The sequence below is a fragment of the Phalacrocorax carbo genome, chromosome 4 (genome assembly GCF_963921805.1).
Source record: "Phalacrocorax carbo chromosome 4, bPhaCar2.1, whole genome shotgun sequence".
Classification (NCBI taxonomy): domain Eukaryota; kingdom Metazoa; phylum Chordata; class Aves; order Suliformes; family Phalacrocoracidae; genus Phalacrocorax; species Phalacrocorax carbo.
The window spans coordinates 69,228,547-69,473,848 of NC_087516.1; the positions used below are offsets into that span (position 1 = coordinate 69,228,547).

A 245,302-nucleotide genomic window follows, 5' to 3' on the forward strand; every position below is an offset into this window, starting at 1 on the left:
ACTCATTAGTGATAGCAGGGGATCGGACAGCTTCATCTTCTAGAGTTAAGTCTAATGACAAAAGCCTACACAGATTTTTCTGCCAATGCTAGAGCTGAAAGTAGGTCAATCTGCATGATTTCTTTTGTTAAACATAAGGTATTTGTCACCTTCAGCCATAGTCTTTGCAAGTTAATCACTTTGGTTGGCATTTCAAAAAGCAAGAGAACCCTGCTAGGTTGCAGCTGCATGAGGTTTGTTGTTTCAGTGGTGACAACAATGTTGAATCAAAACCAAAACACAGACACAGCAGGAAAGACTGCACTTTGCATCTCATCTATTCTTGAAATTCTCTCTAGTTTATGATTAAAGATGCAGACTTCCTGCTATGAGCAATGACAGTGAACCCCCGTGAAATTCCTGGGTGGCTGAGCTGGACTGGTGTACAAAATGCATGTGGTACAGTATAGCTGAGGAGGACAGGCAAGACTAGCAGGCATGCCAGATGCCATTACTTCAAGCCCTCTAGACAAAAATAATGTAATTGATCAGTATTTCAAGTGACTACTGACACACTATTAGAATAGCAACCCTTGTGCAGTCTTCCTGTCAGGAATAAGGTCACAAGTAGTCTCTCTGATCCCCAAGAGTGTATTGCTTGAGTTTCAGCAAAGATACCAGCAACTGCAGAGCCACAAGGAGTAAAATAACCCCTAAGCAGTAGTCTCCACAACTGAAGGCTGAAGGACACAAGCAGTCATCTCAGCTAAAACTTGAACTGTTCAGTTAAAACCTTTGGGTTTCCAAATAGAAGACACACAATCATGAGCCTTTAAACGGCACTTTTGTTAATCCACTTATCTTAAGGATAAACTGACATTTAACTTGTGATCCGTTTTTCCAGCTTTCCTTACTGGAGGGGAGTGTTACTGTCTGCAAGTTCAGCAAACCAAGTAGATGGATAAGCATTTAATCTTTTAAAACCTACTCATTTATCAGAAGTTTCAGTTACCCACCATACATTTCTCTAAGCATGATCACAGGCTGGGACTGATTTCACTATGCTCAGCAGGCCCTCAGGTGCCTACAGAGGTTATAATGCAGTGCTGTTGTGTGCAGCCCATGCTCAGAGAGGCAACTCCTTTTCATAAAGAAACTCTGCTCAAGCCCTAGCAGAGGCTCTCACAACCTGGACTGACTTCTCTGTGCAGCAGCTGAAGGATCCTACCTTAGAGCTGTCTAACATGGCCCACTGCCTCTGTGTTCAGTAACACTGAGCGCACCAAAGCACCCTTAGCTCCATCTCAGCTCAGCAGCTGTGCACTGTCCTCTGAAAAAGGGTCATTCAGAGGTTGTTTACTCAGAGCAATTATCACATCCACATCAAGAAAAGCAATTTTTTTTTTCCATTTTAAGCTGAGCTACATGTACCCTGCTGGGAACCCGCTGTGATGGAATAAACAACTCTGAGCTTTTGCCTCCTCCAAGTTTCAGGCAAAACATATTCTTCTTTCCAAGCCTGAAAAAGAGGTGGATGGCCTAGTTAGTGCTGCTTTCTCAATACCTCAAGCTGAAGTATTTTTAAATTCCTCATTTCTGGGTTAAAAAAAAAAAAAATCATACGCAAGAAATATCATATTCATCTTTTGGGTAAGTTTTCCTACAGATTTGCCTAAAGAGTATAGTGACTGCATTTCTCCAGGGGGATATCTGCTTGCTTTTAAAATAGCTTCTTGTGTAACAGTTCTATTGATCTTATATGTTACAAAAGCTTGTTTTTAGAAAGTCTGTTCTGTAGGATAAATTTGGAAATTAAAGCAAGAACAAATTTTCTTCACATTTAAATTTCAGCATAAAAAAAAAGTGAATGTCACAACGCAGATCCTTGTATCATATTAGAGTTATCTGATGCTTAATGTCCTCCATCACCATCTTAATTGCCATATATTATGTATGACCCACAAGAGATTTCTCATCTCTGCACCTGCTCAGGCTGGCTATTCTATTACTTCAGCAAAAATTACTTTTCCTTTCTAACACTGAAACACTAAATGAGCAAGTACAAAAATCCTACTGCCATGAGCTACAACCTTTGCAGCAAAAAGGGCTGTAGGCTTGCAGGAAGAGTTCCTTGTGGTTTTTTCCCTTCACTAAGAGCTTTACCCTTCAAGCTGCAAATCCCTTGGCTCCTACCCCAGCAAACCACCTAAAACCCTTCACATGGCTTACGTGTAGCAAGCAAAAAGGTTCTCCTGGATTCTGGCAGAAGACCTTGGCATGTTGCACAACCAAGGCCCTGGAGCCTAACTAAACATGGAATGACACCAACAGAAACACTCCTTTCACGACTGGTGGACAGAAGGGACCACAGTCCATTGTATGAAGATTTTTTTTCTCCCTGTTGAAGTGGCTGTTTGCAGCTTTTATAACAGTCAGCCCAACTTCCCCTACTGCTCTCCCTTCAGAAGTACAGTCAGCATTGAAAAAAATCTTTGTGACTATGGCTATTGAACTTTTCCAGCAGTTTCCAGCCACCAGTGGCAAACACTGTGCAGTCTGTACTGGCTGCACAATGGGACTGGTATCACAGGAAGGAGATGCAGAATTACACGGCTAAGTTAGAGCAGTCAGGTCCACTATGAGGCACCATCTAAACCCCAAAATTCCTTGCTCTGAAAAGAGTGGGAGGAGACACTTTTTGCACAGGAATTGGTATTGCTGCCATATTCAGAAAGGCAAAAACCAAGAATTAACACTGGCAATACTGGCACATGCATTACAGTTTAAGAGTGTGTTTTGAAATGCTGTTTAATGTCTGGGGTAGACTATCCTAATGGAGAAAATATTATAAATCCTTGCAACTCATTTGGAGTATCATGACTAGAAAAAAAAAAAAGATATTCAACTGAGCTATGTTCTATACTTCATTCAAGGTGGTCAGACTTCCCCAGTAATTAGGCTTATGCTTCCTATGGGACACTGTGGGCTAGTTACCATGAGAAAAATACAAAAGCCTGTCCTGCCACTTTAACTCAGATCTATTCCAACCACTTTTTTATTATTTGGCCAAAGGTGGCAACAGCAACTTTTTCAGCCAGCGAGAGCGCCAAATTAAAAAACTAATTATAAATAAAATACACCATGCAGAGCTTTTCATTTATAACTCTCAAACTAGTCTACCAAAACAAATATGACAACTGAGATTTTTAGAAAAAGAAACTCAGTTAAGTGACGTGCCCAGGGCTGTGTTGCTCACCAAGAACAGAGAAACAGAAATCAAGACTACCTGACTAATTCAAATACTTCTTTCCTCAGTCACTTGCCAGGCCTTCGAAAGCACAGTATACAGTTTTTAGGGCTACACATGAAACTGGATTATGCCCCTGCGCTTCTGGCAAGTTGCCTGCATGACCCTCAGTCTAACAAAACTTGCCTTGATCTGAAATGACTGACCTTACACAGTGCAGTGAGGCATTTTGCATATGCTCATTAATGGCTTTTGTTTTATTCTGTCTTTCCCTCTGGAAACAAGTTAAACAAATAAATCTGGACACCAAAGAGATAACAGATAATTAGATAAGAGATAATTTGGGGTCTAAATCTGTTAACTGCAAGAAAAATAGTTTGCATACTAGATATGCCCCACTAATGAAGTGTTTTGCTCTTCATTAACTAAAAGATATTGATATTAAATAATATGTAACACAGGGATCTTCCAAAGTGTACACTTCAGATCTAAGGACGGAGGTAGCCAGGATGCTTTTGCAAGCTTCTATACAAAACACAAACAAAACAAAAAAACAATGTAATGCTCAAGGTCCTTCCTTCTTGCTTCACCAGTCTGGCTCCCATAAACACAACCTCCCCTGGAATTCTCCCTCTGGGGTTTTGGGTTCTTCCCCCTCCCCAAGGAAACCCATCTGGGTGAACATTTTAAAAGCATACACTGAGCCTTATGTGATTAAATACAGTTGACCTAACTGGCTGAAACCACTGCCAGTTTCTTATATGCCAGGGAGTTCAACCAGCAAAAGACACGATGTTCTTCAGCTAAGGACACAGAGATGTGTTTCATTAGGAAAGGGGGAAGCATTGAAAAAGGATATATATTAGGTGGAAAGTAAAAATATTTAAAGTGCAAGAGGGGTGTGTGTGTGTGAAGAGCAAGACTACAATTTCTGAGGAAAAACAGCCAGTAGAATGAGAGCAGAAGCAGAAGCAGAATAAGAATCCTACTGATTTCATACAAATACAGCAAAAAGAATAGGAGGAAATTAAAAAGAATAAGAAAGCAATACAGTAAAATTAAAAAAAAGGGGGGGGGGGGGGGACACGACAGAAACAACATTACTTGTTTATTTTTGCTTCTCCCAGGGACACAGCCATAGAAACTTCCAGTTCATAGTTCATGTGCCCTGCAAACGTGAGGAAATTTGCTGGTGACATGTGAGGTAAAAATGAGTTGCCTGTCTTTCACTCACATGAGGATATTAGCATATACTGAAGACATTCCTAATGCCTTGCATGTTCTTCCAGCCATCCGTCTCACGCACCACTGTGCAGAATAGTTGGGTTTGCTGCTTCCAAAGCAGGATTTAAACCTGTCCCTCAAGCAGCCTGGACAGCACTTCAACACTTAATTCTTCTTACTACAGCCACAAAGAAGAGCAGTCAGGAGAAACCTTGGCCGTTAGAGATGCCACAATCAGCCATTGTCTCAGAACTAAACAAAAAGGGACATTTTTCAAAAAGTAGTATCTCAGAGGAGTAGATAAAGATTTACAGGGCTGAACAGTCTTAACTCTGCCTTTTAGTAACACCACTGGAGTTTGTGAACACAGCATACAGCTTAAGTCCTGTAAAAGAACCAAGATCAAAGCGTCCTCTAGATAAGCTGGTCTAACACCTGAGTTTATGTACAACTGGACACTGCATAGAAATTTTGTGGGTCTTCAGACTAAGCAGCCACTATATTGCTTCCATCAGTCATTTTTAGACCATTATTCCCAAATCCTAACTTTCTTTTCATGTTGCTTACAGAAAGGAAACCTCTAAACCCTATCACTGTACCACTAACTTTTGTCTTCTACGTGACCTGAAAAGCATGAAGGCTGTAGCCCTCTTCATTTGTCTTGTAGGATCAGCTTTTGCTATTCCAGTAAGTCCTCATCATACTGTTATTACTAGGCACTTAATTTCCCATTCTGTGAAATTTCCCATTCTGTGAATACTCTATGTTATCCCATTGGCCTATACAATATTTTTACTTACATGCAGATATTATATTAAAATATATATTAATTATAATTATATATATAATATATATAATATATTAATTATAATTATATTAAAATATATATTTTCTATTCTAGACCCATCCCTTAAGCTACAAACTGGGAACCCATGGACAGAAAACTCCAGGAAAGGTACTCTTCTTGCTCTTTAAACATTAAGAGGCAATCTATATTATTCATCTCAAATAAAAAAAGCACATTAGCACATATGTAGCAGTTGGCAAATTGATTTAGGTTAAATAAATGTAAGCTCCCTCATCCCAAGAATTAGTACTAACCCTCTCATGACTCACATATTACCTAGCTAGAAACAGAACAGGACAAAATCTTCACTTTTAAGTTTCACTTATTTGAAAAAAAATTACCTTAAATGAATCCCCACTTGTAACCATTACACTCATATTTGTACAAACAACAAGCTCCACTGACAGTCGAACTTGTGGTTATCACTGCTCCAGTAAACAAGGAGGACGGAATCCTCAATTTATCACACCAAATGATCTTATGCAGTCTCAAACATGTAAGAATTTTAGCCACCATATGTCTCATTATTCACAATAGAGACCATTAGATACAGCTCATCTTGGAAAAGTACACCATGGCTGACAAGTCAGAGAGACAGCCTTGATGGCAGAGACAGATAAGTTCAGCAGCCCTATGCCATAAATCCATGCTAACAACAGAAATCACAATTTTGCATTCATGGTTGACCCAAATTAAAACTCCTTTTTATTGCACCATTCTGGCATTCTGGTGAGCATTAGTGGTTCAGACACAATGGACCTTGGCTCCAAGTCAAGGAATGTTTTGGAACAACTAAATTCAGAACATGCCGCCCTGTAGTAAGAAATGTGAAATCCTAACTCTTATGCTAACATTTTTTCTTAATTATTAATTACATCCCACTCTGTACAGCTTTCAGATGCGTTTAATGTCAATCTGGATGGTGCTCTGCATTATGACAGCCAAAAAATCAACTTTTCTTACTGAAGTATCCGGCAGAACAAATTATGGTATAAACACGAGTTTGCAGCCTACAGCTGTCTCCCAGAAACAACTCATACAGAACTCATACACTTGCATCAAAACAAAACATTGCAATACCCGATGAATCATCAGTTCCAAGTGATTATGCAACATCTATCGAAGGCCAGTTGTCCCCTAACAGTAGCTAATTACAGCTACATTGACTGAAATTTGCCATCATATTAACAGACCCAAGTATCGCCACAAGCAATTGAGTTCTAAAAGTTTATTTTATCCTGGGGACAAAGGTATAACAAAAAGCAGCAGCTGAAAGCCACATCCAGAAAGACCGTGGCACATAATGAGGATTCCTGTCAAGACATGAGCCACATTTTTCATGCTGCTTCAAATACACACACCCATAATAGACAATTTTAATGTCTGTTTTGTCTTTTACCTTCTAACTCTATAGAACTGGAATCCTTTCACAGAGACTACTTTTTACTTAAGCTTAAAGACATATAATAAGTTGTGCCCTGCAGTGCCCAAAAACACAAATGAAAACACTGTGTTCTTGAAACTTAATCTTCAAATGCTTTAACGTCAGCTTGAGATGCTTGGTAACACATAGATAACTTCAAGAAATGTGCATTTAGCCTGGAAAAGCTCTTCACTGAATTTGTTAGATTTGAGCAAACATACATTCTTTCCCTGAAAAAGTCAGAGTTGGAAATGACATTAATATTGCCTAGTACTTTTCCTGCATCAGCAAGTACACTAAGCAGAAGACAAAACTTGTAAAACATTCAGATACCACCTTGACATTAGGAAATAGAATATAGCTGATCTGCCAAGAGCCAAATTAATATTTCTAATCCTACCATTTTTTAATGTTTGTATAAATATTTATTAGTGGAGTGTGTGTTTCCAAGCAGTCATGACTCTGCCCACACTAAAGGAAATGCTATTCCAGCAAGTTGGCCACTGAGACGGTCTCATCTTCATAAATAAATCCCCCCAAAAGCTTTAAGGAAAATCAGCATCAGGTGCTATATTGTAGTAAGCAATATGCAACACTGAACACTGAAGGTGTTGTTCAGAAATACATCAGATGTTGCTGCTATTGGAAGTGCCTGTACTCACCCAGCAGCTGCCAGCAGCTGAAAGGCAATTGCTGCAGCAAGCGCTAACAGTCATTTTAGTATTTGCTTTCTCCTCAAGCATTTATACCTTTTCCACTGAAGTTACTAGTTTTGCTATTGGCTTGACAGCATGCAAAAAAAAGAAAGCCACTCAAACACCTACAACTCCTGCTAGTGAGCTTATGATACAGTAGTTGCCACCAAATACAATAGTTCCTGATGAATTCAGCTAGGAAGCAATGATGTATCAGACTCAAAGTAGATGACTACGTTGATTATTAAACAGTTAAGATCCAGTACACTCCTCACAACACCTTGTGAAAGGTGCTCTCTCTCCCACTGGCCCTCTTTTCCCAGGCCTCCCATTTATCTGTGTAGGAAGATGAGTATCACATCCCCCTTCTCTGAGGTAAGTGATAATTACTGCAGCCTACAAGTGCCTGAAGTTATGACACTAAATTACTAATTAAGCATTTTGAGATTTCACAAGACACCCATATACATCTATCTCCTATGAGACCTTAAACAGAGTTGCAAAGACTTCTTCAGGAACTCCAACAACAAAAGAAGGGTCAAATAAATTTGCTGCAAAATGGAAATGACATCAGCTGTGAATTTCATGCTCTGGGCCAGCTCAAGAGGAGCATTTACAAAGAAATCACAGTGTCATGCTTTGAAATACAAGGCAAAAATAACATTGCATTGACTTCTAAAAAAATTTAAGATTTATTAATCTACTTGGGTTTTCTTTTTTGTCTTTTTTTTTTTAAGACTGAAGATATTAAACCTGAAGCCCCAAAGGAAGAGAATGCAGGGTATGTAGCTATGGGTGATTTGCTGCCCAGTCACAAAAATGTAAAATCAGAGGTATCAGTACCAAAGACTGAGCACAGGGATGAACCCCAGACCACTAGAAAACAAGGAAGAACTGGTAGTGAGCATCAAGTAAAAAATAGCCTAAAAAGCATCAATTTCCTTGTGCTGCACAATAAATCAGGTTTGGCTTCTGATAATGACGACAGTGACTCTGGAAGCAGCAGCAGAGAACAGTCCAGCTCTGAGCATTACCAGTTCAGCAGGCATGAGAAACACAGCAATACGGCCAATCAACATGTTCTGGTCAATGCAGAAAATCCAGTGGATGCTCTCCGCCTTGATCGTGAGCATAACACGTGGAAATATAATAAAAATACAATCGGCCTATCTGAAAAAAACAGTGAAAGTGATGAAGAAGGTGTGGAAAAAGAGGATGAAGAATGGAGTGTAGTAACTGATTACAGAGATCACCAGACAAATCAAGGTATCCAATAAAAAAGACAGCAAAATGAAAATAGTATGCAATCTGATGAAATCCTGAGAGATTCCAGCCAACCAATCTGGATAACCAAGAGACAGGGTGAGAAATTTGAACTAGAGAAAGAAGAAAGGAAGAACAGCCAGAAGCAGTCCTATAAAGAAGAAATCCCTCTCTCTCAGAAAACCCATAACAAAGATCAGGATGACAAACAGAAAAGCCAAGAGACAAAAGACAATATTCAAGTTAACTATCAGAGTGATCACAACACAGTGGTGAAGAGACAAGATATAGAGGACAGTAATGCTGCTGATGATGGTCGTGACAGTGGTGATGTTGATGGCGAGGAAGCTCTCAGCAATACCTGGAAAGAAGCAGCCTATGAGGAAGAGGAGAGAATGCAGAGTAATGACCACGAGAGCACCAGTACTGTGCACAAAGGGGGAGGAACCACCAAAGGTGACACTGCAGTTCACAGAGAGACTTAGGATTACCAAGATGTCAAGATTAAAGCCCTTATTCACTCTGAACAAGATGATTATGATCATGAGCCACCTAACTCTGACAGTGAGCAACAACTGGAAATGAGCAGTTCTGTTCAGAGCATGAATTCAATGGAAAGTGAAGATGAGGTAAATTCTCTTTAAAATAAAGTCGGAATACTAGAAAAAGGGGTGGGGGGAACCACTCCCAAATTTAAATTCCTGATGACTGAAAGGATATTTTGTGGGAAAACAGGTGCAATAATTCATCAGTATGCAGAAGTCTCATCTCCCCTTTTATTCACTATTCATCTGGTTCATGCTGTGTCATTTCACATATAACCTTTAGATGAATTGTACCAGAAAGCAAGCGAGCACAGCTCATGTAAGAGCTCCAGGCCCAATGGGCTGTGTAATGAAATGTACAAATGAATACGGATACACAGCCACAAAATCTAGACCCCAGTCTCAGGCCAGCTAGGAAAGCCTGTTCACTCCTCTCACCCAAGGATTTTAAACACTACCATATCAAAGTTTAGAAAGGCAGGGTTAGAGGCCCCGTAACAATTACCACCCTAGAAGCTATGGCACTTTCACACAAGATGAAGGATGGGGCTCTGTCCCTTCAGATAAAGGAGGATGTTGCACCTAGATGTACTGTACCCTGGTCAGCCATTTGATAACCAGTGGACTGTCAGGGGTGTTCTTCTAATGAAAGGAGTTTTCCTGTGGCTGTTAAATAAGGATCTGTAATATTAAAAAAAAAAAGATAGCAGGCATCAATTTGAAAGATGGTAGGCACCTCCCCACAGCAAAGGTCAGAACTGATGACACATCCTTCCCTTCTCCTCCTGCTTCATGTGTCTGGCCTGGCAGCTCACGCTGCTACTGCTCCCAGGCACTATTGAGAGGCAGTTCATACTCGCTGACCTGGAGGGCCCCAGTGCAGACTAAGACTTGAAGCACCAATTCTGCCAACCTCCAGGCACTCTGTTGCTGTATGTCAAAGTACTGCAGAACGTCCAGGTGCTCAAGCCTTACTGAGCTTGTTTCTCTCTCTCCACCTCCTACTTTCTTTCCAAATAACAGAGCACCTTAACACTACCAGAGGCTTTAAGCCCTTCTCATGCATTTTGCATAGCAACCTCTTTCTGCTGCAAGCAGAGCAAACTGTGCCTCAGTCAGCTCTATATTTGTATCTGAAAAAAATTTGCCCAAGTATTTTTTTCTTCCTGAGTTTTATCACAACTTCTGCTTATGTCTCTGTGACCGTACAGGTTAAGACTACAGGCAGTTCCTATGGTGAGATCGAAAGTGCAAACAACAGGAGTGAGAAGGGTCTCCTGGGTAAGCCACAAGCAATGCCATCATGTAACTGCTAACTCTCTGTGGCTGGGGAATCTGCTGGCCTGCATTTCTTTTCTGCCTTTGGCAGCAAAGGCAGCAAGCACAACTGAACTGTGCTTGTGCATAATCCTGCATTGCAGTTATGTTCCCAGAGAATCCCTTCCATACACCCCTGGATTTACTAATTTGTGAAAAACTTTTGTAGACAGTGCACAAATTTTTTGTCAGTTTTACAGGAATGGGAATATCCTTGCATTGAAACTGTTCAGTTTCAGAACAGCAGATTGAATTCCATTAGGAGTGGGACAAATGCCAATGCTGGATTCAGCAAGGACAGATGGGATATGTTTCACCAAAGGAAGCTGGAAGTGAATGTCAGTCCCCATAGAAGAAATAGCTTTTTCTGAGAAATTTATTTCCCCATCCAATTTAAACCTGGGACTGCTAGAAGTCTCACAAAAATCCTCGTTTAAAGTTCAGCTTGCTTTATTCAATACAAGATCCAGCTACATTTTAACAAACTTACAAAAAGCATTTGACATCTTGGTGAGTCTCAGGCTGTACTTTGATTGTCAGTAGTATCTGACAGAAACACTTGGCTTTATCCCATCCCCTCTAACATCCCTCCTTCTTGCTGTGATTGCTAGAACCATGTAGGAACTTCCACTGCAAAAGAGGTAAAGTCTGCCGTGTGGACAAACAAGGGAAACCCACCTGTATTTGCCAAGATCCTACTGCTTGCCCTTCCACCAAAGACTATGAGCACGTAAGTATTTCACTCAGTGTATAGCATGGGGAAAAGCTAACAAAATGTTTACAAGATAACATATTCCCCTGCTATTATTTAGAATAATTCTATCCTAAAGAACATGCAAGTGGGTTTGGGTGAGTCCAGTAATTGTAAAGTATAAAGTACCCAAACCCACTGACTATAGCTTGAGAATAGTATGAACACATGTGGCTACATAATACATAAAGTGATTTGCTTCACTTAGTCTCTCAGGGATCATACCTGTCACTAAAGGTTCTCTTTATCCATTTGATGTTTTAGAGCATATATTGCATACTAGTACGTATCTAGTATAATAATCCTGTACCATCTCAGAAACTATAATACTAGCACACAAAAATAAATTCAAGTGTCTTGAAACTGTGTGTTTAAGTCAGACAACTAATCCTTATGTAGGCATATAACAACTACAATTTTCAGTACTTCTGATCACATGTATTCCCTGGGTGTATTCCTAACTTCGATACCATATGGTTTGGGTTTTTTTATTGTAATGCCTATACGAGTGACCAGATTTTTTCTCAACAAAGTGGTGGGGGTGGTTTTGTTTTTTACTCCTCCTCTAGGTTTGTGGTACGGATAATAAGACTTATGATGGAACATGTCAACTCTTTGGCACCAAATGTCAACTTGAAGGGACAAAAAAAGGACGCCAGCTGCACCTAGACTATATGGGCTCCTGCAAATGTAAGGCTTGTTTTTCTACTTAGAATTCATCTAGGTATAAAGAGCCAGTAGCCTTACCCACCAGCTAGCCCTAAATTATCTGCTTTCTTCTTGTGCTGTCCCTCTTCTGTATCAATTATCTGCTAATAAAGACCATCAAAAACTAAAGATGTCTAAAAAGTAACTTTTTCTATGATTAAGGGTATTAAGCATCTGAATCCGAAAGAATCCCTCCTGTGCTTATATCAGTTTGTTGTCAACCCTGCCTTTCCCCTGCACTGTCTTGTAGATATAGCATCTGAAGATATTTAATACCTTGACCAAGAAACCTGTATTTACAGCCAGTTAATAAATTAAATGGGAAGTAATTTAAAAAAAACCCAAACAACAGAAAAGCTACTTAGATGCCAAATGCAGAAGTCAGGATCTAAAAGCCAGAACTCATTTCCGAACTCTTCAATTGCTGCATCCCCTGGGAGGAAAGTTCACTCTCAGCCAGAGTATTTCTTTCCTGTCAAGAAATCTCCTTCCATGCAACTGGCTGACAACAGTTTCACTGCACAACTCTGCTCAGAAACTGCACAGATATATAAAGGTTGTGGTGTGCACAACTGGTTAAGCATGTGCACCAAAGAATCATAGATTTATAACTGAGCCCATTAGTTGCACTCCCAATTTTATGTATTAACAGCTCCATCAATTTTAAGCTTAACTGGAAGTAAGTTTGCTAGTGAGAATCAAATTAACTTGGCTCAGAAATGCTCGAATGGGGACTTAACAGATCACTTGTTAACAAAAGCTTTCCTGTTTGGCACAGACATCCCCTACTGTACTGATCATGAAGTGGATCAGTTCCCCCTCCGGATGCGAGACTGGCTCAAAAACATTCCTATGTAATATTATGAACATGATCTGGATACTTTTGGATTTCTAACTGAAAAGGAATGGAGTAAGGTCAGCAATCCTTTTCAAAAAAGACAATGCAGTTACATTGTTAGAGTCAGGCTAACCATGTGAAAAACAGTGATTCACATCCTCTGAGTTCTCCCATTTCTTATGAACATTCCCTTTCTGGTCAAGGCAATTTAGACTCAATAGATTCGTAAGTTACAAAATACACTTACGTGTCCCCTTGCACTCATTTAAGCTTGAGACACATTTCTGCTATGAATGTTCCTTTTGTCCAAGCAAATGCAAGCCAAGTGTATTACTCTGAAATCAGTTTCTACAGACAAGAGGCAGAAAAGTCAGAATTAGTGCACACCTAGATAAACATCCTTTGCTTGAGAAGACAAAAAAGAGCTTCTGTTCAGGGAAGTGCTTTGTGACAAACCTCTTGGAAAGATCAACTGATACGTAGGTAAGGATGACCCAATTCATTAAGTCAATGCCATTTTCCAAAGGACTTGAGGAAACTAAGCAGCCGTAAGATGGAAGGTCTGGGTATGGATAACTAACTAAAAGCCAGAATTATAGGGAACAGCCAGCCAAGAGCCCACCTGTAGAGTCCCACAAGTTGAAAGGACTTGTGCCATTCAGCTATTATTAAGTGACCCGGAAGAGGAAGGTAGGTGACAAAGTCTGCTGACAACTTCAAAGGAAGGAAGGACGGACTTGGATTCACTATGAAGAAAACTGCTCCAGGATCTCATGAGACTGAGCGACTGGGCAGTCACACAGCAGGATTTGAGACAGAATTACAATAGAGAGTTTAGGGACCCTCATGGGGGTGGGGATCCCTCCCTTGGACTGTCCAAAAGTAGCTCCTTTTCTGTTTTTGAGTCACACCTTGTACTTGGCCATCAATACAGAAGTACCTGAAAATGGACTCAACAGTTAGGAGTATCATTCGCACTTTTTAATCCAGCCACATACACTGTCCATCTACATGATATTCAAGGGCTATAACATAACACAAGCCTAATGCTCAGTTTTATTCTACCATCCAGCAGACCTGCAGCATCACGCTACATGAGCTTAAAATGGAGTAAGCATCTATTACCATTGGGCCTTTTTTTTTTTTAGAGGATTAATGTCAAGTGAATTAGTGACAGTAGCTTGTTTTTGAAGATATAAATGCCATACCTGCCTAAAAAGCCATAACTGTTAGAAAAATAGTTTAACTAAGACCTGGGCTGCTTTAATTCTGGAGTAGGAGGTGCATGCAGTAGGTCACAACAGGTTTATACAAAATATGATTGAGCAACACTAAAGACTACTTACAGTAACTATGAGGTACATCAACCTACCTGAGATGTCTCATACGAAATGGTACAAATTAGACGATTTCTGAGATAGCTTATTTCACACCAAAAGCTGAGTTGCTTGCCTCAGGACAGAAGATCAACAAATGTAGTAAAATTGGTTTCATCTGCTACCAACCTGAGGCTATTGCCCTACCTAGCTGAGTCTGACTATTAGGCCACAGGAATTTCACTTCCTTTCTAGTTACTACCAAAGCTGACATGGACAGCAACGAAAATCATCTAGACTACTTAAGGCAAGCTTTTCATGCTGTGTATGGACACAAACACTAAGACTCATTTTCCTAGTGGTTTTTTATCAAGTTTCATTTCTCCAAACCACCTCCTGCTGGATGGTTTTCTTCTGGACAGATCTTCACCCCTAAATAAAAAATGTCAATTTCTCTGTGTTCAGGTCAAAAAAATCTACCAGAATGACAAGCGCCTCATGTCTGGTGACCACACATTTGAGCTGCTCCTGCATGACTTTGAGAAAAATTATCACATGTATGTGTATCCTGTGCACTGGCAGTTTCACCAGCTTGATCAGCACCCTGTTGACAGGTAAAAAAAAAAATTCTTTGCAGGTTCGGTTCCAATTTGCTGTTTAAGCTTAGGCTGTTTTACTTTTCTAAACCACTTGAAGGATTCTCTACATACAGAACCAGTCCCTGAACTGTTAAAAGCCAGTATCCCCGCCTTTCTAAAGAGGCATTCATCTCTAACACAGAACTTCTCTCATTGTTTTGCTGGAGTGATGTCTTGGGTCAGAACCTGCTATTCTTTTGCCTTTCATAATCATCATGTATCACACCTTAAGCTCTACAGCATCTTCATATCTACTGATGCCCTGATCCTGGAAGACAGCAAGGCTCATGAGATCCTGTTATTACTGAAGCTAAGATCAACAGACTAAGCAAAAAAGGTAGAGGCTTCTCAGCAATAATTCACTAGTGAGGTACCCATAGTTTTCAAATAATACTACAGAAGTCTCTCAGTTTAAGGAGCAGATACGGTAGACAGCACCAGTGTCACAGTTCAGAGGAAGCCCCCAGCTTCTGAGAATGTGACCCACATTTCAGGCTTTTAGTCATAACACTTGGTGGTGGGATCCATATTTCAAGGCTTCAGGCCCTCAATACCTCATGCTGACATCACACCTACTGTCCTAGAATATAGCTAAGTACTTTTGCAGGCTTGATGTCCTGAAGATTAATGGCAAAACTCCACAACTGATGAGTTGTGAACAAGTCACAGTAATACTTGTTCTAGAAAAAAACGTTAGTGAACAAATAGCTGTTAAAACGTTTTAGTTTAACAGGTATTATGCATCATTGTAATGACCTGGGACAGATTCACTACAGAAGCACCACAACAGAACCCACTCGGGCACCTGTCAAAGCCACCATTGTAATCTTCTAGCAGCATAGATCATCTTTGATGATCCCGACGATTTATTAATGGAATACAGCTCTACGTAATTGCTCTTCCTTTCAGATTATTAACACACTCTGAGCTTGTGCCTTTGAGAGCCTCGCTTGTTCCCATGGAACACTGCATAACCCGTTTTTTCCAAGAATGTGATGGAGACCAAGACAAACTCATTGCTTTGAAGGAATGGTGCCACTGCTTTGGGATTAAGGAAGGTAAGCCTAAAAGAACAGGCAGATGTACAGGACAAAAATGTTGCTATCAAGACTAGGCACCTTCTCAGACCACAACATACAGGAAAGAAATTATAGCCAGAAGCTCATGGCTACTGTGCACAGAGGCAAATGGAACAGTAAAAAGACTACAAAAGATGCAAGGTTCTGAATTGTTTCATAAAGACAGGAAAAAGTTATCTTTTCCATGAGGAAAAATTTGGGAGGTAGTTTGTACCAAACATCAAATCATTCCTGTGTGGTGTCTGAATGTATACATTCTCCATGTCTGTCTCTCAAGAAACACTATCCTATCCTTCAGTGCCAAAGGAAAGGTAAAGTGAGCTTGTACTTTTAAACCAGTGGCCAAAGCATATTGATTGAAAATGCACTTGAAGATCTCAAGCCAAGTAGGGAAAACAACCAAATTCTCTCACTGATCAAGTAACTAAGCTCACCTCTAGATTACTACATACAACACAAATGCTGTCATCAAGCTGTAGTTGCAGGCCAAACAGTCTATTTTACCTAATGCATCAGATGCAACACATGCTCAGATGGTGCCCACCAGACTGCATGCATCAGGAGGCTCAGGCAGAGACAGGGACAGTTTCTGAATCCAAAATGGGCTAGCCATATGTCTGATTCAGGTCAATTCACACAGCGACTTCTCTAGGAAAGTGAAAAGCTAGGTACTATTGTGCTGGTCATGCCTCTAGAATTAGGCAACAGCTGAGCAGAAGCTGTCATGATAGCAATTTGAGATTTACATGACTACATTCGATCTAAGGCATTCTTTCACAATCTACCTTCTTGTGATCTATCCCTGAGTGACAGCTGAACAATACTGCCAATCACTAAAGAAGGATAGCAGCAGCACAGGTTAATCCTAGAACAGAAGGCATTTGGCTAAACACGCAGACTGAAGAAATGTGTTCAAAATCCTACTAGCAACTCCCTAATTTTAAGTGGAGGCTGATTCTGGTCAGAGCTCAGACATCCAGAGCCTTCACTCCAGAATTTTTCCAGCTCTTCTGATGACAATTTACCAGTCACAAATAGTGTGTAGAAGTAAGCTACGAGGAGTTATCATAACACACACGTACTACTGCCAATGACTGTTCCTCCAAAAAGGGGTTTAGGGTCAGTCATTTGCGAAGAGAGGGGTGGAGGGGATTCTTGGCTCACAAACAGATCAAGAGGACCTAACACCAGAAACAAGAAAGCACCTATCAAGAAGGGTCTAAATGAATGGCTCCTGAATATGATAGCAGGAACCATACTTGGTTTTTGCTAGGGATAGCATTCCCCTACATGAGCTCTCTGAACTTTAGTGTATCACTTTCTTTGATAGTGATGTCTCTTTGGCATCAAACGTTAATAACATTTTCTTCTTTTCTGTTGCAGAAGACATAAATGAAAATCTCCTGTTCTGAACCTGGCTGAACAGAATCACGGTGCTGCACTAAATGCTTCATTGATAGTTTCTCCCATAAGCTTGACTTGTCACCCCCTTCACATTCTGTAACATCACACAGCAGTGTATATATATCAACCTGGAGTGCATGTACAAAAGCATATTCTTTGCACTAATTCCTTTTGAAAAAAGATCCTTTCTCTGGGACTTCAAAAGTCTCAGGGAAAAAGTAATTTTGACAGCATTTTTTCTGGCTGACTGAAGCCTATTGCTTATTTGTTCTTTCTACAGCCAAGAGTAAACCACCTTAAAACAATCAAATATAATTCACAGAAGGCCAACTTACAAGGGACTGACCTAACCACCTCTGTCTAGTTTTCACCAACTGGCACCAAACACCAATTAACTCACAAAACCTTTCCTCCAAAATTTAGTGAAATTGCTCAGTTAAGTGGGTTCCCTCTGTGCAAAACGGAGCAAGCATCTGACCCAACACTAACCAGGAGGATATAGCTGCCAAAGGCAAGCTGGCTTACCTCTTTTCACCAACTTGGCCACCTGAATCCCCTTTTCAAAGGAGATAAATCTCATTATCAGTGCTGTACTGATACCAGATGTCTTTGCATTAAGTTTCATTTTCAGTCCTCCTGCATGACCACACAGAAGACTCCAAAAAGAAGGAAATAGAGGTGACCACCATCTCGCCTGGGGATTCTGGCTCAACAGTCCATGCCAACAGGTGTGGGGGTCACAATTTTACACTTTGTGGCAGAATGCTGATCAGCTTTGCATGAATGCTTCCCCAAAAAAATCCTTATGCTATAAACTCTGGACAACATGTTCTCTCAATGGCCTTGCATGTACTCTACAGGAAAAGAGCCAATTAGCATTTCAGTGCATTTCCCAAATAGATCTGAAGTCTATTTCCATTTTTATCTGGGTTTGGGGCTTGTTGGGGGGTTTTTGGGGTTTTGTTTGTTTGGTTTTTTGTGGTTTTGTTTTAGGTTTTCTTTTTACAGTCACTGTTAATGGTTATTTTCATTGAGGTTGAGGACAATCTTTCCAACTAGACAACAAATAACTGTGCAAACACCAACATGCCAACGTAGAAAAACCTAAAAAAAGCATGTTTTCTTCTTTCCAATCTTTCATCCCTGTGCTTTACAACCAATATCTACCCTGTTGCCTCCACAACAAGCAAATAGGATGCTCTGTAAGAAATTCACAGTTCATCTTGTATTCTTATTAAGTTGCAAGTGCATGTGTGATCCAACATGTACGTATTATACTTTACGCCCTCAGACATGTCCCCCATAAAAGAGGAGAGGTGAGCTGTTGATGTCAGTGGTCTCAAACAGATCCATCATAATGCTAATTTCTTCTGAATTGCATCCTACAATATTTTCCCCAGATACATGTATTGCCTTAAACTTCTCATTTACTGGTTCAGACTTTTCTACTAAAACAATCACCAAACAGAAGAACCAAGCAAACACTGTAACTGAAAACTTATTTAGACTTGTCTTTCAATAGCTTTTTGCTCAACCTGCATATAGTCAGATGTCAGAAAGCACAGCTCTCAAACTGCAAGTATGCTGCCAGTATACAGCTGGCCTCAAAATATAGCAGTGACTTCAATTCACAAATTCCCATTTCTTCAGGAAAAAGGAGGTATTTTTGAATTTGCGACGCTCCCTCTCAGTTAGCAGCTTCAGTACTTTAGGCATTATGACCCAAGTATTCCTCCAGCATCACTGAAGTGCAGAACCCTACAGTCAGAATATCTATACCGAAAAAAAAAGAGAGAACAAATATTTCTTTTACAACACACACACTTCCATTGCCAAACTCATCAATCCTCCAAGGATTAGTATGTGTCATATAAAAAAAACCTGGCTTTTTTATCAGCTGAGAAGTAAACTAAATATCCAAAGGGTATTAAGATGGTATGATTCATGACATCTTGTGGTTTTCTGATGTAAGCCATAGTGCTCAAAACCATATACAAAGACACCAGCCATTCACACAACACTATCACTGGAGCCAGCCGACTTCGTCTGATCCACTGACCAGCTGTTCGACATGCAATCCAAAGGTAATACAGATGCTTTATGTTACCTGGACTAAATTTAATAACTGATTTGGGTTATGGCTGTAGGACTGTGTGACTGTGAAGGAAAACCTTTTTACCACAGTGAGGGTGGTCAAGCACTGGCATATGTTGCCCAGAGAGATTGTGGGTTCTACATCCTGGAAGACGCTCAAAACATGACTGGACAGTCCTGGACAACTTGCTTTAGCTGACCCTGTTTGAGCGTGTCTGGGGAACAGACTAAATCTCCATAGGTCCCTGCCAGCCTCAACCATTCTGTGAGTCTGAAAAAAGAACATGTCACAAGAACTACTCAGAGAACGACACCAAGTTGGGCAGGAATGTTGATCTGCCCGAGGGTAGGAAGGCTCTGCAGAGGGATCTGGACAGGCTGTACCAATAGGCTGAAGCCAATTGTATGAGGTTTAACAAGGCCAAGTGCTGGGTCCTGCACTTGGGTCACAACAAGCCCATGCAATGCTACAGCCTTGGGGAAGAGTGGCTGGAAAACTGCCCAGCAGAGAAGGACCCAGGGGTGTTGGTCAAGAGCTGGCTGAATATGAGCCAGCAGTGTGCCCAGGCGGCCAAGAAGGCCAACAGAATCCTGGACCTTATCAGGAATAGTGTGGCCAGCAAGAGCAGGGCAGTGATTGTGCCCCTGTACTCAGCACTGATGAGGCCACGCCTCGAAAACTCTGTTCAGTTTTGGGCCCCTCAGTACAAGGGCATCAGGTTGTTGGGGCGTGTCCAGAGAAGGGCAACAAAGCTGGTGAAGGGTTCAGAGAGCAAGTCTTATGATGAGAAGAGGTTGAGGGAACTAGGGTTGTTTAGTCTGGAGAAGAGAAGGCTGAGGGGAGACATTATGGCTCTCTACAACTACCTGAGGAGGTTGTAGCAAGGTGGGCATCTGTCTCTTCTCCCAGGTCACTAGCGATAGAACAAGAGGAAATGGTTTCAAGTTGCATCAGGGGAGGTTTAGATTGGATATTAGGAAAGATTTCTTTACTGAAAGAGTGGTCAGGCATTGGAACAGGCTGCCCTGAGAGGTGGTAGAGTCACCATCCCTGGAGGTATTAAAAAAAATGTGTAGATGTGGCACTTCAGGGCATGGTTTAGGAGGTATGGTAGTGTTGGGTTCACAGCTGGACTTGATCCTAGAGGTCTTTTCCAACCTTAATGGTTCTATGAAATATCAATGATCTGCTGCTATGTCTGTTGCTTAAAAAAAATTGCAAAAGGCTTTCATAAGCATTGTTAGGAAAGAATAAAATCAGGGAGTAGTAAAATCAAAGACAAAAATTATGAGAAGTAAAATGCTGACAAGGTGTCAAAGCACAGACAAGGCAGCAAGAAGCAGAAGCATAGCAAGGTTTATTCCATAATGACTTATCCAGACCATGCACGTGAGCAACTAAAATAGAGGTGACAGTTAAGGCCACACCACCAGCCATACTCCAGCTGTCCAATTTCAGATGTTTTCATCTGTCAGATGTCAGACAGTTCCTGCTGTCTGATTTTCCTTTCTTTCTACATGGAGGAGAGCCATACTCCCCTCAGGTCTTTCCTTTTGCCTAAACCAGGACTCTTTGTTTTCAATCTGCTTCACAGGACTCTCTCTCAAAATGCGGTTCCTGTTGCTTTCTTGTGTTCTGACCATGGTTCCTGCTGTTGCGAACGCAGTTAAGTACTGAAGAAGAAACTAAACAGGCATCCAGTGTGAGAAATGTTAACACTGTAAACTGGAAATCACATGCTTTTAAACTAACAAAGCATCCTTAAAAATACTCGTTTGGTACAAGCCTAAACTTATTTATGTTACTACCATTATAGATTCTCAACTTATTGAGGCCCCCTTAAACTTCAAACAAAAACAAAAAATTTAAGCACTAGTAATGAGCTGATACCCAGGTCAACAACTGGGCCCATATTTTCTCCATTAGCTATTTCAGCTGACAGTATTACAGCCATTGAGGATTAATAAATTGCCTTTGCAGAACTATCTTTGCTTTCTAACAGAAAAAAAATCAAAACCTAAATGAAGTACTTGATAATTTTTTTTTTCAAGAAATACAAGCAGGAGGAATTATACCTTACTCTAAAAGAAAAATCATTCTTTTTCTACAGCATAGCCGCAGCAGCAGCAGCAGCAGCAGCAGCAGCAGCGAGAGCTCTGGTTCAGATTTCGACAGTATAGAGCGTGTAAGTCTTCTTTGTAATTTAACAGAATCTCACTAGTTTTAACATTTTTATTTAATTGAAGATTTTTGGTACTGTACAGGAAAATACTGACACAAGATTACTTTTCACAGATATACAAAAACTATGACGCTTCCCATCGATTTCGACACCAGAAGGGTGCTCTGCAGGCTTATCGAGCTGAAGTCTGAGGTAATTGAACTGTCCGGTAGTACAATGGGACATAAGATTGCAGGCAGCTCTAGCTGGCCAGGAAGCACCCCATCAGGGATACTGAGAGAACAGCTTCTGAATGACAAACTACCATAGAAGGGAGTTGGGGAGGGACTGCGATTTATCTTTGAAGCTTGATGACAGTAATCCACTTTGCTTTCTAATTAGCAGACATGCATTCAATGGGATATCTTTTTTTTTTTTTTAAATAAAAAACCCCCTCCATTTCTTCAGCTTGAAATGAAGTTACTAACTTTCTCAAAATTCTGCTGCTGTTCCTTAGATATTCTTTAAGTATTTGTCTGGGTATCCCAATCCTTGGGATAGATTATCTTAGATATTTTAAAAAGTTGTTGAGGATAAGTTAGAAACACAACACACAGGGCTGAGAAATAACACTTTCCAACACATCTAACTTGCATTAATATACAACCTAACATCACCCATATAAAGAAGTTGACCGTTTTCCAGAAGATTTGTCAAGCAAAAAGAAGTGCCACATTTGATTACTTATAAACTTTCAATATTGTAATTATGCAATAAATTTCATGGCACAAGCAAGCATCGAGACCTGATTAGTAAGGTACTGGGATACACATAAAGTAATTGCATTCTGTACAGCATACCATCTAAGATCACATACTCCAACTGAGGACTGGCTAGCCAGAAAGCTTTCCTGGAAACAAGACAATCAAAAAACACATAACCAAGTCCACTTAGCCTGTCAAAAAGGGGCTTTAACACAAGACAGGCGAGGACTGAAAAGATTCTTTACAGAAACTTTGCTTTGCAAGAGTAACACACTGGCTACGGAAACTGTGAAGTTTTTCTATCTTATTGAGTATGGTACTTCCAGAACTCAAATTTTCTCCTGTTTTCATCTTTAATACTGAGCACTTCATATGTAAACAGTAACATTCAACAAAAAGAAAATCATGTGATTTTGACATGCCACAGCATGGTCACCCTTGTTCTCAGCCATGATGAGCTGCACATTCACCTCCCATGACCTTAAGAAGGGTCTGCTCTTACAGTCATGCTTTCAAAACCCAACTACACTTCAGGGGCCTGCACTGCATAATGTATTAATTGCACACTGAAGTAATTAACTGCTATTAATTCTAACCTGTCATTCTCTTCTTACTCTGCAGATACCTGGAAAACTATGGATGTCTCCTGGGGAACACTTGCTTCTAGATAATCTTTAACTTGCTACAGCTCCTTCCCACCTTTTGTCTCAGCAGTGCACTGGAAACTGAGGATAAGTAACAACCAAGTCCTGTTTCACATGCCCACCTCAAGTCAGTGTGGGTTATAGTGCACAGCTCTCAAACCTTCTCTGATTACTTGTTAAGCTTGAATAAATGCTGAGCATCAAATTTCTTGGTTGTCTTTGTCTTTTCTTAAGAAAAAAATATACCCAAGTCATTTCAGTGTTTCCAAGGACCAGGAGTGGAAAGGGGAGGGAACTCCTGAAGCTAGCCATGACTTTTGTGCATTCTTAGTCTCAGAGGTTCTCTCAGGTCTTGATCTGGCCCTACCAGACATTACCCAGTCTCCATACTATGCTGAGGCCACATTAATCAAAATCACTTCTGCCTAAGAAACCACTAGATCTTACCTATGATTTGAAGATTTTTGTGTAAACCTAGTATGGAAGCTTCTACTGCAACAGAAAGCATTCATGCTGTTTTAGTAAGACCACGGAATAAATCAGATGTTCATGAAGAGGTGAGTAAGGATTGAAAGAAAAACTAATAACTCTTAGCATTATTTTTCTTTGAAAGGAACATACTAATAATTCTACAAGATTCCCAGGGTTCCCTATATAAACACAGCACACGACTCCTCCAGATTTCATCAGATAACTGGGAGGAAGAGGTGGTGTTGAAAAGGAGCAAGCGCTAAAATCATTCATTAGTTAAGCAGGATGTGGCTAACAGTCTCAATGCATGAACATGTCACAGTACTGTTATACAAGGTAATTCTAGACCATGACATTTATTACCACCCTACTTCCAACACATGGCTCAAAATTCATTAAGATACCCTCCCCAGGTCTCAACCACGACTTTTAGCTGATACTATCACCAACTCTTGACACTATTACACAATTAACAGAAATCACCCCTCGATTAAAAACACAGGGAGACACGTCAGCAACCACTGTGCAGCTCTTAGCATAAATGCCACAGAAGGCCCACATCAGCCTCCCAACTGCAAGTTACTCACATTACATGAACTGTAGAACACCCACCACAATTTACAAGATACTTCAAGACTGCTTTTTCCCATGATCCTGTTTATGGTACAGTCTCCCCAACTGCTATATTGCCATAAGCAGTGGGAAGAGTCATCAAATTACATCCTCCAACAGTTATCTTTTTAGATACAGGCACCGTCAGACATTCAGATGTGAATACCATTCATACTGCAAACTAGAAAGAATTAAATCTGAAAGCTAATCTCTTAAAATACAAAAAAATCACCGAAAAGACATGTTAAGTGAAACGACTCAGAAAAGAAATTTAACTTTATTATGTAGCACTTAAGCCGTTATTGACTTTATGATCCTACAAGTCTCACAACCCTTAAGGATTTGTACTCCTGACAAGAAATCCGTGCAAAAGTGAACAAACTCTGAACAACAGCCAGTCAGAATCCCAGTGCTGTCATGCAAATCTGCAGATATTATGAAATGGCTGCAAATAATGAAGACAAGAAAACAAAACAAGATAACAGCTCCACATTAATCTCATTTCACACTAGCTGAGAAATCAAAAGAAGCAACCAGAAGTTTCCAAAAAAGCCTCTATCTCTGCCAAGTGTTTTTGCCAGCTGAATTTCATAGAATTTTCACTGAATTTCCACTGAATTTCCACTGAAAAGGACAATATCATCTGTTTCAAAGCTGGAAAATGTATTCTCCCTTGGTGTCTGTCAGCTCCTCATTTACATCACTCGTAGCACTCAGGACCAGGATCCTCTCTCCAATGGGCTCCATGTTCCTCAGTCACAAGCTTAATGAAGTGGCTGTGACTTGCATATAGCTCAAGCTTCTCACTGATGTCAACCCACTTCACTACTCCAGCATCATCACCTGCTTCCAGAGGCAAATTATCCATTGTCTCACCTGTTCACAAAACAAGAGTTAGGACATGCTATTGCATCTTCTTTCCTGCTTTTTCTTCTTGCATCTGATCAGTTCTGTCCTTCCACATGGCTCCTTTGCAGGCAGCAACCTTCAACTGCTTCTCAGAGAGAAATCAATTAAGGTTTCTGGCACAGAATCAATGAGCTACTTTTTCATACTTCCACTATTTTAAGGCAAATCTGAGTGGCAGAGGTGGTGTTAACTCTGTCACCACACCTAGGGTACCATCAGCAGCATGACAAGTTACTAGAAATCATTATGACAACAGGTACTCACTACTGCAAGTTTAGCCAATCCCTCTGCCTTGATTTTTGTTTGGCTAATATTTGACTGCTTCCTTTCTCAGGTACTATTCTACAGGACAAACTGAACTCTGAAATATATGTTTATGGAAAACCAGAATAATTATAATTTAACTAAAGGCCCCAAAATCAAAAACAGTACTTAAGGAGGGGTGCAGAAAGGCTTCTGGATTGCTTTCCAGAGTTTCTTACTCTGTTTCCAAAAAGAGTCCCAGGACTTCAGAGACAGAGACATGCTTACAAAAGTATTACAAAATGTGTATTAGAAACAAAGACCAAAAAACAGTATCTTCACCGTTTCTGGAGGCTGAGAAATCAAGGACCAGTGACATGAAGCTTCACCACTGGTATCTACCACCCAAAACACAGCAGAAATGTCACTATATGAAGTCTCTGACTTGAACAAGTCAGAGACACCTAACTAGTCTGATGTGCTGGTTTTGGCTGAGAAAGAGTTAATTCTCTTCACCATTGTGCCTGTGGTGGTCAGGGACCTTTCCAGCTTCCCAAGCTCTGCCACATGGGCAGGAAGCTGGGAGGGGCAGGGCCACACCTGAGACAGCTGACCCCAACTGGCCAATGGGATATTCTATACTATGTGATGCCATGACCACTATATTAACTGGGAGAGTTGGCATACAGCATTAGGTCAGCAGGCAGTGAGCAGCCCCACCCCTGGGTTTCATGCCTTTCTCATTGTTTTCCTTTCTATTGCATTATTGCTGCTGCTGTTATTGTTTTAATTGTTAAACTCAACCCACAAGCTTTACCCTTCTGATTCTCTCCCCCATCCTGCCAGTGGGGGAGTGAGCAAGCAGCTGGGTGGGGCTGAGCTGCCAGCTAAGTCACATGACCTAATTCATCTTAAAAGGTGAGATGAGAAAGATAACAGAACAATCTAAGAACTAGCAACATATGCCCATTCCTACTGATTTATAGACCATTTACTCTCGCAAAGTAACTGAGATGAAAGGTCTCAGAGCAGTTACAACACCAAAGAATAAATGCAGTAAAAATCCGCCAGTAGCCAGAGCCAATGCTCCTGAAGCACACACCAGCTACTAAAGAAAAAATAACAGAAGAACCAGACTATCCTTCCACCCCAGACTCAGTAAAAAGGGAAATTAAACCAGCTCAAGGTAAATACAGTGACAGGAATGAACCCTTCAATCTGCATACAAAGGCACATGGTCCATAGCTTAGAACTAGCTACAAATTAATAAATAATTTTCAGGCAAAGTCCATTTGTGCCTTATTTCAAGACTGACAGAAACCAAACAGGAATGACAACTACCTGTCCTGGCTGAATGTCTTGGGAGACTAAAGACCCTCACGTCCATTGGTTTTAGTCCAATATTTTGCACCTGACTTTCATGCTCCCTCATTTCATTGCCAATCTCAGCCCAACATGCCTCGCAATTTCAAACCAACATATAGACTAAAAGGCAACTAAGAGCACACATGGGGATACCCACCAGTTTCATCATGATAGTTCACAGCTTCCGTCTCAATCCAGGCATTATCAGTGTTACGAGGATCATCCACATATCCTCTGTACACCTAAGATCCCAGACAAACCAAAACAAGCTCAATGTCACAGCAAGGTGGAATCAATCTGGAGATCATTTTCTTTCCCTCTGATACATTTGCCCTTACAGAGTTTTCAATAGCCCCTTCCATTTCCTACACCATGACAACCTGAGCATCACAGCTTATTTTCATTTCAGCTATACTTTTTCAGGTTCCATACATGCAATACATGCACAGCTCAGAAGGCTATCACAAGAGACAGAGCTCACCACGAAGTGTTCCTGGCTGAACAGCTTGTGGAGTTGCTTCTCCAATTCTGCTTTCTCCTCAGGTGATTTCTGCAAGGAGTTCAAGGCCTCCTCCTCAAATTCTCGCTTCAGGGTAGAACTAATCTTCTCCCCTGGGTCCACCATCCCCTTGGAAGGAAGAAAAGAAAAAAGGTGACTATTCCTCAGACTCCACTTGGTTTTACTCCCCTTTCACTGGTTCTTAGTATACGACATCCACCTGTATCATACTCGGGGCACAGGAGGAACTTCACACTTAGTTGTAAAGAGCAAGCACACACATCCTTCAAAACCTGCAATGGATTAAATTGTGCCTGCATTAAGCAAAAGATATGGTCAGAATTAAATACGAATACCACCTTGCAACGCAGAAACAGCAGAAGGCATACCAGCTGATGCCTGGGCAAAGCTAGTTTAAGGAGCATTTCTCCTCACCTCTGCAATGTGAGGTCATTCATCAAAAAGCACACTTATCAGGCCCACACCAGTTATCGCCTTGTGGCCTTACCAATGGGGAAATGTCTACTGTCTCTGGAGCTTTGGTCTTACCCCTGGAATGGCCCACTCCTCACAGTCTCTCCTCTTGATAGCTACGAACTGTAAGATGTTTTTTCCAGTAACTGGATGAGCAATTTTATTGCCACTTCTGTCCCTCTTCCACCTGCATCAAATGACAAACAAGAACATGATATGCTGCTTCTTGACATGAGGGCCCGGGACAAGAACAGCAAGGTGCCCACATTGTCACCTGTGCAGGGGCAAACAAAGCGAAGAAGAGTCACCAAGTGGGACTGATGGATGCCATCTGGCAAGGTCATACTGAGGGCAAAAAGCACAGAGTTTTTTTGCATGCCTCTAACAACTCTGTTTTCCCCAGCCATGAGGGCAGAAACCACTCAAGAGCCACATTTCAGTAGCTATGCTGATAGCAGCAGCTCCTGCGAGAGCTACGTTCTGTCCTATCAGCTGCCACACTCACTAAGCTGCACTAGTGCCCATCCATAATGAGAGGATAAGTATGCCTTCTGCTAGAACAGAACACACATGCAGGTTGCAACACCTCCAAACTGCTTATGCAGCACCAGCACAAGGCCACAAACACCTGCCATGGCCTTCAGTAAAGAATTAAGAACTACCAATTGTTAAAGCAAAAAGCTATCTAAACAAAGACAAAATAAAAACAGCTTTTCTTTTACTTTCAAGGAAATAACTCAGTAGCATTGGCAGCCTTCTGAAAAGGAGTAGTAAAATGCATTAGGATGATTTTCACAATGGTTCTATCTTCAGCATGGCGTTTCCTAGCTTGCACCTTTGTTAACTACACAATATTACCTGAATGCTTTCTTTGTGCAAAATAGTAGGTACACACAGATCCTGCTGGCAAAAGCACCATTAAAACAGATCATACGCTGACAAAAGAAAAAGGAACCTAACCTCACCTCCTCCTATAATATACTAGGCCAAGTTATTATATCTTAGAACAAACGCAGGCATACTACTCTTTTTTGCAGTTAAGTCATTATGACAGAAAAACCTATTCCTGCAATTTAACATACCTCACCTAAGGCCATTTGGCATATTATGTATACAGTATCAGAGTAACATGCAATCCTTTCAGTTTTTAATTCATTACTGAAGATTTGTATAATGTATTTCTGTTGAATTACACTTCCTGGTTTGGTTTTTCTTTCCCCTAAACCTGCTTCCTCAGCATTTCAGAAGCAATTCCTTGTCATTAGCAGTGAGCCCTTACTCTTTTCCAGAGACAAAGACTAAAAAAACCTATGAAATTCATGTTCCACGTGTCTACATACCTCTCCAGTCAGACACCCATATCTGAATGGGCTTATACATAGAGGGACATGCAAAAAAGGCCCATGAAAAGCAATAGCCTGTCCAGAGATCAACAGAAAAAGCAAAATGCACTGGTTTTTTACTATACTGCAAGGGCACTTTTCAGTCACCTGCCCCTTACCTAGTTACAACAGGATCAGCAGCATGGTTTGGTCCCCAGCGCCCTAACAATCCTCTGCCTGTGAGGCCAGTCCTTCCCACTGGATTTCTGAAATAAGTGGCACATTACATTAAACATATTTAATTCCCTATATTCAAAATATGCTCTAAGTATTCTAAAAAAAGAAGCTCTAAATAAGCTTAAATAACAGCAAAGGAAAGGATAGCAACATGCATTTGGTGCCACCATATGCTTTACAGAACAAGAGACAAAGCATGGTTTTCTCCTTCATCAACCTCTTTTTGTGTTTGATAGTACAGAGAAAGGCAATATAGAAATTGGCTTTGTCATTTCCCAGATCTTGTGTCCCAAGTTACTCCTGATGAAGTGTTATTCTGATTGTGCACACAACCTTGACTGAAAATGGAATATAGTTTCCAAAGCTATAGATGCACAGGGCATTCGATTTTGTACAAATGGCAGAAAGAAAATTTTTAGTTGAGATTAGGTGAGATAGCACTCACCTGTGCTATCAGGATTTGTCAGTGGAACAAAATACTCTTCCACTCTGCCACAACACAAGTAGTACAAAAGCTTCAGAGCTCAACACCTGGTCAAACTGTGGAAGCAATTAATTCAACAGACCCTACTGTTAACAGTGTTAGGCCTCCCCTGACTCCAGTGTCACCACAACCCTCTGTTGTGGTAGTACTAGCTAACCTTTCACTGCCTCTCTGCTACAACCTTCTTCCAGAAAGAACTCTCTGGCCTGAGGTATAATTTTTCCTGTCTCTAGGAGAGACTATCTTGATTTTGTTCTAGCAGGTACCATGTATCAAACCTGATAGATCTGTAAGATCTCTGAAATTACATTACTGAAATGAATAAGCAAACAAAAAAACACACTCACCGGGGCCTCCCATTTTCAACCACATACAAGCCATTCAGACTCCTCCTGTCCACTTTTCCATCTCTCTCATTGAATTTGGGAGAAAAACCTTTATTACTGTGTGGAAAAGAATAATTTAATAGCCATAAGTCATAAAACACAACACACCCCTCTCCCCTACAAAAGCCTGAAGGCCAGCCACGAGACTGACACCCATTTGACCCATGAGCAGTTTTCACCAGAACTTAAGCTGCAGGCCCTCCCTTTTCTATAGGAGGCAGTAAAATCTCAACCTTACTGATGACAGTCTTTCTGGACTTGGTTCTGCAGACATAAGTGTGCCCCTCTAAAGTATTTAACATTGCATCTCTCTAGATTTTTATTTAGATAGTGTTTTAGAGGTGTTCTTGTTAAGGTTAGAAAACATAGGGCATTATCTATTGATAAAACTTAAAAAGTTTTGCCAATTAAAAAAATGAGCAGAAATTTTTATTAGATATGATTTATCAGAGTTACAAGCTAATAATCACCAATTTTCAAAGTTAGCTTAATGCCAATATTCCATGAGCACCTCTCAAAACTGGTAGAGAAGCAGCTACCTGTCTACAGAAGTGTATTTCCTTTCCCAAAAGCAATTCCTCTCAAATCATCACAAGTTTCAAACTACTGACTAGCTTCTTCCACATGTAATTCACTTGGAAAGTTACACTAATACCTAAAAAATTACTCTGTGTTTTCAAGTATTACCAACACCTTCTGAAAGATTACCTGACACTTTCCCAACTATGCCCTGGCATAGCAGCCCTACAGAGTCTGAGGGGTAGTGTGCCTTGCAATCAGCAGAATACTAAAGCAAATTAAGAGCACAGAAGCACATGTTCACACAGCAATGGGAAACAGGGAAGGTAAGGCTAAAACCCCAAGTGCCATTATCTTCTGATCTTCCTGACACAGATGTGCATACACAGGAATCGCCATTTCACATTATCACAAGTTGCACCAGACATGCATCTAACTTCCTAGCCCAGAAGCATACAGCATTCGTTGAGAGAATATATTCACAGAACCAGTAAAAAGAAATACACACATTCCCAAAAAAATAATTATTCATGCATTCAACCTGCCACATTTCCTAGTCAGAGCACTCAACTCAAGAACTACAATTATACTTTAATTCTTTCTTATCTTGCATTCAATCCATGAACAAACCAGTGTATTATGAAAGTCGTCCCAAACTCCTAAGGAGGATTAAGAGATTTTTACAGAGCTCACAACACAGCAAAGAAGCGCTACACAGCATCGACAGCTATCCATTATTCCAATTAACACTACCCTTATCCCAATCACCAGGTCTGTGTCAAATTATGTGTCAAAGACCTTCACACCTAACCTAAACCATTCAGTTCTCTAGCCACCATTTTTCTATGTCTTGACTTTCACACATCACTGTAGAATCACATGTCACTTAAGCTGACGATCTTCTAAAGTCAGTATTTCCTGCTTCCATGTTCACAGGAGAAAAGAACCACAATTTCCACTCACTGGATTTGGGGATCTGCCCAACTGGGTCCAGCCAAAACAGACATTGCAGTGTACTCTACCGGATTATAATCCTTCCACTCAATCAGCCAGCCCACTTTATCTTCAGGAATTTGGCAACGCTCAACATGTGATCCTGGATACGGGGAGGTGAGAGCTTTGCTGTGGTAAAACTTAACATTACAACTGTTGAACATGTTAACAGGACGAAGACAAGACCAACAGTTTGCAGATGAGTTACTGAAAGAGAAAAAAGAAAAAAGCATCCAAATCATTGGGCTTTAACCTGTTATTTAATCCCACATCTGCATAATACATTACAGCAAGTGGAACAGACTAGGTTTTTTTCCACTAAACAGCTCTTATTAAAATATTACTGCTTCTTTCAGACATCATGCAAATGCATGCCTAAACCAACAAATTCTGAATTTTACCTTCAGCTTCTTGAAGCAGAACTATACTAGACACACATGAAGATTTCATAGCATGAGAAGCTGAGAACTAGAACTGCCATTGTGGACTGTGTGGAATGCTGAGCAGTTGTTAATCACATACAAGGAACACCTCAAAGATATTTACCATAAATGCAGCAGGAAGGCCTGCTTGAGCATTAAATCTCCATGTGGGCATTTCATCAACAAACCAACCCAGCCTTAAAAAGAGTCCTGCTCTCACGTTCAGTGGTAGACCAGGTAAGAGCAAGAATGAAATATCCAAAGGCCTGAGCAACACCGGTCTACAAGTTGCTGTGACGACCAAAATATCGTTTTGTGCCATACTGAGTACTATAACACACACCTTGTTTTTCAATTCCAAAGAAGGCTGGAACTATCAAACTAGTTAAGTTAAAAGAAAAAAAATACTTGAGACCTCTAGTGATTTTATCTTGCCATGGGTTTTAAGGAGCTGAAAAACCAGTCAACAATAAAATACTTAACAGAATGGGTTACAGTGCCTGATCACCAGCTCCTAAAAACTCCACAGATTTCCTTCAACACACAAAGCAGCCTTCTTTAATCAGATTTTTTTTAACTATTACAAAAATAAAGATTATTATCTTAGATCAGAGGCTAAAACCTACAAGAATACTCTAAAAACAAGACACAAAATTTTTGTTACAATTTAGTGAAAAGCGCTTTTTTTTTAATCAAAAAAGAATAACTTTCAGCATATAAGAAAATATATCTCCTCTGCTAAAATGCATCCAGGTTTTAACAACTTAACATCTGAACAAGGTGATGACAGGACCAATGAGTTTCAGATAAAAAAGAAAAAAGCAACCCTTAATTAATTATTAATCCTGCTATTTGAACCCAGATATGAATATCAGGTTATAACTAGCAGAAAAAGGCCAGGCTTTTTCAGAAACAGCACTTCCAGTTCTAAACTCCTCACTCACGCTAAGAACTCTTCAGGTCCATCTAGGAGAGTAAATTCTGCTTCACACTTAAGCTGAGAATTCATTGGTCACAGTTACAGCATGCATGTACTGGCACATTCACTGCTGAGGTGATGCTGTCAAGAGCACAGTTCAACTCATGAACCACTTTAGGCTCATAAAAATCTTTAACAAAGATGGGCAAAAGGGCATACTCGATAGGGTACCAACCTCCACGCATAGGTCAATGTTACACCACTTCTGTGTTTTTCAATAACTGCATCAGCTTAGCTTTAAAGGATAGCCTTATTTTTGTTTCTGCCATCTCTGAAAGGGACACCCTCGGCTACACAGCGCACTCCGTGCCAAGCTCCCCCTCAGCAAGCAGGGGACGGCAGCTGTGAGATCGCGGCCCAGCCATGTCTTGTGCCACAGGCTGCTCCCTCAAGAACAGGTACCCACCACCTCAGCAGAGTCAAACCCCAGCAGAGACACCGACTCAGGCAGGCTACGGTAATCGGGAGCGGCGGCCCAGTCGGGCCTGGCACCGCCCGCCTAACCACCCACAGGCCGCGGTACCTGAGGGGCGGGCGGCGCGGGACAACACACCAGGCAGCCTGGGCAGACAGCGCAAGACTAAAACTAAACGCGGCGAGCGCCCGACCGAAACCGGGCACGGCCGCCGCGCGCAGGGCACCGGCGAGAAGCGGCATCGGCGCTGCCACCGAACGGACCTCGGCGGGAGCGAGCCCGCACCAGCCACACAGGGAGACCGAAGACGCGGTCGCTGGGCCGGGTGGGCGACCTGCCGCTACCGCCCTAAGTCCCGGGCCGGGCAAGGGAGCCCCCAAGCGCCGACCACTACCTGCCGCCGCCGCCGCCGCCGGCCCCCTTTACAAGCTCGCTTCCCATTGGGCGGAGCACCACCAATCGAGAGCGCTCTACGCCCACCGGCTTTTCCCCTCCCATGGGCACGCCCCCTCCCCGACCGCTGCCTCTGATTGGCCTCTGCGCCCCCGGCGGGAGGGACGGGGCGAGAGGCCCGCCCTGCTTCGGCGGTCGCGGCCTCCGCGTTTCACGGAGCCCCGGGCGGCGAAGGGAGGCTGGGGCCCTGCCGGGGCGGGGCGGGGCGGGGCGGGGCGGGGCGGGGCCCGTGACCGACGGGCCGAGCGGTGCGCGCTCAGGGGGGCCGTGAGTGGAGCAACGAGCCTCACCCTCGTCAGGCGCGACCGCGGCGCCGTCAGGCGGCCAGAGGACTCCCAGCAAAACAATGAGCCCGTTTCTGGATCTCCTCCTGTTTTTGGCCACGCTCATCTACTCCTACTTAGAGGCTCTCGTGAAGCTTTTTCTCCCTGTGAAGAGAAAGTCTGTCAGCGGAGAGCTTGTTCTCATCACGGGCGCTGGCCACGGCGTGGGGAGAGCAACTGCCCTCGAGTTCGCCAAGCGTCAGAGCAGGCTGGTCCTGTGGGACGTCAGTAAGGTAACGGTACAGTTCCTCTCTTGCCTCATTCACCTCCCAGGCCGCTGGGTTTGTAACTGCGTAACAAGGGCTGCATGCGCCTGCATCCACATCACTTCCTTCCACATCGCGCCCATCGGCTCTCGGTCAGCTCGCTGACTGGGACGCTGAGCGCCAGCAGAGGCTTTGGCCCCACTTTCATGGAAGGACATAGGTGTCTCGCACGGTCCCGCAGCTACTCGGTGCTGATCAGCGAGGTCACGTGCACAGTATGTCGAGTGCCTGCAGGAGGGAAGCGCAGTGGTCAGCAAGCTGCCATTGGAACCGCCTGGGCTGGCACTAAAAGGCACACTGAGACCAGAAGCCTGTTTCTACAGAGAAGCAAGTTTACCTTCTGCCCACTCTCTGTCTAGCCTCAGGTATTTTGCATACGTTGCTGGAAGGTGCGTCTCTGCTCTCACTAACAGGCACAGCTGCGTTGAGCTGTGTGTGAGCCCTGCTGCCCTCTGCTGCAGTTATGCGTGTAGGTGGCATCTTGCTAAAGGCTTATGCTAGCCCAAGCTCTTTATTTCAGGTAAATTGACTAGAGCGCAAAAAGACCTTGGCAAGTGGAGGATGGACAGATACAAACAAACAGAATGTCGTTCAGTAGGGATGAAGGCAAAGTACTGTGCGTAGGAGCAATTGGCTGTGCAGAGGAGATGAGTGGCTCGGCAGCAGTGCATGGAGAGGTTTCTGACACAGTGGATCAGAAACTGCAGAGGAGTTCATCACATCATCCTGAAGCTGCAAAAAACCCCCACCACAAACGAAAAAGCAAGCAAACAAACCAACCAACCAACCCCAAGGCAAGCCTAGTGTAAGGGGATGTATAGGTAGGGAGGGTATGCTTGAATATTTTCAGTGTCTGTTCATGCTGCCCATTATGGCTAAGGCCAGACTCTGGAGGAGCGGGAGAAGGCATGGCACCAGTCTATCGGTGTGTAAAGGGCTGCTGCTAAGTCAAATGTTGTCCACGTTTGCTGGAATGGAGGAAAGAGACTAAACTTAGTAGTGAGCAAGACCTGGCTTTAGTGCTAGAAAGTACGTTGTAAGCATGGGTGTGAGCAGTCCCTGAAATACAGCAGCAAAGGAGGTGGTGGATCCCAAAGATTTTAGGAGTATGCTTCCCCAGTCCAGCTGCCTTGACAAAGGCCTCATCCCTCGGGACTGTCAGCCTTAAACAGCAGCTAGGGCTGAGCGGAGCTGCCTGGTCTCCCACCCCAAGGACCTGCACAGCTTATGTCAAGTGCTGAGCTGTCCCAGGTTGTTTTTGATCTGGGGCTTTTCACTGCACAGGTCCCCAATGGCATGGCTTTCTGGCACCTGGGGACAAGGTCACAGTAAAGTCACTTCTGCCCTCCCCTAGTAAAATGATACAATAACTTTGGGGAGCATCTGTTCTGTGTGTGTCAAACGCTGCTCTCGTAAGAAACATCTCTGCATTGTGCACTTTGGAGCATGCCTCTCTTCTCACATCCAGGGTGCGAATGCGGAAACGTGTAGAGCCACTTTTCAGATCTCAGGGCTGTCAACTGGGCATGCATTTTAAGTTCTGTATGCTCTGCTAACAGTCACAGTGTCTGCATGCTGTGCTGCGTAAGTCACTGAGTGCCCCCTTTCTGCAGCCTCGCTACATGTGCTTCACCAAGGCAAACTCGCTCTTGTTACCGCATTACCTTTCTGGCAGTCGCTCTACACAGGACCAAAATTTAAGGTCAGAACAGTAGTCCTCTCACAAACCCTGGCTACAGCTCTTTCCCCGCGTAGCCACGAACTGCTCAGGGCCTTGGCAGCCGTTACACAATCAGGACAAATCTTTAGTCTCTAACTAGTCTGCCGCAGTGCCTGAGCAGCAACATGCGGTCAGGGTACACTTGCGCACACGTATCTTTCTTTTCTGCCTCTTACAGCATGGTGTTGAGGACACGGCAGCAGAATGCAAAAGTCTGGGAGCCACTGTTCAAGCCTTCGTGGTGGACTGCAGCAAAAGGGAGGAAATCTACAGCGCTGCAGAGAAGGTGGGGAGCCAGGGCACGTTCAAAGGTTTACCCAAATGCGCTCGACTTTCAGAAAAGTCCAGAAAACAAGAGAAGGGGTGTTGTACGCAGACCGTGCAAGCCCCCTTGGAATCCCTCCACTTCCTGCTGCTTTCAGTACAGAGGGTGAAGTAGTACTTCCAAGAGCACAGCCAGTGTCGTCCTCCTTTGTGAGGCTCTGGCATATCACACCTCATTGCCAAGTTTCCTCTTTAGACTTCCAGCCACAGAAGGAACTTCTGATTCTTAGTTGCCTCAAGAGCACACAGAAAACACTGGGGACAACTGAAAGGTTTTACTGTAAACAGTATGGTCCAGCTGGTTCAAAATAGCTGTATGTCCATAGTCCCAGCTGCAGCTACACAGAGCACACCGTGACTCTGGGCAGCGTGTGGAAGACTATCAATACGGGCAGTAATTAAGGGAGAAGCATCAGATCTAAACCTGATTTCATGGTACTGCTGCAGGGTTCCTGCCACACCTGGAAGCGTGGCATGACCTTCCTCTCCCTAAAAGAAACAACGTTAGGAATTAAATGAAGTGTCACTCATCTTCCACAGCCTTACATTTTTTTGATAACGACTGACATGCACGTTTCTGGGTTTTTTCTGTCCCAAAGGTGAGAAAGGAAATTGGGGATGTCTCCATCCTGGTGAATAATGCTGGTGTGATTACGGCTGCCGACCTGCTCTCGACTCAGGACCACCAGATTGAAAGAATGTTTGAAGTCAACATTCTTGCTCACATCTGGGTAAGGGCCACTACCATCTTCATACCTGTGTTCATTTGGGAGCATTGTTGAGGAGGCGTGTTCAGACCAACAATTATTTCCTGCTACCAGTGAATTCAATAGCATCTTTTGGACGCATAGAGCACAAGGGCACCCAGCTAGACGGACTGCCGGGGAACTTGATTAAGCTCTTGCTGATCTGAGCCTGGCCCAGTTTTTTCATTCTCTCTTACTTCTGTGTGAGCTGGCTGGTGACAGCCTCGTCTGCAGCTTGGGTTGGTCTCTGTCATCGGTGTATTAGGGTTCCTCATTGCATCAGGTAGTTTGGGCGCCCACAGCTGTGCACCAAGACGCTGCAGGTCAAAGATACACAGCTGAAAAATACAAAGCAATGCTTTCATCAGGTGACACGTACAATAGCCAGCCAGCACGCGGCCCAAATGGTATGGCAGGTCGGGCAGAGCAGCAGAGGGCCAGCCCCACAGCTCCCAGCACAGCACAGCCACAGGGCAGAGCGAGGCCTGGACCCTCCCTGACTGCACCCACCAACCTGGCCAATCTTTCTGGGTGCTTGTCCCCTTGCGGTTTGTACTTTGCTGTGTCACTGCCTTCCCTCCTGGCTCCTTGAGGTACTTCCAAGCCTGTTTCCCATCACCCTGCCTCTCCCTGTGATTCATACCTCTCATCTCTCTGTGGGCTTTCTCACAACTTTCTGCCAGCAGTCTGAGTCAAGGTGACACAGCTGGGCCCTATCAGAGCTGGGTCTTGGGCCCCTGGCACAGCCACAGCTGACCCCTGGGGTAGGGCAGCTGCCAGCAGGGGTTACAGAGTGCTGTTATTGCAGCAGAAGAAGAGAGATGCTACAGATGGATGAGCGTTTTATTGTGCATGCTGGGGTGAGACACCGGCAGTGTTGGTGCTGACACCTGAAACCAAAAAGCAGCACAGGAAAGATGTGAGTCAGCTCCTCTCAGAATCTGAGGTGCTGTGCAGCACACAGCATTAAGGATAGCATTGGGTGCGTAATGAATGAGAGTCAGGGTCCGTGTTGAATCTGCCTAAGAAAACATTGTTCTTTTCCCCCTTCCCCACAATCTTGCCTCTCGCTTTAAATGACTTGCAAGACCACAAGAGCTTTTCTGCCAACCATGATGAGCAACAACCACGGTCACATTGTCACGGTGGCTTCGGCAGCAGGTCATTTTGGGACTTCTTTCATGGTGGCTTATTGGTAAGTGATTTAAAATTGGCTCTCTTCAATTTTTTTTTTTTTTTAATTGCATCTTCTCCACCAGTAAGCACAGAGTAACCAAAATAATCCTCCCGCTGAATACGGTATGTCCAAAGGACGGTGCTAAGGAGGAAAAAAGCACAAGAGCCAGCACTTAAGAGTGCCTGGAGGTTCCCGCTGATTTGCTCATTAGCTTCAAGAGAATCAGGAGCAATGCGTGTATGAAGGAATAGTCATGTGATACATGAACTCATGAAGGCTTCTCCTTTTCTCTCTCCCTCACTGGTCCAGACTTTTGCTTAGCAACAAAGGTATCCTCTTCCCTTCTCGTTCTTAGAAAGTAGCGCTCCTATGAGTTATTGTAGTGTTGTCAAGTAACCCCCTACTGAGTAGCTTTTGATCTCTCTACCGTTGTGGCAGTGACTAGTGCGTAGAAACACTTCTGCCGTCACAAGGTGAAAACTGCTTTTTGACTGTAAAATTACCTTTCAGAAGCTAAAAACAGGATAATACTTACTGCGTTGGGAGCAACCGAACTGATGCACCGAGAGGTCGGTGCATTGCCAATTTCTACTAGAAGCACTTGAGCCACGGTGCACGAACAGAAACACTGTTGGATTGCATCTTGCCATTCTGTGCCAGATCTAGCACTCTCTTAACAGTGGCTCCAGGCAGAGCAACCTTCCCCTGGGTACACTCCTTCTTAAGGGTCAGTCACTGCTGGCAACATGGGAACTCCCCAGCCAGGGGTTCTACTGGGATTACACTGTCCATATCAATAGCGGTCAATAAACTCACTCTCTGGTTCTACTCTCTTTGGAGTTGATTTACACTCTTGGCCTGCACCAAGAGTATGAAGTATGCCCTGTGGCATTACTTTCCTCAATTTTACATGCATTAATGCTCCTCCGTTTCAAAGCTCACGCTCCTGTCTGGTACAAGAAACAGCAGAGGGTTGTTCTCTATTACTGCTCCTCCCATCCTTCTTAATTGTAGAGTTTTGGGCTCTCTTCCCACTAAGAATCTTCTCACGTGGGAGAAACAGGAAGCCCATCAGTCATAATTTTCTAACAACCCATGGCATTTGTTTGTCTGTTCACCACTAAGGTGACTTTTTCTGAAAGGCACCCGCCCTGCTGCACGCCACAGTTACTTCCCCAAGCAGCAATATCTAATCCAGCACTATGCTCCAGAAAGTTAGAATGAGTCTCTTGCCCTGCCTCTCAGCTCAATTACATTCTCTTTCTTTTCTTGCCTCCTAGTGAGTTCTATGTGATCTTTTAGGCCATTTGCAGATGTAGAAAGTTAGAAACCGTACTTCTACCTTCTCATTTATGCTTTTTCCCTTCCTGCAGTTCAAGCAAGTTTGCGGCGGTTGGATTTCATAAAGCTCTGACAGAGGAGCTGTCTACCCTGGGAAAGGATGGAATAAAAACTACGTGCCTTTGTCCGGTTTTTATAAACACTGGATTTGTCAAAAACCCCAGTACAAGGTACCTATCAAAAATCTGCTTTCCAGTCCTTCCTTCTTTGCACCATGGCACAACACATTAACCCCACGTTTAGGCCTTGTATTCCAACTATGTAAAAAGACTATATATCATTGGCTAAAAAGAAAATCTGCGGTGTTATTTAACCCACAGAATGGTTGCATTTGTATTACCTGAGTGAGTTTGTGCATCTGTGAAGCATCCTACATCAGCTAGCACCACCCATTTTACCATCATAGCTCTTACATGTATGCTTTCCTGAGTAGGCTTGGAAAGATTTTGGAGACTGAAGAAGTTGTAGAGGCCCTGATGGAAGGAATACTAACCAACCAGAAAATGGTTTTTGTTCCGTCACATCTAAGCATTGCTTCACTTTCTGAAATGTAAGTAGCAAAAGAAAAGAAAGAGGGGTTGAGAGGGAATGGAATAACATATCAGTGCTAATTACTGAATGATAGAAGTATTAAACTTGTAACATGTGTTTCAAAATTAAGTTATAGTTTATGGTGAACTGCATTTTGCACGCATGGTAATAAAAGATACAGTGTGGCAGCATAGAGAAACCCTGGAATGACAGATGGACAGCAGAAGTTCACAGTTAGCCCAGCTTAATTTATTTTGTAATATCTTCAGTGTTTGACATCGCTATTCTCAGTTATTTATCAATCCAGACTGGACATCAATATGCCTATTGTAACTAGATAACGTGTAACTGTCTGCAAAAGAGAATATTTTTTAAACACCCACCCATCTGAAATATATCGCTCTGAGAAGAGCACGTAACAAGGTAATAAAATAGCAGTGGTTCTTTCTAGTAACAGCAGACATTATACACAAGGGGTTTTTTCTTGAGTCCTGAGAGGACTCAGGAAGGTCATTACGATCCATTTTCTGCAGCTAACTGTTCTCAGCAGAGAACTCAACTGCTCTACAGGCTGATAGGGAGGGAGTGGAAAGAAAACACTTTTTCTTCACAGATCATAATATTCCGTGGGCTTGTAAAGAACAGTTAGTTTCTCTGAACCAGCAGCCCAAGTGTAGTTCCAGACAGAGCTGAGGACCTGCGGCTTATTAGTGTTCATTTCTTCACATCAACACCGCAGACTGAGGTGACAGAGCCTGGAAAGTTGCTTCAAGAGGGCTCTACTACTTCTCTCTGCCATGTAAATCAAGATTTGTCCTCTCACACATCTTTAGGATTCTATGATTTAATATCCAGTGTAGCTGCTCTGCTGAGGAGGCCTTTTTATCATCAGAGCTCAGGTTCCAAATCTAGAATTCACAACAGCACAACTAAGTTAAGTTTTCAGTTAACTTTTACAATATCTTATGAAACACTTAGTAATATCTTGCTTGCAAAACCCAACATCAGACAGTGGGGAGAAAGCTTTAGAGTCTTTTTGCATCTGAGAGCTGCATGCTGACAGTACAAGTCTGCAGAAACATAGCTAAGTCAAACCTAACGCTGTCAGGGCCCTTAGGATGACTTTGCTTTTTTGTCTTAATTTTGGATACTGGGACACAGTGACATAAGTAATAAGAGAAGAAATCCTAGGTGAGGAAACTGAAGTTATAGCATCTCATCCTTCCATAGGCCTGCTGCTTTTCATAGCATAAAACACTGAAGATGAACCTGTCAGCATTCAGTATTGAATCTTCCTGGATCCTGCACCAATATTGCAACCCAAATACTGCCCAGCAGATGCCTGGCCTTGGAACTGTCATAAAAGGAGATGGGTGGGATTGGAGTTAAACTAGATAGAGACCGATAAGGGCTCTGTGTTCTTTGGAAATAATGCCCAGTCTAAGCCTTAGTCTCAGTCTGTGTGTGCACACATCCACTCCCAGATCACCTCTTCCCTCACCGGCAGTGCCACATCTCCCCATAGTTCAAGTTGCTTATGCCACATGTAATTTCCTGTGTTATCTCTTTCAGGTTGTTCCCAGAACGTGCCTTGGCTGTTCTGAAAAAGCTGAACAACGTCAAGTTTGATGCAGTCATTGGGCAGAGAAGCACTCAGTGAAAGCTAAATTTGATTCTCATTTCCCAGTGGCGCAAGTGAAAACAGAATGTGTGCTGAGCATAGTTCAGCTGGTTAGTTCTGCTCTGAGTCAAAGACAGACGCTTCCAGGCCACCATGTCCAAGCACACCTAAGGTTTTATCCCACACCTGCAGCAGGGACATAGCTGCACAACATGGAGTGTTAATAAAGCAGAGATGCATCTCTAGAAGTGTAAAGGGCTGCTTTGGCTCTATGCGCATCGCCTCTATCTCCTAGTGCTGAGGCAGACATGAATTCCCACCAAGCCTGTCTTGAGTGCAAAGCGATTGCCTGAGAATGTGTTAATCTGGACTCATCCCTGAGCAAAGGTACCTTGCAAGAAGCAATTTATAGAGGAGGTGGGTGGCCTGTTTCACCTCAAATCATCTTTTAAATTAAAAAAAAGGGGCTCTAATGGACACTCACAGTTTGATGTGCTTTTATAGGGAGTACCTGAAATAATACAGGCTTATAAGTAATGTAATACATCATTACATTGTGTATTAATTATGCATTAGCACAAACAACACTCCTTATTCCAAATAAATACTGCTCTGCAACCCAAAGGTGTGTCTCAGCAATGAATATGGTCATCGGTTCTGAGCAAGGGCAGCAGAGCTGGTGCCACAACAGTGAAAGGGTTAGCCAGAGTCTGCCAACCACCAGGCCAGGCTGCAGGGGTGAGGCAGGACCCCAGTCACACCCGGAAGGCACATCAGGATCAGCAAGGTACAGGACCAGGCATGGCACGCCAACAGTGCAGCCCACGCAAGGGCCGGGGCCAAGGCCCGGGCTTAGATGCGGGTGCCAGGCCAGGGACCAGAGTGTGCACACAGGAATGTTCCAGACGAGCCTTCTCACAGCTCATCGCAAGCTAGCGGCCTGCTCTGATGGGACCCACCTTGACAAGGAGGTTAAACTCCCAAAGGTCTTTGGCCTGTCATACAAGAGAACAGCGTCTGATGAAACACAGGTCAAAGACCTCTTCAGAGCACAGATTATCATTCCACCTGCTTGTGCAACTCCCAGCTGTGCCAGGCAGTCACAGCCATCAAGGGAGGCCTGAACATGCTGCCACCTTTGGAACAGCGGGAAATGGGTGGCTTCCAGTAGAGTCCTTCCCATTCACCTGAGCACTTTGTGTTGTTCTGTGAACTGAGGTTCTTCAGGAAAAGGAGAGCCCTCGTCATCCAGCTCCTCCTGCTCTTACGTAGCAAGAGGTAGAAGCTTGTGCTGCCGGCAGCGCAAATGGTTGCTAAATGTGCTAAGTGACAGAAAAACAGTTTCCTTTTTGCTCACGCAACTTTCATGTAACAGGACATTCAGGGCATGTCAAAGCACAAGTTCCCAGCTTGGGACCTTCTGCTTCACAGTGCAAGATTCCTGTAGCCAAGAAAGAAAAAGAAGGGGTTTGCAAATTTCAGCGAATGGAAAAAAGACAAGTTAAATAAATGCCACTTAAAAAATATTACACAGGGGTTGTAGTGAAAACCAAGACCCTCTAAAACCCCAAAACACTTGAGAGAAGCATTCTTTGTGTCCTGAAGGATAGAGGAGGCCAATTTGCCTGCATGTTCAGTGAGTTATTTTGTAAGTCTGCTTTCTCTGCCTCGGAGGCATCCCCCAAACCTGAGAACAGTTACCTAATGTCTATGTCTACTCTGAAAGAGGTTATTTGTTTTGTGCTGCTTCTGCTTTTATCTGAGCTACATATTTAGCTCTTGCTAAGACCACACGCCTGTCACAGCTGAGAGCCACTTGATCTTCTCCATGTTGCCTGAGACTGCAAGTCTTCTGCTTGGCAGAAAGAAACATGCCAAAGCAAGGATTTAAGCCTTCACCTCCTGAGCACCAGTGACAGAACTGATTCATCAAGCCTCCCAGGCTCCTCAGTTCTTCTGGCCACAACAACTAACTGAAACGTATCCCAAAGTCTGGGCGTTACACACGCCTAGCAGGAGCCTATGTGAGCAAGGTTCATATAGCCACCTACAGCTAAGCCCCAAATTTGAAGAGTGGTACCGCACACCCTGGCATAGGACTCGTCATGAGTCAGGTTAGCAGCTCTGGCCTCATGCTCTGCCTCCCTCTGAGGCATCTCTTGGGAGTTGGCACTTCCCTGCCCTCCCTGCCTCTTCCATCTCAGCTACAGCACTGACTGGATCCCTGCGCCAGGAAAATGACAGCACCACTGAGCTGTGCAATTAGAGCCTGGACCAACCGCCGAGAGAACAAAGTTCCAAGAGAAAAGTAGGAAGTGCCTAGCTCTGAATCTCTCTGCTGGAGCTGACTCAGTCTCCTGCAGACAAGATGACCAACAGTGCCGCCAAAGCACCTGGGAAAAAAAAAACAAAACAACCCAATCTTTTTCAATAACTCTAATCTTAAGTGGAGATAGATTTTGGTGATCGCACAGATGTTCATGCAACCTTCACTCTTCCCCAATCAGCTCAAAAAAATCCTTAAGTAGAATTATGAACACAACCTAGATACGTCTAGTTTTCTACCTGAAAAGCAAAAGACTGTGGTCAGCAATCCTTTTCAAAGATGACCACGTAGTTACATTGTTAGAGGTGGACAAGCCACCTGAAATTGGTTTTCTCCCATTTCTTCTAAGTGTCCCTGTTCTGGTTAAGGTTCTGGACACTCCATTATACATGGGCAAGTAAGTGTGAGTTGTGCAGTTTAGACTCAATTAGATAAGGATGACCCAATTAGTAAAGTCAATGCCATTTTCCAAAGGACTTGAGGAAACTAAGCAGCCATAGCCTAAGATGCTATGGGTCTGGGTATGGCTAACTAACTAAAAGACAGAATTTTAGGAAACATCCAGCCAAGAGCTCACCTGTAGAGTCCCACAAGTTGAAAGGACTTGTGTCATTCTGCTTTCATTAAGCGACCCGGAAGAGGAAGGTAGGTGACAAAGTCTGCTGACAACTTCAAAGGAAGGAAGGAAGGATGGACTTGGACTCACCATGAAGAAAACTGCTCAGGGAACCTCATGAGACGGAGTGACTGGGCAGTCACACAGAAGGATTTGAGACAGAATTGCAATAGAGAGTTTAGGGGACCCTCAAGATGTTTTTGCTAGAGACTGAATAAACAACTTTCTTGCCACTTCTGTCTCCTCCACCTGCAAACAACAAAGAAGAACATGATTTGCTGCTTCTTGACATGGGGGCCTGGGACAAGAACAGCAAGGTGCCCACACTGCCACCTGTGCAGGGCCAAACAAAGCGGAGAAAAATAGTTGTTAAGAGATTTTTGGCTCAGATACTTAGAATAGGTGTTTAGAATAAGAAATAGATAAATTAATGTATTCGACATTGTTACACCAGTTTAGAATAAGAACTAGATAAATAAACATATTCAATATTGTTATACTAGTTGTGTTATCACAGGTTTTTAACTATTCTTTTTGGTCCATGCAGAGTACTGCTCATTCTGTCCCCTGTATCGCCCCAACCATGGCTGGATTAATCACCAGCAGAGCTAATCAATAGAAAAAATAAATATAGAGAACTATAGTTAGACATGAAGTTTAAGTGCTGATTGTAATATCTCCGTTAACTAAATATAGGTATATAGATAAGGTATTTAGATGAATAAATAGATAAATATAAGGGTTGGAAGGTTATCTTCTAAGAAATTAGCAAACTTAAAGAAGACATCGGGCAGACGTTCTAAGGAGATCGAAGGACTAACAATGGACCAATAAGGCTCGTGACCAGAAGCAGAACAGAGATGAGGACAAGAACTTGCTGAAGGTGGAAAAATAAGAACTTTTAACTGACCAGAATTGACCAGAAAAATGAAAAATTGAGAACACAGTAGAAACCTGATCGACTTTGACAATGACATAATTATCAGGGAAAACTTTATAACCTGGAGGCTGTGTCTTCTTCGTTGCCACACACTGAGGTGCTGGCCCAATTCTGAGCTGTGATTAATAAAGCAGACCTAGTGGTACCCACTGTCTTCAGAAATTCTTCAAGAACAGTCACACAACGGGACTGATGGATGCCAGCCGGCAACGTCGCAACCAAGGGCAAAAAGCACAAAGTCTAGCGACTGCGTTTGCCACAGCCATGAGGGCAGAAACAGCCCAAGAGCCACATCTCAGTAGCCACGCCGGTAGCAGCTGCTAATGTGAGAGCTGCGTCCCGTCCGATCAGCCGCAGCGCTCCCCGAGCGCCGCTCCAGAGCGAGCGGGTGAGGTCCCCTCCCGCTCCAACACCGCGTCCGTCCGGGCTGCACGACTTCTATCAACCCTCCCGGCGGCGGCGCCAACCACTGCCGCCGCCGCCGCCAGCCCCCTTTACAAGCTCGCTTCCCATTGGGCGGAGCACCACCAATCGAGAGCGCTCTACGCCCACCGGCTTTTCCCCTCCCATGGGCACGCCCCCTCCCCGACCGCTGCCTCTGATTGGCCTCTGCGCCCCCGGCGGGAGGGACGGGGCGAGAGGCCCGCCCTGCTTCGGCGGTCGCGGCCTCCGCGTTTCACGGAGCCCCGGGCGGCGAAGGGAGGCTGGGGCCCTGCCGGGGCGGGGCGGGGCGGGGCGGGGCGGGGCCCGTGACCGACGGGCCGAGCGGTGCGCGCTCAGGGGGGCCGTGAGTGGAGCAACGAGCCTCACCCTCGTCAGGCGCGACCGCGGCGCCGTCAGGCGGCCAGAGGACTCCCAGCAAAACAATGAGCCCGTTTCTGGATCTCCTCCTGTTTTTGGCCACGCTCATCTACTCCTACTTAGAGGCTCTCGTGAAGCTTTTTCTCCCTGTGAAGAGAAAGTCTGTCAGCGGAGAGCTTGTTCTCATCACGGGCGCTGGCCACGGCGTGGGGAGAGCAACTGCCCTCGAGTTCGCCAAGCGTCAGAGCAGGCTGGTCCTGTGGGACGTCAGTAAGGTAACGGTACAGTTCCTCTCTTGCCTCATTCACCTCCCAGGCCGCTGGGTTTGTAACTGCGTAACAAGGGCTGCATGCGCCTGCATCCACATCACTTCCTTCCACATCGCGCCCATCGGCTCTCGGTCAGCTCGCTGACTGGGACGCTGAGCGCCAGCAGAGGCTTTGGCCCCACTTTCATGGAAGGACATAGGTGTCTCGCACGGTCCCGCAGCTACTCGGTGCTGATCAGCGAGGTCACGTGCACAGCATGTCGAGTGCCTGCAGGAGGGAAGCGCAGTGGTCAGCAAGCTGCCATTGGAACCGCCTGGGCTGGCACTAAAAGGCACACTGAGACCAGAAGCCTGTTTCTACAGAGAAGCAAGTTTACCTTCTGCCCACTCTCTGTCTAGCCTCAGGTATTTTGCATACGTTGCTGGAAGGTGCGTCTCTGCTCTCACTAACAGGCACAGCTGCGTTGAGCTGTGTGTGAGCCCTGCTGCCCTCTGCTGCAGTTATGCGTGTAGGTGGCACCTTGCTAAAGGCTTATGCTAGCCCAAGCTCTTTATTTCAGGTAAATTGACTAGAGCGCAAAAAGACCTTGGCAAGTGGAGGATGGACAGATACAAACAAACAGAATGTCGTTCAGTAGGGATGAAGGCAAAGTACTGTGCGTAGGAGCAATTGGCTGTGCAGAGGAGATGAGTGGCTCGGCAGCAGTGCATGGAGAGGTTTCTGACACAGTGGATCAGAAACTGCAGAGGAGTTCATCACATCATCCTGAAGCTGCAAAAAACCCCCACCACAAACGAAAAAGCAAGCAAACAAACCAACCAACCAACCCCAAGGCAAGCCTAGTGTAAGGGGATGTATAGGTAGGGAGGGTATGCTTGAATATTTTCAGTGTCTGTTCATGCTGCCCATTATGGCTAAGGCCAGACTCTGGAGGAGCGGGAGAAGGCATGGCACCAGTCTATCGGTGTGTAAAGGGCTGCTGCTAAGTCAAATGTTGTCCACGTTTGCTGGAATGGAGGAAAGGGATTAAACTTAGTAGCGAGCAAGACCTGGCTTTAGTGCTAGAAAGTACGTTGTAAGCATGGGTGTGAGCAGTCCCTGAAATACAGCAGCAAAGGAGGTGGTGGATCCCAAAGATTTTAGGAGTATGCTTCCCCCGTCCAGCTGCCTTGACAAAGGCCTCATCCCTCGGGACTGTCAGCCTTAAACAGCAGCTAGGGCTGAGCGGAGCTGCCTGGTCTCCCACCCCAAGGACCTGCACAGCTTATGTCAAGTGCTGAGCTGTCCCAGGTTGTTTTTGATCTGGGGCTTTTCACTGCACAGGTCCCCAATGGCATGGCTTTCTGGCACCTGGGGACAAGGTCACAGTAAAGTCACTTCTGCCCTCCCCTAGTAAAATGATACAATAACTTTGGGGAGCATCTGTTCTGTGTGTGTCAAACGCTGCTCTCGTAAGAAACATCTCTGCATTGTGCACTTTGGAGCATGCCTCTCTTCTCACATCCAGGGTGCGAATGCGGAAACGTGTAGAGCCACTTTTCAGATCTCAGGGCTGTCAACTGGGCATGCATTTTAAGTTCTGTATGCTCTGCTAACAGTCACAGTGTCTGCATGCTGTGCTGCGTAAGTCACTGAGTGCCCCCTTTCTGCAGCCTCGCTACATGTGCTTCACCAAGGCAAACTCGCTCTTGTTACCGCATTACCTTTCTGGCAGTCGCTCTACACAGGACCAAAATTTAAGGTCAGAACAGTAGTCCTCTCACAAACCCTGGCTACAGCTCTTTCCCCGCGTAGCCACGAACTGCTCAGGGCCTTGGCAGCCGTTACACAATCAGGACAAATCTTTAGTCTCTAACTAGTCTGCCGCAGTGCCTGAGCAGCAACATGCGGTCAGGGTACACTTGCGCACACGTATCTTTCTTTTCTGCCTCTTACAGCATGGTGTTGAGGACACGGCAGCAGAATGCAAAAGTCTGGGAGCCACTGTTCAAGCCTTCGTGGTGGACTGCAGCAAAAGGGAGGAAATCTACAGCGCTGCAGAGAAGGTGGGGAGCCAGGGCACGTTCAAAGGTTTACCCAAATGCGCTCGACTTTCAGAAAAGTCCAGAAAACAAGAGAAGGGGTGTTGTACGCAGACCGTGCAAGCCCCCTTGGAATCCCTCCACTTCCTGCTGCTTTCAGTACAGAGGGTGAAGTAGTACTTCCAAGAGCACAGCCAGTGTCGTCCTCCTTTGTGAGGCTCTGGCATATCACACCTCATTGCCAAGTTTCCTCTTTAGACTTCCAGCCACAGAAGGAACTTCTGATTCTTAGTTGCCTCAAGAGCACACAGAAAACACTGGGGACAACTGAAAGGTTTTACTGTAAACAGTATGGTCCAGCTGGTTCAAAATAGCTGTATGTCCATAGTCCCAGCTGCAGCTACACAGAGCACACCGTGACTCTGGGCAGCGTGTGGAAGACTATCAATACGGGCAGTAATTAAGGGAGAAGCATCAGATCTAAACCTGATTTCATGGTACTGCTGCAGGGTTCCTGCCACACCTGGAAGCGTGGCATGACCTTCCTCTCCCTAAAAGAAACAACGTTAGGAATTAAATGAAGTGTCACTCATCTTCCACAGCCTTACATTTTTTTGATAACGACTGACATGCACGTTTCTGGGTTTTTTCTGTCCCAAAGGTGAGAAAGGAAATTGGGGATGTCTCCATCCTGGTGAATAATGCTGGTGTGATTACGGCTGCCGACCTGCTCTCGACTCAGGACCACCAGATTGAAAGAATGTTTGAAGTCAACATTCTTGCTCACATCTGGGTAAGGGCCACTACCATCTTCATACCTGTGTTCATTTGGGAGCATTGTTGAGGAGGTGTGTTCAGACCAACAATTATTTCCTGCTACCAGTGAATTCAATAGCATCTTTTGGACGCATAGAGCACAAGGGCACCCAGCTAGACGGACTGCCGGGGAACTTGATTAAGCTCTTGCTGATCTGAGCCTGGCCCAGTTTTTTCATTCTCTCTTACTTCTGTGTGAGCTGGCTGGTGACAGCCTCGTCTGCAGCTTGGGTTGGTCTCTGTCATCGGTGTATTAGGGTTCCTCATTGCATCAGGTAGTTTGGGCGCCCACAGCTGTGCACCAAGACGCTGCAGGTCAAAGATACACAGCTGAAAAATACAAAGCAATGCTTTCATCAGGTGACACGTACAATAGCCAGCCAGCACGCGGCCCAAATGGTATGGCAGGTCGGGCAGAGCAGCAGAGGGCCAGCCCCACAGCTCCCAGCACAGCACAGCCACAGGGCAGAGCGAGGCCTGGACCCTCCCTGACTGCACCCACCAACCTGGCCAATCTTTCTGGGTGCTTGTCCCCTTGCGGTTTGTACTTTGCTGTGTCACTGCCTTCCCTCCTGGCTCCTTGAGGTACTTCTAAGCCTGTTTCCCATCACCCTGCCTCTCCCTGTGATTCATACCTCTCATCTCTCTGTGGGCTTTCTCACAACTTTCTGCCAGCAGTCTGAGTCAAGGTGACACAGCTGGGCCCTATCAGAGCTGGGTCTTGGGCCCCTGGCACAGCCACAGCTGACCCCTGGGGTAGGGCAGCTGCCAGCAGGGGTTACAGAGTGCTGTTATTGCAGCAGAAGAAGAGAGATGCTACAGATGGATGAGCGTTTTATTGTGCATGCTGGGGTGAGACACCGGCAGTGTTGGTGCTGACACCTGAAACCAAAAAGCAGCACAGGAAAGATGTGAGTCAGCTCCTCTCAGAATCTGAGGTGCTGTGCAGCACACAGCATTAAGGATAGCATTGGGTGCGTAATGAATGAGAGTCAGGGTCCGTGTTGAATCTGCCTAAGAAAACATTGTTCTTTTCCCCCTTCCCCACAATCTTGCCTCTCGCTTTAAATGACTTGCAAGACCACAAGAGCTTTTCTGCCAACCATGATGAGCAACAACCACGGTCACATTGTCACGGTGGCTTCGGCAGCAGGTCATTTTGTGCTTTCTTTCATGGTGGCTTATTGGTAAGTGATTTAAAATTGGCTCTCTTCAATTTTTTTTTTTTTTTAATTGCATCTTCTCCACCAGTAAGCACAGAGTAACCAAAATAATCTCCCGCTGAATACGGTATGTCCAAAGGACGGTGCTAAGGAGGAAAAAAGCACAAGAGCCAGCACTTAAGAGTGCCTGGAGGTTCCCGCTGATTTGCTCATTAGCTTCAAGAGAATCAGGAGCAATGCTTGTATGAAGGAATAGTCATGTGATACATGAACTCATGAAGGCTTCTCCTTTTCTCTCTCCCTCACTGGTCCAGACTTTTGCTTAGCAACAAAGGTATCCTCTTCCCTTCTCGTTCTTAGAAAGTAGCGCTCCTATGAGTTATTGTAGTGTTGTCAAGTAACCCCCTACTGAGTAGCTTTTGATCTCTCTACCGTTGTGGCAGTGACTAGTGCGTAGAAACACTTCTGCCGTCACAAGGTGAAAACTGCTTTTTGACTGTAAAATTACCTTTCAGAAGCTAAAAACAGGATAATACTTACTGCGTTGGGAGCAACCGAACTGATGCACCGAGAGGTCGGTGCATTGCCAATTTCTACTAGAAGCACTTGAGCCACGGTGCACGAACAGAAACACTGTTGGATTGCATCTTGCCATTCTGTGCCAGATCTAGCACTCTCTTAACAGTGGCTCCAGGCAGAGCAACCTTCCGTTGGGTACACTCCTTCTTAAGGGTCAGTCACTGCTGGCAACATGGGAACTCCCCAGCCAGGGGTTCTACTGGGATTACACTGTCCATATCAATAGCGGTCAATAAACTCACTCTCTGGTTCTACTCTCTTTGGAGTTGATTTACACTCTTGGCCTGCACCAAGAGTATGAAGTATGCCCTGTGGCATTACTTTCCTCAATTTTACATGCATTAATGCTCCTCCGTTTCAAAGCTCACGCTCCTGTCTGGTACAAGAAACAGCAGAGGGTTGTTCTCTATTACTGCTCCTCCCATCCTTCTTAATTGTAGAGTTTTGGGCTCTCTTCCCACTAAGAATCTTCTCACGTGGGAGAAACAGGAAGCCCATCAGTCATAATTTTCTAACAACCCATGGCATTTGTTTGTCTGTTCACCACTAAGGTGACTTTTTCTGAAAGGCACCCGCCCTGCTGCACGCCACAGTTACTTCCCCAAGCAGCAATATCTAATCCAGCACTATGCTCCAGAAAGTTAGAATGAGTCTCTTGCCCTGCCTCTCAGCTCAATTACATTCTCTTTCTTTTCTTGCCTCCTAGTGAGTTCTATGTGATCTTTTAGGCCATTTGCAGATGTAGAAAGTTAGAAACCGTACTTCTACCTTCTCATTTATGCTTTTTCCCTTCCTGCAGTTCAAGCAAGTTTGCTGCGGTTGGATTTCATAAAGCTCTGACAGAGGAGCTGTCTACCCTGGGAAAGGATGGAATAAAAACTACGTGCCTTTGTCCGGTTTTTATAAACACTGGATTTGTCAAAAACCCCAGTACAAGGTACCTATCAAAAATCTGCTTTCCAGTCCTTCCTTCTTTGCACCATGGCACAACACATTAACCCCACGTTTAGGCCTTGTATTCCAACTATGTAAAAAGACTATATATCATTGGCTAAAAAGAAAATCTGCGGTGTTATTTAACCCACAGAATGGTTGCATTTGTATTACCTGAGTGAGTTTGTGCATCTGTGAAGCATCCTACATCAGCTAGCACCACCCATTTTACCATCATAGCTCTTACATGTATGCTTTCCTGAGTAGGCTTGGAAAGATTTTGGAGACTGAAGAAGTTGTAGAGGCCCTGATGGAAGGAATACTAACCAACCAGAAAATGGTTTTTGTTCCGTCAAGCCAACGGTTTGCTTTACTTTTTGAAAGGTAAGTAGGGGGGAGGGGGGGAAGCCCACCACCCAAAACCAAACCAAAAAAAAAACACCTTATGTATCAAACATAACTTGCTGAGTGTACAACCCTCATCTGATTCAAGATTAAGTTTTATTTTAGGACGTATCACAAGGTAAACAAATAGTGCAGTGGTTCTTTCTAATGACAATAGCAGAAATCATCCACAAGTATTTTCTTGAGTCCTCTCATATGTCATTTTGATCCACTTTCTGCAGCTTTCTGCTCCACAGGCTGATAGGAAGGGAGAAGGAGAAAAAGATACACTTTTTCCTAATGGGTTGCCATTTCCCTTTTGCCTATAAGCAACACTTCTTTGAAACAACAACCTCAGAGAAGTTCCAGACAGAGCTAAGGACCTGCTGCTTATTAGTGTTCATTTCTCATATCAACACCGCAGACTGAGGTGACAGAGCCTGGAAAGTTGCTTCAAGAGGGCTCTACTGCTTCTCTCTGCCATGTAAAGCAAGATTTATCCTATCGTATGTCTTTAATATCCAGTGTAGCTGCTCTGCTGAGGAGGAGTTTTCATCAGAGCTCAGGTTCCAAATCTAGAATTAACAACAGAACAACTAAATTAAGTTTTCAGTTAACTTCTACAGTATTTCATGAAACACTTAGTAATTTCTTGTTTGTGAAAGCCAGCAAACTCAGGTCTAACCCCAAATTTCTCATTATGAGGGGCTGTAAAAGATGTTTGGGGATTTTTTTCCCCCAAGTATTCTCCAAATAAACCAGATAAGTTTTTGAAAGCAAAAAGGCGGCAAGCTCGCATATCTATGTGCAGTATTAAATCTTCCTGGATCCTGCACCAATATTGCAACCCAAATACTGCCCAGCAGATGCCTGGCCTTGGAACTGTCATAAAAGGAGATGGGTGGGATTGGAGTTAAACTAGATAGAGACCGATAAGGGCTCTGTGTTCTTTGGAAATAATGCCCAGTCTAAGCCTTAGTCTCAGTCTGTGTGTGCACACATCCACTCCCAGATCACCTCTTCCCTCACCGGCAGTGCCACATCTCCCCATAGTTCAAGTTGCTTATGCCACATGTAATTTCCTGTATTATCTCTTTCAGGTTGTTCCCAGAACGTGCCTTGGCTTTTCTGAAAAAGTTGACCAATGTCAAGTTTGATGCAGTCATTGGGCAGAGAAGCACTCAGTGAAAGCTAAATTTGATTCTCATTTCCCAGTGGCACAAGTGAAAACAGAATGTGTGCTGAGCATAGTTCAGCTGGTTTGACTCAGAGCAGAACTAAGACAAATGCTTCCAGGCCACCATGTCCAAGCACACCTAAGGTTTTATCCCACACCTGCAGCAGGGACATAGCTGCACAACATGGAGTGTTAATAAAGCAGAGATGCATCTCTAGAAGTGTAAAGGGCTGCTTTGGCTCTATGCGCATCGCCTCTATCTCCTAGTGCTGAGGCAGACATGAATTCCCACCAAGCCTGTCTTGAGTGCAAAGCGATTGCCTGAGAATGTGTTAATCTGGACTCATCCCTGAGTAAAGGTACCTTGCAAGAAGCAATTTATAGAGGAGGTGGGTGGCCTGTTTCACCTCAAATCATCTTTTAAATTTAAGAAAATACTCTTCTAAATTTAACACTTTTTAAATTAAAAAACCACTGCATTTCATGTGATTTTGTAGCATACTGTAATAATACAGGCTTACATGCAATGTAATACCTGCTTACATCAATTATGCCTCAGCACCAACAATGTGCCTTATTCTGAATAAATACAGTTCTTTAATATAGAGGTGTCTCTCAGCAGTGAAAGTCATAACTAGATCCCAGAGGTGGATTTAAGGTTTGGTATGAAGTTGTACACCCTTTCCCTATGTCATTTCTCACACTTCTCATCTGCAATTCCCTGGCACCTTTAAAACACCTTCCTGTGAAAACTGCAGCGTTTATCTACAAATTAGTGGGTGCCCTCCTGCATTTCACCCTTGCTGGAAAATGTGATTTATTACATGAGAACACAGACCAAGCTGGACTATTTTTCTCCTTACAGTACAAGGCAAATAATCCAACCTAATGAAAATTCTCTAGTCTCTTTGCTTCAGTATTCATAAACCAGACCCATGTATTAAAAGAGCAAGGTTATGCTGAGCCAGGAAGGCCTTCGTTCATGTGCAGTGGGCGAGCTTAATGTGAAGTCAACAGGGCATTACACTTGTGTACAATCCAAGAGAAGGCTTGAACTCCCAGAAACTGCTGTATGCATCATCAGTTCGGCTAACACATTCATCATAGCATGAAGTTGCACCCATACAGACACTGAATAACCCATTGCCTCCAGTGTCTTCTCCCTCTTCAAACAGATATGCACCAGACTGAGGGTTTACATATTCCACTCCTCTGAAACACTCCCTTACTGACTGGAGAAGATGCTGCAGCAACAACATCCCTGTGTGATCCAACGCTTTACCTTCCCTACCCTGCTCTGCCCCTCACAGGTGCAGCGGAGCAGGGGAACAGGAATTCTTGACAGGAGGATGCACGCCAGGTGCCAAGGTGAAGGTGAGACAGGCATCACACCAAAGGGGCCCTGCCCCACTGCTGAGCTAGTGCCACAACAGTGAAAGGGTTAGCCAGAGTCTGCCAACCACCAGGCCAGGCTGCAGGGGTGAGGCAGGACCCCAGTCACACCCGGAAGGCACATCAGGATCAGCAAGGTACAGGACCAGGCATGGCACGCCAACAGTGCAGCCCACACAAGGGCCAGGGCCAAGGCCCGGGCTTAGATGTGGGTGCCAGGCCAGGGACCAGAGTGTGCACACAGGAATGTTCCAGACGAGCCTTCTCACAGCTCATCACAAGCTAGCGGCCTGCTCTGATGGGACCCACCTTGACAAGGAGGTTAAACTCCCAAAGGTCTTTGGCCTGTCATACAAGAGAACAGCGTCTGATGAAACAGGTCAAAGACCTCTTCAGAGCACAGATTATCATTCCACCTGCTTGTGCAACTCCCAGCTGTGCCAGGCAGTCACAGCCATCAAGGGAGGCCTGAACATGCTGCCACCTTTGGCACAGCGGGAAATGGGTGGCTTCCAGTAGAGTCCTTCCCATTCACCTGAGCACTTTGTGTTGTTCTGTGAACTGAGGTTCTTCAGGAAAAGGAGAGCCCTCGTCATCCAGCTCCTCCTGCTCTTATGTAGCAAGAGTTGGAGCTTGTGCTGCCGGCAGCGCAAATGGTTGCTAAATGTGCTAAGTGACAGAAAAACAGTTTCCTTTTTGCTCACGCAACTTTCATGTAACAGGACATTCAGGGCATGTCAAAGCACAAGTTCCCAGCTTGGGACCTTCTGCTTCACAGTGCAAGATTCCTGTAGCCAAGAAAGAAAAAGAAGGGGTTTGCAAATTTCAGCGAATGGAAAAAAGACAAGTTAAATAAATGCCACTTAAAAAATATTACACAGGGGTTGTAGTGAAAACCAAGACCCTCTAAAACCCCAAAACACTTGAGAGAAGCATTCTTTGTGTCCTGAAGGATAGAGGAGGCCAATTTGCCTGCATGTTCAGTGAGTTATTTTGTAAGTCTGCTTTCTCTGCCTCGGAGGCATCCCCCAAACCTGAGAACAGTTACCTAATGTCTATGTCTACTCTGAAAGAGGTTATTTGTTTTGTGCTGCTTCTGCTTTTATCTGAGCTACATATTTAGCTCTTGCTAAGACCACACGCCTGTCACAGCTGAGAGCCACTTGATCTTCTCCATGTTGCCTGAGACTGCAAGTCTTCTGCTTGGCAGAAAGAAACATGCCAAAGCAAGGATTTAAGCCTTCACCTCCTGAGCACCAGTGACAGAACTGATTCATCAAGCCTCCCAGGCTCCTCAGTTCTTCTGGCCACAACAACTAACTGAAACGTATCCCAAAGTCTGGGCGTTACACACGCCTAGCAGGAGCCTATGTGAGCAAGGTTCATATAGCCACCTACAGCTAAGCCCCAAATTTGAAGAGTGGTACTGCACACCCTGGCATAGGACTCGTCATGAGTCAGGTTAGCAGCTCTGGCCTCATGCTCTGCCTCCCTCTGAGGCATCTCTTGGGAGTCGGCACTTCCCTGCCCTCCCTGCCTCTTCCATCTCAGCTACAGCACTGACTGGATCCCTGCGCCAGGAAAATGACAGCACCACTGAGCTGTGCAATTAGAGCCTGGACCAACCGCCGATGTGTTAATTAAGAAGAGAACAAAGTTCCAAGAGAAAAGTAGGAAGTGGCTAGCTCTGAATCTCTCTGCTGGAGCTGACTCAGTCTCCTGCAGACAAGATGACCAACAGTGCAGCTAAAGCACTGGGACATTGGCTAGAGGTCAGTGGAGATGCTGCTTTTTCTCGTTCTCCAGCTCTTGCAGTTATCTACTGTCAGGAAGCCAGGAGTGTCAGGACCCCACAGGGATTTTTATGGACCAGGTGTACTACGTATTCTGTATACTGAGCTGCTGCACCCAGCATGCAGGTGTCACAGCTGTGACCGCCCTGCTAGCTGACAGAGGATCTGTTCCCCAGTGCAGGAGGCATGAAATAGAACTATTGGTATCGTAGGCCCTATAGCTGTGTTTGTAAGCTACGTGGCCAGGCACCACACTCATGCACTATTTCACAGTCATCCATGCTGTCAAAGTGTTAGCACGCTTCCCAGCTTAGTTTTAGCCTGTAACCATGTCCTGCAGCACATGCTCTGGCACAGTGTGGGGGCAGTGTGTACAGAGCTCTGTGGTACAGAGCTGCTGGGCAGGCAGTGTGGGTGAGACCATCTACTCTGCAAAAGGAGCGGAAGTTTATGGACATGGAAGCCTTCTGAGGACACCATCCAGACCAACACTGAATAAAACAAAGGAGCAGCTGTGATAGTTTCCCTTTGTCTACTATATATGCAGGCCTGACTGGTCAGAAATTTGAGAGGCTCATTATTATTGGAAAAACCAACATTTAACAGCAATATTTAACATTCATGATTGCTGTCTTCATCATGATAGATAAAATTTTCAAGAGTCTCTAAATGGCTTCAGCTCATCTCGGTCACATTGAGTCTTACTGAATTTCTAATAGCATGGATTAAAGCTCCCCACAGCACTGCAGCCTGATCTGTCTCTTGAGCAAAGTCTGAGAGTACTTCAGAGACTGGCTCTGCTGCATTTTTCCAAAGTCCTTGAATCCTACTCAGAATGTCATCCCAAACTGTGTTTCTTGTCACAAACCTAGGCCTCTTACAAGTGAAAAATCATGGCTGTACATCTTATTGCCACTGTCTGGTAGGACTGATGCCCCAACCTTATGACTGGGGCAATACTCATAGTATTTAAGGCTTGCAGGTAATGCTAGCACGTGTAAAAAAAAATATACAGTTTTAGGCATTTCAGAACATTGATTTCTAAATGCACAGAACTTTCTGAATCCAGCAGTTCAATTAAGGGGTTTTTTTTGTTTTGCCTTTTCCGCCCCCCACCCCACTCCACTGAAATTAAGCATCTGAGATCACTGGCTGTTCACAGCATTCCAAAACTGTCTGCAAAATTCCATTCTGAAACAAATTTTTGGTACCCTAAATCTTTCAGATTCTTTCATGCATTGTGCTCTTTTCCAAGCAGGTGTCTTGCTTTCTGTACTTACGCTACAGTTTGAGCTCACTACTAAGAGGATAACGGTTTTACTGCAAAACTTCTATTAAAGTATGAAAGCTTACGTTTATCCAACAAGCCAGGTATAACTAGGAGTAAACCCGCTCTCATGCAAACTATTTCCCCTCTGCGTTCTCAGCCCTTTAACGTTCATAGCTGGTAGCTGATAATTTTCCAAAACATCACAATCAAAATGTTTTCCAAAAAACATTCTAGTTAAAGAGATGCTGCAGCAGGAAGATATGCTCATTGCTCAAAAATAATCCAGTGACAATAGTGACTGTGTTTTTTTATAAAAGTATTCCAGACACTCATGTTCACTAGTACCTACCAGCTTGCTAATCATGAGGTAATCCCTAATGGGAAAATAAAAAAAAACCAACCCAAAACCAAACACTCAGCAGGAACTTGCACTAATCTTTTGATGACCACATAGGTTTGATGAAGAAATGCTGCTGCTTTCTTCCAAAGAGTTGACCAGGAATATGTACATAAGTTCTTCGAGCATTATAGCACTGACACCTGCACTCCAAGAGAGGTAAAAACCTGAAGATCATTTAATAACTGTTTTTAATATTATGCAGAGGCAGTGGTGTGTATTTACTCTCATCTAGTGATTTCTGTGTAGTTACACTGAAATTATACTGGCAAAAGACAAGGTTCAGGTGTCTCTGGTATGAAAAACAATGGGGGTGGGGGGAAGAGGATTTATCTGGAGCTCAGTTCTTAAAACCCTTAAAGCATATACATGCAGTTAAGCCCAGTTCTAGCTCCACAGCCTAATCAGTCTTATCTTCCCAGCTAAACACTTTGTTCACATGGTACTTTTCCACTTCTATCCTCCTCTCTCTCTTTGACATAAAATGGTATCAAGAGCCCTTTTAAACTCTTTTTATATCTGTTAATTATAATGGATACAACATCAGGAACGAGTGGCTGAGAATCATCAAAAAATGCAAGATTTTATGAACATAGCTTATATGTTCATTTTCCAGATAAAAAAATCCTGACTCAAAGACTATTTGTCCTAATCCATGCGGTTAATCGGTAACCAATTTAGGGGCAGGAATGGCTGTAGCTTACTTCATGTTCTCCCTCTGCAGGAGCAAGGAACAGATAAAAAGGAAGGAATGGCAGCATGTGCCAGAGGTGTATTCTCCTTTAGCATGGTGACTTAAGTCCATGTATACCCCAGGCCTATATACAAGAAAGCAGCAGCACAGACTTTACAGATAGTTGTTTTTCAAGCTATGGATTGTTTCAGTCTTGCCCTGTCACACACAACACTGCCTTTACATCTGCAGCCTCAGAAGTCATGAAACTTAGGATGGTCTGTACACAGTTACATTAAGCACAGATCCTCTCAAGTTCTTAAACATATAATATGGGTTGCAGACAACCAAATCCTAGAACATGATCCTCAAAACTCTAAAGGCAGTTTTAGATAATGTCTGTGCTGCGCAATGCTGCGCTACCACAGCACTTGCTCAAAGGCACTGAGAGAGATGTTTTGCCTATCTAGATAGCCATCTGCTTACCTGCTACCTTGGAGCCTAGCAGTGGTAGACCTGTGCTAGTGCAGCTCTGTAGTAACATGTTTGCAAAAGGCTTCATTCAGCGGCTAACTCGAGGATCTCTGGACAATGCCAAGTGCCACAGTGCTAACCTCTACTCAGTGCATGACACCTTCTTGGCAAGACACAACTATTTGGCATTCCATCTCTATCTGAAGACTCCTCAAGGTACGTGCTTATGTTCCTGTGGGATCTCACCCTGCAGGCATATCTGACATATATTGATTTAGCTGAGCTTAGCACACAAAGCCACAGTCACTCAACACCCAAAGATATTTTTCACCTAAGCTTACGTCCCATCTCTGAGCTGTCAAGTCGTGATTTCTCTTTTGGACCAAGTGAACTTCATTTTTCCCTCCAGAGAGTAACACTGATAAAAAGATCAGCTATTTAAGCTTTCACAGTCATAGATCTGCCTTTTTTTTTTCTTGAATTCTAGCTATCAGGGCACAGCAATATTTTTAAATTAGTTTTTCAGAGGGCACTCCTGTTCTCAAAGCATCTCTGCTTGATAAAAACTCTTTAGCTCTTGCCTGAGTGGGCACAGTTGGAAACTATTTCTTAGTTTGTTAACATTAATCCTGGGTACAAGATGTATTAAAAATAGACAGCAGAAAGATGATATATGAGAATAAAGGCCAGTTTTAAGAATCATGTTTTAATTTGTTGCATTTCTCAGTTAATAGTCAGCCTTTCCAGCAGATAAAGTATCAAAGTCTTACAGATCCTTTAAAGCCAACCGACCACAGTAGCTTAGCGACGACCCAGGCTTTATTCTTTTGTTGTAGATTATTTTAAGTGATCACTAATCCTGCTGCGAAACTTCCAGTTCCATAGACTCCACATTGCCTAACTTCAGACAGTCCAAAGCTTGTGAGTCTGAGGTCCCTTTCACTGCTAACATGTATCATGCAGCATACCATACACAGGCTAGTCTTCTGTGTTCTTAAATTATTATTGCAGAGCTGAGGAAATGGCTGAGTAAACTTAATTAAATACATTAGGAGACTAATGAGATTTCCATTTCCTAAAATATAATTCCTTTCCTGACCAGTGCAATTTTATAAATATTAACTGCATTTTCTACAAGACGTTTTCCCAATTCTACAATTGCTAACCCAACGAGCCAGTATAGTTTTAAATTCAAGTCTTTAAGAGAACCCAATCACATAAATTATTTTATATTTACTAGGAGAACAGAAGGAAACTAAACAGAACAGTCATAATGGACGGCCAGGAATCCAGCCTCAAAGCCTCATCGCATTCAGGAAAAAGTAACCTCTTTCTGTCATCAGAGATTACACATCACACATGTAAATCACTACTTGCAAGGACTCAGTAGATATATATATCTGAGGGCAGGAGGGGAGCACTGTGCCAAAATCCCCAATGGCAACAAAACTAAACAGTGACACCTTTGTGTATTGACGGCCTGATCAAACTATTACTAAAGTCGATGGGAGCCTTTTCAGTGGTTTCCAGGGGTGTTGGATGAGAGCCACAATACATTACAAACAGTATTGCTAACTTTCAAAACCAGAAACAAGAGCATAAAGGTGTTAGTTTCTTATTTAGAATAGCAGTCTGCCCACTGATTCCTTCTTTTTACAGAGCAGAGCAATGACCTTGCTCCAATCCCAGGAGCTCATTTTAGGAAGCTGGGAGGTAAGACTTCCTACAACTTCTTAAGTGTCAAGCTTTCATCTTGAAGAGAACCAGTCTGGGAAGTAAAGCAGCTGCCAGGCTGGACATCATGGACATACAGTGTAGAAACTATGAGGCCAATAAAGAATGAAAATGTGCACTACCATAGAAGGCAAGGAGAAAACTGCAAAACTTGCTCCCATCAGACCATCGGCTGTGTGCCTATGGTTCCTGAGGTCTACTGGGAAGCCCCCTTCTTAACCTTCTGACCAAGAGGTCTGTCCATATGCATCAGTTTGTCCAATCACAGCCTTCTGGAAACCGCTCACGGCCAGCAGCATCTCTGCCACATACATACAGGTTAGTAGCTTTCAACCACATGAATGGATTTGAGGAGGATTGCTTGGCTTTTTGTATTCAGAAAAATAGGCACTAAGGCATTGCTGAACTGGAATTTTCTGAGATGTATTTATATAAAACCTAAAATGTTCTGGGTTGATCAAAACTAGTGCACTCTGGGCAGTTCAGTGCATCATGTAAGCATTTCAGCTGTTTCCTACTGAATTTTCACCACCTCTGACCTCTATGAATACCTGGCAGGGGGCTGGGGAATAACAACCCAAACCCATTAAGTAGTTAGATAATAACGATTATCCCCATTTTGCCACAGATAAGGTCTGGTCCTTTCTCAAACAGGCCAGGTCAAATAGCAGTGCTACTTAGTTGGACATTTTTGCCTTTAAAAACTCCAAAATAAATCTCCATCTCCTCCTAAACACAGTATACATGTATTCTGTGCAGAACTGTAAAACTCCAGCTACTCGTTCTCAGATAAGCATGGATTTATAAAACACCTTCCTGCTTTTCAGCAGAATTGTGTTTTATTCAGGAAAAAAAGAAATCCTAGAATTATTAGGCACATCTATTGAGGTGAACTTGGCATGCAGCATGTGAGTCCAGCTTTCAACTCTGCAGATGTAACTGGAAAAACTATTGAGCTGGGGGGCTAGAGGCAGAGGGCGTTTTCAGTTGGCTAGCTGTGCTTGCTTTTGTACAAGGCAGTTATTTAAGAAGCCTCTGTACTTCCCAGGGCATGTATTTCTTTAATAAGGTCTTTCTTTGATTCTAACAGGCTGTAAAACATTCCTAGCCAACTCTTTTCAAGTTCTCAAGTCAAGCCAAATGGGACAAAGACTTACCCTTATTGCTCCACAGGCAGAGACAGGCACTACAAAGAGACTGAAACAAACTTGGGGGAAGTATGTAGTGGGGAAACATTCCTGCACCGAAGGGGGTGTGTGGTAGCACTGTGTGAGACAGTTATATATATAAACACACTGTATGGGACAGAGCTGGTAGACAGGTGCGGAGGAAGGAACAGTTACAGCCTTTTCCCCTGTCTCTGAACACATGGAGGGCAGTTCCTCTGAAGCCTGAAGTGGGATACTCTGATCTGTAGACTAGGACACTGAACTAGTTCAGATTTTGGGAGGACAGGGTGACGACATTTCTTGGGAATTGTTCTGCCTGCCTCTGCTTCCCAATGAAGGGCAGCTTTTTTACGTGCTAAGAGGAAAGGAGATAAGCTCCATGGTATTGGTCCATGGCATTTTATCAGAAAAGAGAAACATGGATATGAGCTAATAGCAAGCAACAGATTCACAGTCACTGTGAAACTGTCCTGAGATGGATGCCTAGCATGTGCTGCAGCAGCACTCGTGTTCCTTTACTCATGAGCAAATTCTGTTGGTTTTTTTCTTTTTTAAATTCACCTGGAAAGCTTATTTTTTCACAGAAACCATTCTCTAATGTAAAAAGAACAGTTTCTAATGGAAAGACAACAGTCAAAGTAAGGGAGCAACTATAGCAAGAAGAGTAACTATTCCCATACACCCCTTGACAAATGAGCAGAACTGGCACGAAAGGATTAGCCACCCTGAACAGCCATCAGCTCGTGGCCACCTCGGTGGTTCTCCTGCCCGAGAAGACGATGCAACGCACAGAGCGAGCAACTCACGTCAGCAACAGTGCATCAAAGCCTGCCCTTGGAGCAGCAGCAGCTGCTTTCCGCAGTCACCATAAACTGCCTGCACTAAAATCAGCTCTGCTGCTGGCCCGCTGTTCGATAGCGGCGGAGTTCACGCTCCCGTTTTCAACCCGGAGCTTGCCTTCTCCCTTTTTTTCTGCCAGCACATTGTTCCACAGCACCAAAAGCCTCGCACGCAGCTGCCTCCCCCTCACTGTGTCGTTTTGCCTACGGTTCTTAAAAGGCGGTCCCGGAACTCCGGGCGCCGCGCCACACTCGAGCCCTTGCAGCGCGTAACTCCTGCACGGCCAGGTACGGCGCGGTTCCGGTGAAAAGCCAAGAGAGGTAAAACTACGGCGCCAGCCCCGGCACGGACCAAACCTCCCTTCCCGTTACGGTGCTCTCGGCGCGGAGGAGTGTGGGGAAAAGTGCTGGGCGTTCGTAACGTCACTGGGCTCGAGTGGGAAGGAGCCTTATACCGCAGGGCCCGGCCGGCACGGGGCGCCTAACGGAGACCTCCTCACCTCGCGGGCGGTGGGAGCAGCCCCCGGGAGGGCGGGACGACGACCACCCCCGCACACGGTGGCGGGACCCGGCCCCAACGGCCGCGCCGCCCCGCCCTCCCCGACGCATGCGCCCCGGCCCACCGCCCTGCCCCGCGCGGGCGCGCGTCCCCTCCTGCCGGCCGGGCGGCGGGCGCGCGCCCTGGCGGAACCCGGCGACCCGCAGCAGCGCAGGTGAGCGGGGGGCAGTGGGAAATCGGGGGGCAGTGGGAAATCGGGGGGCAGTGGGAAATCGGGGGGCCCTCCCCGCGGCGGGAGGGCTGCGCCCCTCTCCCGGCCCTTCCCCCGCGACCGCGCTCCTACTGCCGCCCTCTGCCAAGGCCCGCTACCGCCATGGTGGGCTGTCCCTGCCTTTATGTAACTCGCCCCCCTCCCTCAGGTGTAACGGCAAGCGGTCCTGCTTGCTTTGGCGCGGGCGGGCGCGTTTCCCACCATCCTGGCAGCCCCCAGCTCCATCCTTACCCCGACGCCCGGCCTGTGCCCTCCAGCGCGCCGCCACCCCGCGTGGGAGCGCCGGACCCCGCTTCTGGAGCGCTCCTTCGGCCCCGGGGCGGAGGGACGGTAATAGGCCCGGCTCCCTGGCATTGCAAACGGGTATTGCCGCGGCCGGCTTCAGAGACTCAAACCGAGCGTGGATTTCCTGTAAATTAACCTAGAATTGGTGCAGATCACTCAGGGCTGGATTACGCCCCTTGCAAGAGCACGCAAGGGTGGCATGCTGCATGGGCTGGCCTCTCCTCAGCATCAGAGGACTTACTCTTTGGGAGGCACTCGTGGAGTCCTGTGCTCACAGAGCTTTTAATTGCCACGCGATTCAGGCACAGAGACAAAAACACGCAAATAAACTGAGCTGGGAGTCCAAACGTTTCAAGCTGCTGTATGTAATTCACTACTGCAGGGACTGTAGCCAGAGAACCTAGTGCCCTAGTCAGCTTACTCTTGACATCTTAAAATAGATAACAAGTAAATTCACTTCAGTTATCCCAAAGCAAGCATTTCCTGTGTTAAAAAAAAAAAAAAAAAACAGCAAAAAATTACCTGTTGCTACTGGGAAGAGCCTCAGGAGTTCCCAGTCTCTCCTTCCTTGTCATATAAATGAGAATTTCAGATGCTGTTACTCCACCAGCTCTTTATATTGCCTGCTTGAGTTTCCTTCCTGCTTTGATAGGGTCCACCTTCCCATCTCCACTCAAGCCGATTGTTTGGCTGCTGGTAAGTATCAGTTAATCAAACTCTTATCCATAAGGGGTGTGGAGGTAGTTCACAAACCAAATAGGGCCTCCTAGTTCATAGATCTGCATTTCCTCTGCCTAGTTGTTCCTATATATTCTGTAATAGTAGAAGTTATAAAACTCAGGGATACCTGGCTTTCTGTGTCTGTTGCAAAGGCTTCAACAAGTATAATCAAGAAACAATTCACATTCACATGTGATAGAAGAGTACCACAGCAGGTAAAATAACTCATCAAATGTTAACAAGCTAAAACTACAACAGCTGTGTCACATATGTCACAGCTGTGTCACCAACAAAGTTGGTGAAGGGTCTAAAGAACAAGTCTTTTGAGGAGTGGCTGAGGGAGTTGGGGTTGTTTAGCATGGGGAAGAGGAGCTTGAGGGGAGACTTTATTGCTCTCCACAGCTACCTGAAAGGAGGTTGTATTGAGGTTGGGGGTTGGACTCTTCACCCTAGTAACAAGCAATAGGGTGAGAGGAAATTGCCTAAAGCTGCACCAGGGGAAGTTTAGGTTGGATATTAGAAAAAACTTATTCACCAAAAGGGTTGTCAAGCATTGGAACAGGCTGCCCAGGGAGGTGGTTGAGTCTCCATTCCTGGAGGTATTTAAAAGAAGGGTAGACGTGGTGCTTGGGGACATGGGTTAGTGGTGGACTTGGCAGTGATAGGTTAGCGGTTGGATTCGATCTTAAGGGTCTTTTCCAACCTTAACAATTCTGTAGTTCTATGATATGGCTTTGGTTGCTTGTAATGGAGGTTAACCTGTTCAGCCACCTTCTTTAAGCAATTGGGTCTGAGGTTTTTTATTTAGTTTGAGCAGATTCCCCTGTAAGCTCTTTGTGAACTCTTGTGTTATGTAGGAAGTGTGTCTGCATTGTAACATGCCAAGATTGTGCCTATAGTTACTGTGCAGCATGTGATTAGCAGTGTCCCTATGACCTGGTTTATCTTATAAATTGTTAGTGAGATGTCAGTAGCCTGGCATCCAGTTTTCGTCAGCCATATATTTGTAAATTCAAGCTTGATCAGTGTGGTTACAAGAGGACACAAGCATTGTGTAATTACTGCCAGTAATTTGATGCAAGGCAGCATAATACCAGTTAGCCAGTGTCTTAGTTCTTCCTCAGCAGGCTTCACCAAACAGATTTTGTAATAATAATTTCTTGCATCAATAGTTATAGCTTCTTGGGTTGTGAAACCTTTTGTCTTATGTTACCTCTGCTCCCTACTGATTTCAAACAGATTTTGAAGGACCCTTACAGTTCTGGGACAAAAGGAAGATGGTACTGCTTTATGGTTTGTGCAGTTTAACTTGTGAGTGTAATGTGAAGCTGCAGCCTCAGTGAATCTCAACTCTAGATGAGAGAATGTGATAACGTTTGGCAGCTAAGGCAGAGAGCACTGAGAGGACGGGGCTGGTAGGTGTATGGGAAACAGTGTTTGGCTACAGCTCTGGGATGCTCTGGTGGGTACCATGCCTTGATTTACATGTCCGTGATAAAGGGCAGCTGACAAATAACTTAGAAATTATTTTGCTCTCTGTTAACACTTTGCAGGAAGGGGTGGACTAAACATTGCTGTGGAGACCATTGAACTATTGTTATTTTTAATCAGGTCCATCAGAGAAGACAATAGTGTCTCTCCTTTGTAAAGGCCTGTTCTGTGTTCTTATGAATGTAAAGTACTAGTTAAAATTTTTGTTACATGTCTATTAACACTTCACTATGCTCCCAAAAATTGCACTGACTTGCAGTATTTTTCCTTTTGTGTGCTACTTTTTGGATATTCCCATGGTTAGTTTGCATAAATAAATAGCTTCTTAAGTACACCTGTATCTGCAAAACAGTCCGTCTTCGCTGTTCTGGGGCTTCTGATGGGTTTTGGTGGTTCTGAAGCAAAAGTAAATCAAGCATAAGTAAATCATGATATATTAGGTTGTTGGTTTGGTTTTGATTACGCAAAATTGAACAAAATCATCACCCTGTCATCCAGTAAAGCCCAGAAGACAATTTCTGGTGTTTGATGGAAATGGGGATTAAACCTCAGTAGAACTTTGTTGAGCGTACTCATATATTGGATCAAATGAAGCAGGGAAGAAGCTGTCAGGAAACAGGATCAAGGGATTGCCAGGTAGAATTACTTCCAAAATGAGATTTATATCTGACTATGCTTTTCATGCTCTACAAAACACCTTTTCTGTCCTTTTTCTGTTGCATTTTTCCAAGAAAGAGCTGGCCTCATTTAGTGTGTGTCTACAGCATTGATGGAGCTTTGTTCATAGAAGCAGATTAAAGATGGTGCCAACTGTACCCATTTCACTGTTTTCTGAACTACCTGTGTGAAAAGTAACACAAACAATAACACATGTCAGTTTCTTCTACAAAGAACCTCTGAAATACTGAAAGGATCTAGAAATTCTGTATTAGTGTTGCCTAAGAAAATTTTTAATTATTTTCTACAAAAGGAAGCCTGGTGGTTTTAAATAAGCTAAACCAGTTAGATGTGTGGTTTCTGATTTTTTTTTTTTCTGTTAAATTAACTTTCTGCTGAAAAGTACAGTAGGCTTAGGCTTGTAATACAGAGTGTAACTTGAACTTTCCCATGTTTTCCAACCTTGTCTGCTTTGACCTAATTAGCATGGGCATCTAAGCAGTTTTGCATGAGGCTTCCATAACTCCTTTGAGGGAATTGGTGAACAGAGAAGGGGAGAGTACCAAGGTTTTTCTACACTATTTTGTCTATCAGGTTTTTTCCCCCATGTTCCTTCTTGGTGATGCAGCTGTAACCAGACTGAACGGCGAACAGCTGCTTGTGCAGTCCCTGCCAAAGCTGCTGCTTGGCTGCAGTTTGCACTGCAGCTGCCTCCTGCCCTTCCCACTTCTCTCCCTGTCTCTTCCTTAGCTCTGCCAGCTGCCCTCTTTTCAAATGTTCAAGTTTTCTTAATACAATACAGGACATCAACTAGACTTGTTGTGTTAGCTAGATTAAACTGGAGAAGATCTTGTCACTGCATATGTTTACCTAATCTTGTGGTCAGCAGCACCAGTGCATAATTACCCGCAGAGACTCATCAGGTTCTATATTAGACAAGTTAGTTTTACACAGCCACGTGTACAAACGCAGTCTCTTCATACTCAAGTCACTTCCAAAACCGCCCTGCTCATAGGGCTACAAACGTTGTATTTACAGAAGGCAAATTTCTAATTTTCTTCAATTAAAAAGTCCTTTTGTTTTCTGAGTGAGGCTAACTGCCTTTCTCTGCCCAAATCACAATGTGATTTCTGTTCATCTTGGGGGTGGGTAACCAAAACTACATCCAGGATAGCTGGTGAAATGCCACCTGTATCTTGATTTCTCCTGGACTTCTGCCTTCTTTTTTCCAACTTCAGTACCACTGCTCATAAAGAGCATTGGATTTATGGGTATCATAATATGTCTCATCTGAACACTGCCTAGTTGTGGTTATAGTGGGAGTCTTGGTTTTGTTTCTGTTCTGTATCACTGAAATGCCTTCCTCCCTTGTGTCAGTGGAAGAAAGAGGACGATCCCCTCTTTCTGGGGCACTGTCTCCTAGGGTACCTGACGGGGGAGGAGGCTATGTACTCCAACATCTAGGCTGGCTTGTCAGCCAGGATTCCTGGGGTTTAATTTCATGATGGGAAAAACAGCAGTGTTCATTTGTGTCCTGCCTCTGTCTAATGTCTTCCATTTCTTTTTTGCTTCAAAATTATTTGAGGTATTTTACCTCTACTGAACATAAGTACTCTATGTGACTTGAGGAATTTTAAACTTAACTAAGTTTCAGATTCAGCTAGAATGTCTGAATCCAAATCACTTTAGGACGTTACTGTTGTCTGAATTGCAGCAGATACAAGATAACGTGATTGAGCTCTGACCTCCCATCCCTGCTTGCTATTCCAAGTTTGATAGTGAGGAATAGCTAGGAGGGGATCCTCAGTCCCTTGCCTGAGGACCAGAACACCATCGGGTCTGGAACAGCTGTACTCTGGGAACAGCAGACATCATCAATATTTCTAAATATTTGACTTGAACAAGTGCTGACCTGCTCTCAGCAAACAGTGGTGAGCTATAAACAATGTGTGGTTTGGTTTTTTTATTCAGACAGTTACTCCTTCATGGAAAGTGTCAAGCAGCTGCCTACAAGGGATAACAGATGATGTTATGAAAATGAGGCACTTCCTTTAGTTTCCTTAGAGTCAGTCACTTTCTGTGATGGTCACTTACACTCTTAGTGTAGTCAAAATACTAGACTGTAGGGAGGCTGGAAGACTTAACTGCCAAGATGAAAAGGGAGCACATGTTGTTGAGGTTTAGAATGGCCATGGCAGTGTTTTGTTCTAGAGAGGAAAGATAGTGTAAGTCTGCAGCATTCACCCAGTACTAAACTAACCTCAAGTAGTTGGATGTTATTGTTGCATTACTGTTGATTTGGGGAGCAAATCTGTAAATGGCTTTTCTCTCTCAGTTTGTGGATTCTTAGCATATAATTAACAGAGCATCTTGCATGCTAACTTAAATGCTGGTTAATCCTCCTAGCTAGTGGTTCCTAAATTAGTGAACTTGTATATAACTAAAGATCTGAAAACACAACTTCAACTTCTTGCTCTTTTCATATGCTATCCCTTTAAGGCTATGCAATGACAAAACTATTTGCCACTGTGCTTCAGGCTGGAAGGAGGAGTAGGTTTGGAGTTGAAATATACTGGCCTTTGTGACTTCTGCAGGACCTTCAGATTTCCAGAGTTTAGTATCTTGATTCCAGCACTACTAAAACTCATTTCTGTTCCATTTAAAATCTGAGAACAGTAAAGGACTATAGCTAAGCATTCACATCAGCCCAAACCAGTATTTTCTGCAAATGAAACACTTGTTCTCTCCTTCTGTCTGGGTTGTGATAGCTTATATCACACACTTCAATACATTATCTTAATATTGTGTTTTACATTTGTAATATTACTTCTCTTTGTGTTTAACTCTAGTAATGCACTGTGTTGATAAGCCTGGCTCTTTACAGAAGTTAAGTATGGTAGTGGCTCTTGACTTACCTTAAACCTCTGATTGTGAAAACCACTTGATTTTTTAGATAGACAATATAATTCATAATAGTGTTATTTCTCAAGCCAAATACAATTAACAGCAAACTGGATATATACATCAACCTGGCCCTCCTTCAAAGCTAGCTTTACAGCTGTCTCATGGCTACAGCTGGTACTTTCCTTAGTAGATGATTTTTTTAAAGACTGAAACTGTGAGATGCTATAGTTAAGACAAGTGGGGGAGTTGTGGATAGATATCTAAAAAGATTTGGATGATCAAGATGTATCACAGAAACAAAATGCTCCTGAATTGGTGACTTGGGGGAAGAACAAGGATCTTACCTAAGATATTATCTGTCAAAGTCTCATCACAATGAAACTGAACTGTGTCAGACTATTGCTATCTGAATATTTCCTTAAGGTTATATTAAACATGTTAATTTTTAACATGTTACAGAAACTTATTTTTACCTGAGGAGCAGTAACTGACTTGCTCCCATGTTCCCATATAGTTATTTGATATTGCCACACTGGGAGCTCCCTTGTGCATGTGATTCTCCTATCTATGGCTATGTGCCTGAGTAATGGCCTTGGTCTCCTCTGGTGTGATTTCTAGTTTCTTCCCCTGCAATATCAAGTGAGTACTTAGTGTGTACTAAATATATAAATCCAAATATGTGCTCAACTTTTTTTTTTTACAGGTGACAGCTCAGAATATCTCCAAGAGCTTCAATGGATATAGGCATCAGATACAGATGAAAAGCATTGCTTAAAATCAGTTCTGTTTTGGCTTTTGTGTTATTGCTCAGTTTATTTAAAACATTAAAAAAAGTCACTCCAACAGCACCGATAAGACTCATGGGTTTTGTGGTGGTGCTTACAATGGCATACCCAGAACAGGTAAAATGTACACCATCAGCCTCCTTTAGAATGAGACACAGAATGGTTTCGGACAGTATACATGCAGTTGCAGTTAAAGGATGAGGATAAATGTGGCATATATACCAGATGGAAAAACTTTACGACTTTGGAGCTGCAAACTATCGTTTAGTTTGGAGTTCTGACTGAAAGCAGTTTAGTGGCAGCTCTGTGTGAAAGCAGTGTTTCTACTTGGCTGTAAAAATAGTTAGGGGTGCATAGCTAGGGAACAGTGAAGTGAGAGTGTCAGTTAAGGACCAAAATAAGCAAGAGTTCCCTAGAAGTATAGGCTAAAGTTGCTGTATCTTACCTCTGAATGAATAATAACATGATGCTTTTCAAAACCCTTGTATGGTATTTCACCTTCTCTCTTTTTCCTCTTGCTTCTCTGTGTTCACTTTGGTAACTTTAGTAGGTTGCCTCTGAAGCTCAGTGTTAGTGTTATATCTCTGTGGTAGTAGTGACTTCTTCAAAGGGCATGTTAAACAAAGCAAGGGTGGTGAGTACCAGTAGTGGAGGATTAATTTGAAGTTAAAAGAGGAGAACAAAATAATCAAGATTTTTTTCCTCCTAATGAACTAGAAAAACATCTTAGTATAGTAATTTGTCAAATCTGGCAGAATAAAAGTTAATTTTTCAGCAGAAAAAGGTGTTCCTTGCTATAAACTATGCAAATATCCTGTGACTGGTAATATCTTTGAGCTAGTTTGTGGTTCTGGAGGAAGTAATCCCTTTCTCTTAGATACCTTTTAAAGGAAGAATACTTACCTTGCTTACAGCACCATTAGTGAATATTCTAGGCATGTTTGATCTTGCTTTAACCTGCCAGGCCCAGTGCAGCCAACAGCCTTGTCACTGCACAGGACATGGAGCTGGCAACAACCCTCTGATCTACAGCAGAAATGAGTACGAGCGCCTCAAGTCACTTCCTGCTCTTTCTCCAGTACCAATGCATATGCATGAGGCGTTGTAAATTTAATAAGAGGCATGGACACTTTCAAAATATCCCAAAGGAAAATCAGCTCTGCTCCCAGACATTAGATTTTTACTGTAGAAGAATTTTTTGTTACTTTAGTCAGTCCACTTCCTCCAACACCAGAGTCCATGAGCAGAAATCACTGAACTACAGCAATCATCAACTCCTAGAGCAGAATGAAGAATGAATGCATAATAAATTAACCAGAAAACAGGAAAACCAAAGCTAGCCAGTGTAAGAGAAGAACACGCTATTAAATATGTTGTCCAGAGGCTTTGTCTTAAAACCTCATAAATCCATTCATTTCCCTTGTCAAAGTCTAACAGAACTCTTGCTTGTAAGCTGAGTTCAGTAATTCCATGCTTTCAAACTTCCTTGTAGACTTCATAATCTTCCACAAAGTATGCACATGCGCAGCCTAAATCTCGCTGAGTTGGCTTTCACAGCTTTTAGACACACAGAGCTGAAACTTAAAATATGTTACCAAACTGGAAAAAAAATTACAGATAAAAAGGTGGACTTCAAGCTTAACCTAACTGAAGCTCAAATAGCAGGAAGAGTAAAATACCTGAATGACAGAAGCGAGAAAGCCTTCTCCCCATTGTCTGTGGATTCCCTGATTTGTCTTTCAGCCTTAGTAAAGCTGTGATGTCAGTATAGCTAAGATTCCTTTAGTCTGAGCTGTATAAATATTAGACACCTTAAATATCTTCAGCTAAGTTGGGTAAACAGTCCAAAAAATAAAAGCTAGCAATCAGAAGCAAACTTTTGCATAACACTCATTGTTAAGCTTTAAATATAAATCTGTTGCATTAATACGGTTGCTAGATAAAAGAAAATAATTTTCATTCCAAGATTTTTCTATAAGTGTAAATTCTTGTTCTCTAGTTCTGCAGACGCTTTTTATATTTTGCTTACATTGCACAAAACACTTAAGGATTGCTTTAGGTTTTGAAGAGACCTAGGAAAGCTAAGTAATAAGTACGTACAAAATACCTGTCAGGTCACATCAATAGTCTGTCTGTGGCGGCAGTGATGAGAGAGAAGCACAGTTGTCTGTGGGCCATGTTCCTTCAGTTCCTCTGCCATCCACAGCAGTGAGATCTGGAATGTTGGAAGATACATCCTTGCCTTTTCTTTTTCATGTCTTTTGCAAGAAACATGGGCAACGAGTTCGTAAACAGTGGCTTTTCCTAAAGGTACCTGCACAGGATTCTTGATTGTGGGTCTTTTTCCCCCCTTCTCCTCCCACCTTCCCCAAGTAAGGTTATAGGTAGTATTTATAACATGTAATAAAAGTGTTAAGTACTAGCAGTACCTAATGGCTCATCTGCTTTTTTTGTGTGTGTGTGTTTTTTTTAAACAGGAAGATGAACGGTACTTAAGTGCATTTTAGGACTTAACTCCTGATGGGCTGGATTTTGTCTTGGCAGGATTTTTTGAAGATTCACGCAGTGAAAGAAACAACAGCCAATGGCTTCAGAATCCATGGTCCCAGAGCAGGCAAAACAACATCTGATAAAGGGAAAAAGGCGGCAGCAGCAGCAGCAAACTAGGTCTTCCAACAGTGATGGTGAAGATGACGTCTTTGTATTTGAAGCAAATGAGGCTTGGAAGGATTTTCACAGCTCTCTTCTTCACTTCTTTGAAGCTGGAGAGCTCTGCGATGTTACACTGAAGGTGATATTGTTACACATCCATTGCATTTAACAGTCTGAAGATTAAGCTACAAATATGTGTGCTGGAGGTAGCTGTGAATTTGGGCAGGGGTATGGAAGCCATAGAATACCTGTTGGATCTGAGGCATCTCTAGATAGGCTCATGCTTTTTTCCCTTATTTAGGAAGTTTACAACTAAAATGTAAGCATTTAAGATACTGACAGTGGGAGAGAGGAATTACATGACTCTGACCTCACCCAACTTGCCTTCCAAGCAAGTTCCCACAGTTGATCAGTATATTACTGTGCAATTTCAGCTCCTCATAGCATTTTTGTTCTCACACACTTTCATCCCTGATTTTATCTCTATTTCTGCATTCTGTGTTGTTCTGCTAGATCTTTCCTGACAAACAGGATTTCTGGAGCAACTCTAATTTCTAGCATTCTCAAAGAGAGGAAAAAAAAAAGAACCCAGACAATTATGTTCTACAGCTGATCAAAGAGTAAAGGAGGAAAAGGAAACCAGTTTTGATTCTTGCATAGCATTGCTTTAATGCATTCTTTGTAACTCAGCTATATATTACTTATATCCTGATCACAATAAATTTGTGTCTAGCATCTGTAACAGTAGTTGTCAGCACCTACAAATATTAAGTATTGCTTAGCTAGACATCTTAGTTGTCTAGCAAGATAGTTATTTAAGAAAAAAGAGGTAAAGCCTAGCTCCTATACCAAGAACAAACAACAGATGCCTTTAGGAGAAAATTTTTGCCTACCACTTTTACTATTGGATATTAGCAGGGCAAATGCTTGACAGATGTGTGTCCCTGGTGCCCCTGCACCAGTAGGTGTCTCATCTTTCTAAAACACTTTGGAGACAATGGAAATCTCTGAGAGGAAGAGGGTTTCTCTCCCTTCCACCCCAGTGGACAACAGAAGCAGAATAAGCAAGAACATTTTTCTGTTCTGCTTCACAGCAGGTATTAAATTGCCTGTCACCAGGCAGGCACTAGATGGTGCAGTGAATAGGTCCAGTGGCTCATAACAGGTTAGTTAATGCTCACAGGACTCTGAATAACAATACTGAAGCTGCTCTGGACAGCACAAGAGCCATGAAACAGAACTTCCCTGAGAGGTCATTGTTAGGTCTTCTTACACCTGCCATTTTAAAAGGTGTTTTGGGGAAAAAGGTTCATGTTAGAAATCTTAACCCTCTTCTTCCCTTTTCTTGACTTCATCCTCACCTTTTTCCCCTTCTACCCATACTTGCAAAAAGGGCAGAAAGTCTTATTTTATAAACACAGTTAAACATACACTCCTGCTAGGGAAGCCTGGCTGGGAAAATGTACTTTTCTGTGGCTGCAGTTTAGTTTTCCTTAAGTTAAGCTTGTATTAAAGTTCATTTGTATTACTTGTGTGGAGCTACTTGGTAATTTAAGAATATTAGATTGCATGACTTGGCTTCCAGTCCTCAAGTAGAGAATATCATCTATAGAGGCTAGAGCAACCTACGTACATCTTACCATAAAGCTTCCTAAATCAGTGATTTTCAAGAAACTGGTAACTGTATCTTGAACTGAATCTTCTGGAGGACTTTTTCTTTCTTTAGAGCTCAGGCATTTCTCATGTTTTAGAATAATTACTTCTCTACTGAACTTTCTGCTTTTGTGCATGACCTCTGATGGTGAGCAATTCTGGCATTGCTGTTGTCAGATGAATTATTGATTTAACTGCTGGCTCTTAAAATATGATAATTAATAACAGGAGGGGAACTCTGATTTCAAAATACCAAGAGCATGCAAGATATTTAAAATGAAGCAGACTTGGCTAAAATAGTGAAGACACTTAATTCAAAAGAAAGATCTAGTTAGAGAGTGGGATGATGGGCAGAATAAAAAAATCTCTTAAGGTGAGAATGGCCTAGCTTTCCATGATATAGCAGACCAGCTGGAAGCATCTTTTTGCATGAGTACTATAATTAGTTGGAGTGCTGACACCATAACAGTGGTAAACCGTGGGAGCACAGAGGGAGACTTCCTCTGTTCCAAAGAGTTAAAATCTGGAATTCACCTATTGTACTGCTAATGGGATATGTACAGTTTCCTGTCAGAAGACAGAAAGTGGCAGATGCATACCACCTGCTTTTCTCCTGTTGGTTTGTTTTTTTTGTTCATTTGGTAGGTCTCCGAATTGTCCCTTTTGGAGTGATCTAATTAACTCACACTAAGCCATCCATCTTTTCCTCTCTTTTAATCTGTGTACTCTTTTATGTGTGTTTGCTTTCTGTACTCAGCTTGCAGCTCACCAGGCAGGTTACACTTGTGTTGATAATACATACTTTTAAAAAGGCTAGAACAATTGTGTATTGAATCAGAGCTAGAAAAACCTCCAAATTATCTTTTATAATAATATCCTTTTTTTTTTAAATTGCAAGACAGCTGACTAATACCTTCATCTGAAAAGGAACATGTAATTTAAGTCTGTCAGGGAAACTGGTTGCTTAAGTCAGCCATCCATTTATGTTAGTCCAGACTGCAGAATGACCAAGATTGTAAGAAAGCACTCCTGTAATACAAACAAGTAGTGGATTGTTTATTACCTTCAATATTTACATTCTCTTTTAAATATAACTGAATTCTAGAATTTTGTAAGTGAAAAAGCTTACTTTGCATTGTTTTTATGGGGAATACTCTGGCTTTTGTGGCTAAACAGCTTTTAAAACTCTTGAAGTGATTGGTAACTTCTAATAATCCCTGCAATAGTTGTTATTACTGCATTTTTACATGAATTTGTTCCTATAAACAGCAGTAAAAGTCCAGAGGTTTAAATTAAGTAGTCTAAATATGTCACTTTATAATTCACACACACACACTTTAAAGTCTCTGCATACACATAAACCAAACAAATGCCTAGCAGTCTCCTCCTTTCTCCAAGATGCATCTAGAAGGTTCCTATGAACCTTCTAGATACCCTTCTAGGTATCCTTATGAAAGGATGTTTCATTTAAAAAAATAGGGCATGGCTCTCAAAAGAAAAGCTAGTTCAGTGCATCAGTGCTATTGCTTCCTTGTGTTATGGCCTTGCCCTACTCTGGCAGCCAAGTTACAACTCAGGTCTGCTTGGGATACATTGACTAATGTCAGAAGTACAGGGCAAATGGAGTTAATTTGTTTGAACAAAATACAGTAGCTCAATGCATATCAAGTTCAGAATTCTTATTTCAGCTTAACTGTCCATTATTTCATAGCTGAAACTGACATTCCAGTAAAAGATGGCTGGTTTTTTTGTTCCTTTTTTCAGGTTGGTTCAAAGCTTATCTCCTGCCACAAACTGGTGCTAGCTTGTGTTATACCTTACTTCAGAGCCATGTTTCTTTCGGAAATGGCTGAAGCCAAGCAGACATTGATTGAGATCAGGGACTTCGATGGTGATGCAATAGAAGACCTAGTGAAGTTTGTGTACTCCTCCCGGCTTACTCTGACAGTGGATAACGTCCAGCCTCTCTTGTATGCTGCTTGCATTCTTCAGGTGGAACTGGTAGCAAAGGCGTGCTGTGAATACATGAAGCTGCACTTCCATCCCTCCAACTGCCTGGCAGTCAGGGCATTTGCAGAGAGTCACAACCGCATTGATCTGATGGACATGGCCGATCAGTATGCTTGTGAACATTTTACAGAAGTGGTGGAGTGCGAAGACTTTGTGAGTGTGTCACCACAGCACCTCCATAAACTTCTGTCCTCCAATGACCTGAATATTGAAAATGAGAAGCAAGTTTACAACGCTGCTATCAAGTGGCTGCTAGCCAATCCACAGCATCATGCTACCTGGCTGGATGAAATACTTGCACAGGTAGGGCAGACCGAGGTGCCAGGTGCCTGTCTCATCACTGGTTTAGTTGTATAATCAACTGTTTGTACTTAGGTAGATCTCAGGATGAAAAATGTTCGTAGCACTTGGTGTCTTATCTGGTAGTCACAACTGTGAGTTGACAGTGGAAGCAGGTCAGATCTCTTGACTATCAGGAAGAAGGCATATTCTCCAGTTTCTGTAGAGAGAAAAGTACTCACTTTATGCTCCTTATTGGGGGGGTGGGGAGCCAACAAAAAGCTGCATGTGTGTTAGAGCAGAAACTTCCTAGATTTACACACAGTGGAGAACATAAAGCCACCACTTCACTTGGTTTGATATGTTTACAACTTGAAATGCTCAATTCCCTTGCTGGTAAGTATTTGTGCTTAAGAAAGGAGAGCAAAGCTGTGGAGGAGGTTTTTTACATGGCTAGGAAAGTAAAACTGTAATGGAGATGTGTCACATCAAGTCGTGCTACTTACAGAATATTCCATATATTTAATTAACAGAAGACCAGGATGTGTTAGACCTATAGGCAGGCTAGGAAACATATGCTAGACTCCTTAATGCTCACTAGACTAGCACTGCTTGTTACCTGTAGTATCTGAAAGGAGTTTGCAGTTTAATTGTCTAGACTTGATGTGAGTCCACTGCTTCTGAAAGAAACACAAATAGGTATCAAAAGGTCACTCAGCTGAACTTATTTAAACACTCATCCTCCTCCTGTCAAAGCGTTACGTACTTCAGTTACTCAAGCTCCATATGTGCTGATTATGGGAGTTTAAAATACCGTATTTGGACAGGCATGGAGAACCAGTGCTGGGGAGGAGGGAGGTACCTGCCATGTGCTGCAAAATGCCCTATGTATCTTAGCAGATAGGATCAAATGTACTGTTTCAGTTGTCACTGAACTCCAACTTGAGTATTTTGCATTTGGCAGAACTGCTAATGTTGGCATCATGTGCGTAATGAGAGAGAGATCCACTAACATGCTGCTGCTGTTGTCTTCATGCATCATTTTTTCACATTTCCTGGTAAAAGATCACAACTGTTTATTAACTGTCTTCCAAAAAGCCTTTGGTTTCGTCTAGACTAGCATGAGGTTTTTGGTACAAAAAACCTTTAGTACACTATAATTAGATTTACAGGCAAGATAATTTGAGATTAAAAAGATGATTTATTTTTGTTGCCCAGTTGTGCTAGCACATGATATTAACAGCTTTATTCTATTTAGGGAAGCTGGAGTCTAGAATGAAGCAATTAAAAAGTAAACCCCCTTCCTGTAAATATTTGTCACAGTATATGGAACCATCAACTGATGTAGACATTATTGCTAGCAGAAAACATGACTGGGCGTCTTGACAGTTATTATCCACATCATAATCAGCCTTTTATGGGTTTCACTGTTATAGTGAGGTTCTGATTTTGTCAGCCTTGAGTTCCTTCCGCATCACTAACCTCACAAGTCTGTTAGCAGGGCTACAGTGGGGTTTTTCATCAGCTTAAAATAAGCCAGGCCAAAGTAAAGGCAGAAGTGGGACTGGAAGCAAGTGCGTGGACGAACTGGTAGAGACACTTGCTTAAAGCTAGGGACACCTGTCAGCCATATAACAGCACCATCCTGCTGCTCTGAGAAGCACTGGAGATGCTGGACCTCACCATTGCTGCTGAGCTGGGAGGTGCTTCACAGCAGACTCCAAACCTTAGGAAGTCAGATGGTGGTTTACTTCAGTTCCACCCCCTGCTAACACCTGTCCCACCTTTGCACATGATTGTACTTCATATTCCTCACTGTTTCTCTCAAAGACAAATGAAAGGTTTGCTGAAATAAATGACTCTGGGGAGGAGTACCTTATTTCAGATCTGACCTTTCACTGGAGATTGCTCTGGGCAGCAACCACCTGGGCCTCACCCAGAAAAAGCCTTCCATTCCTCAGCCTGGTCACCAGCTCTCTTCTGGGGAACTGCAGGAGGATTTGGGGAAGGAAACAATTAGCTCTCAACCTTTTTTTCTTCTTTTTAATCCTCTAGTCTGTCATATCCATGCTAGAGAAAGGTGTTACTGCACTAGCAATACCTCCTCAATAGACACTTAGCTCATGCTGACAGTGGTTCCTTCTTGACCTGCCGGCCAAAGAAAATGAACCATTCTAGCAAAAGCTTTCTTATGCTGGCATAGCAATGGGCTGAAAATTCATACCCTCAGCAGACTAACCTGACACAGGCTATCCTGGTAAAGCCACAGATGCTGCCTGCTTCACACTGGGCAGGCACAGGTGCAGTACAGGCAGCGGCACTACTGCTCAGCCTGGGCCAAGAGACAGTTCTCCACTGCTGCTTAAATGCAAATGGTTGTAGCAAACATTTGTTACAAAAAAGAACTGTTCATATTGCTGTTATTCTGGAAAAAAAAAATAGCTTTTTTTAGTGAAGAGCATGGAGCTGGCAGCTGGCTCAGAAGCTGCCATCTGTTATGCGTGCATCTCTGTAAATCATGAGACTCAGTTCAGGCCGTTACTCCAACTGTGTTCATTTCTGTCAGGTACGGCTGCCTCTCTTGCCCATTTGTTTCCTTATGGGTGTTGTGGCAAAGGAAGAGATTGTCAAGCAGAATCTAAAATGTAGGGATTTGCTGGATGAAGCAAGAAACTACCACCTTCACCTGAGCAGCAGGGCAGTGCCAGACTTTGAGTACTCCATTCGCACAACACCAAGGAAGCAGACTGCTGGTAATTAAATGTGTGTCTGATTATCCAGTAGGCAGTGGCGTGGAGAAAAGGTGGCGCATCTGTGCAGGGTTAGATAGCTTGGTATAAATGTTTGTTAATGACTTGATGCAAAATTGGGGAAGCCATTGTGTACCTCTCTAGTAATTAGGTGATGTTCTGCATTTTTCTAGCAGAACTTTAGCAGTCATTTTCTTTCTTTAAAGCGTTTATCCTGATTGACTCTATCTGTATTAAAACTAGAACTGTTAAGTATGTTATGACCAGGCAGTATGCTCAAAGCTATACTGAAAACAGTGGACACTTACCTTTTGATGTGAGAAGGTTGAGCTAACTTTTAAACTCTTTGGCTAACCTACACCAAAAGTAAGTGATGAATATCAGACTGAAAATCCTAATTTTTACATTGTTATGTTTAGCAAACAATCTGTGCATCTCCCTAAGCAAAATCACAAAAAGCAAAGCATATTTTACATATGTTTTTGCAAAAGCATAGATAGTTAATCGCCATAGCAGCATGCCAAGCAAAGGCCAAAATCCAGCATCCAGTTATACAGGGCAATGACTGGGCCCCTTGAGGCCGAAGTGAAATACAACTTCTCCTGAACTACATAATTTTCAGTTCACTCTGCTATGCAACTTTATCTCCCATCTTCCTGCTAGTTTTCTGGAAACATGTTTTTTCTTCTTCAGGTGTGCTGTTCTGTGTCGGTGGTAGAGGTGGATCGGGTGACCCATTTCGCAGCATTGAATGTTACTCCATCAGTAAGAACAACTGGTTCTTTGGCCCTGAAATGAACAGCAGAAGGCGGCATGTGGGTGTGATCTCTGTGGGAGGTCAGTAACCCTATTCAAGCAACCCTATTCAGAAGGCACTTGTTTGCTCCTTTTGCTGGAATTGGTACTTTTACTAAATAAATCTGTCTTGCAGTGGCTTAACTGCTGGATATTCTTCAATTTAGTAAAGCTTCTTCCCCGTGAAAGGGTTTTTGATTCTGAAAAAATCTGAGAGCATGGTTACTGAAAAGACATTACTGCAAACAGAGAGTTGGGGTTGTTCAGCTTGGAGAAGGCTCTGGGGAGACCTTATAGCAGCCTTTCAGTACATAAAGGGGACTTATAAGAAATATGGGGACAGACTTTTTAGTAGGGCCTGTTGAGACAGAACAAGGGATAATAATTTTGAACTGAAGGAGGGTAGGCTTAGACTAGATACAAGGAAGGGATTTTTTACAATGAGGGTGATGAAACACTGGAACAGGTTGCCCAGAGACGTGGTAGATGCCCCAGCCCTGGAAATATTGAAGGTCAGGTTGGACGTGGCTCTGAGCAACCTGATCTAGGTGAAGATGTCCCTGCTCACTGCAGAGGGGTTGGACAAGATGGCCTATAAAGGTCCCTTCCAACCTAAACCATTCTATGATTCTGTGAACTATATATAGCCTCTTGCTTTAATAGGTGATTTAATTTTTTTTAATCCATTTATAAAGAAATGGCCTTACACAGCAGAGTCACTGAGAATTTGCTAGTACTCATACTACCTCCCCTCATATTGAATCTATACAGGGAAGTCACTGAGACCATAACTCTTCCGAGAGCAGACCTACCTTTATTTTTGGGTCTCCATCTTCTGACACCAGGTCCGCGCAGTCCAGAGCAACGTAGCACCCATGATGCAACTTCTTGTACACAGTAGTCCCCGCATTGCTGCAGCAGAACAGAGATTTTTTTTCTCCCCCCATAGAAAATCTGGAGAGACCGATACAAATGTCCAAAACTGATCTGACCTGCAGTACTCAAGTTATGGGAAGATATTTTTTTTCTACATATCTCAAGCTTTCTATAAAGCTTGAGATATATATAAAAGTCCACATTAGAACAGATTTCTGGTTGAGTACAGCATATTAAAATATAAAGTCCATATTTATTAAAATCCTGATATTGAAAACTTTAACCTTTGATATTTTTGTCTCCACACAGGCAGGGACATCACATAAATGAAAACTGAAGTGTTGCCAAGCAATCTCTGTATTGAAAGATGTGTATGTGTTTCAGGTAAAGTCTACGCAGTAGGTGGACATGATGGAAATGAACACTTAGGAAGCATGGAAGTATTTGATCCCCTCACAAACAAGTGGATGATGAAGGCATCAATGAACACAAAGAGGTACATGTCCTGTGATTCAAAATTTAAGTCCTAGTCTGTGATATATCATTTCTTGCTCATACTGAAAAAAATCATCTGTCCTGCCTTTATTTGGGTTTCAAAACTGTGCAACTTTTAGGATTTTTTTTTCTTATTTTAGGGCTTTATTTACTAGCTTAAAGTAAAATACAAATCTGCATCACATAGTTGCATACATCACATACTTGCACAAAGGCAAAGTTGTGCATAACATACTGTTAGTATTTCAGTGCCAAACTGCACAATCCCCCTCTCTAGGGAGAGGCCCTGGCTGGTAACATTGGTTATGTTTACGCTTTGGCTTTCTTTTGTCACTCTATTACCCTTTTCTTTTTTTCGGGGCGGGGGGGGGGGGGGGGGAAGAGGAGGCTGGCTTCTGGAGCAGAGCACTCTTCTACTCCAGCTGTGCTTACATTCTGATATCTAGGGCCTTTCTGCTATGCCCAGTAAAGAACTTGAAACTGATTAACTGGCTCTGTGGGTTGTTTTGCTCTTTTTTGAAGAGTGAGCAGCATAACATGCACAGATAAATACTTCATGCCCAGAAAACCAATAGCTGCTTATGTTTTTGCCACAAAAGGCCAGAAGCACTAAAACACTGAAAGTCAGACCGAGGATTTTTCTTGCCTTTTGACATGTAAGATTCTTTTAAGGAGCTACTAGACTCACAGAACTAGAATTTTTTGTTTCTGCTGTCATTTAAATCAACCTCCTTAATTCTACATTCTGTTTTGTTATTTGTTTCTAAAAGCATCATGTACAAGCAAGAGGAAAATATTGAGCATGGCTAAGTCCTAAAGCTCTGTGTAGCTGTGACCTAATCAAAGACGACCCAGACTCCTAAGAATGGCTTCTTGCTCCTTTTCCTCCCTCCTGCCACCGCCCCAGGACATATAGGCAAACATCGGCCCTAGGTTTCTGTGACATTTCTTACTCAGTACCTTGGTAAATGAAAACACTGCTATGCCTTGGCTATGTTCCACTCCTCCCATCCACAGAGGTGGTGTCGGAATACTTGGTTAAAAAAAAAAACAACCCTGCTACCATTGATGGTGTCTACGTTACCTGCTGAGGCAATTTAAGATGAGCCCGGGATATTACCACAATGTTTATTCTGTAGAAAGATTGTGCCTCCATCATTCCTGCCCAGGTATCTGTGGACCTGCTCTCTGTGTAATGAGACAAGAATGTTCTCAGTGAAATGATAAATCATCTGTCTTGGTAGTTAAAGCAGAAACTTAATGCTTACATTGTAGACCATACTTTTTTAACTTGTAGTACCGTTTGTACTCTCATATTGTAGATTCAGTAGGGGGAAAAAAAAACTCTGACAACTATTTTAACACAGACTTAATAGAAAATAACAGAATGGAAGAAATTGCAATTAAATCTTGCTAGAGTTCAGTCATCTAATATCCAGCACAGGTTTGCCTTTTAATGTATATTAATATCACTCCCAAAAAAAATCATTTCCAAATTGTGGCAGCAGCTGTACCAACAAAATTAAAACCAGCAGGTTTTCATTCTTAATCAGATTCAGTAAAACAGGCTAGGAGGTGTAAAATTCAGTACTGAGAGAAATCAAACAACTAAGAAAATCTCATATATCCAAGCGTGTAAGTAGAGGACTTGGGCCTTAGGTGACATTCAGTCAAAACAGTATTCCATGCCCCCCTGCCTTTTTTTTTTAATTGGTTTTTTAAACAGGAACGTTGTATTTTTTCAGTCTAAAAACATTCTAGCTGCAACAGTCCTGTTCATGGATCACACAATAACATGCAGGTGCCTGGGAAAGCTGAGATGAAGTTAAGATGAAACCCCTGTAATGAGAAGCTACAAACATACAAAACACTTTCAGGATAAAGCTGCAAGACTGGCAGAGGTGTGGAGAGGGCCAGCCACAGTTACTGGTCATTATTTATTATGAACTTCACTTTTTAAATTTTCATTACTTTTTCCCCTCATAGCTTGAAAAAGGTGCCAGTCAGGTAACACTGCACTTGATGTGTCTCTTCCATTCCCTTTCCTTACGGATTTGCACTGAAGTATTGATCCTGTGGTTTCCTTAGGAGAGGAATCGCTCTTGCCTCCCTTGGTGGCCCCATTTACGCAATAGGAGGTTTAGATGACAACACTTGCTTCAGCGATGTGGAAAGATACGACATTGATTCTGATCGATGGAGCGCAGTTGCTCCAATGAACACTCCCAGAGGAGGAGTCGGCTCCGTAGCCCTTGTGGTAAGTGACTGTTTCCTCCCAAGTCAGGGCCAACTGAGGAACCGACCGGCTTTTCAAATCTGATTTTACAAGGCAGAACACAAGATTTTAAACAAAATGCAGCTGGTGGGTCTGAGCACCTCCAGTCATCAAAATCCTATGGAACTGTGCAAAAGGTGAGGATATTTAGGATACTTATCATATAGTAATAGTAATATCAAATTGAACTCTGCTCCCTGTTTCAACAGTATTTGAGGTACTGGGAGCAAGTACCAGGACCCTTCTAATAACATCAGGCTAATGCTTCCTGTCTCATTCAGTAGACTGGTTTGTCATAGTTACTATGTTTAAAGGCACTGAATGCATCTGCACTTTAATACCCCTGTTGCCATGCTTACTCTGCAAAGTATCTGCAACACTACGTAACTTTTTCACTTCTTTGAGGATAATGTTTACGAGTTGTTCAATAATTATTTACTTTTAAGAATTCCAACAGCAGACTTAATTAGGACTGTATGCATATCCCATGTTTTCCTATAATTTTAGCATTGCTTATGAAAACCTGAGCAAATACAATAATCTTTCTCTATACAACTGTTTTCCAGAACCATGTTTACGCTGTGGGTGGCAATGATGGTGTAGCATCTCTTTCCAGTGTGGAGAAATACGATCCCCATTTGGATAAGTGGATAGAAGTGAAAGAGATGGGTCAGCGAAGAGCTGGCAATGGTGTCAGTGAGCTCCACGGCTGCTTGTATGTTGTCGGTGAGTAGGGATGTAGCATTTTGTAGTGCTGTTTCTGCCAAGTACTGGCATTTGGAAGAGGCTGTTGTTGCTAGAGGAACGGGAACAGATAGATCTGACCTGTACTTTGTGTTCTTGGGCAGGAGAAGAAAGCAAGCACAACCAGGGCACGCTTAAACAAAGGTATGTTAGCGAGGAAATCAAAAGCAGTTCCTAACCCACATTTCAGGAGGGCTATATATACTGTCCAGGACAGCACGTCTATATAGAAAATCCTCTCAGGATTCACTAATCTTGAGTTTCATTTTAGGAAAATGATTCTTACATTCACACACTTTCAAAGCGCGCTAGTTCTGTTTAGACTAGTTCTGTGTAGACAACAGTAGCTTTTTTGCACAGTGATTACACTTATTCCACAGCCTGTTGTCCTAGGCCGGTCTTGTTCTGCTCTACCTTGCATTCACCTGCTCTCCTGAGAGAGGAAGATGCCAGGTAGGTATGCCGTGATGACAGGTGCAGAGCTCTGCCTTCTGTATTATCCTAAGTGATTAAAAAGGTTTTGAGTAAAATGCCCCTCTGACAGCTACCCCAGCAAGCGAAATAATGCACCACCAAAGTCTTACCTGAGGTTTTTTTTTCCCTACTCATGTATTCAGCAATGCTGTCATTTGAAAATACCACAAGACTTTGCTTAAGTCAAAATAAGATCAGGACCACCCTTTTACTGGTCTTAGGGTTTTTTTTTTCTATTCCAAATTAGAAACTCTTTTTTTTTTTCCTTAAATTAATCTTACACATAGTTAAAATGAAAAACACAATAGAAGTAGCTCTCCTTGCAACTTGAACAGAACCCGACTGTCACTCTTGGTGATGCTTGTATGGTGACTGGAGGGAGAGTTGTGAGATTAATTTCAAGGAGCTTGTAAAAGTCACATAAAGAAATAGAGCTGGACACTAGCCCACTGAATGCTGAGAACAGCCTGATAGTGCCAGTCCTGGATATCACCGCCACTAGAAGTGGCTAAAAACTGATCATGTGATGACTCTTTGCAGGTGGCTTTGATGACAACTCTCCACTGAGCTCGGTGGAGCGGTTTGACCCACGCAGTAACAAATGGGAGTATGTAGCAGAGCTTACAACTCCAAGGGGTGGCGTTGGTATAGCGACACTGATGGGTAAAATTTTTGCAGTTGGAGGTCATAATGGCAACGCGTACCTGAATACAGTGGAAGCATTTGATCCCGTAGTGAATAGGTAATGTACATTTTTTATTTGGCCTAATAAGACAATGAAATCTGCCTATATGAAAACACAGCATAATAGAAATAGCATGCAGCAGGAGTTTTTCTGTTGTTTCCTGGTAATAATTGAGCAATATCCATGACTAGCAATGCAGCAGTGCTGCTTATGCCACTAGGTTCTTGTAAATATTTAAGCACCTCCTCCTCCTCTCCATCCCTTGTCTTCTTCCCTTCATTCAATAAGAAACTACACTCTTCGGTTTGTTTCAATCTGATTTTGCACTAAATTACCAGGGAAGTAATAAGAATAAACTAGCAGGGTGTATTTTTGTGCAGAATAAACAGGCTGTATAATAGAATTTCAGAAACGGAAAAGAAATACTTTCAAGTTGTTTACAAAGGACAAGAACTTACTTTTTTTCCCCTGCCATCTCTTTAGGTGGGAACTTGTTGGCTCCGTGTCACACTGCAGGGCAGGGGCAGGTGTGGCTGTGTGCTCTTGTCTCAGCAGCCAGATCCGGGACGTGGGCCAAGGATCCAGCAACGTTGTTGACTGCATGTGAGCTCTGCTGCCTCTCCAATTTCCAGAGGAATGATAGTAAGGAGGCACTGCAGAGCTTTTAAACTCCATGTTTTGTATGGTGGGTTAAAAAATAAAAACAATGCATTTTCTTTGTGAAAATGTTACATTCTGCAACTGTAAAGCTTTTGGGAGCTTTCTGTCAATAGTGATACAGAAAAGCCTGTGAAAACATGGAATAAAAGCATGACTTACAGGAGGAAACCTGCCAGAGCTGCAGTCATCCCATTTTTGAGAAGTTGTAATTTCAGAATCATTTGAGGCAGCTGTTGCAGGGGCTTATTATTGAACTGTGAACCAGGCATGGGGTGAGGGGAAAGAGCAGCAGTTAGTACTGCTGAGCCTCACACAACAGCCCTGCTACACGTTTTCTGGAGGACTCGAGTGCCATTTAATATAACTTACTTTCAGGAACGTAGTCTTAAACATTTTGTAATTGTGCAAGGGCTTTGTAACACAAAGCGTCTCAAGTTTTAGAAGGTAACAACATCCCCGTTGCACACTGAGGTAACTGGAGCAGAGTTCACTGCCCATCTCCCAAGGGACTGCTTGGAGTGGCAGCAGTGGAAATTGCAGGTACTCGGCCTGAAACCTGTCTATCAGAGTAGCTAATACACTTGTTAGAGGGCTGAAAAGATTCTTGACCTGAGTTTAGCCACTAGAACAGTCTTCAATAAAATTTGTAGTAACTACCCGCCTGCCAAAAGGCAAGTTCCTGTTGAGAGGTCATCCCTGAAGTAACCAGTGTAATTTGTCCTACTTTGAGATGTAGACTTCAGTGGAAATGCATAAGAGAAGTTGCAGTATTCTGTAAAGACCTTTAAATGCAATTCTAGGAGATGACACCTCCAATTTCAGTATCCAGTAGCAACTCTGTGGTAATTCTAGAGGTACTGGCTCTTCTAAGATAGTTAAGCCAGGAAGATCTAGCCTCAAAACAGGCAAATGGCTTAAAGCTTACATAAACTAATGAGAAGAAGCAATAAAAAGAATTGGAAGTAAACGAGTACTTACTTACATCAAAAATCAAAATGTAAACTTGACAGTGCTATGTACAAAGGTGTCTTGTTACAGTCAGAAACCCTGAATTCCAAGTGAAGTCCAGCTGGAAAGGCTGCAGATCCCTGTTACTGCATCACCTTGAACAGACCAACAGACAAGCCTTTTTGACCAAAGTTTCACCTTCCCAAGTTGTTCCAGGTGGCCAGGGAGAGCAGCAGACCTCTCTGCATTCAGTACCAGGGAAGAGGCAGGACAGTATGAGCGTAAGGCACAGTCATATTTGCTGGTGAGTTACCATCATTTAGCTTTCCTGTTTGGAATGGCTTGCGCTTTGGTAGCGCCCAGGGACAAAGGGAACGGTACTGTAAATAATGAAACGTTGCAATAAAATATTTGTACTTCAGAACACCTTGTTATATTGTGACTGGAGCATGCCATTGTGGGGAAACATTACAGCATTATTTTTTTGTTTCTGCAGAGTGTAATTCTCAACAGGAAGCCTCTGTCAGCAGGAAAAAACCTGTGTTACAGCTGCAAGCCGTACTACCCTGCTACTGCCCTTGCCCCCGTGCAAGGATGTGGTCACCCTTGTGGTACTTACGGCTTCTGATCTGGCTAGGAGCAATGGAAAGAAGAGGTGCAGGTCCCCTCTCTGGAACCAAACAGGTTCCTCTATGGATGTCCTGGCTAACAAGAAAACTTAAGGGGAAAAAATAAAAAGGCAAGTTTTCCACAAAGTAATACTGACTCTGAAACCAAGTAGCCTGGCAGTCCTGCTGGCCAGCTGATACATTTCTCCACTTAGTGGGAAAAGTGCTAGCATCCATGGGTGCAGCCTGTGAGTAACTCACACCCATCAGGATCACAGTGACAGCAATCACCTTCCAGGCACCAAAGGGAGAGACGCATTCAGCAGGGAAAAAAGGTTACAGCAAATGCACTGGGATTCTGTCCAGTGTGGGAACAGCTCTGCTGTCAACCCTGTAGCTGGAAGTCAAACAGTAGTTTGACTTAGACTTAGTTCAGACTTAGTCTGAACACGACTAAGACAGGCACTTCTGTATTTCAGTTTGCACTTCCTGCCCCAACAACATTTGTGCTCAGGCTTTTGGCGGTGTATCGGTAAGGGCTGCCAGGAAAACTGCAAAAACGATTTACAAGGAACAACCCTGTTGTCAATATAGCGGTGTCCCCATTATTAATCTTAGATGGCACTGGAACTAGTGCAGAGCTGGTTTTAGAAACACTATTGCTGGAAACGTGATTATGATGTCAAAGTATATATATAAAAAATAGGATTACTGTGGCAAACAACTGTAATGACTTACCTGCATATAAAGCTGCAGGTAAGTCATACAAAGCTGCAGATTTAACACCAGCAAACTTTTTTTCTTCTAGTACTGGCGACAGGCTAATGATGACAAAGTAGTAATCCTCACCCCACCCCACCCCCACAGGCTAAGGGAACAGAGCACTCCACCCTGGTTCCCCGTGATGAGGCAGCCCTCCAGTGGCAGCAGGCCCTAACTTCCACCGCAGCTTCTAATTTAAAACTAAACACAGGATTTGTGAAAGTGAAGTCTTTAAACATTCAGGGTCATGAAATCATTGCATCTAAACATGATGTATGTCTTATCCCAATGTGGAATCGTCACTGTTTCTGCTAATGTTTCGCCTGCATCTAAAAGCCTTCACCTCATCCATAAAAATCATAAACCCAAAGATGTCTATTTCATACATCCTTTAAACAGAAAGAAAAAAACAATTTTGAAAGCATCAAGTGTCATCACAGTTACTCACATCAGCATTTCCAGCCTGCTGGTTTTAACCACTTGGGAAGAACAAGACCAGGCTCTGGACCACTTCTGACCAGCCCCCTTGGCTGTATATCTCCAGTCACGCATGTGCAGCCAAGTGCTTACCACTCACCCTGCTCCTGCCCACCCCCGCTGCTGCCCCTGCTTCTGGGACACTCTGGCTCCCTGTCCAGGTCTCCTGCTGCTCCTCACCTCAGGGCTTGGACTGTGGCTTCCCAACCCCTCCCAAACCATACCACTGCCACGGGCAGCACGTCAGCTGCTGTGCCACCCACAGCCATGTTTGTCTTAGGGAAGTTTTAGTCTGAGCCTTTTATGTATAGAAGATCAATACAAAGACAAAGATTTCCCTATAAATTAGATTTCTACTTTCTGCTTTAAAATAGTAATTTATGATTGTATTTTTTTCAGGCCATGCCATAACAGTATGGTGATGCAACGATGTATTAGTGTTTATTTCAATTTTGTAAAATTATGTCCTTTCAAAATAATCTTAAAATCATACCTTATTATTTACGTTCAAAGGGGATTGTGAGAATTTGGTTATACTTTCACAGCTTTGAATACTTCTTAATATTGTTCTTCCCCAAAGGCATCTCATTCCTAATAGAGCCAACCTTGCAGCAAAAATGTTTGGATTAGACATCCTGCTAAAATATTCAGATGTGGACAGAAGACTTTAGAAGGCGCTGCACATGCTACTTGCATATTTTAAAACATCAACAAAATATACACATGTACTCTTAAAAGTCCCATCAGGAAGACTACAGACTTTCCTCCTGTTTGAACACCAGCTGAGAAAATTATTTCACTGAAATGTCCACCTGTAGAGGGGGATGCAGCCTTGCAGAAGAACAAGCCTTCGAAGAGGGCTTTGAGCATGCCATGTATTTATGCAACAAGCAGTCAACCAATGGCCTCAGGCTGCTGCACAGAAGCAGAGGTGACAATGATCCCGGCCAGGCTCTGGAGCATCCCACTGGAGGCATCCCGCGTGGCCATCTCCAGGATCTTGTTTCAGGTGCAGTGGGACTTGGGGGCAGTTATTTCAGCATCAGTGTTGTTAATCCATGTAGCACACACGCATGTAGGGCAGACTGAACACATCAGAAGCAATTTATTCATCAAAACCAAGGAACTTCCCTTGCTTGTGATCTAGTAACAGATTTTTGGTTTTTTAGAGCAGTGGGAAGGTAATTAAATAAAAGCGCAATTGCCACCAGCATGACCAGCAGCAGATTCTGAAACTGAAGCTCTGGCTGAACAGCCTCTTCCTCAATGCTTGATCCAACTGCATTCAACTTCTAGCAATAGAGATGCAGACAGCAGCAATAAGGCTATCAAAGCCCCAGGAAATTATGAGATTCACTTCACTGCTCTGAACTTTTATGTGCACTTACCCAGAATCAGACTGCCTTCTTGCATCCCAACTGCCTTGGTGAGACCACATTTGGAGTACTGTGTCCAGTTTTGGGCCCCCCAGTTCAAGAAGGATGTGGAACTGCTTGAGCAAGTCCAGCAGAGAGCTACCAAGATGGTCAGGAGACTGGTGCACCTCCCATACGAGGAAAGGCTGAGAGACTTGGGTTTGTTCAGCCTGGAGAAGTCTGAAGGGGGATTTCATAAATACCTATAAATATCTAAAGGGTGGGTGTCAGGACTAGGCTCTTTAGAGTGGTGCCCAACAACAGGACAAGGGGCAATGGGCTCAAGTCGGAACACAGAAAGTTCCACCTCAATATGAGAAAAAACTTCTTTCCTGTGAGGGTGACAGAGCAGTGGAACAGGCTGCCCAGGGAGGCTGTGGAGTCTCCTTCCCTGGAGACATTCAAAACCTGCCTGGATGCATCCCTGTGCCCCCTGCTCTGGGTGTGCCTGCTCAAGCAGGGGGGTTGGACAAGATGATCTCCAGAGGTCCCTTCCAACCCCCACCATTCTGTGATTCTGTGACTGCATGGCCTCAGCTCTGTGTCTTGCCTCCACTTGCAGCAACATTTTGACCCTGGAGTGATTCCATCTCTTCTAGGAGTTGGAGACAAGCTGCATGAGAAAATTCACGTCAACAGCCAAGAAACATCTACAACAGCAAACACTGCGGAGTGGGGGACAGCCCTCACTGACTCAGGGAAACTCTGAGTACATAAAGGTTTGTTAAAAATTGAGTGCTCGGGATGCAAATTCTGCAGCTTCCCAACAACTCCAGCCCAATGTAACTGCCCTGAACCATAATGAGAAACAGAAGTGGTTGCGTTTACCTTGTTTGCCATGAGTCTGCTCCATCTGCTGAGGCAGCTGCAGGATACTCGGCGTGATCTTGTGTGATGGGACCACAGCCCTCACACCAAATGACACTGAGATTCATTTTACAAACAGGTTGCCATCAGGCAATAAAAATTCAGCCAGTCAACCTGGCCACGCTTAATTAGAACAAATGCCTGGGAAGTCCATAACTCCAGATTATTCCCACAGTTAAATGAGGGTTTCTGTCTTCATTTAGGCTGAAACTGCTTTTAAAACTATTTTCAACATCACCAGAGTGTAAAGTTTTGCGAACCTGAGTACTTTATTCCAGATGCTCCAGTTAAATTTTTTGCTGGCTGCTTTTACCACATCTGTATTTGTTTTCTAAACCTTTGCACGTTCTCTCAACTGGAACTGGCAGCAAATAAAGCACTGCTAGCCAGGAGATGAAACTTATATTTGTAACTCTTTCCTGGCTCTGTCAGGAAGGTTAGTGTTGCTGTCACTTCATGGCATTTTAACGCAATTCCTTGGATTCCAGATAGTTTCATTTTAAAGCTGTTCCAGCACACACCAAAAAAAAAAGTCAGCAAGCAGCTATGTAATTTCTGCCATCTGACTTGTGTGGTCTGCAGGGGTGGTCGTGTTCCATCACTTCAAGCAAAGAGCCCATGCAATACATACCTGCTTTAATTGTTCCACCAAAACGGTGACTCAGTCTTTCAAGAAGTGCACACAACCTACCTTAGGTGGTGTGGCAGCCAGCGTCCTGACAGACATAATAAGACACACGTGCACTGGGCTGTGATGAGATGGCACGCGTGGCTACAGCTGCCTGCCTGGCTTCTGAAGCACCCCTGCTATCTGGCAGGAGAATTTCTCTGATGCTTATTAAATTAATGGTCCTGAAAATTAATACTCTAAGCCTACAACTATGTGGCTATAGCCATCCCTGGGAGTGGCAGCAAGGCACAGCTCTGGCTACATAGCCAATGAGAAACATTTTTGTGTCTTTATTTGCTTGACGGGTAAGACTTAACTCAGGCCAAGAATCATCAGCAAATTATCTTCCCCTACACACGTTTTCCAAGAAAGAAAAAAAAAATAAGGCAGTGCAGTCAGGACACCTAACTCAGCACAGGCTGCTGGGAGAAAGTAATTGCAAATCCATGCACTGTTCTGACACCGTCCGAGTCAGATCTCCAACTAAACAGCCGCCAGATGAAACAAGCAGCACATTACAGCCGCCAACATGATTGCATTTGTATGTCATGTCATCACACATTATGCCACATAGCAACTTTTTCCTCCTGTTTCTCAATTTTCTTTTGTACAAGCAGCTGCCAGCTCCCCAGCCAAAATCTTGGTCAGCACAGGACAGAAAGAACGAGAAGGGAAGAGCAGAGCCAAACGGCCCTTCTTTTTTCCCATCCTCAGTGGACACCCTAGCTGCTCTCACTACTGCTCTTTGGTTCCCAAGGTCTTCCTTTTACCTCCAAGAGACCACCATGTATCTCTCTCACACCTCTTCCTTTCCCAGCCCCTCACACCTGGCTCTGCTTACCCCCAGCTGGTTTTCTTGCTTTTTATCATTCCCCAGCCAATGGTGGTTGCTGGAGCACTCCTAGGTCAGCTAACCATAATCCATCTTGCCTAATTACCACCAAAGATCTGCAACTACATGCTCCCCCAAGGGCCAGACCCTTTGCTCCACGCGCTCTCTTTTCCTGCTTGCAGCATCTACACACACATGCACTTCGGCTTTCAGATGAAGCCCATTTCACCTTGGCACTAACACTGCTGTAAAGCATGCCAACACTCACTCCACCGGAGCCGGTCACAGGGCAAAAAAGGAAAGCTGATGGGGGCATACACTTGCCCTGCTCTGTAAAGCCTGTGGCCACAGCAACACACAGCACAGCCCTGCTGGAATCATTAGCCCTCATCACGACCTCAGAGCCGGGGCACTGCCATCTCCAATCCCTTGGTGTCGGGCTGAGATTCATCCCTCTGCATGTGTTGGTGCTGATTCACACCCACTGATGACTGGTTTTTAGCAGAAGGTTAGTTACCACCCTTAATTAAAGTTTTCCTCACTGAAAGGAGGTCAAAGCTGTCAGAAAAAAAAATGAACCAGTAAAACAAAAAACTAATTCTTCTTTTTCATGTTATCAACGAAAAGACAGAGGCAGCATTGAACCACTATGCGTGTAGTCATTAGGAGAGGGGAAAAAAGGAAATACATATGTATCAGGTATCCAGAGCTCTGGAGGCTTCTTGGCCCAGTAAAACATGCCCCAGTCCTACGCAAAATAAATGGATCTGAAAACATGCTTGAATATTTTGCCAAACTAGTACTTACAAATGAATCCAAGCATCACAGTCTCATCAGGATGGACACCTGAATTTCAGACTTCAAGGTTAAAAAAAACTTGCAACACACACATTTCAAAACATCTTTCCTCAAAAGGTGGCAGTGAGGTGAAGACAGTGGCAAGTTTGTGCTGTTGAATATTTCAAGAAATTCAGCCACATGCTAAGGAAGATGCACGGCACAACCACACATTGCATGGCCACATCAACCCTCACCTCCGAGCGAAACTGCACCCAGTTGTGCTTGTGCAACTCTGTGAGAGCAGAGCACAGGAGAGGGTGAGACATCTCAGCTTCAGGTCAGCAAAACAAGAAATTCCCCCTCCCCAGGCAACTTGTTTTTAATTTCATCTTTACAATTTTGACCAACATCTCTTTCATCTGAAGAACTTGAGGACAAGCAAGTCAAAACTCATATTTTAATTTATATATATACATATACACACACATACACACAGCAATTCATCCTCAGTACAGAAAACAAACAAACATAAGATCTGTGGCACAATTACTTTGGAGATTATTTTTCCTTTTTAAGCCTTTTTTTTTAAAGCTGTATCACAGATCTGATTTATAGTCCTTGAAAAAAGACAAAAAAAGGCAGCTATTTCTTATTCACAGAAGCCTCAGAGTACAGATTCAGTGCTGAAGTCAAATACATCAGTCTCCTCCCCTCACTTATTTGCACATCTTTTCCCACTGGAGACTTATTTTGCAAGACATTTGGCATCCTCATTTCTCCATGGGGCTCTAAGACATCATGCCACTCCTGAGCCCAGGCCACTGCTGTGTCCCAGCATGTGAAGAGCTGCTGTGAGAGGGAGGACTGGCATGTCACTCCCCACAGGATAAGGGCCATTTAACAGATTTAAGACCAGTGTTCCATGTTCAGGAAACCTGACAGTTATGTTTTAAGGACGTTTTCACTAAGAATTCCAGATGTTATTTACACTCTAAGTTGATGAGTAATGTGGGGTGAAAAAAACCAACCCAACCCTGTATGGTAACAGTTGAAACTGAAATCCCACTGAATCGACCCAGAAATGCAAGGAGAGGGTGGCTGGCAACCAAGCAGGCAAGCAGTGGCTTCACCAGCATGCCATGATTCACGTGCCATCTGGAGACCTGATGGAGCCCTGCTGGCGCCCAGGCACGACCGTATACATTTCCATTGCAAAGAAAACACCACTCACGAAACCCTTCAGCTCCTGCCCTGCTTTGCAGATTGCATCTCACTCACCCCATTTCCCAGGGCCTTCTGGAAAAACAAGACAAAGCAAAAGCCTGACTCTGAATCCTAACTAGTTCTTCTCTGAACAGCGAAGAGAACTCGCAAGCAAGTTCAGAACTTGCTGCACCTGGTGTGTGGCAAACAAAAAGGTGCACAGGCTGGAGCAACTTTCAGAAATACCTTTCAGCCGCCACAGACCACGTACAGGCTGACACATGCCTCCAAATATTGAAAGAGAACAGAAAAAACCCCATTGGTTGGGATGCAGCTTTGCTGGCTCAACAGAAGCGGACAACATTGTTGTATTGCTACTATATGAAATGTTGGACCCAAAGAAAACCTTAACCTCAGCAACACTGAGCAGGAGAGGAGAAAAACCCAGCAGGATCTCCAGGAACCCTGTACCTTGACAAAGCACTTCGCAAAACAGCAGTGATTGCATGCTGCAGTTGTAACACACACAAGTCCTTGTTTTGGGAACACAAAGTTTATGGAAACACATTCAGAAATGCTGATGATGGCCCAGGAACACTTGGTTTCAGGTAGTGACAGGGATTACAAAAAGTGCAATAAAGAAAGCCAGACTGCCAATGGGATATTTTAGTGTTTGGAGAGCAGCACAGGGCTGAGAAACTGAATCAACTTTAATGCAGCTGTTTTGCCAAAAATAACATTTGTTTTTGAAAAGGGTAAGCCAAGCCAGAGAGACAAAGCAAGGTAATCTGTAACGTACAACAAATCTCAAAATAAATTAAACATGGTTGCAAAATTAGGTTTGGTCAATACAAGCTCAATAAATAAAGAACAACAAAATATTATTGGAAAACCACACCAAAATATTTTGGCCATTTTAGACAGGGGGCCCACTGCCCTGGGCAGAAGCTGATCGGGGCAGCTGATGCCTGCTGCAGCTCCACTGCCTCCTGCTCCCTCTTCTTCCTCCCTGGCTTTTGGATGACCTCCCTGCTGGCACATTGCACCTCCTTCCTCTGCATCCCTCCGTCCACTCCCCATCTCCTTCCCACCTCCAGAACTAACCTTCCTTGCTTTTGCCCCAAGTGAGGAGTTTGGGAAGCATACCTTTTGGGGTGCAAGGGGGAAGAAAATGGTAGGACAGAGGACATGAATTACTCAGGAAAAGCAGCTCCAGCCCAGCCAGCAGACAGGACAGCACGTGTCCAATGACCCCTCGCACCCCACCGAAACCAGAACAAAATTCACAGATGTTTCATCCACATATGTATGGCCACAACCACAAGCTATATTCCCATGCTCTTTTTTTACCATCCATGCACCTTGCAACCAGCCTGGGGCTGACCTGGTTTCATACCACTTGAAACACTAACTGATGGCAGTGAACTGAGTGCCAGTCCCACCTCACCTGAACAAACGCACCACCAAGCTCCTCCTGTCTAGTCTGTAGCTAAAAATCCCACCAAATGCTGATCTGCAGATGTTTGACACTTTTCTTTTTTTAACTAGATTTTTTTCCTGTTATTCTTACTTTAATACCAACATTGCCATTGGGATTTTAAGTGTGCAGTGAAAAAGTGCATTGACCCAAAAAACAAGTGTACATTTCTGTATACAACATCTGTAACAGCAACATATCTAGTGGGTATTAAAACAGGTTTCAGTATCCTCTACAATTTACACACTACATTAGAAAACCACATCATTATTAGCAAACATCTTAGGTGCAATGCCTGTTACAGAGAGGACCTGAATTGTACACACAAATTCTATCACAATAGTGCATAGAGAGATGCAAAAATCATTCTTCCAAGAAAGTTACATTGCCCAACATAAAACAAAAAGTAGGAGAAGCCTCAAATGAGAAGTTTAAGGCCATTGCAAAGAGAACACCTTGCACGACCACTGAGAAGCAGAGCTACCATGGGGCATGAAATCCTGCGGGATTCTGAGGGAAATCCTCCTCGCAATGCTTCAGAAAGGTGTCCGTGAACTAGACCTGAGCAGACCCTTCTCCCAGCACCGAGCCTGCAACACCTTTGTGGCAAACATGGAACAGTATGCTTCAACCGCCATTTCTGTGTCTTGCTCCTTGTTTTCTTATTTAACTTGTCTGACTGCATGAAACCAACCCGTGGGATTTTCCCGTCAGCGAGCACTCACAGCCAGGCTCTGCTGGTCATCAGTGGCTGACCCCAGCACAGTCTTCCCCAAATCCATTTCGGGAGGACAGGAGGCAGATGTCTTGAGCCATGAACCTCCTGCCACTCTGAGTATCTAGATTTGCAGCCATTCTTGTTCCTAAAGGAAAGGGCAAGGGGCGATAAACAGGGGAGCAACTGAAACAGAGACTTCTTGTACAGAAATTCATACTTAAACCTCATTCAGAAGGGAAACACTATGACCATTCAGAGAGAACAGGCAAATTACAATTTCTCTACAAGAAGCTGAGAACATGAGGACTCTTGCAACAACTCATAACAAACAGGCTACTTCATTTATTGTTTATTTCCCCATATGACTGAATCAACCATCTCGGAAACTCCATCACACACAGGGCAGAAAAAGTTATTTACAAGAGGGACATAAATCCCCAAAATAAGTTTAAGTTGTACAGATTAATAATAGGAACCAAGAGGGAATGGAGAGGACAAAACCAAAAACAAGGACATTGCAGTCAGACTTTGACTTTCAGTTACAGAAGAGGTTTCTATTTCCATGTAAGTGGGGTTTTTCACCTATTAAATAAATGGCATCTTAAAAATAGAACATTTCACAATTTCAACACATGTATTATTTCTTCTAAATAAATATTGCATGGAAATGATGCTGCTTTGCCACCATAGCTGCCTCCTATCCTTCTGGACTCAACCATCACCTCTGTTTTTCCTTGGATTCATGGTTTTGTTTCCTAATGGCAAATGCTACTTCCTCCACTTATATTTTGGTTTAGATTTTTTTTAAAGGCCTGAACAGGCCCAAGTGAAAATTATGAGCATCTTTCTTAACTCTTTGCAGGCCTCGGACCTGGCTCAAGGTTGAAATATGATGGCTTTTTAAAAATTACCCATTATTTAAACAGTCTTCCCTATGACCTGAAACAAAACATAGCTTCCTGCTATGGTACATGCAGGTACCATACAAGCTACGTGCTTGGTACTGATGCTTCCACAGATGACTTTTGAAATGAGAGCCCTGAATTAGCCCCCCACATGTGTGTGACACAAACTGCCTGTGATTCTGTTTCCTATGACGCCCGGGGTAGTTTGCCCTGGGAGCGGGAACAGCCCTTGCATGACCACCTCCACCTAGTACCACAGCACGTGCTGCCTTTTCCCAACTGTAAAGCAGCAAATGCCAGTAGTTCATCTGCCTTCACTGGGTGTCTCCCTACCAACTCTGCCTGCCCAACACCCTTGCATGAGCTTTCCTAGGAGCAGGGCAACAGATTATCACTATCTGGGCAAAACGCCCAGAGGGCAGGTGAGGACAGGACCTGGTGCACCTGTGGGCTACACCAAGCTGGATGCAGGATGGGGGTGGCTGCACGCCCTGCCTCGCGGGTTGCAGCAGACAGTCCCCTCTGGGGCAGGAAAGCCATGCGCCAGCAGCCCTCTGAGGGGAACCTGGCCTGGCAGCAGGGAGGGAGATGGGTGTACGTGAAATCAAAGTATAGGGGGGACCCACATCCCTGCTTCACCTTATGCTTACCCCTAACAATCTGCTATGGTTCCTGAAGACTCCCACAGAGGTTTTCAGGTTCAATAAAGCTTTCTTCCTTCCTTCCTCCTCCTCAGCTGGTGATCCTAAAACTAGCTTTGTTTGAAGACAAAGTTGGAAGAAGGCATCGACCCACCAGTCTGGAATCGAGCTCCAAAGTGCATGTCAAGCCTTCAGGCCATCTGGCCATCCCTGTGCTTCCTGAGAACAAAACAGTTACCACTGAGCCTCTCTCTGTCCCTGGCTGTCTCAGAGCAGTTGCTTCTCCAGGGAAGAGGAGGGCAAGCGAAGTAAAATGGGGAGGGTGGGACATGGACTTTCCTTCGACTGGTTAGGACAGCTTATCCCTGAAATGCACTAAGGCTTTTAATAAAGTGAACATAAAAGGACAGTCCCTTGAAGGTGTGGGAAGACCCAGCCAGGATCCTGTGCTGCCAGGGAAGGTGAGAGGAGAGCTCTCTTGTGCTTGGGACAAGGGCAGAGCTGCCACAGGCTCCCATCAGCTCCTCCCAGAGGCAAGATGACTCCAGGCTTTCCCACAGCAGGGGGCATTTCTAAAGAAACTACTTTTGGAAATGCAAACCTTTTGCTGATATCTATTTACTGCCTATTTTTGTGAGCCTCAGAATCCACAGGCAAGTATTTTACAAAGGGGGTACTGATGCATGCGTGCAGACCTGTTCCTCCATCCTGAAATAATGCAGAAGAGGGAGCTAATTCTTTCCTGTAAGCACAATTATTTTGTGATACCATCCTCTTCACCATTCCCACAGGTCTGTCAGAGATAGAGCAAGGGATGCAAGAGGGGACCAGAGAGCTAAGGCACACTATTAGATAGGAGTATGGCAGGACACTACTGTCACACAACAGGAAATCTTTGGGTAGAGAACGGTGTCATCTTACTGAATGTCACAGATGTTGCCTTCACTGTTACTGTCACTTGCAAAAATCACAATTTCAAAAATGCAACTCCTGACAAGGAAAAAATGCTTGCAAACAGCTAATTATTCCCTTTCTTGTTCCCCTGACAGATCTCTAAGTCACTGGGCCCATCCTGTAGTTTGGTTGAGAAAAAGCATTAGTTATCTCCCACATGAAGGATGCCCTACTTTGCTACCAAATCCACCAAATCAATATTCACCAAGACCAGCAATGGTTGCAGGCAAATATCCAAATGCAAAATTTGTCTTTTGTTCCACACTCAGCGACTTAGTCCCTCCTTAAACAGAAGCAGTTCTTCCCCATGTAAGACTCAGAACAATGTCCAAGCAATCACAGTGACCCAGTACAGCTATCCACCCTCACCCCTCAAGATGACAAAAAGCAACTGGATGAAGACTTGTCCATGTGAGTGACACCCCTCCACTGCAGAAGGCAGGCAGAGCTGTTTCCAACCACACCTGCTCATTTTGCTGCCCCAACTGTGTTTGCCTTACCAGGCTTAAACCAAGCAAGGACGTAAGTAACAGAGTTCAAGGGCTAAGGGCATGTGTGTGCATGAGTGCATGGCAAGGAGAAGGACCGAAGCAGCCATGACTTAAAGAGTGAACTTCCAGCACTAAAGGCAGTGGTTTCCCCCAGTTCTCAGGACAGCTGGCTGACAGATGCAAGAGGGCGAGGTTGGAAAGCAGGCAAGGCAGACCAATTTGCTGTTTTTATTGTAACATAACGCTGTTTGGTGCTGATGAGGTTGCTACTTGCCATCTGAGGAACAAAGACACCAAAGATTGCATCCATGCTTGCAAAAACACTTCTCTGACACGTCTTCTGGGCACACAACTGTTGCAGACTGTGGTATGTTGCATAATAACCTCTGGAGGCAGATTTCCTTCTTGTCGGCACTTCTTCATGTGTGATTATTGTCCTGCTGGTTATTTGTAGTAGAAATGTTTATAGACCATCAACACATAGAGCCATTCAGACAATTCATTGCACTTCGTCGTTTTAAAGGAAGGTGCCATCAATGCTGAGGCTTTCCTCCAACTCTTCTTTTTCAAGGCAGCAAAGTGCTACCCTAAAAACACAGTTCAGTTTTTCCAGTGTAACCAGATTCCTTCCACCTTGATTTATTTTCCCTTGCAGGTGCTTTGTATCCAACGATTCAACAAGTCAGACTTTCTGAGGCTTCAAAAGTGCAAAAAAGTTCAAGGTACTTAACCACCTTAAGCACCAGTTAAGGCATATTTGTTTCCAGTCTCAGCCACTGTAAACCCTGCCTAGTGTAGTGTACCAGTTCAGTCATGCTACTGTTCAGTGCCAGAGCGCATGTCGCTGTGCTGAGTTCAGCAAAAAACTCTGGAAAAAGGGGAGGGAGAGAGAAAACACTTGGTTGGTTTCACACAAGAGGCACATCTGACAGGCGAGGGGGCAGCGAGGAGCGACAACAGCAGCATGCTGTCAGTTGGCAAGTCCCGTTGAACACATCATTAATGCAGAGAGCTGAGCAATATTAGAAGGCTGGAAGTGTAACAAGCATGCGAGGCAGGGCACATGGGAGGAGAACGCACTCACACACATACACACACACTGAACCACCTCCCCAAAGGCTGGCTTTAAAAGGACATTGAGACTCGATGGTAGGTGGGCAAAAAGTTTGGGTGTTCACACCCCAGTCCCTGCCACGTGCTTCCCCCAAATTTCAAACAGGCCAAATTTGAGTGCCTTTCTGGGCAATGCCCGGAAGCACACACAGCTGTCACTGGACTGATCCCTTCATCCATCCTCAAATGTTGGAGACATGATTTCTCAGCTGAACAGGTTTAAAAATTTGTATCACTTGTCAGGCTATACAGCTCTGATTTGGGTTGCTTATAGCTAGGCACATCAGACAGATTTAACAGTCGTCCTATCCTGCCACCAGCTTCAGGCACCATCCTCCTCCTCCTGCATGGGCAGGAGATGGCTTTTACAGCATATTTGAGCCTGCTGGGAGGTGCTGGCAGGCTGCATGCTTTGCTCCATGCTGGCAATCACCTGTGCAGGTGACAGCAAGTTACGGGAAATTATCATGCCTATTTCTTTCTAGTCACCTTTCCATGACATTCCTGCATGACCTGCTGTCCAGTGACATGGGCTCATCCCAGTCCCTCCATCCCTCCAGCCTCGATCATGTTTTGCCAGGTACCTTTTCAGAAACCGGCCGTTCTCAGCTCTCCTCTTTTACACATAATGATTGAATCTGGAGGCTGAAAATTTCTGCTTGGCTGTGCAAGGAACTCTTCAGAAGACAGCACAATACTTTCATTCTAATACTTTTCGATTCAGAGGCAGAGAACACATTTCCCCTGATTTTCCTGCTTTTGTTTACAAAATGGGTATCCACTCCCGCCATGGGGAACAGAACAGCTGTAAGCACAGACAAAGAGTCCAAACCCTCCTTGTCTAAGCAAACAGAAGATAACCTGATCTGTGACCACAGCACCATGTAAATGGAGAGCAACTTCATGTGCACGCATGCAACCGCAGCTTGTCCTCGCTGTGGGAGATCAGAGGCCAGAAGATAACCTGTTACAGCCTCATGATCCATGGCACTGCTCTGAATTACTGTGAGGAGCTGGGTCCTGTGCTGAAGCGCCTGGTTGGGTACACACCAGAAGGCATTTAGGCTCTGCACAAGTGACTCAGACATCAGGTACAATGAACTGTTTCCCACTAGCTTATGACCTCCCTGTTTAAGGGAATTCGACAGCTAAGGCCACTGCTGCTCTTAGCCACTTCCTTGATTCTTTTATTGCAATTCATAGGGGTTTTGTTTTGGGTGTTGTGTTTTGTGGGGTTTTTTTTGTTGTTGTTTTTTTTACGTACTCACTCTCTGTACCTCTTAGCATTTGTACATTACAATGAATATCAGCAAGTTCCAGTCCTGAAACTCCTCCACTGTCCTCAACAGTGACAACAACTGCCAAGCCTACACGAGTATTTACTGTTCTCCTGCACAGATCCACTCCCTCAGGAGTATTTATCACCCCAGTCATCATTCCCCTACATTAAAATGACAACACAGAGCAGGTTTTGAATTTAGGCTTGATTGATGCAAGACTGTGCTCAGGCTGCCCTCCCACTGTTTTTTCCTCCATGACTCATTCCTCTGGTTTACCAGCAGCATCCACCACTCCTATGTGACAGTCTTTTATCAGCCTTTTGAGGATATAATCCAAAATGAATTACTGCTGCGAGCACGGATTTGCTCAGAGGACAGCCAACAACCAGAGTTACTTTATTCAAAAGTGACTTGCAAAGCCTTTTGAATTTCAGCAACTGCCTCATTAGTGTATTTTTACAGCCTTCCAACAATTCAGCCAGGCACATCATGCTTATTTTCTTTCGCAAGTTTGCCAACAGATCATGGCAACACACCCCTTCAACCATAGCAGCCCACAAAACTTTGTGTTTTATGAAAAATGGCACTGCAAAAACCATGTGGGATAGCAAGTTACAGGCTGAACTGCACCCATGCTAGGGCTTTTGCTTGTTCACCACTGCTTGTACCACAGGACAATACAACATCTTTAACAACAAAACTGTAAAATAAAAAAAAGTAGCAGCAATTTTAGGAAATGCTACCGGCAAATATGGGTCATGTGCCCAGCAAGGACTCCAAGTCAAGTGCTGCTCTGCTTCTCTCTTAAAGGGAGAAGCCAGCTTCACTGTTTTCAAGACAAAAATACCTGGAAGTTTGACAAACAAACTAAAACACAAGGCTACAGGCCAAAAAGCTGTTTTTAAAGAAAATGAACCAACTCAGAAAAGCTAAGTACCCCAAAGGGAAAAACAGGAGAAAATCCTTATGCTTCTTGTGTTACCATGGAGCAAGTAGGCTGTTTTCCTGCACTTGATACCCTCATCCTTTAGCTCTTAGAGATTTGAGGATGCCAGGACCACCTTTTAATTGGAACACTCAACAATGTATCACCATCAATCACCTCTGCCAATAACCTGCCAATATGCCATAGCTGTCTCTTTCAACATATTTAATACCTCGATCTTTAGGTATGGTGTTTGCTACACTGAATGTTAGGATTTAAGCAAGTACATACACATAAACACAACACATAAGACAGAAGAGCCAGAGGGCAAAAAACTTACCCTTATTCTTCCTGGCCAGTGCATCAGCCTGTTCCCAAATATCATATGCATAGAGGATATAGGAAGTGATGTTGACATAGGAAGAGGTGATGCTTGGGATGTTATAAGGGACAGTGACTGAAGAACCAATGCTGTTGCCACTGAAGTTGCTAGCATTTGATCCCAGCTGAGAAGTCACAGAACTGGCAGGAGAGGGCATTGGAGAAAGAGGAGAAGGCATGCCTGTGCTTCTGCAGGAGAAGGAAAAACCATCATGAATGTTTACCTTCAGAGTTAAAAGTCTTGGGAGTGGAGTGTTGAAAACTGACATGTGTTCAGCAACATACCAAGTAATTGTCCTTTGAGTGCAAGGCCAAGGTTTTGGAAGTGATTTGTGACTCTAAGGACCCCTCTTGACAAAAGGAAACAGAGGACCAGACATCAGAAAGGGCCACCCATCCACCTTCGAAAATCTGCACCTACTTGTGGAAGCCTTCACCAGATTATTTAAGTGCTTTTTCCTAATGGTTTCCATTTCAGCCATGCTGAAGCTCCCCACCTATGGAGGCTGGAGCTTTCTGACAGCTAGTCAAAGCAGCCAGGTCAGCCTACACACACTTATTTATAGACCTAGGGAAGCTAAAAGCAGTCAGCTGTCTGCCTTCCAGACACAGGCTGGCTTCATCACATCGCTTCGCCCCCACCACTTCACCCAACCTAATTTTCGTCACTAGTATGAGAGGGCTTCCACCACTGCTCTTGGGAGACCATTTACTTTCCAATAAACCGTACTGTGCAAGGTGGCAGAAAAACAACTGGAATTTCAGCATCACTAATAAAGACCAAGCAACCCTCTCTCAACTGCAGAGCTTAAAAGGGACAGATGTGGAGCTGGGTAGCTATCCGCCAAATGCAATTACCACAGTACACAGAAAAACTCTTTCTTACTGTCTTTAAAACACAGTCCCAGTTTACTGGGCATCGGGTCAAAACACTTACATGACCGCTTGCCTTTTACTTTTGCTGCCACATACACAGCAACACTGCTGCAGATACATAGAAAAGACAAAATGTTCCAAAACTCACAAATTAGAAAATTGCTTCCTTTTTCTTAATTGGTGACTGCGCTACAGAGAAAAATATTAAAGTATCACCTCAAAGTTATGTTACCACAGGGTGAAGGTATAACCCTACTGGAGAGTGGCCAGGGAGATGGGCCATGGTATCCTATTAAGTCTCAAAGAATCTCTAACAAACAAAGACGACAACAATGGAGGCTTTGAAACAGCATAGTGATGATACCTTCCTTGCTCCTCTGACCTGCTTCTCTGGTGGTGAACTGCTCTGCTTGATACACAGTAATGCTGGACCTCATAACCAGAAAAAAAACCCAAAACAGAACACCCCACACCCAAAAAACCCACCCCACCCCTTTCCAACGAAAAAAGACAGGAAAGAGAGAGCAGAAACATAGTCGTGCCCCCCTAACAGTACGATTTCAGATGGCAAGAAAGAGCAAGTGGAGAGGCACTCTCAAATGCAGCTTGCAACTCAAATACTCCAGCTACTGTATTCACTCACACCCTTACAGACACATTACAACATATGTTTTTCTAAATCTTACCTTGCAACACATGGAGAAGGTGCTTTTGTTACTCTGGAAGAGCTCTGCAGCAAGGAACATAACTCTGGTTATGTTTGGGCTATTCAGCTGACACCAGTAACTACCGCGGCCATCCAGCTGACAGTTTACTAATACACCTGCCCTACCTTGAAGTGGTCATTGAGGATCCTGGAATACTTTATTGCAGTATCTTTTTTGTAACGAAATGTTGCCATGTGCAGAATGGACTGGCAGCGCATGCTGTGAACAGAAACACACCCAAGCGTCAGTGTTCATGCTCACTGCTGCCTGCTCAGCAGTAATCAGCCTTGTGGGATGGCGGCAGGCACTCATGAGCTGTGCTGCAAAGTCAAGATAGCTCAGAATTTCTCCTCCTTCTGCTCATCTTAAAAAAGACTCTGTGAAAAAATCACAAGGGGGGAAAAAAAAACCAAACAGGGAAGGGCTACACCTAGTCTTTTATATAAAGAGGTGCCCAGCCTCTTTTAGATGCCACAGGCTGAGTAAGCCCCCATCCAGAAGTGCCTCAGCTATGTTCAACTACAGCTTCAGTTACATGGCTCAGACATGGGCAGCCAAATCACATTCTTTCACCTTAGGTGAAAGCCCTATGCGCTCTCAAGTTACAAGCAGATCAAATTTTAGAGCCTGTGCCTTCCACATGTGGTCCCTTGTGATATCCCAGCTCACTTCAGAGATATTCTAGTTGATTCTGGTTTTTATATTGTCATTTTTTCCTTGCAGAACTCTGATTCCCATTTAACTCATTCCTTCACCCCTGAAAGTAATGGGTCTTACACTCTATCAAGTCTAAAAACAGAATATGAAGGAACAGAGAAACAGTTACACACCATAACACAGCAAAGATTTTTTCATGTGAAGATGCTGAGGAGTCCGCAAAGGATTTCAGTGCCATGGTGAATCTAAATAAACAAAATAAACAGACTCCTGTCAGCCATCAGTGCTCTCAAGTCCCACTGTTTATGAAAAAACAATGCATGTCATTATCTCAAACACTGGTCCAAAAGTCAGGCAACCTGTCCCGAGTCCTTAGTCCTGGCACCGAGTGCTTCATATGATCTTGAGCAGAGGACTGTGCCTCAAAACACCTTGTTTTCCATGCAGCAGGAACAGATGTGGCCCCTTATGTGACTCACTCTCCTCTTCCACTGATGAACAGGCAACATCCCTACAAGTAGATGTCCCACCCCCGTGGGCCACCTACAGGCCTGGGGCCCCTAGAAGAGGTGCCCCTGTTACTGAAGGTGAAATACTAATTCAAGTGTTTCTTCAAAAAACCCAATAAAGTGTACAGCTAGAAAGACACATGGGAGAAAACAGTAAAACCTTCCTTCAACCAAGCTGCACCCCAAAGGCCTTGCAAACTGTTCCTCCACACGCTATATTGCTACTTTGCTTTTTTTTGACTTAAATGCTACTGAGCTCACTTGCAAAAGCAACTTCAGGTGTGGATAAAGTAAAAACTCCTTCATGTCCTTGATTGTCATAACCAGCGTCCTCTGGTGTACCTCAGCTGCAAGGCTCAAACGCTGAGGAGGACATGATGCCTACTTCTTCCGATGAGCAATGCTGAAACATTTCCAAGGATTTGTCTTTGGTGCCTCTGGATGGTCTGTTTGTCTTATGCTTGTATGGCAATCTGAACTCTGCTCTGTGGTGGGAATCCAGAGCAGCCACAGTTGCAAACAAGCAATGTAACTAACCCTTCCCCTCCAAACACGCTACCTAACCACCATGCTTTGAGAACGGCTTACTTGATGAGATCTATGGTGTCGCTGAATATGCTGTAAGCTGATTTTGGTACTGGTGCATCCGATTCCAAGGCAATCCCATATTCAATGAAGGAAAGGGCAGCATCTAGGTACTGAAAGGCCTTTCCAGTCTTGTCGGTCTATTGGGAAGAAAATTCTAATTTTTAGACTAAGACAAAAACTACTTCTCTCAAGTGTACCTGAATTCCCTTGTTTCTCCCTAGTTAGGTAGGATTTGAAGAAAGAAAAAGATGCAAGTCAGGCCTCTGGGTGATAATTAAAGGGCTCTCAGCAGATCCCCTAATATAGTCCCAGTCATCAGCTTTGTGTGCTCTGGCTATTTGTATCTCTTCTTCTTGCTCAGTGTTTGCCTTGAGTAATTTATTATCTTCACATTTTTTAGTATTATTGTCTGGTCTTGGAGGCCTGTCTTGTGAGAGGTAGATGTGGCTTTCCCACTGCAGTATCCCCCCACTTCATTTTCACATGTAAATGGCAAGTAGCAAATGTGCATTATCTGACTGAGCTGTAATTAGAAAAAAAATATGTTCAGTCATGCACACTGTTAAGCTGCACATAGCAGAGAAAGCTTGTTGCATCTGCAAAGGGCACTTCCAAGTCTTGCCCACCAGCAACACAATTACTGTCAGGATCCTGACGTTTCAGAGTAAACTGTCTTAAAAGTAACTGTTCCATCTATCTTTCAAGGACTTTGTGATAGCTCTGCAAAGCAAACAGGCCTGCTAACCTCAGACAATGTCAGTTCTGAATCCTGTTCTCTAGGCATATTCACCAGATGTGTTCATAACAAAGGGAAATGTCTGAACATTTGGCAAGTAAAGACAGCCTCCCCACATATTACTTGAGCATACTCCAGTATGGAGCACAGAAATAATGTTAGCCAGCGAATCTTATTCACATGCACTCAGTTATCAGGTCCAAATGCAAGAGCTGGTTAACATTTCTAGCACAGGGCCAAGACTTACCATTGCATCAGCTTTGTGCTTTAGCCTCTTGGCCTCTTCTATGTAGTATTCCGTTGGATGCTGTCTGAAAAACAGATAAAACAGATAACAGATAAAAAGGGTAGGACAATTATCAGTTTTACCTTCATATATAGAGGATGCTATAAGTCCAAACATCCTGTTTGTGTAAGCCTGTTACAGCCTTATCAAACACACATTACAATTACGATAGTCACTACATGGATGTTGTCTGCATGTTCAGAAATACACAGCGACTGAATCCACAGATAAAATTGATTTCTTAAAAAAATATGTTAGAGTAACACCGGAAACTTACATTCTGAAATAAAAAACCACTGGAGGCTGGCTACTATGAAGCCAAGTTTACTTCTCTGCTCCCATGGAAAGACAGTACTTATATGATCTTCTGTCATTCCTCAAGTACAACACCACAAACACATTTTGATTGAAACATATAGCAAACCTTGCAGTACCACACATATCTCAGACCAAAATAGCTTGCATTCAAGTTATCTGCTTACAAGACATGCGGTCACCAAGGCTTTTACAGGTCTTGGTCTCAAATCAACACGTTAACAATAAAGATGGACCACTCACTTTTCTGTGCACTGGGATAATCTATTCGCCGTGCAAATGGCACGCAGCCACTTGTGCAATAACGAAATGAGCAAGTAGAGCCATGCTCTCTCAGAATAACTCAGCTGCCTGCCCAGCACCTTGTCACAGAGGAGTTTGCCACTTGTCAAGAATCAGACAAAGCAAACCCCATCACTTGTAGACAGGCACAAGAGACACGTCCTCTCAAGAGTTAAAAAGTACCTAATTTCTAGAGTAGCTTCCCTCAAACTAAGAGCTGTTGTAATGAGACCTTTGCTTTGCAGTGGGTGGGCTAAGTCCCAGACACAAGAAGGCAGTACAGGGCAGGTCCCAGACACGTCTTCCTCTTCCCTTTACTCCCAAAAGAAGCGCTCATTAAGAAGCAGAAGCCAGGGTGGCTGCAAGGCCAGCCTTGCCTGGTACCTTCAGAAAGCACATACAAGGGGTGTAAAATCAAAACTTACTTTTCAAAGTTGAGTTGAGGTCTCCTTGGCTTGGAGGTACCATTTGACAAAGAAGGCACTGGGAAAGGATTTGTGACATCCCCTGCAGATCCCTGAGAAACGACAGAGTGGAGGTAAGGCTGGTTAGAAAGATACGTCTAAACCAATTCCAAAGCTTGGCTTTCCTATATTTCAAGATAAAATGTTTATTTGTCCCAGGCATAGCCTATTCTCCAGGCTCTCCCCCTCTTCTTACCTTCTTCCCCAGCACCCTCTCCAGTAATGTAAATGGAAACTTGGCTTCTTAACTGACTGCTAGTAAGGCTTAATACCAATCAATTTTTTCCCAAACATGGAGAAATTAAGTAGCAGCTTTCCTTGAACAATGGCTAAGATAGCAGTAAGGCTGTAAGCAGCATATTTTTATGGCCACTAGCCAAGGCAGGAACAGGTAATATCCATTCACACTTTTTTCCAGATTAACCGCACAGCGATTGCTGATTCTCCATTACTAACCACATTATCAGGAAAAAACAATGAGTTAGAAGCCAGCTAACACAGCGTGCACAGTCTGGCTTAGCACACACACACACTCCCCAACATGATACACACACACCCAGCCACTAGTAAATGGCAATATAATTGAATTTTATATAACCCAAATATCCAGCTGCAAGGATCATTAACAATTTTGTAAGCAAGCTATTCCCATCTTGCGGTCAGAAACACAGGTTGCTTTTTTCTTATTTTTAAGCAATCCACTCTTTCTTTTTGTGAACACACTTATTTTTAACCAATTTTTTAACCAATATTGTACTTGCAGTTGCCTACAGTCAGAAACAGTTACTATGAGAAATGTGATTCTCTTGCCTTTGGTTTTTACATGGTGACCCCTTCTCACTATGTTTCACTAGTGAGATGAAAACAGAAGATGGAAAGTCAATAGAGAAGTTACAACACAGGCTTTGGGGCTAGCAACATACAGTCACAGAGAGCCATTAAAGGGGCAACAACGATTCAAAGAGCTTTCTCTGGTGGCTGGTTTATCTTTCTTCTTTTAATATCCTCAGAGCATGTTTCTGAAGAGAATGATAGAGCACCCATGGGTCGCATCCCACCAGTTATAATGGATACCTACTTTGATGCCCTTCAACAGTTCAGCGTGATTTCTCTCCACTTTCTTGTGCTTGGAGAACAAAGGATCCTTGTGGTTGCTCTTGTTACTGGCAGTGTTATCCATGGCCGGCAGCTCACAGGTCTCACTTCTGGGTCTCTTTTGGGCCATCTTGGTTGGCTTTGATGCAGGCTGTGCAAGAGACATGGGTGGTGGTGGCGGGGGTAGCAGGAGATCTTTCTTCTGGGTTTCAAATGAAGCTTTTGATGCTCTGGAGATGGGAAATGAATTCAGCAATTGGGATAAATATGGTGTACATATAATGTAGGGATTTTTTAAAAACTTAGTTACATCATGTACCAATTCTGTTTACGTTTCTCTGGAAGTCTGAAATGATTTGTTAACATAAAGAATTCAACAAAACCAAAATGAAACTTCAGGAACTTCATCATGCATTAGATAACACATCTTCAGCTACCAAGAACATACAAGCAAGTTGCTTTTCAAGTAAGAATAAGCCTCAGAATTTGCCCTTGGAGTAAAGGCTTGCAACCAGAATATCAGGACGTTGTAAAAAAGGCATCCATCCAGCACAGCCCCTTTTCACTGAAAGGGGGAGAGAGGTAATTACAGTGACTAAAATCCCTGGGACAAATCACCCAATAAGGCAAATGAACTGCAGCACTGCCTCTCTCCCCCCATTATGGTGGAAGATATCTTCTATGGTCAGAGATACTAACCCTGACACTTGACACTGTGTGTGCTTTGACAGAATTGAACTGAATTTTTCCTCTAAGACTTGCTGGCTCAACTAGACACTACTTAGAAAGTTGAGAGGATTCAAGCGAAAGAGACTTAAAATGCTGTGCTTTTAAATGGCAGACTATCACATTTACTAATACAGTGGCATATCAGATTTTTGATCATCTGAAGTTACGATTACCAGGGAAGTCCGGCAGCTCTAACCAGCACCAAATAGCTCTAAATCTTGTTTCACTACTGCTCATTTACACAATTTTTATTCAGCTTCTCCAAGTTTCCAAGAAAACACTGAGTAGTGAATACCAACTCATGGACTGCAACATCAGAAGAGGAGGAAATTAAATTAAACGCACTGAGAAGACCAAAGTGTGACGTTGCATATCTTGCTTTGTTCTGCTGTGCATGGGACAGTCCGCTCCCCTCTTCCACAACTACTTTTCCCATGGTACAGTCCCTAGTCACTGCACACATGCTCCCCAGCTTCACTACCTCAGTACAGCTAATGTTCCAGAAAGGATTATTTTACAGAGAGCACAGCAGCATGACCCGATCCAGAGCCCTCTCTACCCAGAAATACATCCTATCCTTCCCACTCCAAAAGCCAGAACGTGGCTAAAAGCAGTGCTTGTTTTCACTGAGAAAAAGGGTGAATGAACCCCAGAATTAAAGCCCTTCCATTATTACCACAACTGAAATATCCCTTCACCCAACTAAATGTTAGCCCCAATGTCTCAGTGCTTTAAGTGTACATCAATGCTTTCTCTGCATAAAAGCAGTTCACTGATATTGTCAGGACACAAACCTCAACACTGCATACCAACCCAAGTCAATACCTCAAATTCAAGCCACAAGCAAACAGGAACTGAATGCAGTAGAGCCCATGACTGACACATGAGCCTCCCCTCTCAGGAACACTGCCCATTTGACATGCTCTTGGAAGCATTCGCTCGAACAAAGACCTAGCCAAAATGCTGGCAGTACACTGGTATGCAAATTATGGGGTAAGTTTCAACAGATCTACCAGAAGCACTGCAAATGCTATGCTGGAATAAATGAGAAATTCCTGGCCATGAAGGCCACCTGAAATGCCAGACAGAGTTGTGATTCAAAAGACAGGCTGGTTGTGTGCCCGTTAGGTCACATATAGAAAAGACAAAGGCAACAAGATGATTTTAGTGGAGAGGGGACATGCTCCCTACCCTTACCCACATCTGTTTTCTGGACTGGACTTTGCACATTTCACCCCTATACAAATTTGGGTCAGTCACAGCAAAAAGCCTGTTGGCACTGCGGTATCTTGGTTTGATTAGAGAAAGGGGGAGCTACATATCCTCATGCTTCTGGAGCATCCCAGTTCAGCAGCCTGGCATGGCAGCAAGGTGAGAAAGCAGAGCCCTCCAATATACATCACATCCACCTCTGTGTTCTCAGCTAGGAGAAGACAGGTCCCACCTAGCACAGACACTGTGTGCACCAGCAGCCAGCCAGTAAGTGCTGTTCAAAGCCTGTAACCAGTGACAGCAAAAGCAGCTGAGATCAGCATTAACACCTGACGTTTTTCTTTCAGCAGGACCTGTCCAATTAGGAAAAGAGTAATGATTACCAAGTCAAAATTTATGGACGTACAGTTACACTTAGTACAATATCCTTTCCCAAGAGGCTGCCAGAACTCACTCTGCTGTGGACATGATTGCTCAGTCACAGCAACAAGACTCTCGACTTCTGACCACACTTTCAGCTATTTCACTTGCTTGCAGCAGGAGTCTGAGCAAGCAACTCAATTTGCCTGCCCCTCAGTTTCCCATGTGCGAAACATGTTCGCATCATCTTCTCACCTTACAAAGACTAAGCTTTAAATGCATGTGAAGTATCATGAATCTGATAAAAAGCTTTCTGCTGCTTCTCATGCAGTGAGAGCACAAACTTCTCCGAAAGTATGACAGCAGAACCCAGCATGAGGAAGACAAAGGCAAAGAAAAAGTTGTTCATGGAATCATAGAACGGTTTGGGTTGGAAGGGAGCTTTAAAGATCATCTAGTTCAACTCCCTTTTTAAAAGCATACTAAGGCTAGTTCCATTTCTCATGAAAGCAGAATTAATTGCTACTTGAACTCTCAAGTCTTACTCACCTAGAATCATATAATAGAATCATACAATAGTTTGGGTTGGAAGGGACCTTTAAGGGTCATCTAGTCCAACCCCCCTTCAATGAGCAGGGACATCTTCAACTAGACGGCAAGTTCTCTTGCCATCCCCTGGAACACCTAAACTATCATTCAGAACAAGCATATTGCCACTCCCCGCAGAACAGTGAAGGGGAAATGACTCCTGCATCCCAGCAGGCAGGCAGTCTACCACACTGTTTGCAGCTCAAACAATATATAACTTTTTTGCACAAATTCACTTCCTGCATCTGGTCTGAAAAACAGCAGTACAAATGGTTGCCTACCCACTTAGAAAGAAAAGGAGTACGGGCACAACATTTCTTGCAGCATAAACAGATTTTCTGAGCTACGCGTAATGTGCTGATCAGAGCATGCAGCAACATAAGCTGTAGGATGGACAAGTTTGTGTTTAAAACAGTGAAGTCTTCATTCCCATCTCAACTGTTAGAAATCAGGGCAAATGCCACAGCATTCAGCGCTTTTGTAGCGGTTTAAACCAAGCATGGGAGGACGACCAACCACTGAAACATCAGCTTGTGCTTGAATGATTGGAACCATAATCCTCAGCATTAAGAAGGGAGAGGAAAATAGGTGACACATAGGTGATAGGTGAGTATCACTTCACATCTGCAACAAATAAAAAGGCGAGTAAGTTACATTCCCATAGCCACATGGCTGTTCCCTGGATGTAAAGAGAAATCTGCAGCAGATTTTCAGAAGACACATTGTGAGACAAGCAAATTCACGAGTATAAGGACAGGAGATACAATTCCTCACCTTAACCTTTTTAAGAAAGACTCAGTTTTATGCATCTTTCTGCCATTCTACCACAGTATACTTACTTCAATTTACTGGAGTCTTCGTTAGCTGAAGACTGCAATGATTTTTTTTCTTTTTCTGGTTTCATTTTCTTCCTATCAATCTCCTTCTCCACTTGCCTCTAACAGGAAGGAAAAAAAAAGGAAAAAAATCACTCAGGTTTTGAAAGTTCATGTAAAGTACAGACCAACACAGCTAAGTTTTATCAATTCTGGTTTAAAAAAAAAAAGACAAGATAAGATATTAGAACTGACAAAGTGGAAACCCAGAGCACAGTGGATATAGAGTTCAGGCTCACTGACAAGTATCCTAAAATGACATTTCATCTAGTTTTGCTTGGATAGATTAATTATTTCATAGTAGCGGGGGGTAAAACTGCTAAACTTGTTGCTAATGGTAATCAAAATTAAGGCACTTCAATTGCTGAACAATAAGCATTTCAGCTGTTCTTTTTTTCTCCTACTCAGCATGAATCATACAGAAATGTATTCAGATTTCTCCTGGCAGAGTCATGAACTGCATGCAATTGTGTTTTGTGATATGCCTTATCAAAGGGAAGGAAGAAACTGCAGTAACAGGATATCACTCAGACTCCCCAGATGTGCAGGGGTTTTGATTTTATTAACAAGAATCTGATTAAGGTGAAATTTTAAACAGTCAGTTAAAAATCACTGCCATCGTCCTCCAGAAGAACAGGAACCATTAAAGCAGAAAGGTAATAAATAATACTCTTTAACTGTACTCCATAGATCTTACAATACAAAGCCTGCAAATCATCAGCTCCCCTGAATGGAAAACTTCAGAATAATTTGCTACAAGCCAAGAAAACGTAAAAGAAACTGCACTTATCAGTCAGTATTACCCATAGTGTGCCTGGTGGTAGCCAAAAGCATTCCAGGACTTACTGTCTCTCTCCCAAGAGTACATCCAGGTTTATGTTACTGTGATGGAACTCAGTGGGTTGTGCTTGGCAGAGTCTACCTCTGGTGGTGTGCTCAGGGCAAGGTTCCAGCACCTAGATCATGTCCTTAAACTGTTTCTCAGGTTGAGCTCCACACTGCCGCAAAAGATGTCTGACAGCTGTACCTGATCTCACTGGCTGTGATGAAGCCTGAGCCTCCAAGGACACTGATGCACACTGACATAACAGAGGCAGTGAGGCTCTGAGGTGGGTTTTCCTGCAATCAGACACTCAGACTGCAAGGAAAGACATGTCTAACATCAAATAGCTCCTCTCTTGGGTCTTTGAGAGACAACAGGAGGAGCAACAGATTTACTGCCTGTTTACCTTTCTCCTGCTGCTCTGCAAGAAGGGGACTGCTGGGGTCTCTCAAGTTTGTTCATCATTTCCCTGCTTGTCTCAGTTCTCCCCCACAACTACAGGAAGTTTGGAAAATGACAAGAATAAATGAAACCCACGTGGGAACCAAGGTTATTCACCCACACTTGTTAAGCTACCTGCTCTGTATGGTGGACCAAAAAGGTATATAGGCACTGAAATATCCACAGTGAATACCCATTCACCATAAGCCCTACAACCAACTCTTTGTGCAGTTGAACCAGCTGTCTGGAAGTATATTTGCAGTCCCCTTTGGGAGTCAGCTTTCCAAAAAACACTTGTGAGCAACTATCTCAGTTAAAGGGCAGTCTTGTAATTCAACAGAAAGCACCTATTACACATGAATCATAGAACCATTTAGGTTCGAAAAGACCTTTAAGATCATCAAGTCCAACCATAAATCTAACGCTGCCAAGTCCACCACTAAACCACGTCCCTAAGCACCAGTGAAGGACTCTGCAAAGCGCTCTCTGGAAGGCCCCTTACTGGTCACATGCATCTTTTAAGCATCAGCATCGCTACTAGCACCACGGCAGCTCTAGAGAAAACCAAAGAAGTTTCCTATGTATTTATCCAAGTGCTGAGATCAAAGCAGAGCTTAATGATGACTGTTACTATCAGTGAAACATGGTTCAGTTAGAAGTCTGCATTTATGGAAAAGCAAAAGGCACAGGGCTGCTGCCATCACCCCTAGTAATAATACAGTTCACACCTGCAGAATTTGTTCCTCTTTGCATAAGCAAGCAATCACAACTGTTCCATGGAAATAAATTACTCCACACAGACAAAGACTATGCTACTCAGACTGAAGTTGCATGGCTAAAGGCAGCAGAAGGTGTATATGTGGACAAAACTGAAAAACCGCAGACCAGGGCTGCCTGGGTCAGTTCTTCCTCTGGGCACCTGCACAAACTGCAGGCACGCTGCTCTCCCACAACAGACATTAAATGGATAGCGCAGGTAACTGCACAGTTTGGGAGGCACTTCAGATACTGTGCTGCTTTTAGAAAGGTTGCAGGGGGAGGGGACACCACAGCCCTACAAAGCTCTGCTTGGATTGAAAGACAGAGAGACCCACAAATGCTACTAGGGGGCTGGCCAGCCACATGCTGACACAGCCTGCTGCTGAAAGCTTCTCTGACATAGGACAGCTGGGGTTTTGCTGTCTGAGAAAACTAGTATTTCAAGAAAACACAGCAAAAAATGTTTTAAAATACCAAAGCATTTGTTAGCTTACAGAGCCTTTCATTTGCTCAGCAGGGGATTTGTGACCAGCAAGAAATATCTGTAGACAGTTTTGATATACATTCCCTTTAGAAGTTTGACAACACCTTTATACAAGGAGCACAATGGGTCCACTCTCAACCTATGAAGTGCAAGTGAACTCTCTGCGTGGGTTTTTCAAACACCATTTTGGTCCTTGTACAAATCCACCTCCACCTCTCACCTTCCTCTTTTGAAGGGACTTGTCAGGAGTGTCTGTGGTTTTCTTCTCCAAGTCCTGCTTCCTTGCACTGGGGAGCTCCTTGGCCTCTGGTCTCTTCTGGTGACTGCCTTTCCCAGGGGGCTGGGGGACTCTTGACAGAAGATTGAGATCTATTTTCACCACGAGGGACGGAGGGGTGGGAGAGTCTTTTGCTGGTGAGAGCAACTTCTTCTCCCTGATAGGGACAGGAAGTTTCTCCTTGTGAAAATCCTCTCTGGCCACGATGGCAGGCCTGTGGCCACTAGTCCTGGTGGGGGTTTTGTCCTGGCCTTCAGGAAGGGCACTGAGAGCAAGATGCCTGTGGGTGCTGCCAAACAAAACCTCTCTCATGCGTTTGAGGTCCAAGAAGGGTTTGGTGTTGGCCTGGTGGGAGCTCTTGTGCTTTCTGCTCTCAGGGGGCTCTTGCAGTGCCGGCTTCAGGTCTTTTCTGTCACTGGATTTTGGCTTCCCTTTCGTTTTGACCTTTGGCTTGTCTCTGGAAGACTGGTCTCTGACCTCAAAGGGACCAGTGTCACTCTCCACTTTCAGGCATCCCTTGGACACCTCACGCACCGGGGCCTTGCTGGGCCTTTTGATATCCGCAGTCTGCCTGGGCAAGGACTCCTCGGCGCACAAAGGAGACTTCTGGCAGTTGTGTTTGGTCGGAAGATGAGCATCCTCAGGAGCCCCGCCTGCTTGGCTGGAGCTCTCGTGATGAGGCTCCCTCGGCTCGACGTGCTGGTGGGAGGAATTGCTGCTGACACCCTGTTCGGGTTCCTTGCCCTCCTCACATCCATCCCCATGGGCAATTTCACTGAGACTCTCTGTTGGTACTGCTGGTGGATTCACCTTGGTTAGCCAGTTGTCGAGCTGCCACTTATTAGAAGTTGGTGGGTCAGGCTGCAGACAAAAAAAGAAAGGAAGGATGCAAGACTGATGCCTTTATGGACTATTTCCACCCTAGCACAGCTTACCAGAATCCAGTAAAATTTCCCCTTACTGTTAAAAGAGCTTGAAAGTGAAAGACCATGAGACAGTGGGGATGCTCTAATGCATGCACATCAACATTTACTTCAGAAACACAGGCCTTGTTTTTGCACAGGATCAAATATGTTGCACAAACACTCCTGGATCTCTTCTAGCCCTACTTGTCACTCAGTAAGAGACCAGTCTACATGAAAGCTTCATCTTGGTTTGCCACTAAACAACATTGTTGCCCAATCAGACAACATTTGAAAAAAGCAGCAATTGTAAACACAGATTAGGCACTGTCCTTGCAATGCTTTTAGAAAGTTATTTGTACACAGCACTGCTTTCAAAACAGATGAGGGGCTGTGCCAGCTAGCACATCTCATTGAAGTCTGATAGGCAGGCTGTCAGGCTCTTGTAGTTTAACCAAAAGAAAACCATTTACCAAAAGAAATTGTATGGCTAGCACAACAAGTTCAGCCCCTTCTGACTCCTCTGCCTATACAACCCAACACTCACTTCCTCCTGGGTCAAGAAGGCATGAGCAACAACCAAGGTCTGAAGACCTCTGGAGTCATGGCCAGATAACATAACATGGTTGCTACAAGACCTGTCTAACAGTAGTCTGACAAATTATGAGAGAAGCAAACCCAAACCAACCCTAAAACAGGCAACAGAAGCTGCAAATCAAGGGCATGATTCTCTGGGGGCCGTTACGAAAATAGCATGTATATGTCAGCATCACTCAAATGTGTAGTTCATTATTTGGACACCATCAGAACACAGCTACACTACTGCCTTCACTGATTCTCCCCAACCACAATACTTCCTTCTGAGAAAAGCCACAACTCTTCCCCAAAAAGAGAAAGCCTAGTACATGAAACGTTTTCCAAGACTAATGAATCCCTTCTGCCATGATTTTCTTCTTTATCCAGACTCAACTCACTGTAGAACAACATGTATAACAAGACATGTCTTCAACTGTTTGAGTGAGTCAAACTAGAAACTTGGTTTAAAAAACAGAGTTTGGTTTTATCATGGGTTTATAAGTAAAATTAAACCACAAATTCCATTATACTTTTCAGATAACAAAAACCTGCTTTATTTTCATTAGAATTTTTACTTAGAAGCCACTGAAGATCTTTTTTAAAAAAAAAAACAACACATGGCCAAAAAACTTAGGAAACTTTGGTTTATAACTGGGGTAGCTATCAGACAGTGGCATACTCTAATCCTTTTCCAGCACTTCTACCATTGGTTATCCTGGTTGTGATCTACACCATCATACAGGTTTTCATTATGTTTGCCAAACACAAAAAAAACCCGAGGAACTATTGCCTATAGGTCTTAAAAGTCTATGCTTTTGCATGTGAAGAACTGACTCTAAACAAATGGGCCATATGCACTAACTTGCTCCTTGAGCACCACAGATGAACAGTTTGCTGAATAAGAAAGGATAAAATGGTCAATGGCAAATAGTGAAGGCTTCAATAGAGTGAGAAGGATCTTGCAATATATTATTGTCATGACAAACCAGACAGGATTTGGTAAAAGAGAAGTATAACATCTGATTCCTTCCAAAGACACCCACACTGCAGAGGGCAAAGTCTGTAACTGAACTGCTGGAGGGTAAAGTGTATTAGATGTGAGATTAAAAGACATGCCTTCTCAAAGCTTGTTTTCTGCACAGAAAATTCTCCCTCTTCATGTGTTTCTAAGGTAAAAGAAAGGAAAGCTAGTGCTGGGAGAGGTGGGAGAAATAAATTACAAGGTTTCTGGACTTTGTGAGAGTACCTCAAAACTGTCAGCAGATTGGTTTACATCAACTGTGGTCCGTAGGACATAACTGTACGCTTCCCACTGGCCTGAGAATATTTTGCAAGCTGGAGGAACTGTTTGAAACCATGGAACATGAGTACTTGCGCAGCAGATTTTTAAAAAATGCATGGTCTCAATTATGAAACTTTAAGGCACCAAGTTCTGTTTGTCTGTTTTTCGCAATGAAAGCTTCAGAAATGCCAGCACAGCATTATCTGATCCAAATTCAACAGAAGCGAGTCTAAGCACATTCCAGCCCTTCTTGCAGGTCTGATCACTTTAGTTGCGATCTGGGAGAAGCTGAACCTGTCACTCACACACAGGAGCTGCAGGGAGGCAGCAGCTCTTCTTAACATATCAGGGTCTCATCCTGAAGGAGCCCATAGCCTTGGAACCCAAAAAAGCTGCACATGCAGAGGTGGACCCCAAACACCCAAGACAAGCCATGCTTCTCCTCTGCACCTTGCTTGTGCCTTGCCAGCAAAGGCACTAATTCCTCCAGGAGCGCTAGACAATGATGCCAAAGGAGAAGGAGGAACACCTCAAGTTTAGGCATGTAAAAGTCTAATTATGCTGTAACTAGGGGTTATTTAATTGACAAACTAGAAGGGAGGCAAAGGGCAAGAAACATCTGATGATGCAGCAAAGATGTAAAGGGGACACCTGAATGATGACAGTTATTTCATGTCTCCTGTCCTGACTGCATTTGGACAGCAGAGTCTCAGGCAAGAGGCTGTATTCAGCAGCCTCTACAGTTTATTTGCATTCACCTCAGGTGCTGATGCTCTCGGAAGGTTGTTTGCTTCACTGTCAGTCGAGTTGCTCTCCGTCTCTGAGTCTGAAGAGCTGTCTGAGTCACTGGTGCTCCCTGACTCCGGGCTGCTGGAATGTGCTGATGCCACACTCTTGGGCTGGGACTGTAGGGCACTGCAAGGCCACCATGCGATAAAATTAGAAAGCAGCATGGGTGAAGGTTACTTATTATATTGACATGGCAGCATTCAAAAATAAAACTGAAAGCCTGTGCTTTGGCACTTAGACGAGAGGGGAAAATGCCAAAAGAATACACTGCCATACTCAAAGATAAAGTACCAGCATAAAACACCTCTGGAAATAATAAAATCTTCAACTCCAACGCAATCAGACAAATACATACGCAGGACATCACTGCTACAATATGAAGCTGCGTTTAGCCAACCAAAGTTTAATAAACAACCGACACTGACAAGTGCTTTTCTGAAAGCCCCAACCCTCAAAAGAAAAATTTCCTATAAAGGCTAACAAGATAGTAACATACATTCCAGGATGGTTTCTCTTTTTTGTATTCTCCCCCTTGAGTTTTCACTTCTTCATCTGTATTACTTTGTCAAGGTGCTGCCACCATTTCATTAACAGCCATGTCAAGCAGCAGCATATTTTGCAACACTGTCCCCTGCTCAAAGGTGTGTTCCTCCAGCACTGACAATAGGAGCGGATGGAACTGAGGGACAGCCATGACTTTTATGCACAGCTTCTTTTTGTTTTGAAATGGGCTTATGAAATCAAAATGTGGATTTTTTTAAAATGTTTTTTTAAAACTTTGAAAACCGTTTCCCATGTCAGTATCAACACATTTGTATGATATGGAGGCAAGCTCTTTACTGATCCAGACTGATATCGTGAGAACACTATTTCAAGAGCTTGCAGATTATGCCAAGAGTCTGCATGCCCTTCTGCAAGTCCAACCTTGTAGACCGTTACCCTGTGCTTGAATAATACATATATTACGCCAAAAATGTGTCAGTGCTCTCCTATAGGAAAAATTCTGAGCTTCTCCACCTTTCTTCCTCTAATACTGGCATGTGGCTGTTCAGCCTGCCTTGAATATTACTTCTGACTTACAATACACGGCAGGAACTTCTTACCATCAGCGGCCTTATCAGGAGGAGCTGAAATAGCCTCAGTAAGTATACCTAACCCTTTTCTTCATCCACTTGGCTGATTTGGGCTTCCTTCTGAACTAAAACTGGACTTACACCTCACCCATCACTACTACAACTGAAAATCCCATTAGCTCCAGCGTGATCTACATATACACTGGGTCAAGGGGAAGAGGAGAAAAGAAGGAACAGTTGGGGAAATAGAATTATGGTTCATAGGCAAAATCCAGCATGCCTGGATTATTCATTTCTAATTGGAGCTTTCCATAAATCCCCACACAATTAAAGCCAATTGTCAACAGCAGCTTTAGGCAGCCAGAAACCAAAGCCTGTATCTACAAGAGAAACCAGGAACCCTTACCCATCCACCCTATATATAAAGTAGTTTTATTTTCCCTCCTTATTTGGTCTAGCTAGTAGTTTGGGAACAAACCTGTACCTTGGAGGAGCAAGTGAAGAAGGTGGCTTTTCAACAACCTGTTTTGTTCACAAAAACAAAGAGGAGAGGTTAGCTTAAGGAACTCAGAACAATGCAACAAGTGGTGATGATTTAAAGGGATGTCTGTGTGCCTAGTGTATAAAACATCTAAAACTGACTTGGTCGTCACCACTCTCTTCACTATCACTGAGCTGCAGGTCGTCCTGGAGCGTTCTGAAAGACAACCAGAAGATAAATATCAGCCAAGGCAGACACATTTTCAAGCAGCAGACACTGAAAAAGACTTGGTTTGCGCTTGCCAAAACAAACCAACCTCCCACATCCTTTTTGAACATTCGGCATGCTCAGTCCGCTAAACCATGTCTTTACCTGAATGAATGATAAAATGATAACACACAACCTAGGCATTTTACTGTGCTTTCCAGCTGACCTCAGGACATTTTGCAATGGCGGTCAGTATCATTGGCTGCCATCTACAGACAACAAAGACAGAGTTCTGTGAGGGAAATGCTCCTCAACAAAGGTTACCTAACACACTAGCACAGCAGGGCAGGGTGGAAGAAGTCTGATCCTCGTACAGCAATAGACTAGCCTGCTATTAGCCTGCACTGGCTGCCCAAGGGGCAGAAAGCATCGTCTTTGCACCAGAAGCTGTGCGTGTTCATGCTCTCTGCTCTCAGAGGCCGTGAATAATTTTTCTGTCACAGGGGTTCTCTTTTTGCTGCTGAAGTCTCCTGTCACACGTATGTAAATGCCAAGGTCAAGCCTACCTCCTATTTCTTCACTACACAACAAACTTCATGCTCCTGCACATCTCAGTGGTAACTGTAACATCGAGCAGTTCAGATACTCAAAGCAGTTTACAAGTGAGGAGGCATGAACTCTGTTTTACTATTGCTAGAGAGCAGGCTGCCTGCAAATGTTTCCAAAAGCACAATTTACTCCTCTGCCTGCAGGTGGTAACTACTGCTTGCAATTTCAGTGCATTAACCAGGTCTTCAAAAGGCTGGAGGGGAAGGATTTGAGCAGAGGGACCAAAAGTTCTCCCAAATTGTTATCCCCCTCTTTGGCAATCATTCAGGCATCCCAAAAGGAGCTGGAAAACAGACAGGCAAAACTCTTTCTACTCAAAACTATAGTGATTCAAATCTTGAAACTAGTTGGAGACTGACTCCTCAACCCAGAGAAGTTTCATTCTAAAAACAGGATAAAAAGCCTGGGAGCTGAGACAAGGATTTTAATCAATCAGGTCAAAACTAAGGGTTCTCTGTGTGAAACTGTTCTCATGCCCAAATAAGAAAAATATGCCTCCAACCACTCATGACAACACATTTTATAGCAAGAAAACAAACATGAAAGATTCCCAGTGAACCACATCACCTTGGAAAAGTGTGGAGAGAGTTAGTGTTCCTGATGCTTGTTAGGAAAAGGAAAACTACAAAAACCTTCACACTCTTTCAAGCCTTCATGTCAAATTATGAACAAAGCAAAGAAGATTTATGGCTCTGGGGGTCACCTCTAATGACCCTGAGCAGTTTGCCTTTATGATTCCATGACAAAAGAGTAAAAACTTTGAATAAAAAAGTGATTCCCTTATTTAAACACTATCCCCACTAACTAAAGAAATTATTTTTACACTCATACCAAAGCAGTTGACATGCATGCTCCTATTTCATTGAAATAGGACCATGTTTACTGCCAAAGCTGGCCACGGTCTCACAACGAATGACAATTCCACAAACCTGAAGTGATGAATCTGGTCTTGTCCACAGAGCAGGACAGCATGAAGAAACCCCAGAGGTCTCCTGTGTCTACCAGTACAGATCCAACCCCTCCCACACAGGTGATGCCTCCTGCAATGGTACTGACCCCATAGGCCCCAAGTACCTCTCACTGATGCAGAATAGGCTCTCAGTGCCACACGGGCTCTGTCTGATTATACTCGCAAACACGTATGTGCTTTCTTTGTTCAGGCATTTTGACTTTGCCATTCCCCTGTGAATATCCTCCTCCACCTCCCAGCTTCCACTGCCTTATTTCCTCACACACCTTCTCAGTGGAAATCACCTCTTGCCTCTTCTTTTAGAGTAAACACTGAAGGGAAGCACTATGAGACACCACCTTGGAAAAAAAGGACCCTGAATTTCCTACAGAAGGCAAACAGTATGCAGTCTGCAGCAATCCTGCATGCGTCAACTTTGCATGCGGGCTAGAGCCAAAGCTCACTGCCAGTCTGCTGAGACACAGAAAGAAATAAAGAAATAGCAACAATACAGCCACTCTCCAAACTTGCCACTCTCCAAACTTGCCACTCTCCAAACTTGCCACTCTCCAAACTTGCCACTCTCCAAACTTGCCACTCTCCAAACTTGCCACTCTCCAAACTTGCCACTCTCCAAACTTGCCACTCTCCAAACTTGCCACTCTCCAAACTTGCCACTCTCCAAACTTGCCACTCTCCAAACTTGCCACTCTCCAAACTTGCCACTCTCCAAACTTGCCACTCTCCAAACTTGCCACTCTCCAAACTTGCCACTCTCCAAACTTGCCACTCTCCAAACTTGCCACTCTCCAAACTCCTGGGCACTTTGGCCAATGTCTACTGGCATCTCAATGAACTTTTTTTTTTTTTTTTTTTCCCCAACCCATTGGGGGAAGTAGTCCTTCAAAGGTGATAGTGAATAAACTTTCAGGGACGCTAAAAAGTTGCTAAAAGAGTTTTCATTTTTTCGTTTCGCTTTAAGAATTGTGGACTATAGATGCATTTCCTTTAGAGGTAAGAGGATAATGCAAGGAAACACTACCTAGGTCTTCTTTTAAATCTAATTTAACTGTTTGTAATAAAAAGGACTGCCTTTTTCACCTGAGCTTCTGGTAAATAAAATGCATCAGCATAAGAGAACATTGCAACTACTTACATTCAGTTTAGGATCAAGAAAGAACACTAAAACTTTAAATGAGTCATACTTCTGTAAGGATAGACAAAGCCAGTTTCCTCAAAACAAGGTTTCAACGAATTGTTAAATAGTTAGTTAAAGAAAATAAATCTGCGTTAACAATTTTAATGCTTTGATTAGCTCAGGAGTTAACAGATGCCAAGTTTTTATTTGCAGGACCTGTTCATTTGCAGCTTATATACACGCTGTCAATCTCCCTGTAAAGCTATTGAAAAAGAGCTCTTTTAGTGAGAGAAGCCGCACTAAAGTTAATATCACTTGCCAAACACCACCACTGAAAATACAGGCTGGTCTCTCTCTGCCAGCCAGGTTAAAGATGCATCAACCAACAATGAGCTTGGGATCTCCCCTTTTAAAAGGGCTACTTCCATTCCAGCGCAGTCAGGTGCTAACTTTGGGCCTGTATTCAAGAATGAAAGCCATCTGGGAAACCCTTGCATGCTCTGTAAACCTGAATGCTTCATTTGGACACACAAATGCACCGGGATTTCAACCTCTAATTAACTAGCACAAACGCTGTTTCTTTTCAGCCAGCTACACTCTGTAACATGAGCTACTCCAGGCAGTTGAGTTTTCAGACAGTCACATGCACTTTGAATAGCAAAGAAAGCAAGCCGTGTTGTGCAAATGAAAACAACAACAACACAAACAAACAAAACAAAAAAAACCAAACAAAAACAAACAAAAAAAAACCAAGGGATGCATCAGTTCAAGGCAAAGACGTAGAGAAGTCCTTCAGCAAATCTCACTTCACTCCGTTTTGGATATAAACCTAAGCCTGTTCCTCCTGCTTCAACTCCCTTCGTCAGTTGTAGGTATGCATGTCCCTGGTAGATGAACACTGGCTCTAAAGCGCCCACAAGGATGCTGAGCAGAGAGGGGATGTTGGCTAAGGACAGAGCTACGTACCATGCCATATTTATAGTTCTGGACCTTTGGGCTAAGAAAGGAGTATTTTCAGATCCTTATCTACAGTAAAAGTCTCTTCTTTCTCTGCCACCTGTACAACTGACTGAAGAGCGAGAGGGATTTTTACAAGCATCTAGGAAGAGCTGAAATAAAGATGATGGTTGTAGGGTAGCTGAGGAGGAAGACAGAGCTTGGAGCAACTGAAACTAGTATTTTTCATAGTGCAATGAAAATTTCCAGAAACAGTTCAGGAGGAGCAAGCTGGGGTGAAAGGAGGAGGAGCAAAATAAAGGCTGGATTAAGGGAGTAGCTGATTGCTCAGCAAGACAGTATCCCACACTCCCAGCCAGCGAAGGCTCCTCTGCATCATGCTGGAACAGTATGAAAAGGGTTGTTTTACAGATCTTACAGAGCTTGACCGCAAAATTCTACAATCTCAACCAAGATGGAAAGCTGCTCCTCCTCTGACTTGTGACTAGCCCGGTTTGGGTTTTTTTAATTAAGTTTTTCATTATAAGTAAAGGCAAAACAAATGAAGTAAGCTTTGTAGTCTGTAGTTTGCAGCCTTCCATGGAACAACACATCATGGAGTAACATGAGATCTTTATATATTATATGAACTGATAGGCATTTAATGGTTCAGCAATTGCCTTGCACATGGACCCCTTAGCCTTCCAGAGATGAAAAGATATCTATTTGTTACTCGGGGCTCAGAACCTATCAATGCTGCCATCTGGCCAGGTTAATCCTGAAAGACTAACATCAGCCCCCACAAAACTACTTTCAAGCAATTCCTGTAATTAACCTAATTAGTAGAAAACCACTCTCACCTACAAGAACAATACCAAGTTATTTCATCCACCAACTTAAAATTGGAGTGATTCATTTATTAGTTGGCACTCCTTTCACAGCATTGTAAAACTTTTGTAGTGATTATGCATAAACAACTTACACTGAGACTCAAATTATAAGAAGCTTTCTTCTGAGAGAAAACATGATAGGAAAAAGAAATACATAAAGAAAAGTAGAAATATATCATTGCTATTAAAAAAAAGCTATAGACATTTCATCTTTACCTCATTTCACAACTAGCTAACATTATTAGAATATAAATTGAGGTTTTTAGAAAGTCCACATGAAAGGGTTTTTTGTTTGTTTAAATAAAAACAAAATTAAGACAACACTTTTTAGAAAACTTTTCCTTGGGCAATTGCAGAAAGTTATACCATAGCTTTTAAATTTCACCCGTAGTTTTCACAGTTTTCATAGCTGCAGCTTTACTAGACCTCATAGGCTTCAAAACAATATGTAGAATAGATCAGGTTCAGTTTGTATCCTTTATAATTTATGTCAGTTGAATGCATTATTAGTAGTTTGACTAGCACTAAGTGTGAGATATTAAGTAGCCACAGATGAAAAGAGCAAAAAACCACTTCAATCTGGTACATTAATAGCTGGTGTGGTTTTTTTCTTCCGTTTTGTTTTGTTTTTAACAGTCATCACAATGATGAAACACTGATGTTTGTTGGTGAAAATTCCCTGCACTGAAATTTTCTGAGAAAAATCAGACTGATAAAACCTTAGTCTTCAGAATCATCAAGTAAAGCAAATTTTAATTCATTCCAGGTTCCTTTAAGTAACTGCACAGTAGAGATGGGAACTGAGTCTGTTTACTTACGATGTTCTTGGTAGAGAACTAGGCAACGCTTTTGAAGGTGCATCATACTGTTCTGTAAATAAAAAATGAATCAGTTAGTTTTATTTACCTCACTTGTAACATATTTTACCCTATGGTCTCTGAGCATCAGATTAGAAAAATCACTTTCTTCCAGGGTGTAATTGTTTGCCATTGAGATTATTCATCACTCCAAATGGGGTTTCCTAATGAAATACTGTTTGTTCTCTGCTGAACTGCTGCCTTAATTTCTAGGTAATGAACGTACACAATCTCTTAAGCATTTTCTAAAGTCATCACTGTTCAAAGGAGCACAGGAAATCATGCTCCTTAATCAATGCAAACATTTGATGTTCTCAGTGTGTAACACACAGCACACAAAACTATCTGTCAATACACACATAACAGTGGGTTTTCTTTGGATTTCCACTTACTCTGATTCTGTGCTACACATCCAACATGCTGTGATTCCTAGAAAGAAAGGACAAAGTGCAAATTGAGAATAAAATAAATCAGCTCTCTCTTAATAGCAGCATATCACTGATTTGTTTTCCACGTGTTACTTATTGTAATAAGTACTTTGACTAATTTGTCAAAGTTAGACTACTGGACACTTCAAAGTCATAGCTGGCCTGATGTAGCTTAGCACGAACAGAAATTATATGTACTACGGCCACCAAAAATGTGTTGCTAGCACACTAGTGGTATGTGCATTTTTGAATAAATATTTTAAAAATTTTAAGAGCTGCCAAACACTTCTGTTTAACACACTCTGCAAATATTTTAGTTGACAATAAAGATAAAATGGGGTTTTTGTGCTGCAGAGATGAGATGCTTAAAATGTTTCTGAAAAGCAGTCACATTTGAAGCCCATGATTATAACAAACGTGTAAGTCATTGAAACATTATTCATTCATCCCTCTCCCCACTGGCTCAAACATCTTACAACTCTAAAAATACAAAGCTTACTTAAAAAATAAAAAAGAGGAAAGATAATTATGCTACCATATAGCTGACTCAAAAACAATTACTCAGAAGCACAATCTGATCTAATTCTCAGGAAAACGATGCGTTGCAAGCAGCTGTTACACAACTCAAGATCCATTGTGCTTTAATTTATCTGACTTCTAAAATTAATCTCCCCTAACAGCCTTTAGCTATAAAATGAAGACAAAATCAGATGAAAACACACGCAAAAAACAGAAGGCTCTTTTCTAATTTATCAAAAGCCCTGGCAAAAAGAGTGTGTTTTACCTTTGCTGGGAACGGAAATTTGGAAGGTTCTGCTGTACTAGGCGTATGAATAGCTGTCAGGGGAGGTGGCCATGAGTGGGTCATTTCCTGGAAAGAGATTGAGAGAAGCAGCTTACAGTATTTTCACTGATACATGACGGTGAAGTTTTATGCTTAAGGGATTCATACGGATCTACCGAGAAGTCTTTATTGACCCAACTGTAAACCCAAGAGACAGCAGGTCTTCTTGCTGCGCTACTTTGAGCAGAGCAGCCAGACCACGGCGAGGACTTGCTCCTTTTCTACAAACATACTTGCATCGCCCAAGTAACAGCAATCTCAGTGAAGCTTGTGGAGAGTTAAGTACTTACTGTGTTTGCAGGATTAGGCCTCAGCCTTACAGCTATCAGAGTTAACAAAGGGAAAAGTAAATAAAAGCCATATATGAGTAGTTCTGGGGTTTTTCAAAGCGCAGGACTTTCCTATTACGGAAGTTCTTATATCCCCTTTACAGCAACAGCACTCTAAAAGGCTTTTCATAACTCGAGGAGGTCAGCCAGAGAACTCTGACTGCCAGCCGTTCCCCATGCTATTCTGCCTGGAACACTGGCTTTTGCTCTGACCGACAAAGATGTCTTTGACACAGAGCTCTGGGATGTGGTTTCAAACTGAAGAAAGAGACCGCCCAATGTGCTGTGTCTTTAGGAGTCCTTCTGCCCTGTTCCCCTGCTCTTACTCTCACCCACCATTACTACCAGGTCCCAGCTTCTTGGATTCAGCCATGGTCCAGGTGAAAACAGAGCACAAATACCATGGCAACAGGATAGGGTTTGGCAGGAATGATCAACCTCCAGCCTGCCTCTTCTACACAGCTGGGCCCAGACAAGCATACTAAAGCCTTGGCTTGCACTGCAATGAACACACATGAAAAGCCTAGCACAGACAAGGATCTGCCTTGAACATGCACTAAAATATCTTAATGGGGGTTAATGCAGAGGCCTTTGGGGAAGTCAAATTCAGAACCACCTTGTTGAACTCACACAAGACAGACTTTTCTTGGCTCCCGATACTCGGGAATAGTTACCTCAGGATTCCACACCCCCCAGCCCAAGAGCACTCAACGTGTGCACCCACCATCCCCATCCAGAGTTTCTGTCATCACAATTGTTCCCTGGCAACTTCCTCAAGAAAGCAGTATGTAGAGTAACACAATACTGGCACTTTGCTCAGCTCAGGTTAGGAATTATGCTCATGCTGAACACATCTCATGATGAACATGCACCACACACAGTTTGCTCAGGGGTTTAAAAGAAATTAATGAGGAACGTGTCAGTGCAAAGTACATTGTTTTTGTACCTTTGGCACCAAGTAGACTGAAGTGTGAAAATCTCTACTGTGTCATAATTTACAAGTGCCATTCTTTCATCAAGGTACAAATATGAAAGTTCAGAAGTGTCTCTAGTTTCTGTATCTATTAGGAATAACATGGAATGCAAAGATTTACAGGGAATGAAACCACATTGCTACCTTTGGCTCTATAAGCAGGCATCAACCTACAGGGGCTTCTGTGCAAGAACTAGAAGCAGCCTACAGCTAACCTGGGTTAACTATTTGATCATATTGTTACCACCCTTGCCTTCTCCTTTCTCCCTCCCACTGTCCAGTTCATTGCTCACTTCATTTACTAGCTATGCAATCTTTGAATAGATGATAAACTCCTCAATATACTGCGCTACACCTCTTCAGGTATTTGTACATGCTTGCTTGTGGTTGCTACAAAAAGAGTGTTATGCATTACTAACAGGCAAGAAAACAGAATGTCTCATGAAACATGAAAGGAAACACTTCCAGGTGGAGTACTTGTGCAGCTAGTGAGCACCTGTGCACAGCTACCTTTCAGCTAAACAACAGCTGCCCCAACAACAGCTTCGTGAGAGCAATAAAGGCATCAGGATTTTGCAACCTGAAGCAACAGTGAGGGAAATTGATCACAGAAACCAAACACTTCCATTACAACTTCAATGTCTCAAAATAATATTCGACACGAAGGCACTGTCTTCTCAGTATCAGCATGACCAGCTTGCAGATCAGAGTGCATTTTCACACCATGCACAGTGAACGGGTGACACGTACTCAGACGCACCTACTGGGGGCCTGTGCGCTGCTCACAGAGCCAGCTCTGACACAAGGTTACAGAGAGAGTTTTGCATCAGAGCTGGCTTAGCTTTGCACGAATGGACCAGAATTACAGTGAAGGCCCAGCAGCAGTGCCACGTGCTTGCAGGTGGGAGGGACGCAGGTGCATGCTCCTGGGGCTGGCAGCATGGACAAGAGGCAGCATGCCCAGCGCCTTTGGAGGAAATGCATTCAGTAATGGCAAGTCCTTGACCTGACAAACGAGCAGCTCTAGCTGTTTCAGATGACTTGTCAGTCTTGCTCTTGGACAGTACCAGACTGTATTACACTTCCATACTGATAGAAAGACAGGTCTTACAACTTCAGCTGTATCTGAAGCTAATGTTTATCTTTACTTCCCCACAGCGTACCCCAAAACACACTTTTAGTGTTTGCAACATCCGCTGACAGACCAGCAGCAGAGCGGTCTGGTTAATCCTGGTTAATTCCCCACACGCTACTTTAATACATGCAAAATATAAGCAAACACAGAGCTTTATTATTTAAAAGGACCTACCTTCAAAATTTCTTCAATAGACTGGACATCACTGGGGAAGGTTTGCTACAACAAAAAAGAGGGAAACGGCATGAGTTTGTTTTGTTTTTACAAACTGAAATGAGGCAAACAGATGACTCAAACATTTGCTTACCAATGGTTCTATAAATTTCATGGAAGTCCATCAATAATAAAGTGCTAATAAGAATTAAAAGCCCCATCAGAAGGGCAGTTAATAATACACTTCTACAAAGCCTGTTGTTTTCAAGTCTTTAGTAGAAGATATATTCTAAGACAGACAAGAAAGAAAGTGTCTCCAAACAGCATCTCTTGAGGAAATAACAAAGAGCAACAGAGCTCATTAAACAATGGTGCTCATTCAGCTGACAGGATTCCTTGTTTCATGACTTGCATTCTTCTATGCACCCATGTGCACTCAGCAGAAAAAGAAGCCAGTATGAAGCCCTAAGCTTGGACAAGGTAAAGTAGAGGTGTGTTTAACTGGAGGAATCATGTACCAGGCCCTTGAATGCCAGTTCTTGGTCTCATGGGAACATCAAATGCCATTAAAAAAAATAGAAAAGCAATAGAATTGTAACTTGTGCAGTTCAGAATATAACCTTGAACATATCTGAGTAAGAGCAACAAGGTGATTTCTGGAAAAGCCTCCAGACTTGGATCTGGATCAAGGGACTGTCCCTGTACCTCCCCCACCCATTTTGCTGGAGCCCAGGCAGTGACCATCACATGCCTGCCTAGCAGGGTTTGGGGCTCCCCAACGCAAGCACGGTGAGGACCTCTGAAGGGAGGCCAACTCCCTGGTGGAACCCTGGCACTCCACCAATGCTCATGAAGGGGACCAGGAAATAGCCACGGCAGCACCTACAGCTGCCTTCAACCAGGCTCACGAGCCCAGGCACAATGAAGCTCTGGGGAAGTGTACAAAGCAAAAGCAATGCTAATATTTGCCAGTTATATAACAACAGGCATTGCAGCTTGTGCAAACACATAAACCCGCTTTTAACGTATCAGCAAAACTACTTAGCGGCTCCTGGCAGGACACCCCCCTGCACACATGCGACACCACATGACGGCAGCATGGGTACTGCTGGGCATGGCAGGGCTGGGACAAGCACAGAGAACACCTCCTGCTCCCCAGGAACATGGCAATGGGGGTAGCCGCACAGCCAGGGCGAACAGCCACGTCCCCAACAGAGCTCACCTGCTCCATGGCCAGGCTGTGCACAGTGGGAGAGGATGCAACAGCACTAGGTGCTGGGGGTGCTCCACAGCAGGACCCGTGCTGCTTCCACACACTGACCTGCCACCTGGCCACAGGGAACACCACTTCACTTTGACAGACTGGCTTCTCACCTACCAGCAAGGCACGTGTTTTGAAAGTACCTGTCATTTATGCATCTTTTCCTAACTGACATCATTAAAGGAAATTGAAATGAAAAACTACTGAAGAGCTGCGTAATTAGAGTGAGCAAAGTGCATCCAAGATCAGTTTCTTGCCTATAAACAAGAGATTCAATGGAACCATCCAGCTATTGGCATAATTGCTGAAAAGGAAAGGCCAGGAAGATGCTCCTCACATTAAAGGAAGAGGGCAGTGAGCTACAGTGCCCAATCAGAAGGATCTTCCCCAGAAAAAGGTAAACAGCAATGCAAGGAAACACTTTTAATAAAGTCAAAAAGCATTGTCCTTAGCACTCTCACAGAAAGGTCACTCATCTGTTTCCCATATGCTGCACTATTTACCTTGGAGGGAGAGGAGGAGATGAGGAGCCTCTTTCCCTGCAACCTCATTTGTCTGTGCCTATATAAGGCTCTCATTTGACAAGGGATTTGACTTTTCTTCAGAAAAATCACACATGGATAGCTGCTTCTGACCTTACTCACCCCAAGACAAATGGAAGCTGAGGCACAGCCAGGTGATTCACACAAATGAAAGCAAGGGGTTGGGATCTAGCAAGGCTTGCAGAAGTGCCCCACAGCAGGCAGGGGGGGAGAGGGAGAGCCAACAGCAGGGCACTTCTACCACGTGGCAAGAAATTGGGATGCTTCGTAACTCACTGTGCCAAAAAGGGGTCCCTCTTTTCCTCTCTTTCTTCCCAGCAAGCTTAACCAGCTAATTTACTACTTAATAAGTGGTGAACAGCAGACACAGAAACTTGCACCTTGCTGTACACAAAAGCAGCATTCAACTAGCAGATTGCTTCAGAAACCTCCTGAGATATCCCATGAGAGCACCACAGTAAAAACCCTTCCCACAAAACAGATAAGGAGTCAAGATCCTGCTTGGACAAAGCATTCAAAAACTCTCTCTACAATGGATTGATTACAACAAATCAAAATCAGTTTGATTCTCCCGTTTCAGAAACTAAAGTTTTATGAGGTGATAACTGATGACAAAAGTGGAATTCGATTAACCTGAGAATCAGTCAATATCTGCAACAGCCAGTTTGGACTTCTCTTATCCTTGCCAAACAACTCACATGCAGATAAGCCTGAAGAGGCTTTGAAATTGATACAGGTTTACATACAATGAGAACTTACACTGCAATTGTCAGGAGGATTTATCGTATCCCCAGAAGGGCACTGTTCAGTGACTGCTGTTCTTCACAGGCTCAGTGGCTTAGCAGAAGCCACTTTCTTCCTCATGGCACAAAATTTAAAGAAAAGCAAACACATGACACTGAACGAGCACTACAGAAGTCTGCATCAGCAGGACAAGGACCTCTATTTTTGCCTTTTTAAGACACAAGGTTTAAGTACCTGCCCCCAAAATATGTGCAGCTCTGGAGACAGGACATAAGGTATCAGAGATGGTCAGGATTGCTTTCATCTTTGGCTAGCAGTTTACTCCCAGAGCCACTAAATTAGGACATGCTAGGAAGCCCATCCCCCTGCTGGAGACTCTCCCTGAAGAGCATGGGTTTTCAGGCACCTTTAATTTCTGTTCTGCTATCCTGCTGCACCTGAACGACACTTTCACCAGCAGTAAACTGTGCAACAGGTAAACAAAACTGCTGCCCACAAATGGACTTGCAACACCCATATCAAATACATGGTGAAAAGTTTGCTCTAGAGATTAAAATCACATACTGTTCGGGACATGCACAGAAAATTTGTTCTCAGTGCCAAAACCACAACAAAACTGATCAGAGCCATTTGACTGCACTGGGGAACCCTCCTGTCTCTCAGGTAGGACTGTGACTATCATTTCTACGGTGAGGGTGCAGCCCATCACAGCCCCTGCACCCCAAATCTGCTAGTCCTGGAGAGGGCAGGCACATACCCTTCCACTCCATCCAGCTGCAGTGTCCAAGGACTCCTCATCTTTTACAATGCTACGCATCCAGCGCCTGAGGGAGTTGGGCTTTTCTGCATGCTGAGTAATTTTTTGTCATTTTTTCTTCAAGTCACATCTTGGCTATGTTTCAGCCTGTAAACTACCATTAAACCACAACTGCCATCCAGCAGCAAGGACTGTCCTTGACAGATTTAAGAGAAGAGTTTAGGGAAAAGGAGAAATACAGTGTTGCTCAAAGAAGACTTAAAAAGCCCTAAAACCAAAGAAATCACTGAAATGATATCAGCTTTATTGAGGATTGTGGGTGTAGAAGATAAAATATTACATTGCTCTCTATCCCCACTAGCAGTTTTACAGCCTTTACAGGGAACACTGTAATGTACTCCTCATAGACAGCTTGATTTAAGCCCTGTGTATATTTGCTGGCTGACACTGACATTGGCACAATCTGCAGCTAGGATTTCCTCATGCCACATTCATACTCGCTATCAGTTTGGGAATGATGCAGATGTCTCCGAGTGCCACTCAAACATTTTGATGGCCGAGGTCAAGCGCAATCATAGGACATCCAGAACCGTTGGGTTGCTGGGTTTTTGTTTTGATTTTGCTTTTTAATGCCAACATTCCCACCCAATCTGATGCTGTACTTCAATATCAGCCACCCCTCTCAGCAATAATACTAATTTATCTACCAAAAAGTCTGGTTTTGCTCAAGTGAAGGCCAAACTCCCAGTGATCTTGCAGCCTCCAAAAAGGTCTGCAGGGTAGCATGCTTCTCTATTTACCATCTCTCCAGCACAAGGCACCACCAGAGCCAGAGGCACATGTCCAGCCACAAGCAGGTACTCACATCTGACCCAAGACTCCAGCTCAGTTCCTCTGCTGATGCGGGCCCACAGGCCCCAGGGAGGTTAAATAAATGGATGTAACTTGGAAAGAAATCTTGTTCAGAAAGAGAGAAAACTTCTCTAAGAGAGCAGGCAGAAGAAACTGCCGCCTTTATAATTTGCAGTGCTTACCCACAAAAATCCCAGGAACGGATAGACACAGACTATGTAACATGGTTCACGCCTGTTACATGACCAATGATTTAAGGGACAAATTTAAAATTATACTCATACGATAATGTATGATAAGAGCAGAACCTGAACTGATGCATTTCCGTAATAAGTTTTGCAAGGCTAATTTAACAGACGACTTCCTTACTTGCAAGCTTAAAAAGCTAAGAGAAAGGTTTAAAAAGGTCATGAAGACAAAATCAAGTATCTCTTTGATAAGGATTCACGGACTTAAGTGGCGTAACAGACATTTCACAATGTAAAGGATAAGTTTGGTTTTAAGGTTTTTCCAACAAAAAGCTGGATAAACATAAAGCCAAATACATTGAATAAATTTTGATTACAGAAAAATGCAGACTACCATTAATGACTTTTAAGCCTCTCTCAGTTACTAAAGAAAAAGCATCACGCTATTAAAATGGTGCGACACTGCCACATTATCTCCTTTTTATAATTACTGCAATATTATTTTTCCAATTCACCAACCTGCACAACTGGTTGACGAAGGCCAAGTAATATTTTGCAAAGACATATCATCTCAAGGTTAACAAAATACTACTACAAGGCAATACAGTACTGTTAAGTATAGCTGAAGTTGTCTGAAAAGGCCTTCACTCAAACCTTTTGGTTCAACATAACTTCAACATAATAGGTCAGACCAGCACCACCTAAATCCCACATCCACTCTCTCCCCTTGCTGGTTGCACAAAATCACCCACTTCCTCCTTCCTCACTACTAGTGACCTCAGCCAAGACAAAACCTGTGAAAGTTTAAATAAAATAAAGGTACCATATATTTTCAGGATTTTCTGGGAGGGGTTATTTTCATTTGGGTTGTTTTGACAAAGAAGTTGTACAGTTTCATTTAGCATCTACTGCAGGCTCAACGCTTTAAAAGCTTCTGATATAAGCAAGTGCATTGCCCAGATAATAACGTAGGGAAGGACATGCAATTCAGAGTAATTTCAGACAGTACTACTATGCTTGTTTTCCTTCTGGGAAAATGCAGTTGAGGAAGTTACTTCAGAGAGATTAAATTGATGAATTCCTACAGATTCCAGCAACCACCTTTCTGCTCAGTTACACACAGAGCAAAACATAACATATCCAGAAAGCCAACGTACAGAAAGCAAAAATGCATATAAATACCACATGCTTCAGCGATAAATTTTATGTAGTTTCTTTACCTGAGTAATAAAGACATTAATGCTTTCACTTTATCAGAGCATAAACAACTCAAAGGCTAGAGACCCGCAGGAATTACTACCTACATGATAACCTACTGCAGCTGGCCACATGAAGTGTGTTTTGCTTTGCTCTATAGCATCACGCTTCCCCTGAAGAAGTTAAATGTTTGTCTCCTGTACCATAATGCATTCAATCACATGAAAAGTAGCTTTCCTTATGCTAAAGGAGGTGAAAAAGAAGTGGAATTAGCAGTTAAAGCACCTATTAGAAATTTGGCTGTGAAAGATTTTGTTTGATCCCCTCCCCATACATACTAGGGTAGCACGTGATCTGCTGATTTGACTCTGCGATAGGGTTTACCCTTGCCCATTAGAAGTCCAGCCACTGAAGGATTCAGTACTACTTCAATCCTGAGCTGAAGAGGACTTCAGGATTGTGGCCAATATAACAACAAGCATCTACACAAACATAAGTAGTCCTAGAAGTTACATGAGAAACTAGTCTGCCTTTACTACAACAGGCTTACAAAAATGCACAAGTGCACATACCCACAAATGAAGAGAGGGAGCTCTTAATTTAGAAAACAATTGAAAATCTGCACAGGCACTCAATTCAAGCTGCATAGCAACTGTGTGATGAAATTCTCAGAAATACCTTCAAGTCCTCTCTTCACAAGCAATTCCAAAAAACTACGTGCCTCATGAGCACAAAGCTCTGCTCATGCCCCAAGCCTCGCACAGCTCTGTTATACACGCTTAAGAGGGATGAATGAGGAAATCAGGATAATAAAAATCACCCAAAACCCAGCTAAACTGCTTGAGGAACCACCTGGTACACAAATGTCATGCCACGATAATATGTAGGCCAGACTCCCTGCCATCAACCAGAAGTGGTGCAGTGCCCCAACCAGGGAGTAACACAGGAAGGGGGCTGCACCAACCCTCCTGCACTGTGCTCTTTTCCTGCTGACACAGTTACACCCGCTAGACTGTCACAGCAGGAGGGACCAGCAGCCTGCTCAGTCTCAGCATGATAGATAGAGGGGGAAGGGGAAAATGAGAGAGACATTGAAAGGAGCCTTGCAAAAACCCAGCGTTCTCCTCTCTGGCACAATGCAGTCAACACTTGGCCAAAGCTCAAAAACTGGGCACCTTTTTAAAAATAAGGTTTTGTCATAGATACTACAAGGAATAAGCAGTCTTTTTTTTTTTTTTGCTAATGAGAATGGGGTTGAAGAGCTTCTATGGTTGCTTCTTTTTTTAAAAGCTATTCCCTTAAAAATTACAGCACACATTTTTATCCCACTCTGCCACATGTGCCAAATGGAGCTCAAGGACCATATGCCTCTCATGCATGGAAGTGGGGGGCTGAAGCTTTCTTCCCAGTTTTTAAATAGCTTGCTTCATCAGGAGGCTGTGGCAGAATAGTTTCAAGCAGGCTCTCAGAAAAATCATTGTCAGGAGAGAGTAGGCCATACATTATTTCAGAAGTCACCGAGTGGCACTGATAAGGTGTGTGGGCTCAAACAAGGCCAGTGGCAGTAACAGTGTACAGATTGTGCAAAGATGAGGACAGGAGGTCTGGAAGCAGATATTAACTGGAACGGATACAGCCTGCCTTTCAGGCAAGTATTAAGGTGTTGCGGACCTTTCTGTTCCTTCTCGTCTCAGTAATTTCCACCTGACTGCTTATTTCTGCTTATTTGCATGTCTGCTGTCACAGCCCATTTAGAGCTGCCCTCTGACATCCCGTGCACGAACAAGTCCCCTGCTTCTCCATCTCCTTCATCTCAGGTGAAACTGGTGCCTGTAGATATCCAGGCAGCATAGGTGAAGAACAGCTACAGCATGTTCTTCACCTGATTTCAGACAAATTATTAGCGCATCAAGGATGAGAAAAGCAAATTATGAGTTCCATGCCCTTCATTGTGCTGCCAGTTTTCTTTGTTTCATAATCACAGCTTTGCCACTGCAACTATGAGCAGAGAAGGTCACCTGTTCATGCAAAAAAAACCCCAAAGGGTCACATTTACAAATGCTTCCCATTTAATATTATATTTAAATATATTTAGCTTTATTTTTGTTTTTCACCTCAACTGCACAGGCTTTTGCCATTTGAATGTAATAAAGATCACAAAATTGCACATGCATATAGGGTTAGTTTGAAAACAGGCAGGACAAAATCAGGCTAAAACTTACCATCCTGCCCTCACTTCACATATACACGCTTAACCATCTCAGAGCACGAGATCTTGCATATTAGATGCATGAGATTTTGCATATTAGATGGTCTCTCTTACACAGAAGTCACGCTAGGGATAACATGCTAATTTACTCTTCAAAGCAACTTTCCACCTGCATATTTGTGCAGTTAGAATCCCCCCTCTCCATACTACATACAGATGCAAGTTGCATGCACACACAGAGAGCATGTTTCCAAAATGAACAAGCCAACAAAAAAGACAGTAGGTATTTTAAACAAGCCTCTACTAATGGTTGATTATGGATGCTGTATTGTTCTGGCATGTATTGAAAAAAGCTGCCAAAATTTGAAACTCAGATTACCTTGTTGATCAAAACAAACACATAAACACAAAAATTCAAAAAAGGTTTTCACATGCAATCTTGAGGAACACCAGACACCAGGTGTGTTCTCTGCCAAGGATGTTTACATGTTCCGTATAACATTAAAACACATCTATGATACAAAGACAGGTCCAATGATCTGAAACCTGGCTTACTCTATTCACTTTTTCAGATGATGTGGAGACAAAGCTGTTTTCAGGAAAAGCTGTGAAGACTGTGTGAATATATTTGTGATTAAAATAATTTCTAGTCAGACAGCCACCATCCTGCAAGAAAGCCAGCAGTATGGGTGGTTGTTAAACATGTTTTTAAAAGATGTTTATATTTTGCTGCAGACACAGTTCAACAGATCTTTTTCTTTCACACACTGATTGCCAAAAGTGTCTGATGCATAGGGATCCCTTTCTGAGGAGAGCAAACAAAAAGTTTTTCCAATTCAACCAGCTAAAGGTTTATTTTGCAGATAGGCAGGTTCCCTAACAATCTTTCAAACAGTATCCAAACTGAGAATTTGACAAGATTTTATTACTATGAAAAGCAATTGTTAAGACATGCTAAAAAAAAAAAGCAGCGGGGTGGGGTTGGGTGAGGGGGAACAGAAATGCAAACAAAGACTGATTAGATAGCAATGCTAACATTATCATGCCTATGAGCTTTACATTTCAATTCATGTTGTATGATCTCTGCCAGCATTAAGCATGAACCTTAGAGCAAACAATATTTGTTTTAGCAGTAATGAATCTCAGATAGAAGTCACAAAAGGAACTGCCGTAAAGTAATCCCAACTAAAACAGTAGCCTTGAGGCAAAAAATCAGCCCCGCAAGTCTTTCGGGCAGGTGAGCAAGTCAGCCATCAGCAGAGTCACCAAGAACAGGACTCTGCTTTTGAGCTTTTTGCCTCGAGTGGAAGCCAGGGAGGAGAGGGAAGACAAAGCAAAAATAATTTTGAAACAGAAAAAGCTCTGAGTCTCAAGAGCAAGGCTTGACAATGCAGGGAAGGCGATGCAGCCCTTAGTGGCTGCCAGGGTGAGTGACTGCATGGGCCCCAGCCACATGCACTCCTCTGCTGCCCTTCCCTTCCCCTGGCACTGGCCACTGGCCTGAGCCTGCACTGAGACACTCCAGGACTTACCCTGGCAGACAATCATTCCCTTTCTGTTGATTCAGCTCCTTTGATCACCTGGCCATGGTACCAGATGAATATCAAAAGTGGTGCAGCTGAGGGGGAAGGCGAGCACGCTTCCACTAATGCTCAGCACACCTGGAGGGAGCAAAGGTCTTAATTTTAGACAGCTTCCAATGTTTGGTAAACCATTTGGATCCAGAGCCAACCTGTACAGTCAAAATGATCTCTGTAAGCACACAGTTCATAGCTTAACCTTGCTACTACAGTGGTAAAATTCCCATGAACTGCATGGAAAAATTGTTACAATTCTTTACATTTTACAAATCTAATGTGCCTTTATATTGCATCTGATACTGCATAACTTACAAATAATAATTTCAAAGACTTTATGGACCTGGTATTTTAGATTTTCAAAAAGACACAAGGAAAACCTCCTATGCAATCAATGTATGTTTTGCTACCAGCAAATTTCCTTCTCCCTAGAAAGCCGCAAATAGGTAAGATTGTGTCATGACGCTCTATTTTCTCACATGCACTAACCTAGCCAAACGCACTTTTTTTGCCTCAGTACTCTGAACTACAGTTCAGGGTTTTTTTTTTTTAATTGCTTGTAGCTAAACAGATTGGAAACAAAGTGATGACTTGGTTTTGAAGTGCAGGATGTGTTGGTGAAACTTATTAACCTCAACAGCTCTCTGGGGCATAAAACCACATTTTCGTTTCCAACCCACAGGTTTTATCAGCATCTACCCGTTCTAATATAATACAACTTGTTCAGGTCTAGCACCACCAACCACTTAGGTGAACCTGATTTCACCTACTGAGGGAGAAACCAAACAGCTACTGTCTGCTACCATGCCAACTTTCCCTGTTCGCAGGTGGATTCCTCGGCTTGTGAGAGCAACCTGAAGTCAAAAGCAAACCTTGCACCAACATCACTGATGGAGGACTGAGATTGGTAATGAGCCCACACACAAGGAGCAGATATTTTTAAGCCAGCTGGCTCCTCTTCACAGCACTGTGGGGCTGCAGAGCCCACAGCACCAGGAACAGTACAGAACAAGCCCGGGGCGCTCTGCAGGGCTTCACTAACAGCAACTCAGAGAGGCAGCATCCCGGCTGTGCAGCAAGCAGCTCTGCTGAGCGGGCAGCAATATGGTCTCTAGGGAAGGCACAGCCAGCACTTGGGATAGCAGTTTTTCTGCTGCATTCCTGCACCACCTGCAACACTGTGGGGATTCAGAAGCAGCAGAAGACGATTCAAAGGGCATGTGGTTAACCCAAAACACGTATACATAAAAGTCAAAATTATTCAGATACGCCCCGTGCATTTGTAAACATCTGTGTTTTTGCAAGAATATATGAAGGGAAAACGTCACTATCACAGCTGCTGCAGTAAAAAAGACCCCTGCAAACCACAGTAGAACTGACTACACAGGGAAAGCGGCAACTCTGATGAAGAGCAAACAAAAACAGCAAAATTGCATCATATAAAACAGAAGTGCAGGCAGGTAGTTAACACAATATTTTCTTCTGGTTTCTTTCAGGTTCACAAATTGTAGGGGTTGGAGTTTTTGTTTATTTATTTTTTAAAAGTTCATACAAAAAACATGTTAGCATTTTTTAAAGGAAAAAAGATGGAATTTGAGCTAAAACTTACTGAGATGAGTAAATCTTTGCACTGTTGCCTGTGAGCTTGGGATTAATTCAGTAACTAATCAGATAAAAGAGCATGCAGAGACTTCAAAACAAGCTGTATTTTAAGGATGAGACGATCCTTTCCTTGACTTCAGTGTGGGAATACTTGCATAGATGCAGGTTTTCCTTGGTGCTGTTTTCATATTAAGCTCAAAAATGTTTATTTCAGAAACTTACAATTAAAAGGGACTTTTATTATCTAGTAATGAAATCTTTGTTGATATAATTTGTTTCAAATCACAAATTGTACAGAGCTAAATATGTTCTTCATAAATCATAGCTACAGATTTTAAAGGCCATTTTGTTATGCAGAATGTTGCCTGAGGTTTCATTCCTACCGTAAAACAACGTACAGATACTATTTGGCAGCAGAGTCCCTGTAACAGCAGCTCGAGCTGTTCTAGAAAATTCAGGAAGCTGCTGTCAGAGAACGACAAACCCATGAGAAGGGAAGGCAATTTTCTCAGCAGGTTGCCTAAGACTAGGATTAATTTTCACAGGAGGTTAAAAATTACTGGAAGATGCATCATTCTTAGCGCAGAAGAAAGCTCACCTCATCTCAACAAAAACATGACAACCACAACAAAAAAAAGACACAATAAGGTAGCAGAGAGAGGAACAAAAAGAGGAAATGAAACACAAAGAAAACTGAAATAGAAAACCAATTTTATAAAAACCTTGTTATCAGACTGTCTTTGTGGAAACAGAAGAAACTTGTTTCTAGTGCAGCACTAACAAGGCACTGCACACTGCAGCAGCTGTAAAAAAATACATGTTTGGGGATGCACTTGTTTAAGTTTTGCTCTAGCTTCAGGTAGGCAGCTGGGTGGGTTTAGTGGTGAAGGATGAGCATCCTATGTCTCCCCTCTCACCAACTTAGTTCTTGATCATAATGAAGCGAGACTGGAATAATTCCAGCAAATCGAAGGAAAGCTAAAGTAGATCTGCTTGCCATTGTTTACGACATTAAGTTGCACTTTTGTATTTAATGAAAAACCTTGTTATACTTTTTGCTGTATGCACACTAAAACAATGCTGAAGCACCAAAGAAATGTACAGAAAGGCTCTCCCTCATCCAGTTAGAGAAAATCTTCAAAATTACATTAAAACTGCATTTGTTTTCCCATTTGTGTTATGCTGCTTGTTTGCTTTTGACATACAAGACTTCACTGTAGACTACAAATCCAATCCACCAGTCTTAAAATTGACAGGAGCCTTCTAAAATAATTTATCTGGGTGTTGTTTCAAGTCCTCTGTGAGCACCAGTGTTTAACCAGCAGTTTGCATGTAGCCAAGTCCCCTGGGGACTATTTCACAAGAGCACTTAACCCATTTGAATCCACTCCACTCTCCTTTCCAAGGCAAGGCTTAAGTTATTTCACCAAAACAATGCCACACCACCAGGCCTCTCCTGCTTCTGCCCCACCATCAACCCAGCAGTCCAGCTCGCAAGAGAAGACAGCAGCTCCGGCCTGCTGCCACCCTCATCGCAGGTTTGAAAACAAATCAAACCATTTCCACCAACTAGAGTTCTACTCTTGCTTTCTTCAGCTGACACTGAATGATCCTGGCAATTTAAGCATTTTGCATCAAAATGCTGAATAAACAATGGTTGTACTGTCGTGTTCCTGCGTGGGCACCTAGAGGAAATAAAACATTCTTTGAAGATTTTACACGCTTTTGTAACTCTGAGATGGATTATTTTGCTCAATCTAAAAATAAGTGCATGGGCCTCCTTCTTGTGTTCAAACAGCATAAGGAAAAAAAAATTGCTATTTTGTCTTCCTTTGTCTGAAGGAACAAAGGGTTTTGTGTTCTGGGGGAACGGACTACTGATATGTTTTAATAAAAAAATCTTGAGTTGCTGAAGGCAATTCATGCATAACTTGTTAGCCTTCATCTAATAATAATATAATTGAAATCCAAACAAACTAAACATGAAAATTAAGTGCAGCATCACCTGCATATAGCCATGTAGACTAGAACTCCAGACAAGGCTGATTATTTCAATAGTAAATTGCTTTACATGAAGAACCTTTGCACAAAGGCACCTCCCCATTGTAACTACCATCTGAATAGTACCTCTCAAGAATTTAATTTTGACCCCTTGATCCTGCAACTTTCTTACCTACTGTCCCCCTAAAGTCTCTCCAGTAAAGAATTTTTTTATACTGCTTAACATGAATCTATAGTACTTGTCCGTAACAGGCTGAGTCTGTGTTCCCTTGGTCCTTTCAGAACAAACACAAGGTGTCTTTCAACGTAAGTATTGAAGGTATGAAAAGCATTTGAGTAAGAGCAGCAAGCCATGATTTCAGGTATTTTCTAATTTCCAATAACACCTCATTGCAATTTATGCTATTAGACATACTTTTTACAGTATTTTGAGTAGCCTGACTCCTAGCCTACTCCAGAAAACAGCTGATACTGATGAAGCTGTACAACTAGCAGAACTAAACAGAACTGGTGTCAAAGGAGATTTTTGTTGATAATGTATCAGTTGAATAAATAAAATAAATCTGTACTCTGCTGACATAACTAAATTTACATATGGATTTTGGCTAATATAAAATAGTCACAGAAAAGGAGCAGGGCAGGAAGTAAAATCACAGCTTTGGTATTATTATTCTCGGGGCTGGAAGGGAAAACAGCTCAGACCTGGTTGAAAGATAGTAATTTTTAACATTTTTCTAAAAAAAAGGCATGAAATCATATATTAGGCTGCATCAAAGTTATTTGCAAAATTTAACACATGATCATTAGTAGGAATGTTGTATCAAGGCTAATACATATATAAGTATGATATATCAACAATAGCAAAGCTGAAAACCAGGAAGTGCCATAATTAAATAAATATGCAGCACAAGTTAGGAAATTCAAATGATGGGGTATATATTTCAAAGATTTCAAGTTTCTCAGAAGCTCTAGCTTTACTTCCCAAAGTGATTTAACCATTTAAAGGTCCATGTTTTGCTGCAGGTCAGCAGGAATTAGGATCTTAAAAGCAAATAGCAATTTACAAATTAATTCTTTTCACTTGGGTACAAGCCAAGCATAGCTACCTTTTTGGGGTTTTTACAAATAAACAAAAAAAATCTGTGCATTAAGATACTTGTTAACAATATGAGTGAGTACAAAGGATGCACCTAGGTTCTCAAATCAACTGCTTTGACGACAAAAAAAAAAAAAATAAAAGATAAAAATCTGGCAACACTTGAAAACCTACACATGCTTCCCAGACTTCTAACTCTTTCCCATTCTGTTCTTGACCACTACTGTATATCTTATGGATTCTCAGTGCCAGCATCGCAAAACCCTGGGTGTTTATACAAGAAGTAATTTCAAATCACGTAGGAACTACAGTCTCCAAGCAGGCTGACTTCTGATGTCAACCATAATTTTGGCACTAGTGTGGTTTCCCTTCTATGGAAACAGTAATGCAGTAGGCATTATTTTTTTACAGCTAGTAGACTTAATTTCCAAATCCCCTAACGTGAGCTTGAGAAACAACTTGATAGTAAGTCCTGATCTTCATTTGAGTTGAACAAAAAGGTAAGAAAACAGTAACTACATTTGTTAAGACCATCAAGGAAACTGGGGTTTTTAGTGCTGAGAGGTGTCCTGTTGTTCTGGGGATCACCTCAGATAATTAACTGCTGCCATCTCTCTCAAGTTTTTTCCCTTTCCAAACACCACTTTCCCCTTGGAAAATGAGCACAGTTAGATTTATGATGGCAGTGGTGACACTTGTGATCTGTACGTCCTGTTCACTGAGTGAATTGTGATCTTGTTTACTGAGTGATGACTCAGTACACAAGACACGGAGATGCAGGCCCTCACACTGTTTTAATATTTAATAGGACTGCTTTTCTGAACTGGGACCTTCGATTTGTTCTGTCTGTTTTGAAGAGCAGTACCCCATGCCATCTCTCTGTATTGCTACCACTGCACATCAAGATTTAGAAAACAAAGGAATTGAAGAGGCAGGCTGGAGCCTGGAGCAGCATCACCAGCCCCAGGCCAGCACCCGGCACAGCTCCATGCTGCTGCCTGGGACAGACCACACAACTCGGAGGGGAGCTGGAAGTCATCAGCCACCAGCACCAGTGCATCAACAAAGAAGGCAAGCAGGAGGGAAGTAAATAAAGGGATGCTTGTTAGTGGGTCCAAGGATAGTATTCCCAAAAGAAAAGAAGAAAGAAAACACATGTGTTGAAAGGACAGGAATTTTATATCTCTCCTTAAGAAAGGACAGTTCTTAACTGAGAAAGAGCCCAGGTGCTATTTTTAAACCTTAACGGAAATTTAAGAAATATTTTTAAATGCTTCCAAACCAAGGAACTTAACCTGTGGGAAAAAAACAGCAGGATATCCTTTTGCTTATAAAGGCAACTTTTGCCATTGTTTTACAACTGACCTAAATGCAAACAGAATATTTCTAGATTTGATGCTTTGGGGTTCGGACAAAGGGCATTATTATTATAATCATTATTATTAAGTCATGTATACACAGATGAAAGCTATCCTCCCTGAGATAAGTATTGGACAAGTCTCTTAGAAAGCTCCCCTATCTTGCCATAGAAGACTGGAAGCCACAGCAAGTCCTGTCCACCAGTTAACTGGTCTCCCTTTCCAGCATACAAAACTATCTCTCGGAGTAGCTTAACTTAAACTTTCAGCTGTAAAAGCAGTGTCCGTGGCTGACAAGGCCTACTCCTAGGAGATGATTATTATTACTCAACTGAACACACACAGAGACACTTTCATCCTCCCCTCAGTAAACAGCTTTGCACACTCAGTGTAAAGCCTGCAGCACGCTCAGCTTGTTTGCCAGGGCTGGACACAGCCTTCTAGGGCCTGAGTTGCCTGTGCTGTGCCTAGAAAAACCAGTCTGCAACTAATATTTAAAATCCCATTGTAGAGGATACTTGCCTCTGTTATGACTCAAAATGTAAGCTTCCCTAAAGGACATTTTTATCATCTCACAAACTCTGCATTAAAGATGGCAGTTCCCAAATCCCAGAAATTCTTTACAGCCAGGCTTAAGTGCTGCAGAGCTGTCACATACAATTTTTACCCACAGCTAAGTGAGGTGGGAGGTGCTGAGCTTATGTACCTGGCTGGCATTTGAGAAGTGATCCCTCTAAGTCAGGTATATTAGGAAGGCTATGGGCCATCAGCCTCCCAAGCTCACATAGCTGTCAGAAGACAAAGCAATACTGAGAGGACAGGAGAGGGTCAGTTCGCTGTTTCTTTCCTTGTCTGTTTAACCTGGAGGGAAGAAGCGACTTTTTTTTCTTATTTAACATACCATCTGAATGGCTTATAATTAAAATCCAACCAAGGGGAGATGGTTCCAAGAATTTCCAAGACACCAGCCAACCTCTGCCTAAGGAAAAGCTTTCTGCATCTTTCCCTGAAGCAGCTTTTGGGGACAACGAACTGGAGAAGACTTAATTACTTGTGGCTGTCATCCACTATGCTCATTTCCAGATTTTCTGTATTACTGTTTTGCTGCCTATACTTTCGTTCATACATAATTGCTCATATGATGGCAATATTTGCGTGAAAAGTTCCCATGAATCAGTGGCAAAATACTCAAACCATTTGAAATACTTCAGGGATGTGAGCAAGAATGTTAATAATTTGTAGTCATATGACAGATTGGGCTCAACACCTTTGTGTACTGCAGTTTGTTCTTTATGTCCTCTCAGGCAAAGTCTCTACATCAGGATAGCTTCACATGCAATCTCTAAATAATCCTGCAAGCTGGGCAAGCATTTCCCTACATGTGGGCTATAGGACTCTGAGGAAACGTCTAAGGAAAGGGTAGGACTTACCCAAGGGGTTACTGCTACCATAGCAAACGGGGGAAAAAAAATACCACACTGCTTCTCTTCTTGCTTTTGTTATGGAAATGTGTAGTATTACTGTGGTAACATGAATGCTGTATTAGTAGAGAGGGGAAGGAATGGAGCTGACCCTGCTCTGCACTACAGCAAACCCAAGGACACAGGGGAAGTCAGCCTGTCTTCTGCATCTGTAAAGTGCACATGGTATTCTTTCAGCACATCCAGCCAAGGATTATCACAGCAAAACTTCAAATAGACAACCAACACAACAGTCAAGAGCAGCTTTAGTAAAATGCTTACTTCAGGTGAAAACATTCAGGCTGAAAATATTGCACCTTTCACCTTTAGCAAACAGATGATGTCCCACCAAGTCTGAATTACAACTTAGTTGGAACAGCAATGAGCTGGCAGGCTGATGAAAGAAACCAGCATATTCCTTATAGAAGGAGTAGGTTGGCAGGATCCAAATCTGACATGACTTTGTCTCCTCTTACATGAATTCACCCTCCATCTTCCAAAACCCATAGGATTCTTCATATGCCACTGATATTCAAAATACAATGTGCATAAGGCATATTTAAAAAAAAAACTAGTGTTCTTCTGCCATGTTAAAAAAAAAACACACCGCAAAACAGCAAACCTACAAGCTTTAAAAGAAATATATACCACAGCATTAATAAGGAATCATTCCACACATTGTTTATTTTACAATAGATTTTTAAAATGCGCAGTCACCCTGCCAGTGTGTCCCTTCTAGAGACACAGAAAAATACTTGTAAATACATACAGCAGCTAGTCTTCAAAATTATTGGGAAGTGCTCACTCAAAATTTTCTCCATTTCTGTGGGTTTGAGCTCTAAACTTAAGGAATTTCTCCCTTTGGGGGTGCTTTGTTTATTGAATTCAATAGTGCATTAAAACAAATACTTGAATTTAGGCTCCAATTCAAGACAAGTAAGTCCTCTCAAAATTCTGCTAATATAGAAACTTAATTTTCTCAACATTTCTCAAGAAAAGGAAAAAGTAAGTCTTGCTATGCTGTCACTGTTTCTTCTAAATTCAAGCAGTGAAAGAGGAAAAGAGGTCTGAAAACTAAGTTTTAGTTTTGTTGTGTTTTTTAACAGACACATTTTTCTTGTGGCTTGATAAAGCTTAATAAGCCAGCCAAGGTAGTATTTCTGACTGTGGTGTAATCCAAACTATACAACAATGTATTAGATAGCAATAGTTACTATTTATCTTGAAAAGAAAGTGCACATCTGGGTAAATCACCTAAACTGGAGTTTGTCAGTAATGCGAGTTTAGGTGAAGTTTTATTTTTTTACTAATTTCGAAGGTGACTGTTAAAAATCAGTCCATGAGTCCAGCACAACTGAGCTCTATTTCCTTAGCAGCCAAGGCAAACATCACACTAGTACCTTCCTCCTTTGACTCAAGAAAAGCTCCATCTTAAGAATAGGCAGAAATACCAAAATGATTAAATTCAGCGTCCTCAAGAAGCAGGACTCATAGAAAGCAGTAATGGCTTTTATTAGATGAAGGCAGCTGCAGGGAAGGGAGGAGGCAGAGGACGCTTTCCAGCATCAAGCGCTTGCTGGGTCTGAAACGAACGCTAAGTCATGTCCACAGGCAGCTGCAGTTTGTTTTCCATGTGGTTGGATATATGCAAAGGCAGCTGGGCTGACAGCAGAGCCTCTCTGGGAGATGTACCCAGACCTTTTGCTTGGAGCAGGATGGACTGCCAAGTTCATGTCTTGCGCTATTTGCTACACCTGACTGCATGCAAAAAGAGCACCTCAATATCCAATAATGTTTATGAACTGTTTGACCTATTGAACAATTTGAAAAGAAAATGTAATGCAGTTTAGAAAAAGGATTTACCAGAAGATCAATAAAGTAGGAATATCATCTTTTCCAACTGGGAATTAAAATATTCTGCTGTTTATAACAAGCACTAAGTTATTGTCTAAGTAATAAATGCTTATCATTATGATGATGAGAACTGGCAGCTAACGCTTGGGAGTTAGGGGGATATTAAAGATAATTCAGTCAGCGACATCATTAGACATCAGTGAAAATGAAAAATGAGACCTGAAACTTTGAAGTAGAGAATAACCACACAAGGAAAATAACAAGAGAGGGAGGCATAACTGATAGAAAACAGACTACTCTGAGTGGTATGCCAGGGCAAGAATACTACTACTTTCTGAATGTCCTTTCAAAAATTGACATATTGGTACAGTCAAGCTTTGGAAACAGTACAGCACGTCAGCCAGAGATGCTGAAATTCAGGATCGGTGTATCACTGGTTCAGCGTCAGCCATCAGCTTCAGAAGCAGCCAGTGCTGAAGACTGCAGGGGTCAGGTCCCTATGCACAGGGCTGCTTGCAGAGATCTGGACCCTCACTATGAGCCCATCCTTGCCAAGGATGCTAGAGCTGTGTTCTAGCCAATATTGCTGCCCCTAAGGCAGCAGCGATTACTTGCTGCCTTCTTTGGTAGGCTCTGGAAATCTCACACCCTACCAGGTAACATCGGGAATCACTTCTGCAATACAGGACCAGAACAGCTGCCCTCTCAAGCTCCTCATCATCAAAACAGCAGGAAAACTCTTCTCCCCTTAGTACTCATGCTCACTGAAAACCAGAGAGCTGACCAACATTTCAGTGTAGCAACTTCTTGCTGCAGCACCTGTACAGGGCAAGAGCACTGCAATCACCACAGAGCCCAAGAAGCAAGAGCAGTACCACCAGACTCATAAGATGCATCACTGTGCTGATGCAGACGATGCCTATGGAGCATCCTCAAGCCACAAAAATGCTACTTCCACTGTGGTTCACTGGTACCCAGTAAAAATCCCATGATGTAAGAAATAAAACACAAAGTGTGTGCTAACCATTTCCCTTCACTCAAACAACAGAAAGAATCAGTTCAAAGACCAGGTGCTCAAAATAGCATTAGGAGAGTGTTAATGTGATGTCCAATGTAGGAAGACGAATATATGTTTTATTCCTGAAAATACATCTCTCGAACAAGACACCAGAAGTATACTGCCAGAATAATTCAGGGGTTTGAAAGAGGCAAATTCACTCTCTGAGGAAACATCTCCAGTGGCATTCAGGACCACCAGAAGAATGACCCCCAGCCTGGCACTTAGCTATGAAGTGCTGCTTGGCTAGCGAGAAGCACAACTATACACAGGCATTCTAAGACTTGCCTTGTTTATAAGCTCTTTCATCCTCAGATAACTAGATACATTAACTTGATTTACATGAGACAGCCTGCAATTACAAGACTTACTGAAAACAGCCCCTTCTCCCCACTAGCCCATCCTTTGGTGACCTACTCCCAGCCAGACACGAAAGTTGGACACAGGCAAGGCCCCTCACCCCTAGACTTCACAGGGCTTGGCTGCCTGCCCAGGTTTCACCTCCTCCCATTGAGAGGCAGAGGTGGCTTAGTGCCGAGCCACATCTGTGAGGTGCACTTACCTCTGTGAGCATGTCTTACTGCCTTCCTACATGGCAGGGGAGATTTCCTGTTTTCATACATTCCCTTGTCAGCCCTAATCAGTGTCAATAGGTTACGGTGTCTTTTGTGCTGGCGGCATCAGCCCTGACAGGAAAGAACTTTTAATCTCTTCCCTCGCACCAAGCCATGAGAAGCTGCAAGCGCTCCCAGGCATAACTCCCTTGGCTCCTCTCCGAAAAATGCTCTCTCAGGCACACGGTTGCTTAGCAATATTTGCCTTCCCCCTGTATGGTTCAAATTGGCAACATCTGTCCCTTTGGCACTTTCCACTTGTGCAAGAAACATTGTGGAGAGTTTAAAAAAAATCTACAAACAGGTTGGTGGAGGATTTTCACGTGAACTACTAGAGCTGCTTTGGCATTTTATTGCTGTTTTATTTCCAGCCTGGATAAAACATGTGGCTTCTTCCAAAGGAGAGGCACACAAGGGAAAGAAGTCTCTTGCATCCAGTGGGACTCGCCTATTAAATCAAATACAACAAGTAGCTTTTCCTGTTTACATTATAATACCTGCATACTATGGCTGGGTTGGGGGGGGAAACAAACCAAACAAAAACAACAACAAAAAAAACCAAACAAACCAAAACACAGCACGGCCACATAATTCTCCCCTGTCCTCTGGGATTGACTTCAATTACTCCTAAGATACTGCATGCAGATCAGGTAAGGGAAAACTAGAGAAGCTGAAATCTGTTTATGTATTTTAAAATGCAAAAGCTGTACACAATTCTGACCCCATAACCAGTAGTGCTTTGTCAAACCCCCAAACTGCTTGTGTCTATGAAACCACCCCAAGGAGCAGTGATCAGGGTCAGTGCCTCTGGACATACCTGCAATACAGCTGCTACAGCAAATAAGGGGAAAAATAAATGAAAATAATGTAAGAGCATAAAAGGAACCAACTACTTTCACTTCTGCGAGCCAGAAGGGGCCACAGAGAAGACTCAAGATATGTCTTTGGGCACTTGGTGTAACAAGCAGCAGAGAATCCTCTAGTTAACCTTCCTCTGGCTGCAATTTGTTTCAGCTCATGCTTACCACAATGCCTAAGGGTTACCACACAGCTTTGCATATTTACATGCAAGTTATCAGGGATGTTCACTGGGAATGATGTAGCTCAGTTTCAGTCCTCATAGTGAAGTTGAAGGTGGGTTTTTTCCTTGTTTTTTTATCTTTTAATACAAAAAGAATCAGAAAAATAAAATGGAGTCGACCAGGCTAAGTGCTATTACAACAAGACTGAGTATTAAAGTATCATTATATATAATGTGAAAAAACTTCAAAAATATATGGTTTTGTTGAGTGATTTTTTAAAAAGTAATTAAACCCCCCAGTCCTCTTAGAAAGACATACAATCCATTCTCTTACAAAGATGCAGATGAACACCCATGTCTTCCAAGGTGCCAACCACTATGCCCAGTAAGAGGATAGTGATGGAATCAAAGTATCTTCTAAGCAAATGACTTGTGTTTAAGAGCAAGTGCCATCCCAGATTTAGGCATGTTATACCACAATACAAACTCCAGTGACAAACTCCATCCTGGTTGTTAAGAGAGGCTTGTAACAGGAAGGCTGATGAATAGCTAGCTAACTGTATATTATGAAAATCTGACGTATACTTTAGTCTACAGAAAAATAACTTCAGGAGCTGCCAACCATGTTCAACCCTCCTCACCTTGCACACTATGCCCTTCCCACTGCCCCCTGGCTTGGTCCACCAAAGGGGGTAGGAGAGGGAACACTGGGAAAACCCAGTGCAACATAAATGCAGGAGAGGAGGAGAAAAAGAGGTGAAGGTATTGTGATTTATGGTCTCCAGTGAGCTGTTTATCTTTTTTTTTGCCTGTTTCATTTTACTTTAACACAGGATAAAATACTGCAGCTTCAAGGCTCCATTGAAGCTTGCAGTTTTCCTTAAAGGTTCTGAAATATGCCCCAACCAACACAGTCTGGGTTGCAGAGGACTGACAGGTTGAGCCATGTCCAGGACAGAAACATTTTCTACTTTAATCTCCAAAGGAATTCTTAAATAAATCACAAATCATTTTTAAACAAACCTTAGACATATCTCACATTTAAATGGATATCAGGTCAGAATTCAAGCTGCTGCTCAGCTTTTCATTTTAACAAGCTTATTGCCCCAGGCTAAAAAAAAAAAAAAAAAAATCATCTGTTGGTGCTGCCTAACATCAAGCATGACATGAATTTTCAAAAGACCGTGTTTTTGTGTTTTGTTTTTTATTCTTTCCAGAACTACAGCTAAAATAAAATAAATTTAAAACCCCAACAAATAAAATTAAAAAAGAAAAAAACAACCCAAAACTTTTTATACCTCTCACAATCAAAGACCTTACAACTGCAGGACAATGTAGTCTGGAGATGAGGCAGAGGAACAGTTGAGGCCACCACAGTATCCTCCTCTGAGATAAATGTCTGGCTTTACTTTTGAAACTGGCAGCGATAAGCTGCCAGTGGCTGTGTTTTGTTTTGAGCTCATTAACATGCATGTCGCCTGCCACCTCTCCCTGCCTTCAGTGCTTGCTTTGAAGTTGCCTTATTGGAAGGTTTGGCTGTCATCTGCTCTTAGACTTCTCCTCAGGCTTTCCACATCACTTCTCTTGTTTGTTTGTCAGAATATTGGGCAGTAACAATCATTGCATTCGCAGTGTGAAATGCCCCTTTTAATGTTTCTGCTGCTGATCACAACCTCCTTGAATTTCATTCATGACATGCACGCACAAGCAAGGAACCCAAGTTCTATTTTCACTTGCTGCTCCTTCCCCACAACAATTCCTTCTTTGAGATACCACTATGTGAGTACATATTACTCTGTTCAGACAACAGTTTTGCAAGCAGTCACCATGGGAGACCCATATGAACAATAACCAAAGATAAGGATGACACAAAGTTTTCTTGTTTCCACACAGATTTTTAGCAGGAGCATCAGGCAATTACTACAAACTATTACTATCCACACAAGGTTTGAAAACAACCACTTCAGCTTAACAAAACATTAAAACCAACCAACCCCTCCCTCCCTGACACACCACCCAGCAGCTGGTAGCTCACTTCCTCCCTTGCAAGCTTACTGTCCCAAACAAGCTGCTTCACAAACCAGTAATGCTGATGCAACTGCGGTGCCCACCTGACAGTTGGGGAATACTGTTTCCATTCCCAAACTACCCCCCCATACACTTTTTTGTAATATATATATTTTTCTGTAGCCTGCTCCCTTCACTGAATTTGCTTTCCTTAAGTTGCTATCAAAGCAGCTAAGCTTCGTCTGCAAAGGCACAGGCTGCTTCTGCACTTAAAAGATTTGTACAGCAAATTTCATTAGTTAAAAAGTTAGAAATAATAATTCCCAATTCTAAGACAGTTCTAGAGAAGCAGTAACATTTGTCATTCACCAAACTAAAATTAGACTTGTTACTGTTCAGAAGTTAATAAATCTGGATATAATGCAACCTCCTGTAAGGTAGAGTTTCATGTTTGGCTTCAAATTCAGAATACTGTTCAGGGTCAGGTAATTCATGCTGGCCTCCAGGCTGGGTCCTTCCGCCAAAATTTAACTTATGCTAAGCAGCTCTGCCAAAGGACTTCACCATCATCACTGGAGGGGTGGGCGGCACTGGTTTAAGTAATGACAGCAATTGGTTAAGCCTTCAAGGTAGAAGATGGGGCTTTTCTTGAAGAGCCAATTAAAAAAAAAAAAATATCCTTCAGAGGAAGGAAAATACCCAGCATACAGCTCACTGCATTATGGGTTTACTCCTCTTTCAAATTCTGTCAGTATAACCATTACAATCAGTGAAAGTGAAGCAATGATATTTCTCAAGACAAATGATTCCAGGTTCCCAGAAAGAGATACTACTACTTACTAGTTTTTCTGCTAAAGCGATTTGCCAAGTCAGGCCTTCAGGCACCCAAGCTTTTCTGAAGGACTAAAATAGAGACCACAAACCTCAAGCTAAGCACAGCTTGTGGACAAGCTCTGCAGGTTTGATTTGGTTTTGTTTAGCAATTATAGCACAAGGAAAGCATCCTCATATGAAACCCCTGCAAGATAGAGCAGACTCTTAGACAACCTGTTTTCAGCCACCTTCAAATGATGCCTCCTTCCTTCCTTCCCTGGGACTCATGGGCAGCACCAGCAAAGCCCACAAACTCCGTGCTGTCCTCCTCAAACCACAGCTTACCCTAACGTAACTGCAGCCCCAGTGGCACGTGCTACCTTCCCCTTGCTCTCTACACAGCTGGCTCTTGTCATTCATGGCTCACAAAAGAGTCAGGAAACCTGAGGGATCCAGCAAAACCATCTCACTGATGTTTTCCATACTCGCTCACAATCCAGCCACTCATTCCTGCATTCCAATTGCCCTGCGTTTCAAAAATATTAACCTGACAACATCAAGCGCTCAGGAGAAACATGAGAATTTGTCCCATATAGATGTCTTTCCATTGCTGTGTTGGACAGAGGGAGCTTTACAGAGCAGCTTACAGCACTTGCTGGGCTTCCCCTCACTTCCAAACCACTGCTTCTTGTCTGACTTACCAGAGCTCACTACTAACCCTCTGCTTTGAAAACAGGGTTATCAATTTAATTTTGACACCTTCTCAGGATTACTACATCTGAATATTTCTCCACACTTTTATTCACTTACCTTCGTAAAACTTGTGTTAGTCCCTGTTGTACAGATGAAAGTTTGGAAAATTACTCATAGCCACAACTGCAGGATATTAACTTTACTTATTAACATGCAGCCATTAACACAAAATGGGTTATTACAGGAAAAAGCTAGCTGTTTACATACACAACATTTAACAAGCACTGATTTTGTTCTGCACAGCAGTAGTTAACAACAGAAGTGTGCTTAAATTGTCCTTAAATTCAGTGTGTTGTCCCCTGGCTTTGCAAACTGCAGAGGACCGCAGGTTTTTCTTTTGGATTTTGGGTTTGGTTTGGTTTTTTGCGGGGTTGTGGGGTGGTTTTTTTTCTTTTTTTTTTTTTTTTTTTTTGGTCCCTCCTTTTTAAACTCAGCACTCTTTACAGTTGCCAGTGAGAAAGACTATGGTCCAAATGCAGTGCTGGAATCATAACTGCTTCCAGTAAGGATGGCTGATCACAAGCCCTTCATAGGAAGAACAACCACCTAAAAAACCTCAACCAAAAACTTCCCAGCGATTAATATGCTATGACAACTCATTTAGGCCTGAGTTTCTCACAGCAGTCTGGATGAGACACTGACTTCTGAGTCATCTCGAAAGATGTAATGAAGTTTTTGGAAATTCTTGCCTGACCTTATCTGTATCTATCTTTCTCTTACTCTCTGCAGGATTTGCAAATCCCCATCTAACTACTTTTTTGGATTTAGCAACCAAATTTGGACAAATGCCTGCTATGGTGCCCAGGGACACTCTATGGAAAGAAGTCGGGTTTGGCTTTACCAAAGAGCTCAGTCTGTCCATACCTGATGGGAGAACCTAGTGAGGACTCAACCATTCTCTCGGAAACACTGTTTTGTGGCACCTCCTCCTTCCCCTCCTCACCATACACTCCAGGCAGATGCAGGACCCCTGTTCCTTTCTTCACACTGATACTCCCTAGCTGGGCTTCCAAGCAGGAAGAACAAACACCACCTGCTTCTGGTGCCCTGATGGCTGAATGCAGCACTATGTTTTTGTGGTTTTTTTTTTTTTTAATAGAATTCCCCTATTATTGGTATTTTGCATAAAAGCCAAGTCCAGGCCCTGGAGCTAAGCAAACAAGCAAGGATCTCAAACCTGAAAAGCCTTGCAGCTGAGAGCTGGTAGTTGAACACTGGACCTGAGTGTACCTTCTCCAAGCATCAAAGAGGAAGATGAACAAGACTACTTCTAATTTATGGCTTTTGCAGTCTGACACATGAACTTTGAACATCAGAGTCAAGTTAAACTGAAGTAACAGTTGTCCTTTAGGCCTCTGAACCAACCACCTGCTCCTTGCCCCACATGCCCCCAACCCTCCAGCTCTTCCAGAGCGTTCTTTGTTCTGGAGACCATAAACAAACATTAAAAATCTAGTAGTAACAATTGTCATTCGTGTGTTTGATCTGCCTCTTTAGGAGTCACACACCAACAAAAAGACAAATTTACACAATGCTTGTCATGAAGCAAGGAAACCTTTGTCCAATCACATAAGGCACTTCTGACTATAGAGAGCGCAGCAGAGGAGACACAGAAATAACAACTTGCTACCTCTCTTGGTGCGGGGGGGGGGGGGGGGGGGGGGAAGAATCAAAACAAGGAATACAAAGCGGGGGGGGGGGGGGAAAGCCCAATCTCCCTTCTATTCAGTAAATGAGAAATAAATATAAGGTTGGTAGAAAGAAAAGAACAGTAGCTTAATGCTAAATACTCTGTATTCATTATGTAAGACCAAATGACAGTGCTATATATATTTTTAAAGATTTTCATTTTTAAAGGACACAGAATTAAAGCAATACATTTATTTCTAGTTTACAGGGTTCACCTCTCTGACTACTCCTGCCAGTAGAAAAGCTCAGCTGCCATGGAGAAAAGTCAGTGAAAAATGTTTTATCTAGAATGGACTTTTTGTTTTTGTCACCCAAACCTCTTTCTAGGTAGTTAGTCATTTCTATATACTATGAAACAATCATGTTTTAACTGGTAACCATTCACAAATGTTTACTGAGGTGAACAGAGCTCGATGACAGCAATCCCACTTTCAACACAGATCTTTCTGTGTATGCTGTGCTTCAAGGATAATACAGTGTTACCAAAAAGACTTAACATATCTGGGCTCCTTCACTGTTGTTTGGGTTTTTTTTAATTGGTTGCTTCCCAGTTTGTAGGTGAAAGAGGAGAGTCCGATGAGGTCTCATTAGATGAGATAAAAGGAGCTACTCCCTAATGTTTATGAAACTGCCAGGAAAACAAAGCCAAATCTTCAGTAAGCATCAAGTACTACACATTCCTCCAGACACTATACCCTTAATAATGCTTGAGGATTTATAAACACTCTCAAACTAGCCTCACTGCTTCTTGGCCCTGCCATCAAGCAAATTCCCTTTAAGACATCACAGGCTTTGTCAATGGGTGTAATACAAGGGTCTCTGTTGGTGCTGCACTCTCCTGAAGACGTGAAAAGATAGAATGGCTTTAAAAGCATCTTTGTTTAGGTGCTGGGGGAAGAGGTAAAACCTGGCAACATCTTAATGTTGAAAGGATACATCTAAGCTTCATATATGCTATATTTTTAAGCCTTCTCAATAAGTTTGGAAAGATGCCTTAAAGAGACAGGGATGACATCTGAAAGCAAAGGTTTTTATTTGGGGAAAAGGGAAAAGAACTGTTCAGTTTCTTTATGTGAATGCAAAGTGAGTCACTGCACAGTTATCCACTGTGGATTAATTCACTCTACAGTGAATCTGCTTGTCTATTCAGACTGAAAGGCTTAACTTGTCAGTGTTGCCATGAACAGAAGCTGTCAATAATGAATTCACAGCTGCAGGTGACACACGCCTTAGAAATTCAATTAGCCAAAAAACATGTGGTAGGAGAAATGGCTTTCCTCAATTTTGCCAGGAGAGAACATAGGAAAAACTGTATTTGGCATGTGGCTGTTCAGTGTAACTGAGGCCAAACAGTTACAAATTAGAACATTTATAAAACCATGCTCCCAGTTCCTGGGAGTAAGAGGGAAGAACAGCAGTTTGTGCTAGCCTAGACCTATTCACTGTCAGGGTCATGGGAGGGCAGGAGCCTCCCCCAGCTCATATTTCACCAAAAACCAACAGGGAGGACCAACTTTTCAGCCAAAGGACCCCCTGATTAGCCTTCCCAAGATCCTCTCTTTGCATAAATCTTTCACCTGCACGCAACATACCTCAGTGGATGTTTCCAAAATGCAAACCAACCCAGCCCTGTTCCCCAATCACCTCTCTCACACTGTACATCCAGCACACAAGAAATACATCCAGGTGTGCAATCACACACTTTCTTCCTCTTCACTCCCAGGCTTTAGCACTGAAAGACTGTATCATCAAATATACGTTAACCATTGAAACCAAACAGAAATAAGTACACATGACAATGACAAGCCTGAAACAAACAGAATATGAAGTAATGGATTTTTCACTAGAGATTACAGAGCCATTTTCCAAAACGTCTATGCACAGAAAAAAGTCAGAGGTCACAATCTAGAGATATCTATCTCAAATGAGGATCATTCAGCATACTCACACAAGGTTTTATCTATCATCTTTGAAATGGGCTAAGCATATAATTAAAACCAGGGTTTTGGTTTGTGCAAAACCATTTCTTTCATTACCTTCAATTCCCTTTTTACTACGTTCTTACTCTGCCACAGATCTACTAGCACTCCCCCACCAGCATGGGTAACACTACTTGTGCTCTGGCAGCTGTAGGATTTTTATGGGCATTTGGATTCAGAGTCCTGTGCTGAATGGAAAGTGAGAAAGAAGTTTCATTCATCATACAGCATCATTGCTAATGCTGCCCTACCTAAAACCATATTAAACCAGAGATACACGAGATGACATAAAAAGCATGGCAATGGGAAAAAAGATAAGATGAAAACAGAAGTGGGATCAGGAGAGTTGGGAAAGAACGAGGAAGTCTAATTTCTGAAAAATAAGCATGGCCTCTCAACAAAAAAATATTTAAAAACCTACACCCAAACCCCAGGAACTGCAGTTTTAAACCTAGTTTTAGGTTTAAACTTTTAAACACGTTTTAAACCCAGAAATGCCCTTTATCATTTTGGCAATGGATAATGAAGAATGGGTAATGCAGAAGGTAAGGCCCTGCACTGCTTTACCTCTCCTCCAGGAGTAAAATATCTGGTCAAGCAAATAATGAAATGCAGATCACAGTGCACGTGCTATTTTGAGATACCATGTGCAATGCCAAACCTACTTTGAAGCAAATAAAGTCTCCCAGCATTAAAGTATTTTCACAACTTCCCAACAATGTCATTTTGCAAGTTTCCTCTCATTTTCCACAAGAAATTGCCTACAGCCATTTGCAGCTGATCAACACCCTTTTCCATGGAAAGCAGACTGCCCCCACGCTCTCCCTTTTTATAACAAAGGCAAAATACCATTTGAAAACTATCTTTGTAGTTCTCCTTGCTCAGCTGCCTTAGGTCAGCACTGTGGAATCCTACATCCCATAGGGTGTAGCACTATTCTCAGCGCTGAAGGATGAGCGTGGTAGAACTGCCAAACGTACCTGGGAACCAAGTGTGTCTGAACTCGCAGGAAGCTGAACCACAAGGCAGGCAGAATTAATGTGCTGGTCCCTTAGCTGGGGACCACCAGCACACAACGTGCTTCCAAGGGCACAATGAAGAAGAGCGCGCATTTGCTGAATACCACACATACAACAGCAGCGCTGCTCTTCTCCCACTGCTTTATCAGTGCGAGCTTCAAGCTGCTTTAACCTAGAGCACATCTGAGATGCAAGGCTTCTGCCGCCACCACATATGACAAACCACACAGGTGGTCTTGGGATCAGCAAAAACAGATGGAGTGTAACAAGGAATCTTGCTGTATCAAAATAACTGTAAAGGAAGGAGCCACTTCTTAACCCCCTGGTTAAGAAGCAATTATAATTCCAGCCCTCCCCTTCCCCTGAAGTTTCCTAATAGTGTCCTAAACAACACACCTGCTCCTTGTGAAGCCACTGGACTTCACAGCAGGGCTTAAACGTAGGTGAGAGATGCTTTCTGAAATCTACAGAAAAGCCTTCCCAACCACTCTGATCGCTGCTCTCTCCTTGTCCCTCAAGTCAAAGCTAGAACAGACTAACCCAACTCAACTGCGCCAGCCTATGCCACACACTCCACGTGATCTCTAACCAACTCAAGATGCAGGGAAAAGTATATGAAAAAATCCCCATTTTCTGAAGTTTTCTTCCTTCTGGCAAGAGGGCCACTGAAGTAGTACAAGAGCAACAGTGTTATGTTCTGAATTGCACCTGCTAATCTGCAATACCCTGCATTCAACCTTGCTGCAACCAATTGAAATGACTCAACCTGGAAAAGAGCAATCCATGAAAATGACCAAAAAAGCACAAAGAAAGATGAAAGAGCACTGGAAGGCAGAAATCTATCTGCAGATTGAAATTGCAGATTCTAACTGAAGATTGAAATCTAAGCCCCAAAACATTATTAATTTCTAAATGCAGGGGGGGAAAGCAAATTAATAAGCTAGTTTTTCACTCTCAAGAAAATACTACATATTAGGAGGAAGTTGTTCTCAGATGAGTAGGAATAACCAGTTTTACATGCAACACATTTTGTCTTTGGTCCAACCGTCACCTCTTCACTGCAACAACTGCAGCTTCCCATCCCATGTCTTTTGCAACATCTCTCTCAGTCCTTGGCAGAAAAGGACAAATGTTAGTGACTGCAACGAAGGTATGTTCAAGCTTGATGCCTAGGCTGTCTTCTGCTGATAACAAACACATAGCAGAGTTCTGCTCATTTTGCTCATAGCTGGGACAAGAAAGAAAGTATCTTTGCTTGAATGCAAAGTTTTACAGAACTTTTAGGATCTTCCTTATTGAGAATTCCACCTCTGCACTAAATTTACCTTCAGAACTTGCTCAAAAGACATTTGATGAAATGGGAGACAGAATGCTGTTGTGTTTCCCAAGGAAGAACAACCTGGCAGGAGTCTACAGGATCTCTTTTTTCCCCACATTAATATTTTCCTGGGGGTCTATAGTGAGAACTTACAAACTTACTTAGAAGAACCCTGTGGTGTTCCCAGTCACTTATCACAAAGCCCCAAAACCTTCAGCCTACCAGGTGACCACAGAACTCACTGCACAGTCAGCTGCCCCAATATTCAGTGAGGATTTGGGGCCTCTACCCACCAGCACTCAGTCTGAGTATGGACTCTCTGCATGTACTAACTTTAGGTGCATCACCACTTGACGTACTCTGCACGTAATTTCCCCCTTTTCCTTTTCAACAATCGTTAGAGGCAAAACAAAAATCACAGCAACAGAAGCAGCCTGTCTAATCATAAAAGCAGCTGCATCTTCACTGAGAAAATCAGAATCATGGCAAGTGTTCCATTTTCACCATCCAGATCTGTCACCCAGGTCAGCAAAAGCCAACCTCACAATGCACCTTCTAAATACGACAACACATGTATAGCCATCATTGCTTCCAGTAGTCTCTGCCCTTTGATGACCTGTTCTTCCACAGCTGAACTTACCCTGCCAGCAACAGAGCCCTGCAACAATTGCACTCACCTCTACAGGCTCAGAAGGGATTTCCAATTTGGATAGTTTGGCTTTAGCGTTCGCCTTCAAATCTAAGATTTTTTCATCAGGTTCTCCATGGTATTCCTCCAGGAGAGGTTTGAGCTCTGGTGATTCAACTGGTGCCTGATCTTGGCCATCCATTGGTCTGACATAGGCAGTTGGTTTCTGCTGCATTGCACTGGTTTTTGATGGCAATGGTGGGGGAAAAGTCTGAGAGGAAGGCTGAGTGGTGCTGGTTAGGGTAACAGCTGAGCTATCCTGACTTTCCTTCTCCTGTGATCCTGTCACTAGGTCCTGAGATGATTTTTTTTGACTGTGGGTTGGCCCATGACTTTTGCTGCTGTTCTGTGACCTGGAATTGCTATGCTGGCTGGAATGTAGAGGTGACGGGGGTGCCACTGGAGAAGACACAGGTGACAGCAATGGAGAATGGGCCAAAATGGAAGGCTGCAGTTCATTAGCATGACCTTCACCAACCGCATGCCTGTCATTTCTCTTGTGGTGAAAACCTGCATGACTCTCCTGGCCACCATGATTGTGTTCTTGACCTTGGCTCTGACCATTTGATACACTATGACTCTTGGCGTGCAAACCTGAAGCTGCTTCTGTTCTTGATTGTGCCTTTTGGTAGTGAACGGAGTGGCTTGGAGGGGGAGGAGCTACAGCCGTAGGTCCCATGGGTGGATGGTGGGTTGTGCGGTGGAATGAGGATGGTAATGTATGGCTGGTCTTTTCAGGGAAGTATGGACGATCAGGCTTTCCTTGTGGGATCAGAGGAGCAACACTTTTTGGAATCCCTATGAGATTCTGATGGGATTTGTTGCTGATGAGCTCCTTGACCTCCTCATAATTGCCCAGCATGTTCTGAATTCGGCTTGACAACTCATCTTCTTTATTAGTCTGCAACAGAAGAACAGAGAGGGGGAAATTTAAAAAGCATGGACCCCCTTCCCTCCCAAAAGAAATAGCTCAAGAAGAGACGTTCTTCAGGATCTTATTTTTATCACTGTGCATCACCATAAGTGAAGTTACACAAGCTCACCTTGATCCTGTATGCAGTCTCTCCAAAGCAAGTGGGACTGCTCTAGTCAGTATTAGTTCTTCTGAGCCAAGATTGCAGGTGTGCCTGCAGTCTTCAGGAGCTCTAACATCAGGCCAGTTTGTTTCAACCACAGCTGCAGACAGGCAGGCAGCCAAGCTACTCTTGAACACCCTCCCTCAAACTCCCAGACTACAGGAGGCTCCCAAATGAATCTGCCCAACCCAAAGTCTATACTCTACTTGCACCATCTACAGAGCTTTAAGCACATACTTTGATAAATTTAAGTTAAGCAGACAGGAAGATGCTGTGTTTGCATGTATCATGCTCAAGTCTATGATACCATATGCAGAGGCCACAGATACCCTCTTCCACCCCAACCCTCTTTCCTCCTCTCCCTCCACCATGCACCCCCCTACCATTTACCTTATAGGGTTCTGCAAAGAGGGGAGTCTTCTCAGGGAACTTGTCTTTCTCCTGCAGAGCCTCCTGATTTCGCCTCTCTTTCTCTCGAATACGCAGCAAGTTTCTGTCTTCGTTGTACAAGCTTTAGGAAAGAAAGAAGGAAAGGATGGTTAACATTTTACACCAGCATTATCAAGAGTATCTACTTCGTGCAGAAACCGTGGTTTTCAGACAATGGTATAGGTCCAGCATGAAAGTAATTTTGAAATCCACAGGGTGGTTATAGCTGACGAACCAGTTATGTCAAGTATTTGCCATATCACATAATAATGTAACATACAAGGTACAGCATGGCATCCTTCTCAGTGATTTCTACTCTCAATAGCATATATCAAGAAGGGCATGAAGGGGAAAACTATCCATCCATTTAATTGTGAAACACAAATTAAGAAGTCAACATGGTGATAAGTGCATGAGCTGGCAAATCCAGTTGCAGGAATCAATATGAAAACTACTGTTCTTGTTCTCCTCCAGACTTCTGCCCTAACTCTTCACCTGAGAGTAAAAAAGAATCCACTATTTTGACGGTGTTGCCACTTTCAGAGACTGAACTTTGCCTACTTTATAAACAGGCCTGATAACTTACTCTCTACTTTAAACAGACATTTGGAAAGCTGCTTACATGGCAAACTATGCAGTTGCATTTAAAGCGACCACATAAATATATTTAAAGAGAAGGTTTTAGAAATTTGGAAAACACCAGGTCAGACCCCGCTGTTCCTCCTCAACCACATACACATGCACTCAACTCCACCAGCCCTGCATCAGAACAGCAATAAAGCTGTGTTACATGCACAGCAGGATGACTTCATGGAAAACAAGATCCTTTAAACTATACTACAGTGAAACACCACTGCAAAATAAGGGAATTTATTGCTTTAATGTTTATGGACATTTGGGAAGAAAAAGCATGCAGGCATAGTATGTGGATGCAGGTTTTTCTCTCCTATTTCGACTCTACTGCATATTCTACTGCATACATACAATTCCTATATTCTTCTTAGTGTGTTCAACTTCTCAAGTGTCTCAATTTGGAAGAGAAGAGCCTTGTCTTCCCTACGAGTGACATCTTGTCAAATACTACACACATCATAATCTACTGAAAGTTTAATCATCCCAAAAGCAGATGCAGAGGATTAGCTTTGCTGTAACAGTTAACCAAGACTACTGCAGAGGGGGTTTCCTGACTCAACATGAGTTCTGGAAAATGATGTTGTCTGATGGCAAATTTCCATATATGGAACTGCAGCAAGGATGTTCTTGTGCCATTAAGACAGAAAAACATATTCAGGGCTTAGTCTGTGCACATTTGAAATAGTTTCCAACTTTGTTAGTACTGAACTGTTTCCAAACATAGCAAAACAGAAGTTTCCAGTAAGCTCTATGTACTCCATTTCTGCAAATGATACAATTTTAAAAATAAAAAAAAGGAATCACAGATCACTGATTCAGTAAATATACACAATCCTTCTGTTACAAACAATATAGATGCATTTCCTTTGCACATCTGATGTCATTATGCATGTGAGTAATTTCATATCTATAATCAGTTAGTTGGTCAGTTGCCCTCTGCGTGCCAGGAAAACTTTGTGCAGCCAGGTATGGGAGATATCAACTACTGAAGACAAAAAATTAGGAGTCATACGGCAAACCACAAACAATCTTGGCTACATCAGCTGCTTGAAATTGTATGTGTGCAAATGGGATTTTTTAGCAAATGCATTTCAAGTTGACAGAATTTTTAAAACATATCTGTTCAAATTACCTGGAAAATTTTTACTGAATGAAATACCATTTTCCAAACATTCCAGGAAGTAAAAAATGATTCTGTATATATCCTTTATATAAACTTCAAAAAAATTCCCTTAACAGCAAGCATGGAAAAAAAAAAAAAACCACAAAAGATGGTTTTAAAAGCTGAGATGCTGGCTTTTAGCACGAAGGAAACCTATGAAACCTCCTCTTCACCAATCTGTGACACTATGGCCCATTGTCAGGAACACCAATGCCAACTTTAGAACAAATTTTTTGCTGTTTTTGTTGGGTTGGGTTTTTTTGAGGGCATTAATTTAACCTGGATCAATCAGCTCCTCTTCCCCCTCAGTCCCCAGTTCATTTCCCCCACGGCTGCAGACCACTCAAGTCAACACAGTGGGGAGGGCAAAGGAACAAAACCACTGCCCTTGGCGGTAGTCCTTGCTTCTTGCCATTTCCCAGCCTCTTTGCCCTGCTGTCAATATCTTCCCTTAACAAATGATACAAGTCTCTTGCAAGGAGCTCTTCTGATGTGTTCAGACTAATCAAGACTCTTACTGCAAGCAGGTGCTCAGCTCCAGCTCTCCCCCACCCACTTTGACTTCTTCCTTTTGAAGCTACCACCAAGTATATTTTTGAGCCTAACAATAGTATTCAGTGCAATGCTGAAGGTACAAAAAGGACAATTTTTAGTTTTAACCCCTCCTCCTTGAGCATCAGCCCTTTTCCCAGTCATATTTTCCCCTGCCAGTTCTTCAGCCATAATTTTCACCATTCAATAGACAGAGGGACATAAAGGAAATTAAAAGACACAAAGGGGACCTACTGTTTACAAGTGTGACAACTGTGTTAAAGAGAGCAAGGTCCTTCTCCTGCTTTGCATCTTTTGATATACACATTTTGGTCTGAACAACATTGCCTACATCTTAGTCTGTCCTGGTGCTACTTCTGTCTTGATCCACACCATGAATGCCAAGCACTCAGACCTACACAGTACTTTATTAATACAACTTCAACATTAAATATACATACTTGGTTTTGTTTGTTTTTCTCCCTAGTACTTATTAAATTCTCATGGTGTTGGCTGGAGTATGCAGCACCCACAGATATTGTGCTAGCTTTCCCCAGAATAGATTTTGCTACTGCAATTTGCAGATTGTTGCGGCACACTTCAGATCCAGGCCTCCTGGACACAAGCTGCTGAGCTGGCATAGCTCTCTGCTGAACCCAAAGATTATAAGAAATGAAAGTGGTTTAAAATGCTCATCTAAACAATACATGAGGACAAAAGCCACAGCAAATCCATCTCTTTTTAACACAGATTGTTTTAAAATAAGCCAATGTCATTTTCTTCCCAGGTAAGAGACTGCTTGCCTCTTTCAGAGGGGACAGAGAAAGACATAAAAGCCATGAGGTTGAACACAAGTATCTTGGGGAATGCTGTCAAGATTAAAAGAGTAACTTCTCTTCTAACAGACCCATTCCCTACCTCCCCAACAACCTTGGTTACCTTTCAAAAACTCTAACGTCACTACTAGAGCATACCACATCACTTTATAATCCGCATTATTGTTTAGTAAGGCACATGCAATAGTATTTCATACTTGAGATCTTTCTAGGTTCATTACTGTAGTAGTGGGCATTCCTACAAAACACTGAGGACTTTTGAGTAACAACCTCTGCGCACTACTAGAGTCAAGCATCCTATCCTTGTAATGACTACACTACCCCTTGCTTGCCTAGCTTTCAGCAGTAATCTAAAATTTGCTCCTCTGATCACCTTCTTTACATAAGATTTATTAGCAAGGAGATAATGTAGATCAACCTTCTTAAACAAACAAAAAAATATATACAATATGTTAGACGGATCCAGTTACAAGCTGAGATGGGGAGTCCGAGGGTATCCACATGTTCACCCGCGTTCTCACTTTGTATGATAAACCTACTGAGAACATGACTTGGTATTTTAAAAAACCTTTTAAGTTTTTTTTTCCTATGGTTGCTGGGTAAAAAGGGCAGGAGCCATCAACTATCCAGATTACTATTCTGGCAGGAAAATACAAAACAGCATGACACTATCAGCAGTAAACCAAGACCGAAAAGCATTAGTGATGATCTACAAATATCAGTGTAACCACATGTCCATCTTCCTGGCTGGAAGAGCACTGAGAGGTTGAATCACTCCACAGTGAGACCCTGCTGTGAAACAAACAAGTGGAAAATCTGACTGAGAAGTTTTATGTTTTGTTTAGTTGATTCAACTTGCAGAGCAGGAGAGTGAGCCAAAGCCCACTGAAATAGGCAAAGAATTCGTATTTGTTTGAACAGACTTTGTGTTGGGCAATGAGAGAGCATTCTTCAGTCATGCAAAACAGGCCTGACCTGGGCACACATGTGCAAACCTCCGGCAAAATGAAGGGAAGTCATCATTGGGACACTACATCAGCTCACAAGGTTCAGCTTCTGCACCTTTCAAAAAAAACAAACCAAAACAAAAAACCCACCCCACCCCCCAACCAAACAACCCTGAAATATTAGAAGTTTGAGTTCATAAATGTTAATCACAAACCAAAGCATTAGCACAGTATTACTAATATTTCAGCCTCTTTACCACAAACTCTAGCAATAATATAAAGTCTTAAGACAAAACAGAACATGTATGTACACATACATGCACAAGCAAAAATTTACTGGAAAGGAGGCAAGCAGAACATCAGTCTGACATGTTGGAGGAACTGGGGAAAACCTCAGGGGCTATTTTTATTTGTTCTCCCAGCATAAAATCTGCTGTAAGCACTGGCCGATCAGGGTTTTTGTTTTACATTATGCCTTGCTGTAAACAGCTTACTAGATCTCAAGTTAAAGCAACAGAAACCGTAACTTACAAGCACTTTAAAAACTAACAGCAGCAATTTAAAAAAAAAAAAAAAAAAACACAAACCAAAAAAACCCAGAAGACAACCAGCCCCAAGTCATGTATTATGATCCTGCAAATTGTTTTCTCTAAAACACTGTGCTATGTCCATGTGGATTACGGATATCCTTCTATTTCTAGGCTGGCGAGCATCCAAATTCAGAGCAATCAAGCTGTTTTATTCAGAGGTTCTGATTACTTTAAAACAAAAGGAAAACCCTAAACAACTGTAACTGGTATCTCTTGCAACAATAATATTTATGATACAAAGTAGCTATCTTTCCTATGTGTGTCCCAACACCGAATGTAAAACATCTTACATGCCACTTGCTGCAAAAACAGCAGCTGTAATAGCTTCTAAAGGCCTTTTCTTTCCCTGAACCTTCCTTGACCCCAAGCTCTCTTCCCAGCAATAAATTCTTTTTAAAGAGTGTGTGAAGAGAAAGAGAGGAGGGATGGAGGGGAGGGGAAGGGAAACTGCTTTTTTACCATAATGCCAGTTCTTGCAGGTTTAAAAGAAGATGAACGTGCCTGCTCTGGGACAGCTCAGCAGACACGGGTGCTCTCACATGTACAGGACTAGCGGCACTGCTCAGCGAGGTTAGTCACGCGTTGTTACTACTGCAGACCTCTTCATGCTGTCATGGTGACCAGCGGCCCAGGCTGCTGGCCATGCACAGCTGGCGACTGGTTCAGCCAAGCGAGGGGTCATTCCCGTCCATTTTGCTGTTCAGGGTCACCATCCACCCTCTGCCTCCCCTTCTGAAGCAGATCAAACTAATTTTTGTTGCAAGCTTTCCTCCAGCTTCAGTGCACAGGAGGAGGTACAGTTTTAAAACCGTAAGGATATGGGAATAAACACTGAGTAGTTACTTATTTGGTCACGCAGCTGACAGCACCAGCCCTCCCTTCTCTAAGTTACAGGCAAGCTCTTAAACTACCTGAAGACAACAGCTAAAACTCATTTTAATTCATATATTTTACCATGTAGGTTATCAGGTTTCCATGCGAGCTACTTCATCTCATACTGAGCTGCTTTTACTTAAAAACAAATAAGTTGTATTGTACTAGACAGCATTCTTAATTCCAAACAGAAGCATCTGCTGCCTACTGAAATGTCCCCTTTTTTAATGCAAGCCTGTAGTCATCCTAGTCCCAACACCTGTGGAGACACTGTTTCTGTCCACCATTAACCTGGCCATGTAGGGTATTTGTCAGTAGGCTCTTTCAAGCTTTTGAAACCTGGGTTATGCTGTAACACATAACACTGGACAGTTTTCCTCAGAGTCACTGTTAGGAAGCCAGGCAGAAAGCATTGGAGAACCACAGGCAGCCAGGCCCTGCGTGGACCCGTGCCAAGAGGAGAGGAGGTCTCCACTGCCTGCCAGGCGCCATCAGAGGAAACCTGTGTAGCGAAGCTGCCTGCCAGGCTCCAGCAAGCTGTCCCTCTCACATGCAGACGGAGCCCTAACCTTGCTACTGCCAAAGCTGCAGGGCGAATCCCAGCTCCTGTTCTTCGGCAACCTCTCCAGATCAGCACCTTTGATATTTAGATTTTCCGAGAATGGAAACTCAAAAACCTCAAAACCAAAACCATCCCCAAGCTCTTCCTTACTGATTTGCAGAAATGCTTTGGGAAACTGGACCTCCAGGCTTGCTTAGCACCAATATTCCAAGCACATGGGAGCCTGAGAGCTGGGGGACTCCATGGTCCCACTGCATCTGTCTTCAGGAGGAAAACAGTTCAACATTTGATATTTAAAAATAGTGCTGCACTCTCTGCAGCTGGGCTACACCTGACATGGCACCAGGAAAACCCAAACACCCAGTATGGTCAAACAGGCAGATAAGACTGAATGTCTGCCCTGAAATATTAGTCCTGAACATCTTCAAACATGCTCCACAAGAAGTAAACACATGCACAAATCCCTCCCGCCCCAAAAAAACCACCAAATCATGCTTTGCAACAGACTGAGACAGTAAAATACTCCTAGGCTCAAAGCATCCCATGCTGGAGAAGGTAGTCCACTGGCTCCAGTTATGAGAGATTTGGTTTATAAGTTCAGCAAAGCATACACCCTGACCCATGACATCATCCAGGCTTGGGTCTGTAACACAAACTATGAAAATACCAATGTGCTCTGAAGCCACTCTCAGTGGCATGACAACCCTTACTACAGGGTTTCAAACACTGATACGTAACAATCCAGCCCATGACAACATTTCCAAGAAAGAGTGGTGCAGGAAAAAATTCTGCCTCTCCTCCTGTCCTGTGTTTTCTCCAAATGATAACGAAATGAGAATAACAATCTGCTTTAGTCTTAAGAGTAATAAGCTATATTGCTGGGTCCCAAAAGAAATTATTCCAGCAGCAGGGAAGGGGGTGGAGAAAGGCTAAAAAGCAAACACAAACGACCGGTCACTTCCTTCCAAACGCACGGGACCTCTTCCCTCTGAAACATTAAGAGAGAACATTTCCTTTCAGTACAACTGCAGGAAATCACAAATTTATTGAAGCTGTTTTGTCATTAAATGGACTCTTTATCATGAGAAGCTACTGACCAACGTTTCTCAAGACTGAGAGACATTCTTGTTTAATTTCAAGGCAAGACACATCACCCCCTAAAAAGATTAAACAGAAATGACAGGGATGCTCTGTAATAGCCTCGCTGCAGTGCCCTGGCTCTGCTGCTCTAAAAGTCTCCATAGAAAAATTGTCACCAATTTATACAGCCAGGATCACATCTACAAAGATTAAATATGCAGTTTCATTCATCAGCCCACCAGCTTGAAAAGAAACATAGATAAACACATGGCACAGGAAGTTACCAAGCATCACAGATGTGTTCGGCTTTCACACTGTATCACCTAAGCAGCTTGCCTGACAGTGACAGTAGGACAAGCAGATGGAAGGACAACATTAAAGTTAATAACAAACGGCATCAGAAATGCCTCGGCCCAACCTTTGCTTCCTTTCCTTTATGGAAACATCATCAAGTTGTGACTTGCTGGATATTTTTAAGTTCTGTTTCACATCAACATCTATTTCACAGAGCATACACAATTTGAACAGAAACAAGTGACAAGAGGAAATCATACTGCAGAAGAGCAACAGATGGTCAACTATTTTCTGTGTCACCATCATCAACCAGCTTTGGTATATGCTTTCCAAAAATACATATATTCACTCTGGAGAAATACGAAGCGGAATTTGTTTTTCAAGTTTTTGCTTCCTCTAGCTCCCTCAACTCATCAAGCCTATCCAGCTCTGTTTACTGACTGTATGATAGCAGCATTAGACCACCAAGCAAGAGATCAAGGCCTCACAGCCCATCTGTACTTCCACAATGATTCTAAGAAACCTCCTGGCAAATATTTTTGAACAAAAATAATGTTCCAAGAAAATCCATTACTGTGGCAAGCTTTCCATCAAAACATAAAGATGATGCTGAATGCACCTCTTCCTATGTTTTAAATACACAGCCCTCTCGATTACCCCCCCAAAAATGAAGTGGAGAATGTGTGGGTTGTTGTAACAGGCAGCAGAGAACTTCCAGTTTGCTTAAGCAGAAGCTAAGTTGTTTTTTTCCTGGCAAAAGCCATTAGGCATCTTCTCATTCTGCCTCTTCCACAGTAATCTTTGGGTTCAAATTCTTATTTATTAATTTCCTATTGATGTTGCCAAGTTTAAAAATATATTAATTACTCAGCCATTAAAAGGTTTTTGCTTCCTTTCAGCATCAATAGGCCTTTCTTCATCAAGCAGTTCCCAGGAGTAAGCCCGAACATTTCCTGAGAAGACCTGAGCCCCTGCAGCGCCCAGTGACTTTGGCAGGAATTGGGAACTCTCAGATGTTCAAACACTGCAAACCCTTCACAGAACTGAGCCTAAATCCCCCAAATACTCAAATGATTGTGCTTAAAAACACACCCCAGGATTCAGAGCGGTATTTCTCAGCCTATGGTCTACAAACCACTGAAGGCTCAGAAGAGGAAAGAGATTTGTGAAAAGATGCAAATAATTGATGGTAACAGTCTCTTCTCCGCCTACTTAAAAGAGGCAAAACAATCGAAAGGTTTATGACCTGGGTTTTCCCTCACGTACTGCAATATTTAAGATCTAATTTTTATGTAGTTGTAAATGAAAGCCATTATAGCAATATCGTACTAGGCAGGCCTCAGATACTTTCAAAAAGGTGTGGCACTCTCCAGCCAGAAATTCTTCCAACAGTAGTGCTCCAAGCTGCACTGCTCCCCTAAGCAACAGGTCTATCCTATTCCTCCTCTTCTCCACAGTGGCAGCAGCTCTCACACCTCAGTCTCCACAGACACACCATTTACCCTAAAAGCAGAAAACTTTTTGAGTGCAAGAAGCAAAAAAGCCTCCCAATTAATATATAAACACAAACAAACGACCCACTCCCTATGTGGTGAACCTCAGAGAGGCCAGAATACAGCATGCAAACAGAACCCGACAGCAGAAAGATGTTCCCAACAAAAAGCAGCAGCTCATGCTGAGGGGCCAGCCTCACTTAACAGCCGCATACAGCAGCAACTTAGAAAACTTGGAAAAATGTGACAATTACTTCAGTTTATACAATCTTCACTTAGTTGTCTTCAATAACAGCACTTAACTATGTTGGCGTAGTTGAATCACCTGAACAAACCAAGTGGCAGTCTCTCCACTCGTGATGCTGCAGAAATGAAGTCTCTAAAGAAACACAGGCTTTCAACCTCACCCCATGTATGCTGATGTTAATGGAATGCTGTCAGAAAAGGTGTTAATTATAAGTTACACCGGGAACACGAAAGTTATCATTCTCCATCTAAATGCAAATATACTAGGAGGGCTTCTAAGAAGGTGTGGATGTGTGAAGTCTAATTACAAGGAGAGCAGACAAGGCGTTGGAACAATGATGAATTTAAGGCTTTGTTTGATCTGGATGTGGCAGGCAAAGGAGGAAATGTGAAAAATTTAAACCACCAGGTACGTACAATGAAAAATCCTGACCATTTTGCCTCTTAGAGACAAGGCGTTCTGTATACAGCAGCCTAATTCATCAGGATTTCCCCAAGCCAAGTAAGTGGTCTGACTGCCTTTCATCCCTGAAGGTACATATGTCTTTTTGGCTAGGTGAGTAAAGGTCTGCAACTCGACTGCTATTTCAGTAATTGAGTATGCACAGAAAGATCCAGACAAAGCTGCTGGTGTCTTGGCTGCCACACTGACGGAGCAGCTCTAGATACGTAGCCTAGTGCAGAACCACTCCCCAAGCTCCGAGCACCGCCCCCTCACAGCTGCACACCAAGCAGCCTTTGTTGCGGTGACCCAACTGTGACAAGACTGAGCTTACACGTGAGTACCTTTTGCAGACAAGAGGAGCCCATCCATGTCTCTTCTACCTTCACCAGCAAGGATTAAAAAGTTAGCCTGGTCAGGATGCAGACACATGCCCAAATGACTGGAGTTACTTTGCAGGAACATCAGTGAAGAATGAGTTATTCTAAACTTCACTCTTTGTATGAAAATGGGAGACTTCAGTCTGCCACTAACACAGTTACACTCTTCTGGTGCACAGCTGAGCAAACATTTTCACATAGACCTGAGTGCCTCCAGAGGTGCTCCCACAGCGCACACTCAGACCCAAGACCAGTCTGGTTAAGCTCAGCTGGTACTTTGAGAAACGTACACCCAGATCTCTCTGACAGCGTGTTACATCCTGGCTTTGTCTGAGAATCGGTCTGTTTGGAGAAACGGCATTCCCTGCTGAGCAGATCCTGCTCTAGCAGGGAAGGGACTCTGAGTCACCCACGATCACCCCAAGACCTGTCTGCAAAAAGGCCTGAGGAAACGATCACACAAACAGAGAAGACATTTACCCTTCAAAGGTACTTACATCATGCCTCCCTAGATCAAAGGCTGCTGGAAGTAAATACAAGGCCTTGGCACTATCAACAAATATATGGGGTGTAGCCTTTCTACCAGAATGTAAACTTTGGGTCTGCTTGGAATTTTAGCTTAGAGAGAAAACATCTACCGTCAAAGCACAGGAAAAACAGATTTTAAAGGCCAGCCATGCTGTTCCTCTTGCTGCCCCCACAGTGGTCATGCAGCTAATTCAGATTCTTATCCCACTCCATTCAACTTCTCTTCTTTCAAGTGGTCCCACACTCACACCATTTCTAAGCACTTCACGCCCCCCCCCCCCCCGCCCAAACCTGCTTCAGCAAGCAGGTTCATAAGCTATTCAGAAATTACTTCTTCAATTCAAAGACTCCTAGTGTAGCCTTCATTAAGCACCATCCATCACCACAGTGACTGCAGGATCACATTTGAGTTTCATCTATCATTCTTCTTTCTTCTGCATTTGTCTTGGCATCATCTTGCATTAGTTTAGGCCCCATTCTGACAAGCCTCAGATGTTATCTTCCTGATGGTTCATCTGTGCTGAGGCAAACTCCTTCCAATGTCAGCTTATTTTCCAATGAGAACAGTCATGCTGCATAACACAGCCTAGAACATCTGCATTCACACCACCATCTTGAGTGCCTCTGCAGGATAGAGCAACCATCAGCAACATTTCATCTTCCTTCTAAGCCCCAGCAGGTCCATCAGATGACCAGAAGACACAAGCTGCCTGGCTGAATCAAGCTAAGGGCAGCTGAGCTGAACCAGTTAGGAAACACTGTTGGTTCAAGGCCACAAAATGCTTTTCACATGAGCGGAACAGAACTTTTCATTGACATACCCGATGGCTGTAAATATCTTGGAAATTGCTATGCACAGACTTACTGTAGTAGCTCACACTCTTTGCATATACTATGTTGCTTTGCCTAAGAAACAGTCAGAAACAGGCAGATTCTGATGTTAAGTGGACAAGTAGGTAAGAGACATTGCTAAATAGGTTTGTTTAGTTTATAGAGGGGCATATACTTGGTGGATGGCTTTATATCCTTCCGTTATTCTCCCTTCCCTTCTCCTATCCTGTAAAGCATGTTTCCTGAGTTGATAGTCTTTTTTTTTTTTTTTTTTAAAAAGAAACTCTGACTAACATGTGCTCATTATTCTTAGATAACAAAGCAAAAAAAAAAATTTTTTTTTTTCAATAGAGCATACCTGGAGTCCTGTGTACAGTTCTGGTCCCCACTATACAAAAAGGATGTGAACAGGCTGGAAGGGGTCCAGAGAAGGGCCACCAAGATGATCAAAGGGCTGGAAAGCTGCCATACGAGGATAGGCTGGGAGAACTGGGTTTGTTCAGCCTTGAGAAAAGGAGGCTTAGAGGGGATCTCATCACCATGTACCAGTACTTAAGGGGTAGCGACAAAGAAGATGGAGATTCCCTTTTTACAAGGAGTCACATGGAGATGACAAGGTGGAATGGACACAAGTTGCTCTTGGGGAGATTCCGATTGGACACCAGAGGGAAATTTTTCACAGTGAGGACAGTCACCCATTGGAATAATCTCCCCAGGGAAGTGGTTGACTTGGCCACGTTGGATACCTTCAAGAGTCATCTGGACAGGGTGCTGGGCCATCTTGTCTAGACTGTGCTCTTCCTAGAAAGGTTGGAATAGATGACCCCTGAGGTCCCTTCCAACCTGTGACTCTGTGATAGTATAACAATCAACACAAGAACTCCATTGCTGTGGTTTTGGCTGGGATAGAGTTTTTTTTTTTTTCCTAGCAGTTGGTATAGTACTGTTTTGGATTTAGTATGAGAATAATGTTGACAACAGCGATGTTTTAGTTGTTAAGTACTGCTTACACTAGTCAAGGACTTTTTCAGCCTCCCATGCTCTGCCACGTGCACAAGAATTGGGATGGGGCTCAGCCAAGAGAACTGATCCAAACTGGCCAAAGGGATATTCCGTATCATATGAGATCATGGTCAGTATATTATGTGGGGGCAGTTGGCCGGGGGAAGCGGCAATTGTGGCCCAGGGACTGGCGGCATTGGTCAGTGCTGCTGAGAGGTTGTATCACTTGGGTTTTTTTTCCCTGGGTTTCACCTTTCTCTCTCTGTTTTCCTATTGCTATTAAACTGTTCTTATCTCAACCCATGAGTTTTCTTACTTTTGCTCTTCCAGTTCTCTTCCCCATCCCACTGGGGTGGGGGGAGTGAGTGAGCAGCTGTGTGGTGCTTAGTTGCTGACTGGGGCTAAACCCCAACACCATTTACTTTTTTTTTCCTTCAAGAGAGTTTGGTGAAAAATGAGTGCAGAAAAAGGACTTGTATGCAGAAGGTACAGTCAATTTTGCATTTAAAATACTGCCCACCATAGGGTCATTTCTGACCAAATGCTTCATATGCACATGCACTGACATCTCATATAAAGCTATGCCCTGGTAGCAAGCTTTCCCCAGTTATGAACAACATATTATCAATAGCTATGGAAACTTATCCCTAAAAGCCTATGAGTCCCCTTTATCACAAAAAACAGCTACTCCTTTTTTTGTGTTTTTTACCTACCAAGTGCCACACACACTAAGATAGCAACCTTACTAGAACTTATACCATTGAAAATGAACATATTTCTACCTGCCTTCCTAAAGCCAGCAGATCTCCCCATGTAAACACTGTGGCATATTTCCAGATCAAAGCCCAGACTTCTAACAAATATTACACATTAAAAAAAATTGTCACAAAGCCCTCACTGAGTGTCACGCACACCTCAGCAGAATTAATGCAAACATGACGTGAGGAAGTAGTAAGGAAATGAGGAAAAAGACTGGGAGAAGTAAGTCACAGAATTTTCTCCAGGGTTTCTTCTTCTAGAAGAATGCCAGATGTTGAGAAATCTGCCCAAAAAAGTGTCAATGGGCAAGCGAGAAATTATCTCTAATGATGTGCTCTTGTTTTGATTTCCTCAGATAGAGAGGAAGAAACTAGAGACAGTTGAAAAACATATTGACACCAGGCACAGTCACTTTCCCGGGGTTGATCAGGCCAGATCTTGCTCCACCCAGTCTAAACATTACAATACAACATAGATACAAAGTAACTTTAAAAGGAAGTGACCTAGGATCAAATCTCACTAGGGAAAGTGTGTGTTTAAGTAACGACAGATGTACTGTAGTAATCCAGGGTTGCAAAAGAACTGTTGTCATAGTAGACAGCCTTCTGAAAAAGTAACCAGACTTCTACTTCAGTGTGATACCTGCAGTCTGATTTTGTTAAAAACTTACTGCAGTTACGATAAATCTTCCTGTAGCCAGAGCTCAGCTTTTAAATCATCTGTTTGACATGCAAACTCATTGTGAACACAAGATCAAGATCTACTTCTCAGAAGTGACCTTTTCCCATTTTTATGGATTTAAAAGTCAAAGGTGGTCATATGGTCTCCCATCAACAAAAAGCAACCTCGTATTATTCCTAACTTGCCAGAGGGCAAGCGCAGGCATGCTGGCAGCAGGGTAACAAGCTACTGTGCGTCAGCTGCTGTTTAAGTAACTGTTCTGTAGTACTAACCCTGCCTCTGCAGCATCTGGAGCTTGCTGCAAGGTGGTAGGTTTTTTTTCCCCTTGACGAAAATAGGTAAAGCACTCAGCAACTGCCATGAGTTAAGAATGTATAAATGAACTCAAATGTGGCCACATTAGAGCAGCACAGTGGCAATTTGTTTGGAAAAGTCAGTGTTCAGACAGTATAAGGGCAAGAAGAAAAATTAAGGTGAGCACACATAGAGACGCAGCTCGACACCACCTACTCTCCACCAGGATTACAGAACCCGCAGTAACTCTCACCACTCGGTAACAGACTGCTCCGTCACATTATCCCCTCCCACAACGTTTCTCCCTCTTGATTATCTGCACGCCACTCGTAACAAAAACAGTCATGCACTCCTCCCATTTGTTTAAGTCAGCCTGAGATACATTAATATATCTAACTCAAGTGTTAGCTTACAAACCCCAGCTCAGGACAATTATGCGACTGAAGTAAAAATCAGTGGAAGGGTGCCAAATCTCAAGTTTTGTCAAGTCTGGGTGGATCCCCTAGCACCCCGTACCTTCAGTGCACCGCTTCAGCTATTATCTCTGTGCTAAACCTTTCTGTTACAGCTCTTTAAGTCAATTATATGAGTACAAGAACAGCGTTAACTGCTATGTGGTAATCAGCAAGCCTTTCAGAGCAGGGATAGCCTTTTGCTGCATGCACGTGTGCACAACTGCCCAACACAGTAAGGAGGTGTTCCCCAGTGGAAATGCAGAGGCCATGACTGCAGTGTTTTATCAACTCAGCACTAGCAAAATATCACTGTTTCTAATGCTGACAAGGCATACTTGAATAGACAGAAGTGGTTATCAGCTGCTGCCCAATCAATCTGAAGGCTTTCTTCAGTAAAGTGCTGCATGAAATCTCCCACCACACACATCTGCCTCTGAATTCCTCCCCTCAGCAGCAGAAATTCAGCACCTCAGATGAACTGTTCCAGGTTTGCCTGGGGAAACGCATAGGGTAAAACCTACATGCTACCCTATATAAGACCTATCCTACCTGATCATTTGCTTTTGCCTTGAAATATTTTTTGTTGTTATTGTTGTTCAGTACAATCAATTTATTGGTAACAGGTTTAAAGGCAGCAAGAGAGCCATGCATTCTTGGTAGCAATCTACAAAAAATTGAATGTAAAAATGAAATCAGGCTTCTGTTTCTTTAAAATAGGCTCCAAAAGAATGTCTTTTACCAGGACATCTTGGAGACCTGAGAGATTAGGTAAAAGGCTGTTACAAACTAATACTGATTGGAAAAGACACAATCAATCAAGGGATCAAAAAAACCCCCAAAACCAGTTCTGCCTTTAATATTAATTTCCCAGACCTGTTTTAATTCATTTTAGACAACTACAAGATTTTGATTCACAGATGTTTCCATCTTACTGACTGTAGGAAATGAAACCATGATTGCTTAGACCTACTGTTTCTTCACACCAACTGTCCAAACATTTTATCCCTGACCTAGCACAGAAGTATTCAGTAAAGCAAAGTCCAATGGTTCCCCCCAACCCAGTTGCTGTTTTCCCAAGGTCCTCGTAAAAATTATAAGCCTTTCAAAGAACCATCCCAATTAAAAGGTCTTAAGAAAAAAGTAGATTACAGCAAAGTAGAATAAATAAAATCTAAATTATATCAGTTATTACATTTCAGAAAAAAAATGTTTAATTTTAAATTTTATATTTTTCATAATTTTTAATATTTTTTTAATAATTTTGAAAGTTAAATCAAGGATTCAAGTCTTACAATCTCTTTCTACCTCAGTTCTTCGCATATACATAAATGCTCACTGCAGGTGCAAGAAGTCAAATGCAATTAATTTCCTACTTTAAGACTACATTAAAATTATTCAAGCAGACATGCCTTTTGTTCATTGGTTGCATAGAACTGACTTCCTAAATGCTATTAAAAAAATTATTTTTCTCCACTACACCAACAAAGAACTGTAACAAGATATACAGTTAGTCAAAAAGAAACTGAAATGTTCAGTGAGCAGCTGCTTCATGTGTCTGCATTTTAAAACTCTTCTCCCGTAATACTCCTCTGCACATAGCTAACATCCCTGTACATCCAGCCAAGTGAATATATCACTGGTTTTCCGTAGGAGCCTGCTATCAACTGACCTTGTCCATGCTCTGTGGAGCAGCTCAGAAGTCCATCAGCCATATTGCCATGCAGTCCACAGATGCCACATCATACATCTATTGCCACACAGTGTATCACGTCATTTCACATGCAGCTCAACTTCAGCACCATTTCTCCACAAAGAGCCCCTGCACACTCCCCACACCATGTCATGCAGGTGGAGCACCAGTTTCAGCATTACTTCGTCCTGCTTTGCATGACACACAAATACATGCACATACATCACAACTTATCTTTTGTCAATTCTCCTCTTGAGGCAACAGAGCCATCCGTACCACTGTAAAGCATGTAAGCCTATTCCCTTAAACGCTTCCAAAAAAACCCTGTTTTTCAAAGACCTGATTTCAGCCTTTCCTAAATGGTGTCAGTTTGCAAGATTGGCAGCAAGACTGCTGCAGAGCCTGAGAGCCTTTCACCTTCTATTTCCTGCACAGTTGGAAGGGTCCTCCTTTCTACCCTCTACTACGATCCCAGCTGTGGGCTAAAGTGTACTCCTGAAGCCCTACAGCTTAACGCAAATAAAGCCCAACATAAAAAGGAATGTAACATCAGCCTTCGCATTTGTTCCTTTTGTGACTGCAAACCTGAAGTTGTTTAAAGAATAAACTACATATCAAATGCTATCAGTGGTTTCATTTGCTGTGATGCTTAACAAGAGCAAAACCTACACATACAAACATTTGAAACTGTCTCAAAAATATGAATATGTGCAATTCCACTTCCTGAATCTTTAACCCCCTGCAACCTTATATTAAGCACATGAGTAAATCTATAGTATTTTTGGGGAAACATATTCTCTGTGTAAAATCCTTCCCAAACAATTGACTAAATCAGACCTAATGTACTATGAACAGGAAAAGGACAGTACTGTAACTAATTTGAGATTAAGAAAAAATTAAAGAATATTAAAGACCTCAATTCTTTCATACTTTCATCAGAATTAGCAGCAAACAAATCATGCATGGATGAAAAGGTTTCCTATTCTTTTGAATTTCCACTTACATAACAAGCATGTACCCAGTAACAGGTTGGACAAGTCTTATCTGCATAGCAAGGACTAAGTAGGAACAGAAAGAGATTAGCAATGTTTGTAGAAAAGATCTGTTTATATGTTGAAAAGCCTATTTTAAAATATTTCCTGCAGTCTTTGCCAGGCTATAATTATTCCAGAAGTATTTCCTATTTTTTCCATCTACACACACAAGCACCTGTTAATTTTCCTATTGTCTGTAACTGTTGTTCAATTTTTTTTTTTTTTTTTTTTTTTTTTTGAGGCAGGCATGCTCTATATCTGAGTACCTCTCTATGCTGGAGTTTCAAACTGCATTTGAATCATTAGCCTGATGTCTATATAACAAAGCATGTCATTGTCATTCAAAAGGACTTGGAAAGCGTTCAAACTATGCAAGAGCAATAATCCATGACAGGGTGCATTAGGCAGGTACCGATGCATGCCTAATGCACATTGCAAAGCATATGCCACTCCAAAATACCCTCTGAAATATCTTATCTTCCCTTTTTCCTGCTTTTTAAAAATATTTACATGCAGTTCATTTTACACAAGCTGTTACTTTTAGCAACTACAAAAAGCCACTCCCTTAAGAGAATAATAATTTAAAAGGCTACAAATACTTTTCCCCTTCAATTCTTAATACATTTATTCAACTTTTTCCTAATTTTGTGATTAAAAAAAAAAAATTATTTTCCTCACATCATCTGAACCTCTGTTTGAAAAGCTCCCATCTTTCCCCCAGTACTGGAAGCCAGATGAGAAACAGCAAACCGCTCAGCTTTACCATCATTTGCAACACTTGCGTGCAGGCAGTGGGAACATCACACTCTGGCTCAGATCAAAAACAGCCAGCTCCAGTTCCCACGGGACAGGAGCAGTTTGGCAGCGCTAAGACCCACTGCCAACACTGGAAATCTCTCCTACTTGCTTGGTGCAGGCACGGTTCTTGCTCTGCATCCGTGAGCACCAGAGAAAGACAGAGTGCAAGAGGCACATGGGATGTCCAAACATACAAAGAAAGGCTTGAGTGACAGAAGGGCTTCTGCAAGCACATGAAGTCAGGCGTCCTTATTCTTAGGCAGCACAGGGGAAGCATGCAGTAAACCGTGGGAAAGGGTAGTACTGGTGGGAACCAGCAAGGACACTTCCAAAGCATTTACCTTGCCTCCCTGAGCAGCATGTACTCTTGGAGCACATAATCCGTGATAACCATGCTCTGTTGTGGAGAGCACACAGCTGTACACCATATCAGCTGCCAGCTCAATACCGAGCTAGCCTTTTTTTACCTACTGCTGCCTAACCTAGGTGAGATATTCAACAGATGGACACAGCTTCTGTAAGGACTAACATGTCTTGAAAGGCTTGCAGCAATACCAAAAAATGGTAACATCAATGTGCCTTTGAGCGCATCTCCTTTGCTGCTTAAAAACATTAGGGGTTTTTTGTGACAGCAAAAGCCATGATTTTTACAGGGAGGCACAGAGGGACAATGCATTTTCTAGCTGAAATGGCAAACCACTACATACCAGGAGTTATCTGCCAATAATTGGGCAATGTGCTGATTAATACTTTTTCTGGGTTGCCTAAGGACAGTGCATGCGTGAGTATCTCACTGCTATTAATTGCTCTTTGTGCATTTATCCTGGTAGAATTTACGTGTCCCACATAGTGAATACCCTGAATGAGGCAATTTCTACCTCCAAAAGCACTTAATATTGTCCGTTTATTTGTCCTGCTTAGCCTGATGCTCAGATTGGCAATAAATCATCGTTCTTAGCAGCTGAAGTGTTTAGCGTCTTTCATTCAATATTCTTTCCTCCCCACTGTCCCCCCTGCAAGTACAGTAATCGTGCTGAATAGTCATTTATAGCACTGCAATTAAGAGATTATTCCATTAGGCTTTGCATTTCTATCCGGTTTTACGTTTCCATTAAAAGCACTTTGTTAAACAATTGAGCAACAAATGTAATACAACCATAGGAGTCTCAAGAGCAGATGCCTGTCAGGCAGAGCCCCTGTGAAGCCGCCCAGGAAGGGCAAGCGGTGCTCATGGGTCAACAGATACACCCTCCTCTCATGCTGGGTCCCTAAACCAGGGAGAGGACAGTTAGCATGACTACACATGGGCCAATGTGGAGTAAGTAATGGAGGAGCTGACTGCCTGCCAGGAGCTTGGGGGAAACCAGGGGAGAGTCACTGGCAAGGCACTCATGTGCGGTATGAGTTCCTCTGTAAACACGGCATCATTGCTTGTGCCTCTAAGAGCAGAGTAAGAAATGTCAAGGAAATTTTACTTCTGTGAAAAGTGACCACTTCCATCCCTTACATTTTAGTACACATGCAGGGCTCAGGCATCTCCAGCATTCGTGCAGCCTCAGTCAATAAAATTATCACCAAGAAAACTGGACAATGATATATGTTTGCCATTTCTGTGGCAAGTTCCCCTCATCCCCCATTTTAGTTTATTGTTTCGCTTGGGGATTTCCCCCTGCCCCTCCTTCTTTCTCCACAGCATAGCTCTGCTGCTCTTTCCAAAGTCCTTGCCCTCTGCCTGATCCATTCTAAGCCCACGAGAACTGGAGGTTACTGGTGAAAGCCCCCCTCTTCATCACATGCATGAAGTTTCAGCCCTTAGAAACTGTCAGTACCAGTGAAGCCCTTGCAAAGTAAACGGCTGTGACAAATGAGGAAGATGCTCTTCCTCAGACCTTGGCAGGAAGCACATGGAGCAAACAGATGTTAGATGTAACTCTGACAAATGAAAATTAGAGGGGAAGCTCAACTTTAGTTGCATTAAAAATATGTCAGTCTCAGCTATAAGAATGAACATACAGTCATATCACAGCAACTTTTCTTTCCTTCTTCAAGGAGCAAAACCTGACAGCTAACTGGTAAAAGGCAACTAGTCAAAGTACTTGTTAATTACATTACAGCTCTTCTATTTCATCGGCTTCCAGACGTATCATTTTGTTTCCAGTTATAACCTTCTAAGGAATTGGTATCTTTCCAAGACTGTTCTCAACCAGCTGTCCTTTTGTCCGGGGAAACTACCACTCTTAAAGGAAGTCACGTCTGCCTAGACAATAATGGCGGTGATTTTGTGCCAAGTTTGTGACCAAGGCTGGAAAATTACACCAAAGTGCTGCAGGAATACATAGGAGTTTCACCAGGCGTGTGCAGCATTTTGCCCACTCAATGGTGAACTCAGGACATCTTCCACGGATACATCACCTCTTCTAATAAAACCCATCAGAGCCTCTGCCCTTATGAGTATTTTCATGGTAACAACCACCAGCCTCTTCAAGTCCCTGTCCTCAATGCTACGGTGGCGACAGATGATTTGGAAGGAGAATGAATCAGCACCACCTCTTCCTGGGGTTCCTCTTCCCTGTCCCTCCCACGCATGCTCCTAATGACACTTATTCATCGCCCTGAGCATGCGGGCAGGAGGTCTGTGCTTTGCTCTCCAGAGGACCAAGCAGATGCCCTACAGTAACCATTGTGTCAAACCTCTGAAGACTGTTTTAAATTCTTCCGTGCAGGCTACTGCATTTTCCCTCACCTCTGACTCTGTCTAGAGCTACAACCAGTGTGTCAAGTGTGGTAAGCCTCTTGAACAACCTGCTTCCAACCAGACAGCTTCCTGCGTCATCATGGGGACACGCTTCCTCTGGATTGCTCCATCTCTCTCTGTAGTCTCTTGCTGTCCCAGAGATTCATTAATGAAGCATCCACAAACATGATGAATAACAACTCCAGCACCAGCTAACACCCCAAATGACCCAAGTAACATCCAGCCAAGTCATCTGTAGAAAGCTAACTATTTTCAAGAAAGCACAAGCTGATCATAGGGATTTAGAATAACCTTTTTTCTTTTAAGCCAGAGGATAACTAAATCTCCCCTAAAATCTCAGCACACACTTTCCAATACATTCTGTATCTCTTCCATCTTACTCAATTGCTTAGTTGTCACAGTTACTAAACACGCAGCCACAAAAAAGTAGATGTTTTGCACAACAAACTTTTTATGCATAAGTGTTTCTGGAAGCCACTTGAAAAACGGGAGGAAGGAAAGAACCGAGAGAGTCGCTATTTCTACATTTTCCTGTTCCACCTGAAACTTTCCTTTTATCCATCCTCAGAACAACTCCTAGAATCCTCCTCAGCCAGCATATTGTGCCTTAGAGTCCCACGGTTTTTCACTTAACACAACCCTGCTTAGAAATATGATGCTTGTAGCAGTACACAGAACAGAGAAAGAACAAAGGAAATGGTAAGGTTAATATCCCCCCCGCTCTCCACATCTCTCTTTCTCTCTGTCATGCACACATGTAGAAGTCATTCCTCAATTTCAAGCTGTGAATCAGGAACCCATTTTGAGCACCTGCTTATACAGACACACATGCAAAAACCATCCTCTGTGTAAAATCTCCAGGTCAAGAATTTATTTTGAGCACAAGCTCGTGCACAGCTCTAACAGGAATGCTTTCTTGAATTGGACTTGAAAGCTTAAAGCCAAAGGAAACTAGAAAAACAGATATTGGTCTAAATTCCTCCTTTCAAAGTAGTTCACTGCCTTATAATACACAGTTTAAGCCTCTCAAAAGTTGTGGAAGGAATAGATCAGCTGGAACCGAGCGTGCATGCAGAAGGCTACAATTTGGCCCAGAATGAGACCAACATAGAAAAACCCAGAGAAACCCATGAAATTCAGAGCAGCAGCTGTAACAACACCTTGCACGTACACCCACTGAGCCCTGGCGCATCGCCTCTTGCCACCGTCTCAGCTTCCAGCACGCCCTTGGCAGGCCAAACTCACAAAAACCATTTCAACCCTCATCTGGTTTCCTACTTTCCACTGAAACTTCGCTGCATGTCAGCAAGATCCAAGATCTGTATCTAGTCAGAGCCCGCACCTCACTTGCGCCCACTCATCAAAGGGAAAGAGGAAGGGGTGAAAGAATAGTTCAAGGACTTTCTAAGAAAACTACGTGACTTAAAGACATTCTAAACCCATCATATTAACCCCAGTGACTGCTGCTGGTTCTTCAGCCCTCATATTCTGGTTCTTGTGTGTTCAGAGGCTTCTCTAGGGAGAAGAAATAAGTGTTGAATAGACAAAACCAAATCATTATTTGCTTGGCAGATTACAGTACATAAACGGTCTTTAAAGTTGTTACACTCAAGCAAACATAGCTTATATCAGTATCATCTGTACATTTCCATCATTAGGCTGAGAGGGTGGAGGACGGCCCTGCTTCAAGGAAGCAATTCTTAAAAAAGGAAACCATTAACTTGATATTTGATCAATGTACAAAGGAACAGGGAGGTAAAGAAGTAATTTTCCCAGTATTTCCACTGTCCATAAGTTGCATCCTTTGTAACCTGCCCCATGCATGACATCCCTCACCCACCAACTTAACAGCTAGAAAGCTGTAGGAAAAAATGAAAGGAAGGCTAACACAGAAATCCACCAAAAGCAAAAGATGGGGTTGGAACACAAAACAGTTTTCTTCACAATACCTTCTTTTAGACATCATTTCTATCAGACTTTTTCAAGGGGGGAGGAATATTTTTAAACATGGCTGTTTTTTTCTTTTGCTATAGCTGAAAAAAGGACTTTTTCCTTCCCCTACCCGCAGTTTTGGCTAGCCCAAATGATTACTGCCAAATCAGAAAGGTATAGGAATAAGCACTCTTAGGGCACACAACATACCATTTTCTATCGTGGAAACAGAACTGAATGCAAGACCCTTGACTGAGACACCACACACTCCATACATGTCTCTCTCTAAGTACAGGGCGGATACCAAGTCAGCTTAGGGGTAAGGACTGAAACAACTGTATTTGGCCACAAAACAACACAAGGTTCAGCCCAATGGACGTAATGTCAACTAAATGGTCATTAGATTTAAAAATTAACCGAGATCACATCTGGTTTTAGAAGCATTACAGGACAGGTTGATTTTGTTGTTTTTGTGGTAGTGGGGTTTGGTTGTTTGTTTTCTCTTTTTTGGGGGGGTCATGTGTTGTTTTTTTTTTCATTGTTTTGGGGTGTTTTGTTTTGGTTTTAAACAGCACTGTTCCTAAGTTTTCATGTTAAATTTTCTTGCAAGTTGTTCAAACTAGTAAAACAACATCAAAACACACCAACACAGCTGCCAAAACAGAGCCTGAGCAGATTTTGGTTGCAATTATCAGATTATGTTATAATGACAAACTGTTTTCATTTATTTAAGAATTACAGAAGGACGTTTCTGGCTGTGAAACACAGTGCTAGACTACATCAGCTGTCTACATTGTAAGAGAAAGGAAAAGCAATAGTCCCTCCTCCAAACACACACAAAAAAGGGATGTGTGATGAAAGAAACCCATCTACTCTAGGTCAGTTCATTCAGTTTACACACTTTCCAAATCATTAGGAACCAGACTGATTAACGCATTTAAGTAACAGAAGATCCAGCTTGGAAGCCAAGTTTTAATGTTATCATTTCTGCAGACTGACATTTTCCTCCATTCACTTTAATCCATTGTGGTCCTACTTGTGCAGAGTTACACCGTCCATGCACCACAGCACCAAGCAACAGCACTATGCTATGCTCAGCAACATGCTAAAATAGGTACAGAAATTCCAGTTTGGGGCGGTCTCATTTTGGTTCACTCAGAACCAAGGTTGAGGTCATCCTATTTATCCACCATGAGTTTGAAGCTAGTCTGGAAGAAGGAGGGAACAACTTTAACAAAAAGTTAAGGGCATCTGCAGAGGAAAAGTCTAATGTTTGCTAAAAAAAAAAAAAAAAAAAACCACACCCAAAACTCTTCTTTCTTCTCCTTTCCCTTGTTAAATTCTTCATCCCAAACTGGCTAGGCTGCCTTGTAGGCACAATTCCACGTATCTGCATAGGTCTTTGCTAAAAAATGTGTCTCCAGCACAGTTTATTCTCACAAAAAAGGCTGCGGTCTGTAGGTAAAATGTATAACTACTCACAATCAAACTTTATGCACACCTTTGTACTCAGAGAAATTAATTTTTTAAAGACATGAATTTAAGCTAGTAACTTTCCCTTCAGCTGTTCTTGTTAATGGTTCCCTAGTAAGCTACAAAACTGCTCAATACAAACATTGGTATCCTGCTAAGAAAGTAAAGCTTGTTTTTCTCCCAAAATGAAACTTGTTGAATGATATGCTAAAAATAAGCATTTTTTCCATAGGTAACTCATGGAAAAAACACTAATACCTGTTATAGCTAGATGGCACATATTTACAGCATTATTAGTGTCATCCATGTTCTCTTCCTGCTTTTTTACTTGCTATTTCTTGATTACATTATACCATCTGACTTACAAACTCTGAGTTTTCCCAGCAGGGAAGAATTTCTGCCAGCTCCTTTATATATCACATCGTTTTTATCCCGATAGCTTGAGGACATTAAAAATCCCCTATACCTAAAAGAACAAAAGCTATACAGGTATTCCTTTATTAGCACATGCTTCTCTATCTGGGAGTATGGGTGCCATTTTTCTTACAGTTAAATTAAGAGAACTGCAAGGGAACGCTTTGTGGCACTTAATTCACTGAATGACCAAAAGTATTTTTTTCAAAGGTGATACTCTGACTTACTGAATTTTTCCAAGTTAGCCAATTTACGAATTTTTTTTGGTCCATTCTTTTTAATGCCTCAGTGTATGAGTCAACTGCTTTTCATGCAGAACGCAACAGGAAAAATCCCCTGTGTCTCTGAATACCACATCTCATTATTATGGTGTTTCTAAAAGCAGATTAGTCTTTCTCAAAGAACAGAACACAACTCTACCTATTTTTCTGTCTCTCCCCAATTTGGGCAATTACACAGAATTTTCTTAAGCTCTAGCCTAGTATTTTTTTTACTCCTGTAGTCCATTACACAGAACCAGGCATTTCCTTTTAGGAGTGTAGGAGTGTCACAAACACTAGCTAAGCAAAGAAAGCCTATTACTACTTCGCTGAAGCCAGCCCATGTAAAATGGATAGGGGTTTGCAAACAGACAAAGATCTTTAATGGTGTTCCAGAACCTCGGCAAAGTGATAACATTCCCTTTAAATATTAAGAGACTTGTTCATCTTGTTTCCAGAATAAAAGTTATAGAATGTCATGTGTTAAACCAGAAACCCAAAAGGAAACCCAACACTTCATATATTTAAACATTTTTGAGACCCAGAGCATCTAAACAAGTTGAAAATCATGAGCTTTCAAAAATGAATGTGCATAAAACATACAGACACAAGAAAAAAAACCCATATGAACTCCACATGCTTCTGAATTGGTGGAATTAAAGCTTTAAAACTGGATAACTATTTCTGAAGTGAGAAGCACTACTTCAAGTACTGCCAAGTTTCCTATCAGCCTGCAAAAGAGACAACTGTGGGGAAAGCATCCTACAGCAAAGCTCCCTCTCCAGACTGTGATGTAGCTCAGACCTGAAAACCCATCAGGCAAGATCACCCTGCAGCACAGACTGAGAATTAACTGCAAGCCAGGCTGCGACTGAAGTTTACAAGTGGGCCTGGCTTTCTGGTAGCAAATACTGAAGAGAGGCACAAGTGATAAAACAGCAAACAGGCTAAGCACAACCAGGTATCACGCTGGTAAAGGCAGGCTCCAAAACAGCCTTCTCCAAGAAGGGGGATGAGTTTTATTTCTCATGTGCTAACGCAGGCAGTAACCACAGTTTAGCACAAGAATCACAAGAGACAACGTGGTACAAAGTCTCAAGTATCATTATGTTATTTCTAGTGACTGCTTTCCATTCCCCCCATTCCCACCTCCCCAAACAAGTACCAGAACCAAATGCAATCACTTCACTCGCACAGTGAAGATGCAACACAAGGGTTTAAAAAAAAAAAAAAAAAAAAAGGAAGAGTAGCTGTACAAATCACTTTTGCCAAAGGACACCCAGCAGGAACAGAGAAGTAACTGCATTCCTTGTGTCAGACTATACTGCACCAGTAAAGGAAAAAAATAGTCTCTCCAAAGGAGGCACATACTATGAACCTAGTGATTTATGTGTGAGGCATCTTCATTTTTCTATCTATATGAACCACAGAGGTTCTACTGGTTTTTTTAATTTATGTTGATGGACAATTCTAGAAGTAAGTTTAAAAACAACATTAAAAGGTGGGTGTAACATTTCAGTAAAATTAAAGAGATACTTTCAGGCTGGACTACAGGAAACACCATGGTCCCATAGGACAGAGATGGGGGGGTTTTTTCACCAATTAAGAGCTGGACAAAGCAGACTATCCCACTACAAGGGGTCTGCAGGGTCTCAGCAAAGAAGGGACACATGGTGGTCCAGAAGAGCTCTTCAGCCAACACAGCTTACATCCACCATCCCCCATACCCATCCCCCCAGAAACCATATGCCAAAAGAAGCAGCCTGATTCACCGCTATCATGGAGTTTACACTAACCTTTGGCCAACACAGTTATCTCACCTCTGCAGTATATTTGCTGCCTGTACTTTTAGCTATGCCTGCAAAACTTCTCAGGGTAAACAAGACCTCGAAGCTGCAGTCAGTGACAGACATGGTAGCCATCAGGGATGGGGGCCTCCAGGTAATGGCCGCTCCCAGTCATTAAAAAAACAAGCAAACCTCCCTGCTCTGCAGCTCAGCTAGCCCACGCTATCTTTCTGTTAGCATAGGTTATTTCAGCCATGGTATGAAGAAATAGGTCCCTAGACTGACAGCCTGTTCCCAGCAGAACCACAGGCTTACTAGCACCAGGAAAACAACTTTTACTAGAACAGCCTGTTCTGCTGAGGACTGTGGAGTCAGGGAAAAGAGAGGAGCATTTCACCAAAGCACTTCTAAACTGCCAGGATATTCCTTGTCTTCAAACTAGGATGTTTTTTCCAAAACAGCCTACTGGGGGAAGAGGATTCTTCAGAAATAGCTGCAGACCAGTTATGAGGGAGAGTTTCTAAACTATACTTGCAAAGATGAATTATCTTGATAATATCTTTTTAAGCACAATCTAACAAACTGCAGAAGCACAAGGATACTGAAAGCAATTTCTTACCATATGCCTACAACTCTCCAAAGATGTAAGCATCCCTTTACTGCTATACATTTTAATAATTCCTTTCAATTTCAGATGCTAGCAGATACCCTTATTTCACTCTCTCTCATAGTGCTCTCTCACATAACTCACAGACACACCAGATGCTGAACGAGACTCTGCCATGAAGGAGCTGTTCATACATTGATGAATACATCATTTGCTGCTTATAGGTTACACAGTATATGGTATTCTAAGCAAAAAAAAAAAATGTATAGAATAAAAATACTCCACACGCTTGTAAGTTTGCTCTTTTGTTTCTTTTTTAAAAGGGCTTCTGCTGTACTCTTCCTGCTTACGTTTTGGTGAACTGGGGGTAGGGGTATTTTTGTTAGTTGCTGTGCTTTGTTGCTTTTTTGTTGTTGTTTTTTGTTGCCTTTTTTTCTACAAGTACAAAAATGAAACATTTTTTACAGTTCTGAGAATGAGTCTCAGAATCTGTTACCTCTGAGGTTAAACATTAACAATTTGCTTGTTGAACTTCCTTTAAAAATTAAAGCAGGGATATTTTTTTCTCTTAACCTGACAGGTAGCACTGAAAAAACAACACTAAAGGAAAATTTTAAAAGTCACTGGTACAATAAAGACTCAGTACAACTAAAAATTACAACTCTATACACTAAACAATATCTAACCTAAACTAATCCAGAAGACTAACATCTTCATGAAACATATGGCAGCTGCAATGAAGGTTGCCTATTCAAACCTGCCTAGACACCTCAGCTTGACAATGCTGAACACTACTAATTTTAGCAGAGTGCCTCCTCAAATGCAGTTTTGTGCCCACACACCTGCTTTTTCTCCCTGTCTGCCACCTCTCCATCCCCTACAAGAATAAGGCAGCAAAAGAAATGCACTACTTAAACCTGTGCAATAAAATAAGGTGATCACCAATTTCTGCAGTGTACAAGGGAGCTGGCAGCTAGCTCTGCCAAATGCAGCCAGCTGAAAGACGTGTGGGAAGGATTCTGTCTCTCACTGCTTTCCACAGCTGCTTGACTCTACAGATCTAGAATGTAACTTCTCTTCCCCAAATTGCCTGTGAATATGCAACTGTGGAAAATCTGCTTATAGCACATGCAGTAGCTCGCCCATTTCTCATAAAAGCATTCTGCTGGAGCAATGCAGCTCTATCTTATACAACCTATGATAATGTTGCATTTTGGAGCAGTATCTGCCCCAGCCAGTTGCTCCACCCCAGCCAGTGCTACGTGTGTCTTCTCATTTTTATCATGGACACAGATGAACTGCAGAAGCCAAAACTGCAGAACATAACGTAGGCAGTACTTCTTTTACTATAACATACCACAGGGGAAAAAATCTCCACGCTGTGTTCAAGTCTGAACAGGATGTGTGGGGTGGTTTTTTTTGTGTTTTGGTTTGGGTTTTTTTTGAGGCTCAGGCATCTCCACATTAAAGTAACTTGTTCACCATGCTGCTCGCAAGCTAGGCAGTAAACCAGCCTCTGTGCCTCCGACCACCCTGCACCTGAGCCAGGTCTTACGAGGACACCCTGCACTCAGTGGAGAACTCTTTCTCACTTCACTGCAGTCCGCCTCATGAAGAACAATGTCTTCGTAGCATTCCTATGTACTTTACTGAGACAGCTTTTCTATATTTTAGAGGCATTTAAAAGCTTCATGCCATCATTCACTATGACTACGCTCAGAAGGAAAGAGCTAAGGAGAACTTATACAGCTCATTAAAAGGCTTGTTTCCTGCTATTCATACTGCATCTTGCAGTTGACTAGCAAATTATTTTCTCATAAAAAGCAGTGAGAAGATGCCTCTTTCTACAATTCAGATTCAGGCCCATGAAAATTGTGATCTAAGGAAATGTTCCCTTCTATACCAGCTCAAGTATACCATGACAATAGTATTTCAGAGTTTTCAAGGGCCTGTTACAACTTGGAACCCTCACTGAAAAAAAAATAAACCACCAACCAACCAAACACCAAAACAAAAAAAAAACCAGCCAAAACAAAGCCACACACAAAACCCAGCAAACCTACTTGAAAAATCCACCTCCCTGTGCTCTCTTCTCTGTGGGGAAGCTTCAGCTGCAGGCCTGCCCCAAAGCAACAGACCCCAGGCTCAGAAAGTAACTCTGCGCTGAAAATCCCCAGCAGCCCGCAAAACGTGCTACATTGGATCAGCTGGCATTTTGTTCTGGAGAAAACAGAGTTGTGTTTCTACAAGCAGAGCTGGCAGCAGTGTACAAGGAAAAACAACAGGGGTTCACAGGATATTTTAGCTTTCAATAGACAGGTAAACTCCAACAAGACATTGTTTCAGCCAGCCCTCCTTCACCTACCTCAGCTGACTGGAATGCAGCATCACCAATACTGGCATTTGCCTGTATCAACAGGACCCATGAAACAAACAAGTTATGAAATATGTCTTTAGATCTGGCCTGGAAAGCTGTGAAATGACATGGAATGAAATCAAATGGCATCATTCAACATAGCTTCTCCTCAGGGAAAAGCCTCAGCCTTCAGAAGAAACTGTTTTTCTGCACTTACCATGTTTTAAATGCAGATATAGCCACATTTTAATTTCTGCACAGCACCACCTTCTTTTTCTACCGAAATGAGTGGTACAGCCTTGTTTCAAGGCTCTTCTGGGTTTAGCTGGTACAACTTGGCTTTAGAGGGCAGAAACAGAGGGCTTCCCAGATTGCTATCCATCACTACCCTTCCCTGCAGGACTGACTCAGGATAAAGAGCAAGGTGAGACCAGTGGGGATGCTAGCACAACACTCAGATTTCATGTTGCTCTGACTGTACTACTGCATTCACCTATGTACAAAGATTAGGAAATTGCATTCACTCTGCATACCTACAATCATACAAATCATGACCACTTTGAATGGCAAGTTATATGACAATTGGAAATTCTTAGCATCCATAACAACAAAGTATTTACTTATCCACCAATTTTAAATAAGTGTAACCGACAAGGTTAGTGGATCCCAACCAGCCTGAGAAAAGCAGCCTACATCTTCAAAAAAGCAGCTGTACACCTAAAGATCCTCAGCTTAAAATTGGTGCAGCAGAGCACACATTTTAATGAAGAAGGAAGCAGAAGAGAGATGGGGTCCACCACTCAGTTAAAGAGCCATATCCTCATGCCTCACTGATCACTGGTAGTAGCTGGTAGTGAGCGCAGGTGCCAGTCTGTCCCACACACCTCCTAGGGGTCCTGTGGTATCTCAGAGCAGCTGAACAGCATGTCATGAATATCACACCACATTTAACAGGAAAGTAAACTTGTCCTCATTCAGATCAATTCTGCTTCTGCTCATACGTTCCTGAATATACCATAAAAACCTGACACAAGCCCTGTTGACCAGGGACACTACAGGCATCAGATCATCCACCTGTTCCAGAAGTGAGTGCATAGAAAGCTACAACTGCAAACCTACGGCTCAACCAGCAGCTTAACAAAAAAAAAAAAATCTCCATCATACACAAAACAATGCTAACTGGAAGATAGTTTCTCCACCTAATGGCTCTAGATATAAGCTTTTTACATCAGCCATTGGTAGAAGCTGATCATTCTCAAACTGCTGAAATAAAGCATACCCAACTCACCACATAATTATTTCTTAAGATTTATTATTTAAAAAAACGTTATGGCATCCATTAGCTCATCGGTTTCTCAATCGTCACTATTACAGTTTTTAAAATGCTGAAGAGCAGCAACAGGCATGTTTCATCACCTTGTTTTCCTTACCCTTCTACCCCTTGAATAGTGAAACCCAAATGCTAGGTGAGCTGCTCAGGAGAGAGGATGCAGGATTTTCTTGTTACCAAACAAGCACTATCCCCAGTGTCACATCCCTTTCACTAGCTGCAACATACAGCATGTGAGAAATAGCAAACCCAAGCAGATGGAGGAGTGCCCAAAGGCCTCACACAGAGTGATACCCAAAATGCTACAGTGCCCTGTATCATACCACTGCATCAGTAATTTACCGAACTTGCAGAAACTGGTTGTATTTTTCACAAAGAAGAAATGCACACCAAAAGCTCACCCACATCTTTTGTCAGCTACCTAGCAGAGTAAACCCTCTGACACGTTTTGGCAAATGAATTCTGGAGACATGTGGCCTCTTAGTCCCACGCAGTACAACTCCAATTATTTACTATGAATATTAATTCATCCTTCACTGTTTAATAAAAGCTTCTGCACACCCACAAAGCACAAATCTCTTGGACTGAGACAGATACCCCTGCTGACCTGTGCCACCAAAACAGAAATACCACAAGCACCAGGTTTTCTGGCAAATGTAACCTCTCTCCTGCAAGAGATTAATTTCTGCTGCTCATATTCACTCCTACTCTCTTTTAAATGTCTTAAAACTAGTAATGATGAGACTTTAACACTGATCTTCAAGCATACAGAGATTACCTTCTTACTCACTATGCTGAAATGCTCTGACGCTGTTTTAGAGCTTCAGCACCTCATAGCATCCTGACAAAAGCAAAAGCCAATGCACATGAAGGAGAAGGGAGGGTACAGACTGGCGGGTGCACATCTTGTCTCTATGTCTGTCTCAAACGGTAGCTGTGTGGCACAGTCCTGACCTTTCACCTGCCCTGCAGTACTCAGCCCTTGGTCCATTTTCCTCAATCTCAGTTTGAGCCACTCAATGTATAAAACTTTATCCTCTGCACCAGGCACCTTACAGGTTAGGGATGTGGTTCGCCAACCCCAATGCCCGCCTTGCCCTTTCTCAGCCAGTATGTTGAGGCTGGGGGCTACTGCTGGGACCCAGCTCCCATGTGCCCTCCTGCCACCCAAGAAAATGGCTGTGTGACCTCTGAGACATCAAGCGTGTCCCTGGCCTCGGAGTCAAGCCAAACTGCAAAAGGCCAGCCAGCAGCAGTAAGATTTATGCTGTATCCGCTCTTAGCATGCAGACCTATTACAGCAACGTGCTGATAATGCAGGCCAGTAAATCATGCGAATAAGTGATCGTACAAAGGAAAAAAAGATGCTGAAAAAAATAAACCTTTGCCTCTTTGTTAAGCACGCCCAGTCTCCCCACACGCAGAGAGAGCAGGCAGTCGGAGCTAAAGAGTTCAGCTGTTAACGAAGCAATCAATCTTCCCGTCCTTCCTTCCCAAATCTCAGGGCTCTGTCATTTTGCAGTTTGTAATTTAAAGCCAACTCTTGGCTTCAAACCTGCAGAAAAGCACCACTGTGAAGACAGAAGATACACTGCGAGTGCCAAACTTCTGTGTAGGATATGCCACCATTTTTAAACCACCCCCCACCCCCCCCGGAGGAAAGGGGAGCAGGGGAGCTTGTTTGGTATGGGACTACAGACCGAAAAGAGTTTCTCTCTCCGGCATTTCTGAAACGCCCATTAAAGCATCGTAAAAGCTAACAGGCATTTAACAGGTACCTTAAATAGCACTGCTTCATCAAGTACTGTGACTTAAGAAAAGCTGCCTCCCCCATGCTGAGTGCGAAATTTACTTTAGACAGGATGCCCCCCCCAGCAGGTAAGAAGTAGTTTTAAAAAAAAAACACAGTTGAAAAGTATTTAACCAAGACTGGTGCATTTGCTTGAATTTTGCTCCCTGACAGCAACTACACTGGATCACTCTTTCATACTCTTCTCCACAACCATTTTCTACCCTCCCAGCCACCCAGCAGGTCTGCACACAAGCAGACACAACCCGCTTCCATTCCACACAGCCAGCTCTCCCACCCAACCAAACACAGACCATTTACCTTCCAAATATTGCCGTAAGCAATCACAAAAGCCTGTTTACACTAGGCTGGTTACAGGGGGGGGGAAAACCCCACACAAACAGGCAAGTCCATGAGGGAGAAGGAGATCAGTTTCAGCACGCTATTAACTTGTCGGATAGGGAGAGATTTGACAGGGAGCAATTAAGACTTTATTTTTCCTGTTAAAAGAAAATTTATGCTGGGAGGAGGCAGCGGACACTTCAATGAACAGAACACTCGGACTAAGCCCACCCAGGACGTGCTTCCACACACATTTCTGTGGAACGCAGCGCGCAAATCAACAGCGGACGGTGCCCGAAAAGGACCGCGGGCATCCCCCACCGCACCGGGCTATGAAGAGCCCTCAGTGAAATCCACCAGCAGCGGTAAAAGTTATTTAATGCCGTACCTCGACTGGGCAGCCATCGCAAAGCTTACGCTGCCAAGCGTCCTCTCTCCATGAGCTCTTTCCCAGCGCTCCAGGCTCTACCCCCCTACCAAAGCCTTCTCTCCCATTTGCCGGCCAGCCGGCCGCCCCGCCGCCCGCCCTCCCGCTCCGGCGTCACTGCGCCGCCCGCGCCCCCGCCGCCCGCGCCCGGGCCACCCGCCGCAGGCGGGGATCACCCTCATTTTCATCGACATCCGGGCACCCGGGCCCTCCCCCGGCCCGGCGCGGCGCACTCCGGCCGGCGGGGAGGGCGATGCGGCCCTCACCCTTTCAGCTGGGGCGGGTGGTGGGGGGACACACACACAACCAGGCAGCCCCATTGAAGAGCCAAAGGCTGGCTCGCTGCTTGGAGCGTCCGCGCCTCCGGCGCCCGCTGCTCTGGTATTCCTCTGCCGCTTTTTGGCGAGCGGGTCGTGCAGCAGCGCACGCCCAGGCGCCCGCACTGCGCGCACCTACCCCTCTTCGGCAACGCTCCCATGGTACGGCCCAACCTCCCTAAATGGGCACGCTGTGCTGTCAGGGTAAGAAATTGCGGGATTGGGTCGGAAGCGCGCGGGCGCTGCTGGACCGCGGGGAGACCACGCCCGCGGGCGCGTGCCCGTGCCCCGGGGGCGGCGCAGCACTACCCACCCTCCTCCCCCAGCCGGGGCGCCCACTGGGAACGGGGCGCCGGCGGGGAGTGGGGGTGAGAGAACACGCCTGAGGAACCGGGAGATGGGGCGGCTACAGCTGCTGCTCCCGGCACCGGCGCCCCGCCGTTTGCCGCGTCCCAGGGGTGGTGGTGGTGGGGTTTGTGTTTTTTTTCTGTGGAGAAACAAAAGATAGGGGCTCACAGAGTTTTCAAAATTGTCAACAAAAATGTAGAACCCAGACGTAAAAATGCATCCCACCTGGCCAGAACCCAGAGGTAGCAAATGGAAAACTGGGTATACTGCTGAACTTGCAGGTGCCCGTACTTGAAATTGCTGGCTAAGACACAAAAAAAAAAAAAAAAAAAAAAGAAAATTCTTATGCAATTTCTTCTGGACTCCAGTCCTGACCACGGTTTGTAGACTCACTCAGAAAGCAGCAATACCTGTCCTTTGCTCTGGGTGTTCCTTGGCATAATTATAAAAACAAACTACTCCCGCAACTCCTTTCAACCAGTAATTAACCAAGCATTCAGCAGGCAAACACATTGATCCAAGATCCCTTCAGCTTTTCTCAGGAGACTATGTATAGCTAAGATTTCTACCCACATTTGCAACAACATTACAGAACTCCTACTTTTCTGTTTTAAAGCACAACTTGTGTCGAAGTACTCAGCAGATACCAGGAGAAGAGTTTATACCCCATTTGTGGCAAATAAATTATAATTTTAAAAGGCCATTTATATAAAGCTTCTACAAGCCTATAATTTTACGTACATAGTCTAAGAATATAAAAACAATTAGAAAATGTTTGGGGTTGTCCCATTCCTTGTCTTTACCTAAATAGGAAAGACTGTAAATAGAAAACTGCAAAAGAACAAGTGGCTCTGACTGAAAGCAGATACCATTGTTATATCAGATAATCACGGACTCAACTGCTTATAAGTGACTGGGGATTTGAGGTGTCTCCTTGATAACGGACAATGTCTTCCATGAACTCCAAAAAAACACCCTGAAAAAACCAAAAACACACCAACAAAAACAAAAGCCACACCCAGCATTTTGTGAAATTGTTTGAAGTCCTGAAAGTGCCGGTAAAACTGCTATAATCTCTGAAGTGAAGATGACAATTTCACAGCAATTAACAAATAAGAAAACCCATGAGGTCTGGAAAAAATAATAAAAGAACAAGTTATCCAAGCAGCAGACAGCCATCACTGGAAACAGCAACTGTAACACAAAACCCCTGACTCCCAGCAAAGCAGATATTCCACGTACAAACGCTCCCATACACATTTTTTAACTTAAAACTAAGCTTGCAGAAGTATCTATTTAGTGCAAATTTCATATGTAAATGAGATAGCACAGAAGGCAGCAAGAGCTGATTACTGCATATGTTCTGTGGCATGGAGGTAACAAGATGAACATGAAATCCTTGTACAAAAGTTTTTAACAAGGGCATTTCCAAGCAGACCACTATTGGTCTCATCAGGTTATGAACAGGGTACGGAAGATGGGTGCTGTAACATGCCCAGCATCACCCAGGTGGCCAACAGCAAAGCCTAGAAAGCATCTCGGATTGCAGTGGGGGTCTTCAAAGAGGCAAACTATCTAAGAGTATTAGAGTTCCTAAAGTTGTTAGCTAATGCTTCTTATTTTGCAGCATTTTATAAATTCAAAGCACTGTAGAAATATTAGAGCTCTGTCAAGAAGGAAGCAGAGCATCCCTCTCTTCCCTAGAAACCTAATTCAGGCTCTTGATAACTATAATAACTTGATACCGGTGACCACTTTCAGCGTGGTTTATAGTATGTAGCTTACCCCATGTTATAATTAATTTAGCCTTAAACGGAATTTCAATTAAAGTTTACAATTTATTGAATAGAGACAAGCAAGCAGCGCTGGATGCACGGGGGATCCTTCCACCTAACGTGCATACCGTCATACAATACTACAGGGTTTATATTCAGTTACTTAATTAATAACAATTAGTAAAAACACGCCTAAGTTTACACTCATTGGTCAGTGATAAGCATCCCACTTGCCGTTGGTCAGCCGTATTTAAATTAGCCACGCTTGCCATGTAGATTAGCACGCATGCTCTTTACAGGTGGGGAGGTGGGGGGGGAGCAAGCCTTTTTGGTCCTGAATTGGGTCGGTGGTCGCAATCTCCCCCTGCCGGAATTACCTTTCCCCCAGTTTTCATGCTTCAGCGCCTTCTGAGCCAAGAAGTTCCCTGTTATCACTACTGGCTGATTTGTGGCCTTCCCTTATCTTGGCACTCTCCTTTGTATCAGGATGTTTCCACTGTTGGTAACAAATCGCCAATCAACATTCCAACCATTAAGACAGTTAGCAAGTCAATTGAACGGCCCTCGGTTACACAAGCACAAACAGTTCCATATTGACAGGAATCAGATGAACACATTTTACAATCCCTCATCTTTTTTTTATGGCATTGATTCGTGTTTTTGTTTCCAATCGAGTCAATACTTGCTGAATTGGCTTCTTTTGTTGCAGTTTTCTGCATTCCTTGTATAACCGAGTGTATTAGTCTAGTAAAACAGGGTATTAAACATGGAATTATTAACAGTCCTCCACATATCCCCAATACAGACCGTCCATAAAGTTCCCCCCTAATTCTCCTAGATTGATTCCATTCCAAGTTTGAACTGGGACGTATGCGATTTTCTTAATTTCTTTTCACCTTGGTTTGTTCCACCACAAACATAACAATTGGTTACATTCAATGCACAAACATAACAATTGGTTACAAATAGATTTTTAGCAACTGTGGGAATTTCATATTTTACTCCTGTTTCTATTTCATGAACAGTCTATGCTGCCAATTAGTCTTCCTGCTTCCGAATTTGTGAGTTCTTTTGGATCATAGCATACGGTCCTGTCACCTTCTCTGCATAAAGCATAATGCAGCTTCCTATTTCCTGGCCTTTACAGTCATATTACACATTGACTGCAGTTGTTTGTCATAGCCAGGGTTAAGGAACTCACCCCAAGTAGGACTAGAAGAGGTCCGGTAAGGGCCATAGTGATTGGCAGTTGCGGCCCAAACGGGTTGCAGCCCTTGGCAGACCTTTTCAAACCATAGCACCGGTTCCCTATCCGGTCTTGCCCTCTTCCTTAATCTTAAGGGGTGTCCTTTCCTGAGTATTTAAGGATTGGCTTTTTCCAATTTGTATGCTATGTCTCAGAAAAATCCAGTGTATACCATGGATAGCCTATTGCTATTCCCAGGAACCAATATTTCCTTGTTATTGACAAATTGTCTTCCCTAATGGGTATTCATTTAGGAGCTTCTCAGTTTACAAATTCTACAGGAGTAGTCACAATAAAATTCCCACAGCAACTTAGCTTATGTTCTTTGATGATGGCCTCTTCAGGTTTACCACCATCTGTGCTGTAGCCCGTGCTACAGGGTAAGCCTCTACCCATTGTGTCAAATGATCTACTATTACCAATAAATATTTTATTCTCCCTACTTTAGGCAGTTCAGTAAAATCTATTTGTACTTTCTAGAAAGGTCTGTAAGCTGGTTTTCTCCCTCCTATTGCCACTTGTCGAAACACTTTCTTATTTACCTTTTGACAAGTTAAGCATCCTCATGTAATCTGCCTGCTATTTCAAAAATCCGAATACAGCCAAATTGTTTAAGGAAATGATCACTTAACGCCTTTGTACCCCAATGTGTTTGTGCATGCAAACGTTCCAATATTTGTCTGGCATAGGCTTTCGGCAGCATTTCTCTCGGGTCGGGCAATATCCATTTTCCTTGTTCTAACTTAGCCCCTATTTTTTCCAATTTTATCTTTTCTTCAGGGGCAAACTTCTTCTCTTTCTCCTCCTGTGTTTTTTTGCTGATGTCCTCCTGTGTTTGTACTACATTAATTTTAGCGACCTGAGTCCTCAGGGCTGCTTCCTGGGCCTCTTTATCTGCTAAATTATTCCCTCGAGTTTGGTAATCTAATCCCTTTTGGTGTCCTCTCACATGTACCACTGCTATTTCCTTTGGTTCTCTTAATGCTTTTAAAATATTTACTATTAATTCTTGATGTATTAGATTTCTCCCTTGAGTATTAATTAAACCTCTTTCTTCCCAAATTTTCCCAAAAGTATGGACCACCCCATATGCGTATTTAGAATCCGTAAATATGGTCCTGCTTTTGCCTTTTAATAATTCCAGGGCCCTACAGAGGGCATACAGCTCACAAGCTTGAGCTGACCATGATGGACTCAGAGGTCCTGACTCCACAAGTTCTAGGTCCTCATTAATTATTGCATATCCTGATTTTCTTTTCCCTTCCACCACTCGGGAGGAACCATCTATAAACTGCACCTTCCCATCTTCCAACTCAGTATCCCTTAAATCTGGCCTCACCTTAGTCTGGGCCTCAATTACCTCTAAACAATTATGTTGTAATTCCTCCTCTGATGGCTCTCCAAACAAAAATTGAGCTGGATTCTGGGCAGAAGTCACCCTCAATTCTAAGTCAGGGGAGTCTACTAGTATTGCTTCATACTTTAGGATCCGGCTCTCTGTTAACCATTTTTCTGCCTTCTGCTGTAAAACATTTCTGACATTGTGCGGGGTATACACCTTTAAAGGAGCACTAAAAGTAATTTTTCGAACTTCCTCTATTAATAAGGCTGTAGCAACCAGAGCTTGGAGGCAAGCAGGCCATCCTCTGCTTACTGGATCAAGTAACTTAGAGCAATACCCCACAGGTTTTTTGATTCCTGCCCAGTCTTGAGTAAGAACTCCATATGCTGTCTGGTTTGATGTATTTACAGAAAGATAGAAAGGTTTTTCTAAATCTGGGAGGCTCAATACAGGTGCTTGTATTAATGCCTTTTTTATTTCCTCGAATCTCTGGTCATCTTCTATGAACCACTTGAGTTGGTTATTAGTTAATTTCTCATATAGGAATTTTACCTTTTCACTATAATTTTCAAGCCACGGTCTACAGTATCCTAATAATCCCAATATTTGTCGAATTTCCTTTTTAGTTTGTGGGGGTCTCAAGGATAGAATCCCAGATATCCTATCAGGATCTAGCGTCTTCCTTCCTTTACTCAGCCAATGTCCTCAGTATTTTACTTCCTGTTCTACAAACTGTAGCTTTGATCGGGACACCTTCAATCCCTTCTCCCCCAGAAAATTTTACAATTTAATGGTGGCCTCTCGGGTCCCCTCTTCAGTTTCTCCTGCTACTAATAAATCATCCACATATTGTAATAATTTTACCTCCTTGGGTAATGTAAAATCTTGTAAGATTTTCTCTAAAGTTTGTCCAAATAGATTTGGTGACTCTGTAAACCCCTGTGGTAGTACAGTCCATCTTAATTGTTGTTTTCGTCCTGTTTCAGGGTCCTCCCACTCAAAGGCAAAATAATCTCTGGATTCCTCATCCAGAGGACAGGCCCAAAAAGCATCCTTCAAATCCATTATACTATACCAAGTCCATCTAGGAGAAATATGACTCAGTAAAGTGTAAGGATTTGCCACCACAGGGAACTTGGCGATCGTTCGCTGATTTACAGCTCTTAAATCCTGTACCATCCTGTATGACCCATCCGGTTTCTTTATAGGGAGGATGGGTGTATTATGGGGTGACATACATGGTTCCAAAGTTCCTTTTTCCAGAGGTCTATCAACTACAGGTTTTAATCCTTTTCGGCCCTCCCTGGGTATAGGATATTGCTTGATTCTAATTGGGCGATAAGGATCTATTATTTGAACACTTATGGGGTCCATTTCTATCTTTCCAATTTCCCCTTCTTTATACCACACTGAGGGGTTAATAGCTTCTTTGTCTTTTTGTGTTAAAGTGTATAATTTAATCTGCAATTTATCCCCTTTACTCTGAATGCCCAAATTTAACTTCAAAATCAAATCCCTTCCTAATAAATTGTACTCCGCTTCAGGGAGCAAAAGTAAATCATTAAGGTAAATTTTCTTTTCTGTCTCTATTTCTACGTCTTTCAAAATAGGTACTTTAAAAGGTTCTCCTTTTGCCCCAACTACAGACATATAGCTCTTCCCTTCTATTCCTTTTGGAAGTTTTTGAATGGTGGATTTCTCGGCTCCTGTATCTACTAAAAATAAAACTTCCTCTTTATGGGGACCAATTAATAATTTTATCAAGGGCTCTGTTGATGTTGAAGTCCCCAGAAGATATAGCCCCTGACACCCCTATTCTTCTTTAAACATTCTCTCATCTTGTTCCCGTTTACGGCAGTTCCTAGGAATTGATCTAGTTTTTCAGCTACTCCGAGGGGATCATCTAATAGGGTCCCCGTTTCTTTCTTAAAGCTTCTTACATCTGTGGTATTTAATGGGACTGCCACAAACCCGATGTCTCCCTGATTGCCTCTGAGGGGTACCTCTCGTAAGGGATATAGAGAAGCCCCCTCAGATATGGCAGTCCTACTTCTCGTACATGCAGCCGGTGGTTGATCTAATTCTGGTGCTGTTGGTGGGGGACGCAGGGATAACGGTGGGACTGGTGGAGGTACTACGGCCACTGGAGGGGAAGCTGCTACCAGAGGTGGATTATTAGGATATGGGGGCGGCAGGTTATCCAGTGGCTCCCATTTATTATCTTCTTCCCTTTCTTTTTCATTTTTATCTCCTTCTTCCTCAAAGTTTTAATCTCTTTTCTTTAATGTAAGTATTTGAGGCTGGAAAAGGACGTGAAGTCCTGATCCATAATCCCGCATAATCACTTTCCTCCTGACTAAAAGGTTCCTTTGAATTAACATATATATTCAAGGCCTGGCAAATCCAGTCTTCAAAAGATCCAAAAACAGGCCAAAAGACAAGTGGTCTTAAAGGTTCCTTCGGCCATTCAACCATCTTTCTGATGGTATGTCTGGTAGTTTGCTCCCTTTCTTCTGGTCCTGGGTCCTCGATTCTGTCTGACCCATCTAGGAATTTTACTGTGGCAATTCCTACAGCCCTTGGTTACCGGTAAGAGTGTCTTGCAGGGGGTTTAGGACCTATCACCCTCCCACGAATCCTATAGGAATCACTTCGGTCCTTCACCGGCCAAGTCCCTCGCGGGAGATTGGAACCGCAGTTAGAAGACCTCCACAATCACTTCGGAACTAGGTTCCGTCTCAGTCACACTCTTACACACACAGGCAACCGAATCCCACCCAACCAAATGGTATACAGCCTAAATACTTACAACTCTGTCGTCTTCGTTTGGATCTTCGCGCGCAGAATTATGGGCAAAACAAACTGCTGCAGCCGGCAAGGGAGCTTTTAAAAATTAAATTCTATGCTTGTCCCTATTTGGGTTCAGGATGGCGTTAGCCCTGACCCAACCTGACCAGGAGCCACCAAATGGTGGGGCGCCACTCCTAGATCAAGTCAGAATTCAGGAACCAAGACCATCCCGGACGAGCCCCCAGTTGTTATAATTAATTTAGCCTTAAACGGAATTTCAATTAAAGTTTACAATTTATTGAATAGAGACAAGCAAGCAGCGCTGGATGCACGGGGGATCCTTCCACCTAACGTGCATACCGTCATACAATACTACAGGGTTTATATTCAGTTACTTAATTAATAACAATTAGTAAAAACACGCCTAAGTTTACACTCATTGGTCAGTGATAAGCATCCCACTTGCCGTTGGTCAGCCGTATTTAAATTAGCCACGCTTGCCATGTAGATTAGCACGCATGCTCTTTACAGGTGGGGAGGTGGGGGGGGAGCAAGCCTTTTTGGTCCTGAATTGGGTCGGTGGTCGCAATCTCCCCCTGCCGGAATTACCTTTCCCCCAGTTTTCATGCTTCAGCGCCTTCTGAGCCAAGAAGTTCCCTGTTATCACTACTGGCTGATTTGTGGCCTTCCCTTATCTTGGCACTCTCCTTTGTATCAGGATGTTTCCACTGTTGGTAACAAATCGCCAATCAACATTCCAACCATTAAGACAGTTAGCAAGTCAATTGAACGGCCCTCGGTTACACAAGCACAAACAGTTCCATATTGACAGGAATCAGATGAACACATTTTACACCCCACATGGTAAAAATTATAGTCTTGACTTTTTTTTCTCCTTGGCTGTATTTGAAGAATGGTTCCAATCATCTCAGCTCCAGGTCTGGAGTTCGCCATTCTCTGTATCGTATGAATTAACTTTTCTGCGAGGTACTACAGGAAAAACAAGCTAGAAAAGTCTTGTCTACATCCTCTTACTGTTGCCTTCAACTGTATCATAACCTAGACGGGACTTTTTGCTTCTTTTAAGTCTTTTTATTTTGTTGAAGCTGAACTCATTGATTTTCTAATCACCTCCAGATAAGACACAACCCCAAGGAAACACACCCTACCCTCAAGCCCCTTTTCTGCCAAGAAAGGACCAAATGAGCACAGACAGCAATAGCAAGGCAGGAATGCTATGCAAATACATGATGTGCAAGCCTTTGTCACAAATGGGCGATTTAGATTCCTTAAAGAACCACTGTCACGAGTATTAGCAAAAGTAGTTTTGATATGATGTTGTAAAAGTGTGACTTAACAAAGTTCGATGGCAAGCCTCACTCTATTGCTGTACGACACAATCACATGAACAATGATTCAAAACTACCAAGTGTTGCATTATTAGTAGGAGTCTGAGGAGTGGCTTGGGGGACACCCTCCCGTTGAGTCACAAGGTTCAGAGCAGACCCCCTTGCTTTCTAAACTCCTTCTCTGAGAGGAGTCTAGGTGTGGCTAGGTCCAGTCTTAGTGTCAGACTTGGTCAACGTTTTTTTTTCTAAGGATTGTAGATGCAACCACTCATCAGGGTATTTGTTGTTAGTAACTAATTTGTTATATGCCCAGTTTAACATTATAAGTCTGGTCATGTTCAATGAGAACTATCGTGGCTAATCAATAGTACAATTTGTTAAAGCAACAGATACACAGGTTGTTTGGATTACCTGTGATAATATTTGCTGGTTACAAGGCACACAGAAATACCAAGGATATGAGTAACACTGCTTGGCTACAAGTGCATTAAAAAAAAAATATATATATGAGTTTAATATATAGTTTAAGAGAAAGAGGTTGTTTGGGAATATCTAATGCATTTTGGCTAATGTATTAGATATTTAAAGTGACTCTATATAGAGGTTTCTAAGTTTTTCCCAGGGAAACACTTGGTATAACCAAGTGTCCAGTGGGGGGGAAGAGAGCCTCAGCCCATCACTGGTCCCAGAAGTCAGAGTGGTATGCAATGGTATCTTCCCTAACAGCCTCTTTCTCTTAAACTATTTTATACTATTTTTTACCTTTCAGGTGGAGCTTGAGTGACTCTAGTCATACATACCTTTATTATGATTGGTGTAAAATCTCCTCGCTTTGCTTTTAAACGTGTAGACTAGAGAAATTCAAAGCACATGCCCAGTGAGAGGTGGTCGCACCTTAGAGGTGGGTAGCTTTTGGGATGGAGGTGTGTTTTGGTATTATAATGATATCATAATGAGCAAAGTTCACCAAAAGGACAGCATTTTGTCAAAAGCATGACAGACTGTTGGTCCAGGATGGCAAATCTGCAGCGTACCAGCTCCATGGTACCTCAAGTTCCCATTTATCACAGAGCCTGGCTGTGATGTCTCCACACCACTCTACCCTCCGGACAACTCCTCTTACGAGTCAGTACACCAAGTTCTCCTGGCATTACTGATATCTAAGGTTACAGGCCTAGGGAACTTCCATGGAACAGATTCCTCACATATCAGCTGCACTTCACCCTGAAAGCTTCTTCAATGCTGTACGTTTTCTAAAAATATAAGTTCAATTTCTAAGTCACCTCCAGCAATTATTCCACACCAAGGCACAAATCAAAGTTACCATACTACAAAGTTATGCACAGTATCAGTTGCTTACTGAAGATCTGCCATTGTTAAAATGCTCTCTGTCTCAAGGAGCAATCTTGAAAGGCTCAAGGGGAGATCATCACCATGCAGCCAATGCTGCCTAGCAGGATTGCTGCCTCAGTAAAGGCTCACTTAGGCTGTCATATTTATGGAATAAAGTAGTTGGCTTGTAGTCAAATTACATGCAATGGGAAATGTATGCACATGTGGTGGCTCGACGCCAGATGCCCACCAAAGCTGCTCTATCACTCCCCTCCTCAGCTGGGCAGAGGAGAGAAAATATAACAAAAGACTCATGGGTCAAGATAAGTACAGGGTGAGATCATTCACCAACTACCCTCATGGGCAAAACAGACTCAGCTTGGGGAAATTAGCTTCATTTATTAACAATCAAATCAGACTAGGGTAATAAAAAATACAAACAAGTCTTAAAACACCTTCCCACCACCACTCCCCCCTTCTCAGGCTTAACTTCACTCCTTATTTTCTCTACCTCCTCCCCCCACCAGAGACGGATGAGGATGGGGAATGGGGGTTGTGGTCAGTTCATCACATGTTGTCTCTGCCACTCTTTCCTCCTCAGGGGAGGACTCCTCACACTCTTCCCCTGCTCCAGCATGGGGTCCCTTCCACAGTGGAAAGTCCTCCATTAACTTCTCCAATGTGGGTCCTTCCCAAACTGCTCCAGCGTGCGTCCCTTCCATGGGGTGCAGTCCTTCAGGAACAGACTGCTCCAGCATGGGTCCCCTGTGGGGTCACAGGTTCTGCCAGCAAACCTGCTCCGGCATGGGCTCCTCTCTCCATGGGGCCACAGGTCCTGCCAGGAGCCTGGTCCAGCATGGGCTTTCCATGAGGACACAGCTTCCTTTGGGCATAGACCTGCTCCAGCATGGGGTCCTCCAGGGGCTGCAGGTGGATACCTGCTCCACTGTTAATGTCCATGGGCTGCAGGGGGAGAGCCTGCCTCACCATGGCCTTCACCACAGGCTACAGGGGAATCTCTGCTCTGGTGCCTGGAGGACCTCCTCCTCCTCCTCCTTCACTGACCTTGGTGTCTGCAGGGTTGTTCCTCTCACATATTCTCACTCCTCTCTCTGGCTGCAACGTACAGGGGTTTTTAGTTCCCTCCTCTTAAATACGTTACGCCAGAGGCACTACCACCGTTGCTGATGGGCTCGGCCTTGGCCAGTGGTAGGTCAATCTTGGAGGCAGCTGGCACTGGTTCTATCAGACACAGGGGAAGACTCCAGCAGCTTCTCACAGAAGCCACCCCTGTAGCCCCCGGTACCAAAACCTTGCCACGCAAATCCAATACAGCATGAGACTCCTTGTACCCACAACTTTCTTTGTTCCTTGATAAATAAGTCTTGGAAAAGCCACCCGCTACTATTCATGTGTCAATCGCATGATTGCTATTCCAAGCTAATATGCTTTGATGCTCACTGTGTCACTCTGCTCCTTTGTGGGTTTTTACAGAACAGATTGAAACTAGAGGAGTTCACGGCCCATTTACGGCTTAGGGCCTTTACCTCCTTTGAAGCCTGTTCTGAACTACTGCTAGTTTGGTTAAGAGGTTGAGTGCATCCATCACAAGGATACTGTTATTTTTGCAAAGGCAAGCACTCAAAAATGAAGAAATGTTAAATATCACTGATGCCCAGGCAATGATGATACAGTCATCCGTCACACTCCACCCCATGACTACAGTCAAGCTACTTTATCGCCTCTATGTCATAAATATAAGGAGTATTGCAGATCAGTGGTAAGGGTACAATTATTTGATAAGTTGTTTAGTTTAAGTGATGCAATAAATGCTAGTTATATACCATTTCACATACAGAATCAGTTGATTGTATGCATTTTACATGCTGGATTGACATAATTTGTTTCATCTTTTGCCAAACTTTGATATACAGAATGATTGGAAGCAATAAGGTCAAAACTAACAAAACTACAATTGGATGCAGCATCAAATTAAAAATGCCAGTTGCTGTTGGTGACCACCCAAAAAGAGTTTCCACCAGTGATGTTCATCTTTCTTTACTCTTTCTAGGACACGGTGTATCCTCTCTGCATCATGATGGATGGTAGTCAGGGTTCTTTGTCCCTTGTGATGAATTTGTTTTAGCAATTGACTCAGGTCATCATGTTGCCACAGTTTTCTTGCCAATGTGAGATTCATTCCAATAAGGGTAAGCAATAAATCTTGATACAATGTATAATTAGATTGTAGCAAGTGGCTGGTTGTGACAGGAGCTGAATTAAAGTCACACCCCATAATTTTGATAAAATTACAAATATAGATATTGAGTTATTATATGATTCTACAGCAGTGATGCCTATAAATACAGAATCATAAAAGGTTGTCATACAAATACATCTATTTCCAACATATAACAAATACAGTCTCAGGGGTTTCATCAGGATATATTTCAAAATGATGAACATTTTGTTCAGTTACAAGACAAATGTCTTGGGCCTTAATGGTATTACATTCACAAACAAATTGTTGTTCATGTACGACGCATGCATCAACATTTCCTCCTATTTTGTTGGGTCCATACACTATGGTCTGGACAGAGGACAGTTCCATGGTGATTTAATGTCGGTGCAGTGATTTGGCATGTGGTGTATAGCAAAGCACTCTGCATTCTCAAAACAAAAGCTGTGGCTTTACTGTAAGTGAAATTATCTATGTACCACCAAGATTGGAAATTCTTTTCAAACTGAGTCGCATTATCCCACATTACCTTCCGAATGTTGGTGGGCAAGGTGCCCTCATCACCTTCCCTTATAACTGCTGTTACTGTAGATTGCACCCACAGCTGAGAAATACCTATAGTGCAGAATGTACTATAGTTACCATACTGATGAGCACAAATAAAGGAAGTGAGGGTCTCCACCCCATGCATCAGGTTTGTTGGCATATAAGCCAAATACGGCCCATGCTGACGATAACTACTCCTGTAAGAAGGATAAACAATCCTCTCACGGTTGACCCAATCTCCAGGGGAAGTGTGCTGGTATCATTCCTGGTACTGTTCCTGGAAAGGGAAAACAATACAAGTCTCGGCAGTGTTTTTCCAGATGGGTTACCCCTTAGTAGCTCAACTTGTTTAACTGCTTGGACTAAAGACAAGAGTCCCTTTTCCCACTCAGAACATCTCTGTTCTGTCTCTTTAAATGCAGTAGAGTTAAACATTAAAGACCTTTTTGGCCCACTTGACCCCATCTGGAATAAGCTGCAACAAGTACCATGTTCTGCAAAGCCCCATTCTACCGTAATAGGGTCATGGGGGTGTACTGACCCCAGTGACTGAGAAGTCTTTAATTCCTATATTACAGTTTTGACTGCCTCTTCACATTCTGGTTCCATTTCCACAGTTTTACCTTTCATAAAAGTTAGTACAGTAGACAAGCAATAATAGAAAATCCATATATATATTTCTTCCGGTACCCTAAAGTACCCATAAGCTGTTATAATTCTTTCCTAGACTGGGGCATCTGCTATTTTACTTAGGGTGCCTGGTCCAATTGCTGCACTACCTGCAATCCACCAAGTACCTGGTATGTTTCAGGTGGAACAACTTCTGCTTTATATAGTAAATCAAGGTACACTGCTGCTGCCACTTCTGCTTTTCAGGGGAGGTCCCTCCCATTAGAATATCATCGTTATATTGGTACATTTTCACATCTTGACAGAGGAAGATTGTCTGTAAATGTTCAGCAAGTGCAGCATGAGCAATCATGGGTGAATATTTATACCCCTGTGGGAGTGTGTTAAAGGTGTATCGTATACCTTTCCAAGTAAAAGGAAATTCCTCTTTATTCTCCTCCTACAAGGGGACCATAAAGAACATATCTTTTACATTTAACACTGCCATCCACAGATGTGCATCTGCTTGTAGTGTGGCTGCTACAGTTGCAACTTTAGCTACTGCAGGTGTTAGCAGAGCTATGTTGGTGTTTAGGCATCAATAATCATCAGATGCTATCTTCTATCCAGCTTTCAGACTGGCCAGATGGGTGAAATATATGGGGAGTAGGTTCTAGAAATATTGTGCTGTTTTTCTAAGTCTGCTATTACATCAGAAATTCCATTTTGTTCCGCAGCAGAAATCAGATACTGCAGTACATTGGTTATTTTTGAATTGGGGAGTGCAGGAGCTGCACAAAGTACACGAGCTGTAGCCCCCCAATTTCTTCTGGGGTTGGTACTTGTACCAAAGAACCACACACTGCCATCTAGCAAGTGTCAGTTTTGTCTGGTCAAAGCATTGAAACACAAAATATTTTCATTGTGCTTTTTAACTGAAAAGTAAGCAGGCAACATGCACTTCCTAAGAGAAGCCATAAATTAACTTTCAGTTTGGCAAATTACACTTGCTGCATTTACTCCATTGACTTCAACTGTCACCCAGGTTGCACACCCAGCTTCTTTGCATCCTGTTGTGTTAGTGTTGAAATTTGTGCTCCCATACCTATTATAAGTTTCACCAGTTATCATTGAGGGGCCAACTAGAACTAGAATGTATTCTGCTTTAATGATAGGTCTAACCTCATATTCAGAGGAATCTGAGGGGAACAAGGGAGAGCAGCTTAAGCAGGAGGCTTTCAGCACTTTACAACGGGGGATGGGACGGGACATGGGACACTGACAACAACGACAAAAAAAAACCTGAAAAACCACAACAAAACCCCAAACACTACTGTGGAGGCTAACCACTGCTGCAGCTGGATTCACAAATGGCTAACTCTTCTCAGGTGAAATATCTCCCCTCTCCCCAAGCTTAAAAAAAAAGGTTTAAAATCCCAGATGAGTACCCCAGCCCTTGTAACATTGCTGGTCTCTCCTAATCAGCTGTCACATTTTGACAAGTTATTAGATAGCAATCAGGGAAGGAAGAGAGACTGAGGCTGTCACTTGGGGGCACAAGAAACTGAAGCTTCTTAAATATTTCAAAAGTTTTAATTTAAACAAATTATAAATTGACAACAGGTCTTAATAAGTTTTGGGTTGTGGGGTTTTGTTTTTTTTTTTTGTTTTTTTCCTTAGGTACCCGGGATATCCAGACATCAGTTAATCCAATTTCTACTCTCAAAGCACAACCACCTTAGATCAAGTTGTCCTGAGGCTCAAGATCCATTACAGCCTCTCTGGGTCCCTTCCCTTACTATCTAATTGTAACTTCCTGTGTTGCAAAATGCATCTGTTGCCTCCCATCCTTTCACTGTTCATGCCCGAGAGAAGCCTGCTCCTGCTTGCTCTCTACCCCCACCAGGTAGCAACAGACAAGAATAAACTCCCCTTGTCCTCCTCTTGCCCAGGAAAATAAACCCAGCGCTCTCTACCTCTCCTACACTTTGTGCACTCCAGCCCCATTGTCCTGGTAGCTGCTCTGCACTAAACTTCCTGTAGCATCTCAGTGTCTTTCCTCTACTAGTGAATGTGGTCTCCCCAGCGTCAGAGGGAAGGAATCCCCTTCCTCATCTTGCCAGCCACCCTCCTGCTAACACAGCCCAGGCAATGGTTTCCTACAAGGGCATAGTGATGACTCCTGTTCATCTTGTTTACCAGGACACTCAGCCTGCCTTACGTAGCAAAGTGGGGGATTCAGTGCAATGTTACCAAAAAGAAAATAAGAGTAACTGCACCTTTCAAAAGGTGTACTACTTTTCTTCTTAGGGTCTTAATGCTAGTATTTTAAACCATTACTTTAAAAAAATAATCCTACATCCTCTCTCAAACTCCTGTATCACTCCAAGGAACTTGATTTTGATCCCTACAAAAAGCTGCAGAAAATAACAATGCTGAGAATCTGAGAGCTTCAGAGAACAGAATATATTTAACTGCTGCTAGAAGCTTTGGTTATACTTAGTAAGAAAACACTGATAAACATGCTAACACCAGCACCAAAACCGCCTATGCAGCCAACATTTTGGAGGGGTTTTTCAAACAAAAGCAAAGATCCTATTTGCCTTCAAGAGTTATATATGTAATTATCTTCTACAATTTCAGCTGAAGAGATTAGAAAACAGGGAAAGAGGAAAGGGAGTCATTTAATTATTTAAAACTATCTACTTAAAGTAATTAAGAATTTATTTAGTCGTCTTCATGTATACCTTTGATGCAAGCAATAACAAAACTGTCCTTTTTGAAAGAAGGGATAGTGTACAAAGAAAAATTAATTGAAATCTATGCCTCTATCTCAAAGTTTCAACATCCAGTTTGTTTCTTTTTCCTATATCTAGACTGTTACAGTACTTTCAAAGATTTGTAAGCTATTGATAGGAAGAAAGCTTTACCAAGCTAGCTAATTTAAGGTTCCTCCAAGATGCAATTCTGCTGTTTAAGCAAAGAAACAAAAATGCACTGCTATACTAAGTTGAACACTGTGCACATCCAGTGCTGCAAATGCAGAATACCAACACGGGGAATGAAACTTTTGGCTACCCCACAGATCCCACCTCTTGCTAAGACCTGTGGAATCCACACCTCCCTGAGAACCTGCTAATTGGAGTTTTCCACAGCTACTCAACCACACGGGCTGTAACTATTTTCTGTATGTTACAAGAGATTTGGCACTTGAATCAAAGCTGCTACAAAATATTGCAAATATAGCAAAATATTCCCATTGTATACATGGGTAAGTGTATGCACAAAGCAGGCAATCAAATTACTTCATGTCTGTCGTGCTGAAATCCTGTAACAGAGATGACATTCAGCATTTTTCTCTCCAATACCTACACTCCAACTAACTCCACGCCACCTCCCCAGGCGAAGAGAATGCTAAGTACTCTAGGCTTCCAAAGCACTTAGGTAAATATCAAGACCTTGACCACATGTCAAATCTGCTTGACTAGAAATTAATTTGGACCAGAGTCCACAGTCCAGACATTTCCAGATGTGTAATGTCTGAAAAAATAATTAAATAAGAAGGTCCACTTTCTTTCCATAAGATCAGCGTCAAACTTCCTGAAGACATGCCTGGATGCTTCAGTCCAGTATGAAGAATCTAACAAAGCAGTATGGAATATTTTCAACCCTTTGCCTGCTCTTAACCAGGCTGGAACCTGCTTTCTAGTCAAGATAATTTTAGAAATTATATACTTCTAAATTTCTTCCTTGTCTTCAGTATTAAGGAAAGCTTTTATCTGTACAGGCTGCACAGATACACTGCTTAGGAAATTTTAAGGAAGGTGATTTGTCGTCTTCTGGCTGGTAACAGTCTCCATTGTTAGAAGCAGACAAACATACACCATCTAATATCATGCCATTTAGAAATTTATGCAGTGAAATACAGTAAGCCAACTTTATATACAACTACACACACACTTGATGTATTCAGCAGTCTTGCATTTGCTATGTGCTCTGAAGTTTAAATACACATTCTCTTAACGACTCAAAGTTTCAATACGATATTTCATTGCATACAAAATCACCTAGTCATAAGCAAAGCTAGCATTTTGAATATGATACTGAATGTAATTAAATTTTTATTTGATAGTTTTAGAATCAATAAGCAGTAAGAGATCACTGCTACCTCTTCCCTAGCATGTAAGAAGGGGAGAACACAGTGAAAACAATCAAGAAACCCCTAAAGTATGCAGATATACTTACACAACATATGTAGGTTTTACTCTGTTTTAGGAATGCTTAAATTGGGCAGAATGAGGATGTCTCTAGGTCATATAAGCACTTTCACTATAGGAAAGAATTTGCAAGGTGGAAACAAAAGTAAGAAAAGATCAGAAAACACTGCCCACTTCCCTTCCTAATGTCCTCCCATCTCTTCCGTGACTTTATGGTATTCAGTCACTTTTGACCACAAAATGCATCTTCCACCTCTTAAAGCATTATTCTGATCTATCACTGGCTTAATTTGTTATTTGTTATAGTACAGTAGTGCCTAAGATGACACCAGCTACAAGTGTAGCTCCACTTGTCTCCATATGTACTAACACATGGACATCATTTTTGTCCAGTGGCAAAAAAGGCCAAGGAAAAAGGATTAACAAACAACAGGCAGAGCTGCTTTCTGTTTTAAAACCCCTCTCCAGATGATTATATAAGATTTCTTAATACAGACATCTCAGACTGAAGATTTCCATACAGGTTGTCTCCCTAAAGATTAAATAAAATTCATCTCAGCTCTTTCAGGCAGAATAATAGATAATGGAAAAAAATATATATAGACTTGCAAAAACAGCTAGGCTTTCTCTAGGAAAAAAATGTCAAGAACAATATGCTTTGTTTGCATCAAAAGTTTCTAGCAGTCTTCTACCCCGTCCTGCCTTGAAAACCACTTGTTGAAGTGCTTCTTGATTCTGGTATTGTGAAAAGGGATTGATGTTTAACAAAGTGTTGGCTTTATGGCAAGCTTTTCTGCATTGATCCAAGGTATAAAAGGCTGTGCCAAGGCAAGTCACCTGCACTGGAAGCACAGAAGCTTTCCAAGAGAACAAGGACTGTGAGGAAATGGGGAGAAGGAGACAAACATCCATGTCATTCAACTTCTCTATCTCAGCACTCATCTCTCAAATGCCTATGAAACCCTCTGAGACAGTAGAACCCTGCTTCACACTGCCAGGTAAGGACTGCCTACCATCAATTTCTTCAAAGCACACAGAAGAGACCTCTGCTGAGGTTCTGAAGAGATTGCAAACCTGCAGGTAAATCAAACGGATGGCCAAATAAAACTGTGGCATAGAAATAGCTGCTGGCTTTATTTTTTTTTTTTTTAAACACATACCCCTTAAACAGATACACTGCGATGAAAAGGATTGCTGCAAATGGGTAATTTAGAATGCTTAAGGAATCACCAACAAAGATGTTAGCAAAAATGGTTTTAATATGATGTTGTAAAAGTGTGATTTGATAAAGTTCAATGGTAAGGTTCACTCTATTAATTACTGCATGGAAGAAACATACAAAGGAAAATTGAGTTACACTTGAGTTAGAATGATGCACAGAGAGACCGTGGACACAAAGGGGTAAGAAGGGCCCTCCCATTGAGTCACAAGTTTCAGAGTGGACCCCCTTGCTTTCTAAACTCCTGATGGAGCTTAGGTGCAGCTAGGTCCAATCAGTCTCAGACTTGGACAACAGTTTATGTCTAAGGGATTGTACATGCAAAGTTTATGTAATGTTTCATTAGCATCAATTCAGCATGCAATCAAGGTTACCAAGAAAAAAAAAAAAATCAAAGTTACCATACTACAAGGTTATGCGCTATATCAGTCGCTTACCAAAGATCTGCCGTTGGTAAAATGTCTCTCTGCCTCGAAGAGCAACCTTGAAAGGTGTCTCAGCTCAAGGGGAGATCACCGCCATGCAGCCACACTGCCTAGCAGAGAGCGCTCAAAAAAGGCTCACTTAGGCTGTCATATTTATAGAATAAAGCAGTTGGCTTGTAGTCAAATTACATGCAATGGAAAAGGTATGCAGGAGACTCCTTGTACCCACAACTTTCTTTGTTCCTTGATAAATGAGTCTTGGCAAAGCTACTTGCTATTCATGTGTCAATTGCATGATTGGTGTTCCAAGCTCACACACATCGATTCACTGTGTCACCCTGCTCCTTTGTGGGTTTTCAGGGAACAGATTGAAACTGGAGGAGTTCATGGCTGTTTACGGCTTAGGCCTTTACCTCCTTTGGAGCCCGTACCAAACTACCTCTGGTTTGGTTAAGAGGTTGAGTGCATCCGTCACAAGGATACTACTATTTTTATGAAGACAAGCACTCAAACATTAAGAAATGTTAAATATCACTGATGCCCAGGCAATGACGATACAGTCTTTCAAGACATGACCACAAACCACCTAGAAATCATTGTTAGTCCTCCGGACAAACCTATCCTGGGAGTGAAACACCTGCTTACAGAAGAAAGGGAGTTAATGTTCATAACAAGCTCTTTGGGTCTTTCTCCTGAAGCCTCTACCTCATTCCTCTCAGTCCACAGCTCAGCTGGACTTCTTGCAGCAGTAGCACCACTAGCCCGAGTGGGTCCTAGACACAAGCCTTCCCAGAGCACCGGTGCCATGAAAAGCACAGTGCTGGTCCAAGAGGCCCTGGCAATGCTGTGCTACAGGCCCTGATATATCTGGGGCTGTACCTGGCAGAAAGGCTATTTTATTGGCAGTATCCAAGCAACAAATGCAGCAGAAGTCATTACCTTCTACTCATCTCCAAGTTTCTGTGCCTCATTGCTTTTGACCTCCTGACTTCTAGGGACCCTGCTGTATTTACAGAACAGCATTTAGTGGTAAAGCTGGTAGAGAAACCAAGGGATGCGTAAAGGCAAACACCATGGGAAAGCTTGCCTTTGTCACTAAGTTGTTACTCGAACCATATTTAAACCGTCTAAATCTTGATATATGGTATTCTTTACCCCATGGTCATCTTTCTTCCCCCAGTTTGTGTCACAGAGTTTGGTTTAACAGTGAATTCAAATAAAAAGTGGATTAATATCAATTGTTAAAAAAGATTAAGAAAGTCACCATAATATCATGCTACACATATCCCTTGAAGACAGCTTATAAGTAAAATCGATAATCAAATAGTTTGAAACCTTAGCGCAAAAAAAAATATCACACAATAGGTGGGGAATATCAAGATCCTGCCAACTTCCGGAACAGAGGAAAAACAGTATCAGGAGTTGCAGCAGGAAATGACTGGGAGACTAGGACACTTACAAATCTGTAGGAGGAAAACTCATCTACACAGCATAGGTGAGCAGGCTCTTCTTTATTCAAGCACTGGGGACACGGGGGATAGCTCTGCCAAACACGTGTCCACCTTTGTATTAAAATTTACCAGTTTTTGTACACTTTTTTCTGTGAAGTCACTACTGCATAAATTGTTTAACATAAAAATGCATACTATGTTCGCTATTAAATGTAACCTTTACATTGATTGGTTTCTTTGATTAGATCACTTCATCAATATTCATATCCCAAAATAATCACTGGTCACCTCTCTAATGTATACTAATTAGAATTCTTGATATTCAAATCAAGATGGGAAGGGTAAGGGCATTTCCTAGCAGCATCACTGGTGCACAACAGACTTCTACAGCAAGTTTCCTTGGTTCCACAAGACTTAACAAGTATAATAACTAACAAATACAGTTCCTAGAGTTACAGGATTCAAATGAAACTCCCCTATCCAATTCTTCATTGCTTCATTCAGTTTCTGTTAGTTTCATAATAAACAACAGTAGCTACCTAGTGAGGCTTCTATGGTTATGAGTTTCAAAACACACAATATTCTAACATTCTATTTCTACTATAATCAAATCTGGTGATTTTTGTGACAACACTAGGACTGGACTTCCCCTAGTACTGCTTACAGTGATATAACAACATACTAATGCTGAATTGTAGGGCTTTTTTTTTTTCTCCTTTTCTAGGAAGATGTCTTGAGGGAAAGAAAAGCAAAGAACACTGAAGTGTCATGTGTGGAAAACAGCATCTCAAGTTTGCTGAAGATATAAAAGGAATTTTAAAATAAAACTGAGCATTCTGTCTGCCAAAACTTTAACAAGGAACTGAACAACAACACTGTACTACTTTCAGATTTTTTAAAACATCCCAACAATCCCACTTACGTACTGGGATTTTCCAAAGAGCCAAGACAGACAGGTACATGCTTTCTCCTAACAGAGACAAGTAATAATTCCAGAGCTGTGCCGACAGACACTTTCCATTTTTAAGGAGAAGGGAGCCGAGCATTGAACAACCCACCCAGAATAAAGCCTCAGAAATCCTATGCCACAAACATTTCACATGAAGCAAATGCCATTCTGATACTTTTTTTTTAAATTTCAGACACACAACCAATGGAACAGCCAAGAGGCCTCGTGTTCCCCACCTCTGGTTTCTGGCTCACCAGCTGCCCTAAGAACAAAATTATGCCATTTTTCTTGGAGGATTTGATGAAAACTGATAGGTTCCTGTGGAACATTGAGTCCAACAAATCAGTGTTTCCCCAAAGAAAGCTTTCTGTCAGAATATATCCTGTCAGCTGTAGACCCCTCCCTTACATCTGTTTTCAAGATTAGCAAACTGCAGCTTTTCCCCCATTTTTTTTGTTTGTTGTTGATTTTGTTGTTTGTGGGGTTGTTTTTCTTTTTTAACCATCAGGAATACAAGTTTCCCCTCTTTCAGGTCCATGTCTCTGAAAGAGGTATTACAAATGAAGGAAACTGTCTCCATTAAGTAAAACACCAACACAACAAATCAATAAAATAAGCTTTTTGTACTCTTCAGCTCATCTTTAGCTCAGAAATGCACTCCTGAGTGAAAAGGATTACAAAACTAATACTACTTAAAAACCTAACAGGAAAAGCTTCCTACAGATGCTCATAATTCAAACATATTTAAGCTATTTATGATCATTTTAATTTCAGAAGATCCACTCTTATCTACATATGCACTAAATGAGAATGGAGTCCTCCAGAGATGAAGCCTGTGATCTAAACACTGCATAGAAATGCAAATTCAACCAAAAACCAGAGGTGTGCAGGCAACCTGGATGCCATTGTTTCTTAATTTTGAATTCCTGAAAACGCCAGACTACTGACCTCGGACATCAGTGGTAAAGCACAGGATGTGGGTACATTGTGTGTATTTTATGTACACAGCACCATCTCACCTGGACATATACCTACCTGTTCCTGGATATGTTGACCAAAAGGAAGCTGAGATTTACAAGGTAAAAAAAGACTCAGAAGTTTCAAGCATAAGGCAACAACATTTTCAGGTAAGGTGCAGATGCTGATACACTGCCAAAAACAGTACCTACGACAGTGTCTGGCACTCCTACAGAAGGAAGATCAGTATCTCTTTGCCCACCACTAACAATGCATGCCACACCCCAAGAGCTGGTTCAGTACTACTCAGTTCACATACCCATGGACTTTCAAAGTAATCACATGGTATTTTATCTCCAGCCTTGTTCATCTAGTCAGCTTATTCCTCCTGAAGGATCTGAAAGTTTTCCACATCTCCACAGAGCTTAAGCCATTCATTGAGTTAGTTAATTTTTCACCTGCTATGAAATTTAGTTACTCCTGGGCCTTTTCTGTTATAATGCTATTTCAGGGTTTGGGTGGGCATGCAGTGGTATTAAAGAAATGTTTGTACATCTTTGTTTTCAAGAAGTGTTAAATAAATTAAAATTAAAAAACTGTTAACAGCAGCAAACAGTACCTAGCTTTTGTTGTGAGATTCCAACAAATCTGAATCAGGGATGGTTCAAAAGGGAATACAGCATCCCTTAACTCGGAAAAAAAATGCAATATGACATTATACTAATAAACATATGCTAATCCATTAAGTTTCCATCCAGAAGCTTACACTATAGTGAAACAATTAATCAAGCAGAGAGTACCAATGAAGGAGGAATAGATACCAAGCTGTATTAAAACCATTAGATTAGATACATGGCCAGCAAGATTTACTGAAATATATTTGCTGTAAAGTAAAACATGTATTTGTTTATACCCATAAATAGGTCAAATTCATGCCCTTACCAATCATTTCAAAACATCCCATTGCACTATACCACATCAGGATTTTTTAAACAGACACACCCCTTTACTTTCAGTCTTCAAGAGTCACCGCTGTCCTTTAATTAAAATGTGTTCTCCCAGCTCTGTTGACAAGAAATCCATCTTACCACTGCCATTTATTGCCACTGATGAGTCCTTCCCATGTGGAGGTGAAAAGGGTCAAATGGATATTGTGATTCCCAGCCAGCTGTGGGGAGCCTTTTCATTTGCAAAGGGGACTCCTGCACCAGGTCAGAAGGCAAGGATCATGCTCCATAAAGGCTCTGCTGCCCAAGACCAGCAGGACAACTCCTAACCTGTCAGCCCCACAAGCCTCCCCAACTGTCAGCATCCTTCTTCCTTGCATCTCCTCGATACCGAGAGGCTACACGCCTGCAGAAAGGTTAATCTTTAAAGACTTGCTTATGTTCTGGCAATCCCAAACCCTACACAAACCTGTCAAGAGCTTGATACTCTTGTGTCTTTCTCCACCAGTAGTTGAGGAACTAGCCACACAACAAATACATTGCTACTGTAAAGCACAGGCTACAACCATAAAACTTCAAGGGGTCCACATACTTGGAGGAAAGGAGATTGGGGATAAGATTAATCTGACTCCTGCCTCCAGAGTAAGGTTGGAAAGCAAGCAAAATTCAGAAACCTGTATATGCAAGCATACACAAAAACCAGTTCAACAAGGTAAATGAAGCTCTGCGCTGTAAGCAATGGCAAGTCTGAAGAAGGCTGAGGCAGCAAACTTTGTTGACCCTGATTCAGCAAAGCACTTCTCCATAGGCTTGCTTTATAGCACCTTCTTAAACCTAGCGCTTTCCAGAACCAAAGCTGACTGCCGGCAGCACATCCTTGCTGGAAAAATTGTGAAAAGCACTTAGGTTTCACCAGGTCTAACCCACACAGCATAGCTACAGTGAGGCTAGAGGAGCAGCAGGGCAAAGGAAGGAAACTGAGCTGAGCACAATACTGAAAAAAAGGGCAGAGAAGAATATAACCAAAATGATTATAACCTGTTGGATGCAGCCTGTTATGAAACAAATTCCTCTACAGATGTTAGGAATCAAACATTTCTGAGAAAAGAGAGGAAAACAACCCTTCATTCTTCAATATTTAAATTGAAGGAAACAGATTTTAAAAAGAAACCACCTTCTCCCAGGAGCTAGACTGCACTAGAGGCTGCACCCTACTAGCTTTTGACAGCCATCAGGAACAATTTCCATCATTTTCCTTGGCATTACTCACTCTGAATATCTTAATTTTCCATAACCGGTATGAACTTTCACAAACAGTTAAAAACAACAGAAAGAAGTTTATAGTCCTTGTTGGCTTTGGCACTGGAGGTGTCAGAAACCACACTATGAAGAGTGTTAAGTATCCTGATTTATATTCCAATTGAATCAAGATAACATCTATGTACAGAACACAATGTACCCTTCAGATTCATTACAGCTGTCAGATTCATTTTGTGGTGCTATCCAATCCCTGGATGAGGCAGAAACGTATGTAGGGCACTAAGCAAGTAAAGGCCCATGACTTTTGGTTTGCTTTTTGATCAGGCTGCTATACACAGTATTCCAACCAGAACCCATCCAGAAAACAGATTATTTTTTAAGGTCTAATCCTTGCAGATATATTGGAAAAAAAAATCATGAAGTTAGATGTACTTTGGAAAGTGATAGCAGAGGAGGTGCAGTAGAGAGTCTGGATGTCTTTGCAATATCTCTGTCCATGCACGCCTACCCCCTTAATGTGATTGTGCAGTGATCACTCTCCTTTCATACCTCAGGATGCAGTGTATAATGGGAAAAAAAACACTGGCCTGTGGTAATGTTCGATAAAGCATACTGGCAGTTGTAAAGAGCTAAATGAGAAAGAAATGGGAACTGCAGAAAAACAACCCCCTTGGGGGCAGGGCAGGGGCAATAAATTTTGGAAGTTAGGTGTCTAAGTGTAAAACCCTCATTGCCCAAACTTCCAAAGATGTGTGCCTGCAAGACTGAGCCCTGAGTCAGGGCAGGGTTGCCTCTCTCAACTCAAATGTGTTAAGAATGCAGAAATGTTTGTTTTAAGGGCTGGATTGCCTCATGCAGATCACTGAGATGGCGATGCTGTCTCCTGCTACACTGAGGCTGCAAACAGGATAGGATATGAAGCACCAGGGCTGGTGCACTAGAGGTCACAGCATGATGTGCTATAAGTAAAACACCTCGATTCCATGTGCTGAGTAGAGCTTCCACAATACAAGGGGCCACTCTTGTCAGTGAGAATCATAGAATCATTTAGGTTGGAAAAGACCCTTAAGATCATCGAGTCCAACCAATAACCTATCACTACCAAGTCCACCACTAAACCATGTCTTTAAGTGCCACGTCTATGTGAGAGTCCCACTGAGACCCAGTGTCAAACACTGTTCATTTCACAACAGATTCAAGTTACAAAAGGCATCAATTCTTTGGTAAAAGACAGTATATTAAATCTGAAACTCTTCCTCTCGCACTCAGTCATCGTGATTCCTGCACTGAGGCGGGGGTTATGTTTTTTAAGCCATCTCAAAATTTGTCACAGCACCTGGGAAGCCAGGATTACATCAAATTAATTCCTACCTATTGTTGCTGCTCTGGTCATCTGTAGGTTCCATTATGATGTTTCCATTTGAATCAGCTCATCTGGAAGAGAAAAAGCAGACATTCAACATCTCTTTTACATCAGAACAGCACGTTGTACTCATTAGATACCACCCAAGCTTTGCTTCAACAGTCACAAACACGAACCCAGGAACATCCTTCCTCAGAGTCAGAGGGGAGAAAAGTGAGAGCCAAATAAGCAAACATGAAAAATCTTCAGTTTCCAAAGTAGCAAGTCATTACAGTATAGTGATGTCTAGAATGTTTGTTACAGCAAATAAAATATGAAATCTAAATGTTTATTTCCTTTGTCTATGGGTGCCTGTGCACGCACTCTGCATTTAGGTTTGTATGTGCATTACATCCAAAATCTCCATTTTAAATTAACTCTCCAAAATGAATTTGCAAAATTAAAAGATACACAATATTCACCCTCCAACACTCTCCCAGAGATATTTTCAGAGTTGTGCAAATCCCTCAATTCTCCCTAGCAGTCTAAATCATCTATCAATTATGATCAGGGTGATGGTGTGAAATACTACACAACAGGAAGGTTAGATGTAACCTAAAGAATAGATTGCTTACCCAAGGCAGCAAATAGTTTGAATTTTTTCTGTTCCCTAGGTTGACAGCTTTCTCCACAGTCCTCAATACTGATAGACAGGCATAATCTCTGCATCAAACACAATTACAGTTCAAGAAACTGAGCTCTGGGAAACCTTGTAAATGCTGGGAATGCTCCTGTAAAACTTCTGTTGTTTCAGAGAGACCTGTTACAGCCACAAACACTCATTACTATATGGTAATGAGTGTTTGCAGAAATCGGCCTTAACTGTCTAGGAACAAAATACATTTAGTAATCATCTGTTTGGAGTGGCAAAACAGCAGAAACCACCATGTGACACTGACTCTCACGGCAGGTTTTTCAAAGGACTAGCAGCTACCTAAGCCAGCATCTGTGCCAATCCCTGCTGAGCTCTTCAGCATTGAAAACAGAGCTAAACTGCTGCTTGATGAGTACCTGCCTCAAGGAGGGAGACTGGTTCAAGATCTCCAGGGACATGCTATGCACAGAGTCTGGGATGTCCAGCTGGAAGTCATTGCAGTGCTCCTAAATATATAAGATCCAAACATATGGATCATATGTAGTTAAGAATGGGAGAACCAAGATATCCATTTTCCCCTTCCCCCAGCAATGACGCTGCATTTAAGGTTGGCTCTTAGAGAACTACGTGCTTGGCTTATACAGGCATGACAAACCAGGCTACTGCTACAGGCTCCAGGATATTTGGTTCAATTTTAAGAATAAGTATGCCATTAGGGCACTCCTTTCAGACAATCAAATAGCCCTCTGATGAATGGAAACATATGCGGAAAGGGGAAGGAGAGAAGTCAAAAAACAAGCATTAAAAATACAACTATAGATTAAAAGGTAACACTGGATAAAAATTCAATGCAGCAGCATTTGGGAAGCAAGGAGGAAACAGAAGAGGAAGGATGTTGCAGCAATTACTGCAAGAAAAGGAGCCCCTTGTGTCACTGTAACTGCAGTTCCACCCAGCAGGGCCCTCGGACAGCAATGTTTCAGCCATTACATAGCTAGTACCATTTTGGCTCATCACAGAAAAAAAATTTCAAAGTGCTCCCCTTGTTTATGTCCAGACAAGACAGCTGAACTCGGAGCATACTCTCACATAAAAGCTCTTCACTCACTATATCCAACACCTATTGCTCACCATCCTGTCTGCCCCAATTTGTCTTCAGTTCACAGTAGTGCAGACAAGGCAAAGCAGAACTGATGACATCAAAATAGTTTTCATGATGCCTGCTTGCATGGGTGCCCTGTGCAGCTAAGATGTGGTCTACAAGGACTTGTGAAGAAAAGAAACATGCCTGGAAGCACAAAGACATGGTAGGCAAGCCTAGATTAAAGTGAAAGATCATCTCAGCAGAAACAAAAGATCTCCAACAGAGAGAAATATGACGGAAAATGTTTACATTTCAATTTGTGACATTCATTTGCAGTATCTCATGCTTCTGAGGGAGCAAAATGATTTATGGCAGGGAGGCAGGCTACAGTAGCATTATGTGAAGCCTTGTGAACCTACTTAGAGCAACTGATACTAACCAGGAGCACAGATGCTTTGATGATTAGATGAAGCAGCTGACCTCTAGATTGTGATTTTAATCCTAGGTAAGATACCATCAAATGAGCATTCTGCAAGCCACAGAAGGACACAGGCCACTAAAGATAGGAATCCTTTCAGAAACCCACCTCAACCTGCAGCTAGAAGACTAAGTAATAGACATGCATACTAAGTTTAGAGTACAGATCTGAAAGCAAACAAACCCTTAATTTAGTTCCCTCCTAAGAATCATGCAAACCATAACCTTAGCTGGTGAATAAACAGCCTTGAAAGAACAAGGTACCCACTTGAATTTAAAAGTAAATGAAGGTGGGAGAAGTAGGAAGCACGTACTAGAAGTCGTCATTCCAACTTTCGACTTTTATTTATTCAGTTCTACATTCCTGGTCTTCACATGTTCAGAGGAGTTTCCTCAGTCAATACATGGACCTCACATTGTGATAACATAGGCAGATAGAGATGCATGCACACATTTAACTGAACAGGGTGGCACGGAAGCCTGCTCTGTCACCAACTTATCCTTAACATGGCTATAAAGAGTGCCCAGCAGTAAAATCTAGATTTCACTAAACAACCTACAAGCTTTGCAAATGCCTTTGAGGGGGCCAGGTTTTCAACCATAGTGATGCAGCATGAATTTGAGGTTGCATGGGCATTATTAATATGACATATTTCAAAAAGTTACAAATGCTTTTTGCTTTTATTTTCCACAACCAAACTCTGTTTATAAACACAAGCTTTCCTCTCTGATGTCAATTAGCCTAGCTGGCTAATTTAGTTAGGATGTATTTTCTTGTTCTGAAAGCAACTCTTCTGTTATTAGCAGTACTTTTTACTCGAAAAGTTTAAAATAGTTGCTTCCTTCACTCATTTTCAGTAATGTGTGTTGCTTCTTGCCCTGCAGCCCTCCACACACCTCCCTGATGTTACAGGGACTCTAGGATGCCAAAGTTCTCCTTCCAAGTCAGTAAGGAAGCACCCTTGCAAAAGACTGGTGGAAATAGCTTTTTAGATACCATTTTTGCAAAGCTTGTTTCTTCAGTAGGTTTTTTGTTTGTTTCATTCTTGAAGAATTTCAGATTGCACACAAGCATTAATTTCTATTTTCATTTATACAAGCTGCTAACTTGTCCTCCAAAACTGTTGCCACTAACAGTCATGCAAAAATGAGCAATGCAAAAGGAGACAGAGTTTGTGGTATCAGAAAAGGTTACATTTTTGCTATTTGCTTTACTGAAGTCTTAGAAATAGCAATTATAACACTACTTAGGATACTTTGTAACTCTTAAATGAGAATGAGGAAAGATTAACACTACACATCACAGCATATGCAAAAGTACTATAAATAATCCCTTGATGGCACCTGGAGAATGAAACAAAATCACCCTGCCTCTGCAGCCACACTGCATGAGGAGACAGTGCACCACCTCCTGACCATGAGGTGCCGCTCATAATCCACCTGTACTGTACCCTAGGGAGCCAAGCTCTGCTTTAACTATTTGGGTACAGATTAATCAAAAGATTAACTAAAGATGAGGACGTGGAGAGCTGCCAGGGGAAGAAACTGTCCACATTTATCCCTAACCCCAGGTGAGCCAACAATGCCTCCTAATCCATGGGGCTGAGGGCAGTTGGGGGGCTAATTACTCAAATGCCAACACCTGAGCTGCATACCTCAGCAAAACAGCCATCAGAAACTCAACACCAAGCAGTTTCTGTTCCAACGACTCCACAAATTAATGAAAAAAAAAAAGATATTAAGAAGTTTCTAGATTCCTCATCACAACCTAACCAAGATACAAGACTGCTTTGTGACTGACTAGATCATTACATTAAATCCCACTTTTTTAATAGAAAACATACCTGTATTGCCTTTAAAAGGAAAGTCTGTCTAAATTAAAGATACAATCCAACGCGGAGATAAATCAAACATAATTTGTGCATCTTCAACAGGTAATAAAGACATGGATTTAGCTGTGGAAGGTAATTTTATGGACTGAGAGGTGACAAATGCTCGTAAACTGACAGGAGCTCAAACTTTAAGGAAAGAAAGGCAACATAGCTCTGCAAGCTGTGAAATTCACAACTGCATTCCAAAGCTTGTGGATGCAGCTGGACTTCTTAGCTGAATATTGGGTTAAGTTTGCCACCAATAAGCAATTTTCTACCAATCTAACAGAAGATGTATCCAAATTTAATGTTATTTTGTATTTCCCATCAAACTGTCTGGAAGCAAGTAAAACATACAGATAGTACCATGGCTTAAAACTTACTAATAATGAAAAGCCAACCTTATAAATGCACCAACCTTATAACCCAAAATAGATTGGAATGCTGCAACTAGTAATCATGAACAGAAAAAAAAACCTGTTAGAGGTGAGTCTGGAAAACTTCGACTCTGTATCCCAGGAATTGCAAAAAGTTTTAAAACAGCTATTCTCATAGACAGCCACAGCATCCAGGGAAATGAAAGCAGGCACCCAAGTGGCCCTCGTCTGCATGTTTACAAGTTTCTTACAGCACTGTATTTGGCAAAACTGATTTCTCTATCCCTTAGCTGGACATATTTATATTCCTCCTCTTTCTACCTTTCTCCATCAAACCATGGGCAAACAGCTCCTCTGATGGAACACGGAAGCTGCTTGGAAAGTTAAACTGTATGTACCCATCTCAAGAGTTTCCCTTCCCTTCAACACTATTATTACTAATACGGGTATGATATTATTACGGGCAAAACTTGATGTATTTGCATACATAAAATTATTTGAAGGGACATCTCAATGTACAGTCACAGAAAACTCTGGATTATTACAACTAAAAAAAAAAATAGTTTTGACTTCACTTCAGCACTTTGGGATTTTCCACATACGCTTTTACCAGCTTCCTCTAGAGTCACAGAGTACTACAGCTCAACTGTAACACCAATACCCATGCCCGAGTGGGAATAGTGCTATTACTCACCTGAGCAGAAATACCCGGGATAAGCTCCTTGCCCAAGCAGATCCCAAGCTAACAAGGTCCCACTTACACAACGGGGGGAGGTGGGGCAGGGGGCGAACGGGCTGTGCGGCAGTCGGGCAGAACTGTCGGGGAACCGGGATACAACCCCGATGAAACACCTTCCCGCGAACACGCCGGGTTTCAACTTATCACCTTGCTAACCTAAGCGGTCACAGCCCTTGTGTGCCTAACCTCACTTTCCACGTAGTAACGCAGCAACTCTGAGCCGCCAACTGCCGCACCACAGCGGGCCGTGCCGTTGCAACGCTCGCCAAGACGCCGCAAGCGCTCGCGCGGGCGGCCGGACACCGGCCGGACACCGCCCCGACCCCCGCCTGGGCACCGCCCGCCCCATCGGGGAGCAGCGGCGGGGGAGCAGCGGCAGCTGCTGCTGGGGCCGCCCGCCCCCGCCGCGCGGGCAGTGCCGGTGGCGCCGGGGCAAACCGCCCCCCCGCCGGCCGGGCCCCGCCCCCCCCGAGGGGCTCCGGAAGCAGCTGAAGGGCGGCGGCGGCCCCGCCGCGCGCTCTCGTCGCCCCGTGCTGCGCTTTGTTGACACCTGGGTGAAGAATGGGTCTGAAAACTGCCCTGCAGGCTCGAGCAAAAGGCAGGACGAGAGCACGATTCCAGTGAATCCAGCAGCCCAACAGAAAGAAACCGTGCTTCTTCCAGAACTAACTGCCTCACCTTTTCCTTCAGACGGTGAATCAATGTTGCTAATTTGAAACTGAGGCTGACACAAAAAATCGGTTATTTTCTGAGGGGAAAGGGATGCAGGCTGATTTTCTACCCTAGAGCACTGCAACCCTCACAGTACCTCCCACCACAGCTTTGCAGCCACCTTGACGGGTGATCGCCTCACCCGAGTCACAGGGAGCGCTCCTCTCCACCAGGACTCCTAACCAGCTTTCAACCCACTGAAGCTGACGGTACCCGCTTAAGGGCGTTGTTTAGTAAAAGCACAGAGGAGCTGCTGTAGTTCTTATCACAGAAGAGGGTACAAAGCGTTGCTCTTAACACAGATCTGATTTTCTTCTCTCAACTGTCTCTCTTCCAGCAGTATGAGCTTCTGGCAGCACAAAGACCAGAAACAAGTGTGCTTTGGGCTGCCAGTATCATCCCCCTATACTACACTATTAACAGGCTACGAAAGAAAGGTTATCGCTCAGAAAGGTGTTACCTAGCTAAGAAATAAATGAAGAGGAGACGGAAGAATGTGCTGTCCTCCCTTGGAAGAGAGGTGTACTTTGGGGGGGAAATAAAAGGCCCTTTGGCATTGCTTTTTAATGTCATTGTAGGGTCAGACAACAGGGGCTGCTGTGTAGTGCAAGGGCTGCTGGATGCCTAGATCCTCCTCTGCCTCAAGGACTACCTAATACCTACACATTAAAGGTTCAGGCATGCCAACCTTACCTAAACAAACTCTTTCTAATTAACTAGTAAATTTTCATGCACACAAGCAAGATGCAATGGAGTTACTTTATCAAAGACGTGCTTTCCCATCATCACACAAGTATGTGTGCAAGACTTGTAAGTTCTTGTCTTGTACTTCTGCTCAAACTCCAGAAGCAAATGAGGAGGATCTTATCTTCAAATGTGTTGTGTGTTCCTGAGCAGTTCATTAGTGTGGGAAGCAAAATAGTAGCAACAAAAACACTGGGAGAGCTGATGGACCGAGAAGCCTCTTGGACATAAATATTGTCTTGCCATCCGCCTTTTTTTTTTTTCCTTTTAACAAGCAAACATTTTCACCACATGACTCATATCAGACTATGCGAGAACTGCTTCTACACACACATGCAGGCTTCATCACAAATGAGAGATGTTCCTAAAAACTATGCCAGATCCTGCAGATAGATCTTTGGATGCTGCTTACACACAGGAGAGAAACCTCACCAGAGAAAGCACTTCCACAATACTCTCTGCTTCACACAGCTTCCTGTAGGCCCTCTTGATTTACTGAACAGGTCAGGCCAATAACTAAACAGTATGTGAATTTTATCTCATCACAGATCCTGCAGTAAACCTACCTCATACTGGTAAACACTCAATGAAGGCATGACCAGTGCCTAGGCACTTGGCTCCTACAGTCAAGTAATTAGGAGCAAATAGCAACTTTCAGGAAATACAAGAGCATAATACCACCATGGGGTCTTACAGCTAGGAAGACAACACCTAATACAACCTTTGTTTCAGTAGCGTAATATTTCTTCAGCAGAAATTCTTTCCTAGCAACAGCAACTATGTTAGTGACAGCTATTAGTTTGAAATGTATGGAAGAGCAGGAAAATAAGTAATTCATTTAGTAACATCTGTGTATCCTAGGACGTTCCAAGTCTAAATTCAGACTCATTGGAGTTAAAATGAAAACTTTAATTTAGTGCTACTCAGTGTCTCAAAGCTGCTTTTTCCAACTTTATTTAAATATTGATTGTATAGGACTCTCTCCTGTCTTCATTTTAAGTCTCAGCAGATTGTCTAACAGGACTGTTAGACAGGTGCACAATTTTGGGGACACATTTTAATTGTCCTAACTCTCAGGCTTGAGGTAAGAAGGACAGATGCCCTCCATATCAAAACGCTTTGAAATGCCTTCTATTTTTAAGAGTTTTACAGAAATACAGTGACTAGTACGTGCAACGTCTGCATGCTGGTTTGCTGCGCCTGATACATTGCAACTGCTGCATCAGCTCATGCCGATCCTCTGTCTGATCTTGTTTCAATTGCTTGCTGGGGGCAGCTGATTCAGAGGAAACTTCAAGAAATCCTCAAAAAGCTATTTTTAAAATCAATAACTGCCCCAATGGTAGCACTACTTCCTAACCACACACTAGCCCTTGGTCTCTGCTTTGATACACTTCTGCTTTGCTGGGTGTCGAACTTGCTCACACCAGCCAGACAACTCTACAGGGAAAGATACTTCCAAGGTGGTAACCAGAGTAAAAGGGGCAGTTTTATGCTGGAGATGTGTCCTTGCTGCCACAAGTCACACCTCTGGAAGTCTTTTTTCTACCCTTCTTCTAACAGAGAAATATCATGCACATGACACAGAATTTGTACTTGGCCAAGCTACTCACAATTCGGCAGAGACCTAGGATTACAGCACACATCTATCACTACAGAACACTCAAACAAGAGGAATTACATGGCTCTCCTACTCCTCAAGAAGACTTACGTTTACAGCTAAATAAGCAGCAAGCCTTCCTGGAACCTTACCCTCTCCACTTGAAATTAATTTGACAGACTGCAGGCTGGTATCATAATAATCATAATCACAATCATAATAATTTTTAAAATGCATAAAAATGGTCTTACCTGCAATTTGCATGGTGAGGTGACTTCTTGCAGAGAAAATTACTCACAGCATCCAGTTTGCAGAGCAAAGTGGTTTCTGGAGTTAAGGCTGCAGTAGCATTTTTCTCTCCTAAAAAGGAAATAGGAGAAATCCAGGACTGGCAGAACAGCAGCACACAGAGTCACCAGCTTCAGTGTCCCTTATCCTCTGTATTGTATGTACAGAGAGCCAGGTCAAAGATACTATGTTTTCTGTGAATGACAGCTAAGGGATGGTACTACAAAGACAAGCCTATAAGCACTTCCCAAGCTGCCTGTAAAAGGAATGCTCAAGAGGATGGATACAGCTGAACTTGTGGATGCTATGTTAACAACTTTTGAAATCTTCCAGAAGTTAATGAAGAACTGTTCTGGGAACAGGTCACAATTTTACCATATTTATAGAAACACAACCCAAAATTTAAACAGGCAAATACACCAAACCCAGCATTTATGACTGTTTTTGAGGCCTTAATTTTCAAGTGAGCTGCATGATTCTGATAGGCAGGTGGACTTTTAAGGGGGGGGGGGGGGGGTACCGATAAAACAGTGCTTCATGCAGCACAATAAGGTAATTAAGCCTTTTCAAGCCCTTGTAGTCCCCAGTCACCTGATCCTTTCCACTTCTTCTCCTGACATCAAATTTCTTCTTCTTCTGAACGCAAACCAAGAAACCCAAGTTTCTTCAACCTGCTAGCTTTCAACCCTGCAGACAGCAGCAGCTTCTCGTGTAGTGGTATCATAACCACTAGGCTGCCCACAGCAATTAATCCTGTGATAATACAAGCCAAGATAAGGGATAGCTGTGGGTGGTCTTTCCTGAAGGTTCATACCAGATTGTCCATGACAAAATACCTGACTTTGAACTTCCAGTTGCTGCCCTGGCTGCTCAGCTATCTTCTGGGTTCCTGTGAATCTACACTGATGGAAGGGAGAGGAGGCTTAAGTGCCTGCCCTTTTCCCCCACTTTTAGATAAGCAAACAATTTCCTTGGAGTCCCTATTCCTTGATGCACAAATAGGCTTTCCAGGCAAGGAATGCTTTAAAAAATTAGAGAGAAGACCTAATGAGAGACCTACTGCCATGCATACCTTCTAGCTCTGCCTGAAAGAACTGGTGCTATGTCCCCCGGGAGCCAGGATGTCATAAAGGCATGGCTGTGGCAACACTGAGCTGTGTGGGTCCGCCCCATGGGGCCAGTGACCCAGGGACAGGTTGGCAAGGCTAACCCGATCCACAAACCCAGCTGAAGCTGGGGGAACTCAGCACTTCTGAACATCAGGACAAAGGCATGTCACTAAGGCAGCAGTAACACAGCACAGACCTGTATGACAGAACCTCCCAACCCCCTGCCTAGAAGCTGAAAAAAAGCCATTTAAGGAACTCTTAGGTACCAGGACCAGACATACAGCTGCTTCTTCCAAAGGCTGCAGTCTTAGAGGCATTAAGTGAAAAAAGAAAGATGGCAAGAAATTAAATGATGTGCCTTGCACATTTTGTGTGGGCCTGTGTACCGATGGAAGAGCGAGGAGGCTGTGTTTACCAATCTAGACAGACTAACTACTGGACCAGGTCCTTTGCAACAAGAATTTCATATATAAATTTTTTGTCAATAGGATAAAAACCCCAAAACAACACTGGAATTCTGTAGTCAGCAGAAGACCACAGCAATCTGACTTTAAGCAGGTTTATGAGTCACAGATTCTTTACGTTTCCTTCAAGTACAGCTAATTCCTGGAAGACTTAATATGAGAAAAGACTTCTGCACACCTTCCCAAATAACCCCGTCAGATTGTGAATGCAGTATCTCAAATATACATAATGTAAAAAAAATTAAAATTAACACTGATAAGGTACAAATCAATTCAAAGAATTTCTAATTTACTGAACAAATCAAGGTGATTTGCTCACCTCCACACTGAAAAATATTTTTAAATACATTTTTAATATATAATAATACTTTTTTTATGAGACCCGGTTCATGCAGCTCAAATGCTCTAATTACCTGCCAGTCACACAATCTTTTTTTACACTTGACTGCTACGCTGCAACTCTGTCAGAAAATTTTCTGTAGAGAGAGGGAATCCTGTATGAAATTCCTATTTAGGATAGCTTTCAATCACACTTAAAGTCTGATCTCCTACAACACAGCTTTGCTGGAAGAGGTCTTGGCATATGGCATGTTAGGTGATTAACTGGTCTCCAGGGGGAGATTCGTCCTAATGCTCTGGAACCCAACAGGAGTGGAATGCTTTTATGTCATAAAAATGATACCATTTAAAGAAGTTACCAAGAATGTTCTATGTCTTTCTATCCATGACCTGTACACACAATGAAATGAGCTGGCAGGCTCCCAGCCTTTTCCACAGGAGATTAGTGTAAGAGTCTGACTCATTCAATGCACTCAGCTGCCTCATTTTCAATCTCACACAACTCAACATTCCTTCACATATTTCTGAAAGAGCCACAGTCATTAGATTCTTTAACAAAAATATACTGCTTGAATAATTTCAATTTGGTGCACAGTTTAACCTGTAGTTGATTACGGAGCAGTTCACCTTCAGTACACCGCTTTCTAGAAGAGACTTGAGATCCAAACAGCACTGAACTCAGAAGCAAAACTGCACAATCATTTCCAGCTTGAAAGCACAAGGGACCTTCGTGCTGCCTGTACTGATCAGAGATACAATAGCTATTGCCCAGCCTCTTTCCACCTAACCCAGTTTCCTAGTCTGAACTTCTACAGTCACTGAAAATAAAATCAGAGGTTTAATTTCACTTCACATTTTCTTAGTTTTGTTATAAAATTTTCTACTTTTCTCAGCTTTCAATGTGCAATTTTGTTTTAATGGACATAAGCTTCTGTGTCCCATTTTCCCACACTTAATGCTGGAGTTACAAGGAGAATTAAGAGGTATCTCCTTTTGCCCTTGGAGTATTTAAAAAAAAAAATCCACATTTATTTCCCCACAAACGTTCTTGCAAACAAGCTTGCCATTTCCCAGTTATTACCAGTCATTGCACACTTACGCTGCACTGTCTCTCCCCTTCACACAGTCCTAAGGAGTCACTGAAGAGAAATAACACACAGTTTATGCACCAGTAAGATGTCCGCACTGTACCATGTCAGTTCTAGTTACCAAATTGCAGTAGGTGGTTTTCATTTTTTCCAGGGCAAATCTTGCTCTTACACAAAAAAAAACCCCAGCAGGGGGAAGTAAATGCTTCTGTCTGTAGCGCTTCTTTTCCTCCACTAGCAACACAAATAGTCTGAACAACTGTTTGCTTTTATGAACTGTTTGCCTCTTGTTTAATAATCATAATAGAAAACCCACTGAGTGTCAAGAATCAGGTTTAATGTGTCAAAAGAAACGTGTCTGTGATCTGCAGATTTCACCCTGAGCCAGACTGTTTACTCTAACTTACTACCTGCACTCAGCTTACTACACCAATTAACACTGAATATATTCAAAGTAAAAGGCTCCTTTCTCCTAGCCATGTCGGTTAGCAAAGATTTTGTGCAATGACTTCATGATATATACCCCTAATGCATCTCCAGTTCTGATCTGCATGCACTGTATTTCACACACAGGTCTGTAGCACAACTACTTTTTGCCCACAACCTCTTCTGTGTTCCAAAATATTCCAACTACTCCCAAGGCACTATATTGTCTAAATAATGAACCCTTTACAATCATTAAACCATCAGTATTTTCCGATTCTTTCGAATAAAAATTAAACAAAGACTTTAATTTACCATAGCTATCATTTCCAAGTGAAAAGGGACAGTAGGCAACTGGGAAAAAAACCACATGTGCCAAGTGAAAAACAGATGCATTTTATTACTTGGAAACTGGAAAGAAAAAAAAATCTGAACTATTTTTTTCATGTACAAACATTTCTCCAAATGCTTTATAGAGGTCAATGCCAGGAAAGAACAGGGCAGCAAATGGATTTCAACTTATGGAGCCTAAGAAAACTCTCTCCTGGTGTCTTTCATGCAATCTTCCATTTTGTTCTGTTCCCCCTGCTGTAATTTAAGCATTCTAGATCAAAAAAGCCCGATGTAGTCCCACTGGATTTAGGAGAAAAGATTTTCATCAACTCTTTTAGCCTTTCATCAAGCCTAAAAGTCAGTTTTCCTTTTATGTATATAGAAAATGTACAAGCAAAATTGAAGTTGGGATTAGAAAGTTTGTTCATTCTTCTCTTGATGGTGTGTTCAGAATCAAGCAATTAAAACCAAAAAAAGCTATGTAGGACAGCAGGCAGAATGGATCTTCAAAGCTAATAGGAACTAATTTTGTAGGTGGGCACTGAGGAAAAGGAGGCAGTTTACTTCAGTATTTGCTACATCTACGAAAGTGAATTTCATTAGGTGCACACAATTTACACAAGAAAGGACATTCAGAGCAGCACAGCATTGTTCTTTATGCTGCACTATTATATTAATCACTAGTTAAGAGACTGTGACTTCAAAGTGTTGAGCAGCATAAAGATAAAATAGAGTTCAAGTAGCCTAAGAGATACATGAAAATACGCCACCAAAAACAGAACAGGAAAAAGGCAGGGTGATTATTTTCCCTCACCCAGGCAGAAAGACAGCAATACTAAGACAAGAACACCAATGATGGCAGCTTCTTGCTCACCATTTCTGGTGACCCTTCACGCTCTTTAAGCGTCAGAAGCATGGAAGGGGGATTTTTGGCTTGCTAATGCCAGGAAGCTAGCTAGCTAAGAGTGTTAAAACAGGCTCCGACACATGCAAGATATAATGGCAAATCATATGTAACAGCAAACACTAAAACACCTCCACCAAACACCCAAGCTCACCAAGAATAAAGGTAGATTAAACATATATAAAAAGTACAAATAAGAAAAAAAATTTCAATTCTCTATCATCTGAATCAACTGCATGATTTCTCAACCTACAAGTTCTTATTATAAAGCCCTAACTGTAGTTGTCTCATTTTCTGTTACTTCTCTGATGTGATTAGACCTTCAGTGACTGTAACATGAGCACAGACATCAGGATCTCATGATGAAACCTTCCTTTTTTCCCAATTATCAGGAATCCTGAGTCCTGTCCTAAAAAAGGACAAAGGTGCCTCACGTTATTGAAAGTGAGTGGGAGACAGGAGTTGACCTTGAGAACACATACGGAAGATCCCAACACCTCTGTTCCCTGCATTAGCAAATGGGGTGACCGGAAGAATTCCATAACACTCTGGAGCCAGTCCCTTACCACCACTGCTAAGCCAGCAGCTGTGTTCAAAGAATATTTAAATCAACAGTGGCACTCAGGGAGACATAACAGTACCCAAGACATTTATGAAGACAAATCAATCTTCTCTGAGTCCTGCAATGTGCGTATGAGCAGGGGCTCCTGTGCACAGAAGCAACTTAGTTTCCCCAAATCTTTTCTAGGAGTACTCAAGCTCCTGGAAAAGGAGCGACAAAAATAACAGGAGATATATGCAGGAAAATTCTTTCTCTTCTCAGAGTTTAACAGTGCAACAGAATAGGCTTAAGTACTGTTAGTGATTCTAAGATCTGAGTTACAGCTTTATGCCTCAGGCTCCACTTTATGCTAATTTGGATATGAATTGTTTTGGTTCGGACTAATTTTTACTGTTATGTGGGTCTTACTAAGCACCTTTCTCACAAGACAATACCTATGGAGAAGATGAGCCACAAAGCAGCATCATCTGGAATGGCTGCAGATTCTGAAGATACTGAAAATTTTCTTCACAAAATGCGAAGGCTCCCCAGATTTCATGTTTTCATTTCTATAAGATCTATTCTTTCTATTCTGCATCCCCAAGAGACATGCTGTCACATTGCAGAGAGCCGTAACCATTGAGAAAGGCCTGATACCACCAAAAGAAGGTATTGTTTGCTTTCTGAAGCAGCACAGGACCTTTCTGATTAGGAGCTTATGCTCTCAAAGATGTGCCTTCAAATCTGGTTGATCTGAAGAGACTCTACTATATTGGACCCTCAATCCTGTGACAATGGCACTGACCACAGCCTTGAAATAGTCACTTGGCATGTCTAAAATGTGGATACTAACTCCACATTTACTACTCCAGTGGTGTCTTCAGAAACAGGACTAATTACTTAATGCTGAAGTAAAACATGTTGTAAATTAAAACATTGCAAAACAGAGCTCCCACAGGGCTATCCATCAGAAAATCTCAGGATACTACCAACAAAATGAATTCTGGCACCACTATTTTACAAAAGGGAAATCAAAGAATAGCATGACCATATGACTTGTAAGTTGGAATCCGATGCAGGTCTATTCATTCCTATCAGAAGCCCCATGCAGAATGCAGATACAGTACAGGAATAAAAACAGATATGGACATGACACGATAAAGTGCAGAAGTATTTGCACTTGCCTTATTTTCTGTTTGATTCCCTGTTAAGCAAACTCATGCTTCCTCTATAGATAAAAAACATGGATATCATTTAAATCAAGAGGAAAAAAAGCAAACCCACTTCTCCAAATCATGCACTAAAGCACTGACTTTTCATTCTGTGGCTTAACTTTTAAACAATACATTTAAACAAGCCCCAAACATTATTTTTAACTTCTGATGACAGCAGTTTCTTGGAGAAATTTCCTATCACTCAACAATCCTATCAGGTCCCTTTCAACCAGCTATTCTATGATTCTACAAATAAGCTCCCACAGTGAACTGCATCTGATCTGCAAGGCGCAACCATTGGTGCAAGACGACCCCTTCCATCATCTGAGCACAAGCCAAATGCAAACCCTTGAAGTCCTGACTCCAGCTTTATCACACTTTACTCAGACCTCTTAACCCGGCCAGGCCCCCAGTTTGCATTTACACCAGCCTAACTCAGACCTTCCTACTTCTGCTCAGGCACATGTGTACCAAAACCCCCAACTGCCTGAAGCCTTCTCACACAACACACATTCACGACCAAAAGCTGCTTAAAAGACCAAGGCAAGAGCTACATGGAGAAGAAAACTTTTGAAATAAACATTACCCTTCAACCAGACTCTTCACAAGGACTTTATTGCAACTGCTTGGCACATTTCCTTCTTGTATCCCTCTCCTGGAGGAGCTGATCCATTCACAGCAAGAGGCAACTTCCATAGGAAGGGGGAGATTCAACTACTTTTAAGATACCATTTATAAAACTCACTTCTTTCCATTCTAGCCTTTCAGTTGGGCTTTCACGCCACAGCTCCTTTGGGCCTCAAGGTGAATTTTTACAAAAAGAAACTGACTGGAATGTAATAAAATCAATCTCTCTGCACACTTAAGATGATAAATTTCTCGGGTCAGGTGCTGATTTGTGTTTTTGCCTAGTACCAAGAACACTGGCAAATCTCAACAAATTAAGTGAATGAGACAGCTGGACAACATGACACAGCAAGACTGCACATTAAATTGTGCTAGAGCAGCCAGGAGATCTTGAATGATAAGGTACCTACGTCCTTCCCTTGCTTATACTTGTTTTCTGCCCAGTTCTATAACCTTGGAGTACAGGAGGTTATCGTATCTCTAGAAGTCTCTGATACCATGCCTGAATCCAGAAAAAAACAACAGAAAATGGTTCTCAAAATTGCGTTATCCCTGTGTGCTGTAAAACATCAAGTTATTGGTCACACGAGAGACATGTAAATAATGGCTATCTCATAAGAGAGAACCTCAATAATAAAAAGAGAAAGAAGTTATTTTGGGACTCAGATGGTAAATGTTCTTAAGGTAAACACGTCAAACATTCCTACTAGTACACCCATGTGGCTAGACACACGAATCCCACTTAGGTAAGTGTTTCTGTTGAATCCTGCCCTAAGATAATGGTAATTTCTAAAGCAACCATCACCATACCAGTGCTACACTTCATTAGACAAGCAGTTTATATCCAAAAGCCACAAACCAGAAGGCCCAGGGCAAGCAGCCTGGGCGAGCACAAAACAATCATGGTAAGGACTTATCACAGCACACAAGAACTGATGAATGCTTACAGTAATCCAGGGATTCAAAACAAACAAACAAAAAAAATGGGGCTCTGCTGTGAAGAAAAAGCAGCTGTGCATGAAAAAGCAGGTTACAAAAAGAAGATGAATGCAAAATAATTATCATATGAATGGACAATCTTGCTTGTTTAACTGTATGCTTGGCTCACAAAGCTCCTGCATAAATCTAACCTTGCTTGCTAATGCTTTATGATTCACTGAGAAAAGCTAAGCAAAGCAGGTAGCTGTGTTTTGGAAATTGTTTCCATTAGGGCACTGTGCAACGTGATTGAATTGTGCTGATGGGAAGACTGGAGGTGCTCTAGGAACACTACTATTGAGGAAATGCCTCCTGATAACCACTCAGTCCCCTATTACCTGTAGCATTAGCGTGATAACTTTTTCCACAGTAGAACTAGGAATGATGCCTTCATGCCATTATACCAACAGCCAGCTTTAGGAGCTACCAGGCAGTGTTACACCTGTTTTTTTAGAACATTCATAATTTCATTTATTGTAAATGAAGATTTTTTTTTTTCTTATGGATACATCAAGGAGACCCAGGCCAGTTATTCTAACTATCAAGTCAGAGGTCACTAGTCTTTGAGACATTATTATTCATTGTTAGAGAACTAACTGCTAAAAAAAGAGCCTTGTCGCATACTAAGACTACACTGACCAATGCCAGAACCTAAAGAGAGATTTGACCTCAAGAAACCTGCAATTTATATATTAAGAGGCAATAGAATGACAGCAGACAGACAGCACAGGAAACCAGACTGTATGTCCCAGACTGACAGTCCCTATTTTGAACATACCAGTAGCCTGTGTGGCATCACAGCAAGGGTGAATTATGAGACGAACAAGGTGACATGCAATCAGCTGCCAGAGCTCTTTGGGGCCAGCTCCAATAGGCTTGAAAGGTCCAGCTTCAGATGGTCCTGTAGTGGCCATATCCTGGGGGCAGTCTTCCTTCTTTATCCCAGAAAAGGCCACACACGGGAGGACACAAGGAGATGCAAGAAGATATGGTTGCTACAGTTCTGCTGCACTCCTGACCACTCAAGGCCAGGATATTTTTAAACCCACAACTGTTTGACATGAGAAATTTATTTGCTTGACAAGTGTCAAAGTATCTATGTAGAAAGTAAAATCATTCCATGGTGCCTAGCCAAGTTCTCTTTTGCTTTACCCTCTAACTCTGTCCAGCTTCCAAAAGACTCCTGCAGGCTTGCTCAGCTCATTGAAGTTGACTTACCCACCTCAAGGAGATTGAGAATTGTTATATGCGAGATGCTCAGTGCACTCGGCTCCAATTTCAGTGAGCCTGGCCTGAATGTTCACACTGTTAAGAGATGGAACCAAAATCAGGCTCCTTTACTGATGCTTTGCATTTCACCTCTGTCAAGACTTCAAGGCAAGAACAGTAACTTCAAGCGTTGACTGCTCTTCATGAATAATCTGCTCCTTGCAAAGACAACTACAGCATGCACAGCTGAAGGCAGAGCTGCAGCTGTGATGACAGACAGATGCACTACTGGTGCAATGGGAAAGCAGAACCACAGAACTCCTTTGTATACTTTCTGAACTCCTTTGCATACCTTCTTTAACTAAATCTATATACTAAGGCAGGTTATTAACTATACATTCAGACACAATTTTGCCATTTGCAAAATATCCTTCCACTTTTGGAAAAAGCAGTGGCTGGAGCAAAGGTTTACCTCAGGACTCTATGGGATTTACCCATTATTGAAGGCACAAACAACGTACTAGGAGTTAGAACAGAGAGTTGTAGCAAAAGGAGATAAGAAAAGAAATAGGACAAAGAGGAATGGGAATGTCTTCTGGCCACATGACTAACATCTGCATTTGGGATCGCCATATTCGTCAGAGACACGGAATACATTTAGAAGCACGCACTCAGAGTCTGCCAGTTCTCTGTGTGATGCCGAGATGATATATGATCATGTCACAACGCACCTGCACAACATGCTGGGATACTCTGCTGCTGTGAGAAGTGATCCCAGCAAGTTACATTTCTGACAGACTAAGTAATCTGTGTGGCGTTTGCACAGATGCTGTACCTGTTACCATGGGTGTACCAAAGGTGAGGTACCAAAAGGTACTTAACTTTCCAGTGCCAGCACTCCAGCAGATTTTCTTTAACCAGTTCTCAGTTTCCCATGTGGCAGAGAGATGATATCCAAAGCATATTTGCTGCCTACAGTACTACTGCATAGACAATTCAAGTTTGGGAGTCTCATATAATTCTTTTATGCATGGTTTGTCAGGTGTAGAAGAAATTAACATACATGTGATATGAAAAATGAAGAGAAACTACTGGACTTAAGCTCTTCAAAAGGGGAACAGGCAGCATTGCCTGTCTTAGGATGATGAAAAGTGCAGTGAAACTCAGATTGACAGTCACCCTAAAGCAACCCTGGCACAGCTGGACTCCATGCACGTTTTGCCAAGGTACAAAATTGGCTCTGAAAGGCACTTGAGTTTATTTGAACAAAATATATTACAAAAAGTAAAATCAGTAATAAGAGTGGTCTGAGGTAACATGGAAACTTTTTCAATGATCTTAATGCTAAAACGAGAAAACTCAGAGATGGTTTTCGTGTTTAGCCTTCAAAGGGCTACCAGTGATGGCCTACACAAATTAGCTAGAATTTCTGTCCCAACTTTCCCCAGGGATTTGACAGTCCCATTAATTATGACTGACAATATCAAAAACATTACTGATGTTGGAGATGTGAGAGGTAACACAACAGACTTACGC

At 42.8% G+C, this 245,302-nt stretch overlaps 6 protein-coding genes and 3 long non-coding RNA genes across 27 annotated transcripts; 5 read left to right on the forward strand and 4 right to left on the reverse strand.

The window, feature by feature from the left end:
* Window positions 1-5,083: 5,083 nt before the first annotated feature.
* On the forward strand, window positions 5,084-17,282 carry SPARCL1 (SPARC like 1). Its single transcript, XM_064450826.1, is given in 10 exon segments — window positions 5,084-5,137; window positions 5,352-5,405; window positions 8,153-9,307; window positions 10,435-10,528; window positions 11,152-11,270; window positions 11,861-11,981; window positions 12,778-12,914; window positions 14,619-14,767; window positions 15,701-15,849; window positions 17,254-17,282. Coding segments are annotated over 10 exon segments (2,061 nt in total).
* A 6,983-nt stretch (window positions 17,283-24,265) lies between these two features.
* Window positions 24,266-33,684, reverse strand: NUDT9 (nudix hydrolase 9). Of its 4 annotated transcripts, none has more exons than XM_064450371.1 (8): window positions 33,532-33,684; window positions 31,423-31,659; window positions 29,902-29,997; window positions 29,013-29,099; window positions 27,587-27,698; window positions 27,020-27,166; window positions 26,696-26,780; window positions 24,266-24,897 (listed from the first exon to the last, which is right to left on the reverse strand). In XM_064450371.1, exons 2-8 carry the CDS (start codon window positions 31,614-31,616, stop codon window positions 24,722-24,724), a joined length of 897 nt encoding a protein of 298 aa, XP_064306441.1. In that variant the 5' UTR covers window positions 31,617-31,659; window positions 33,532-33,684; the 3' UTR covers window positions 24,266-24,721. The 4 variants fall into 4 exon arrangements, with proteins under 4 accessions (XP_064306441.1, XP_064306443.1, XP_064306442.1 ...); XM_064450373.1 differs by having other exon boundaries at window positions 33,377-33,652; XM_064450372.1 differs by lacking the exon at window positions 33,532-33,684 and adding an exon at window positions 33,029-33,334.
* Window positions 33,685-33,932: 248 nt separating this feature from the next.
* LOC135313160 (estradiol 17-beta-dehydrogenase 11-like) lies at window positions 33,933-42,394 on the forward strand. Its single transcript, XM_064450375.1, has 7 exons — window positions 33,933-34,277; window positions 36,209-36,316; window positions 36,954-37,085; window positions 38,189-38,295; window positions 39,651-39,788; window positions 40,052-40,168; window positions 41,722-42,394. The coding sequence occupies exons 1-7, from the start codon at window positions 34,068-34,070 to the stop codon at window positions 41,807-41,809; spliced, it is 900 nt and encodes a 299-aa protein (XP_064306445.1). The 5' UTR covers window positions 33,933-34,067; the 3' UTR covers window positions 41,810-42,394.
* A 4,124-nt stretch (window positions 42,395-46,518) lies between these two features.
* Window positions 46,519-54,400, forward strand: LOC135313159 (estradiol 17-beta-dehydrogenase 11-like). The gene is made up of 7 exons (XM_064450374.1): window positions 46,519-46,728; window positions 48,660-48,767; window positions 49,405-49,536; window positions 50,640-50,746; window positions 52,101-52,238; window positions 52,502-52,618; window positions 53,719-54,400. Exons 1-7 carry the CDS (start codon window positions 46,519-46,521, stop codon window positions 53,804-53,806), a joined length of 900 nt encoding a protein of 299 aa, XP_064306444.1. The 3' UTR covers window positions 53,807-54,400.
* Window positions 52,100-64,122, reverse strand: LOC135313163 (uncharacterized). Its single transcript, XR_010372775.1, has 2 exons — window positions 64,037-64,122; window positions 52,100-53,193 (listed from the first exon to the last, which is right to left on the reverse strand). It is a non-coding gene; the product is annotated as an uncharacterized LOC135313163 (long non-coding RNA).
* A 9,610-nt stretch (window positions 64,123-73,732) lies between these two features.
* On the forward strand, window positions 73,733-89,188 carry KLHL8 (kelch like family member 8). Of its 6 annotated transcripts, none has more exons than XR_010372765.1 (10): window positions 73,733-73,939; window positions 77,218-77,766; window positions 80,309-80,495; window positions 81,186-81,329; window positions 82,548-82,659; window positions 84,747-84,915; window positions 85,500-85,659; window positions 86,692-86,893; window positions 87,320-88,748; window positions 88,941-89,188. XR_010372765.1 is itself a non-coding variant. In XM_064450368.1 (10 exons), exons 1-9 carry the CDS (start codon window positions 73,733-73,735, stop codon window positions 87,441-87,443), a joined length of 1,854 nt encoding a protein of 617 aa, XP_064306438.1. In that variant the 3' UTR covers window positions 87,444-87,478; window positions 88,941-89,188. The 6 variants fall into 6 exon arrangements, 4 of the variants coding, with proteins under 4 accessions (XP_064306438.1, XP_009508654.1, XP_009508655.1 ...); XR_010372766.1 differs by having other exon boundaries at window positions 87,320-87,521; XM_064450368.1 differs by having other exon boundaries at window positions 87,320-87,478.
* Window positions 77,766-87,383, reverse strand: LOC135313161 (uncharacterized). Of its 5 annotated transcripts, none has more exons than XR_010372770.1 (5): window positions 87,295-87,383; window positions 83,743-83,846; window positions 82,100-82,199; window positions 79,982-81,281; window positions 77,766-79,730 (listed from the first exon to the last, which is right to left on the reverse strand). It is a non-coding gene; the product is annotated as an uncharacterized LOC135313161 (long non-coding RNA). The 5 variants fall into 5 exon arrangements; XR_010372771.1 differs by having other exon boundaries at window positions 77,766-78,797; window positions 79,635-81,281; XR_010372767.1 differs by having other exon boundaries at window positions 77,766-78,797; window positions 79,618-81,281.
* A 6,110-nt stretch (window positions 89,189-95,298) lies between the features above and the next one.
* AFF1 (ALF transcription elongation factor 1) lies at window positions 95,299-231,249 on the reverse strand. Of its 5 annotated transcripts, XM_064450364.1 has the most exons (22): window positions 231,150-231,249; window positions 226,021-226,083; window positions 165,680-165,800; window positions 164,203-165,114; window positions 132,579-132,623; window positions 129,908-129,994; window positions 129,088-129,124; window positions 128,657-128,708; window positions 123,271-123,325; window positions 123,113-123,150; window positions 121,525-121,681; window positions 117,950-118,867; window positions 115,187-115,284; window positions 111,442-111,688; window positions 110,325-110,416; window positions 109,264-109,327; window positions 108,281-108,417; window positions 107,357-107,428; window positions 106,652-106,745; window positions 106,506-106,549; window positions 104,903-105,132; window positions 95,299-102,112 (listed from the first exon to the last, which is right to left on the reverse strand). In XM_064450364.1, exons 2-22 carry the CDS (start codon window positions 226,053-226,055, stop codon window positions 101,991-101,993), a joined length of 3,657 nt encoding a protein of 1,218 aa, XP_064306434.1. In that variant the 5' UTR covers window positions 226,056-226,083; window positions 231,150-231,249; the 3' UTR covers window positions 95,299-101,990. The 5 variants fall into 5 exon arrangements, with proteins under 5 accessions (XP_064306434.1, XP_064306433.1, XP_064306432.1 ...); XM_064450363.1 differs by lacking the exons at window positions 226,021-226,083; window positions 231,150-231,249 and adding an exon at window positions 199,598-199,824 and having other exon boundaries at window positions 95,299-98,398; XM_064450362.1 differs by lacking the exons at window positions 226,021-226,083; window positions 231,150-231,249 and adding an exon at window positions 199,598-199,824.
* On the forward strand, window positions 199,770-223,046 carry LOC135313162 (uncharacterized). 3 transcript variants are annotated; one of them, XR_010372773.1, is made up of 4 exons: window positions 199,770-199,852; window positions 211,902-212,040; window positions 218,250-218,439; window positions 221,261-223,046. It is a non-coding gene; the product is annotated as an uncharacterized LOC135313162 (long non-coding RNA). The 3 variants fall into 3 exon arrangements; XR_010372774.1 differs by having other exon boundaries at window positions 218,377-218,521; XR_010372772.1 differs by having other exon boundaries at window positions 218,377-218,439.
* Window positions 231,250-245,302: the final 14,053 nt, after the last annotated feature.

Excerpts from the sequence above, each read along its gene's own strand:
- LOC135313159 (XM_064450374.1), top strand. The coding sequence starts at position 46,519 with ATGAGCCCGTTTCTGGATCTCCTCCTGTTTTTGGCCACGCTCATCTAC. Across the intron at positions 49,537-50,639 it reads ACATTCTTGCTCACATCTGG|ACCACAAGAGCTTTTCTGCC; the intron begins GTAAGGGCCACT and ends ATGACTTGCAAG. Across the intron at positions 52,239-52,501 it reads GTCAAAAACCCCAGTACAAG|GCTTGGAAAGATTTTGGAGA; the intron begins GTACCTATCAAA and ends TTTCCTGAGTAG.
- LOC135313160 (XM_064450375.1), top strand. The coding sequence starts at position 34,068 with ATGAGCCCGTTTCTGGATCTCCTCCTGTTTTTGGCCACGCTCATCTAC. Across the intron at positions 36,317-36,953 it reads TCTACAGCGCTGCAGAGAAG|GTGAGAAAGGAAATTGGGGA; the intron begins GTGGGGAGCCAG and ends TCTGTCCCAAAG. Across the intron at positions 37,086-38,188 it reads ACATTCTTGCTCACATCTGG|ACCACAAGAGCTTTTCTGCC; the intron begins GTAAGGGCCACT and ends ATGACTTGCAAG.
- NUDT9 (XM_064450373.1), bottom strand. The coding sequence starts at position 33,510 with ATGCCGCTTCTCGCCGGTGCCCTGCGCGCGGCGGCCGTGCCCGGTTTC. Across the intron at positions 29,998-31,422 it reads TGGGCAGATCCCCAAATCCA|TAATAAAGGTTTTTCTCCCA; the intron begins GTGAGTGGAAAT and ends TTTTCCACACAG. Across the intron at positions 26,781-27,019 it reads TCAGCCAGGAACACTTCGTG|GTGTACAGAGGATATGTGGA; the intron begins GTGAGCTCTGTC and ends CTGGGATCTTAG.
- AFF1 (XM_064450362.1), bottom strand. The coding sequence starts at position 199,809 with ATGGGAGCGTTGCCGAAGAGGGGTAGGTGCGCGCAGTGCGGGCGCCTG. Across the intron at positions 109,328-110,324 it reads CCTCAACTCAACTTTGAAAA|ACAGCATCCAACGGAATACT; the intron begins GTAAGTTTTGAT and ends TCTGTTTTTCAG. Across the intron at positions 105,133-106,505 it reads CCTTCTCCATGTGTTGCAAG|AAGCACAGGCATGCCTTCTC; the intron begins GTAAGATTTAGA and ends CTTCTCCTGCAG.
- KLHL8 (XM_009510359.2), top strand. The coding sequence starts at position 73,733 with ATGGCTTCAGAATCCATGGTCCCAGAGCAGGCAAAACAACATCTGATA. Across the intron at positions 84,916-85,499 it reads TCGGCTCCGTAGCCCTTGTG|AACCATGTTTACGCTGTGGG; the intron begins GTAAGTGACTGT and ends ACTGTTTTCCAG. Across the intron at positions 86,894-87,319 it reads TTTGATCCCGTAGTGAATAG|GTGGGAACTTGTTGGCTCCG; the intron begins GTAATGTACATT and ends CCATCTCTTTAG.